This window comes from Dryobates pubescens, chromosome 15 (genome assembly GCF_014839835.1).
Source record: "Dryobates pubescens isolate bDryPub1 chromosome 15, bDryPub1.pri, whole genome shotgun sequence".
Lineage (NCBI taxonomy): Eukaryota > Metazoa > Chordata > Aves > Piciformes > Picidae > Dryobates > Dryobates pubescens.
The window spans coordinates 21,177,928-21,466,285 of record NC_071626.1 but is presented as its reverse complement, the minus strand read 5'-3'; the positions used below and the strand labels follow the sequence as shown (position 1 = coordinate 21,466,285).

The following is a 288,358-nucleotide window of genomic DNA, read 5'->3' as shown; positions in this document are numbered from 1 at the left end:
ACAACTGTGAAGCAGGAGATAAGCTTTACCTACTTACTTTATCCTACTAATTCAGGCCAGTGTTGTTAATAAGGTGCATGAGATTTACAGGAGGCCCCAGGATGCAGAATTAAGTTTAACAATCAGGAAAACTACATTTTAGTAGCTCTAGATTCTAGGCAGAAGATAGTAGATTTGTTTGTTTGTTTGTTTACTTGCTAATAAGATACTTTACAAATAGCACTGTCAATTTTACACTACAGCTTCAGTTACCAAAGGCTTTAGGCACCTGAATAGAATAAGCAATGTGCATGAAGATAAATATATGCAACATTCCTTCAAAACAAAGAATGAAAATGCCTTACAATAAATGAAAATCCCAGACCCTCCATGGGTAAGCTGTGTGTCTCATACACATTGTGAGAAATAGAAACAATACAAGGAAAAGGGACAAACTCATCATTCATATCCAGGAGTAAGTATGCAAAAATCAATAGCTTCTTACAGTTTTCAGTATTTATGACATTTATGTAATAGCTTTCCCTCTGCCATTTCAGAGTGTTTTCTTTATATTGTTTCACAGAAGCCTTGTGAAATAATAACATCACCTCATGCAAGCAATGGAAAAGCAGAGGTATCGGTAGCTGATACCTAAAGAGCAAGTGCAGCTCTGAACTACAACTAACTCCAGCCCTCTTGTACCAGCTCTTATACACATACTCACTTCCAAAAGTATCTGTTCAGCCATGAGAGGTTTCCTCTTTATGTTTTCAATACATTCCACTTCTGAAAACCCAGCAAACTATGATGGTCAAGTTTTCTCTGTCAATTCTGATATGCAGCGGTGTGTCTCTTCCACACCTACACTAGCGCACTCTTAAATATACAGGAACATTACTTTCAATTTGGCAAAGTATGCCAGACACCTGAATATGTTTTTTGCTTCTCTTGGTTGTTGTCACACGTGACACGGTTTGTGGCATAATAATTTGGAGTCTTTGTGATCTGAATAGAGATATCACCACAAGCTCAGTATCAATTCAATGGTCTCCCCAGTTCAAGATCTGCTGGAGAGAGTCCAACAGAGAGCTACAAGGGTGATTAAGGCATTTCAACATCTCTCCTATGAAGGAAGATTGAGAGAACTGGGCCTGTTTAGCCTTGAGAAGAGATGGCTGAGAGGGAATCTTATCAATGTCTATAAATATCTGAGGGGTGGGTGTCAATATGAAGGTACCAGGCTCTTTTTGGTAGTGCCCAGTGACAGGACAAGGAACAGTGGGTACAAGCTAGAGCACAGGAGGTTCCACCTCAACATGAGTAGACACTTCTTTATGGTGAGGGTGACAGAGCCCTGGAACAGGCTGCCCGGAGAGACTGTGGAGTCTCTTTCTTTGAAGATTTTCAAAACCTGCCTGGGTACATTCCTCTGCAGCCTGCCATAGGTGATCCTGCATTGGCAGGGAGGTTGGGCTCAATGATCTCTAGAGACACTTTCCAACCCCTGTGTTTCTGTGAAAGTCATGATTTGATCATTTCCTCTCTTGGAAAATTCAGAGCAAGTGGAAATAATCAGCACAGCTTCATACAGTACTCCCTGAAGAACAAGCATGCTGCTACAAGCCCTTGTGGTATCTAAAATTTCCTTGGAAACCCCTCCTGAAGTTACTGTGAAGTATTTACCTAATGTGACCCTGTTGTGTTTGCAAGATCAGAGCTCACAAATAAGCAAGCTACGGCAGCTTTTGCCATTGATCCTATTACTCCAGTACTTTATAAGAAGGCACTATATAATTGCTGCGGGCTAAAGTGTTACTACTACTAATATATAGGCTGAGGTCAGAGTGGCTGGAGAGTGGCCAGGCAGAAAGAGACCTAGGAGTACTGCTCGATAGTAGGCTGAACATGAGCCAAGAGTGTGCCCAGGTGGCCAAGAAGGCCAGTGGTGTCCTGGCCTGGATCAGGAACAGTGTGGCCAGCAGGAGCAGGGAGGTCATTCTGCCCCTGTACTCAGCACTGGTTCGACCACACCTTGAGTCCTGTGTCCAGTTCTAGGCCCCTCAGTTTAAGAAAGATGTTGAGTTGCTGGTACATGTCCAGAGAAGGGTAACTAAGCTGGTGAGGGGTTTGGAGCACAAGCCCTGTGAAGAGAGGCTGAGGGAGCTGGGGTTGCTTAGCCTGGAGAAGAGGAGGCTCAGGGGAGACCTTATTGCTGTCTACAACTACCTGAAGGGAGGTTGTAGCCAGGTGGGGGCTGGTCTCTTCTCCCAGGCAACCAGCACCAGAACAAGAGGACACAGTCTCAAGCTGCACTAGGGGAGGTTTAGGCTGGATGTTAGGAGGAAGTTCTTCATAGAAAGAGTGATGGCCATTGGAATGTGCTGCCTGGGGAAGTGGTGGAGTCACCATCCCTGGAGGTGTTCAAGAAGAGACTGGATGGGGTGCTTGTTGCCATGGTTTAGTTGATTAGATAGTGTTGGATGATAGGTTGGACTGGATGATCTCAAAGGTCTCTTCCAACCTGGTTAATTCTATTCTACCCTATTCTACCCTTTATTATAAAAAGAAAAAAAAAAAAAACACCAAAAAAACACTGAACAAATCTTGGAGCAGAAGGGCACAATTTCACTTACTGGTTTTGTTGATTCTTTCTATCGCTAGATCATCTAATTAGCAACTCATGCTCAGACTTTAACCATTGTGGCTGACATTGTCTGCACTATTTGCCAGAAGCAGACGTTGCTGTGGCTCACTTTTCCTTTGTAAATAGGGACTTGTAAGGTCATTTAGGTCACAAAAGTGTTAGGAACTAGTGTAATGAACGATGGTTAGGTGCTTACACATTGTATGTGCAAATGCAAAAGTCCGTGTGAAAACTAAATAATTTTGCTTTCAGAATGTGGTTTGAATTTATGTGAAGCTTGAGGCTGCACACTGAACCCAACGTTGAACAATCCTTAGGCTGCAGGCACCATCCATCCAGTGCATGACTGAGTCTAGAGAAAAAAATGATTATGTGATCCTGTAATTAGACTGTAGAGTAATTAATATACACGAGGGAATGATAACTTCAAATACAGATGAGGGTAATTGAATTTTTTTTTTCTTGTAGCTAATTCTAGAACCTTTATTTTCTTTCACTGTGGGTTTTCTCTATGTGATCTGTGGTATAAAGGACAGCAGAAGTGCAGTATTACAAGGTTATTTAATTCCCTTTTATAAAATGTTAATGTAAAGCCTGCAACAAAGAACACAATTGTCCATTTACCATTTTACAATGAAAGAGACCTTCTCAATCATTTAACTGAAAAAAAACCCAACAGTTGGATTTTTTTTACCTTATCTGCCAGGCTTTTCTGTCTCCCAAGTTTATGCTTGAACTTTGGAATTCCTAACACTGTGTGCAGAAGTCAGGAATTATTTCCAGTTCACCAGGAAGGAAATGCCTCTATTGAAAATACAGGAGAGCAGCCAGGCAGAAAGGGACCTGGGAGTAGTGGTTGACAGCTGGCTGAATATAAGCCAGGAATGTGCCCAGGTGGCCAAGAGGGCCAATGGCATCCCATTCTGCCCCTGTACTCAGCATTGGTAAGGCAAAACCATGAGTCTGTGTCCAGTTCTGGGCCCCTCAATTTAAGAAGGACACTGAGACACTTGAACATATCCAGAGAAGGGCAACACATCTGGGGAGAGGTCTCAAGCACAAGCCCTATGAGGAGAGGCTGAGGGAGCTGGGATTGTTTAGCCTGGAGAAGAGGAGGCTCAGGGGAGACCTTCTTGCTCTCTACAACTACCTGAAGGGAGGTTGTAGACAGGTGGGGCTTGCTCTCTTCTCCCAGGCAACCAGTGACAGAACAAGAGGACACAGTCTCAAGCTGTGCTGTGGGAGGTTTAGGCTGGAGGTGAGGAGAAAGTTCTTCCCAGAAAGAGTAATTGGCCATTGGAATGGGCTGCCCAGGGAGGTGGAGGAGTCAGTATCCCTGGAGGTGTTCAAGAGGGGATTGGTCGTGGCACTTGAGGCCATGGTTCAGTTAGTCATGAGATGTTGGGTGATAGGTTGGACTTGATGATCTCTTGAGGACTTGATCTCTTGAAGTCTTTTCCAACCTTATTGATTCTATGATTTTATGTTTCTATGATACAGCTATGTTAAGTTCCTGCCTTACAACACAGTTATACTTTAATTTAGTTTCAACAGAATTAAAATCTGGAGAGTGATATAAATTAGATGTGTTACGACTGGACTAAAGGATAAACATTCAGATTTATTATTAGTTGCATTAACCTCCCATCTGAAAATTCTATCCAAGCTCAGAATGTTAATTATGATATGAGAGTACAGTTCATCTTTCAGGTACCGTTCAGAGTTTGCCTTTCCTAGGTTACATGGCAATATATATCTCATCCTGCTGAGAAAGCAGAGTCTTGAATGTGCCTCTGTAGATAAAATAAGCGTGTACATACACACAGGTATCATCATAAGGAAGTCAGGGGAAGTTTAGGCTCGAGGTGAGGAGAAAGTTCTTCACAGAGAGAGTTGTTAGCCGTTGGAATGGGCTGCCCAGGGAGGTGGTGGAGTCACCATCCCTGGAGGTGTTCAAGAGGGGACTGGACATGACACTTGGTGCCATGGTTTAGTAGTCATGAGGTGTTGGGTGACAGGTTGGACTTGATGACCTCTGAGGTCTCTTCCAGCCTTATTGATTCTATGATTCTATGATTCTATGATTCTGTGACTCTAAGTCTGTGCCTAGATTTTTATCCAAAATGCGCACACTTTCCTTATTTCTGACAGGCTTTTCTCCAATGAAATTGTGTTGTGACACACCCCACACCTACGTATTCAGTAAGCAGCAAGCACTTGTCTCTTCCCAATCATTAACTCTCATTTTATGCTTAGTTCTGAGGCAGTTTCATGCTTCCCTGTATTTCCTGGAGCTCACACCCTGCTGTTCACACCCATGCGCAAGCCTTGTTAACATTTCTCTTCAAAGGCTGCTGGAACAAAGCATCTGTGCTGATACTACACGGAGTAAATTCAACAAACTGGCTTGACAGTAAAAGTAAATGTTCCAAAATACCCAAAGTATTGTCATAATGTCAACAAAATTCACATACAGCTGTCTGGGGAAGAGGGGCAGGAGATCCAACCCTACTTGCTCAGATGTGAAATACAAAGCATGTAAAAAGATGTCTGTTCATGTGTATTATTATTATTATTACAGACAAAGATACCTCATTAATTTTAAAGATTCCTTTTCTTTCTGATGGCTTTAAATATGGAGATTGGTGGTTAGAGCTGCTCTCATTTTCCTGGTCACCTTTTTCTCTTACAGACAGGAAATATGACTCCACTGGAGGTGTAATTTCAGCTACCAGTCCTGTCTAGCTCAGCTCAGAAAAAAGAACAACTTGAGGTTTACTTATCATTAAAGAGATCAATGCATCTCTCAGAAGTCAACAGCAAGCATCTCATTGAATTCAGTTATGCAAGATCAGGTTCTAAATCACAAAATTCAGAGTAACTGAAAGAAGAGTCAGACCACTTAGGCAGACAGCTTTCAGGCTCTTATTTCTGTTCCTCAATACTGAAAAGTAAGCACTGTGGTAATCCGTGTTTCTGGCTGAGAAAGCATTTGTTTAATATCCTCAAAAACTTTGAAAATGTCCTCTTATAAAAGGTGACTTTGTGCTATTAGGAAAAGAGCAAGAAACTATTCTGAAGGGATTTGCTTTCTAATGAGTGAAAACTTTGATAAACACAAAGAATACTTCTTAAAATTCCAGTTCTCCGCTCAGCAAATTCAGACGGATGTTGTTGACTGTATTTTACACTTCAGCTGTGTAGGACCCAGGGCATATGACTCCAGCACAAAGTTAAACAAACACCATAGTGTCCTTTTGATGTTGCACTGCAGTTAGAGCTGAGAAACGAAAGAAAGAAAAGAAAAATAAAATTATTATTATTATTATTATTATTATTATTATTATTATTATTATTATTATACCACCAGGTTACCTTCTTTGTCTAGTTCTATGTTTTCCATGTTAGAAGTTGTATGTGGCTGGCTAGCTTCCTTTCTTGCAAGTCAGTCATTTCACAGCAATGTTTTTAAGTATGCATTCTGAGCAGCTGTTAATATTTGAGTTGGTTTGGGCGCTACTGTACACAAAGGTTACCCAGAATGATCATCCTCCTGCTCCTTCTTCTCAATTTTTGCGTGAGCTTCCTGACCCACAAATGAGAGAATCTCTCTAATGTGTCAAAAAGTGAAGCCATTCTTGAAGGCTGAAGGTCAGGAAAGCATATGTGCATGTGATATAATTTTTCAAGGTCTCGGTAGCTTTTTGCCTCACAATCATTTGCGTCATTTGCTTCTGCAGAGCTTTGCACTTGCATTTTGCTGCAGACTATAGCATCACCTTAAGTAAGACCTACGGGGCTTCCAACATATAAGTCATGGTTGGGAAAATGCAGCTGAAGAGACATCTCACAAAAAGAAAATAATTAAGATAAATAAGGATATAAAAAGTATCTTGGTATCTGCCAAGCTGTCATTGCGCTGTAAAATCAGCTTTCTGCAATGCCAACCCAATCAGCCTGCCAATTTTTTTTTTTGCTAAATATAGTGCAAGCTCTGCACTTCACCAAAACCTCCTTGAAAATTCTGGCTGGCCTTACAAAACTTAACGTGGTTTTAATTTGGATGTTGTAACAAAATCTGAGCCCAAGTTAAGTTTCATAACATTTAGGAATTTCTAAGAAAAGGGAAGAACAGAACGGAACAGGATTCAATTTTTATCTAGAGTACAAAAGTTTAAAAAGTTGACAATTTAGCTTACAATGGGGCTTTCTTCTTGGTATGGAAGAATATCACATTAAAAAAGAGAGAGAGACTGTGGTAGTGTGATGGTCTAACCCACCGACATCAACAAAAAGCTCAGCTGAACTCAGTCAGAGAAGCGAATGAAGCTGCATTTTACAAGTGATAATGGAATGCAATCATTCTGCCCCTGTACACTGCACTGGTTGGGCCACACCTTGAGTACTGTGTCCAGTTCTGGGACCTTCAGTTTAGGAAAGATGTTGAGTCACTGGAAGGTGTCCAGAGAAGGGCAATAAAGCTGGGGAGGGGTTTGGAGCACAAGCCCTATGAGGAGAGGCTGAGGGAGCTGGGATTGCTTAGCCTGGAGGAGAGGAGGGTCAGGGCAGACCTTCTTGCTGTCTACAACCACCTGAAGGGAGGTTGTAGCCAGGTGGGAGCTGGTCTCTTCTCCCAGGCAACCAGAACAAGAGGATACAGTCTCAAGGTGTGCCAGAGGTTCAGGCTGGATGTTAGGAGGAAGTTCTTTATAGAGAGAGTGATTTGCCATTGGAAGGAGCTGCCCCGGGAGGTGGTGGAGGCACCATCCCTGGAGGTGTTTAGGAAGAGACTTGATGGGGTGCTCGATGCCATGGTTTAGTTGATTAGATGGTGTTGGATGATAGGTTGGACTTGATGATCTCAAAGTTCTCTTCCAACCTGCTTTATTCTATTCTATTCTATTCTATTCTATTCTATTCTATTCTATTCTATTCTATTCCATTCCATTCCATTCTATTCCATTCCATTCCATTCTAATATATACAAAATATACAGTATTTACAATATTATACAAGAATTTGCAGGAAAGAATCAACACAGAAATCCTCCTTGGGAGAGGATTCCACCTCAGGTTCTCCCCAAGCTCTCTCCCTCCCCTTTCCCTCTAGTTAATTAGAAGAAAAAGAGAAAAAGGAGAAATATGTTAGGAGAAGTTCAGTTAGCTCAAAGAGTTGTTAGAAGTTAGCTGCTTATCGTAGTTTCTGTCCGAGGTCAGCATGCATGCATTCCAGCCAAGAAACAGAAGACAGACTGACTGGAGAATGTAAGATCATGAAACTACATCCCACTCATCTACCAGTGAAATTCGTGTAGAATTATCTTCCCTTTGTTTTCCTTTTTACACCCAAACATTCAGCTAGAGAATTTTGCAGCTATCTTTCTCTTAAAGGCACAGCCCAAGCTGTCACAGAGACCAAGATTGTCCTCAGCCTCATTTAGAGGTCACAAAAGCTTATTGCTATTATTTATCACCAAGAAATTACTAAAAGGAACCTAACATGATATGGCCACAGCCTGTGTTAGGCCCACAATCTGCAGTAGCCTCTGACGCTGTTGTCCTAGATACATAGTAAGTAAAGCATCTTGTTGGACACACTCGATTTTGCTAGTGAAACAGTTCTAAATGTGACAGCAACTGATCATCAGAGAAGTATTTAGCTGTTTGAAAGAAACACCTAATTCATGCAGTAAAATGTCAGATTATTACTTCTTCATGTCACTGAGACTTTATTGAACAAAGGTTTATTCCTGCTCTCAGCTGTATGACTGGATTTGCAATTAAGGTCTTTGTTTAATTTCTGTAAGCATCATTCCTGTTTATACATCATCTGTAATTCCATTTTTAAATGTAATTGCTTCTAAATCTCAGAGGATATTAATAGCTGCCTGAACTGATATGTTTTAATACTAAGAACTGTGATTTAAACTATTAAAGCAAAAATCGAACAAAGCAAGCAAGACACAATTCTAATCATGTTCTGGCAGCTGATTCTTTTTATTTTCTATCTGTACCACTTATTTTAGAGTCTGAGAGTCAGCAGTAGGTTTATAGTTCCATACGGGTATACTCTGTTTACAGAGATGATGTGAAAGCTTAAACAAGCAATCCCTGCATGACAAGCCACCATTGCTTTACCTCTACTCAGGGTGAAGGCACTTTCTGTTCACTCATACTGTTGGAAATTGAATTGCATGTTCCTGGTCACAGAATCATGGAATCAACAAGGTTGGAAAAGACCTCAAAAGATCATCAAGTCCAACCTGTCACCCAAGACCTTATGCCTACTAGAGCATGGCACCAAGTGCCATGTCCAATCCCTTCTTGAACACCTCCAGGGACAGCGACTCCACCACCTCCTTGGGCAGTACATTCCAATGGCTAACAACTCTTTCTGTGAGCCTAAACTTCCCCTGGCACAGCTTGAGACTGTGTCCCCTTGTTCTATAGTGCTGGTTGCCTGGGAGAAGAGACCAACCCCCTCCTGGCTGCAACCACCCTTCAAGTAGTTGTAGACAGCAATAAGGTCTCCCCTGAGCCTCCTCTTCTCCAGGCTAAACAATCCCAGCTCCCTCAGCCTCTCCACATAGGGCTTGTGCTCGAGGCCTCATTGCTCTTCTCTGGACACATTCAAAAGTCTCAATGTCCTTCTTAAACTGAGAGGACCAGAACTGGACACAGGACTCAAGGTGTGGCCTAACCAGTGCTGAGTACAGGGGCACAATGACTTCCCTGCTCCTGCTGGCCACACTATTCTTGATGCAGGCCAGGATGCCATTGGCCTTCTTGGCCACCTGGGCACACTGCTGGCTCATGTTTAGGCAGCTGTCAATCAGCACCCCCAGGTCCCTTTCTGTTTGGCAGCTCTCCAGCCACTCCGACCCCAGCCTGTAGCTCTGAATGGGGTTGCTGTGGCCAAAGTGCAGCACCCAGCACTTGGATTTGTTGAATGCCATCCCATTGGACTCTGCCCATCTGTCCAGTTGGTTGAGGTCCCTCTGCAGAACCCTTCTGTCCTCTAACAGATCAACATCTGCTCCCAACTTGGTGTCATCTGCAAATTTGCTGATGACTGACTCAATCCCCTCATGCAGATCATCAGTGAAGATGTTAAAGAGCATGGGGACCAGCACTAATCCCTGGGGGACGCCACTAGTGCCTGGCTGCCAGCTGGATGTGGCACCATTCACCACCACTCTGGGCTCAGCCCTTCAGCCAGTTCCTAACCCAGCACAGAGTGTTTCTGTCCAAGCCACAACTTGACAGCTTGGCCAGGAGTTTGCTCTGGGGGATGGTGTCAAAGGCCTTGGTGAAGTCCAGGTAGACCACATCCACAGCCTTCCCCACATCCACCAGACAGGTCACCTGATCATAGAAGGAGATCAGGTTGGAGAGGCAGGATCTGCCCTTCCTAACTCCATGTTGGCTGGACCTGAGCCCTTGGCCCAGGTCCAAAAGTATTTTGCAAATTGGTTCCCCCTGTTCTACCATAAAGACTTTGCTGGTGCCCAAATGATCAGATGAAAAGGCATTTCTGTGTTTTCTGCTTTAACCAAATTTCCCTAAGCAGTAGTTCTACTTTTTCGTCTTTTGGAGAGCATCTTCTGCTCACTGAGGAACATAACTATGCCAAACAAGAGCTGCATGTAAAACAGCTCAAAAGAAAGGGAAAAGGGAAATATAAAGTGGCTGAAAATTCCCTGGTCACAGATTAGAGCAATCACAGTTACCCCTAATTACGTGTAGCTGTCTATGGCTTGAATGAGTCATTTCAGCAACCAGGGCTCAGCACTGAAGTACTTCACCTGCTGGAGTACTTTCCATGAGACAAATCCTCTGTTTCAGACTCCAAAAAAAGCCTGGCACAAAATGGTTTCATCATCTCTCCAGCACATGGGAGCTTAGGCAAAGAGCTTGTGCGACAGCTGAGTCACAAGTTCTACTCTTCCTTTCAATACCTTTTTTTTTTCCCTTTACCATTCTGTCTCTTCCAGTCTATAGCTATTTTGATCTCATATCTGTCCTGTCACTGTCTCTTCACTTGTCATCTAAGCTATTTTCCATGGCATTGCATTTTTATGTTTCCTGCTCTCTCACAAACATATTCCATACAGCCCTTGAGAGAGCTGTCTCTTCCAGTTCCATCACTGGAATCTGCTCACTTCCTTTTTCCTTGTGTGATGTTTTTCTTCTGTGTGATCATTTTCTGATCTGCTCTGTCTTACTGCATCCTGAATATGCTTTCAGAATACAAATGCATATCCTTGATATATTTCCTGATTGGTCATAGTTTCCAATGCTTGGGGCCCAGACTCAGTGATTTATATCACATACCTGTTGTCCAGCAGTCCTTCTGATTATGCCACACTAGGAACTGTGTCATGAATCACAGACTGATTAACAAAGTTTTGTAAGCTGTGTCTGTGTAGGCTAAGTGAAGCTGCTCCAGTGAATTGCAGTGGTGAAACTTCCCATGGTGGAGACTCGTTCACCTCCTCCTCCACATAAGAGCTCAGACACGAAACTACTTGATGAAGGCTGTAATTCTCAGGTCAGTAAGATCCTTCATTAGCCACACAGGGATGCTTTGAAGACATTCCTGTTCTTCCTTTGATTATGTCTACGCTGGAGATTTTTGCCCAGGCAAGGAGTTAACTCAAGAACAGAAACAGTCCAGCTGTGACAAAATGGAGTCACATTTGGTCTGATTTTCCCACTTGCTGTTCACAGCTACCCAGGGTGTTTGCAATCAACAGTGTAAACACCACTTTCATTTCCAGGACTAATAATCAAGATAGATATGGGAAAAAAAAAAAGAGAGTGAGTTATAATCCAGGTCAGACACCCTCCTCACTTTTGCATACATTCCCTTAACTGAATTTCACTGAAATATTATAGCCAGTCTTACTGGATGAGTTAGAAATGTGAATTAACAACACTTTGCATTAGCAGAGGCTTTGGGATAGGGAAGCAACTAAGAGACAAGCTAAGTTTTCGCAAGACTGGTGACAAATTACATATAATTAGCATGTAACAATGGTAACAGTGCTGAAAAAAACCCTACAGTAGCTTATGGAATAATCTAAATTTAGTGTAATTAGTTCACTAGTACTTACAGAGTTGATTTGGGGATGATGATTAGAAAAGTCTTATTTCCCAGTACGAGTAACATTTTCCCTGTAAGAGCAAAACAGCTTCTTTAAAAAGCTTTTTAAAAACCACTTTCTTACTTTCAGAACAGTAGAAATAATGCTTTTGATTTTCTATATGATTTACTTGCACACACACACACAAAAATTGCCTTTGATAGGATCCACTTCAGCTTTATATTAAATACCCTAAATAGAGCTCAGCAGGAAAACAAATGAAAATGAAATGAAGTGTGGGTAAAAAAGGGCAAATTAGTAAGTAGTCCAGTGGTTTTGAATATCATTCTGAGTAGAAGAAGAAGAAAAACCAAAACATAAACAGCTGAAATTCTTTGTTTCAGACAGTACTTATCTATACCCCTCATGGTTCATGGACTGTTACATCTTGAATAGGCAGTGATCAGTTTGGTTTGGGCAAAAATCCTGTGCATATACCAGGAACGCAGCTTACCTGCTTCTTTCTCTATCTTTTTCCTTGCCCATCTTCCTTCCCAATTCACTTTTTGTGTGTCTTTTTTTTCTTACAAACTAGTGCATGATGACTTTGAAAGTTTAGAAGGAAAACACTTCTGCAGTTATTTTTTCTTCTGCTAGGAATAATGGCCAAAGCATCATTTACATATAGGACACCACAGTATCATACAGTATCAGAGTACAATAGTGGTTGGAAGAGACTTCCAGAGGTCATTGGGTCCAACCTCCCTGTCAAAGCAGGATCACTTAGGGTAGTCCACGTGGCAATGCATCCAGGCAGGTTTTGAAATTATCCAGAGAAGGAGACTCAACAATCTCTCTGGGCAGCCTGTTCCAGGGCTCTGTCACCCTCATGGTAAAGAAGTTTCTCCTCATGCTGAGGTGAAATCTTCTATGTTCAAGCTTGCACCTGTAGTTCCTGTTGATTTAGGCTGGATGTTAGGAAGAAGTTCTTCACAGAAAGTGTGATTTGCCATTGGAATGGGATGCCCAGGGAGGTGGTGGAGCCACCATCACTGGAGGTGTTTAGGAAGAGACTGGATGGGGTGCTTGGTGCCATGGTTTAGTTGATTAGATAGTGTTGGATGATAGGGTAGACTTGATGATCCCAAAGGTCTTTTCCAACCTGGTTAATTCTATTCTATTCTATTCTATTCTATTCCTTGTCTTACTACTGTGCACCAATGAAAAGAGATTGGCCTCCTCCACTAGACACCCACCCCTCAGATATTGATAAACATTGATCAGATCCCCTCTCATTCTTCTCTTCTCAAGACTAAACAGCCCCAGGTCTCTCAGTATCTGACCAAAGTGTTGCAAGAAGGAGAAAAAACAAGCAAACAAACAAGAAATCCAATCAAAACAACAACAACAACCACAACAAAATGTCAGAGAAACAGAAAATACTACCAAAGCATACAGGTTACCTAATAGTAGCTACATCTTTGATATGTCACTTCAAACCAATAGTATTCTTTCCTTCTCTTAACTGTTTTCTTTTTCTGTTTGGAAACTCTTCTGTAAACAGACATTTCTATTTTCTGAGTCCCTTTCAGCAAGAAAGCTCCAGCCTTCAAGCCAACACACTGCTAATTTATTCTGTGGGATCCATCTTACTTCAAATGTTCTAATTCAGCAAGTGTACTTTCACAGCAAGTTAAAAAAACAAAAAACCCAAGAAAAACTATGCAGAGCAACACAAAACAAAACCAAAGAAACAAACAACGCCAACCTCACCAAAAGAAACAAACAAACAAAACAAAACATAACAGGAGACTTTCATTCTCCCAGCCTCCTAAATTCAGCTGGGGTGGTTCACAGAATTAATTTAGCAATAATCTAGAGTGCATTTGAGGACTTGAGGCAGAATTCACATGTTACAATATCAGGAGCTGGAAACTGCAAAATTCTTTTCTTTTCCTGTGAGTTCACAATTTCAGCAGCAAATGTTTCTTCTCCCTGTGCTGTACAAATCTGCCTTGTTTGAGCAAAATTTAGGCACTCTGTTGCACATCTACAGTTCCTCCCCGGCGCTATGATGCCAATACTTCTCCTTCCAATGGCATTTTTTCCCCTGAGGCAGTTCCTTCTTCACGGCCTGTCCACTGTTTGGGGAAGCACCAGGGCTGCTGCTTACATACAGCTGGACAATCCTATGGCCAGCCACATCTCACAGAGTGGTGAGAGGAAGGGTAGCACTTATGGTGCTTCCCCCACCTCTGCAGTAGCTTGAGCAGCCTAACCTGGAGGGCTGATGCAGAGCATGAAATGATAAGTGCACATCAGCTATAAATGTGCCATACAGAGGGCACCACTGGCAAATGTTCAGCCAGATCAGGGCACAACTGCCTGGAAAAAAATACATGGCATTTCAAGAGCTGAGACATCAGTGATATGAAGAAATACCACGCTTGTTTCCATCAGCATCTCAATTATCTTTTGGAAATGAATATTTGCTGCTTTGCCTCCATTCTACTCCTTTTCTGATCCATTTATCCTTTAATTGTTTGCTAGAGGATCATCTTTTTGGCCACATGGCTTCTTGTTTGTTTTCCTTGCCTGACCTCCAGAGGGATCTGTCAGCTAGAGATTCTTATCTGCTGCCCATAATCTCTTTTAAATCTCTCCCAGCTCATGGCACTCTAGCCTATTCTATTCAAAGGAACCTAATGGCTGCATTAAGTTAGTTGGGTTTGTTATTTTAACTTTTTTATGGTTGTTAATTAACTTCAGATGAGATTTTTAAAAGATACTATGTGGTGGGGGGAAAAAAAATACAGATTTACACACAATGTATTATCTTGTAAAAGTCAAATCCTGTCCTATACCATATGTCTGTAATAAGAACGTTTAAGTACACATCAAAGACAGAGCCATGAACAGCTCTGCATTTCAGAGTTTGATTTCATTTTTCTGCTATTACAAACCTCCCTATGGCTTTTATTCTGGGTAAGGATCTTCAGAATGACCTCAATATGTATCAACAACCAATTTACACTCCATTTTATATGAGACCATAAATAGTGATGACTTTTAGCTTTATGATGACATGGAAATCAGGTCAATATTTAAATATTGGAGGGGAGGTTATCCTCAATGAGTGGAAGCTGCAATTGTATGCTCTGTGAGATACAGTTTACACTTCTGTTTTGCAAGCCAGTGTTCTTTCTCAAGAATATTTGTGTCCAAGTAAGTTAGGCTAAAGCTCTAACAGTCTTTGCCAACTCATTCCCTTTGCATAGGGGGAAAAAATCCTCTCCTGGAAGGCAGTCATTTCAGTGCTTTATCTTGCCTGCACGTAACTATACAGAACACTGAATAGTTTAACTTTGTTGCTGCATTAGGCTTGCAAAGATATGCCAAAACCAACAATAAAAATCCAGTGTAGATGTTAGTTGCTGCTGCTATTGCGATTGCACAGTTCAATAAGTCAGAAATCTTCCATAGCTTATAAATAGAATTTCATCCTACTTCCACCACTAATAAATAAGTAGCTACTAAATTGATCTGCAAATTCAATTGTGGGCAAAATACCATAATGGAGAGAGGCTTGCCAAATGCTGTTTGGACACTGACCATAGTTCATGCAATTGTTCTGATGTTTCTTGTTTAATGAGAACTGACACGCAGTTGTTAAAAACAATCAAATATTTGCCAAGCAACGAACAGAATACACAATGGCAGCATTCCTCTCTGGCACCAGAAAGCAGACCAACACACTCCTAAAGAACTTTGTCTCTCTCAGACTGTGCTGAAATATGTGTAGACTCTGTCGTGTGCCCTTCTTCAGAACGCTGCCTCAAGGCATGGGCTTGTGTCAGTGCCTGAGGGTACTGGAAGACGAGATTCCCACTGAGCATCTTTTGAAGATGGATTTTCAAACGAAACCCTCAAGAACCCCAGACACTCCTGTAAGGAAGCAGAGCTAATGAATTAGCTTATCTTTGCATTGTATTAATTATAAAAATTAAAAGATGACAGAAACAACACAGGATCACAGGATCACAGGATCTTAGGTTTTGGAACAAGGCTGGTGAGGGGTCTGGAGTACAAACCCTGTGAGGAGTGTTTAAGGGAGCTGGGGGTGTTTAGCCTAGAGAAGAGGAGGCTCAGGGGAGACTTTATTGATCTCTACAACTACTTGAAGTGAGATTGTAGCCAGGTGGGGGTTGGTCTCTTCTCCCAGGCAACCAGTGACAGAATGAGAGGACACAGTCTCAAACGGCACCAGGGGAGGTTTAGGCTGGATGTCAGGAGGAAGTTCTTCACAGAAAGAGAGATTGACCATTGGAATGTGCTGCCCAGGGAGGTGGTGGAGTCACCATCACTGGAAGTGTTTAAAAAGAGACTGGATGAGGCACTTAGTGCCATGGTTTAGTTGATTAGATGGTGTTGGGTGATAGGTTGGACTTCATGATCTAGAAGGTCTTTTCCAACCTGGTTAATTCTATATTCTGTATTCCGTGGAAAGGACCTCAGGAGATCATCAAATCCAACCAAGACTGGTCCCAAGCAGGACCATAGAATCTACTGCAGGTCACACAGGAATGCATCCAGATGGATCTTGAAAGTCATGGGAATTATATATATATTTGTGTATGGAAAGATAGAATGGAATGGAATGGAATGGAATGGAATGGAATAGAATAGACCAGATTGGAAGAGACCTTTGAGATCATTATGTCCAACCTATCATCCAACACTCTTTAATCAATTAAACCATGGCACCAAGTACCCCATGATGTCTCTTCTTAAACACCTCCATTGATGGCAATAGATAGAGCAAGTGCAGCCTTCTTGGGCTCATCACCTTGAATTTCTTTAAGAATAGGTAATGAAAATAACAAAAAAAGGATTGGAGTAGCTTGCTCCAGTAAAGCAATTCTCTACTTCATCAAACCATATTAGCGAAAGTGTAAGAACTCTTACGTCTCTTTGATAAAACCCTGGTGATGTGTATAATGGCACAGCAATAAAAATGCTAATTATGTAATATTGAGAAATAACAGATCTGATTCTAGTAGCCCCATGTTAATTAGCCAGCTCCCCACCCCCACCCCCACCCACCCCCCCCCATGCAGTTTTATTTTCAGGAATAATACTATGCTGTTTCAACAGAGAATGCTTCCTCTTTTGGATTTCACAACTCTCCAGGGCACACTAGGGAGTGAATCCGTTATGCCCAACATGCAAACATTAAGCCAACTAGAGGCTCACTGAAGTTATTTTGGTCCCTTCTCTTTGATTTATGTGCAGTAATTTCAGGAAAAAAAATATCCTATAGGAAGAGTGCAAAACATTTCTGCACATTATGTGCTAAATTAGACTTAGGGAAAAACGTATATGTCATGCTTAGTATTACTGTGGGGTATGAATTTGATTTGGGAAACTGTGGAACAGACTTTATGACTAAAAGTGTCTAAAGAAAAATCATTATAGCATTTGCTATATATGCTCTAAGATTTTCATCATGTTTTATTGTAGAATCATAGAATGGTTTGGGTTGGAAGGGACCTCTAAAGGTCATCTTGTCCAACCCTCTCTGCAGTAAGTAGGGACATCCTCAAGTAGATGCCCAGAGCCCTGTTGAGCCTCACTGTGAATATCTCCAGGGATGGAGCCTCAACTACCTCCCTGGGCAACCTGTTCCAGTGTTCCACTACCCTCATGGTAAAGAGCTTATTCCTGACATCCAATCGAAATCTGCTCTTCTCTAGTTTGAAACTATTGGCTTTTAGTAAAGCCTTATAATATTAATCTCTGTTCTGTAGGTATTTTTTACCTTATTGGTAATCTGAAGATTTTTAAAAAAGAATATCCAAATTATACTAGGAGTGTTGAAGCTGTCTTTATTTCCCTTCCAGTGATTTAAACCACAGCATCTAGATTCCTGCTTACTTCAAGGAAACTCAGCTGTAGGAAATACCGAAAATTATTTCCTCTACATTAGTGTCTTGTATAGCACACCAACATTTTCCTGGGCAGTCCCTCAAGAACATCAACCCACTAAACATTCTCACTTCATATTTTTTTTCTCTGAGATGGTGAAAAACCATTGTAAACTGGTTTCATTTGACTTGGGAAAGTGAGGGACAGAAGGGAGATGTGGGTTAAAAGAGAAGAACATTTAAGGATCTAATGGAGATCCTTAAACAGGGCTATGGCATCCAGCTGTAATTAATCTCTCCATGGTAGACCAGACTTGCTCCTTTCACTCTAATCTCTCAGGCCTTGAAAGATAAACTACAGGACCTTTTCTATTGTATAGGTTCTGTCCAATCATGTGATCTGAATAAAAGCAGCCATTAAAAAATTAATGTCAGAGTGCTGCTCTCAAATGATACATTGTAGTGTCAATTATAATTTACTCATAGAGAGAAAAAAGAATAAGGTAATTTCAAGATAATATTACAGAGAAACCTTCCATAAAGAGAAACCTTCTGTGGCCGTTTGACGCTGTGCCTTTAAGGAAGGGGCACACTGGCTAAATGTTTGTAAAATATTTTGGTATTCTAAATGAATTTCATTGGTAGGATTGTGGGAGGAGAGATTGGACCCAGGGGAGCTGGGAACTTTCTCTCAGTCTTCCTTCCTTCGCTGTCCCTTTCGGCTGGATCTGCTTCTGGGATTCTGGCCAACTAAGATAAGATACTAACTCCCTGTGCAAGGCCTTTATTCTTTTCCTGCCCTGTTAACCGTCCTCGTCTCTTCTTCTACCTCTTTGGGGGAGAAGGGAGGTAGGGGGGTGAAGGAGGCCACAGGGGGAAGCCCCCTCTGTGGGGGGTCTGTTTTCTGGTTGAGTTCATTTGCTGTATATTCCTGTATATATTGTAAAATACCTGTATTTGTTGTGTTACATAGAATCTGTTTCCTTGTAAAATATAATCTCATTTCTCCGACTGGGTTTAGCTGTGGTCTCTTTCTCAGTGTGGGACGGAAAGCAGAGCCTTTCCTTTCAAACCACCACACCTTCCATAAAGAGAAACCTTCAGAACAAGAGGACACAGTCTCAAACTGCACCAGGGGAGGTTTAGACTGGATGTTAAGAAGAAATTCTTCATAGAGAGAGTGGTTGCCCATTGGAATGGGCTGCCTGGGGAGGTGGTGGAGTTGCCATCATTGCAAGTGTTTAGGAGGAGATTTGATGGGATGCTTGGTGCCATGGGTTAGTTGATTAGATGGTGTTGGATGATGGGTTGGACATGATGATCTTGAAGGTCTCTTCCAACCTGGTCCTATTCTATTAGGTTCTATTCTATTGATAGCAATCAAGAAAAATATAAGGGACTGCTGGTGGTCTTATTATTATTAAATTTGTTATGCTTGTTATTAAATTGCCAGACACTATCCATTATAATATGGGGGGTGGGGGGCTGTTACAGTTCTAGCAATCTTTTAGTGAAAGAGCAAAAATTTGCCATACTAGGTATCTTCCTTGGTGAAATGTTAAGTACAACCTGAGCCACATGATCCAACTGTATCAGTGACTATAGATAAGGAAAACATGTTTTTCAAGCTATACTCACTGAACAAGTGGAATCTATTAGTGCAGCTGTCAGTGAAGGGCAGTGCTGCCATGAGGGAAGATTCGCTGGAAGAAGAGATTGGGGATGCAGGGGAAAGGAGCTGCAGTAAGTTAGCTCAACCTGATGTAGCACTGGGATGCAGAGGACATTTAACAGGGATAGGAGAAAACATATAAGGCAGAGCACAAGGAAGGAAACTCTCCAGCAAGCCAGCAGTCTGTGTGGCTGGGAACTGTATAATGTGGAGAGCCTGGGAACAAGAGAGAAACAAGCTAGATAAGAAGCTGGGGCAGTAGACTGGAGGTTGGCTTGGCAAGAAGCCCAGAGGAAGAACAGGGAAAGAGATAGTCCCAGGGCTGTTTCTGAGTCTTCCCATTTTATTTTCTTTGCCATCAGCAGATAACACCCAAAGATAAAATGACCCATCCCTCTACAGAGCAGCACTGGGGAAAGTGCTGGAGCATATTGCTGCTCGGTGACTGCCATGCCAGTATTCAGTTAAGAGGAATTCCCTTTCTTTTGTTTATTTAAATAACATTTTTTTAAAGGACAGAGGGAGCCAGACTTCAGGGTTTCTTTCCTTGGCTTGACAGTCCTTTGGAAGTGTGTCCTTTACTCATATATTTGCATTCTTTTATTCAACATTCAAGAACACCATGGCATGCACAGTTCTAAAACTGTGCTTCTTGTCAGGAAACTAATTTCGCCCTTTGCTCCAAGCAAGCCTGACCAGTTCCACACAGAAACAGAACAAGAAATAAATCAATTTAAAAATGGAGGTGATAGGAAGCAGGTTGTCTAATACAAGAGGCAGAGAGGTAGGAATCAGTGAAGATCAGACAAGGACTCAGAGTGGCTCAGAAGAACAGAGAATTCATGGAGAAGATGAAAGGCCAGAGCGTAAAAGCAAAAGCAAGGCAAAAGAATGACCACAGCTCTGTGCATGAGTCATCAGAAATGGCATTTGACAGTTCATGCTCAGTATCACCAGAAGGTATATTAGTATAAAAATTATGTAATTGTGCTATCTAAATCTAGTGACATGAAAATACAAACACCCTTTCATGTTCAATTTACACCAATGGCATTAAAGAAAGATTGATTACAATAAAGGAAGAGCTTTTCTAAGGTCTTGTGTTGGGTTGGCCCTGACTGGACATCAAGTGCCCACCAGACCTGCTCTGTCACTGCCCTCCAGAGATGGACAGGGAAGAGGCAATACAAGAGACTCACGGCTTGAGATAAGGACAGGAAGAGATCACATCCCCATTACTGTCATGGGCAAAACCAGACTCAACTTAGGGAAAATGAATTAAATTTATTGCCATTCAAATCAGGGTATGATAGTGAGAAATAAAAAACAAATCTTAAAGCACCTTTCCCCAGACTTAACTTTACTTCTGATTTTCTCTGCCTCCTCTTCCCAGCTGCATAAGGAGATGGGATTGGGAATTCTGGTCAGTTCATCACACTCTGCCACTCCTTCCTCCTCCACTCTTTCCTGGCCAGAGCATGAGGTCCCTCCCACAGAAGACAGTCCTCCATGAACTTCTGCAATAGGAGTCACCCTGTGGGCTCTTCACAAACCACTCCAGTGTGGGGGATGACAAGTCCTGCCAGTAAACCTGCTTCAGTATGGGTTCCTCCCTCCACAGGTCCTGCCACAAGCCTCCTCTAGTGTGAGCTCTTCACAGAGTCACAGCCTCCTTCAGGCACATCCACCTTTTCCACCATGGGGTCCTTCACAGGCTGCAGGTGGATATCTGCTCCAACATTAACCTGCATGGGCTGCAGGGGCACAACCTGCCTCATTGTGGTCCTCACAACAGGCTGTAGAGGATTCTCTGCTGTGGTGCCTTGCAGCACTTTCTCCCCTTCAATCTTCACTGACCTTGGTGTCTGCAGAGTTCTTTTTCTCACGCACTGTCACTCCTCTCTCTGGCTCAGTTGCTGTTGCACAGGTTTTTTTCCAGCCTTCTTATAATATGTTCTCACAGAGTTGCTGCCACCATTGCTGATGGGCTTGGCCTTGGCCAGCAGTGGGTCTGTCTTGAAGCTGGCTGGAATTGGCTTTATTGGATGAGAAGGATGCTTCTAGGAGCTTCTCACAGAAGCCACCCCTGTAGCCTCCTTGCTACCAAAACCTTGCCCTGCAAACCCAGTACAGATGTTTTGGTGCCTAGCTCGGACTAAGTGCTTTAATGTGCTAGACAACTGAGTATCTTATTCTACATCCTGTGTTTTCAGAGCAGGGAGAGAATAGAATAGAATAGAATAGAATAGAATAGAATAGAATAGAATAGAATAGAATAGAATAGAATAGAATAGAATAGAATAGAATAGAATAGACCAGGTTGGAAGAGACCTTCAAGATCATCACATCCAACCTATTCTCCAACACCACCTAATCAACTAAACCATGCAACCAAGCACCCTATCACGTCTCCCCCTGAACACCTCCAATGATGGTGACTCCACCACCTCTCTGGTCAGCCCCTTCCAATGGGCAATCACTCTCTCTGTGTAGAATTTCTTCCTAACCTCCAGCCTGAACCTTCCCTGGTGCAGTTTGAGACTGTGTCCTCTTGTTCTGGTGCTGGTTGCCTGGGCCAAGGGCAATCTGCAGCCTTCTCGATGGATATTGCATTTTCCCATTTTCAAGCCCAAACACCAACCCTACAACTATTTGTGGCGTTTCTGCTGACCAAGTAGTTTAAAAATGAAATTATTTACACAATGGAAATATAAATTATTCACACAAAAGGCTTTGAGCAGCCGCTTCAGAAACATTATAGCCTATAATACTGAAGTGTACCCATTTCAGAGCGAAGTTGTAGCACAGTGGCTTTCAGCAGCTGCTCTCAAGCCTCTGTGGTACACTGTATGAACTCTGCCTGCAGTACTTCATGCCTCATTTCCTCTAACTTGACGTTGTGTGTATTTGTTGAATAATCAGGGAGAACGTATCCTCGTTAAAAATGTTTACCCTTCTATCCTAGTGGGAACAGAGCAATAAAAGGCTAAGGGCAGAAGTATGTCATATTGCACAGGAAAAAAGCAGCACCACTGAACCCTTCAGAGAGGCCTCACAAGGAGCTCTGAAAATCAGGCTGTTGAGAAACTATTTGGCTTCTTACAGATTTTGATACTGCTTCTTTCTCATTTTTCTCTTTTTTATCTCATGTGGTGGATGTTTGCATGAAAACAAGAGGTCAAGTCCTGCTCTCAAATCAGCATAAATTTGAAATTCAACAGAGTACCATAAACAAATAGCAGTGTAAGCAAAAGAAATCCCACACTGGCTTTCTGAGTGTGTTTTCTGGCCAATGACCTAGATGTTGGAATGAATTTTTACCCAAACTGCATCACACTCAAACCTTTGGAATTGTTTTGCTTCAGCCTGATTTTTTAAAGGAAAACTGCTCTGTGGTTTTATTTTCCCTTCCTTCTCTCTCTCTCTGTCTCTTTTCTTTTTAATTTTCTTTTCTGTTTCTTTAGGGTTTCTTTAGGGTTTTGGGGTGGGGTTTTTTTGGGGGGGGGGTGGTGTTGGTTGGCTGGTTGATTGTTGGGTTTTGGATTTGGTTTGGCTTTTTGTTACTTAGGATCTAGAGGATGTCTCATTGCTTACTTAATGAACAGCAAGTGAGTGTTGTGCCTGAAAGCACAGCAAAAGTCATACAATCATAGAATCAATAAGGTTAGAAATGACCTCGGAGATCATCAAGTCCAATCTATCACCCAATACCTCATGACTAACTAAATCATGGCTTCAAGTGCCATGTCCAATCCTTTTTTGAACACTTCTAGGGATGGTGACTCCACCACCTCCCTGGGCAGCACATTCCAATGGCAAATCACTCTTTCTGTGAAGAACTTTCCTCTCACCTCCAGCCTAAACTTCCCCTGGTGCACCTTGAGACTGTGTCCTCTGGCTCTGGTGCTGGCTGCCTGGGAGAGGAGACCGACTCCCACCTGTCTACAACCTCCTTTCAGGTAGTTTTAGACAGCAATAAGGTCTCCCCTGAGCCTCCTCTTCTCCAGGCTACACAACCCCAGTTCCCTCAGCCTCTCCTCATATGGCTTGTGCTCGAGGGTTCTCTCCAGCCTCGTTGCCCTTCTCTGGACACATTCAAGTGTCTCAATGTCCTTCTTAAATTGAGGGGCCCTGAACTGGTATGCTGGTACCTCTTTTTTCCTCATGTATTCTGTCTGGCAGTGAGCAAGTCAGCTGTTATATAGTTGTGCCTTAGCTTCCTCACCTCAGTAGGAACACAGATCAGCTTCAACCAAAGTTTTGAGAACCACTTAGTGATACATGAAAAAGTGCTTTGGTTGGCAGGGGCGCTACTGAGCTGAAGAGTGTCATTATTGGAGCAACAGCAGAATAGGTTCAGTTATTTTTCATCCAAAGTATCAGAGTAAAAAATACAAGTTGGAACAATGAGCTGTTTGCAGAATGTGGTTCTAAAGAATGTGTTAAGAGTCACTGATGATGCTGTTGCTATGGTTACAGAACCATCTAAAGAAGTGAATGCACTAAACACTGTTATGAAAATCAAGTAAATATTAAACAACAGTTTAAAAAACAGGTGTGTGGGAGTCTGTGTTTTCAATTTTGTCATTTTAATTGCTTCTAATATTTCTGAAAGCAGCAGGTCAAAAGGAGCTATCCAGAAAAGGGTATGATGCCCGGCTAGTTCTTGGAACACAGACCTCTAGGGAGCATCTAGATGCTGATAGCTACTTTGTAGAGATCCACTGCTCTGCAGTACTTTTCTCTGTTTGCCCCTGAACTTGATCAATATGCAATGGAAAATCATGCTATAGCAAGAAATGTGAACACAATGTCTTTCAGTGAGAATCATTGTGTTAAACCCAGGATCTTCCATGGCAGGTGACAAAAAGCTTGTTCTTTACAACTTACAGGTGAGGATAAGAAGCTCTGCAAATTTGTATAGTCATGGGAATTGTGGTATGGCTGGTATTTAACTATCTATTTGACCATGGTAGCACTTACAGCCCTTAGTTAGTGTAGTAAGATCACGTAATATCCTAAGGGTCTTCTATGCTATTAAGAGAGTGAGCTGCCCGCTTTTGATTGTCAGTTACTCATAGAATCAGAATGGTTTGAATTGGAAGGGTCCTTTTAAAGATCATCTAGTTCCAACCCCTCTACCAGGGGCATGGGCACCTTCTACTAGACCAGGCTGCTTGAAGCCCGATCCAATCTAGCCTTGAACACTTCCAGTGAGGGAGCATCTCAACAGGTTCTCTGGAAAACCTGTTCCTCCATGCATTCATGGTGCACGTACGCTTGGGCTTTTCCAGTCTCCTTTCTGGATGAGTAAACTTGCTTTCTCCAGGAGGAAACCAAGGCACATTTGGCACAGCCATTTGCTTCAGGGTTCACTTCAGGCAGAAAACATTAAATTGATGGTGCTAAAATGGTCTCCTCCAGTCTTCTGACAGGATGCCAGCAGACCCTGTGCCCACGAAGGCAAGCTCATACCCTCAGGACAGGCTGCAGGGCATGCATTTGGCATTGTGTTCTGGAGACACTGCTCTATTAGGCAGCACTACAGATTTCACTTCTTTCTTTTTTTTTTCTTCCCAGGTTATCTCACTTTATTATCACTTTGAAAACCCAAAGTATTCTAGTTTCTCTCAGGGTCACAGGCCCAGGAATTGCTTCCTGAGGCAGATGAGTTTAGTAATGTAGATTCAGCCAGATGTATTTTGCACTTGTCTTGAACGCCATCACAAGTGTATTCCCTTCTATGTGAACACCAAAACTTCAGGCAAAGATGGAGCTATAGATTATTAATGAATCTTGAATGTTTATTATGTACATTCTGTAGTCTTAAAAGGGACATGTAGCTTACAGTGCATACATTCCAATTCTAAACAGGTGGTAGTCTGTCAGAAACTTGCACATTTTCTAAGAGTTTGTATCTAAAGGAGTTGAGCTTTGGGAGAGACTTGACATATGGTAGTTAAAGAAAAGCTGGTTTAAAAGTTGTGCTGCCACTATATCTAAATATAATCCTAAAAAGAGAGAGAAAAAAAAATTATTAAACCCCAGAAATTTAATTATGCTTACCAACTGACTTCATTTATCAAAGTACATTATAAAATGAGTAGAGAATTTAACTCGGGGAACCTGTAGCAATTTCAATTATCAGCCCTATAAATTACCCAACCAGTGAAATGCAGTGAGATCAAAGATTCTAAACCATTTGATTTTCTTACACATGAGAGAGTGGCTACTGGGCACATTTATTACTCACCAGGGCTGAATAACTAGGACAATGCTGGACTCTGTGCATGTGGCACTGCTGACAATGGCAGAGAAATGAGCCAGTGGATTCTCTGGAGGTTTGTCAGAAACAGAAGGCTGGTGTACAGATAAGCAAATGGCTTATGAATGTGCTAATGAGTTTGCCTTCTAACCCCATCAACTAAAAAAACACTAATTTATTTTTCTTTATCTCTTTAGAATATGCATCATCTCTGTAAATTGAAATGCAGTCTCTTGAGTGCATTCAGAACAATTTTTAGTTTCTAATATATTCATGGCATCCTCCAAAATTTGGATTATGTCAGTATCAGGTGCCCTGTGTTATTGTGGTCTGTATTTCTTGCAGACTATTCAACTTCATGCTTTCATCACCTATCTGAACAGAGAGGGTAGATGATTTGCCAATACTGATGAAATGGATTTCATTGAAGTTTTAGGAGAAATGAGAAAAAATATTGCCTTTAGCTATGAGGCTGATTCAGTCCTGTTAGTCTTCCTGATTTTTTTCAACAGCTTTTAGTCAGGTCTTAGCTGTACAATTCTGCTCTTTTTTCATCTATGCTCCTGCAAAACTTCTTTATTTACAGTTGGAAAGGAGGCAGAGAGAAGGGAAGAAGACAAAACACCATGGCAAGGCCTTTTCTCTCCCGTCCCTCTGACATGGTTTGATACATACTTCACATGCTGAATAATCTCTAAACATTTCCAGCTGTGACAGTGCTTCTTGTTCCTATGTAGGAATGGAGATGAGCATTGTAGGGCATACAGGCTCAGCATCAGGCAGCTCTACTGAGGCAAGTGTCAGGGTTTCACCTGGTAGGGACTCAGCAGACAAATCCTTCTCCTCCTTCTCCCAGAAATAAGGACAGTAATTGAGAAATTTGTAAGTCCATCCCTAGACTTGCCACAACAAGTGTGGGCCACTCCTAATTTATGGTGTACTATCAAGCTCAGGCTTCAACCTCGTTTCTCTTTATGTATTTCCTGTTACATGGAAAGAGGGAGGTTTTGCTTAGTCACACAGCCAGTCTGTGTGAAAATCCCAGTGTGCCAAACTAAGGTTTTTACTAAGGAGACTTTCAAAGCAAAGGGTAGACAAGAAGAGGCTGTTCAGCTTCATTAATGTCAGAGATTGGATAATCCACTGAATGTGTAAAGCACTATGTAATAGCTAGGTATTATTACTAGTCTTGAGTAAGTAATTCAGGTTGAATTATCTGTTTGCCAAATGTCATCTCTCTGTTTGTGAACTGTCATTGAAAGAGTATGATTTTTTTTTCCCCCTGGATTTGTTCAGAACTCCTCTCCAAATAGCTGCTGCCAGTAATCCTTAGCTTGCTGCTTGTTCATGAGTAATTAATTGTGAGTGTCTGATAGTTACACTTTGAGGTGTTTTGACTGCCCAGTTAGGTATTTGATATGCTTCCTGTCAGACACTTGATGACTGTAACTTTGAACTGTGCAGAGTAGATACTCACCCAAGCCAATATTAAATGTGCTTTGCATTAGTAGTAGCTGATATCTGCTTTCACAGTAAATGTAGCACTGTTTTAACATTCACGTTGTGGTAGTGACTAGAAGTCAATCAGTTTGAGAAAGCATTATCTTAAGAATGATAAAAATATTGAGGAAGCTATGGTATAGTCCCTGTTTCAAATTATCTACTGTGTAAAAGAAAGGAGTGATCTGCCTAACATTTCTTGTCTGTAGTAGAATAAAGGAGAATAGGGCTTGTGTTCCAAGCCCCTCACCAACTTTGTTGCCCTTCTCTGGACACATTCCAGCAAGTCATCATCCTTCCTAAACTGAATATATCGCAGCATGCCTATGTCTCAGTGTAGTTGGAGTTGTTTCTACCTAATAATCTTCTGTTTATGCAGAAAGTGCCAGGGAAGGTGGACAAGATAACCTGTTATAATTCATGCCTGATGTTGTCTCTACTAAGTATACAAATACTCTGTTCACTGCAGTTCTTTGTACAAAAGAGGCACAGAAGGCAGAAAACCTTTTACAGTATAGATCTGTTAAAAAAAAAAAAAAAAAGATGCTAATATCATCAAAACCAAGGAAAAAGTTAATACTTTAGTCTTACTGAGAAAGATTACTTTATTTGCAAGAGCAGTCATTTGCATGGAAGAACTGGAAGGAGTTTAAGAAGGACATTGCAACTCTTAAATGCATCCAGTGAAGAGCAACCAGGCTGGGGAGAGGCCTCAAGCGCAAGCCCTATGACGAGAGGCTGAGGGAGCTGGGATTGTTTAGCCTGGAGAAGAGGAGGCTCAGGGGAGACCTTCTTGCTCTCTACAACTACCTGAAGGGAGGTTGTAGCCAGGAGGGGGTTGGTCTCTTCTCCCAGGCAACCAGAACAAGAGGACACAGTGTCAAGCTGTGCCAGGGGAAGTTTAGACTGGACGTGAGGAGAAAGTTGAGAGTTGTGAGCCGTTGGAATGTACTGCCCAGGGAGGTGGTGGAGTCACCATCCCCGGAGGTGTTCAAGAGGGGATTGGATGTGGCACTTGGTGCCATGGTTCAGTAGTCATTTGGTGTTGGGTGATAGGTTGGACACGATGATCTTTGTGGTCTCTTCCAACCTTATTGATTCTATGACTGTGTGACAACAGAACTTTTAGGCTGTGGAGGAACTCCATGTTTACTCACAGGCAATGGAACTGCAAGGAATAATTGAGCTCCTAAAAAGGAAATAGAAATGGTATGAGTTCTAGGCACTTGGACCTGATCTTGCACTCTTGGAAATCACCTACTGAAATAATATCAGGAGCCACTGAACGTGCACCTTGATCTGTATTCTGCCCTGCTGACTGGCTCATTCTGCTCCTCTTAAATAAAAAATGCAATAAAAGCAGTTAAAAGAATTATGCCATCTGCTTAGCAGAATTGATAGGGTTTTCATTTTTAAAATCCATTTCATTTAAGTATCTGAAATTTCAAGAAAGAGGAGGCTCAGAGGAGACCTCATTGCTCTCTACAACTACCTGAAAGGAGATCATAGTGAGGTGGGAGTCAGTCTGTTCTCTGTAATATCAAGTGATAGAACAAGAAATGGCCTCAAATTGCACCTGGGGAGGTTTAGATTGGATATCAGGAGAAATTTTCACTACTGAAAGAGTGGTCAGGCATTGTAATAGGCTGCCCAGGGAGGCAGTGGATTCACTGTCCCTGGAGGTGTTCACAAAACATGTGGATATGACACTTTGGGACATGGTGGTGTTAGATAAATGGTTGGACTGGATGATCTTAGAGGCCTTTTCCAACAGAAATAATCCTACGATTCTATGCAGTAAGAAACACCAAACTAAAAGAGTTCATGGCCTTATTCAGTCATGATTTATATCCAGAGCATATTTCTTGACTTTAGTGGGGCTGCCAGACGTATGTTAGGATAATTACAGGGGAAAGATTCTAATTGTAGTGTACAGTGCTGGTTTAAGCCGATGGATAACAGGTTGTTATGTATAAAACATGTGCATACATAGAGAAACAACATGTTAAATACCTCATTACATCTTGATAGATAGATAGTGTTAGGAAGATGTAAATTAGAGTACCAATTATTCTTTTGCAGTGGTAATGAAGTATTAGTGTCTTTATTCACATGCATTTCTATTTGTGCAGCTAACAATGACTCTCCTCAGGGAAGCAGATTGAAGGGCTTGATGTTGACCTCCCACTTTTAACACTTTCTGTGTATAGGGTGAGGGGAGGACAATAGTGACAGAGTAAGAAAACAGAACTGAATGGTTTAAGGAGCGTACTTTAGAGTGCCTTACTACATAAGAAAACTAGGGAAGAGGGGACTCAAGGTAAAGGAAAACAAGCTATGGGAATTGACATAGAGAACAGCTTTTCAAACAGTAGAAATAAGGTTGAGGGCCAGGAAGTTGTCAACATGTGTAACATCACACTCAAACACTGATTCACTGCTCTCTCTAAAAGGGTTTCCTGATGCATCTGGATTCCACAGTTACTTGTCAGTCTAACCAGTACAAGAGCAAAGATGAAATGTCAGCAAATATATCAAGCTTTCTTTTGCATGTTGTGCTTTCACTAACTGCCAATCCTATCTATCAGTTCTCCAACTCGAAAGATGCAGCTTATTTCAAGTCTTGTAGGAGCAGATATTGTCAGTAGCAGGGAAGGGCTCATATTACTTGGCACAAGCATGTCTGGGTGAGACAGATGGATGAGTGTGGTGGAATGGAATGAATATGTACAAAATATCCAGGATTTACAATAGTTACAGGTATTTACAATTAAACAGCACAAGAACCCCCCTGGTCAAAGACAAGGGGAAGGTAGTAGCTTCTCCTTCCCTGCCTACCCAGAGCCCCCTGTACAAAAGGGAGAAGAGAAAGGAGCAGAGAAAGTTGATGTTGGACTTAACCAAAACAAAGCAGCCAAGGTCAAGCAGAAGCAAGTTGGAGAGGAGACTCCAGGAGACTCGAGGAGAGGAGACTCGAGGAGACTCGAGGAGAGGAGACTCAAGGAGACTCAAGGAGAGGAGAGGAGACTTGAGGAGACTCGAGGAGAGGAGAGGAGAGGAGATTGCTTTGGTACAACCAATCTTATGGTAGATATCTCTCCAATTATCTTTATTTTCTTTTTACACCCAATAGTGATTTATTTACATTTTACTGCTTTTCTGTTCAAGATCTGTGAAAAAATTTAAAGGCATAGCCCAAAACTGCCTCAAGGAGATTTGCCATTTCTAATGGGTTTTTGCAAAGGTGGATGGCTGTCTCCCACAGATGTAAAAACTTTGGGGTTTTTTTAAACCTTTTCTCTAAATAACTATTAAATCATGACAATGAATCCCACTTTATATCACAATGCACAGCTCAGACATGTTGATATAGCAGAAAACATTTCACACCCTCAGAGACATTCAGAAGACACAATCTCACAAGCAATGATGCCTAGTAGTAATTAAAATGCAGCTGGATTCAAAAGCCAGCTCTGAGAAGCCTGATCTGATCCAAAAGCTGACCCTGCTTCCAGCAGGAGGTTGGAAACATGACCTCCTGTGGTCCCTTCTATCAATGAATTATCCTCTGGTCCTTTGTTTTATGTATCTCTTTGTTTTATGTATGAGAAATTCCTATTTTGAAGACTTTTTAAACAGCACTGCGTGATTCACTCTGCACCTGAGACGATGCAGTTCTTCTGACTGAACTTGTGCTACCTACCTAACTTTTGAGTGGTATATGCTAATTGCCAGCACTGTCTCCTGATGCTGAACACATTTCAGCTGCACAAGTTCAAGGACCTACAAAGGACTTGCTGCAGCAACCTTGTTCTCTGAACAAAGGGAGAGATTTAGGGAGGGTGATGAGGTGCCTGCTGAATCCATGGCATTTCTGCAGGAATCAATTTCCATTCCAGACAGGATTTGTATGGCTCCAATGAATTCATTCCCCTCTGAGCTTACCTGCTGCTTATGGAACCATGAGGAGTCTAGGTCCTTACTTGGCTGTAATTCTGTGCAGGAAATAAAAACATGCTGGGGGCCTTTCTGAAGGATGAAACCTGATACATCACTGTGGAAGCCACCATCACACTGGAAAGAAAAGTAGGAGATAATTCTCAGGTACAGGTTGAATTCTGACATTGATAGGGAAGCCAACACCTTGAAAGATGAGAGTTCCAAATCCTCAGAAGAATCCTTGCTACCAATACAGCTTGGGGGATGAGCAGCTCTGTAGAAAAGGACATGGGGGTGATGATGGATGAGAACCTGGACATCGGCAGGCAGTGTGAGTTTGCAGCACAGAAGGCAAATCACATCCTGGGCTGCATCAAAAGATGCATTGCCAGCAGGTCCAGAGAGGTGATTCTGCCACTTCACTCTGCTCTGGTGAGACCTCACCTGGAATACTGTGTGCAGCTCTGGAGCCTTCAATAAAGGAAGGACATGGACCTGATGGAGCAGGTCCAGAAGAGGGCCATGAAAATGACCAGGGGGTTGGAGCACCTCTGCTACAAGGATAGGCTGAGAGAGCTGGGGGTGTTCAGCCTGGAGAAGAGGAGGCTCCAGGGGCACCTCATAGCGACCTTCCAGTACCTCAAGGGGTCTACAAGAAGGATGGAGAGAGACTGTTTACAAAGACCTGCAGTGACCGGACAAGCAGCAATGGCTTCAAACTACAGAAGAGCAGATTTAGATTGGATGTTAGGAACAAGTTCTTTACTGAGAGGGTGATGGAACACTGGAACAGGTTGCCTGGGAAGGTGGTTGAGGCCTCATCCCTGGAGATATTCAAGATGAGGCTGGACAGGGCTGTGGGCAGCCTGAGCTGGCTGAGGATGCCCCTGCTGACTGCAGGGAGGGGGTTTGGACTAGATGATCTTTGGAGGTCCTTTCCATCCTGGACCATTCCATGATTCTAGGATAAAACTAAGGAAATAACAGGGATTTCAAGGAAAGTAGGGTTGTCATATTTCTGCCTCTCATTTCTTTTGAAAATCAGACCTGGAGAGTATATGAAGTACTAAGGAGATGAGAACTGGAAAAATGAGACAAATATCCTAGATGTTTATCTTTTTTTGCTTTAAATACCATTTCAAAACCATAAATATTCTGTGCTTTAAGTATCCCCAGCAACATGCAGAAATTACACCATAAAATTCTAACAATCAAATCTGATTGCCAACTCATGTCTCTGGGTCCCTGTATGACATCCAAAGAGGGAAGCCACAACAGCGAGGTACAATGGAGTACAATATCACAGACACATTGCATGTTTGCTCCCTCACACTTCTTTTTCCCTTTTTTTCCTAATATTCTTTAGTATCATTTTATCTGTAATTATCAAGAGAGAGACTTCAAAGAGATGAGGGCATTACAGTGAATTTCTCTGGTCTTCCTTGGTTATTAAAAGAAATAAAATAAGGGAAATCATAGGCAGATCATTAAATACAGTAACAAAGCAATGGAAAACATAAAGGGGAGACAAGCGTTTCATGCAGGATTTATATTTAGAGCTGAACAGTGGGGATTTTCCCCCTGTAGTTCTGCAGATCAGATCACTTAAAGGAGGAAAGGATTATTGGAACATTTGCAGTGGGTTACAGTATTATGTGGGTTTGAAACTGATGAATTGTGAAACACTGATGAAAATGAAGAGTGCTACAAATCACTGCTGTTGAACCTTTTTGATCATAGTGAGAAGCTGACAACTGAAAGGAGTAGCTACTTTTTAGAACTATATTGCTGCAGTTTGGCTTGAAAGCTCTTTTTGTGAGTCACTCCATTTCTTCTGTAAATAGTCATTATTAGAATGGCTGGATCCAAAATTGTTGATTCTGACAACCCTGGACTTTGTGAAAGCCCTTGGTTGAAGTCAAAACTTCTTGGCCACTTAGGATAATTTCAGATAAATATATAGAGATTTCTTCATATGTTAATGTTTTACAGGATGAGCCTTAAATTAATGAGAAGCTGGCATGGTGTTATGAAGTAATGAATCTACTGTGGAGTAAAACTGAATATGCAGTATTATATTATGGGGCTTATTTTAGAGTAGGCTAATCCAGAGATCACAAAATCACAGAATGGTCTGGGTTAGAAAGGACCTCCAAAGGTCATCTAGACCAACCCCCTCTGCAGTCAGCAGGGGCATCCTCAACTAGATCAGGTTGCCCAGGGCCCTATTGAGCCTCACGTTGAATATCTCCAGGGATGGGCCCCCAACCACCTTCCTGGGCAACCTGTTCCAGTGCTTCGCTACCCTCATAATAAAGAACTTGTTATCTGGTTAGGAACAAAACATCAAAACCTCTTAAATATCTCACCCCTAATCAGTTCATCCCAGTCAATCCCATGTGTAGCTGCGCCAGTTGCCAGTGCCAGGCTTCTTAAAGGAGATGTATTCACTGGGGCATGTGTTTGCTATGATTAGTTTATACAGAGAGGGCATTGTCCTCTCTGGGAAATTAGCTGGCTCCTCTGCAGATAACAATCCCAGTGCTGCTGTTTCCTTGGCTCAGGCACTCAGCTTGCCATATGAGACTGTCAGCCAAGATAATAGCTTGCCCTTCTGCAAGACAGAGAGGTTGGTATGAACACTATCAGTTAGGTAGCATGATTATCACTGTATGTGTTGAAAATTAGATGCTGAACCTAGCAAAAGCGAGATGAAAGCATAAATACTGTTTGCTATAGGCTCAGTCCATTGATGCTAATGTATTTTAAACACAGATTCCTAAACCAGCATCACTCCACTCATGTACATTAAAATTTGGCAGGTATTTTTAACTTTATTTTGAGAAATGACTTAATGTGCATTTGGTAAAGTTGTCTGTAATCTGCTCATCAGCTACACAGATTTTACAAGAAGGTTCTGGATCACTGAATCACACAACAGGAGGGGGCTGGAAGGGTCCTCTGGAGATCATGTGGTCCAACCACCCTGCTAAGGCAGGTTCACTTAGTTCTGGTTGCACAGGAATGTGTGCAGGCAGCTTTTGAAAGTCTCCAGAGGAGATGGTACAGCCTCTCTGGGCAGCCTGTTCCAGTGCTCTGTTACCCTCAAAGTAAAGAAGTTTTTACCTTAGCTTTAGATGGAATATCCTGTGTTCCAGTTTGTGCCTGTTGCCCCTTGTCCTGTCACTGGACCTCACTGAAAAGAGACTGGCCTCATTCTTTTGGCACTTACTCTTTAGGTCTTTATAAGCATTGATAAGATCCCCCCAGTCTGCTCTTCTCAAAGTTAAACTGCCCCAGGTCTCTCAGCCTTCCAATCCTCTAATCATGTTTGTGGCTCTGTTGGACTCTTTCCCATAGTTCCCTGTCTCTCTTGAACTGGGGAACCCAGAATTGGACACAATACTCCACCAAGGCAGAGTAGAGGGGAGGAGAACCTCCACTGACCTGCTGGTCACATTCTTCATAATATACACTGGCCACATGAGCAAATTGCCGGCTCATGGTTAGCTTGTTGTCCACCAGGACTCCCACATCCTTCTCTGCACAGCTGCTTTCCAGAAGGTCAAGCCCTAACCTGTACTGGTGCACGGGGTTGTTCCTCCCCAGGTGCAGGATTCTGCACTTGCCCTTGTTGAACTTCATGATGTTCCCCTCTGCCCACCCCTCCAGCCAGTCCAGGTCTTGCTGAATGGCAGCTCAGCCTCTGCTGTCAACCGCTCCTCCCAGTTTTGTACTGTCAGTGAGGGTACACTTCTAGCTGGATCTACTACATCTACTAATATCCCACTCGGTAATGTAAGCATCCAGTTTTTTACAGCCATATTGGTGAATTAAATGCTAATGGGATTGATATTGGCAAAGACACCGGAAAGAAAATATATGTGCAGCTCAGAAGTGATCCAATCTGTTCAAAATAACACATCATTAGTGGGACATTTGGACAAATTGGAAGCTGTGATTAACCTATTTACATTTTAGAAGGTTTTTAGTATACCAGAGCTTTTGAAATACCTTACATAATTACCCTAATCATTTCTTAATGGATAAGAACAAAGCTTAGAAGCAATATGATACCTTTATACACAGGAATACATCAGCTCTGAGGGACCTAAGTTCTCATTTAGAAGCCACTGATCTCAACCTAAGTACAGTTCAAGAGCTGTTGCTCTGAGTTAAAATTGCTCTATTAGTCAGACTGGAACTTGAGTCTGACTGGAGCAAAAAAAAAAAGGTTCATTGTATGTGCCATCAGATTGACAACAACCTGGAATCCATTAATTTTGGACCAGGCACCTCTTGTTTTCTTAGTAAATGAGATTTCCTAATCATCTGGTTGACAGATAATAATCAGACGTATCACAAACACCTCATATAACACAATTTCCTTGCTTTCTTGGTATTTTCTATATGACACAGACAGAGATTAGAAGTAGGGATGAATAGAGAGATACAGACATAGATAGATTTATAATCTCTACCTCTCTGGGTATAGCATGCTATCTGTAGTAGCCTTGCTACTGAAAAAAAAAAGCTTTACCATGGTGACATTTCAAAGGCTTTGATTGTCTTGCTGCAACTAAACTGCCTACAATTAACTTCTGTAAGTTTCTGCAGGAAAATAATCACCTCTCTATCAGACTGAACTGTCACTTGGTCTGAGATGCTGTAGATTTTCAAACTTTATAAAACAGCTGTGAAGGAAACCATTCTAATCTTCTGAATTTTTACTGTTATTTTCCACACAACTTCAAGATTTTTCAGCAAGTAGCAGAGATAATGTCTAAACTGAGCTACCTCCTCTATACAACAACTGCTTCTTGGTATTGTTCCAGTTCTGGGCTCCTCAGTTCAAGGAAGATGGTACAGTATCACCAAGGTTGGAAGAGACCTCAAAGATCATCGAGTCCAACCTGTCACCACAGACCACATGACACAGTATCACAGTACCACCAAAGCTGGAAAAGACCTCAAAGATCATCGAGTCCAACCTGCCACCACAGACCACATGACACAGTATCACAGTATCACCAAGGTTGTTGGAACGTGTCCAGAGAAGGGCAACAAAGCTGGGGAGGGGTCTGGAGCACAGCCCTGTGAGGAGAGGCTGAGGGAGCTGGGGTTGCTTAGCCTGAAGAAGAGGAGGCTCAGGGGAGACTTTATTGCCACCTGAAGGGTGGTTGTAGCCAGGTGGGGGATGGTCTCTTCTCACAGGCAACCAGCACCACAAAAAGAGGGCACAGTTTCAAGCTGTGCAGGGGGATGTTTAGGCTTGATCTGAGAAAGTTCTTCCCAGAAAGAGAGATTTTCCATTGGAATGTGCTGCCCAGGGAGGTGGTGTGGTCAACAGCCCTCATAGTGCTTAAGAAGAGACTGGATGAGACACTTAGTGCCATGGTCTAGTTGATTAGATCGCATTTGGTGTTCAGTTAGACTTGATGATCTTGGAGGTCTCTTCCAACCTGGTTGATTCTGTGTAATTCTGTTAGAAATACTGCTAGAGAAAAGGAGCAGGAACCTGCTTATAGAAGCCAACAGCCACAAACAACGCCTTTTGTAAGGCAAGGAGGGGGGGTGACTTGAAGAATGTAGTCAAAGTGGGAAATGAAGCCATTCACAGAGGTTTGCCTTAGACAGCCAAGAGGTCCACTATTGGAAAAGGGCAATACATTAAGAATGTTCCCCAAACCTGCTCTGCTCTATGGTTCTGCCAATATTCAGGCAGGAATTTGAATTGTGCTCACTTTAATAAATAAGAAGCTTTTGAGTCACAGTGGAGAATACTGAGAGACTATTCTGAGGTACAAACTGTATATTTATCATGTCTTCACATCTTCCCTGGGCATCTGCTAGTAGCTGTGATCAGAGAGTACAGCCCCTCACTGTGAGCTGTTGTGCCTCTCCTTACCATCCTGGGTACCTGTCTGATTGATTTTGCAGGCTGAATTGATAGAGGGCGCAGATATAGAGGGTGAGAGGTTAATAGATGCACATGGGAATGGATTTATTTCTAACTGAGAAAAAGCATAGTGTTGGTTTCCAAATATTGTGACCCTTTGTACAGCCATTAAGGACCCCCAATTTACACCAGGTTTCTAATAGGTGAAATAGCTACAGCATTGTTAGCTCAGGACTTGCTGTGCTATGTGAACTGCATCACAGAATCCGCTTGTAAAGGATGTGAACGAGGTGGTGTCACATTAACCAGTCTTATCAAGCAATCTAATCCTAATTTAAATGTTTGTTATTGTTTGACAGCATTAAATTTTAATTAGCTGCATAGAGCCCTCTCTTGACTACTGCAAAGTTAAGTAATTAACTAACAACATTTTAATCCCAACTATTCACTGCCATCTCACTGTATTTTCAACAGCTTCAGTAAGCTTTGAAATGCACTGTAGAGTAATACCCCAAAACCCCAAACCTTTAATGAAATATTAAGATAATATTCTTTATGTCAGAGTGAATTCCTCTCTCATGGTTTTGTTGGGTCATCCACCCCCACCCCCACCCCACCCCATTTTAAGCTTGGTTTTGTAACCTATCCTGTTGGATTATTTCTCAGTACCTAATCAGGCTTACATATCTCTTGTGATGTACTGAATCACCCAGGAAATTGTCTGCTGCTTAACAATTAACCAAGCTCAATTCTACTTCTAGCAATAAACATTTCAGACCTTTGAACTGATATTTACCTCCGAGCTTTTGCAAATGTGCATTTGTATAGCGAGAGAGTTAGATGCCAGGAAAATCCATATCCCTTGCAGATATCTAGACACAAGTGAAGAAACACTTTCTTTCACAGGTGTTTCAAGAGAAGAAAAGCTAGGTATTGCCGAGCCTTAAGGACTTGTCACTCTGAATCCACTCTAGAAAAAATGAAATAATGTTTTATTCAAAATGGAGGATTTATCAACAAACACACGGAAACTTACTGAAAGCTTCCAACTGTGGCAACTTGGCAAGGCAACACATTGTGGCATTTTATTCTCTCTGTACATATGTTTCACTCACTTAAATGTCATTGAGAATTAGGATGCACATTCATCAAGAGAGTCTACCACTTTAGGACCCGATTCGTCATCCCTTCTCTAGCAAGTGTTTCTATCGAGGTGTAATCTTGATTCTGCAACAGTTAGGAGAAGTCTGTAAGCAGTCATTTTCAGTGAGGACAGTGGGTTGGTAACAAACACCACTTCCTAAGGAAAGGAAGTGTTTAAGTAGAGTAATCTGATGTTGTGGCTCTATCCTGATTTCTTGAGTTGATTTACCTAAATTCCTTCAGAGTTTCATTTGGACAGCCTTCCGTTTCTCTCTGCTTTTCCCTCAGCCCAAGGAGTTTATATCACCACCTCTGGGAACACAATGATTGCTTGGGCTTGTTTTCAGGTATGAGAAGGAAAAAGAGAACTCCCCTCAGAAATTTTATAGCATCATAATTAACTCCAGGCCAGAAATCTTGCCATTTGCAGGTGATGGGCATTCTTGCTGATGCTGAAATGCAACAATAACTTTCTTTAGCATGATAATGAAAATACTAAAATAATTTAAAAATCTATCTCCTTAGAAAATAACCTTGCCAGCTTTTTTAATGAAGAGGGATTCTTCTGTTCTCTGTATTAGAATAGGTGGGCTTGTGGGAAGCCAGACTGTGTAACACAGGCTCTCAGGGCCTGCTCTGTTACCACACATTATAGAATCATAGAATCAATAAGGTTGGAAGAGACCTCAAAGATCATCAGGTCCAACCTGTCACCCAACACCTCATGGCTACTAAACCATGGCACCAAGTGCCACGTCCAATCCCCTCTTGAACACCTCCAGGGATGGTGACTCCACCACCTCCCCGGGCAGCACATTCCAATGGCTAACAACTCTCTGTGAAGAACTTTCTCCTCACCTCCAGTCTAAACTTCCCCTGGCACAGCTTGAGACTGTGTCCTCTTGTTCTGGTGCTGGTTGCCTGGGAGAGGAGACCAACCCCCTCCTGGCTACAACCTCCCTTCAGGTAGTTGTAGAAGGGCAATGAGGTCTCCCCTGAGCTTCCTCTTCTCCAGGCTAAACAACCCCAGCTCCCTCAGCCTCTCCTCGTAGGGCTGTGCTCAAGGCCTCTCCCCAGCCTCGTTGCCCTTCTCTGGACACGTTCAAGAGTCTCAATGTCCTTCTTAAATTGAGGGGGCCAGAACTGGACACAGGACTCAAGGTGTGGCCCCAACCAGTGCTGAGTACAGGGGCACAATGACTTCCCTGCTCCTGCTGGCAACACTATTCCTGATACGGGCCAGGATGCCATTGGCCTTCTTGGCCACCTGGGCACACTGCTGGCTCATGTTCAGCTGGCTGTCAATCAATCCCCCCAGGTCCCTTTCTGCCTGGCTGCTCTCCAGCCACTCTGACCCCCAGCCTGCATGGGGTTGTTGTGGCTAAAGTGCAGCACCCGGCACTTGGACTTGTTGAATGCCATCATGTTGGACTCTGCCCATCTGTCCAGCTGGTCAAGGTCCCTCTGGAGAGCCCTTCTACCCTCTAACTTATGCAGCAGCTTCCAGATAGACTCTTAGCAGCTACTAAAAACTGATCTACTGCTCTGTTGGACAGCAGAAGCCTGGTCCTTTAAACTGTGTAACATGCTGATACAGTCTAAGAGGCTTGCATTTAGGAACTGCTTAAATAACAAATAGGCTGTTTCTGACTTTGATTCCAAGAGTGGTAAACAAAAATATGTTTGCATATGACTCATATAGACGTTGGTCCTTACTCTTAGGTGTTGACAATGAATAGGAGTCTAGCATGTTGGTTTAAATGCTCTCAGGAAAGCTTAATAATCCAGCCAAAAAGCATCAGTTTATATTTGTCAGCCTCCATCACATCCTTATAATGAAGAGTTCTTACAAATCTATGCTAGTGCATTTTATTATGGAAAGTAAAGCAATATGTGTGAAACTGAGTTCACAAGAAATTTTACAGGCATCCTTTCCTAAAGCAGTGAAATATTAATAGTTTTTCAGTATCCTCTATCCATCCACTTTAATACACAAAGTTAATAAAGGCTTCGTTTTTCCCTCTCTGTTGCAAACAGGTAAATAGAAGCTATAAGTCACTATGTGGCATTGGCTTATCAAGCAGCAAGACTGAATGGTTGCTAAGAATTAAGTAATTACTTCACTCAGTGCATATGTACTGACTATTTCAAATATTACCTGTGAATATTTTACCCATGGCCTAGTAAAAGCTTTTTTCAGTAATAGAGTGGTGTGGTGATTACTAGTGTGATATTCTCTATTTGTTGAAAACAACTCACATTTAAACTAGTTAGTTTGAACTGCTACAGGGACTTATCAATTCACACAGCAAAAGGTTTCAGGTAAACAGTAAATTTCCTTGCTTCAATATTTTGGATTCCTCACCTTACACTATGTAAAGCTGACCCAATTGCCAGAAAGTACTGAGTCCCTTTCTTTATTTATGGTACTTCAAGTATAGGTAGGTCACAGAATCACAGAATTTCAAGGGTTGGAAGGGACCTCAAAAGATCCTCCAGTCCAACCCCCCTGCCAGAGCAGGATCACCTACACCAGATTACACAGGAACGCATCCAGGTGAGTTTTGAATATCTCCAGAGAAGGCGACTCCACAATCCCCCTGGGCAGCCTGTTCCAGTGCTCTGTCATCCTCACAGGGGAAAAAAAGTTTCCTCATATTTCCATGAAACTTCCTATGCCTCAACTTCCACCATTGCCCCTTGTGCTGTCATAGGGCACCACCGAACAGAGCCTGGCCCCAGCTTCTCGGGACTCACCCTTTATAAATTTATGAACATTGATGAGGTCACCCCTCAGTCTCCTCTTCTCTAAGCTAAAGAGCCCCAGCACCCTCAGTCTCTCATTGTATGGAGGGTGTTCCATTCCCTTAATCATCCTCCTGTTGATAACCTACTTGATTTTGATGTTTCAGTGTCCATGTTGCATGAAGCTAGCCTGCACACTGCAATCGCAGTTCTGTTCTTTGGCAGCCCAAGAGTGAAGAGGTCCTTTAAGAAACAAGAGGAGGGACTTCACATGGTGATACAATACCTATGGGAGCACAGCACTTCACAAAACCCTGTATAAAAATATTCCCACAGGGTGATACATTTGTGATTTTGAGAAAGATAATGTTGGTGAAATTTGTTCTGCATTGTCAGAAACAACCCTGACTTTAAGCTCCTTCTCTTTCAGACGTGGCTGTAAGGTAGTATGTGACCTTTCAGGGTATTTATGATGTGAACTGAACTGCCTTTAAAAGTATAATCCTTCAACTGCCAGTCCATCCTTGCAAAGTTCAATAGATTCATAAATAATGGAAGTTAATATTCCGCTGCAATACTTATGTAGAATGTAAAGGCAGATATATATGGGCTGGAAATAAAAACATGATACCTTTTCCCATGAGTGTTGCTTCAGGTTCAGAAGATAAAAAAATTCCAAGAGTCACAATCAGTATAAAATGTGTACTCCTGACTTATCTTTTATGAAAGTTCATTCCTGCCTTTTCCAGTGTGCCGATTTAGTCCTTTTGGCACTCACCCAAATTCAAAAGGAAAATACAGCCTTGATGCTGCAGTAATATTTCCAACCTCCTCTTTATCTCCATTGTATTGCAAATATTTATCCTTTGCTCTCATGCAGCCTCCTACTCAGAACAGTCTGCCACTCTTTTTAAAAGCTTAGGTTAGGAGATTCTTCTTATCACAGCAAAGCATTCTTGGAAACACAGGAAAGGCTATAAAACAATGAGAGTAGCATCAACATTTTGGCTACAGGTCTTCATATCTGAATGGTTATGACTGTTACGAGAATAATCACTTGTTCAGTAATAGGTGCTTACAGCAAGGGCTATAATTTAACTTTCCAAAGCCAGTGGTGATTTTTTTGTAGAGGAGCTTTGTCTCAAGTAGGATTCAAAAATTTATTCCTTGCATATAGTAACATACTGGTTTTATCCTTTCTTTACAGAGTAGGGAACTGAGGTCCAAATTAAGAGTCCCTATCAGGCTATCTAGAAGTGAAGGTCTGCACCTTCTAAGTTTCTGCTCCTCCTTAAACTTATAGAATAGAATAGAATAGAATAGAATAGAATAGAATAGAATAGAATAGAATAGACCAGGTTGGAAGAGACCTTCAAGATCATTGCGTCCAACCCATCAACCAATCCAACTCACCTAAACAACTAAACCGTGGTCTGGTGCTGCTTGCCTGGGAGAAGAGCCCAACCTCCACCTGCCTATAACCTCCCTTCAGGGAGGTGTAGAGAGCAAGAAGGTCTCCCCTGAGCCTCCTCTTCTCCAGGCTAAGCAACTCCAGCTGCCCCAGCCTCTCCTCACAGGGCTATGCTCCTGATCCCTCCCCAGCTTTGTTGCCCTTCTCTGGACACCTTCCAGCAGCTCAACATCTTTCCTAAACTGAGGAACCCGGAACTGTACACAGGACTCAAGGTGTGGCCTAACCAGTGCTGAGCACAGGGCAGAATGATTTCCCTGCTCCTCATTGCCAATATGTTGCACTGAGAACGTGAAGTATTTCATAATAAGATTAAGACAACTAGCAAGCAAAAAAAACCCAAACCAAACCAAAACAACAACAAAAAATCCATATGTCTAAACCCAGCACATTTAACAAGCCACAAGCTAGCATCAAGCAGTAGAAAAAGAGTAGCCATCAGCCTTGCCCCTCGGAGGGGCTGGGAAGTAGATTCTTTGTTTTCTTTCAAGAACTGCCTTTTGGTTTGGGTTGGGTTTTGTTTGGTTTTGTTTTTCTTCTGAAACATTGCCTGAAGAGAATGGGGTAGTTTTGATTCACTTTTCAGATACTACATTGGCTTTTCAAAGGAGGCTTCGACCCAGAGCTGCTCATCTGAAGTCTTCCCTTAGTTCATGAAGAAAGAGAGGGGAGAGAGAAGAGTAATCTCTTTCAGCAGGTTAATCCCATTGTATGAAAGAAGACTAAGAGAAGCAGAAAACATTGTCACCACAATTATCTGTTACACCTGGTGCAGCAAAGCTGAAGGAAGATGCCCAGTCAGAAGTGGAAAAGCTGTATTCATCGATACCCCACCTTGCCCACAATATTTACCCCTGTCTCCACTGAATCTTGTGACAGTTAGCAATTGCAAAGCTATTGGAGGTGCAGAAAAGTAAAAAGCTTTGGGGAAGGTGGGAAGAAGAAGAAGAAGAAAACTCACTGTCTTTCTCTTTTCAAAAGGGAAAACTTAAAAACTTCACTCAGTTTTTGAAGGGTCTGGATGGATGCATCTCTTGAAGCAGATGAGCTGGAACTAATACATAATGACAGACTGACATTCAACCCATAACCAGTTAGCCTAGATTGCCTAAGCCTTTGATTTCACCTAACGCTGGACATAGTTGCATGGTTTCTGTAAACTTTTTCTTGCATTTAACAATTGGTTGTGATTACTTTTATATAAGTTCTTCCATTGTGGCTACACAATGTTATATTTGCAAGTTCACTGTTCAATAAAAAGACTTGTCAGTCTACCTCACACATCTTCCTATTGGCTTCTGGGTGCCTTTTTCTTTTCAGCTTCACTGATTAGTGCCATAAATGTCTTTACTTGGCTCATCAAACTCTTCACAGCTAAAGCCTAAGCTGAAACGGAGACATTATGAAGAGTCAATTAGTCTGAACAGCTTCAAGTGAGTGAGCTTCCATGGGTTAAGTCAATATCTTACATACATTGTACTCATTTTTCAAATCCAAACAGCATGAGCACTTTGCTTCTTACTTTTAGGTTTTGGTTAGAGTATCTTTAGGTATAAAAGAAGGACAAAGAACAGCCTAGAATACAAACAAAAAATCATTAACTGTACATGAAAAGTTTTCTCAATTTCTTGACCAATTCTTTTCTCCTTCTTCCTCTGGAGAAGGATCGATCAAGAGCCCACTTTTGCTGAAAGCTAAAACAAGGCACAGAGTGTTTCTTACCACTTGCTGCTATGCTTTAGGACAAAAAAAAAAAAAAAGAGAAGAGAGCCTGTTTCTTTTGCTCTTCATTGCATTCACTCTGCATCATATTTTTCAGATGCAGTTAAACTGTCATAATACTCTGAGGGAAACAGCAGAACTGCTGTCTCCAGGTGGGTGCTGAGCATATTTTACATAGAGCCTGCCCTGCATGACACTAATCATTCCACAATAACTGGCATGATTTATACTCTCCTGTGAGCTAATCTGAGGGGAGAAGTTTCATATTGTCACTGTCCAAAATAGTGCATCTCCAGAATATGCACCTGTTCATGGATAATGGTTGCAGTGACTTAGATGCACATTGATCCATCTTTGCTATTTGTAATGCCACACGGTATAGCAAACCCTCTGTGGCAGGTTGAGAGAGGGCCTAGCTCTCCTTTCCCCACAGAGTAAGAAACCACAGCTAAACTCAGTCGGGGAAGCAAAGCTATATTTACAAGCATATATATAATGCAGGTTATATATAACACAGTATATAATGCAGGTTATATATAACACAGTATATATACAGTATTTACAAAATATATACAGAAATATACAGCAAAAAAATAATAACACAACAAAATTCCCTCCTCGAGGAGGGTTTCCCTCCCTGTAAACCCCTCTCTCTCCCCCCCACCTCCCTTTTTTCCCAAAAAGGGGTTAGAGAGAGAGAGAAAGGCCATTATTAAGGAAAAGAGATGTTATTAGGCTTCAAAAGCACATGCAGGAATTAGTTTTGCTTATCTCAAGGTCAGCTCCGGCTAGTTTGCTGAGAAGCAGGCAGGCTGAGAAGCAGAACAGGCTGGCACGGCAGAACAGGCTGAAACTCCGAAAAATTCCAACTGCTCTACAACTTAAAGTTGCATTCTGCCCATCTACCAATGAAATTCGTTTAGAATATCATGTTTTCATTTTGATACAAAAACATTCAGCCAGAGTGTTCTCAACACTGTGTCTTTCCTAAAGGCACAGCCTCAAACGGTCACACCCTCCTTTGCAAAGGGAAAAACCAGGTTCAAATTTTGCTGTGATGCGAAGACAAAAGGCCTGATTCTTCCTCTGGACTACTTGAAAGTAAGTCTGTTGAAAACTGCCCTTGAATTCCAAAAACAGAAACTCATTCTTAATTTCACACCCATTTTCTATCATTTCATTTTTACCTAGTGTCACAATTTCAAATATATCCTCGGGTAAACAGCAGAAATGATCAAAGAAACAACTGCCACAGCGCTTCCCTCAAAAAAATTACTTCCATCTAGAAACAAATCTATTAGTTTGCATTAATTTGCTGCAATTACTTATTCTTAAACCCACACATTTAAATATAATTATCTGCTGAGAACCTCAGAGTGCAGCCATCATTAGTCACCAAGAGTTGGGGGGGGGGGTTTGTGTTGTGTTTTTTTTTTCCTGGGTGCAGTGAATAAATTATATAAATTAGTATTTTAAGTGAAGGCAAAGATGACTAAATTAATTTCAATCATTTCATACTAGAGAGACATTCTTCAACTTACACATGCTTATGTAAAAAAAGCCACTGTTTAGTTTCTCTGCAGACTGACACATCATCTGATAACATCTAAAGAAACAGAGTTAGGGGTTAGGGTTTATTCCTCCTGTGCTGCAATTGACACAAGACTACAGTGCCAAATGGTGGTTTCAAACCAGGGCTATGTCTTTGACATGCTTATTACTCCCCATTACTTAGTAACACCTGAAATGACCTTAGAGGCAGCATTATGGCCACTCAGATATCACTTTGCCACAGTTACCTGGTCAGGAGCCTATACTGACTGTCCAGGACAAGGGCTGACCTTTTAAAACTAAGACTTTTCTGTGCTCTCTGTGGAACACTCCACCTTATGCTACCCCTGTACTGTAGTTGCCCTGCTCAATACAACACTTGCCTTAGAGAGTCGACCTACCAAGTATCTCTCCTCTCTAGAAGGAAATATATTTTTGCAATTAGAAGGAAATAAAGTGGCAGCAAGGAAAGAAAAGCAGCAAGATCCAAAAGAAGATAATAATAATTAAAAAAAATTAAAAAGTAGAAACTTGCATTAGAATGTAAGAATCACAGATGCAAAGTAAATTGTTCAGCAAGCTATCAACAGGCACCATCTGTGGATACTGACTTGCTAATCATTTGTAAATGAAAAGAGACAATTCCACAGAGGAGAATATACACTTGAAGGGGTGGGGGTGTGTGGGTGGAGGTATGTAACCAATTCTTTTAGATTTTCCATAACACACCTGACTCAGCAAGACAGAGATCATTTAGGATACTCCTACAGAATTTACACAGAAGTCCCTCAAAGCAGATAACCTGCCCTGTGTAAATTAGAGGATTTTCCAACTGTGCTTCTTAAGCAAAACCAAAGGAACAATAACATTTACTTATTAGAAAAACAAGTTACAAGCATATGCAAAACAAAACAAGTTGCCACAAAACTTGGACACTGTCTTTCTTCTTTGCTTACCAATGATCACATACTTCTTGTGAGACACAGAAGAGATTTTTGAATGCCTGGAATCTACAGACAAAACAAGAATCATAGAATCATAGAACCAATAAGGTTGGAAAAGACCTCAGAGATCATCAAGTCCAACCTGTCACCCAACACCTCATGACTAACTAAACCACGGCTTCAAGTGCCACGTCCAATCCCCTCTTGAACACCTCCAGGGATGGTGACTCCACCACCTCCCTGGGCAGCACATTCCAATGGCAAATTTTCAGTGAAGAACTTCTTCCTAACATCCATCCTAAACCTCCCCTGCTGCAGCTGGAGACTGTGTCCTCTTGTTCTCGTGCTGGTTGCCAAGCCTACCATTAAAAAAATCAGATGACAAACCTTGCTTGGTGCAGTCCAGGAAATCCAAAATTTCCTTTTAGGATGTTCATACATTGAAGTGAACAGAATATCTTCTCAAATTAAAATTTAGAGTTGTGGGGCTTTTCCCCTTTTCAAAAAGAGAGAGCCACTCTTGTAAAATCAACATCAGAGCAGGATAGACTGTGAAAAAAGACCAGAGACATTCTCCACTTTCAGGAACTCAGTGTTATCCAGAACATGAAATTAAATGATGCAAGTGTTAAAACTGCTGTATACCACATTCTCAAACAAATGAATGTTTTGGAGTAGCTGAAAATGCTAAGTACTTGTTCATTTAATAGAAACAAAAAATTAAGGAGGAATAACTTTAGTATTTCCACCTGAAGTCACAAGTTGTATTTCCCCATCCATTAAGAAATAAAAACAAATCTGTGCACAAATGCAGTGTTTGCTGCACACCCACACACTTAAAAAAAACAAAGAAAATACAGCAAAGAAAGGGGGAAAATGATGATTGCTATAAGCAGCTGAAGTTTAAAGCTCAGTGTACCACTGAAAGTGCTTAGAATGTACAATAGAATCACAGAATCAACCAGGTGGAAAAGACCTCAGAGATCATCAAGTCCAACCTATTAGCTAATACCTAACACCTCATGACAACTAAACCATGGCTTCAAGTGCCACATCCAATCCTTTTTTGAACACCTCCATGGACTGTGACTCCGCCACCTCCCTGGCCAGCACATTCCAATGGCTAATCACTCTTTCTATGAAGAACTTCTTCCGAACATCCAGCCTAAACCTCCCCTGGCACAGCTTGAGACTGTGTCCTCTTGTTCTGGTGCTGGTTTCCTGGGAGAAGATATCAACCCCCACCTGGCTACAACCTCCCTTCAGGTTGTTGTAGAGAGCAATAAGGTCTCCTCTGAGCCTTCTCTTCTCCAGGCTAAACAATCCCAGCTCCCTCAGCCTCTCCTCACAGGGCTTGTGCTCGAGACCTCTCCCCAGCCTCGTTGCCCTTCTCTGGACACATTCAAGTGTCTCAATAGACTCACCTTGTTCAGCAGTTCTAGTTTTGAAATTAGGATCCAGCATTGTAACCCAAATATGCACCAGAATTTCCAGCCATGTATTTAGAAGAGACACTACAAATTGTATTTAAAAACTGGAAGACAGCTCATTAGCACAGCACAGCATAATCTAATCTGTTTCCTTTCTCATTTTAATTATCAACACAATCCCCTCAAATGTCTGTTGCTGTATGACTACTATGTGGAAAGGACATTGCAGACTGCAACTAAGCATTTTTATGACTATTAGTGATGTTTCATCCCAAGTGTCTGGTAGACGTTAAGCATCAACGTGTGTTAGGGAATGCCTTTTATAAAGGATGACTATGTAATGAAGGCTAAATTGAGATCAGGTGACTGGTACTGTGTTCCTTTTTCCTTATAAATATTCAGTCTTGATAAAATACCTGAATGAAAAGCATAAGTAAGAGTGTGCTACAAATTCCCTAACAAAAAAGTCTTGTTATGACATGCCTGAACAATTTCTTTCACTGACAACCTTAGAGTACTCTGTAGCGTGATCCAGAAAGAACAGGAGTAAATTGTATTAATACTTAAAATGAAATAACTGAATTTTCTAGATGTCTTAGAAACCCAGTTACTGCTAGGGTCAAGCTGAGCAGCAGAGTGTATGTAGAGCCTGGATCCAGCAGCTAAACAGAAAAATGTGGTTTTCTTTCACACAAAAGATCGTTGATTGTTCTCAAGTTCTGTATTTCTCAGCATATAAGTACCTGAATTACAGTCCAGTGGTGCTCTAGGAGTATAACACTGCAGTGTTTCACAAACAAGTTTATGTTCATTGACTAGCAATAGAGTTACATCAATAAGCAGCTGAGGTTGTGAAGACTGGTTAAGCTCGTTAGGATGACACAGCCTATTGCTCTCTGCTACAGGAGGCTCCCTAATGCCAAGGACAGCCAAAACGATGCTTTAGCATCTGCTGCCATCAGCCTGAAATGGTACTTGGTTTCTGGATGGGAAAAAAAACAACTAACCAACCAACCAACCAACAGTGTATTTAATTTGAAAGAAAGAAGAGCTTTGAACTGCTTTATAGTGTAGGAAACTTTCACCACATTTGGACAGGCATTTAAAAAGGTGTAAAGAACCAGCAGCACCTCATGCTGCTGCATCAGATAACATTAGTATCTGAGTCTTACATATGAGGCTTTGAAGGAAGAGGGAAGACTTGATTGTGACTCACAAGAAGGAATATTTACTATGATCAAGTAATTTTTTTAAATAATGATTTGTCAGAACTCTGCCTTCCTCAAACATTAACGTTACTGCCTTGGTACCCCCATAATTTGGCTGCTGTTTTCAACATCATTAGACAAGGCCCTGCACTGAAAGATCTATAATGCTGTGCTGAATTAAATGGCTTGCATCTGCAAAACTAGAGCACAGTCAGATTGCAGTATGAATAGCGATCAGATGTATTTCTTCTGGATACTGACTGCAGCAGGTGGTACTAAAACTTCTTCTGAACTCCACCAAGCATGTCCACCAGGCCATTTTATTTTACACTCCGTAATGTCTCAGATATTTGTAATGCAGCCAGCCCTCATGTTTCTCACTTTGGAAACAGCAGACACAAAACACCAATGAGGAACATGATGTGGGCAACTGGTCGATTGTAGAAACAGTGAAAGGAAAGAAGAGGGGAGGAGTTTGGAGCACAAGCCTTATGAGGAGAGGCTGAGGGAGATGGGGCTGCTTAGCCTGGAGAAGAGGCGGCTCCGGGGTGACCTTATTACTGTCTACCTGAAGGGAGGTTGTAGCCAGGCAGGGCTTGGTCTCTTCCCTCAGGTGACCAGCACCAGAACAAGAGGACACAGTCACAAGCTGTGCCAGGGGAGGTTTAGTCTGGATGTTAGGAAGAAGTTCTTCATAGAAAGAGTGATTGGCCATTGGAATGGGCTGCCTAGGGAGGTGGTGGAGTCACCATCACTGGAGGTGTTTGGGAAGAGACTTGATGGGGTGCTTGGTGCCATGGTTTAGTTGATTAGATAGTGTTGGATGATAGGTTGGACTCGATGATCTTAAAGCTCTCTTCCAACCTGGCTAATTCTATTCTATTCTATTTAGACCTAATTAAAAATCATTTACACTTCTAAGTCAAGAGTTTGAAAGTCAAGAAAATCTATCATTCACCTGCAGGTCTTGTCTATTTTTTTTTTTTTTCATTCTGAACTGGCAGATAGCATTTTAATCCCAGAATAGCACCAGATTATAAATAGACACATTAAAGACTAACCTGACAGAAATGAGTCAGGAGTTACACAATTACATTTGGCCACCTGTGGCAATGTGACAGAAGTGAAAAAAATAAAAGGAAGAAAAAAGACCTGGAGAAGCAGAATACAATTCTTCAAAATACCTGAAAATGCTAGAGTTTCTGTGTTATACAGGGCTTTGCACTCCTGTAGCTCATATTAGGCTTCAGTCTGTCACAAGGATTCTTCATGTCACATTTATTTTCTTTGTAAAAACTGTTCGCAGCTTATCTGCAGTCTCACCCTTGCGTAACTACTGCCTGCTCTGCTTGCCATGAACTTACCAATAAGCCAGACAAAAGGCCCTACCCAGGTAGAGACAGGAGGCAGTCATGGGTTCAGCAGGCTAAAAACAGTGGAGCTAAAGCTTTTCAACTTTTGAACTCTCCTTAGGAACAATGTGAACAACCCTCACCTGTCCAAATGATTATGTCAACAAGGAAATCACCATTCAGTCCCCCAGAGGGTTAGTAAGCCTTCTCCAGAGAAGTGTCAGGAATAGCCACATGTACATGTGAAATTCAAACTCCAAAGATATTCCAGCAGGGCATGAAGAAAGTCTTTCAGATTACACTGGATCTGGATAGTATTAACAGATATCCTAAGCCTCCAGTTTCAAAGGCTGGAGAGCCCCTTTGGTATTCTAGCTAACAGACACTGGGCAATTAGAAAGGTATCCAATTACCAAGTAAAACCTAGGGCTGCACTTCTATTTGCTCTGCTTGTTTACCTGCTTTTAGTAGTCTGGCCGATAGCCTGGGATCAAATATTGCTCAATAAGTGCAAATCTGTGTGCTTGTGTGATTGTGAGGGAAGAGATATTCCAACTACAACCCTTGCCTAGTATTTCCAGTGTAAAGTGAAATAGGGTGAAATAGGCAAACCCAGGTTGCTCCAGCTCCATGAAGGGAGAAAATCCAACTAAAGCCAAATAGGTGGAGACTTTTGAAGGTTCCATGTTTGCAGAAATATCACAGACACAAGCTGGTAGTATTGTAGCCAAGACATTTAGGGCCAATGTGAGGCTTGGCACACATGAATGTCAGGTGTTAGGGATATTTCCTCTCTGCAAACATAAGCTGGAGCACCAAGCAGGGGAGTTACTTGCTCCTCCTGCCTCGAGCAAGTCCAAACAAAACTCCCAATCTGTTGAACAGAGTGCAGAAAGTGAAACTAAACTGCACTTCCCTGCTTCTCCTGGAAATGCTTTATTTCCTTACGCAAACATCGCTCCGAGAAACTGAGCCACTGCAGAACAGAGCAACACTTGTGTCTTCGCCTCCAGCTCTCTGGCCAACACAAAGCAGAAAGTTTTGGTAGTCTTCCAGCACACAAAATGCAATGCAGTGCTCAATATTACATGTGCAAAAACCGAGTGGAAACTTGCATAACCATGCGCAGCAGTAACAGCTTTCCAGAACGGCTCACTGAGGGTCAGTGTGCCAGGTGCAAGTACTGAACAAGAAAAACAAGGTGAAATGTCTGGTCTTCCTGGAGAGCAGGAGCACACTGCATTTGCATTAATGCTAATTAAAAGACTCAGAGGTGCCACATGCCATTGATAAAGCTGGTGACAGCCACAGGTAGTTTTATATAATCAGACTTCTGTGCTCTATTTTGTATAGAATAACCTTCTAGAAAGCGAGCTACGTAGGAAAGGGACATGGGAAGACAAGATGGAAAAAAACAAGGAGGCACAGTTACAGGGCAGGGTTTTCTGTATTTTGTCATTTTGTGGTATTTAGTGTTTCAGCATTAGGCACCAGAAGCTGAGTCACCCAAGGAGCTGTCAAAGCAATGCAACAAATCATCAACTCACCTGCAGCAGCAACAGCAATTTTGCCCTAGTGATAAATGTTAGCAGTGGATAAGGGAAGAGGAGCACAATGGCAGCAAAAGTTATTCAGTATACTCATGCCTATGAAATTGGTGTTACAGCAGTGGACAAATTTGTGGGAAAGGCAAGAAATCCTCAATTGTGTACATTTGAACTTTCAGTTTCAAGGGGAGTACTGTTTGGCTGCAAACTGCAGGAGTAAGAATCCTTTGTCTTATTTATTAACACAAAGTTTCCCAACTATTTTGTTCATTTGTTTCCCTATTCAGTGTGGAATAAGAGCCTAAAATTATGATATTAAGCTTTTAAAATGGCCTTGGAAGCACAGAGAGCACAGAGCACTTGAAGCACCTGAAGTACACAGAGAGCAAAATACATCAGCCAAACTTTCTATTTTTACCTCTTTTAACCTATTTTAATGCCACTTCACTAGGGAAAGAAAACAGAGGCCTTTTTACTGTTAATAATATATTATTCTACTCTTTGATCTTTATGTTTTGTTTCCTAATTACCTAAATGTCAGGCAGGCCTAATGAATTGGATAAGGGGTATTGATTATCTTTCTGGTTTTTGTAGTCAAACCAGAGGCAATTAATCTGCATTGGATATTTAGGAAGTTCCTCAGTTATTAAAACTGAAAGGAGGCAAGCAAAACTCAGCTGAAGAGTATTTCAGCAAATGAGTCCATATCTGCTATACATTCACGAGACTTTGGCTCAGCTGTGCTCCAAAACAGCAGGCACTGGAAATTATTGGAGACCTGGAGGAGATGTTGGTTTCGTGCTCTACTTGCCTCGCAAATCAGACAAATAAATGGTTTGTGTAGAAAAAGCAGTGACAATATAAGTGTTTCACTGAAGAAGCGTGGAAGTACAGGTTAGTTTCACTTTCTGCACTGGATTCTCAGAGTTTTGTCATTTATTTAAAACAAGACAAACAAACAAAAACCCACCAAACAACAAAATACAACAAAGACTTGGAGTGGTTGATATAAATACATATAGTCTTAAATTTCTCAAATGCAATCTGCTATAGAACAGAGGAAAGGGAAGACTCAGGCATCATAGTTTTTCACCTGTGCCTTTTCTACCTAAATCCGGCATGACTGTGACAGTGTGCCAACAGCTGAGTCATCAGTGCTGCTGCTCCAGTGCTGTCCAGGGCCAAAGCCAGAGCACCCATGGCCAAGATTCTAGTAGGATCCCTCCTCCTCGACCCAGGGGGAAGAGTGCTGGTGGGGTAAGGAGACCTGGGCATGAAATATTTCACCATGTGGGGTCATGCAGAGGCTTTCCTGCCAGCAGATGGGCTGGAAACCCTGGGCATCCCCAGTGCCCTGCCAGGCTAGGACAAAGGGAAAAGGGAGGAAATCTGCTTACAGTGCTCCTCCAAGGGTGGAGTACCCCAAGAGAGCTAAGTATGTGAACGCTGTGTGAAATGAGGCTAATGCTTTCCTATCACAGGGAGGGAGGGCAAAGATAAACATATTAAAGATGTTCACTTACTGCAGCCCTGGCGGCTATGTAAGCCAGCGATGGCTGCATAGAATAATGCCAAAAAGCCCTTCAGCAGTTATTAGTCTGTGGCTGCAGTGACTGCTGTTTCAGCTGTGATCATAATCACACCTCGTCTCCTCTTCAATTGTTTCTCATATTCTGCTTAGCTATTGCTTTAGTAGAGTTTTACAATGAGCTCTTCAATGTGTTTGTACAGCACACACACAATAGAGCCCAGTCCCTGACTGAGACCTCCAGGCACTAGAAGAGTACAAGTGGCAGTAGTAATTGCATACACAAGTCCCTCACTGGAGAAAACGTGAGGGGTACTAGGCAAAGAGCTGCAAAGAATCTGGCTTATGTTCTGCTTTTCTTTCAAACTTTAATAGCAGCATTTGCTTCTTTTCCAAGGAATGTGACTATTAGTACATCACTACATTTGCATATTTCTTTTCATTCTCATGTTCCTAAAATAATCTGAAGGAAGCCTAAAAACTATAATCCTGAAAAGAAAATTATAATTTCAAGTATAATTTAAAATTTGTATTTTCAGAGGTAAATAACATTCTGACTTTCATCCCGAGACAGCTGGTATGACATACAACAAAATACTTGCTTTTTTTTTCATCTTTAATATATACAATGGGTGAGAACCAAGAGCACAACTATGGCATGAAGTTAGCTAGATCTAAACAACTAGCAGTTGGCATCCTGGCCTGCATCAAGAATAGTGTGGCCAGCAGGAGCAGGGAAGTCATTGTGCCCCTGTGCTCAGCACTGGTTAGGCCACACTTGAGTACTGTGTCCAGTTCTGGGCCCCTCAATTTAAGAAGGACATTGAGACACTTGAACGTGTCCAGAGAAGGGCAACGAGGCTGGGGAGAGGCCTTGAGCACAAGCCCTACGAGGAGAGGCTGAGGGAGCTGGGATTGTTTAGCCTGGAGAGGAGGCTCCTCAGGGGAGACCTTATTGCTCTCTACAACTACCCGAAGGGAGGTTGTAGCCAGGTGGGGGTTGGTCTCTTCTCCCAGGCAACCAGCACCAGAACAAGAGGACACAGTCTCAAGCTGCACCAGGGGAAGTTTAGGATGGAGGTGAGGAGAAAGTTCTTCACAGAGAGAGTTGTTAGCCATTGGAATGTGGAGGTGTTCAAGAATGGATTGGACATAGCACTTGGTTCCATGGTATAGTAGTCATGAGGTCTGTGGTGACAAGTTGGACTCAATGATCTTTGACGTCTCTTCCAACCTTTGTGATACTGTGATACTGTGAGGCAAATCTTCCTTCTGGTCTTAAAGACTTCTAAAATAATATGGGGTACTAGAAGAGGATTTTTTTCCTCCAGACTAGTTGTAAAACTGCAATATTTTTTCCTTTAGTTAAGGGTTGATGTCTAGAACCCTTCTAAATTTCGTCATTGGAATGTGCTGCCCAGGGAGGTGGTGGAGTCACCATCCCTGGAGGGTGTTCAAGAGGGGATTGGATGTGGCACTTGGTGCCATGGTCTAGTCATGAGGTCTGTGGAGACAGGTTGGACTCGATGATCCTTGAGGTCTCTTCCAACCTCAGTGATACTGTGATACTGTGATACTGTAAATATTGTTTTACATGCTGGAAGGACTGCATTTTCTAATTGAAAGCAAATGAAAAACAGCAGTAAAGGTAATTTTTTTTCCCTTCAGGTTCTAAGTAAGTAAATAGGTAAAAGGGAAAGGTGATTAAGAAGCTGCAAAGTTTTATTTCAAACTCACTTTTCGGTATCCTGAGTCCAGCACAAACATGCAGCCAATTGTGCATCCATCAGTACGAAATGTTGCATAAGGGATTCCACTTCCCTTAGGAGGAGCTGAATCTAGCTTCAGGGTACACAGGGCAAACCCCCTGGACAACACATGTCACAGCAGATCTCTGGACGTCCTCTAATCCCACTCAAAGCAAGGTCAACTTTCTAAGTCAGGTTGCTGGAGGTCTTCTGCAGATTAATTTTGAAGGCCTCGGAAGATGGAGAATCTACAGCCTCACTGAGCCCTCCAACTTCACTCCTGCACCACTCCTTGTGTATTCTCCTACACTAAACAATTAGGATTTTTGTCACATGTGTTACAGTTCATTAATTATCATACTTTGGGATCTTGGCAGGGAGTTTGAAAATCATCACAGAGCCTTTGGAGCTTTGGTCTGAGACGGTTAGTTCCTTATACTTTGATATTGTTGTTTAATTGTCATGCTTGAGTTGTTTGGTAATTTTTTTTAAGGGGGAAACATATAAATCAGATATTTTTCTTCTTCATGTTTCTGTTTAAATGTATTTTCATTGTCACTCTGCTCTGAAGCAAGGCAGTCAAACATCCAAGCATTGCCAATTGCAAAATCCAGATGTCATGGAAGCTTAACAAGTTGCTTCATAATATATATGTGCACAATTAAAATCAAGACTCTGAAAGGTGTTACTCTGTTGTTCACCTAATTGATGTGCTAGACATTTAGAAGGAAAAAGGGAACATAATCATGTTTCCTACACATATAGGAATACTGTAAAAAGTTGGAAGAGGACACAGTCTCAAGCTGCACCAGGAGAAGTTTAGGCTCAAGGTGAGGAGAAAGTTCTTCACAGAGAGAGTTGTTAGCCTTTGGGATGTGTGCCCATGGATGTGGTGGAGTCACCATCCCTGGAAGTGTTCAAGAGGGGATTGGACATGGCACTTGGTGCCATGGTTTAGTAGGGATGAGGTCTTGCGTGACAGGTTGGACTTGATGATCCTTGAGATCTTTTCCAACCTTATTGATTCTATGATTCTATAAGAAAAGCAAACACAGTAAATGCAACATGAGATAAGTTTTTCTCTTGGGAGAGTTGAACAATTAGAGAAAATTCCAGGCTGCTTCTGAAGAACACAGCTGATGACAGCTGATGCTCTTGAAACAGCATTATTTAGTGGATTACATCTCCCATTACCAATCTGGCTGGATTCTGACATTATTAGTTTCTATCTGTAGCTTGCAGGCTATGCATTGCAAAAAGAAAATCTAACAAAGGAGGCTGTGATAATCAGGCCTGTGAAGAGAAGGGAGGGAAGCATAGGTAAAGCTCATGGGTGAAAGCAAAACTGAGCTGCAGAACTGTATTTTCTGTTGGGTTGTTTTGTGTATAGTTTGGGGAAGGTTGTTTTAAAAACAGAATGCAGTCATTTTGTCTGAGTGCAAAGCACAGAGATCCCCATGAGAATGGTTGTTCTTCTGCCAGAATATCAGGTACCTCTGTGCAGCTCTTCCTTCTCACCATCAGCTCCTGTGATCAATGATTCATCCTCCAGGGAAGAAACAGTGGAAAGGGAATAGCGAGGCTTGGTGACTAGTATGGACTACAGCAAAAAATATATGCTGTGTCAGCAATATACCCAGGAAAAAGACCCTTAGCTCACTCACATAGGGCTAAAGGAAAGGTGTTGCCAGAAGGTGGAGAAATACACAGGTGCTCAGCCTTGCACCAGTTCTCTAGGACATCAGCAGGCAAAAAAGCAGAACATGGCTTCTCAAAGCTAGACACACAGCTCTGGCTGTTGCCTTTCTCTGTAAGGATTTAAAGGAATATCCAAGAATTTCCCTTCCCATGTTTTTTTAATCAAAAGGAAAAAAAAGGTGGGGGGGGGAGGGTAAGAAGCCACAATTTGGTCATTAAATCAAGGCTTAAATAACACATTTACTGTATCAGAACAGTCCTGGCTTCTAAGTTGCCTTTATTCCTTTATAACCAAACAACAGTGTGGTGAATGAAGATACTGTGGCATGAAAATAGAGGCTGATGTCCATCTCATGTTAGGTGGCTATGAGAACTTAGTGTTCTTATGGAACTACCAACCTTGTTTATCTCATAATGTTGAGAGAGTCATCCGTGGGAGAAAGGGCTGCTCCATTTAGCTGAATGAGGCTCTGGAATGTAAAACTTCACAAATAAAGAATCCTGTAGACCAGACAGAACTCAAATGTCATAAACTTTTAAAAGTCAGTTTTGAAGAGCGTGTCTTAGGATGTCATAGGAGCATATTTAACACTCACATCCTCAACTGGAACAGGTCTCAACCCAATAGGAGTGTGCAGAGTGTCTGGCTCATGACATTGCATTCTATTACATTTTTCATTCCAAAGAATTGCAAATTACTTGACAAATTATATACACAGCCTGCCTAACCACTTAAAAGCCTTTGCTGATAGGGACAAGGTCAACATATGTCAAGAGCTGGAAGAGGAAATATAGCTGGTGGAAAACTGAGAATATATCTTGAGTGACCAAGGTTTGGTTTGCTACTCTATATAATGCTCACAGGTTGCCACCTAAGAAGTACCACCTAAAAAGTGGAGGCCACAAATGCAGCCTTCCTCCTGCACAGAAGGCTGCACTAGGACAATTCCCTCACTAATGAGGATCCTCTACAGTCTCTAAGCTGGTATGCAGAGAAAGCTGTGTCTGTCTTGGGTGTTCCCCACAGCACATGGAGATGGGGAAACTTCTAGCATTTCTCTGCCAGAACATTTCACAAGATGTTTGTTGCAACACACAAAGTCATAGAGGCAAAAGAAAACAGAGGAAGAGTAGCATCATTCCAGGCCAGACCACTTCCCTTTGCACATACTCATGCAGCTTCACAGGACACTCCACTGCTCTTACCTCTCTGGTGTTTGTTCTGGTGTTTGTTCTCATGGGAACAGGATGCTCAGGGTGGAGCCACCACACCTGGAAGAATTCAAAAACAGGTAGACATGGCACTTTGGGACATGGCTCAATGGATATGGTGGTGTTGGATTGACAGTTGTGCTTGATGATCTTAGAGCTATCTTTTCCAGCCTCTCATGGTGAGTACATGGGTGGGACACTTTGTGCCATGGTTTAGTTGATTAGATGGTGTTGGGTGATAGGTTGGACTTGATGATCTCAAAGGTCTTTTCCAACCTGGTTAATTCCATTCTATTCTATTCTATTCTGTTCTATTCTGCATGGTGTTATCACAATGTAGAGGTGCCCAGCAAAAACAAGTATTGTCATTGTAACATTTCTTTTTGCATAGAGGTAAAAAGGAGAAATATTTATCTGAAAATTACCACCAGGTATATTACTTGGCTCTCAGTCTCTCCTGTGAAAAGAAAACATACCAGGCAAACTGTATGAAACTCAGTATCTGTATCTGAGAATACTGAATGGCTCGATGGATCCTGCAAGACTGAAAGTGTCTTGCTATTTCAAATGGGATTCTTAGATGGCTAAACTATACACTCTGGGAACTGACTTAATGTTTGAATTCCAATTCAATTAAAAAATGGCATGACAAGATAGAGGAGTATTACCATAGTCTAAGGAAGTTGTTCCAAGTATTTGTCAGGGGTAGACAATGCACTATGCTGCTGTTTCACATTTCAACATCACAAAGAATTGCTCTCTTCCAAATCTCCTCCTACAGTCACTGCAGACCATGGAAACAGTCGGATAGCCCTTGCTGTGTGACCAGGATGGCCACTCTAAGATGGCTGTAAGGTGACTCTACAGCAAGATGTAGGATGCCTGAAGCTGAAAAAAGTGGAAGGTAAATGAGATAAAGATTCAAAATCTGTAAAAGACAGTGAAGGAGAAACTGTCTAGATAAAAGCAGCTACTAGTTTTGCAAAGGGGAGGAAACAGCTGAGGGCTTCAAATGTTGTAATAGTGAAAATTTCTTTCAAATCCATCTGTTGTCACTTGGGAAAAATCAAAATGCTGCACTCTGTTTTCTGAGAGAGGGAGGGAAAGGGAAGCTGTGTTTCAAAGTTTTTTATCTTCTGAGCAACATGTGCTACCGTCCCTGGGTCTTGCTTACTCCTGCTGGCCCAAGGAGCTTGTTTCTCCAGGTGACCAGTGTAGAACTGGAACCTGGGTTTGCCTCTGGCAAAGTCTGCAGTGACTACCACGTTTCTGAAAATACTAATTACAATCCCTCAGTTAAAATGAGACATATGTTAATTCATCCTTTAAAAATTAGCAGCTTAATGCAAATTAAAAACAGAGTTGGTTTATGCATCTCACACAGCCTGTTCTACTGTCTCCCCACAGCCACACCTCCTAAAATAGAGTTCTATCACTGATCACAGCACTGCTGCCCCCATCACCAGTGCCTTATACACACCTCTTCTGTGCTAGGCAGCTCTGTAAGCTTGGCAGTGGCCATTTCAGTCATTTTATTATTGTTTTCTTTAGTGGGGTACTAACCTCTGATGATTTGAAATTCTGGGCCTGGTGCCAATGCTCTAAGCTTTTTGAAATTTGCTTGTCACCAGTGTAAACCTCAGGCCACTATTATAGACAGGTGACAAATTCTCCCTATTTAAGGTTGTAACCAGCTCTACAGTGTATGTGCTCTTAGCACAGTGCATGCAGCTAAATCAAACTGCTAGCACTGAGGATTAACACTGACGCTGCTTGGAAATGTTTGACAGTGTGTGGTCAATGATGCACAAACTGAGTTACTTAATGACTGAAAATCCACAACCCAGATATTTCCCTTTTAATTTTTGAAGTGATGCACTGTTTGTAGGTAACAAAGATTCTCGCTTAACAATGTCTGCACTGTTGCTTCCTTACCATCCACAATACTCCAGCGAATCACAGTGCCTGCAGATAAATGACAACGATTCTGCCTTTGTGGAATACCTACTGCAGAGAGAAAAATAACTCCAGTGGAAATATGAATAATAGATTCTGATAGTCAGATCCTGTTAATAAATAAAAGATAAATACAGACCAATATGATCTGGGGAAACGGGCACATTTTTCTCTGAGACGGACATGCTGAATGGAGGAGTAACTGTCACTTCTTGGCTCAGTTTCTAAGCATGAAATGAACTGTTATGATTTTTACCACTCAATGTAAATAAAATTCGTTGAGACTATGTATAAAAATCAGTGTAGAAATGCTAATATATTATTTTCTACCTACATCCACATTCTGCACGTGCAACCAGCAAGTGATGCTGGGTTTTTCCTTTTTTGCACATCTGTGCCACTAGTGGAAGTTTTGCAAGCCAGATTAGGTCCTTGGGGATGTGAATGCCTTCCTACTGCTCACAGTCTGTTTGTACAGTTGCAAAGTGGCTTAAACTACTAAGCAGTTCTGCTCATGTCTGCACAAAAAAATAACAGCCACCAGTTTACCCTGTTAGTTGTACTGGTTCTTCAGTGCTAAGCAAAGGAAAAATTGTACCCATCTATGTGAAATCAGGATACATATGATTCATAAAACACAGCAACAGTTTATAGCCTTATCAGGATGGGAAGAGACTAGCTCTGCCTTGGAGAAGATATTGGCTGCCACTAGCAGAATATTTCTGCTAATTCTGCTTGTTAAGAAACTGCTCTTGAAATAGCAAGAGGCTTCACTTAATTAAATGTTAGCCAGTTCCTGCATAATTTACATTTCATTTTGGTCAGAAGTCATCCGAGAACCCCAAAATGCTATGACAGAGCTGCGTGCTAAATTCTGCCTTCATTTATATGGCTGCAGTTCCACTGAGGTCTGCAGAATACTATGTGATGATTAGGCCTCATTTAATTCATTTTACACAGAAGATGAAATATTGGAAAGCTGAGTAACTTGCCCAAGGTCAGTGACACAATGGGGAGCTGGATTACCAGCAAGCGACGAGTTCTATTTGCTTGCTGAATTCACCAGACTCATTGAAAATTTAATTTCTTCTCTGCTGACTCATATGTAGCCACATAGGTGTGGCCTCACTCTAGGTCACAGAAGTCTATCTAGGGACACTGATGAATCATATCTTCTTGTTTCGGCCTCTTCTGTGTGTGCATTGAAAAAGGATTGCCAGCTCTGATCATGGTGTTCAAAATGAAATATGATGCTGCTCCTGCCACCTGAAGAGTGGTTGTAGCCAGGAGGGGGTTGGTCTCTTCTCTCAAGCAATCAGCACCAGAACAAGAGGACCCAGGGAAAGTTTGGCTCGAGATGAGGAGAAAGTTCTTCACTGAGAGAGTCATTCGCCATTGCAATGGGCTGCCCAGGGATGTGGTGGAGTCACCGTCCCTGGAGGTGTTCAAGAGGGGATTGGATGTGGCACTTGGTGCCATAGTTTAGTCATGAAGTCTGTGGTGACAGGTTGGACTTGATAATCTTTGAGGTCTCTTCCAACCTTGGTGATTCTGTGACTCTGTGAAGCAATACAGGTTTTTCTATTAGTTCATAAACAGATGTGCACCTTTAGGGTTAAGCCCAAAAAACGTTTTTAACCTATGGAACAATACCGTTCAATAAAGGGGCGGGGGGGGAGTTAGAGGTGTGTATTTACACATGCTCTATTCAAACAAATAAATTGAAGGTTCTAAAGCCCTCTTTAATTTCAAAGTGCACAGCTTTCAAAGTACTTCCAGAGTCTATATGACTCAGGAGAATAGCGTCTATATACTTTGGTTTTTCCTCCCTAGTATTCCGACCCAGCCTGCGGTCATTGTCCTGCCAAGTTTTGGACAACAAAGGAGTTGGCGTCAGCTTTCACTAAGACTCCTGCACATGCTTATGCCCAATGATTATTCCTCTCAAAGCTAACAGGAATAATTTTTTTATTTTGTAAAAAACCTTAAGCATATGCTAAATTGCTGACAGATCAGGGACTGCATCAGCACTGGTTACTGCTGACTAAACACAGGAAAAACATGCAAGCATTAGAAGGAATCTGACAATTCAAAACTAACTTTGCAAATAAAATGAGACCATTTTTTGGTAGTGTTGTAACCCCTCGTAAATAACTGCTCCATATATAATTGAGTGACTATCTTATTCATAAGCAAATGACCTATTCACAACCATGCTAATAAAAGATGTATAACTAACTACATGGTCTTCTATCCATGCATTAACAGCTCTAGTTTTTTATCACAGCACTGACATTAAATGTGCAAATTAGGAAGAACAGCTTTAAGATCTTATCTTCTGTCATTAAAGAGAACAAAATTACTACCATCTGTAAAAGCCAGCTACCACCTGCAAATCAAATGACAGCCAAGTATCCTAAAGGGAATCCTTTTGCTTACTCCAGAAGACAGGAATTACTCACTTTACAACACCTTACTCTTTTAGGTGCTCTCTAAGCATGACTGTCATACTCTGTACTCTTACCCACATCCACTCTTGGAGTGCAGATGCTGAGCAGCAGCCAGATTCTTTCCACCCATCATACTTTTCAGAAAGGGATCCCATTGCAGAGGCTATGCAATCAGATTAAAAGAAGCTGCTGGAGAAAGTCTGTATATCTCTGAAGAACTTCTAAAATGAATGTCTATCATGAATGAAAGCCCCCCTTCCCCCAAAAGAGAATGTATTGAGGAACAAAAGTATCTTTAATTAATGTTTCCTTATCCATATCTGAGATGGGCAAATCTGTGGAGTAACTCAGGTGAGGACCAAGAGGGTGGGCCTGGGATTAGGTGTATCTCCTGCACACAGAGGAATCCTCCAGACAGTTTCCTCCCAGCTCTTGTTCATGCAGTTCTGTGCTCAGCAGTTCTCATCCAGTCACCACTGCACTATACCAGTGCTGTCCTTGAAAGTGGGCAGCCAAAGTCCTTGGTGCAAGCAGAAGAGGTGACACTCAAAGACTTGATGGAAAATATGATAATTTCCTCTTTGAAACACCTGTTCAATGTTACCAATGTTTTGGAAAGAGATTTTCTCAAAAGCTTTGTAATATGGGGTAGCCAATGGCTTAGTGGTATTGTACTCTCTTTTGTTACAGGATGTTTTTGAACACCTTAGCATGAGTCTGTTCCCTCTGCAGAACTTCTGCAATTTTTACTTTTGGATTCAAACCTTAGAGGCATTGTGCAGATGAACTGATTAAAGTCTATCAGGCAGTTAAGTACAAAATGATGAGGGCAATATTGCAACCAACCTATGTAAGTATGTGAGAGCAGTTTGTCTGATAACACTACTGCAGTGTGCAAATGGGCTGCCCCACTTTCCTCTGGGAAGACCCTGAGAAAGCATCTGTTTATTTTGTTTAGGAAGAAAGAAGTGTGCAAGTGCTTTCAGGACTGCAGAGCAGCAGTCCTTCTCACATGAATTTCACCTCACTTGCATGCAAAACAGCATTTTCTACAAACCTGAAACACTGTTGGTAAAGGTCATTCTTTGCAAACCCACACTCTTTGTAAAGGATGATCTATACATTAAAAAACAAAACAAACCAAAACAAAGCACAAAACTGGTAATGAAATACTGAGCAGCACAGCCAAACCAAAACCTGAACACAGACTTAAACACAGGGCTGGCAGTTGCAATGTTTTCACTATCTGTGATTACTTAGCATTTTGGAGGAAAGACTGGAGGAACACCCTCTCACAAAGTGTCAGAATAAATACTGCCTGTAATTCCCAAAGAAAATTCTTTGTACCACTAATACACTTTCAAAATTCAACACTGACAGTGGGGGGTGGGGGGTGGGGAATAGCTCTAAGAACTTTCTATTTTTATACATCATGAATCAGAAAGGTCACAAGCCCAATTTAGAAAAACATACCTTGCAGCCATGAAGGGTAAAATCCTGAACATGACATGCAAGTTAGTAGAAAATACTGCACAACACTTGTCACAAGGATGTATTCTTAGCATAATAAAATAAATCCAGGAGAGATTTGCCACCTGAATTTACCCTTTCTTACTTGACCGTTGGATGTTCTTTCTTCCATTTCTTAACGGACAATTCTAAAAGCATCTCCGTGTCACTACCATGCTGTTCGCCTGACCTTCTGTGCTGAGCTGATCCTTTTACTGAACTTGAAGAAGCAGAACTGCCTCCTCTAAGTTACTGAGTACCAGTGCCAGCAGGAGACATGCAGAGAACATCAGCAGGGTTTTAAAGAGAATGGGGAGGAGCTTTGAAGGTAGAAAAGAGGGGGGAAAAAAGAATGCTTAACAAGCTTTTGGTATCTAGTAAATTTATACAAAGTTAATAAACTGATAGGAAGAGGGAGATGAATTTTGTGGATAGAAGTAAAAAATATTTGTGGCTAGAGGGAAAAAAAAACATTTGTGGATAAAGTCTTTGGGTAGACATTCAGATTTTAACATGTTGAGGCCAAGTAGGAAAAGCAACTGGAGATGACAGACATGAGTGAAGATCTGAGGAGAACTACAAAGAGTAGAGTTGAAGTATTAACAGCTGTGCATTAAAGGTCAACTCCTACAGAGTGTACTTAGAGTTTGGTTCTTTCATTTATAATTGCTTAACATTGATGTAGCTCTGGTGACTTAACTGTGGCAACCTTCATCATCTGACCTTGATTTATTTTAATAGATCCAGTAATTCCTATGTAAAACCTTCAGATCTACTGATATTCTGAACTGGATTTGTGCCATAAGCAGGAAATGAGGAAGTGCAAAAGAGCATTTCTTTTGTACAATAAAATAAAATAAAAGCATCTAGAGCAAAAGATATTGGACATATGTTAATCTTGATTGCTTTGACTAAAGACAGAGAGAGGGAGTTGAACCTCTTCATGTATTCCAGGTGTGTTGGTTTCATACCAATATCTCAGTGGTGGTGTGACAGGGATAGCTGAGCATAACCATATGTGGACCAAGCCTGTAAACACTAATTCCCCCTTTAAAAAATGACTAAACTCAACTTTCAGTGAAACTGGAGTAAAATTTCAGTAGTTCTACTGGATCAAGGAGATGATCTGTTTCCAATTATTATAAAGGCAGCCGGCTGTAGCCTATTGCATATAAACAAGCAGAAAATTAGCAGCCTAATATGTAACCAAGCAACAGCAGCAAGACATTATTACTATGAAAATCTTAGCTTTAATATTCAGTGATTTTTACCCTAAGTTTACAGAGCTAAGGTGACATTTTCACAGGCTTTTGCCAAGAAAGGTCTTGTATCATTATGATCTTTCATGATTTTCATGCCAGTCAGCTTTCTCACCAGGACTCCGTCCACCGGAGCCCCTTAGTCTTTCCTTTCTTATCTGTCTAACAGAACTGAACTCATTTAACATCTGTCACAGATACCATGCTTACACTTCTTAGTGCAGTGTAAAGGTACCCAAGTTAGCTTCTTTAGAGACCAAATTATTCTGTGCAGAGCTTACTAGCAGATGCTGCTTCCAGCACCCTACCTATCTGTTAGAAGTATCCTGAGTATCTCAGCTTGGTACTGCACTGTGTGGTGGAGATGCATTATCACTTGCTTAACAATTTATGCAAATGCCTTGGTGTCTGCTTCCAGCCATGCATACTACTGAAGCACTCAGTATGGTGAAAGAAGCCATGCAAAACTCCATTCCTGGTGTCCTTCTATGGGTGATGCAAGCTGAGCCAGTCACTCAGTGAACATGTGCATTCCTCTGGTCTCTTGGTGCCTTGTGTGACTTTCTCCCTTCCATCAGTCAAGGAGGGGATCAAATATGGAGAAAGAAGCAAAAGAAGGATTTCTCCCCAGTCAGATTAGTGGCTATTCAAGCATGTAGTTTTAGAGGGATATATAAAGTATGGAAAAAAAGAGAAGTTACTAGGTTGTGAAAGGGCAAGAATAGAGAGCAGCTTAATTAAATTAACTAAGGGAATATTTACACTTCCCATTTTGGAGATTTGCAATTCTGTAGAATGATCTCCCACAGGAAGTAATGAAAACCTCATCACTGAGCCATTTTAAATGAGTTGCAATAGCTCTACTGTGAGCAACAGTGAAGGAGTGTGGACTGGTTTATGGTTCATCTCTCTTTAATATTCAAGCATGCTCACCTCATATATCTATGCTATAAACTATGGGATAATCTATATCAACACATGAATGTATTTGACTTTAAAAACCTGTATAGATACTTATCCCAAATAAATTAAGAAGATTACTGACAGGATTAATATCCTGGTGTTTGTTATTCTTCTGTTTTCTATGCTCATACAATATAAATGTTAATTTAAAACTTTCCATAGAATCATAAAATCATTGAAGTTGGAAAAACTTTTGAGATCATTAAGATCATTGATTCCAACTGTAACTAAGCTACCATGACCACTAAATTATATCCTGAAGCACCACATCTACATCTATATGCTTTTTGAACATTTCCAGGGATGGTGACTCCACCACCTCCCTGGGCAGCCTGTTTCAATGCTTCACCACTCTCTCAGTAGAGTAATTTTTCATAATGTCCAATCTAAACCTTCCCTGGCACAACTTAAGACCATTTCCTCTCACCCTATCACTGGTTACTTGGGAGAAGAGAATGGCTCTGGCCTCACTACAACCTCCTTTCAGGTAGTTGTAGAGAGCAGTAAGATCTCCCCTCAGCCTTCTCCAGTCTAAACAGCCCGAGCTCCCTCAGCTGCTCCTCATATGATGTCCTTGCTGTTGTAGGGAGTAGGAAATTTGTTTTGCAAAAGCAATGCATAATAAATTTTAGAGAGAGCTGCACGTAGAACAGTGGCATGAGGAGCTGCGTCCAGAATGATGGAAAGTATTAGCAGACTGCTGTCAAAAAAGTCATTTGAAAATATGCTCAAATGAGGTTTGTTTTCTTGGGGTTTTGACCAACACTGTTATGGGTTTAAATTTTTCCATCCAATAAAACTTGTGTATTTCTGCAGAAAGATTTGTTTTATGTTTAAGCAGTATGAAGTCATGAGGTCTTGGGTGACAGGTTGGACTTGATGATCTCTCAGGTCTTTTCCAACCTTATTGATTCTATGATTCTAAGTGGATATCCTCCAAACCCCTCATCAGTTTCAGCGCTCTTCTCTGGACAGCCTCCAAGACCTCAATATCTTTCTTAAACTGTGGTGCCCAGAACTGAATACTTTACTCAAGCTGTGGCCTCACCAGGGCCAAGCACAAGGACTCACTTCCCTACTCCTGCTGGCCATACTGGTTTTGATACAGGCCAGGACAGCGTTGGCCTTCTTGGCCACCTGAGCACACTGCTGGCTCATGTTCAGCCAACTGTCAGCCAGCACCCCTACATCCTTTTCTGCCCTGCTGTTATCCACCCACTGTTACCCAAGCCTGTAGCATTGCTTGGGATTGTTGTGACCAAAGTGCAGGACCTGGCAAGTTAAACTTCATCCCATTGCTCTCAGGCCATTGATTTAACCTGTCTCTGCAGTGCCTTCCTACCCTCGAGCAGATCAACAGCCCTGCTCAAATTAGTGTCATCCAAATGACTCACTCTTGAAGGTATTTAATGATGTGGATTCCCCATGCACACACCTACCTGTTGAAAGCTTTCCCTTTAACTTTGCATAGTACCAAATATTTCTTCTCTTGTTTAATGCTAGGAAACTTTAGGTAAACCAAGACCTATATGTGTCAAAATCCTTTGTATTCACTTACTGTGCATCTTAGCATAGCCACTTCTAAGTTAACAACTGAATATTCCAGAGGACTTGAGTTGGCATTGCACAGCCTATTGGACAGAGCCCGTTTTGGTTATACCCCAAATGGATCCTCTGCAGAAGTGATGGGAACAGCTTCCCACAGCTTCTACAATTTCCAGGGCCTCATTTGGCATTTTTATGTCTTTTCCAAATGTAGAGCCTTATATTCAATCATTACCTACATTGTTCACTGTTATTTTGCTCCTAATATCTGGTGCTGAAGTTGTAGAGCAGCTTTGTCAAGGGTTTGTTTTAGCTGTGTACCATCTGAGACAAGTAACAACATTTACATATGTAGGCTTTGCAGAGTACACAAACTTACCCACCTCAGACCCCCTAATTCTGCTGCTGCTCTGCAGAATTAATTCCACTTCAGCTTTCTATGATCATTTGCTTGCCTTATTCATAAATGTCTTGATATTTTAGCAGAAAAATGGTGAATACTGAAATGAGAAAGAAGGCTGTAAACCATATTAGTAGGAGGAAGACAGTAATTATCAGACTCACTGAAGTTTTTGCTACTGTTTCAATTAGAGACAATATTATGCTTCGCTTTCTATTGGAAATTTTTGTTTAAGGTTTCTGTGAAAAACATCTGCTGTATTCCACCCCAGCACTGGCAGTCATTCAGCAACAGATTAAATCACTCATTCCATATATGATAGCAAATTCAGTCCCTCTTCTGCTAAAGTTGTTATTGATCATAGCTCATTCTGAAAAAGTCCATTTCTAACTTTTTTCCAGTTTGACTGCACTTTACAATAAATACTTTATTTTTATCTTGCTCTGCCATTTGCACCTTGAATGCAAAAGTTGCTCCCAGGCACACAGCAGTTTGGAAAATCAGGTCATCAGACTTTCCCAAACATAACCGAATGTCTATTTTAGTCTTGGCTTTAGATGATGATGATGATGATGCAGATGCTATTGTTCAGAACTCTTTGGTTTATCACAAAGGTCTTATTATAACATGGGCAAAGGTAATCAGGATACCAGTTGATTACCTTATACAATTTCTGTCTTGAACTCTGAGACGGCTCATTAGAACAGGATTGCAGTACAACAATCACCAGTTCCATTCCCTGAGCAATGGGGCACATTTGTACAGCTCACACAGCAGCATCACTTTATGTATTTGAATTTTTTGGATAAAAGTGATTTAGTTGTCTTAAACTTAAATATTAATTTTGCAGGTGGCTTTTGTTATTGCCTTTTTGCAGTAAGATAAGTAAGAGTTTTAAGGATCCCTAGAAAAGACAGCATAGTTAAATGCTACCAGAAACAAAACTATAAAAGCCCTGAGATCTGTGGGTTCCTTCTTTGAGTCACCAGTAAAGGAATTTCAAAAGGAATTAGCAAAACACCTAAGTCTTAATAATACTCTCTAGACCACAGGGTGGTTACACTTCATGGTATGTCTTACACTCCTGGTCTATCAGTTACCTGGAACTTTTCTGGAGCACTGCTACTGTCTCCTAGCCAATCCACCCAAACCTCACTGCTGCACACCCAGGTTTCTTCCTGAAAAGGAATCTTGACATGACTGGATACACAGCTGGACCTAAGATTTAGGGAATCTTTGTGGAGACACAGAACTCTTGCTCTCTACAACTACCTGAAGGGAGGTTGTAGACAGGTGGGGACTGGTCTCTTCTCCCAGGCAACCAGCACCAGAACAAGAGGACACAGTCTCAGGCTGTGCCAGGGGAGGTTTAGGCTGGAGGTTAGGAAGGAAGTTCTATACAGAGAGAGTGATTGCTCATTGGAATGGGCTGCCTGGGGAGGTGGCAAAGTCACCATCACTGAAGGTGTTTAGGAGGAGACTTGACGGGGTGCTTGGATGCATGGTTTAGTTGATTAGATGGTGTTGGATGATGAGTTGGACAGGGTGATCTCGAAGGTTTCTTCCAACCTGGTCTATTCTATTCTATTCTATTCTATTCTATTCTATTCTATTCTATTCTATTCTATTCTATTCTATTCTAACTGAAACAGACTACATCTAACTAAAGCTGAGTTAAGGCAGAGCCTACAGAGTTGAGGTTTGCAGTTTCTGAATTCTCCTTCCATATTTGTGTATTCTGAATTGTGGCTTAGCTAGAGGTAGAAAGATGAGTTTCTAACATATTGATGAGACTGTTGATGGTCTTCTTGCATTCACCTCAATCCTCGGGTTTAAACTTTGTTCAGATGGAATCCAATATTGAAAAATGCATTAAACTCTTAAACCAAAAATTAATTGATGCCAGTTCGTGTCCAACTAGGTCAGGATCCTGAATTTGCTACGATGTTGATTTTCATGCCAGTGCATTTTGAAATTCTCAGACATGCAAAAGCATTTGGAAGTGTTTATGTGCATACATCAGTCTTGTAGGATAACCATCATTATCGCAGAAAGACCTCTCTTTACTTTAGCATGCAAAGAATCAACAGCAGAACACTATATGGATCATAAGTGGTATATGATTAGTATCTCTAGGTAAACTTTGTATCTGCCAATTTTAAGACCGCAGAAATTGCCCCTTATTGCAGTCCTCCTACTGATACTGAAGGCCTATTATGTTTGAGAAACTGAATGATTACTTCCTTCTTATTAGAATTCATGTAGTTTTATAGACTTATATGCAGAATATATATACTAATATGGAGAGTTGTAATTTTTCTATTGTACCCAGTGCAAGCAGAGCACTGTGAGATAAAATTATCTACTTACAACCTTTATCACAATAAAACCTCATGTAAACTTCAAGAAAGTCTGTCTATATTGCCTATCATTACTAAAAAACCCATAAAATATAGGACTGGAGCACATGCCTTATGAGGAGAGGCTGAGGGACCTGGGGCTTTTTAGTCTGGAAAAGACTTAGAGGGGATTTAATAAGTGTTTATAAATATCTGGGGGCTGGGTGTCAGGAGGGACGGGACAGGCTCTTCTCCATTGCAGCCTGTGATAGGACAAGGAGCAGTGGATGTAAGCTGCAGCACAGGAGGTTCCACCTCAACACGAGGGGGAACTTCTTTACTGTAAGGGTCACAGACCCCTGCAACAGGCTCCCCAGAGAGGTTGTGGAGTCTCTTTCTCTGGAGATGTGGTGGTGAGAGAAAGTTCAGTTCTCCCACACACACAAAGAAACCACAGCTAACTCAGTCAGAGAAGCAGAAATGGATAAGAGCTATATTTACAAGCAGGATGAAATGCAGATGATTGTATACACAATATACAGTATTTACAATATATACAGAAATATACAGCAAAGAATGTAATACAGAACAAAACTTTCCCTCCTCCAGCCAGGGAGGGTGTCCCCCCCCATACCCCTTCTCTCCCCCTACCTCCCTTTTTTCCCAAAAAGGGTTAGAGAGAAAAGGTAATTATTAAGGAGGAGATTCTGTTAGCTCAAAGTGTACTCAAGAATTATTCTTATCTGTTAGTTCAAGTTAACTCCGTCCCACACAGCTGTTGCTCAGAGAGAGACTGAGACAGTCTGAAAAAGACAGACAGAACTGAGAACTGAGATTCAAACTGAACTAAAACTTAAAGTTGCATTCTACCAATCTACCAATGAAATTCGTTTAGAATACCTTGGTTTCGTTATTACTCCAAAACATTCATCCAGAGTGTTCCAGCAACTGTCCCTTTCTTCAAGGCACAGCCTAAAACGGTCACAGGAGACTTTCAAGGCCTGTCTGGATGCATTCCTCTGTGACCTGAGCTAGATTGTATGGTCCTGCTCTGACAGGGGGCTTGGAATTTATGATCTCTTTGGGTCCCTTCCAACCCCTGACATCCTGTGATCCTGTGATTAATAAATAATAACATCATGAGGCCAAACAGAGTCTTTCTAAGCCTATTAGGAAACTTCCTAAGAGTCATCAACAAATATGTCCTTTGAATAACGTAGTGTATGAAGGGAAAGTAATGAGACTTGGATATTCTATGTAAGTAAAAGGGAACCTGACTGGGAAGTACAATTCTTAGCTGTCCTTTTGCTTCTAATGCAAACAGTAGCTGAGGCAATTTCATTTATTTATTTATTTAAAAAATCTGATTAAAATGAAATCTCTGCAGCACACAGACTGAGGCTTTTAGTCACCAAAAATGAAAGTAATGAAAATCAGGACTTGAACACTCACTGTGTCAGGCTTTGGGGAAATAATAGCTGTCTTTCAAATTAGAAGGCTGCGCAAAGCCTGTTAGAGAGTGCACAGCAGCATTCCACATAACTCTGCCCTCATGTTAGAGAATCCAAACCACAATTCCATCAGCAGTGCTGCATGCAGGCTTCACAAATATTTGATTATATCTCTTCTAAGAGCTTCACAAAATCTAAATGAATATTTGGGAATATGACTAATGGTTTGGCATGAATATTCCAAACAAGGAAGGATTCCTAGGTATTTGTATAAAGCCACTCAAATTAACCTGCTCTTTTGTGTGTGCCTGTACATCTAGATCACTGCATTTTCAATCCTTTTATTTGCTTCACATCATGCATATAGACCTGTGTGCCAGGAAAGCATGAATTAAACAAAATTACTGCATAAGAATAAGCCATTCATGTATAGCATATAGCATGAACATTCACTAGAATATTCTACTTGAAGAGCAATTTCTTCACCTTCAGATTTTTTTAATGTGCTGTTCCCTTTATCAAGCTTAACCCGTCACCCAGGTTACTCTACCATTTGCTTAACTTGAAGCTCACATTTATCATTAAGCATATGGTAGACAGTCTGAGACCTTAGAATGTGCCAGTCGTGGATATACCATTCTTCTCTCCCCATGAGAGCAGAGACAGCTGAAAGATCACAAAACCTGCTCCAGTGCAAAAAGCTATTAAATTTTATTAACCAGGGCCCTGAACCAGGAATCATTACTATAGGAACGCAAAGTGGAGGTAAAATATAACCTCAGCAGTGTCATAGTATTTTACAACCATTTCATACTTATGCAAATTATTGCATATGTGAAAGGCAATAATGAATTAATGGACCAACTACATAGTAGCATCGAGGGGAAAAATACACATTTATTTAGGATTCACTAGAGTGACAGAGCAAAATCTTAGTCTAGAGAGACACTTTTTCCCAGAATTGTTCTTCAGATTCACATTACACATTGGGTTATCACTAAATTCTAATATGCCTTCAGATGGCATGTGAAAGATGTTCTCATATACAACATTTGTGATTGCTACAGGATGTATTAGCTGCTGGTGGGACTGGGAGGTGAGACTCCAATGAGCTGACAATGTTTCAAACAAAAGGTTAAATTTCTCTTCCGTAGACACTAGGAAAGGTAGTGTTATGATAAGAATCTTTCCTGGATGACTGCTAATCTTTTTGTTCCACACACAGATACACTCTTGCCTATTGTCATGGTAACAAGTAGCTCTACTCTGCTATGCTTCTGCCTTTTCTTAGGCTATGCACTTCTCCCCAGGTATAATCCTGTCATTCTTCCAGTCTTATCCTGAAAGTTTTGCGTTAGCTCTTACCTTCACACTTCATAATCCTCCCCCTTCCCCAGGAACCTTTCCTCACTCTCAGAGACAGAGCACAGTGATGAGAGTTATTTGTTATTGTCCTGTCACGGACAATACTGATAGTAGCTGATGCTCATGCTCATGCTCTGCCTCACTGTTTGTACAGGTGCAATTGGATCACACTGCTTGCTTCCAGAACAAGCCAACTCTGAAGCACGTAGAACGTGACACGGGCATATCCCTACTGATCACCACATTATTACAATAAATAAATATGTTTTTAGTAGTTGGAATAATGCACTAGAGAAAGAAACATTCAAAATTTGGAGTCACATTTTATGCATGTTCAAGTTCATCCAGTTTTCAGCTTGCCTGCGAACTGCCCACCTAGCTTTCCAAGCACAGAGCAGGGACAGACCCAAGCACTCATCCCACCACCTAGCCTGCTTGCACCTGCCTGCCGTGGTTCCCTCCCGTGCATTCCTTTCACTATTTGTTCTGGCTTAGCACCTTAAAGACTTTTCTTGTATGCAGATAAAAGGGCAATTTGCTTCTGCCTCGATGCTAAGTTCTGCTAACTAGACAGACCTCTCAGAGTACAATACTTGTCCTGCTCATAATGCAAACACGCCATGTGAGCGACAGCCTTTTCCAAGCTGCTACAAGTCAACCCAGGCTCACCCCCACACTTGTCACACATACCTGTTCTCAAAATGGAACCACACATTGGCAGATTTTTCAGTCAGTTCAGCGAAGGCAAAGCGGTCGATAAGAAGCCCGAGGGCTGTTCTAACCTACATCAACTGGCAATGCTCCCAGAGGGAAAGTACACCAGCTGGGAAGAGGCTTATGTGCTTCAGTGGTGAACTTCATCTCTCCCTCATTTGGGGATGCTGCAGGGACAGCATGGGTTACAGATACGTGAATGCTGTCTCTGCTGAAACCAGCTATCTACAAGGAGAATCAAAACTTTGCCAGAGCCAGGTAATTTTTTTAGCTCCTTTGGATAACTTAAACAGGATAAAGTCTGGAATAGACAAGGCTATCTGGAAAAAAAATTAAAATCAACATGATACTAACTGAAAACTTTTGCCCTCAGTTCTAGGCCTTTTATTATCATCAGACCTACACCGGTCTGGCAGTGTAGAAAGAATCTGAATTTCTGATGTACAAAAGCACTGCAGGGTAGGGGGGGAAGTTGCTTCAAACCCTCCTTACTTTTCATTAAGAAATAAAACAGGATGAGGAGGTGCTATTTATATTCCTTTCCTGTCCACCTTTGTAATGAACACACCATCTTCTGACTCATTCAGTTAGGATTATTAGCAAGTTTTGCTTACCTTGTTTTTCACCTAGGGCTAGTTGGAGTAAAACTAAGGTTAAAACATGGACTAAGACATTGGGCTTTGGCCAAGCATGTTTTCTGGGTGCAAATGGAATGAATGCATGAATGTATGAATGTATATTCAGTGCTACAGGCAATCCTTGTCATATTTAATAATCATGTTGTGTCCTTACCTAACACTGTTCATCTGAACTTCTCAAATTCATGTTTGAAATACTAGTGTACTTGTATTATTCTTATTGTGTTTACAGATACAAACTGAGGTAAGACAACTTAACATCTTCTCAAAGCCATGCAACACAATCCACACCTGTGGACTCTTGAGAGAAAAGGTAAGCTTAGCAGTAACTTGGCTTTCACCTCTTCATGATCTAGACAGTTGGCCTTTCACTTACTATGGCCCATATAATTTGTCTGTAATTATTAATAGTAGTAGAAATTGTAAAAAGCTGGAGAGACTCAACAGACTTGTTGCCCAATGTACAAAACTAAAAACAACAGAGTAGGCCACTGGTGCAGTGGATGTCAAAGGGAAACAGTCATTCTCAACCATGGGGGACACTGGGCTTTACTTGCTGAATAGATAATGCAGTATTATTAAAAAAACCCACCAGTCTATGAGTAGATTTTACTTTACTTGCATTTTCTACTATAACCTTTCCTTTAATTCTAGTTTTTTCTAGCCTGCCTACCCATCTCCCTTATGTTCTCATACACAAGAGTCTTTCTGAATGCACAAGAAATCTATAAAGACTTATTTGGAGAAACTAAACATGCATGAGAAAAGCTGCTGGTATTATCCTGCACTATCTCACTCAGCTCTTTGAATGTACGTACAAAATGTGAGCAGTAATGAATGACAGCTAGGGGTGGGGTTTCCACATAAGAGGCCATATTTACCCCAAAGCACTTGTGTCTGCAACACAGCACAGCTCCTGTTTGTGCATCAACTGGTCCATATATGAAAATATTGTTATGCCTACTGTACCTGCAGTGACAGGTATGGCATACAGAAGGAAAAGAGAGGTGTACAGAAACATTAAAAAAGATATATCAGTGCACTGGCCAAGACAGAGGAAAAACTTAGTGGGGAAACTATTCAGCAAGATAAATAACAAAAGGGGAATTTCCTCCCTCTTAAATGCAGCTATACAGGAGAGAGCTGTATGCTCTATAGCACTTTTATTTTTACTGGTGCTATACAGAGTTACAGCCTGTCCAGTTATATATGATCTTTAATAATCTCACATAAACATGTGCACTAAATCAGAGGACTGATTGTATCTTCCCTGACAAAATATAAGGTATTTGGTACCACAGTCTGCAGTCAGTTTCCACTTTCTGTGTAGGGGAAGAGAGACCTGAGTACTTTTTCATTCTTGAGTTATTACTGGCTCAAATGTCCTGAATACAGATTAGAAGAATTACCTGATCATATTAACCTAGGGAAAGAGCTGAATAAAATCCCACGATTGTATTTCAGGAAAAGAGACTCCATTAGAGAATAAAATCGCTGTTCCTTTCCCACTATCTCAAATACTTATATCCAGCATGTAGTGCTTTTTATTGCCTGGTTTTGGGGTACTTGAATACAATTGAATATTGTCTGCTCTGAAAGATTATGAAGTCACCCAGGATTCATCTCCTAGGCCAGCAGTAAACCAACCCTCCTGACAGTCATAAACACATAGCATGCCTGTTCCGTTTGAAATGTTAATCATCTCTATGTAAATTCTAGCATACTGAAACTCGGTTCATATTAACTTCAAGTTACCTGATTTAGATAGAGGACAACCATTTATCAGCCTCTTTTTTTAAAAGATCAAAGAAGCTTGTCCCTAAAATATGTCCCATAACATGCAAATGAATCTTAATGTCTCTAATTAGATTATGACTTCAGGGTACTTTCTGTTGTTGAAATAAAGTGTTACTGCATTATAGGCTTAATATACTCCAAGGATCTGATCTTCTCAGCAAGTTACAACCACACTTCCTACTCCAGTCTATGACTTGCTTGCCCTCATTGGTTTTGTTACAAGAAAAAAATTGAATCTCTTTTCTGACACCTCCTCTTCAGCTCTAACAGTGATGACATTGTGGAAACGCTCGGGCAGACAAGACTCCCCCATGATCAGTGTGCAAGCTGCTGTGGCTCTCTTGTGCAACGTGTTCAGCAACTGTGTATGACAAGGTTTAGAGCCTCTACCTACTACCTGATGAGTAAGGAATTAATTCACACTTCAAGCTTATTCTCCATTGCTGTATGGAGATAAGTATGTCACAGTGGTTATTTTACTTTAAAATCCCAGCGGTGGGTAACCCTTCTGCTTCCACTGAGAGGGAGCAAAGTGGTTAGTGCTACATCATATGCCTGTAAGTGACTCCATCTGTTACGTTTCACAGCAAAACAAGAATCTCCTGTCTCCACAAAGATTTAAAGTGGGAAACAAAAATACAGGCTAGTCATCAAGCAGGGAAACATTTTGTTTAACTTGGAAAGAAAAGCCTTAGTCACCTGGTGCAAATATATGTATTCAAAAATACAAAGGTGTGGCTGGTGACTGGACTAACACTTCCATTCCCACAGGGAATCCTGCAAACACTCCAAGGGGAGCTACTTGGTAAGCAGGAGGCAAGAACCGAAAACGTGCAGACATGACTGAATATTTGTTACCAATGCAGTCCTTCTTCAGAGGTTCATGAATCATTTCTTAACTGATCCTGATTTCTTCAAGAACACTTGTTGTTGATATGCTACAGGGTATATCTGTAAAGCAACATTGCTAAGAAGCAAACATAATTATGAGTTATGCGCTCAGAAAATGGGAAATCTGACCCATCTCTCTCTGCTGTCTTATTATAGCAAAATAGTACACTGTAAAGTTGCTGGGGGGGGTTGTCTATTCATTTTTGTGTTTCTTATGATTTTGTAGTTGTTTTGGTTTGCTTTTTGAAGTTGTGGTCTCTGAAACTATCCCCCAGAAAATGCTGCAGTTTTTATTTGGGCCTCTCCAGATGTCTTTCAACTCATTCATCACAACTAACTTAAGCATTTGGATTTCCAGGGACCACTGAAGCTGAGTATGCATTAGGTCACTCTTGATCACAGATTTTTGGACAACAAACACTGGGGCTCTGCACAAATAAAGTAATAAAGTAATGATTTCTGGTTTTCAGCATGTTTGAAAGTCAGTCAATCACTAAAATACAACAAGTGGTAATTCCAGGATCAGGTTTATAGACTCAAATGGGTTATTTCATTGTGTATTTTCCCAAGTATTTTAGAATATTTGGTTTACAGGTTCAGCACAGGTGTCTAAGAAGTAATAATGTGTAGAATGGATTAGAGTACTTTTCACTGGAAGCCTGTGAGTTTCACACTGAAGTCTGTGATGTGCAAATGTTAACGTTCTTAACCTGAGTAACCAGATAAGCACCTGACCACACCTGACTATGACTAAAATACAGAATTTTGATGCGGGATTAGAACAGAGATTGTTTTTAATGGTTGGACAAGATGAGAATGGCTGTTAGCTAGGTAGTTAATACAAACAGAATAGGCCCTGGATAAGGAGAAGGGTCTTCAGATGGGGCTTGTATGGATCCACTCAGCCTGTGGGAATGTGGACAAAGGACTTGGGCACTGAGGAGCTTTAAGAATGCTTTCTGCAGAAGCTAATGAAAGAGGGTGGAGGCAAAATCCCTAAACAAAACAGAAGTTCTGAGTCTAGGTATTAGAGAGAAAATCAGAAGGCTGTGATTGATGCTTCCTAGAGAAACTCTGAGCCTGGATTCTTTCATGAGAAGGAGTTGGCAGAGAATCAGAGAGCTGAAGTCTTTCAATAAAGGTGTCCTGCTATTTGAGCAGGAAGGGTCAGAAGAGGCTGGTTCATACAAGATCTAACGAAGTGGAGCTTCCCAAAAGGAAACTTTTCCATATGAGTCGTATTTCTTGCAAGAGCTGAGAACCTTACAGTGCCAACAGTAAGCAAGGAAAGGGAGAGCAGAGGGATAAGACTGTGCTTGAGCCCTACATAGAGATATGCAAATTTAAAGAGAACCACCCCCAAAAATCATAAGCTTATGTTAATAAAGAAATGGATTTGCATGCAAAAATTCTAGGTCACTCTTTAACAACAGCAAATCTCTCACTGAAGGAACCTTGTGTGCTCCTTACCACTAATTTAAGCTGAAAATTTAGTCAAGTCATGCCAGCCATAGTCAGTATTACAAGATCTACAGGGCTGATCCACTCTCCTGTAATATGAGCAGAACAGCATTTAACCTGTATGCAGCAAGTCAGCGTAGGCCCATTTGAAAGTGAGTGTTTTACCTTCTTGTCTTACTAAAATCACTTGTACTTGTGTCAAATTGTGAAACTATAGTGGAAATGAAGAGCTTAGCTTAATATATAACAAAAAGGGGATATAAAGAGGAGAATTATTTTTTGCTTCTCTATTGAAATAAATGTACTGTGTAATAATCCTACGAATAACCAACCATCCATAACTCTGCTTGACTAGGACACAGTTTGCTCTAAAATGCTACACATTTGCTTTTAACACTACTTTAAAGCAAGGTGGGATCAGAAGTAGCTGGAACTGGCAACAGAATCACAGAATCACAGAATGTTAGGCATTAGAGGAGAGCTCCAGAGATCACAGATCATAGAATGGTTTGGGTTGGAAGGAACCCCTAACAGTCATCTAATCCAAACCCCTTTGCAGTAAGCAGGGACATCTTCAACTAGATCAGGTTGCCAAAAGCCCTGTCAAGTGTCATCTTGAATGTCTCAGGGGATGGGGCCCCAACCACCTCCCCAGGCAAGCTGTTCCAGTGTTCCACCACCCTCATGGTAAAGAATCTGTTCCCAACATCAAATCTAAACCTGCTCTTGTCTAGTTTGAAGCCATTGCCCCCATCCTATCCCTGCTGGCCTTTGTAAACAGCCTCTCTCCTTCCCACTTGTAGCCCCCTCCAGGTACTGGAAGGCTGCTATTAGGTCTCCCTGGAGCCTTCTCTTCTCCAGGTTGAACAACCCCAGCTCCCTCAGCCTGTCTTCATAGCAGAGGTGCTCCAACTCCTTGATCATTTTCATGGCCCTCCTCTGGACCCCCATCAGGTCCATGTTCTTCCTTTATTGAGGGCTTCAGAGCTGGACACAGTACTCCAGTTGAGGTCTTACCAGAGCAAAGTGCCAGAATCACCTCTCTGGATCTCCTGGCCATGCTTTTTTTGATGCAGCCAAGGATGTGATTTGCCTTCTGGGCTGCAAGTTTGCACTGTCTGCTCATGTCCAGCTTCTCATCCATCAGTACCCCCAGGTCCTTTTCTGCAGGGCTGCTTTCTATCAGCTCATTTCCCAGTCTGTATTGATAGTGAGGATTGTTCCATCAAGTCCAACCTTCCTGCCAAAGCAGAAACACCCAGGGCAGGCTGCACAAGAATGCATCCATGTGGGTTTTGGAAGCCTCCAGAGAAGGAGACTCCATAACCTCTCTGGGAGGCCTGTTTCAGTGCTCCAGCACCCTCATGGTAAAGAAGTGTCTCTTTGTGTTGAGGTGGTCAGAATAAATATAGAATTCTAGGGTTATTATTCTGAGGTTAAAGAGCCTTTTGGCTCCAATGTGGTAAATATTACTGAGATGATTATTATTCTAGTATTATTCATAGCCTCTGATGGCACTGGGTCCTCAATGACCTCATTATGGTTACAGTCTGGGTCCATTTATGTAGCTGGTGACGTGTGACAAAGACAAAACATTTGGGTTTTGTTTTCTTGATGTTCTCTGAGTCATTTTCAAATGCATTTCTTTGAACTAAAATGAAAACCTTATTTTGCAGCAAACATGCCTGAATCTATTAGCCACCTTTTTTCTTTTTTTAAAATGTTTAAACATCAAATCTTTACAGTCCACTGGAGCCTCAATATTTGTGAATAAATTATTTGCAATACCCCCATTTATTGTGGTGTTTTGGGGCCATTTCTTTTTGCCCAAGTGACACCAGTTAGGGTCTATAGCATCTGGCCAAGCTTGTCTGATTTCACTTTTAGCCACTGGGAATTATAAGAAGTAATATGGACCCTGACAGTATCACACACTTTCTGAAGGCAGACCTTTAATTTTATGCTTGCATCAAACAGAAACTATGGCAGAGAATGTGTGAATATCAAAATCTTTTGCTCCCTACCACAGAAAGTTAATCTAAATGAGTTTGTCTCTTAAACTATTATGTGTTAGACATCACAGCATCACAGTATCACAGTATCACCAAGGTTGGAAGAGACCTCAAAGATCATCAAGTCCAACCTGTCACCACAGACCTCATGACTAGACCATGGCCCCAAGTGCCACGTCCAATCCCCTCTTGAACACCTCCAGGGATGGTGACTCCACCACCTCCCTGGGCAGCTCATTCCTATGACGAATGACTCTCTCCATGACGAACTTTCTCCTCACCTCGAGCCTAAACTTCCCCTGGCACAGCTTGAGACTGTGTCCCCTTGTTCTGGTGCTGGTTGCCAGAGAGAAGAGACCAACCCCTTCCTGGCTACAACCACCCTTCAGGTAGTTGTAGAGGACAATGAGGTCACCCCTGAGCCTCCTCTTCTCCAGGCTAAATAATCCCAGCTCCCTCAGCCTCTCCTCACAGGGCTTGCCCTCAAGGCCTCTCATCAGCCTCATTGCCCTTCTGGAGGTGACAATGTAGAATTCATTACATCATCCTGGATTTTAAGATATTTGGACATATAAGTGATCCAGCACAGCTTTAGAAACCTGTCCTAAATGGTCATATGAAAACGCCCTGAACTTGTCTCCAATTAGTTGAATTTGTTCACCAACAGGTGATTCTGCAGTTAGAAGCTTTCTCTGTGGATCACAGAGTGCACACCTGAAACTGAACAGTGAAATAAAATATGTTCCATTTGGTTTCCTCTGTAATTTAGTGGACTGTGGTTAGTCTGCTTTAGCTTTGATCTGCTGTGTAATTTTTCCTTTTCTAGCAGACGTGTGATCCTAGGAGCTTCTGGTTCTTGGCAAGCTTGAAAATCAGGCTATTTATCCTGGTAACTAAGCATGGACATAGGAGCCTAGCTTCAGATACTCACTTTCCTTGCCGATAAATCAATGCTGGGCACCTTCCTGCCAGCAGCACAAATGCCATGAAGGGTCATGCTGGAAATTAAGAGCTTTTAGTCAAATCAGAACTTCACGAGCATCATGTATTGCAGTATTGATTTCTATTTCTTTATGGAGGAGATCCTTTAATCACTATTGCCTGCTCTGTATATTAAAAGAAGGAAATAACTACAACATTTCCATTCCAGAAAAAAATGCTTTGTGGCCCACTCACTGCTGAAATCCATTAAGTGACTCTGCAGGATGGGAGAGGAGGCTCTTTTTATTCTTTAGGTTATATATTTTACAGTTGTGTGATAGTGTACGTGCCTACCTGTGTGGTCAAGGCTGTTCACCTGACTGTTGTATTTTTCACCTAAATTTGTATCAGCATTCCTTGGGGGTATCATAAAGCACTTTTTCCCCCTAAAGCATTAGAATTGTAAAAACATGCTATTCTTTCAGAAACACTTTGTCAGTGACAGGGAGGTCATGGCCAAGATGAGAGCAAACCTGGCAAAGGCTTCAACTCCACCCATCATTGTACAAGGTTCCAAAAGGCTTTTTAACCATGCATCTCTAACTGGCTCCAGTCAGCTGGCTGATGCTGAAATGACTGTTGTTGTAAGGCCAGCAAAGGCTTTGTTGGGATTTGTTTGGTTGGGTTTTTTTTGTTTTGCTTTGTTTTGTTGTTCCTTGATTCTAAGCTCCTTCCTGTTGTGTTATTGCATAACTGAAACTCTTGACAAAACATGTGTCTCCAAGACTGTGCTCTCTGGGAAATGCTCGGTTCCAAAAGAAAGTTGCAGTAACAGCATTTGTATTCCAAGCAAAAAAATTTTGTTTAATGATGTTGGATTCAACTGTGCCTAAAGGCTTAAACAGGCATTTTTACAACAGAAACAAACCATACCAAACACCCAGTAAGTTGGCTGTTCAAACGTCTGTGTCACTACTAAGACTTCCATTTGTACTGGGACATAATGCTGGGTTGGGCTTGTTTGTATGTTTGCAATACTTGAAATATGTGAATAGGCTTCTGGTTTTCTTCTTCATTTGTTCTTACTTCTTCAACTCAGTTGCTAAATGTTACAAAGACACACTGTTTTCTACAGTTGCTGAAGCACATGGTGAATGGACACTTTCTGGTGAGCTTTACCTTCATTTGAGACTTCCTAGAAATTTTGGTACATACAGAATCTGTTAAAATTAATTTGAAAAACAAAAATAAAAGTAATTAGAATAGAATAGAATAGAATAGAATAGACCAGGTTGGAAGAGACCTTCAAGATCATCGTGTCCAACCTATCATCCAACACCACCTAACCAACTAAACCATGCAACCAAGCATCCTGTCAAGCCTCGTCCTGAACACCTCCAGCGACGGCGACCCCACCACCTCCTCGGGCAGCCCATTCCAATGGGCAATCACTCTCTCTGTGTAAAACTTCCTCCTAATTCTTATGATCCTGTTTAAAAGTTATGCATGTTAAGGCTTGAAACTCTTGTCAGATTTTCTAGAGATTTATTTTTCTTTCTGTGTAAGGCAAGGTTGTCTTGCTAGACCTACATGTGGTATACATTTTGTTGAGCTTTGTGTTCTCTGTCAGCTTTACCAGTCAGATATTATGCAGTAATCTGGTACCCATAAGGCTGATTCTTTCTGAAGACTAACAGCACTGAAGAAATGTTTAAACACAGGCTCTGCACTTAGCATCGATTCTTTCACAGGAAAGCATTTGCCCAAAGTCTCTTGTGCCATTATTGCTAACAGTACTTTGTCTTTGGATAACCTGATAGATATCTGAATGAAGAAAACATCATTTCAAAACCATACTTGTATTAGTTTCTGGGATGCCTGTGGAAGAAATTGGCTTTTTACTTAAAAATAGTTTGTCCAATATTTTCTGTCTTAGAAATAATTACAGTGCCTTCATACTGAAAAACAATGAACAATGAACTATGATACCAGAGGCAGTGGTAAATTGTCTCAATCTTAGTTTTTTTTCCTTTTTCCTAATCCTATGAAGACCTGTGAAATGCAGTTATTTATAGATTCCTCTCCATCACCAGCATAGCCAAGCTCTCGAGGAAGCTCTCCTAACTCTTTCATTCCTGCCACTCATAGTAAAAGTAGCTGATAATTTCTCTTATTTTTCTTGGAACATTTTCTTCCCTTTCTTTAGTTTCCTTAGAAACTGGCTATAAACATCTTTTATATATATATCTGCAGTGTAATAATGATGCACATGTCCAGAATTGAATTAGGTCTCTTCCAGGTCTGCAATTGAACAGCCTTGGGGTTTTGTTGGGATTTTTTGTCTGTTTGTTTGTTTGTTTCCCAGTGACAACTGCTACAATCCCAATTTTATCTTCCTTCCATGTACATTCACTCCTCTGTATTGTGGGTCTAGTGATTCCCTAGGAACTGTCAATCTGGCATACTGCTGCTTACTCCTGTTCTCGACTGAGCAGTATTGCTTCACAAGTGCTTTTGCAATTCCTTTTGCAGTTGTCTTTGTTATAGGATCTATTTAAATACCTTTCCCCTTACCATGACTGAGGAATTCTGATTTTGTTTTCTGGCAATTTCCTAAGGTTCAGAACTACTTAATTTCTCTCAGTGTCAGAGTTCTCTTGTCCTTCTTTCAGGGTATTCCCAGCAACCTGATCTCACTGAGATTTTCCTGTGTTCTTCCTAATTGGAGAAGAGTAATTATTTTTCCTTACTTTGTTGTAGGAATAATAATAATGCATGGTGGTAAAGTTTCAAGAAGTTCATCTCTTCAGTTTGCAAGTCTGCCATATGCCCTCTTCAACAAGAGAACTGTGAAGTGTCATGAGGAAAGGAAAACAAACAAGAGTGCTTATCTGGAGAAATAAAGCAGCTGACCTAGACTCAGCGAGTCCCAGTGTAGAAAATTGAATCATCAGATGCAGAAAGAGAAAAATGGAAAGCCAGAAGGCAGTCATAATAGAAGACTTAATACAGGAAAGAGAGAAGAATGGTGTCACATGGGCATTAAATGTAGATTATGAGTGGTCAGGTATTAAAAAGAAGTGTCAGACACAACAGACTGGAGAGAAGGAAGCCTCGTAGTTCACAGAACCAATTTGACTCCATTGGGGACCAGCTGGAATCGCAGAGCTTTGCAGAAATTATCACAAGAAAGGACAGGTGCCCAGCCAGTTTCAGAAAGAAGATGCAGCCTGGGGAAAACAAAGAGCAGAGGAGAGGTCATTCAGTTACTGCTTTTACCTGTTTCTGTGCTATGCGGTCCTCTTCAGAAGGAAAAGAAGTGTAAATGGAGAGTGTTCAAGTTCAAGTGGAATGCTGGAAGAGCTAAAGATGATGATGGGGAAGTAGAGTTCAAGGCAGAATGGGCATCAGCCATTTCAGACGTAGAAAATGGAATTTGAGCAAGGGAGGCAAAATGAGAAAGCAAAAGGTTGTGGGAACAGTGGAGCAGCAAGGCAGAAAGGAAAGAAAGAAAATTATTGTGCTACTGAAAAGCAGTATTTAAAACACCAAAGAATACATTACTATTTTTCTGTATGAGTCTTCTAGTTATAAGGGAGCTGACTAGTGAGGTAACCACGTTACAAAGTTTAGGGAACCTAATGCAGGAGACAACAGCAATTCCTAAGCAAAAAAAAATAAATGAAAACCCTCCTAAAACCCAACCACCCAAAACCACCCCCAACCAACCAACCAAAAACCAATCAGAAGCTTTTGCAGAAAGGTGGAGGAGAAAAAAAAATTGAGATAAAGATTGCTAATAAAGAAATTTTAATTTCAGATAAAGGAAAGTATAAAGATAAAATATAAGGACAACAAATTGAGGTAGGTTAACCTTTGCTACAACCTGGAACAAATGGAAATAACTAGGGGGGGACAAATAAAAAAGTATGTACATTAGCAGCAATGTTTAACCAGGGAGCTATAGACTATGAGCAATCTGTGAACTACTAAGCGGTTAATGAAGGATAACTCTGTTTTCACTGACTACAACTCTGCCACTCAGGGCTCCTGCCTCCTCTGGAAAAGAAACCTCCACAAATGCAAAAAAAAAAGAATGAAAACCATGTGAAATACAATAGTAGATGAGAATATACAGAGTTTGACAGAAATATACCAATATAAGAGTTGATGTAGAAACTAACTGAGCTAACTCCTGAGACACACCTTGAGTACTGTGTTCAGTATAGGGCTTTCTCTACAAGAAAGACATTGAGGTACTGGAGCAGGTCTGGAGAAGGGCAATGAAGCCTGTGAAGGTTTGGAGAACAACTCTTCTGAGGAGTGGGTGAGGGAACTGAGGTTGATAAGTCTGGAGAAAAGGAGACTGAGGGCAGACTTCATTGCCCTCTACAACTGAAAGGAGGTTGTAGAGAGGCGGGGATCCATCTCTTCTCCCTAGTAACTAGTGATAGGATGCGAGGAAGTGTTAGGTGGAGAAAACTGTGCAGAGCTCAAAGCAGATTAAGTTCTCCAGAAATGGAGGATATGTTTGGAGGAGATTCAATTAAAACAACAACAACAACAACAACCACCACCAAAAAAACCCCACCAATTTTTCTTTTAAAAAGATAAAGGACTGATGAAAAGGATGATTAATTAAGGTAACTCACTCTCTGTGTACTTAAGACCAGAAGCGGCAGATTGCATGTGAGAAATCTTGTGGGATAGAGATTTGAGAAAATATTGCACTCTTGGAAAGGCAGAAATATTTGAGATACAGTACTTGTGTAACCTAAATGAAAAAGGGAATCTTTAAAGACACTTAAAATGTTTGAAAGTACTCTCAGTCATGTATTTCTCAAAATAACACCTGAGATCAGAAAACCACAGGGGTCAAGAGATCCAAAACTCTGAAAAAGGCATCTAGGTAAACAGGTTTAGCCTAGGTAAGGACTGTGAGGATTAATATGGATCCAGAACAGAGCTAGATCTGATTACAATTTTTGAAAGGGAAGCCAGTTGATTCCATAGAACCATATCATAAAATAAAGGACCAGAACAGATGTGAAGATTCAAAGGTTGTCTAAAAAATGCAATCAACCAGAGAGAACTTTCAAGAAGTAACAGAAAAGACAAATTGGAAGAAAATGTACAGGTAGATACATAAAAAGCAAAAATATTTTGCAAAGCCCCCTATAAGTGACTAAAAGTGTCTTAAAAATTGGTCTCTTCTCCCAGGCAGCCAGTACCAGAACAAGAGGACACAGTCTCAGGCTGCGCCAGGGGAGGTTTAGGCTGGATGTTAGGAAGAAATTCTATACAGAGAGAGTGATTGCCCCTTGGAATGGGCTGCCCAGGGAGGTGGTGGAGTCACCATCATTGGAGGCGCTCAGGGGGAGACTTGATGGGGTGCTTGGTGCCATGGTTTAGTTGTTTAGGTGGGTTGGATTGGTTGATAGGTTGGACGTGATGATCTTGAAGGTCTCTTCCAACCTGGTCTGGTCTGGTCTATTCTATTCTATTCTATTCTATTCTATTCTATTCTATTCTATTCTATTCTATTCTATTCTATTCTATTCTATTCTATTTTCTCTATGGAAGGTTCTTTATGGGAACTGTTTCAATGATAGTCATGTTTCAGTTGGGATTTGTCTCCTCTGACTACAGGAGTTTACAATACAGTTCTATACTTCAGCCTGGGGAATAAACCTACTGTTACAGAGTGCTGCTCCTCAATGTTGTCAGAACAGTTCCAAGTATGACTCAGCTAAGCAGTCATAGGGACCTACATCAGAATAATTCCTACACCATAGACTACACTGGCTATATTAACTAGCCCAGTGCTGCTCTAAATATGACCTTGAAAGACCAAGATCTTCATTTTCTCAAAAAAAATTAATCCCAGTACTTGAAATACAAGCAATACAATGAGCTGGACACCATTTTGCAAGTAAAGTTTCAATAATGCTTTGTTATCTGTTATATACCTACCCAGAACAAACTCATGTCATGCAGTGAACAAAATATTCTTACTGTGAGTAAAATTTAAATCAGATGTAAAGGAAACAAACGTGAAAGAACAAAAGTCTGTCCTGCCTCCCACTGGGAGAGCTGAAACTGTGGAAGAACAGGAGTTTGAGAAAGAAAAATGAAAAAGATCTGCAGAGGAAGGCTGAAGCACATGAAAATAGAGCAAAGTAAGAACAGACTTTCTAATGAACAGGCCAGGCCAGGCCAGAAGGAAAATGCTAAGATGATAAAAGGTGAGTGCTGTTAACAACATAACAGGCGTTGGAACAGATACAAGTTCATTTCTAAATATACTCAAGGAAACTTTAGATCAACAAATTAGAAGGTGGTCTGGATTTGCCTGTGATGCTGGGAAAATTAGCAACTAAAAATAGATTACTTTTCTTGTTATTCTGCTGTAACACTATGAAAGAATGGCACCAGTACACTGGTAATCTTATGCCTAGTCCATAAAGACTGACGTGCATATCACATCAACTGTGGTAATTGCAGAAAATGGACCATAATTTGATTATGATGTTAAATGTCTTGCAAAAATAGCATCACTTAAGGCACTTCATGCTGAAGGTATACACAACATAATGGTTTTATGGAAATTGTCATCAAGATGGCAACGAGAGTGTCTACAAAAAAGATCAGGGGGAAACACACTATCATTTCGGTTTATTCTCAAAACAGATTCTCAGTTTAATGTGGACAGCATAACTTCATTATGTAATTGGTAGAATCAAGTGCAAAGGTCTTGAAACTTCTTCCTGGCCCCATTAAGAAAAAGAAAAAAGAAAAAAAAAAAGAAAGAAAAATAAAAAGATGCATGTGAGAAAAGGTATGAGACAGGATCACACAAGTGAAAAACCTTTCAGCCATGGGGCTCTTTAGCCCTTCCAGAAATCCTACATGAAGTTTTGCCTTATTTGTTCAAGCAATTACTGGACAAAGACAATTCTTACGAGAAACATAAGACATCTTCTGCTTCTTCCAGAACAGAGAAAGCTTCTGCACTTCCTTGAGTTTGTTACAGAGCAGGTTTCTGAGGAGAACAGCAGCAATGAAGAGAACTGTATGAAGAAAAGCACATGCTGAGGTCTACCAAATACTGAAGAGATCTATGAAACAGAGAGCCAGCTGAGAGAAAAAGAATTTATTTGTGTTGGACCATGTGTGATTTTATTCTGGATGATTCAAATGAGAGGGTTATTCAAAATAAGAAATTTCTTGGCTTCAGCCAGCTGTGGCTAACAACTGCTAGTAAGAAGAGAAGTGGGATATTGAGATAACTTTATTTCCCTCATAAATTCTTTATTTCCTAATATTATCTTAAACCACTCCTGGTAATCAATGTGAATTAAAAAAATGTCACCTAACTGTTGCATGAAAGTCACGACCAACCATTATTATGGTAGGCTTGAGAGCTTCCTAAACAAAAATGCAGCAGAATGGTGTGAAAAGGAAGAATGTTCCAGCTTGCAGCTCTTGACCTTGAAGCATCAATCTTTTTTAAGATATTAAATATTATACAATCGGTAGGAGAAAACTGAAGGCCCTGATTATGGCACCCATCATTTCAGGCTGGAAGACTAGGCAAGAAGGTCACCATGGTATGTATGACAGGGACAGTAAGGTAAGCCTCTGAAAAGAGTGTTCTCCACTCAATATTGCACCAAATGGTCAATACAATTCTGACAGGATGATGCTGGCTTGCAGAGGAATAATCTTCTTTTGCTTTTCTGGTCTTGCCTGCCAGCAAAAAGCAAATCACACACTCTGGCTCTGAATTTTGCTTTGTGTTAGTCTGACAAGATCTTTAAAAGAAATCAGCCTCGTGTGAAGATTCGCCGTCCCAAGGGTAACAAAATTTTTGCACAACATAGCTGGACCTGGAAATCATTATTGTAGCTAAAATAACCCCAACCCAAACCAAGTCCTGAAATGAGCAAACCTGCTTTTTCTGTCAAGCGCAGATTGCAAAACTTTCAAAACTTGTAAAAAATGCTTTGCTTACACTGCTTGAGAAAGTGCAGGCTTTGGTTCTGTATCTCACAGCCTGTGAAAAGAGTCTGCTAGGATATCTCATGCTAATGACAGGGAGGCTAATGACCCAATACTTGTTCAGTCAGATTGATGCTTTACACTAACCCAGAAGAGCACTTCTGTGCCACTTACAGCAATGACCCCTAGAAAAGCTTGCAGCCTTTGGAGCTACCAGACGGAAGCCCTGAACTGTTACCAGGCTCTTTATTTAGCACAAAGGAGAGGCTCCATTCCACCAACAGAACTGTCTGCAGGAGCTGTGTTAAGACAGCTTATTCCCACTTTCTGCTTTCCCCTGACCTAGGTTAATTCCCTGACTCGAGGGAATGTCAATCAGTGTAGTTGTTTCTTTCCCCTCCACCCCACCTCTGTCATTGCAGAATGTAGCCTAAAAGGAGGGATTCTTACTACCCCATGTGTTGGATCTAGTTAACAAGTGACCTCAGGATGAGCTGATTCGGCTTCTTGATCTGATGAAAACCAAATTATTTGAGTGGATTTGTGATTTATTTCCTACCAGATCAGCAAATTGATCTAATCCACCATGGGCTGCAATATCAGTACAAAGGCAAGAAAAACTCATGTTTAGGAATGGAGCAAAAAGGAACCTATCCTTTGGAAGCAGCTGCCTCAAGAGAATGACCACACCACCACAAATATCTTTTCTTGCAACACTGAGTGTTGCTTGCATAAAAACAGCACAAAAAATGTGAAGTCCTAAACTCTATGAAATAAGCTCATCCAATCTGACAGAGTACACACAATCAACCCTGACGAACACAATTCTGTGAAGAGTGTCATGACTGCAGCCCACTCCCTGCTTCAGAGCCTACTGGCATTGTCGGATGCTGTGCTTAGATGTAGTCCTATTTTCCTTGGCTCATCACATGTTCATTGTCACCTCATACCTGTTGGGAGAGGTGTGGGTGGATTTTTCTGAGTTTTATTCAATGAATGTTCTCCCACTCTGTTTTTTAATTAGTCCTGTTTAAAGGGATTAATTGTTTTGTGGGCAAGGTTATTTTGCCTCAGGAATTTAAAATATTTTGATTGTGAATATAATATTGAGCCAAAATTATACATACACATTTTAAAACAGCAATAAAACTACTGCTCCTTAGTACTTCCTGACCATAAGGGAGTTGCTAGGAATGCTACTGCCATGGAGAGGTGAAAGAGGAAGGAAAAAAACACAGGGTCAGAATGAAGGGCTACAGGAAAAAGCTCACTGGAGTCAGGGTTTTACTTTATCCCAGGCTCCAAATGATGGGTGACAAATATACCACTTGCTCCACATCATTTCAGGCAACTAGCACCAGAACAAGAGGACAGAGTCTCAAGCTGCGCCAGGGGAAGTTTAGGCTCAAGGTGAGGAGAAAGTTCTTCACAGAGAGAGTTGTTAGCCATTGGAATGGGCTGCCCAGGGAGGTGGGGGAGTCACCATCATTGGAGGTGTTCAAGAGGGGATTGGATGTGGCACTTCGTGCCATAGTCTAGTAGTCATGAGGTCTTGGGTGACAGGTTGGACTTGATGATCTTTGAGGTCTTTTCCAACCTTGTTGATTCTATGATTCTATGATCTATCCACTTCCCATCAGTGACAGGAGCAGCTCATAGATCAGGCCATACATGCAGAAAGCAGAGAACAGTTGTGTCAGATGAGAACAGCAGAGAACAGCTGTATGGTGATCATCAACACTTCATCTTCAGTTCTTCTAAGGAAAAAGTGTAGGTCAGATGGGAGCATCCAAGTCTTATAAAACAGATTGACTAATTTCACATTGGGAATCACTAGGTCATTTTTACAGTGAAAGAGACTAATGTGAAACATACAATATGTAGTCTCTTCAGTTATGTCTGGAGTTGTTACAGTGATACAAACTGCCTTTAAAAGAGTTTTCTTCTTAATGTTGTGATTAAAAACCAAACAAAAAAACCCCAACAAACTATTCTTGAGCATTCAAGCACTTACCTGACTGTAGAAAATATGTACTCTTTGTGAAAACTCAGTGTGTGATTTGTTTTTATCAAATTTGCAGACTAAATTTGAAACAAAAGTTGTAACTATGAAAAAACCAGCAGCTTTCAGACAGAAAAGCTGCAGGCACCAGCCTGCATAACTGATGCAGGTGTGGTTTCCCTCTTTGGAGTTCATGAGCTCTGTTTCACAAAATGCTAAAATCCTGGGCTCTCAGAAATCACTGAGTTCATGGTGCATGATACCATGTAGGATTAGTATATATATGCAAATGTAGTCATAATGTGCCTTCCATGTGTTATACAATTAATACCAAATTTAATTTGATGACCATTTAACTAAAATACATGAGTGTCTGAGCAATGGAGTAGAATCAAGATCTTTCATTGCTCCCTGGATGAGTTCACTATTTTTGAGACCAGCAAGTCATGTCACCAACCCTATGGCCCAATAATTAAATTTGCAAAATAATATAACTTCAAAGAGGGGGAGGAGCACCTTCAGTATACTCAAAGAATAGTCTCAGCTTCAGAATAGCTTGGAGCAAAAGCATTTTCCTGGGAACAGAGTGACATTGTTTTAAATGCCCTCCATCCATAAGGTTGAAAAGGTTTTTTTTCTGCAGTGTTCACAGTGGTGACTCTGCTGCCAACCTGCTTGCTATGAGTTATACAGAAACTAATCTTCTAAGTTCTTCTTAGGTGTGGCTAGAATGTGGCCAATTTTCCAGGCCTCTGCAGCACTTGGAGGAATGCCTTGCCTGTGAATTCAGCCAGGCTTGGACATATTTTAGGTACTACACTCTCAGTTTTACCGAGATGGCAGCAATTCTAAACAAATATAAAGCAGAAAGCAGGCGGGAAGGAAAGGTACCAGCAAAATTCAGTTGCCTACCGGAAGGCATTTGGCAAAGCACACTCTGCGATTAGGGAGGATATATCCTGCACCTATGTCCTCCTACCTAAAGATCAAACTTACAGATCTGGGCCAATACGAGTTTAGATGAGCTGAATGTCATCCTCTGCTTGAGAAGAAAGTTGATTTGCACAGTGGACGACATCCAGTGTTCTGGAGTACTTGCTCTTTGCTTTATTTAGGCTGCATCGGGTAGTGTCAGGATATGGCCATTACCACCCCAGGAGCCCAAAATGCATGCGGTTTCTCCCATGCTGTTGCCAGGCAGCTCTCCACAACCCTCCAAAGGAAGAGTCATCATTCATTTTTACTCATCATCCAAGGGCTTTTGCTCTTAGGAGAAGAGGGAACTATTTAAAGTGACTTGTTTTTTGTCCAGCATCTTTTTTTGCTGGTAGTCTATAAAGCTCAGATTCTGCCAGTGGTGAGTGGAAATTAAAATACTATTGTTACACAGAGAAGGGCTCTTAACTTTATGATCTGCTCACAAGTTCACTGCCCTTCAGGTCTGGAATATCTTATGCGCAGCAACTGCATTTTAAGGTTTTGATAACACGGAGTGGTGGGGATCAAACCACACAGCAACTTGTTCTGTCATACTTTATTTTTCCCAAGGTGTTCAGAATGGGAGAGGACAAAGCTGCCATGCAAAATACTGTCAGGTGTGCATTTAAAATTATTTTGTGGACAAATCAGGCTTTCCAGCTTTATTCCTCGTTCAAAAAGTAGCTTTGTAAGGCAAGATTCTCTTAGAAATCAGCACAGCTATAAGAGTTTCAGTAATTTACATTTGTCATATATAAAGAAGTGCATAGCTCTGTGTAAATGCGGATTATTCGTGTGAATAAAGTACACACACTTTCATTTTTGCAGACATGGATTTTACCTGTATGGATTTTACCACCACGCTGCACACTGAAAACAGATACAAGTCATATCCCAGATCTCTTTTGGAGGAGGGGCACAGATGGCAGCGTTGTTTACATGAAGAAAACCCACGACATCGCTTTACCCTGACTTCTTAATTCCTTTATATAAGGACTTTTTTAAAAGCTCAGAAGTCGAGGGTAGAAGGAGAGCATATAGACCCTCGGAGGTAATTCGGCAAAGTTTTAATTTCCTGTATGAAAGCGTTGTCTTTAAACTCCCGATGAGAATACCAAAAGCGGTGGTTCGCATTTACAGTTAACCAGCCGAGACGCGCGGTACTCGTCCGGAGGTCCAGGGTAAAGTGGCCGGTGGGGAAACCACCCCCCTGCAAGAAACGGGGGCCCCATCGCCAGGCGTCCTCTATTTGGCTCAGCTCTCTATCTGCGACACGGGAACGCCTCGGTCCCCACGCTCCTCAGACCGCTGCCGGACTCTGTCCGGCTGAGCCGTTCGGGCCAGACCCCCTCCCCCGCACGACCATTGCCAACCAAGGCCTGCGCACACTCAAGCCCCAGCCACAACCCCCCTTCCCTCCCTGAGGGGCAGTCCTCTCGGGCGTTCCTTTCCCACCGCCACAACGGAACTCGACAACGGGACCCCCACTCCGCGAGCGGCTCAACACCGCCCCACCGGGCTCCCTCCCCGAGCGCAGGCCCCCACGCCTGCCAAGCCCACGCCCGCCGGAACCCGCTGCCCGCCCCCGCCGCGCCCCGCCCCGCCCCCACGGCCGTGGCGGGAGAAGGCGGCGCGCCCCCGCGGGCAGCGAGCCAGGGCACCGCGCGCGCCCCCGTGGCGGGAGGGGCGGGCCCTCATGGGGCGGGGCGGGGCGTGTCGCTGCACCCCCGCCCCCTCGCGCTGCGCCCTCCCCCTCCCCAAGGTGTTGGCGGCGGCGGCGGGGACGCGCTCGCTCGTGCCCGCGCGGTCTCCCCCACCCCCCCTCCCCCTTCAGCTCCCCTCGGCTCTCCCCGGCTGCGCTGGTAGCGGCGGCGGCTCGGCCATGGCGGCCCCGGCGGAGCTGAGCGTGGAGCGGCTGCGGGCGCTGCCGGGCAGCTGGAGTTACGGGATCAGCCAGGGCGGCCGCGTCTTCTTCATTAAGTGAGCGGGGGGCCGGCGAGGAGGGGAGCGGGGCCGGGAGGGGCGTGCGGGGGGCCGGGAGCCGGGAGGGGCGTGCGGGGGAGAAAGCGGCGGCGGGGTTGCGCCTGCCTGACTCGGTCCGTGTGTCCGTCCCCGCAGCGAAGAGGCGAAGAGCACGACCTGGCTGCACCCGCTCACCGGAGAGGCCGTGATCACCGGGCACCGCCGCAGCGCAGGTAGGACCCTGCCCGCGGGCGCCTGGGGCCCCCGGCCCTTCCCCGGTACTGCTGGCTGGCAAGCGCCGCCCTTCTCCCTTCCCCTCTCCCCGGGGTCTCTCCCGCCCCGCTGCCCGTCGCCCTGCGGCTCCCGCGGCCCACCGCCGGGCTTCCTCTGTGCATAGCCCCCGGGAGGGCTCAGCCCCGCGGCCCCGTTCTCCGCCGCGGGGCGGGCAGCGCTTCGTCCAGTTCCCCTCATGCCTCCCGGTCCTAGAAGCCACCTTAGTGCCGCCGCAGCCACCCGAAACAACTCTTCATCCCGTGCTTTCTATGTTCCCCTCACTTCTCGCAGTTGTTTAGCTCCAGGTTGAGCAAGAATGACATTACAGTGAAGCCTTGCTTGTCCAGCTTGCTGTCTGTGTTGTGTTCCTCGTCTTCTTTAAACGCCTTTCTTTGGACTCGTGTTTTCCCTCCGTGTCTGTGCGATTTCTTTTTATTTGCCCCTTTTTTTTCTGTTGCCTTGTATCACCCCTATAATGTCATACAATCACCATTAGAGACCGCTTTATTCCTCTTGTGCTTCTTACAGGCTACCCTGGTTATTCACCTGCATAGCATCCTGTCTCAATTTAGTATTAAACTACTCATCTTATTTTTGTTTCGAGCAGTACCTACATATAACCACGGTAGTTAAGCTAGAAATGTACACGCTTATTTCGCCAGTCACCTAGAAACCCTTTTCTTCACTTAAATCTAGGCTGGGAGTGTGGGTGGTTTCTAAGTGACTGAGGTGAAATAGGTAGGAGGAAAAGGGACTGAAACGTTAGGAATAACTTGGAGGGAAGAGGGTGGAATCGGTTTTCTCTGCTGCTGCTGTTTGTTCCACTCTGGAGAAGTAGCAGCAGGAGGTGCTGGAGGAGGAGGAATTACAGCAGACGCTCTGAAGACCCAGAGCCAAACTCTGACTGCTGGAATTGCACACAGGCTGCATATGCCACTGGGAGGTGGTGGAGTGTAGTAATAAGTGCAGTTGTTTTTGTGTGTGTAATCACTTGGGTAATCGCAGGAAAATCTGCAAGTGAATTTGACTATATCAGATTATGTGATTTTTATGTTTGGTTAATACTTGCAGGTTAAGAAATTAGAAGCAGCCTTTTGGAAAACTGGGCAGCTTTTTCTTCTTTTTTTTTTTTGAATTGTGAATAGTTTAGAAAGCACAGGTTTCTGGCTATTAGAACTGTGCAGTTTGATTTGTGGTGAAGAGCTGTTGATTGTAAGACGTTATTTAATACCATGAAATAGAACTGCTGATTGCTATCAGGCTTCTCTTTGCCCTGCTTTCGGTACTCAGATTAATTGAGACACTGGCTGCCTTCTACAGCAGTATGCATGGGGGCAGATGTATATGAAGTGCTTTGCTTTTTGGATGCTAACATTAGCTGAATATTAATTATTTTTTTAAAATCAAGTATTAATTCTTTAAAAAAAACTATTCATTACCAGTGTTTCTGAGTGATAGTGACTTCCCAGTAATTTTCTAAGTGTCTCATTTATTTCTGCCATTAAGTGCCTTCTAAAGGAAATGCATTTTACTTTCAAGTGTCTAGAGCATTGCATGTAACAGCAGAGTTATTATCAGGTAAATTAAACTTGTTTCTGAACACAAGAGTGAGGCATGGCCTTGAATGTGCTGACCACCATTTATCAATCAGATACTGACATGCCTCCAAAACAAACCTGTTTCTGTAGTTCTCTTCATTCATGTGTATAAATCTCGCCATATACATAGCTATAATCAAGCAGATTAATTATGGGGTTTATAACACAGGTTTCCCCTGACCATTTTTTGAACCTAGTCAAAATCTGTTCAAAATATATCTTAAGAAACAAATTTTGAGTGAATAATATCTAATTTTGGGAAGTGTACATTACTGCAAAGCTCCTTATTAAAATACAGTGTGTGATACTTACTAGGCAGTGAGGACAGTTTTGTCCTCCATTATTCCCTTGAGACATTTAGCACTGCAGAGGTACTTTTTGTGAAGTTCTTATAGCAGCCATAAATACTTCTGCTGGAGAGACTTCCTGTTTGCTGTACTTTGCCCTATGCTCAAAAGACACTTCGAGTTTTGTCCTGGAGAAGGCAAGAGTGAAGAAAAAAGCCAGCCAGAGCAAATAAGTAAACTGGGGAGGAAAAAAAAAAATCACATGGCCCAGACAGATATTTTTATTTTTTTAATTAACAAATGCATTCTTGCTTTTCTAATTCATTGAGCAAGTCCTGCATATCAATTATTGTTTGCATTAACCAGGGTAAACTTTTAAGTGTAGTGTATCTAGAGTTGCATAGAGGTGTCCAATATCTTCAGAGCTTCCAATTACTTCAGGAAGGTGTTCAGGGCAACGAGGCTGGTGAGAGGCCTTGAGCACAAACCCTATGAGGAGAGGCTGAGGGAGCTGGGGTTGTGTAGCCTGGAGAAGAGGAGACTCAGGGGAGACCTCATTGCTCTCTACAACTACCTGAAGGGGGGTTGTAGCCAGGAGGGAGTTGGTCTCTTCTCTCAGGCAATCAGCCCCAGAACAAGAGGACAGTCTCAAGCTGCACCAGGGGAGGTTTAGGCTCGAGGTGAGGAGAAAGTTCTTCGCTGAGAGAGTCGTTCATCATTGGAATGGGCTGCCCAGGGAGGTGGTGGAATCACTGTCCCTGGAGGGGTTCAAGAGGGGATTGGACGTGGCACTTGGTGCCATTGTCTAGTCATGAGGTCTGTGGTGACAGGTTGGATTTGATGATCTTTGAGGTTTCTTCCAACCTTGGTGATACTGTGATACTTGAAAAAAAATTGCCATTATTGTTGTAATTTTATTTGTTTGGTAGGGGCCTTCTGGTTGATAATAGAAACAGGAAAGATGTACCCACTTCCTCCACTAGATTTGTATTGAAAGTTGTTTTCATGTAGAATTGAACAGAGTAGGAAATACTGCAGGAACACTTGTTAGTCACAACAGAGGTGGAATTATGCTAATATGATGCTAATAATGCTCTGTGGTGTAGTTGATATCATGCCTGTTAAGGTGCTTGTGACTTGCATGTAACGTAAACTCAGTAAATTGATTTTTGTTTGGCTCTCTGCCTGTTAAGTAATTTGATGCTCCTGGAGTTTAGGGCAAAAAGGATGTGGCTATGACTGTGAGTTCTAGTTACTGGTCAAAGGCAACAACCTTATTAAATAAGAGCACACTTAAACCCCTACTGTTACTGTTTAAGAATGAGGAATCCAAATCAGATTTTCATGCATGTAGCTCTTCTTGGATTACAGGATGTAAACAGACAGTATGGTGAGTCAATTCTGAAATATTTGTTTATAGTGCTAAAGCTCTCAATGTTTAGAATCAGATGCACAGTATTTTAACTACCATAGCTTTAGCAAGTAGACCAGTATGGCCAGCATCATTTCAAAAGTTAATTGGAATGTTTTGCTACTTGTTTTCCAGACTTACCCACAGGTTGGGAGGAAGCTTATACTTTCGAAGGTGCAAGATATTATGTAAAGTAAGTTGTATGTTTATCTGTCACAATACTGTAATTTTCAGTTGGCTCTACTAAATGTTGCTGTATGTATTCCCAACTCAAATGTAAATGTTATGGTATAAATCTAAAAGGAGTATTCAAGCTTGTCATAGTGTATGTAGTCCTTTATTTACTGGATTATGCAGAGCTAAGAAAAGAAAATCCTTGAGTTTTTGTATTAATACTTTCAATTAAAGCTGCTTAAGGATGCAGATTCAAATGAAATTTCTGCTGTGAGTGTAACCATCTAGCATCAGATGTCCTTGCAACTCAAGAATACCTTGAGTTTGTCTGTTTGTTTGACACTTGTGCATATACACTGTCATGCCATAAATGCTTTCAGAAAGGCAAGATCTTATTTTGTTGCTGGGAGAATAGTCTTGATTCATCCTTGTTCTGTAGTAATTAAGTTGATTAAAGCCATTCCAAAGGTTTAATGCATCTGTTTTCTTTGCAGACCCTCTGTTTCTAGCACTCCTTTTATTTTTTTTTCAGGTTTTAGTATGTTTTGAGGAGTGTGTTCACTCTGGGCTGTGGCTATTGTATTTTTGCATGAGTTATGGAAATTGAGCTCTTATGTAGAAGTGCAGAGGTCTTGTTGATCAGATCTGAACAAAGTCTTAAAAGCTTTTCTTCTCCAGATAGGCAGTCCTTACATAGAAAATCTTCAAGTGGTATCTATGTGTATTTGCTTGGTTAATATGCTGCTTTATTCTGCTGTTTAACAATTTGCAGGCTTTTCTTAGTTTATTCAGAAGATTTATCTCACTAGTCTGTGTGCTCAGTTTGCCATCATTAAGTGAATGGCATCATTAGTGGATTAACTTTGGTGAGTGAAGGTTATTAATAGTCATAGAGATCTTAGGCTGCAGGTAGTTTTTTCCGTGTCTTAAGCGTTGAGCAAAAGATAACTGTTGTGTCTAAGTTGTATTGCAGACATGTGAGATGGGTGTTATGTATGTGTTGCATGGTTTATTTTATGTAGGAACCACTGAAGGATAATGCTTCAAAAAGCTGGTCAGAACTGGTGGTGTGCTCTCTAGAAGGGGACTTCTTGTTATCAGGAGACATGTTTGGTTTACTGTTTTGTTCTGCCTTTTTGTCATTTCCGTCACACTAGTGTTGTACAGCAGCTGACAAGAATTGCACCAGACAGAAGTTTACTAGGGATTTCACCCCCAGTGTTCTGTGCAGATGATTAAATGAAGACAAGTGAAAATTTGCAAAAGCTATATTTGTGTATATAATATGTATTTTAAGAGGCTTCCAGATGTTCAGATGGAGCTTGTTTTTGTAGAATAAACCTATGAACAATGTCTTAGCTACAGTCTCTGGAAAATAGCAACTTGAGTTTTCTTAGCATAAAACAAGGTGTGTGGATAGCTGTTGTAAAGCAACTGATGGGCCCATGCACAAACTTACTATTGCTTGTTTACTCTTGTCCCTATAAGCTCTGGTGTTCAATGTGTTATCATAACTGTTAGATTAAGCTGATTGTTTTGTTGATAGCCAGCACTAAACAGCTCTGTTTATTTTTGAAAGTTCTGCTGCGTCTCTGAAAACATGTTGCACGAACAACACTTCTCTGTGATTTGATAGCTGTAGGAGGATAGGAGGGATTGTGCTGTCAAACCTGCTGAAAGGTTCATGTGGTATGACCAGTTTGGCATCCTTAGTTAAATACGTGCTGTTGCATAGTCTCTCTGGCTGAATTTAAACTTCTGCCCAATGACAGCTTCTCCTTTGAAAGCTGTCTAGCATTCAGTCCTTCTGGTGCTAGAGAAGATGTGAGAGCTAATGTAGACAGAGTGACACCATTATAATGAATGTTTTATAATCCTAGGCAGTGTAACTCTGGATGAGGTGTTGATTATAATAATTTTAAGTTGTCTGAATCTAAACTACTGGGGTCTTCCTGCAGGAGTGGTAAACAGAGCAGGTCATTGCTACCTCGTGCTGTGCAGGCACAACTACATGTGGGTTTTGAAGTGTAACCTGCTCATTTGAGTGTGCTGACTTGCCTAAATGTTAGTGTTTATTATGTTGATTACAGCCTAATACAATATTATTACAATGAAAAATACTGCAGACTTGTTCATGGCAAGATCTGAAAGAAATATGTTGGTTTATGCTCTGGTACGAGTTGCAAAGCTACAAGGGAATGAATGTTCATGGCATGCTATTGATGCATTCAGTCACTTTAAACTTAGTTTTTGGACTTCTGTAATGTTTCCAATAAAGAGAGTTAGACAGGAAGAACAGTCAAGTTTCCTGATCACATAAATATTGTCACCCAACTTCTGAGGCGCAGCTTCAAATATGTAGGTTGAATAGAAATATGTAACAACCTTGCTTTATTTTAAGATCTTACGCTAGACTGTGTTTGAAAATAAAAACCTTTTGAAAATCATTCTTATGGTTCTTTAATAATAGGTCTTCAGTGTTCCAAGTGGGTGTGTCACTGAATCCATTACTCTGCTGTTTCTGGCTTTGATGTTGTAAACACTGTGTAATCAAATTGGGATAATGTCAAGGAGATAATTGTCAGCTAAATCTTAACATTTCTTGGACTGGCATTTCAAACATGACTCAGGATACAGAGTGCCTTGAACTGTGATTTTTGTGGTGTTTTTCTTTTTTAAGGATGCTGTATTTTTCTTGGGGTGTGTATACTCATTTTAAAAATAATTGAATGGTAACTATTTCACGTACTTCCCCCCCCACTGACACTTAATTTGTTCTGGTTTGTAAGAAGGAAAGATATTCTGGAACAGGGAGAGATAAGGAGTTGTTTCCATTGCATAAGGGTTGTTTCATTTTTATGTAGACTTGTGTTACTAAATTGATGCTAGCTAGGATTTTGACCTTCCTCACAGGTTTTTTTTGATCAGTAGAAGAATTCTAATACTCGGTAATGAGAGATTCCTTCCCTCACATTCTCCTCATCCCTTGTAAATACAAATTACAAAAGGTCTATTTGGAGTAAAAATGTATTGCCATAAAAATTTGTACATTTGTTCTGGTGTGATGTGGTTACGTTGCTGAAGTGTTTTGTCTCCTTGGGAGTGAGAAAATGTTTACTTAATGTTAGAAATGTGCCGAGAGAGCCCTTCCTCATCACTTGGTGGGAACTCATCAGTGAACTTTTCAGAAGCAATGCTTAGTTTGGGTATAATCTTTATGATAACTAAACTTTTACCTGGAATATAGGGCTATAGAGCTGTAAAATTGCCATATTCAGAGATAACCTTCACTAATCTGTTTATTATCAGTTAACTGTTGAATCTTTTGTATTATGAAATAAAGCAAGATACAGGGCAAAATCCTCAGTTTGAAAATGATGGCACAACATGCCAAAAAAAAAGTTTTGTTCTGCATAGAATACTTCACAGGACTGTTTACTTATGCTTGGTATATTGAGCACTCATTGAGCTCAGAAAAGTTAAGGGCTTTATCCTTATAACCGGTTTAAGCTTGATATTAGTATGGGAAGTTTAAGTTACTTAACATTAGTGCATAATTCCAGTATAATGCTTGTCAATAGACAAGCATACCTGGTCACAGGCTTCAGACTCCTCGCCTGTTAACACCAATGAAAATTTTCAACCTGATGCTTTTAGTATCTTGTGGTGTTTCTGTAGTCATCAGGCACTGGTTTTAAGTTCTGTAGAATTATGAAAATAGAGGCATTCTCCCTCTCCCTATGTGTGCATGTGTTTAGTCATATGCATGTTTAAGAAACCCTTATTGCTGGCTAAAATCACCTGACTGGCTAAACTCAGGCATCTGCTTGCTTTCTTTGACTTTTCTTCATGTTCATTACAGTAGTTCTAAACTTGATAGGTGTTTTTATTTGATGATGTTTTGATTTTGTTCACTGTCCACCCCCCCTTTTTTTTAGGTTTATATTATTTAGGTTATGAATTTACCCAAAAGTTGGCTTAAAAACCAACACAAGGATGATATGTGGGGAATTTTGTATCAGTCTACCTGGTTTGGTTTCTACAGAAGTGCTCTTGGATAAGTTGTTTGGGTGCTAGAATGTAATATTTCTTAACTCTGTACATTTTGGGCAGTACAGAAACTGACTGTAAGAGTTCTTAAAAATACAAATAATTAAGAAGCTTAAAGTTTAATTTTTAGGATTTTATGTTGGTGCTTAGTTTTTTTTCTGTATTAGAACACTTTTTGTCTCTTGCTTGCTGAAGCATTGGTATTGGCAAACTCAGACCAAAGCTGGGGTGAGTTACTATTGCATAAATAGAGGGGGGGGGGTTATGTTTTTGTAGAGACTTTCATCAATACCAAGTTGCTTATTGTAGGCATGCAGCTTGAAAATTGGGAAGGTAAGAATGATACATGAAGTGATGAAAAGGGTTAAGATCTTTTTCAGACTTGAGTACTCAAGTTTCTGGTTTTTACCAAAATAAACCTGTGCTCATTGAGAATTTTTTGGACTTTTGTCTTTTATGTCCATCTGAAAGATCCTTTCCCATTCAGCTCCATAAAAATCAAAGGAAAATAGTCATGTTTGTAGAAATGCCCTTTCATGAAAGGAAGAAAAGTTATCTGACAAAACAAACCCCCAAACAAACCAACCCCCAAAAACCCAAACCAAAAAAAATCAGACTGTTTTATTCCAGCAGTGAGAATCATAGCATTCCTCCCAGAAACTTAGTTCTTGTTACCTCTAATCTTTATTTTACTAGAATGAAGGGTAGGACTAAAATTTATTCATGGCCTTCATTTGGTTCATTGTTACACGGTAAGACATCTAGGTCGAATAATGGCATATGGCTGGATGGGTGAACTGGGACATAACATGGCAACGAACTCACCTGTGTCACCTTTGTAGTGAGAAAACTGTTTAGAAAAGAACTTTTTAGGAATGCTTGCAAATTTGTTACCCATTTTTCATTTTGTATTCCACTGAAAAATTTCAAGAGCCAAAATTACTTCAATGCTGAAGCTAGATATGGAGGTGGAAGGAGTCTAGGCACAGGAATAAATGGGTGTAGATCAGAGAGAGGAGAGGTGGGACTTCATCCAGAAAGCAGCTTTAAGGGGTGAATGTGGAAGAAAGAGAATGATGGTAGTGGTATACTGAAGAAGGCTAAAAGAGTGGGAGAAGTTTCAGAAGAGGGAGGAGTGGAGGCTAAACCAGGCAGAAAAGAATGGTGGCAGTGTAAAGTCAGTCTTAAGGAGTAGCAACTGGTTTCCTAGGAGCAAACCCAATGGAATTTCTCCCAGAGGGAAGGGTGGCAAAAGTTCATCCTGCAAAAAAGTCTTTTGTGTGCAAGTCTGGCAGGGCACATTACCCCTGGCTTAAGAACCTGTTTCAAAGTTAGTCTAGCAGGTAGAGTATCAAATGTGAACATTAGGAATTGCTATGCTTATAAAGTCTCCTTTTGACTGTGACACCTGTGGTTGATATTTTGAGCTGTCTCTTTCCTGAAGTGTGTTTCTAAAGTTGGGAATACCTTGAATGCTTTGTTTTTGCTAAGATAGACTTGAAACCATGAGGGAACCTACAGATTTCTGTATTTATCTATTTATTTTTAAACCATTGCCAAGTTCTTAAACAGTTGTAGAGTTAATGAATAATTATTTAAAATAATAAAAAAGTCTAAATCAAATCTGTGTAAGTTGTTGTATGAAATGTTTAAGTCCATGAGAGACATTGGAGACACTGAAGTTTTTTGCTATCTGTTAATAAATTAGTAAGTTAACCTCAGCAGGTTTGCATCCTTGAGTTTGGAAATGGTGATATTCCTTCCCTAACTTTGGCCTTAATTTGCAATAGGGTTAATACTGGCAGGTAAAACTAATAAGTACTTTATGATGTTATTACCATGAAGTGAATGCTGCTGTGGCCTTTGGCTTTTGGTACCTACAGTGTGTGGAGGGTGGTGAAAACCGGAAGAAATGCTGAACAGTCATGACTCTTTATGCAAGTGGCTGCTGCCTTGCATCATGTTGGATTTGAATCATTTTTCCAGCGCCTCCCTCCTTTGGAAGTCACTGAATTTATGCGCACTCTAAGAATTATTTTGGGACTCGTACCAGTGTCTCTGCTTCCTGTTGTACCAGAGTGTTGCACAGGTTCTTTTTCTCATCCCATGTCCTGCAGCACCTGGAACCGAGGGACACTTCCAAAAATGCCTGAATTGAAGGCAGGTACCTTTATGAGCTTTATTCCAGCAGGAAATTCTGCTTGGAGTTGCCACCGTTTGGTAGAACTTTAAGGGGTCCAAATCTTGCCTGATGCACATTGGTTTGCTTTTGCTTAAAGCAATTGCAGGCACTGTTTCTTCCTGTGGTCTGCAAGTGTTTTGCTGTACTGGATCAAAACGAGTGTCTGTTGTGGTGCTGTGCTAAGCCTGTTTTTCCTGCATATGTTTATGTTACACTGGCTTGTATTATAATGAATTACCCTTCCATTAAACCTGAGATACACTTCAGCTGGCAGTTCAGTGATCTTCAGTACGCCTCTGAGTGCGTGTGAGAGAGGGAGAAAACTCCTGTGAGGCTTGAGGCAAATGCTAGCTGGAAACAAAGCTCAACAGCCCTGACTGCTGGGATTTCTGCCAATGTGATGCCTATGTGTCTGTTTTTCCTCTCTTTCAGTAAGTAAATACCTAAATTTGGACACTTTCCCCTTCTCTCTCCTTCCCTTCTTTTCCTTTGAATGTGGATGATAGCCATTTCTCCCTATTTACTTCACTTGTTCTTGCATGTGGTTGAAGGGAAGGTTTTTCTCTGATAGCAGTGTTGATGGGGAAGATGTTGCCACCTTCAGAAACAGGAGTTTGAGAGTGGGAACTTCGTAGCAAGGCTCTCCAGTAAAACTCTTTGGGGAACATTTCTACTCCCAGTACTTGATAGGGCAGACAGTTCTGCTTAAGTAGTCAATTGTGAAGTTGCATCTTTCTGCTCCACATATATAAAACTGGAGTTGAATGCTTCTTTGCAACTTATGAAGTGTGTGGGGGGGGAAAGTTTTAGACAATGTTTTGAGTGCTTGTGTAGGCTGTGATGGTCATAGAGCTTTATATTAGCTGTTAAAAACTACTTGCTTATTCAGGAAGCTTCAGAAACTTAGTTCTTAATGCCAGTGACTTAGTAAGGACGATTATTTGTCAGGAAAGCTGCATTGTGAAGCAACTTATCCTTTAAAATTAGGTTCCTACTTTTTGCTTTCTGGAATTCATTACAAGTCACGTTTAGCAGAAACAAATCCTTAATTTTGCACTTTGTTAATGGTAAATATTTCCATGTGTCAGACTAGGTAAGAAAAGTCCTAGTAAACAACGGTGTTTGAAAAGAGAGTACTTGGTGGAAGTTTTGATTTTAAAATGCCCTCTTTGCTCTCTCTTGATGCCAGTATTTCAAGGAAATTGGTTTATTCTTTACTACTCGCTGAGTAAGGAGGATTAGTGAAGTTGTATAAATTCTGCCCCAAAAATGCGGTGTTTGTTGCTTTTACCTGAGTTGTACTAGTAGCAAAAGCACATTCATAGTGTTTTTTAATTCTCCAACTTTATGTTAAAATCTACAGATTTTGATCAATGTCTAGCATTTATCACTTTAGAGAATCTCCTTTGGGTAAAAACATGTGACATATCTTTAAAGTTTCTCAATGAACCTTCTTTATAAGGAGGACAAGGAAACTCGCTTTGAAATAAAATGTTGGAAGCATCAACTATAAACAAGTGGTGCTCCTGAGTACCTATGGGGAATCAGAATATTGAAAAGTGATCATAACTTGGTTTCTTGATGAAGAGAGTAAGGCTGGTTAAGGGGATGTTGGATCATTGTTTTGTTTTGGTATCTTTTAATGTTGGCCACACCAGTTTGTAAGGCTACTTCCTGTTATATTTCATAGAATCGTATAGTGGCTTGAGTTGGAAGAAACCTAGGATCATCTAGTTCCATCTGCCATGGGCAGGGACACCTCCTACTAGACCAGGCTCCTCAAAGCCTCAGCCAGCCTGGTCTTAAACACACACTTAAACACAAGGGGTGAGGCAGTATAAAGTTTGATACAGAAGATTGAAAAGGAAAATTGCAAAGAAAAATCTGCATTTAAGCAGTCAATGTCATAACAGCAAATGTTTATTTGAACAATTAACTTTAATCAGAATAGTGATGCAAGTTAAAGCTCATTAGAAATTCATATAACCTGTTCTGATCTTAAATCTCTCGTCTCTATCTTCTATGCTTGATGTGGGTATCAGTGACTTACCTTGTCTGAAACACTGAGTTGTAAATAAAGCACACAGGTTACTAGCTTTTGTGGGTGGTGGGTTTTTTTTCCTTTGGTGGGTGTTTCTTCTTGTTTATATTTTTTAGTAAAATGTTACCCTTCACCAACTCATCTACCTTCCTTACTGTATCTGCCCAGTTTAAAACATTTGATTTTTGGACCAATACATTTTGAGGTGGCTGAATTGAACAGCTAAGTAGTATCTCTCTAATACAGTGAATTTTATGAGTGTAAATCATGATCAGCCAGGACGTAGTTATTAGAATTGTTCTATGAGGAATTTGAAGAGTTTGGGAGCTCTTATCACTAGGAGCCTTTGGGCCATCTCCTCTATCTTGTTGGTGGTCAGTAAAAAGTACTGACTTTGGGTTTCTAATCTCTTTGTATAAGCGCACCTAGGGACTACACCAGGCTGATGAACCTTGGCACACTATATTCTGATCTCTGCCAGAGTCTGTCTCTTGCTTTGGTCCCTTCTTTTGCTCAACTTCAGATGAAAATGAAGTGACAGTCAGCAAGAGCACTTAATAAACCTTGCCTTGAAGTAGTGTGGAGGTGAGACTAGGAGGAAGTGGAGTGTGAATTGTGGTAACACTGCTGGAAAAGGTTATTTGACTTTTATATCATTTTGTACTGAGCCTTGTAGTTCATTTTCTGCAGCTGCTGTCTATCTGATAATTCAGTTACTAAATGGAAGGGATTTTTTTTTTCCTGGAAATTGAATTAAAAGCTTTCCCAGGTTAAAACTTCCTCTGCCTCAAATAGTGTTTTCTTAAGAAAAGCTTGGCTTTTTTAAAAAAGCAGATAAACCTACAAGAAAATCATTCAATCTGGGTAATTTTGTAGCTCACTGCAATTCATAGTAAACAGCATGGAAGTTGAAGTTTTGGGATTATTTAGGTAAGTATGACAGGAAAAGTGACTTATCTTCAAGTATGAATGAAGTGAACCAGTATCCTTGTGACCCTCTTACTGTCAGTGGTGGGGTTTTATTTTTCAGTATATACGTGTGTATAATGCATTGGTTTTTATGCCTCTTTCAAGGACCTCTCACTCCAAATTTAAGTGAAACATTTGCATTTTGTTTCACTTCCAGTATATAAAAATATTTCTAGACATCAGGAAAAATCCCAAGTGCCCTTTATTCTTGCAGCCCAAGCTAAAAGTGGAAGGTGTTTTGCAGTATGCTTCAGAGCAGAGCTTGTTCTGTTGTGGGTTTTGTTCGGCTTCAGGTGAGAGTGCCAAACCTGTCTAACAAGAAGTTCGGGATTTCTGTTGCCTCTGATTGCTCACTTTGTGGTTTAAAACAACAAAAAGTGCTATCAAATTCAGCAGTCAGTTCAAATGCCAGTGCTTTATCCTCTTCATTATAATCATTTGTTTGGGTGCCTGCTGCTTCAAAACACTTTCGAGCTCATATGTAAGTTATGTGAAAATCTTGCTATTTTGTAGATGGAAGAGTAGAGGTACAAGCAGAGAGATATCTTAATGGAAGCAATCATGTCCTACTAGCTTGTAAGTGGGGTTGGTTGTGTTTTGCAGTCCTCGATGTGGGCTACCCTGAGAGACTGCATCAGGCTGAGGAGTCGAAATTACTAGCATCCTGGTTTTAAACAAGAGCGGGGAGAGAGTCTTTTTGCAGTTGTTCAGTAAAGGAGTTGGTGTTCTTTTTGATCTTCAATGATGCTATTTGTTGAAGTTGTTAAAGCAGGCAGAAACTTCTCCAGCTTTCAATGAGGACTGCAGGTACTACCATTTGTTTAAAAATTGCCTTATGCAATTTGAAATAGGACTTTTCAAAGAAATTAGGGTAATTTTAGTTTTTCATTTAGTTTTTCAAGGAGGTGAAGAAATTAATCCGGAGTTGGTGCAGAACCTGTCTCTCTTGTTCAGTTTGACTAGGACTTGTGTGTAGAAGGTCATGTAGCTGGCAGAGTGAATCTGTAAAGAACAAATGAAATTTTTCGCTTGCTTGAAGAGGAGATAAGCACTTGCGGGAAAAATGGGAGTAGGATTTGCTGACTGGCTCTTGTATTATCTAATTTCTTTGCAGTAGTAGGAATCAAACCAAATCCAAAATGTATTCCATCTCATTCATTACAATTTTAACTGCTGGATTTGACAGATCTCTCTATTACAACTGTAGTGGGAATGTTAAAAAGCAGAGTTTATGAGGAGTGTAACAGTTTGGGGTGGTTGTTTTTTTTGACATAGGTATGGCTACCATGACAAGAGGGGAAATTCAGTGCCTCAAAGCTGTTCTTGGCAGCTGTTAATTTGTTTTGAGGAGAGATGCAGTATTTCAAGTCTTCTGATCAGTTTATTTTGAAAAAAATCCAACAAGCAAAAAAACCCCACAACCCCAAAACCCCCACCAAACCAAACCAACTAGAGACTGACATCGAAAAAACAATCTCCAACTTTTGTCTCTTCAATTCTTCTGCTGTTTGGCCTTCTCTTTCTCTTTTTCCTTTTAACTTTTATTTCTGTGTTACATGCCTTACTCTTTTCACTGTTATTCTGCTTGCTTTGAGCACTAGTAGCTCAAGCAGTGTTAGACATATCTTCCCCAGTTGGACTGCCTGCCAGATTTTCCTAAGGGGAATGTAAATACTGTGAGGTCAGCTCAGTCTCAAATGCCTGCGGCCTGAAATGAACCCTACAGAATCTTCTGCTGTTCAGTCAAAATTAGGACTTGCTCAGGATATGGTGCTAAATATTGAAAAGCTTTACGGGTTTTGCTTGTCTGTTGTTCTGGGGTTTGGTGGTGTTTGTTTGTGTGCAGGTTTTTTTGTTTGCTTGCTTGCTTTCAGGGTTCTTAGTGTTTGGGGGGGGGGGGGGGGGGGTTTTTTGTTTGCTTATTTGGCTTTTTTTTTTCACTTTAAGCTTCTTTTTTCCCCCTAAATTAAAAACACAAGGTTGAGCACTAGCAACTTGCTATAATCATGGTAATTAACAGATGAGCTTTAAAACCTCCCTCTATATACTGATGGATTGCTTATGTTTCTTTAGGGTTATAAACCCAAGGAAGCAGTGTACATGTATGCATGCTGGCTTGCAGCATATCTAAGATGCCAATACTTATGCATAGTATGTAGATGCTTTTGATAGTAAATGAAGTCTTCAGTCCATCTATACCTCCCTCTTCCCCTCCTCTCTTTCTTCCTGAAAAGGAATGGTAGGAAGACAATACTGTGGTAACTTCCCATGTAGCAGAGCAGAACCAAACTGCTTTTTATGACTGACTGTTGTAGTTCATAAAAACCTGGTAGTTGTTCTTTAGAGGGAGACATACTTGGTGTGTTTCCTTCAGATCAGTGATGCTCTTTAATTGGCCATATGGTAGTTTGAATTACTTGCATTGACACACTGCTAAGGACTTCTAGTTTTACACGGAATGAAAGCATAGATTAACAAATGGAACATGAGGGGTTTTGCTTTGTAGTGCTGTCAGTAGATTGGCCTAGTTTAGGCGTATTTGTTGTTTGAAGGGTTGTCTATGAAAGATTGGCTTCTATTAGTGTTGGCAAAGGAATCCATGCAATTAATGAAACAAGGAGAAAATAAATTCCAAATGGTAATGGGCAAATCAGGGGTTGAATTGTTTATTGACGTATTCCATTGGCCACGCCAAGTCCGACTCATTCTCAATTTTTCCTCCAGGTTTCTCAGATGGGGTGATAATATTACTGACAGAAAAAACATGTGGCCGGGAAACTTTTTGCCTTTGTTTTATCAAAGCTGTTTTATTTTTCTGAGGAGATAGTCTTGTGGTCATTAGAGAAGTCCAAGCTGCTTTGCAGTGCTTTTGCAATGTTCCTGGTAAAGTTTTGCAAACACATCTGTGGTTTTGCGTGGGAGGCTTTCATGATACTGAGATGAAGAAATATTTGATTAGAGAATAGAATAGAATAAAACCAGGTTGGAAGAGACTTTCAAGAGCATTGCGTCCAACCTATCAACCAATCCAACCCACCTAAACAACTAAACCATGGCACCAAGCACTCTATTAAGTCTCCTCCTGAACAGCTCCAGTGATTGTGACTCCACCACCTCCCCAGGCAGCCCATTCCAATGGGCAATCACTCCTTCTGTATAGAACTTCTTCCTAACATCCAGCCTAAACCTCCCCTGGTGCAGCCTGAGACTGTGTCCTCTTGTTCTGGTACTGGCTGCCTGGGAGAAGAGACCGACATCTGCCTGTCTACAACTTCCCTTCAGGTAGTTGTAGACAGCAAGAAGGTCTCCCCTGAGCCTCCTCTTCTCCAGGCTAAACAGTCCCAGCTCCCTTAGCCTCTCCTCATAGGGCTTGTGTTCCAAACCCCTCACCAACTTTGTTGCCATTCTCTGGACACGTTCCAGCAAGTCAACATCCTTCTGTAATGGGTTGGGGCAGGTCCCCTCCCCACCACAGGCAGAAATAACGACTCAGGCAAACGGATTGCAAAAGTGATGAAAGTTTAAATAGGAAAAACAATAACAAACAACAATGAAAGTTTTACAGAGACCCACAAGCACCATGACAAAGAGAGAGATCCCAGAACATACCCAAAAACATCCCATCCCCACCTGGGGGTACACCTAAACCCCCCCAGGGCTCTTTCTTCCCCCCCCCACCCAGCCTTGGGCCTGAGCAGGCCCAAGGGAGGCAGCTCACGCCATGTTACCTAGGCAGCAGCAGGGGACGAAAGAGGAAGTGAAGACCCCGCATGGCCTTTTTATAGGGGTGCAGGGCATTATGGGAATGGAATACCTGGTCCCTGTGACCACCCCCCTGGGCTGGGCCCACCCCTTGGGACCTCCCAGGTGTGGCCTGCGCAGTGGCATCTGGGCCAGCACCCAGCCTAAACCACGACAGACCACCCCTTATTCCATACCATAATCCCTGCACCCAGAACATATCATCAAATTAGAACTCTTCTTATGACATATCTAGCAACAGTCCATGTCTTCTTCTGGGCGTCCTTCCACACAGTCTCTCATTCAGGCTCAAGCATCAGTCCATTCCAGTTGTTCTTCCTCATATGATGGAACCTCCCAGCGACGCAGTCCTTCTCCTGCAGTGTGAATTCCTTGTGGACTCCTTGGGACATCCTGGTCACCTGGAAACACCTCACAACTTCTCAGCCAAGCCTTTATCTGCATTTACAGTTTCTCAGCGGCTTTTTCCACCCCTGGGGCAAGCCGGTCGGAGCAATCAGGCTCCACGACCGCTTTTTCCATCCCTCCAGGGAACCACAACCGACCGCTTCTGGCCAGTCCAAAGCTACACCAATGCACATCACAGGCACATCGCCCCCCCACGGGGCGTTCACATACCGAGGCATCACCGCATCCGGTTCACAGCCCTCCCCCGGAGGGGGCGGCTGCAGCACAGCTCGCTGAGAAGAGAGGAGGCGGAGCCAGGTGCTCGGCGCCGTTTTCAGAACATGCCCGAAAACACCAGGGAAAGATTTACAGCTGCCGCCGCCGCCTGAACGCAGCCCGGCTCGGGCGGTGCCGCCGCCGCCGCTTGAACGCGGCCCGGCCCGGCCCCCGCCGTCTCTGTCGCTGCGATGCAGAGTCCGAGTCACCTCCAGCAGTCGCTTGCCCGCTCGCCGCGGGTGTCCGCTCCCGCAGCGGCCGCGGGCCAACCACGCTCTGCTTGCCGCTGCCCCTCCTCCGCTCCCTGCCGCTCCGCAGAGAACGAGGAGAAGGCAGGTCTCGCCTTCTTAGGCTACTCGAGCATTTTTAAGCTACCCTGGGCAGAAAGTCACAGAAAAGAACCACCCCTCGCTGTTCCCAAGCAACAGCAGGGCCTTCCATGCCATTAGCCACGCACCAGCTATCCTTCTGCAGTCCACAGGAGTTCACACAGTCGCCCCGGCAACAAAACCTGAGCCCCAACTTCCCAAACCCAAACCGACGCCCAGAACTAAATTTAAACTCTCCATCTTTTGCAATCCGCGCTGCAGTCGAGCCCCACGTTGGGCGCCAAAAAATGTAATGGGTTGGGGCAGGTCCCCTCCCCACCACAGGCAGAAATAACGACTCAGGCAAACGGATTGCAAAAGTGATGAAAGTTTAAATAGGAAAAACAATAACAAACAACAATGAAAGTTTTACAGAGACCCACAAGCACCATGACAAAGAGAGAGATCCCAGAACATACCCAAAAACATCCCATCCCCACCTGGGGGTACACCCAAACCCCCCCAGGGCTCTTTCTTCCCCCCCCCACCCAGCCTTGGGCCTGAGCAGGCCCAAGGGAGGCAGCTCACGCCATGTTACCTAGGCAGCAGCAGGGGACGAAAGAGGAAGTGAAGACCCCGCATGGCCTTTTTATAGGGGTGCAGGGCATTATGGGAATGGAATACCTGGTCCCTGTGACCACCCCCCTGGGCTGGGCCCACCCCTTGGGACCTCCCAGGTGTGGCCTGCGCAGTGGCATCTGGGCCAGCACCCAGCCTAAACCACGACACCTTCCTAAACTGAGGGGCCCAGAACTGGACACAGGACTCGAGGTGTGGCCTAACCAGTGCAGTGTATAGGGGCAGAATGACCTCCCTGCTCCTGCTGGCCGCACTGTTCCTGATGCAGGCCAGGATGCCATGGACTCTCTTGGCTGCCTGGACACACTGCAGGCTCATGTTCAGCCTGCCGTTGACCAGTACCCCCAGCTCCCTCTCCATCTGGCCACTCTCCAGCCACTCTGACCCCAGCCTGTAGCACTGCATGGGGTTGTTGTGGCCAATGTGCAGAACCCGGCACTTGGATGTGTTCAATCTCATGCCGTTGGATTCTGCCCATCTGTCCAGCCTGTCGAGGTCCCTCTGCAGAGCCTCTCTACCCTCCAGCAGATCAACTCCTGCCCCCAGCTTGGTGTCATCCGCAAATGTACTGATGATGGACTCAATGCCCTCATCCAGATCATCAATAAAGATTTGTGGATTAAAATGGACACTGAAATGAGCTGCTAGAGGTGTTGATGAGAAAGTACAGTGCTGAACAGAAAATACAACAGGTTTTTTAAATGGAAAGCCTTTGTAGCTGTCTTGTAAGTAAAGTAGCCTTAAGTTCAAATTAATACATTATGAAATGGCTCATTCTGAAGCAAGGATTTGTTTATTTCAAGTTTAGGTTTACATATCATTTCTCTCTGAACATAAAAAGCAGAAACACTTGTGTGCTGGCCTGTTGATGCTTAAAATATCCAAGTGAAACTTCAGGTTAAGGGCTGTTTAGTGGTTACATAATGTAGCATTTCTATACTTTCTTTTAAAATCATTTTGGTTTCTTAAATGTAAAATGTTTGTTGTTTATGAACTGATGTAGTAGTCATTTCTAATTTCCATTTGAAAATTATGAGGCTTTGATCAGCAGCAGTACAAGAAGTCTGGTATGTGACAAGCTGTGTAGTACTTGTGAGGTTTGTTTGGGCTTGTTGTTTTCCAATGCTTTGCAGCATTAAACTGGAAACGGCTAATTGTTTGAAATCTTGGTCACACTGTAGACAGTGAAATGTATCTAAGCAACTACTGGAGTATCATCATGTAAAATTTAACATTACAGGAATTTTTTTATTGCTGTGGAAAAAAAATTAGTTTGCTTTATTCCCAGAGGCACTAATTATCTTTGTTGTAAACTCAAACATACTTTTCTGCAAAGGATCCTTGTAAGGAAAATATAATCAAGAGCCACTAAACTCTCTGGCTTTATTTTTAGGGATGAATTGTGCTATTTTATTTGTTGTATTGAAATGGTAAAAAAACCCAAAAAACAAAGGAAAAAGTTGCTTGACTTAATTTCTTATAATGGTACACACTTAGCACTCCACAACCAAAAGAGGTGGGAAGGGAGAAGAATCTACTTTTGTAATACATTTCTGTCACTTAGCAACATAGGTTTCAACTGCATGTTTAAATACTTGATTGTTTTGTTAGTTTGCATCCGAAGCCACTGTTCTTGTTTGTTTTCAAAGAAGCTTAGCTTTTCATGCTTCTAGTCCCTGTTTTGAGCAGTACAAAGTGTAATAGAAATGCTTATTCTAGAATTCTCTGGTGATACTGTTTTGAGCTATTTCTGTATACGCTCAGCTCTTTCTTATGCGGTGTTCTGATAGCTTTTTAGGCCACCAGAGGTTATACAAGACTCTTACTAGTCCAAGCTATACTTGGATATTTAATAAATGAATATATCATAGTATAGAATCTCATAGTATCACTAAGGTTGGAAGAGACCTCGAGGATCATCGAGTCCAACCTGTCTCCACAGACCTCATGACTAGACCATGGCACCAAGTGCCATGTCCAGTCTCCTCTTGAACACCTCCAGGGACGGTGACTCCACCACCTCCCTGGGCAGCACATTCCAATGACGAACGACTCGCTCGGTGAAGAACTTTCTCCTCACCTTGAGCCTAAACTTCCCCTGGCGCAGCTTGAGACTGTGTCCCCTTGTTCTGGTGCTGGTTGCCTGGGAGAAGAGACCAACCCCTTCCTGGCTACAACCACCTTTCAGGTAGTTGTAGAGAGTAATAAGGTCTCCCCTGAGCCTCCTCATCTCCAGGCTGAACAATCCCAGCTCCCTCAGCCTCTCCTCATAGGGCTTGTGCTCAAGGCCTCTCACCAGCCTTGTTGCCCATGTTCAAGTGTCTCGATGCCCTTCTTAAACTGAGGGGTCCAGAACTGGACATGGTACTCAAGGTTCAATAAAGAAGACTATATTAATATTGTGTGTGGAACAATCTTTGAAACTGGAGTTTTTCTTTTCAGTAATGAACTGTAGTCATCTTCCAGTGTTATGCTTATTATGATTCACCTGGGAGCATAGTAATGGTCAGGATAATAATTTGGGGAAAACTCCTTACAGATTTGAGGAGATCCCATTATCTTTTGGGGGGATTTGTATCAGGATATTAATTGATGTGTGTTGGTGGCTGTAAGCAACCTGCTGAGTGATAGAAGTATGTTATGAATGATACCAGTAAATAGGGAGCTGAGTGGAGAGAGATATCATGCATCTGAATGGACACTTTTCTTCAGAATTGAAACTTCTAATGGAAGAGAAAGAAATCCACAAGGAAGATTGCTTTGTGCTTCTACAAATAGTCAAAGAATCATAGAACGGTTTGGGTTGGACGGGGCCTCCAAAGGTCATCTAGTCCAACCCCTTCTGCAGTAAGCAGGAACATCCTCCACTCGATGAGGTTGCCCAGCGCTCTGTCCAGCCTCACCTTGGAAGATCTCCAGGGATGGGGCCCCAACCACTTCTGGGGGCAACCTGTTCCAGTGTTCTGCCATCCTCTTAGTAAAGAACTTGTTCCTAACATCCAGTCTAAATCTGCCTTTCTCCAGTTTGAAGCCATTGCCCCTCATCCTATCACTGCAGGCCTTTGGGAACAGGATCTCTCCATCCTTCTTGTAGGCCCTCCTCAGGTACTAGAAGGCTGCTGTTAGGTTCCCCATGGAGCCTTCTCTTTTCCAGGCTGAACAACCCCAGCTCCCTCAGCCTGTCTTTATAGAAGAGGTGCTTCAACCCCCTGATCATTTTTGTGGCCCTACTCTGGACCTGCGTCAGGTCCACGTTCTTCCATTATTGAGGGCTCCAGAGCTTGATGCAGCACTCCAGTGAGGTCTTACCAGAGCAAATTGGCAGTGAAGTCAAGAATAGGATTGGCATTGTCTGCATAGCTGAGAAGAGAGTGATTAATACTCTTCATGAAGTTAGGGCAGGAATTTAAATGCAATTACTGTTCTCTTGAGCTAAGGAAAACAGGTGTTTTCAAGATACACCTGCCTGGGCAGTAGATGCACTGAATTGTGTGAATTCATCACAAGTTTCTCTATCTTTATAACCTGTTTAGAAGCAACTGAAGTGGTTCATGTTAAATGTGGTTCAGCTATCCCTTTTGAAGAATTAAACATCTGCTCCTAGGTGATAGTTTTGCTGCAGAAACAGGATAAGAGTTTTCTTTGTGGTACAAGATCAAGAGGTGGAAGAATATGAAATCAGAAACCAACGTAGATATTTTCTTGTTTCCCTGGTATGTAGTTTGGTGTTAAAAAAGAGACCTTATTTTGGCAAATATATTTTCCTCTTTAAATACTTGCTAATTATGACTACTTACTTGGCTTGCTCTTATTTATTTACTGCTGGGTAAAAGGGAGTTTCCCAAGGTAAAATAATAATAACGACAACAAAAACGCACATTTTTGTAGTGTTAATACTGATTCAAGTTTGGGTTTAGCTGACTTGCAGTGTTCATTCTTTAGGTAGTGTTCTGAAAATTGAAATCCCTTCCTTTGCAGATTGTACAGTGTTTTATTAAAAAAAAAAAAAAATTAAAAATTAGTAATCTTCTTATTTAATCTAACTTTGAAGAAAATTGCCACACTGAATACTGAATTCAGCAGTAACATGCAGTATAGAGTACAAGCTCCACGTTTTTTCAGACTATCTTTCAAAGATTTCCTTATAAATCCCAGCTGTTGTGAAGTTTTTGTGAAGTGAGCACTAAAGTTAAGCTATGAGTCTTGTTGCCCAGAAGCAGTTAAATAAAAGCATTTTCTTTTGTTCCCTCATGTGATTTCAGCATCTACGCAGGCAATCGCAGATGATAGATGCTATTTTATCACTTTAGTCTATGGAGCCACCACATCATAAATTTCAGTGATGTCTTTCTAAAGCTGGCTAAGTTGTCTCCCTTTTTTTTTTTTTTTTTTTTCTTCTTCTTCTGTTATCTGAAGGCAGCCTACAGGAGAGCTGCTGAAGGACTTTTTAGGGTGTTTGGTAGTGATGGGACCAGGGGGAAGGGATCCAAGCTAGAAGAGGGGAGATTTAGAGTAGATATTAGGAAGAAGTTCTTTACCTTAAGGGTGGAGAGACACTGGAACAGGCTGCCCAGGGAGGGGTTGGAAGCCCCTTTCCTGAATGTTTTTAAGGCCAGGCTGAATGTGGCTTTGAGCAACCTGGTCTAGTGGAAAGTGTCCTTGCCCATGGCAGAGCGATTTGAACTAGATGATCCTTGAGGTCCTTTCTGACTGACTCTGCGATTCTGTATATCTCCTTTTGAGTCAATATCTTAACTAAATCTTTCCCCTTTGTTAAAAAAAAACCACAACAAACCATTCTAGGAACAGACATTTGTTCTATTCTTGAAGTTTTAGCAGAGAAGCTCTACATGTGTTTTAAAAAGCTTTGCATACAACTGTATCAATTTGTTATCTTACTAGTAGTGGAGTCTTAGCAATAGATCATTAGCAATCCCACTGCAGTGTCAGGCAAGAAACAGAGCATCTATATATAACTGGCATCTTATCATGAGCTATATGACCAGTGCTTGTCCAGACATAAGCAGTGATAGCTTGATTCTTGGAGACAAACAGGGTTTTCTCCTACTTTTTATCACTTGCCACGAGCTCTTGATACTGCCAAGAGCATTTGTTCAAATCATTTCATTTTGAAAGTAAAATGGAGATAATTCTTTTTGATTTTTAGATGGGCTGGTTTTTTTGTCATGCCACTGCTTTTGACTGACCTTTTCATGCAAGGAGTTCTAGCTCTTTCAAACAAGATTTCCTATTTGACATGCAGCACTGCTTTCCAAAATGTAATTGTGATCATTGTTAGGTTTGTGAATTGACAGAATTTCATGTCTTTAGGATATATATTTAAAAAGTGATCTTGTTGCTATTCAGATTATATGTCATCACTTTCATTTAGGGAAAAAAAAAGGAAGCTGTGGCCTTGATCCACAGTGTAGAGAAAAGAGACTTCTTAAAATCAAATTCCAGTTGAAAAGAATCTATGTGACTGTAAAAGCTTGACATCTGAAATATCATTCCAGTTAAGCATGTTTGGAAAGATGAGCATAGTTTTATGCTAAAGTAATACTGGCTCAACAGGAAAATTGTATCATAGAGCTAGGAAAGATACAGAGAAGTTGATCAAAGCTTTTAATTTGAAGAACACCTGTAGTACTTCACTGAGGGTTGATACAGAGAGTCTAGGCCTATGAAATAATAATTGGTAGACTGGAGAGTAAAGAACACATTTGCTATGTATTCTAACAAAAGAAGTAGCAGGAGGAATTGTGAATCCTTGTGGCTAATGTTTAAAAGGTTAGAGAGAAACATATTTAATTAAGGTAAGTGACTGAAAACTTGTGGAAAGTAGAGCTCAGGGTGCTGTTGACTAAGTGCAGTCATAGAAGAAGAGCGTTTACCACTTTGATTTAGTAACCCAACTATGAGGATTATAATTGCTGAGGCCAGAGTATGTTTGTGCATCTCTCCTGTTCTGGTGGACTTTCCAAGACATTTGCTACTAATCATGGTTGGGAACAGAGAACTGTTTTAGGAGGACTTTTGATCTGATCTAGTTCAGCTGCTCTTAAGAACAACACTAATCATGAAGTTATAAATATTCATTTAGTAGTAGTAAATTAGAGGAATGCTGGTTTAATTATGGTTATGCAGATTCTTAGGAATGTTCTTGCAGAGTATCTCTGACTGGTATCTTATCACTAAAGCTTTGATGGATGCTGTGTGTGCACAAAATACTGCTGTATGAGGAGACGTAGTACTTTCCCTATAGTAATGTATTGGCTTTAATCTGTTCTGAAAATAAACTATGTAAACATGAAAATGCTACTGATCTTCCCACTTAAGCTTTACTACACACAGAGATTTAATGAGGAACATAAAACTTATGAAGTCATTAGTTGCTGTCTGCTAGTTGAGTATTGATTTAGACTGATGTAATTGGCAGCCTTTTTGTACAAAGAGGGTTGAGTGAAGTGGTATCTGGTAAAGAGATTTTTCAAGTTGAATTGATTTTTCAGACTGTAAATGGAATTGAACTGTTAAACTTGTACTTGCTTTCCAAACTCCTTTGAGATCATTTTAGAAGTAGTTGGAGATGAACTTAGATGATACAAGAGTGAGGATGGTAGAGTGAGGTATTTTCAACAGTCTGTGACTTACTGATTACTTATTTGCAACATAATAAAGAAATTGTATTGACCTCTTTTCTCCCTTTCTTCCCCAAATACATGTCTATTCCATCTAAGCATATGGAGATTTGAAGAATGATTTTTCTTCAACTTTAAATCAGTATTTGGGTTGTTAAGAAATAGTTGTCCTTTCTACATTACACTCTCAAGAAATACATTCTTTGAAAACTAGAAATATAGTAGAGTTTTAATCATAATCTGCACAACTTTAGAAAGAAAAGTTACAGATTCGTTTTTTGTTTGGGGTTTTTGTTTTGTTTCTTTTTGGTTGGGTTTCTGGTTGGTTGGTTTGTTTTATGGAGTGAAACTGTTGGAATTACTTGAGCAAGGAATCCAGAAGCTTTCTTACAAGTCTGTGTTGGCCAACTCTGAAAATTAAATTGTCTTTTTCCTGCATGCAGCCTAGAATTGATGTCAGAATTCAGAGCTGAAAGAAGTAGGCATATTCATCGAATCTAAAAGACACTGAGATCACCTTACTGTTGTTAATACTAAATTGTTGGAGGTTGCATAGGCCAAACTGCAAAAGGCTTTGGAGTACAAGAGCTCTCTATCAGAATGTTTGGTGTTACCTCGTGGTGGTAATGAGAAGAGAAAGCTTGTGGTGGTGCTCTTTTTCAGATGTTTTGAAGAGTGGAAATACAGACTTCCTGGCTGACACAAATGACATCTTTTGCTGTGGGAATAGATATGTATGAAAATCACTTCCTAAAATTTGCTGGATGTGCCTTTGGAATATCTTTTAAAAGAATGCCATAAAGAGAATTTGTCTGGTAAAAGCTGCTTAGTGTAGCACCACCTGGATTCCTAGTCTAGGATTTATTTGCATTTAATTATATCTCATTTAGGTTGGGAGGAACAAGATTAGGAATAAGTATGCAATACTACTAGAAAGCTGGGTTCTCATTTCATCTAGTAAACAAATGAAAGAGAAGTGAGTAACAAGAATATTGGAAACTGGTAATTTATAAATCAAATTTGTTCATTTAAGCTACTCATCACCACGAATTAGGTTTTGAAGTGTTCTACCAACATTGCCTAAATTTAATCCTACCAGGAATTCAGCCAGGATTTTAAAGGCATATGATGACTTCTTTGCCTGGCTTATTCGTTTCTGTAGAGAGAGTAACAAAACAACAAAATTAAAGAAGAACTGAGCGAGTTTCCAAATGTTGGTAAAGATCTTGCCATGCTTTCCCAATTTTCAGGCTCTTCAATTTGGACTGTTTTGTGACTGCTGCTTTATCCAAAAAGATGTCAGTTTAAATCCTGAAAAACAATAGAAGAATTGTTTGGCAGAGAAGTCAGCAACTAGTATTTGGCACTGTCTTCAGCGTTTTAAGCCAGGTTGCTGACAGCAAAAGCATGAACAGAGCTTTGAGGGGGGAAAAAAAACCTACCAACCCTGCAGTCTTCCAGAAGTAAGTCTAAATAGAAAATACAATTACTTTAAACTTCTTCTGAATAAAATAATAACACTTGAAAAATATTTTTATCTGAAAACAGATTCTGGTTGGTATATTTTTTACATACTACTTAGCTCTTGTAATTGCTTACACCTACTCTTTAATCCATGTTATGGCACTTCCACATCAAAGATGATAAATTGTTGGGGTGCAGCAACATTTGTTTTTCATTTTCAAGCCCTACGAAAAACTTAGGAACCAATTGTTGCAAAACTCTTTTGTAGTAAATGAAGGAATTGGAATACAGGAAATATCTTAGAAGTCATGTCAAAGGCTGCCATGGTAGCATTTTCTCTCTGCTGCTGTTTTATGTATAGTTTTTGACCAGGCTTACAGCTATGGTGAATTGAGGCTGACTTAAGTGCTGGCAGTATGGAGTATGTAAACAAAAAGCCTACAACAATTTAATCCAGTAACAAAAGCCTCTGATTGTCTGTGGAACTCTTAATGGAAGTTACCATTTGTTAATCATAACCATTTTAAGAGAGAGAGAGTTCTGTGCAAAGCAATTTCATGCTTTATACATTCTCTCTGAAGCGCCCATGAAATCAGTCACTCTTTCATAACTAGGATCAAAGAATCTTATAGTATGGATGTGGGTTTGCCATGTCTGAAGTTACTGGCTCACTCCAAGGAGAAAGGGTTATTTTTTTGGTGTGGGGTTTGTTTTTTTGGTTTGTTTTGTTTTTCATGAACCCTTGGAACACTTTCCCAGGACAGGTTTGTATTAGCTTAAACTGATTTGGAGCTACCTAGAAAAGATCAGTCCCACAGATGTCTTTCCATGTAGTCATGCAAACTAGCATCATTCTCCTTTACAATGGGTTTTGCAGTCTTCCAGTTGTAGGGCAAATCAAATCAAACTGAAAAACGTAGGAACATATGTGAGCTGATTTGAACCTGTATCACTTTCAAGAAGTGCAAATATCAGTTCATAGATGTATAGAATGGTTTAGATTGAAAGGGACCTTAAAGATCATCTAGTTCCAACCCTCCTGCCATGGGCAGGAACACCATCCACTAGACCAGGTCTCTCATGACTCTGTCCAACCTGGCTTTGAACACCTCCAGGGAGAGGGGCACCCATGACTTCCCTGGGCAACCTGTTCCAATGTCTGACCACCCTCACTGTGAAGAATTTCTTCCTTATCTCCAGTCTAAATCTACCCTCCTCAAGCTTCAATCCATTCCCTCGCCTCCCATCACTACAAGCCCTTGTAAAATGTCCCTTCCCAGCTTTCTTGTAGGCCCCCTTCAGGTACTGGAGGGCTGCTCTAAGGTCTCCCCAGAGCCTTCTCTTCTCCAGGCTGAACAGCCCCAACTCCTTCAGCCTGTCCCCACAGGGGAGGTGCTCCAGCCCTCTGATCATCTTCATGGCCCTCCTCTGGACCCAGTCCAGCAGTTCATCAGGCAGTATCAGCTATTCTGAGAAAGGACTTTTTGGTGTTGACATAGTTCCATCAGTTATAAGGTGGTTTATTAAAGCTGTAATGTTTCTCACTAAAGAGCATACATGTTGTGTGGGGAAAAATCCTCTGTGTAGATTTTTCTGTATTTTGTATGCAGTGTTATTATGTGCATACTGAACACCTGCTCAGTATTTCCCTGCAGCTCACTCCTGTTTCTATTTGTGTTTACCATTTTCTTTGATTACCTAAAACAGTAACTAGGTGCTATTTCTAGCACGCTGAAATAGAGATGCAAAAATATTCTTTAAAGACTGCTTCCACAATCAACAGAAGCTTTAGAATCCAGCAAAATTGTTAGTACTGTGTATGGAATTGAGCAACTTGCCTGTCTGTTCACAGGTACTTGAAGAAGAATGCTGTGGTGTATGGCTGAAGCGCTGGATGGGTCAAGTTAAAATGTAACTAATAGGAATTGATTAGAACAGTCAAACTAATTGTTCTGGTTTAGCAGTGTGTGGTGAGATCTTTAATAACTAGAGCACTTTGAGATGAGTGTAAAACCTTTGATTGCACTTGTAGATACAGGTCTAAACTTTCATGAACTTTGGAAATGGGGGAAAGCTTCTTCCTCTTCATGTTTTTTTCCTGGCTGTTGTGTATGCGTGTATGCTTATGAGACTCCACTCTGCCCTGCTGAGGCTGGATCTGAAATATTGTGTCCAGTTCTGGGCCCCTCAGTTCAAGAAGGACGTCAGGCAACTGCTTGAAAGAGTCCAGTGCAGAGCCACAAAAATGATGGAGTGGAACAGCTTCCTTATGAGAAGAGACTGAGGGAGCTTAGGGCTCTTTAGCTTGGAGAGGAGGAGCCTGAAGGGGGACCTCATTCATGTTTATAAAGATGGGTAGGGTGAGTGTCCAGAGGATGGAGCCAGGCTCTGCTTGGTTATGCCCAATGACTGCACAAAGGGCAATGGTGGAAGTTGAGGCATAGGAAGTTCCATGGAAACATGAGGAAACATTTTTACCCTGTGAGGGTGACAGAACACTGGAACGGGCTGCCCAGAGGGGGTTGTGGAGATATTCAAGACCCACCTGGATGTGTTTCTGGGTGATCTGCTCTAGGTGATCCTGCTCTGGCAGGGGGCTTGTACTAGATGGTCTTTCGAGGTCTCTTCCAGCCCCTAACATTCTGTCATTCTGTGATACAAGGTTTGAGATTTGTATCATTTCCTGCTAGTCTCTATGTTAAAAATTCAAATCCTTTTGTGGCCTTTCTTATGTCGAAATTGACATAAGCAAACAGATGCCAAGTTGACTGAACACGTAAAGATCTTTTTAATGTATTTGTTTCTCTATCTCCAGGTTATTAATTTTATTTATCCCCAAGGAATGTCTATGAGAAAAGGCAGAGGTGTGGTTAGGCAAAACGATTGATGGTTTAGACTTTTAAAATTCCAGCAAAACCAGGAAATAATTGACTTAGCATTGCTAATGTTTCTGTGGTGAAGTGTGCAATGAAGGGAGAATAAAAGGAGGAAGGGAAGCACCAAACGTGAAATAATGGTAAAAGGAATGTTCACCTTGGCTACAACTCCTCGGAGGAGTTTGAATCGTGGAATGTTTCGTGTTGGAAGGGACCTTTAAAGGTCATCTAGTTCAAATCCTCTGCAGTGAGCAGGAATATCTTTAAGTGAATCAGGTTGCTCAGAGCTCTCCAACCTAACCTTGAATGGTTTTGGGGATGAGGCTTCTACTACCTCTCTGGGCCATCTGTGTAAGTGTTCCTCATCCTAAGAAATTTGAAACTGAAGATCAGGCTTGATGTGGCCCTGAGCAATCTGATCTAGTTGGAGGCTGTCTCTGTTGACTGCAGTGGGGGTTGAATGAGATGAGTATCATAGTATCAGTCAGGGTTGGAAGGGACCACAAGGATCATCTAGTTCCAACCCCCCTGCCATGGGCAGGGACACCCCACACAAGATCAGGCTGGCCAGAGCCTCGTCCAGCCTGGGCTTAAACACCTCCAGGGATGGGGCCTCAACCACCTCCTTGGACAACCCATTCCAGGGCTTCACCACTCTCATGGTGAAGAACTTCCTCCTCACATCCAGCCTGAATCTCCCCACCTCCAGCTTCATTCCATTCCTCCTAGTCCTATCACTACCTGAGATCCTGAGAAGTCCCTCCCCAGCCTTCTTGTAGCCCTCTTCAGATACTGGAAGGCCACAATTAGGTCACTTTGGAGCCTTCTCTTCTCCAGACTGAACAGCCCCAACTCTTTCAGTCTGTCCTCATAGGAGAGGTGCTCCAGCCCTCTGATCATCCTCGTGGCCCTTCTCTGGACACCTTCCAGCACCTCCATATCCCTCTTGTAGTAGGGGCTCCAGAACTGGAGGCAGTACTCCAGGTGGGGTCTCACCAAAGTTGAGTAGAGGGGGAGAATCACCTCCCTTGACCTGCTGGCCACACTTCTCTTGATGCAGCCCAGGATCTGATTGGCTTTGCGGGCTGCAAGTGCACACTGAGAGCTCCTGTTGAGCTTCTCATCCACCAGCACCCCCAAGTCTCTCTCCTCAGGGCTGCTTTCCAGCCAGTCCCTGTCCAGCCTGGATTTGTGCCTGGGGTTGCCTCGACCCAGATGCAGGACCCTGCACTTGGTCTTGTTGAACCTGATGAGGTTGGCTTGTGCCCACCTCTCCAGCCTGTCAAGCTTGGAGAAGACGACCCCTTCAAATCTAAGTGGATATGATGAGAAGTCTCTGAATAATAGTTGAAATACACATTAAAAGTTAATAACATGGGCTCAGGAACCAACTCATTGGCAATGCAGTGAGTTGAAGAAGAGAGATTTATGGTGTGCTATCCTTGTGTAGTATTTTCAGTGTTCTAGGATATTCATAGATTTCTTTTTGGTTTTTTTTGAAGGCAAGGATTATTTCTACTTCACGTTAGTTTGTTTGAAAGCTGTAGGCTCTACAGTAACTATAAATGTTATTTCCATGCTATATTGAATTTGGGGCTTGGAATATCTAAGCATATAAAAATGTCATTGAAAAAAAAAAAGTCTTAATCATTGAGATGATCTCATTTTAATCATCAGGATTATCTCATCTTTTAGGACCCAGACCTGTCTAGGAAAAAGCAATTTTTTTTCTGGTCTTGTGCTTTAATTGACACCTTGGGAATAAATATAACAGCCGAGGGAGCTTGATAGTGTCGGTGCCTATAAATGCATCATTTAAAAACAAAGACAGCCAGACAAAAAATATCCAACACTTTGCATAACTTCTTGAAAGCTATTGGTGTACTTTGAGATAGAAACATAATGAAGCTGCAGAGGCAGTTGACAGTTGCTTCATTTCTAGTTCAGTCCTTTAAATTGTTAGTTGGTACAAGAAAGCTACATGGGCAGGAAAATCTCATTTCTTAAAGATTTTCAGTACGATGGGTCACGATCACAGAAGGTTAGGGGTTGAATGGGACCTCAAAAGATCATCTAGTCCAAACTCCTGCCAGAACAGGATCAGCTAGAGTCACATATCCAGGAGGGTTTTGAATGTGACCAGAGAAGGAGACTCCACAACCTCTCTGGGCATCCTGTTCCAGGATTCTGTTACCCTGACCGTGAAAAGTTTTTCCTTATGCTCATGTGAAGCCTCCTCTGCTCCTTGTCATATCATTGGCTGTCACTGAGAGGAGCCTGGCTTTCTCCTCCCAACACTCACCTTTCACATCTTTATAAACATGAATGAAATCAGTCTCCTCTTCCTCATGCTCCAGAGCCCCAGCTCCCTCAGCCTTTCCTCAAAAGGGAGATGTTCTACTCCTTTTATAGGAAATAGACAGCTGGTCCCTCCTATCTTTGTGGCCCTGCACTGGACTCTTTCAAGCAATTCCCTGAGGCCCTTCTTGAACTGAGGGGCCCAGAAATGGATGTGATACTGCAGATGTGGCCTCACCAGAGCAGAGTAGAGGGGGAGAAGAACCTCTCTTGACCTATTAACCACATCCATGTCAATGCACCTCAGGATGCCGTTGACCTTGGACACAAGGGCACATTGCAGGCTTACGGTCATCCGTCTGTCCACCAGGGCCCCCAGGTTCCTTTCCCCTAACTTGCACTGGTCCATGGGGTTGTTCTTTCCTGGATGTAAGACTTTGCACTTGGCCTTGTTGTATTTCACTAAATTTCTCTCAGCCCAGCTCTCCAGCCCAGCCTTCAGGTGTGTGAGCCACTCCTCCCAGGTCAGTGTCATCAGCAAACTTGCTGACAGGTGATGATAGAATATCGATTGGGGTTTGTTTATCTAGAAATGAAGCTTAACTTTGCAGCCTGATTTCTGTAGACTTTAATAATAGCAGTTCAGAAATCTGAGAATGATTGACTTGGGAACTGAAGACTTAGTGGCTGTTTATTACTATTATTTAATTATTATTTGTTTAACTAGTGAAAGCAGAAGAGAGGCAGAAGAAGATTGTTAACCCAAATATTAAACTGTACCCCTCACCTTTTCACTATAAGGCACGGTATCATTTAGGACAACGTGGAGTAAACACTTGTGTTTTAGATTAGTAACATGCCTCAAAGCATAAAGTAAGACTTGTTTCCATCTGTGGGAGGAGTCCTGTTATTACATCTATTGCAGCAGTGTGTGAATATGTTTATTTTTTGAGCTTCAGAGAGCTATCTTACAGTATTTTGTTCTCTTTACTTTTATTTTAGTACTTTTTTGGAGTTTGGTGGGGTTTTTTTGGCCTGAAAGGTATCTAGATGTTTAATTAGCTTTTGAAATGAGTAACAAATCCACCCCATGTTTTTGTTAGATGCTTCTCAAAAATTAGCTGTCTTATGTCCAGAACTCCAGTGACTTTCTCATTTGACACCATGAAACAGCAAGGCCTTGTGAAACTTCTTCCCTTTTTGATACAAAAGCCTCATCTCTGGGAGCAAGCAAAATAGTTGCTTTTATGTGATTCATTTTAGCAGACCTCAGGATCATAGCAGTAGATTTCTAGTCTTAATCTGTAGATTTCCTGCCCAAATGAGTGTATTTTCAGAAGAAACCAGCAGAGTTCCAAGTAAAAGGAGCAAATATCAACGCGAAATTGTTAGATATGCAGCAGGAATCAAATTTCCACCTCAAACCCTTAGAGTTCAGAATCAAAGCAGTAGATACCCATTCTCAATAGGTAGATTTCCAGCTGAACAATGGAGGACATTCATCAGCAGAGTTAGATTTATTACTTTAAGACCAACAAAGGTGGTTGTAGCTGTTATAAATTATGCAATGAAGCTGTGGTGGATGTAAGGTTTAGTGAGATTTGTTTTAAGATTATTACTATATTGCACAAGGCAATGTACATGTGATTTGTAGCTTTCCTGGGTGGTGGTGCAGGTAATGAATTTACAGTTTACAGCAATTTACAACCAGTTTAAGACCTCGTCTTTCAAGTGTGTAGCAAGTTGTAATTAAATAGGTAATAGCAATCGAATACTACCTTTGTTGTTTCTGTTGCTTTGATTCAAAAAGGGTGTCCCTTAAACTTTTCACTGCTTTATTCCACTTCTCAGTTTAAAACACAGGAGTAGTGCTGAGGTGCAGGAGTCTTGGCAATGAATCATTTTACCTCAGTGTAAAAAAAGGACAAGGAGTGGCATGGAAAGAAAAAGAAACCTCTTTATTGTGTGCTACGGCTTGAGTGTGTTCTTCCTTGCTAAACCAGGAGCTTTATGGTTGGTGTGGTCAACAAGAAAAACTTGGTTTAGCCCTCAGGGCAAGTACTGGTTGACTGCTGTGAAAGTCTTGTAGGTGGCTGTGGTTTTTTCCCCTTCTCTTTCTAGATCATTTGTAATTACACAAACTCTAATGCTGGTGTTAACTTTCCTGCTTTCTTGTGAAACATGTTGCTGGTGTGAAAGAAGTAACAGGTGAAAACTGTATGGTTTTGTAAGCACAAAACACAACTTCCTATAACTGGGTGTCACAACTTTTCAGATAAAAACATTCAAGTAACTTTGGTTTAGTGAGATTGAAGTTTAATCATTCTGGAAGAAGATACAAGAATAAGATAAAATCACCCAAGGCAGGAAGTAATTTCATGAATGTGTGTGTTGATTTCTAACATGGAAAATAGTATGTTGTGTTGGTACCCACTTCAAAAATGAGGATAAATGGAATGTATAATATGGCAAGTCATAAGTTAAAACAAAACCAGCAACAACAAAGTGGAGAACCAAACAACAGTAAAGAAGAGGAAGTGCAGAAGGAGTATTTGACTCAATATAGTGCTTTTAAAAGTTGTTCCGCCTTAAGTAGTTTGAGATTTTGGATTCTTTATCTAGTTGAGTATCACAGTATCACCAAGGTTGGAAGAGACCTCAAAAATCATCAAGTCCAACCTGTCACCCAAGACCTCATGACTAGACCATGGCACCAAGTGCCACGTCCAGTCCCCTCTTGAACACCTGCAGGGATGGTCACTCCACCACCTCCCTGGGCAGCCCATTCCAATGACAAATGACTCTCTCCATGAAGAACTTTCTCCTCACCTTGAGCCTAAACTTCCCCTGGTGCAGCTTGAGACTGTGTCCCCTTGTTCTGGTGCTGGTTTCTAGAGAGAAGAGACCAACCCCTTCCTGGCTACAACCACCTTTCAGGTAGTTGTAGACAGCAATAAGGTCTCCCCTGAGCCTCCTCTTCTCCAGGCTAAACAATCCCAGCTCCCTCAGCCTCTCCTCACAGGGCTGTGCTCAAGGCCTCTCCCCAGCCTTGTTGCCCTTCTCTGGACACGTTCAAGTGTCTCAATGTCCTTCCTAAATTGAGTGGCCCAGAACTAGATGCAGGACTCATGGTGTGGCCTAACGAATGCAGAGTACAGGGGTACAATGACCTCCCTGCTCCTGCTGGCCACACTATTCCTAATGCAGGCCAGGCTGCCATTGGCCCTCTTGGCCACCTGGGCACACTGCTGGTTTGAGTAGGAGTAGGAAGGGTCAATCATTTCAGGAGTATGACTCTTGGAAGATATAGATTTCATATTGGCTTGCTCTTTGTAGCTGGGTGCTTGTGATAATGATAATGTTGGTGATGCAATGCTTTCTCTTCCCAGCATGTACCACAGAGGATAGTTTGTATTTGTAAATCTGCTTTAGGTCCCTATATGTCTAGAGTGTACCAAACAAAACTGGAAACAACAAACAAAAATGCAAAAAACCAACGTCCCCCTCAAAAAAACCCAGAAAACAACAAACCAACCAATCAAAACCAACTGAACTGAAACCCCCCAACCAAACAGAACAATTCAACCAAAAGAAAAACAAAATCAATAACCCCTCCTCAACAAAACCCATGCTGTAAAATACCAGATCTTTTTTATTGAGGAAGTTGTTTGGGGCAAGGGGGACAGAGCAGGGAGAGAAGGTGGAAAGGTAAAAATCTGGGGGGGTTAAGAATTCAGAATCTGTGTGCAGCATGATAATATACATATGAGACTTCTGAAACAGTTTTCCAGCATTTTTAGCATTTGGACTGATGTCAGATAGTGCTCTTTTTGTGTGGTTCATTGTCCCCATTTAATTCTTCTTCAGGTGTTTTGCCTGATGATTGTACTATTCAGCAGTATCAGTGAAATTAATGTTGGGCCTCCTGAAGTAATGAGGTTGAATAGCAGTCAGAAGTGCTTAGTGGTTCAGAACTACTTTTAAGTCAGTCTTCTGAGTGAGAGGGCTCTTAAGGTAGCAGGCGCAATGTGAAACCCTCTAGTTTTCAGAAGAAAGTCTCTAATCAGAATATGGTAAAAAATGGACCACACTAAGATGGTACATAAAGAAGCATGAAGACCACTGCAGGGGGGTAAAGAGTGGAATCTTGCAAGATGAGGAAATTTGAGTTGAGCCCTCATGATCAGGTAGGCTTCAGCAATTGACAGGGATTTCATTTAAGAGGTTTCCTCATTTAGATGTTAAGAGGTTATCTCCCTACGCTTTTGCCTAAGTTAGTTTTCCTGTTTGCTTGGCTTTGTTTTCATAGAATCAATAAGGTTGGGAAAGACCTGAGAGATCATCAAGTCTAACCTGTCACCCAGCACCTTGTGACTACTAAACCATGGCATCAAGTGCCACATGCAATCCCCTCTTGAACACCTTCAGGGACAGTGACTCCACCACCTCCCTGGGCAGTCCATTCCAACAGCTAACAACTCTCTCTGTGAAGAACTTTCTCCTCACCTTGAGCCTAAACCTCCCCTGGCACAGTTTTGTTTTGTTTTGTCAGTCTTGTAGGAAAACCAACACAGCAAAAGACATGTTTGTATTTTTTTATAGCACAACCTAAAGAAACTCCATGACTTGCAGTTCACAAATTAGCATGTGTATTGATGGCTGAGAATGCTGCTAAGCATAGTCTTCATGGAGGTACATAGTAATAGGATCAAAGCCAGCAGCTACAAGTTGTATCAAGGGAAAATTGAATTAAGTATTAATGAGGGTAATCACAAATTGGAACAGGTTGACCAGAGAGATTGTTGAATCTCCCTCCAGGACTCGACAGGATAAGACTGTGAGCAATTCTATCCATGTTAGCCCTGCTTTGAGTGAGATACTGGTATGAATGATTTCCAGAGGTGTATTCCATTTCAAATTGCTCTGTGATTTAGGATTCTGCTTCCCCTGGTGCAGGCATGGAAACTCTAAGATGGGGCAGGCAGTTGATTTTTAATCTGTTTTAGGTCTTATGTTGACATTAGTTCATCTCTGAGCTGTCAGGTTTTAAATATTCTTTGAAGGTGAGAGAGGGAAATTTATATAAATGTGTTTTGAAGTCTTCTCATAACCTGAAGTAACCTCATGGAGCTAATATTTCTAATTTTTACAAGTACTACTTAAAAAGAAGAAAGTAGACATCAATTTGGTGTATAAAGTGTGAGGGTGTGAGGGGATTTTGCTCATTTGTATTTTATCTTTAACAGATACCACCTGATATCTTAACGAATTAGTTACAGATCTTTATCAACTCTTGCTGGTAGCAGCTCTTACATTTGAAAATTCTGAAGTGCCTCACTTCTTCTTCTGAGAAATGTTAAGGATATAATTTTGCTTCTGCAGTAATTTCAAGTGCTAAGAATATATTTAAAACCCTGATAATTTTCTCTGGTAGCTGCAATGTATATGTATGCTACGGATATGACTAACAGGCACCTTCTTATCTTGCTGTCTACATTAAAGAGAATGTCTTGGATGTCTTCTGTTAGTCAAAGTAGTTTACAAATGAAGCCAAAATACCAAAGTCAGCACCTGAATTTTACTGCACCTTGAGGGCAAGAGGAAGAGCCCCTTCAATTTAAATCCACATCAAAGAGATCTTTCACAAGCTGTCTGGAGCCGGGATGGTCACTGCTTGACATTCACACTTTTGCCAATGAGAAATTGTTATCAAGGTTTCTTATGGAATTACAGAAAAAGATAAGAGGTGGTGGTCATCCTTTGGACTTTCAGTGGCTTTTTCTAAGGTTCCTTCCTTTGTTTGTCTTGCAGTCATGGTTACAGCTTAAGAATCCCTTTTAATAAAGCCTAGGTTGTCAGATCAGTGGGAACATGCATTAATTTGCAGTGTTGTTTTCCCTCCCCACTGGGTGATAAAGCTGTCCCATCTAATAGTCCATTATTGACATATAAACAGACCTACTAACTGGAAAAGATTATGGAATCAGACTTGGAAACCCTTTACGACTTTCACACCATTTGTTTGCTGAGAACAAAACACAGTGCTCTACAAGGCTGGCTGAGACACCCCTCTCCTGGAGCATACTTTGCTGCTTTGTAGGAAAAAACCCCAAACCTCAAAACCAAACAACAAAAAACATTTAGAAAAATAGGATATAGACAAAAAAGAACCCTTAGATTTTTTTTTTTCAAAGTGTAATCATCGTATTCTACTAAAATACCCAAATCAAACTAGATACCCTGCCACTTGCTTGCCTTTGAAATCTTTTTTTTGTGAAATAATGTGACATTTCCCCATTTTTAAATAGCCTGACTGCTGACATGTTTAAATTCAGCTTCCTGCAAAAGTGTGAATAAGTTATTCTCTGCAGTTGGTTTGCTTACTTTTATTTTGAGAACAGTAAAACTGCCATGCGGATTTAGCCAGATGCCTCTGTTGGAAACTCCTAAGATTTCTGTTCTGTGGTGGGCTGGGTGTTCAGTGGGGTCTCTGTAAACTGGAGCAGTATTTCCTTGGTGTGTTCTCTGTACAGACTCTTACCCTTAGCTCTATGCTTTGTCAGCTGGGATGGACCACTGAAGAAAGTAGTTTAAATCTTCCTTCTACTGTTTCAGGTGTTCAATCAATGGAACTAATCTGTAGCTGCTCTGAAGTATTTAAAATAAATCCCAAACCTAACTGAAATGTGTAGTCACTACAAGGCCTTGGCAACAAAGGGTTTTGTTTTCAAGTTCTGTTGCATTTTGTTCTGTCTACTGTAGTAAGTTATTGTTAAACTTGGACATTATGATCTTTATATTACAAACAAGGTTTTAATATATTGCTATGCTTTACTTCTCAGCAGGAAATACACACTAATCAATAAGTTTCTGGTGTATTTCCCAGTTTATATTCCTCTCTATTCAAAAGTTATTGTGGATTGAGATTGTTTGATTTTAAGCATTTTGTGAAACTGCACATTTTTTTAACTAGTGAATCCAATTTAGCAGAACTTGCTTCCTTCTATCACATTTTTGTAGTCTTAGATCGTGCCAGACTTAGAGAGCCATCTATGATGTCCTTTGTGTGATACTTTGCTGCTGCTTGCTGTTCAGAAATTTCCTAGGCTTGAAATGCCAGTGCCAATTAAGGCAGCAGAGTAATAATTCTTAACATGCAAAATACTGCAGCTTGTTGACTGTTACAAATATTCATTAAGACCTACTTTTTTTCTCTCCCTCCATTTTGCTTAGTGGAAGCTGGGAACTTTTTCAGCAGAGATGGTTGTAGAGGATGTATTACAGTTACACAGAGATTATATTAAGCACTTCCTGTCTGTAATCTATTAATTTTACACAGCCTGTGACTGGATGTGCATGCTTTTTTTGGAATACTTGATGTACAAGTGGAAAAGTAATCCCTTAAATATATAGATACAAGCATGCATTAGTTTTAACTACAGATTTCCTAGCAAAAGCAACTGTTGTGGCACACTTAGTTCATATTTCAAATGTGCTTTTACAGCTGTTTTCACTAGTTCTTTTTTCAAAAGAACCTCCTTCAAACAGAGGAGTTGCATTTAAAGAGATGCAAAGACAAACTCTGGCAGCTCAGTTCCTTAAAAGATTATAATCTGAGCCCCAAAGCACTATAGACTAGCAGAAAGGGTTTGTCTGAGTTACCATTCAGAACTAGGAGCCCCTGGCATAAGTTACAGCTCTTACACAGGTATTAATATGAATTTGCGGTGTCTGCTTTATACCTGGAATAAGTAGAATCACTGAACTCAAATATATTTTGGAGCCTGGACACAGACTACACAGTTATGTATTACTGGGAGACTGTTAGATGTGAGAGGAGTACTCAGTTGAATCTTGCAGCAAACAATGTCTGTTTCACAGTAGAACATGTTTATTTATTTACTGGAGTATTGTAAATGAGCGTGGGATTCTGGTTTCAACTTGACCAACACACAAACTGGACTGAAATAAATCCAGAAGGTAAGCTTCTAAGTTGCAACCCAAACAGTGCCTTTCCACTGGAGCTTTGTCTGTACTGTGTGCTTAGCAATTATTTGGGTTTTAAATCTTTCCATTAAACATTTGGATTCACTAACCATTCAAGAGAACAGTATGGTGTTTCATGCTCATCAGGAATCGAAAACATATGTGATAACTTAAAAGTAAGCAGGTCTATTGAAAAAAAGAATAATCTTTTGCTAAGAATTTATGTATAGTCACAAGAATTTAACAGGCAGTGCTAACAGGCTGGGGTCAGAGTGGCTGCCAAACAGAGAGGGACTTGGGGTTGCTGATTGACAGCTGCATAAACATGAGCCAGCAATGTGCCCAGGCGGCCAAGAAGGCCAACGGCATCCTGGCCTGCATTAGGAATAGTGTGGCCAGCAGGAGCAGGGAGGTCATTGTGCCCCTGTACTCTGCATTGGCTAGGCCACACCTTGAGTCCTGTGTCCAGTTCTGGTCCCCTCAGTTTAAGAAGGACATTGAGACACTTGAATGTGTCCAGAGAAGGGCAACAAGGCTGGGGAGAGGCCTTGAGCGTAAGCCCTATGAGGAGAGGCTGAGGGAGCTGGGATCGTTTAGCCTGGAGAAGAGGAGACTCAGGGGTGACCTCATTGCCCTCTACAACTACCTTAAGGGTGGTTGTAGCCAGGAAGGAGTTGGTCTCTTCTCTCTAGCAACCAGCACCAGAACAAGGGGACACAGTCTCAAGCTGTGCCAGGGGAAGTTTAGTCTCAAGGTGAGGAGAAAGTTCTAAATGGAGAGTGTCGTTCGTCATTGGGATGTGCTGCCCAGGGAGGTGGTGGAGTGACCATCCCTGGAGGTGTTCAAGAGGGGACTGGACGTGGCACTTGGTGCCATGGTCTAGTCATGAGGTCTGTGGTGACAGGTTGGACTCGATCTTTGAGGTCTCTTCCAACCTTACTGATACTGTGGTACTGTAACTGCAGAGATCAGGGATTTTTTTTCTGCGTGTGAATTAGACCAGACCTTAAACTACTTAAATGTGAAGGGTTTGTTAGGATAGATACTCACTCATGCAGATCTCTGAAATAACTATTTTTTGCCTAAAGCATGCAAAAAAAACCCCTATCCCTATGGATTCTGTAAATATACATCTTCCTGTAAAATTGTTCCTTTTGAAAAAAAACCCAACCAGAAATAGCTTTATTTTCTGCTTCTGACCATACTTTTAAGATGTATTACACTTGTGCAGATTGTAGCATTTTATACTCGGAAGATATTTGTAAAAGGAGATGTAAAGACATTTTGCAACCAGCTGTAGATCACTTACAGTGTTTTAAGTTTGGGTGTTTTTGCTGAGCGTTCATCTCTGCTTCATATCCTCAGTTACCCTGCTCTGGTGTCCCCTTCAGGCTGCACAACTTTAGGATATTTGCTTTCCTCCTGTGAGCCCACTAGCTCCTTAGCTCCTTTGTGGCCCCCTGTGTTTCCATATGAAAAGGCTGGCAGGAATGTTAGTAGTTGTTATGGCAATGAGCGATTTGAGGGACCTGCCCACCTTCCAGTGTTTCAATATTTATTCTTGCAAATCCAAGTATAGGACTCAGCCTTTTATATATATATATTTTTTTTTTCTTTTGATTGTTGTCTGATGGAGAATCACACCCAAAAAAAAGTCAGTTTGAGGGGATGGACTATCAGCGTGTTTAGGTGTTAAAGAAACAACTCTGGTTTGTTATAAATGGAAATTCAGAAGTAGTGATAGCCCTGTGAGGAGAGGCTGAAGGAGCTGGGGTTGCTTAGCCTAGAGAGGAGGAGGCTCAGGGGAGACCTTATTGCTCTCTACAACTACCTGAAGGGAGGTTGTAGACAGGCGGGTGCTTGTCTCTTCTCCCAGGCAACCAGTGACAGAACAAGAGGACACAGTCTCAAGCTGCACCAGGGGAGATTTAGGCTGGATGTTAGGAAGTTCTTCACAGAAAGAGTGATTTGCCATGAAGGCTATGCTTAGCAGCATTCTCAGCCATCAATACACATGCTAATTTGTGAACTGCAAGGCATGGAGTTTCTTTAGGTTGTGCTATTAAAAAAAATACAAACATGTCTTTTGCTGTGTTGGTTTTCCTACAAGACTGACAAAACAAAACAAAACTGCACCAGGGGAGGTTTAGGCTCTAGGTGAGGAGAAAGTTCTTCACAGGAAGAGTTGTTAGGCATTGGAATGTGCTGCCCAGGGAGGTGGTGGAGTCACCATCACTGGAGGTGTTTAGGAAGAGACTGGATGAGGCACTTGGTGCCATGGTTTAGTCGATTAGATAGTGTTGGATGATAGGTTGGACACGATGATCTCAAAGGTCTTTTCCAACCTGGTTAATTCTATTTTATTCTATAAACTTAATGCATAGCAACTTCTAGTTGCCATGGTACTTCAAGTTGAAGTAAGTTTCTTCAATGTTAAAATGCTTCCTTGGTGTTGTCTTTAAAGTAGTCAGTATTTAAGAAAGAAATGGCTCTGGGAAGAAGTAATGAGAAACTATTTTGGAATATCTAATGTGACAACCCATGAAGAAGTGTCAAGAAAATTCCATAGTATTCAACAATCTGTTTGAGGCTTGCTTATTTTGGCAATAAAGGCTTTTATGACACAACTTCAAAACACTAAAAAATTAGGAGTTACTGGAGGCTGTCCCCCAGCCCTGTGTAATGAGTCAGTTCTTCAGTAAACAAGTATGAAGTTGAGTTTGTCAAAACGTGGCGTCAGTAAATTGGATCAGTCTCCATTTTATCCTGTCCTGATGTGGTCAGGTACTCTGCTTCGTGTGTTCTTGCTCTTCTCCTCCTTGATTCTGCACTGACAGTCTTTTATCAATTATGTTAATGCATCTGAAATTCTTCTGTGATAATCAAAAAAGATTCTTCTCCTGTCTGGACATCTGTCTTTAGAAAGCCTTTAAACTTCTTCCAGAGCTTTGATACCTTGCCTCGATGTCAGAGCTGTAAAGTGTTAGACTTGAGTCCCCCATGTGGAATTGAGCTGCACTACGACTCTCTGCTTTCCCTGCCCAACTGCTGTTACTTTCTTTTTTTCTGCCAATTTTGTTTACTCTTTTTGCTCTTCTCAAATGAAATCGTTGATTTTTATTTTTTTTTAATTAACAAGATGATATTACAGATTTCTATATGTCACTAACTATTTTCTCTTGTTCTTGGAAGTAATGCCTTGCAAAAGCCTCTGGAGCGCTGCATGGCTTTGCATAACTAGTAAAAACCTGAAAATGGTAGTCTCAGAAGCTTTCTGTAAATGAATATCAGGTAGAGATAGGACTAGGGGTAATGGAATGAAGCTGAAGGTGGGGAGACTCAGGCTGGATGTGAGGAGGAAGTTCTTCACCATGAGAGTGGTGAAGCCCTGGAATGGGCTGTCCAGGGAGGTGGCTGGGGTGCCATCCCTGGAGGTGTTTAAGACCAGGCTGGATGAGGCTCTGGCCAGCCTGATCTAGTGTGGGGTGTCCCTGCCCATGGCAATGGGGTTGGAACTAGCTGATCCTTGTGGTCCCTTCCAACCCTGACTGATACTATGATACTATGAATGTATACTGTTTACTTTGTATACTGTTTGTTTAAAGAGTTTTCACACTGAGCATTTTTCTCTGTTGCTTTGGCTGCGTGGCATATAAAAATTGTCCAAAAGTGTCTCAACAGATAACTTGAGGAAGCTGTTACTGTCATGAAATACTTCCCATTTTAGAGCAGTAACACTTAATTTTGGGGGAAAAAAAAACACCCACAAACCCACAACAACCTGAGTTAGAGTTTACTCCTGTACTGTAGCCACATAAAGACTGAAGCTGGTGGAGTCATTGCAGTGAACAGGCTAATAAACACAAGTTGCGTAATACACACTTCAGACTGCAGCACCTCGGTCTTTAAAGAGCTTGCATCATATTTATCGAAATAATCAATACTGGCTGAAACAAACATGGCAATTTAACTCAAGATGATCAGGTTTAGAGTTAATTTGTGTCTCCGTATTTTGACCACTACCATGCAGATGCTGAAACTCAAAATATCTTTGCAGAAAAAAATACTGCAGCTTACAGGTTCAAGGGCTTAGCCCTGTGTTCAGCTAGAGGTAGTGTTCACTCTTATTATTGAGCTATCAGTACAGATGTGAAATTACTAGTATTTTATGAGTGAGGTGCTGGTTGCCTGGAAGAGACCAACCTTCACCTGTCTACAGCCTCCCTTCAGGCAGCTGGAAAGAGCAACTACCTGGGGGTTGGTCTCTTCTCCCAGGCAACCAGCATCAGAATGAGAGGACAAAGTCTCAAACTGCACCAGGGGAAGTTTAGGCTTGAGGTGAGGAGAAAGTTCTTCACAGAGAGAGTTGTTAGCCATTGGAATGGGCTGCCCAGGGAGGTGGTGGAGTCACCATCCTTGGAGGTGTTCAAAATGGTATTGGACGTGGCACTTGGTGCCATGGTTTAGTAGTTATGAGGTCTTGGGTGACAGGTTGGATTTGATGATCTTTGAGGTCTTTTCCAACCTTATTGATTCTATGATTCTGAAAAAAGTTGCATCAGATGGGGTCTTTAGGTCTTGGTAGTAATGATCGTGTTTCTTTTCTATGTAGTAGCTGAAAACAACAATGTACTGCTAAACAGAGCATGTAGATGTTTTGAATGTCATTCAGCATAAGGCATAACAGGACAGTGGTGGTCTTAGCACCAAAAGATGACATCCTTAAAGCAGTGTCCTGCAGCTGCTCAAAGTTAGCTAAAGGGCAAAGCTGAAATTAAATTACAGTTTTATCTGTGCTTCTGACTACGTAAGAGCAATGGGTGGTTATTTAGAATCATAAGATCATAGGTTTCACTTGGAAAAGACCTCTGAGATCACTAACTGCCAACCTAAGCCCACCATGGTCTCTTCCAACCTGGTTTTTATTATTATTATGGCCATTAAACCACATCCCAAAGTGCCATGGCCACAGGTTTCTTGAACACTGCAGGAACAGTGACTCCACCACCTTCTTGGGCAATGTATTCTGATAGTGACCACTCTTTCAGTAAAGACATTTTTCCTAGTATCCAATCTAAACCTCCTCTGGCACAGTTTCAGGCCATTTCCTCTCATTCTGTCGCTTAATACTGGAGGGAAGAGACCAACCCCACCTCACTAAAACTACCTTCCAGGTAGCAAGCAACGAGATCTCCCTTCAGACTAAACAATCTCAGCTCTTTGTGTACCAGTAAGGTTTTACCAAATTTCTTCTCAAAACCTCCAGGAGACCACTCGTGCATCTGGAATACTGTAGGCTGTACACAGCTGTCTCTCTGTCTTCTATTAGGTGAAAATACGGCAATCAAAGTTTGCATATTTGCCACCCCTATGTTGGGTTATTTATCTGGGAGGTTATTTGGGAACAAATCAGAGAAACAACAGTGAAAGCTGCCTCCTGAAGAATGCTGGACTCGACTCTGTCACATTAGCTGCAAACAGTTGTGATGAAGATCAGAATGTTTATGTTTTGGTTCTCAGACTATTGCTCTACCAGCTCAGGAGCACTGTCCTCATTTCAGAGCCAAGAATAAATCACATCACCTCAGACAGCTGGTGAGCTTTTGAAATGCGCCTACAGATTAGTCTTGGTGTCTGTCAGCAGTCAGTGCAACTTCAGTTGCTTTTTACTCGCTGAAGATGATGCAACTGAGCTCTACGGTGGGTGAAGCTGAGCAGTATCTTAAGCCTGATGTAGTTTGCCTACCAGCAAACTCTGCTGGAACCTCCACATCTGCAGCACTCAAGTTGTTACTGTAAATGGGATGGTGTTTCGAGTTAGAATTCCTATGGGATTTAATCTTTTAGCTTTAGGCACCTCAGAAAGGATGCCTGAGCTAACACACTGTAGTGCAGCAATCCTGGGCTGGCTTTTAAAGAGCTGGCTTACACACCACACACAGTTAAACTATGGTGAACAGTAGAACTTGATGGGTTTGAAACTTGTCAGCTTGCTCTACTTGTACCTTAAAACTCCCTCTGCAGTCCCTCACTAGTGATTCCTACGTTGTCATTGTTTTCACCTGTGTTACTTCAAGTACCTGCTGCCATGCCAGCTTTAGGAAAGGACATACCTGGCTCTTCCGTGCAGTTGCTGTTACGATGAAGCTCATGCTTTCACATGCATTTGGCAGCTCCTGCATTAACAGCCTATAATTGTCATTGCTTCCTGCTCAATTTTAAATGCTTCTCTATTTTTATTTTTTTTTTAACAAGATAGCTTTGTTTTGCAAAGCAGAACTCTAAATAATCTCTTTCATGTAATATCTCTAATACCAGATGCTTCTAAAAGGTACTGCCGTTCAAGAAGTTTCTTGTGAGGAGAATTTATCTGTTTACCTCTTGTTCTTTCTCACCAGCAGGTATCAGTGACGAAAAACATAACTGGAAACCGTAAGACTTTCAGTTGCTACCATGGTGACACCATCTTAGGCAGTAGATTTACTTAAAGAAATGTCAGCTAGGATGTGAAGTCCCTTGAGTTCAGTATAGCAGCTGTCTAGAAACTGCAAATCTCATTGTCTTAACAGCTGAATGTATAATATTCTCATTAGGAAGAGTATTCTTTACTAAACTGATTTGCAGTGTTAAGTGCACTGCAGGATTGTGTTGCTGCTTTAAAAATACACTGAACTTTTTGGCTCAGAAAGTGAGGAATCCCTTCACATCAGCATCAGAATCATCATCAGCTTCAGGCTTCTGTTTGCATCTTCTCTTTGGGTCCCTGTGGCCATCTTGTGTAACTTTGTATAAACAAAATCCTGTTTCTGCCTTGCTTATATATGTTCAAACTGGCTTTCAAAATAAGAATGATACCTTGAGGAAGTTGCTACCAGTGCCTTTAGGCTGTCATCTTGGATTCCTTGCATATGAAGAAAGACCTTGTAAATGACTTTAGGTTAGGTGCCAGATCTTTTTGTTTGGTTGGTTTTTTTTGAGGTCCTGCAAAAAAAGATGCCAAATATTCCTTTATGTCAGAAAAGAAGTGGGGGGTGGCATTTATGAAAGATGTTAGAATTTATTCCTAATGTCAGTAGTAAATACAATCTCTGAAATGGTGTATGAGGAATAATAGTCTTAATGTATGAAATGAGAAGCAGTTCTTGGTACTCCAAGAAAGAAGCTACCTTGTAAGGTGCAGTGTTTCATTTTAATATTTATTCTCCTTGCAGTTGTTACATACTAGGTCCAGATTTGGTTTGTGATGCGTATAATTAATGAAGCAATACTTAGAATAGAATAGAATAAACCAGGTTGGAAGAGACCTTCAAGATCATCACGTCCAACCTAATTCAACCCACCTAATCAACTAAACCATGGCACCAAGCACCCCATCAAGTCTCCTCCTGAACACCTCCAGTGATGGTGACTCCACCACCTCCCCGGGCAGCCCATTCCAATGGGCAATCACTCTCTCTGTATAGAACTTCTTCCTAACATCCAGCCTAAACCTCCCTGGTGCAGCTTGAGACTGTGTCCTCTTGTTCTGGTGCTGGCTGCCTGGGAGAAATGACTAACATCCGCCTAGTCTACAACCTCCCTTCAGGTAGTTGTAGAGAGCAATAAGGTCACCCCTGAGTCTTCTCTTCTCCAGGCTAAGCAACCCCAGCTCCCTCAGTCTCTCCTCATAGGGCTTGTGTTCCAAACCCCTCACCAACTTCGTTGTCCTTCTCTGGACATGCTCCAGCAAGTCAACGTCTTTCCTAAACTGAGGGGCCCATAACTGGACACAGTACTCCAGGTGGGGTCTAACCACTTGACTTCTGTCAAGAAGTTTAAAGCGTGTTTGTCTGTGGGCCATTCCTAACCCATGGCACTCACTAGCATCACAGTGGCTTGTTCACGGTTCTCCTACGACTACAGGTTCCTTCATTCTCAAAAAACAGCAGGGAAGGAACCTTAAAAGCCCCTCCATTTGCCTCTTGCAGGGGTTGGAACTAGATGATCCTTGTGGTCCCTTCCAGCCCTGACTGATTCTATGATTCTAAGATGAGAGCATTTACATGAGTGGTGCAGATCAAGAAAATAGTTTGAGTGTTCATGCAATGATGACTGCTTTGGAAAACAAACTCTGAAGAAGTTTTTGGGAACTGTAGGACAGAGCAAGTATTTCTCCACAAGAGGGAAGCTTATTGACAAGTCATATCTATTTTAGTGACACCATTTGCTTCATTTAAAAGAAAGTATTGGTATTTTTCTAAGATCAAATTATCCCACTGTGGTACTGTCCAGTAAGCTTTCCTTGTTGGAAGATCACTTCCAAGCCTATCTGCAATTAATTGAGTTTCAAAAGTCAATTTATATTCCTTGTGAGCAGTGTAGTAGTTGTGTAATAATAATTCACTAATTCTTATGTCCTTGCTGGAGGACAGTCACAAGATTACTATTGTTTCTTGCCAGAAATTGATCACCCTGGATAGGATTTGTATCTGACTCTTAGAGGTTACTGTACAATTAACTTGTCTTATTGTGAGTGCATAGGTGCATCTTTATCTGTAAGCCTTTTGTTGGAGATCTAAAAACAGGGCACAGTTCCTTTGCATTAGTGATGTGTGCTGGAAGTTTCCACTATAATATTGTTGGTTGAAGTACATAGTAGGTCCTGACACTAATCCTGAGAATTAGTCAGCTTCTTTTTCCACGATCCAGTAGAACCTGTGTTTGTGTCTGCCAGTTGTGTAATATCTGAGGGCTGTAACTGTTTAATTTTTGCCTGGCATGTGAAATTCTTTAAGATCTGTTTTCTAAGTCTGTTTGCAACTGGAAGGGATGGAAAAAGAAGCTCTAATATTAAAAAAGAAGCCCTAATTTAAAAAACATGGAGTGTGCCTGTTGAGGATGAGCTGTACCAGTGGTTTAATCAGTGCTGGGAATCTTGGATTATGAAAGCCACTTGTCCCCAATCCAATTTATTAGAGTGGGAACCTGTGCAACATGATCAGTGTGAATTAGACCCTTGTTAAAAGCACTAGTGGATTTCAGAATATGCAGATTTCTGCTTTCATCACCAGCCACCTCAAATGTATGACAGAAAATAGTGAAATGATTCTGAGTTCATCTGTGTACTGTATTAAGCAAGAATAACCAGGTGCACATGTGGAATTGAATCCAGAGAGTGCAGACTTTAAGAGATACCAAAACCGATGCACGCTATTTTGTGAGTTGGGGAAAAACAATCCATAGGGAGAGATTACTTAGTCTGCAGAAGACAAAGCTGAAAGGGAACTTAACTCCAGAAATACATTAAAAACTAGAGCAAAGTGGGAGTAATTGGTTTTCCATGTCTCTGGTAGTTAAGTAATAATGGTCTTAAGCTGGAGCTTGGGAAAAACAGTCTGAAAGGAAGAACATCCCTGATAGTTTCATAAGCCTTGATGGCACCGACTACAATGGCAGTCTGTATCTGTATGCATTCATAATGCTAACACACCTGTGAATTGCTGTTTTGTTTATTAAACATGAGATGAAAGGAGTTAAATATCTAGCTATAGCCTAGATTTATTGTCTAGATTTATGTCAGATAAGGTACTAGTCCTTGGCTAAGCTCCTTTGTTTCCCTGTATCTCATGTAGTGTGCAACTCAAAAATACCACTTTGTTTCTGGAACAAGAAAAATGTCTTCTTAGTAAGAAGCGTCTTACAATTGGTAGCTTGCACACATTTGTAACAATATCAGGATATCACAGCAGCTACATTAGCTGATATCTATTCAGTGGTTATTAAAGACTGGAATTACTGCAATTAAAGACTGCAACGTACTGTCTGGCATATTCAGGAATCAGCGTTGCTTTATGTGCTGGAGCGAGTGTTTTCAACAATCTTTGGGGAGCAGATGACACAGGTTTTATGTGTAAATGCTCCTTCTGCAAGAAAATGAATTTTTGTCTTCTGGAATTAATGCTCTTTTTCTTACAAATATGTGTGTAGCTATGGTTCTTTCCCACTCAAATGATGCTTTCTGTGGCAAAATTCTTGATGCAGTTCACCTAAATTACAGTGTTAAACTTGCTGTGGTGTAATGTAAGGATGTTGTAGATGACACTAATTTGAGCAGGAATGTTGATCTTCTTGAGGGTAGGGAGGATCTACAGAGGGATCTGGACGGGCTGGATCACTGGGATGATGCCAATTGTATGAGTTTTAACAAGGCCAAGTGCTGGATCCTGCACTTGAGTCACAGCAACCCCAGGCAATGCTACAGGTTTGGGACAGAGTGGCTGGAAAGCTGTCTGGCAGAAAAGGATCAGGGGGTGCTGGTTGACAGCTGTCTGAACAAGAACTGGCAGTGTACTCAGGTGGCCAAGAAGGTCAGCAGCATCTTTGCCTGTATCAAAACCATTGTGTTCAGCAGGAGCAGGGAAGTGATCATGCCCCTGTACTTAACACTGGTGAGGCTGCGCTTTCAATACTGTGCTCAGTTTTGGGCAACACAGTGTAAGAGAGACATTGGAGTGCTGGAGCATGTCCAGAGAAGAGCAACAAATCTGGTAAGGGATTTGGAGAACAAATCATATGAGGAGTAGCTGAGGGAGCTGGAATTGTTTAGTCTGGAGAAGAGAAGGCAGAGGGGAAAACCTCATTGTTCTGAAAGGAAGTTGTAGTAAGGCGAGAGTTGATATCTTCTCTCAAGTAACTAGTGATAGTACAAGAGGAAATAGCTTCAAGTTGCACCAGGAGAGGTTTAGATTGAATATTAGAAAAAATGGGCAAGCATTGGTACATGCTGCCCAGGGAGGTGGTAGGGTCATGGCCCCTGGAGATGTTAAAAAAAGCATGTAGACTTGGTGCTTTGAGACATGCTTTGGTGGCCACAGTAGTACTGGGTTGATGTTTAGACTTGATCTTAGAGGTCTTTTCCAACCTTGATGATTGTACGATATAAGCCCATGCAGTTTTAAAGTGCGTTCTGTAGGATCCATCACAGTTTTGCCTGCTTTGCTTTGACTTTTAGGTTTTGTTTGAAGTCTGAAGTGCTGTCAGTAATTGAACTTAGTGTTAGAGCGTGGAGATATTCCTGTTGGGAATGATAGATTTATTTCTTTTTTTTTCCTTTCTGAAACTGGTGAAATGGGAGTGCAGGTTCTATGCAATGACCTGAACATCAGTTGCACATATTACTTTTTAACAGGTGGAGGGTAAGAAAGCCCCACTAGCATCAGTTTGCTCTCATATAGAATTCTATATTAGTTTCAAAACAATGCTAGTATGTTCCCTAAATGCATATTCAGGGGTAGGAAGTTTATTTTAATCTTAGCTGTTCTATTTTATTGTTACACTGATACCCATGTTCCTGTGGTGAAAAAAACGTTAAGGCTGCCTTAGGGATGTTTGGTCCAAGTGCTGTATTTTATAGCTCAATCATAATTGTCTAGTAAATGGAGGTGGTTGCTTGTTTGACTCAATGGGCATCTAGAGTATAACTTCAAAACGGTTGTACTAGGCAGACCAAAGAGGTCTTTGTGTAATGAATGTGTGAGACCTTTAGGAAATAATAAAAACAAGATCACTGTGATCAAGGTGGATGTGGCTGAAAATGGCACCAAAGTGTGTCTTGATATTTCTTGATATTTGTTAGTACTTTCTTCTCCATAGGTATGTGGGCTTTGCTCTCCAGAATACTTTGTGATAAGGAGAGCCAGAATTTTTTAAAAGTTCTATGAGTTTCTTTTGTTAAGCAATATTTGCTTAGCATTAAAGTTACTATTCACATTGCCACTTCTTGCATCTTTAGAAACGATGAATGCTTCCTGGGCAGAAGTTATTTTCAGTATTGCTTTTTGGTTATCATTTGTGAATTCAGCTTTGTGGTTTGTCTGCAGCGCTTGCAATGCGTGTCTGCTCCCTGCTCTGTGTGCTGGAATTTCAAGTGGAACCTCAGCTCTTCTAGACCATTCCATGTTTCCAACTGACTCTTATGGAGTCTTTGAGTACGTGTTCGGAGCCAAGGGACAAGACTGGATCCCTCTGCCCCTTATGGTTTAATGATGATTAAAGGAGTTGGAGTAGATGACCTTTAAAGGTCCCTTCCGACCCAGTGCATTTTATGATTCTGTGATAGGGTTGTTTACTGTTACCAATTCCTCTGGCAAGTTTGCCCTTTTGATTGCCACCGATCTGACACCTTGTGAATACCAGTGGATAGAACTCCAGACCTTTTCTGAGAGAGGGCATCTAATTCAAGCCTGATCTTTGTGCTTTTCTTTCCTGTAAGAATCACTTTGCAATTAACGCACTTGCTTTCAGTTGCTATCTTGTATCTCAGGCGCAGGCTATTATGGGTTTTCTCAGCAACTCTCTTCAATCTGATTTTTCCCATCTTGAATAATTTCATATCAATTGCAAATTATTCCTGTGCTGTTCATTTGCTTTTTTCAGATAGCTTATGAATATCTTCAGCATAATGGGTTCTTGTATTTTGCATCTTCTGACTTGTACTTAGAGGACTCTTCTTTTTGTTTCATTGCAATTAGGCTTTTTTTTAAGAGTTCTAAATGAGTTATTTTGAGATAAGCATATGGATCTGATTAGTGTGATTCCATTCCACTGTGTAGGCTTTCCCCTGCAGAGGTGATGTCGACTCCTGCAATAGACTATGAATATATTTGAATATGTATATATTCAAATATCTGGTAATAATGTTCTTCATTATACTACCTGAAAAATGCAGCAGTACAGAAACCAAACCTGAGAAAAACCCCAGAGCATTTTGTAACACATAAGATCATCATTTGTCATCTCCATTCTTCCAGTACAAAAGTCAGTTTATATGAGAGGTATGTCTTTATGTCATACTACTTACTTTTTTCCTTATTTCCTTACAAGCATTAAATAAATACTAATTTATCCTGGCAATTTACATATATCAGCTCTGTAAAATACATCTCTTGTGCTGGCATTGCATTGACATGGAGCATAAAACTCCCTTGCCTATAAAGATACACTTTTGCACTTTTGAGAAGAACTTGGTGTTTCCAGTGAGGAAAAATGTGGCTAGCTCTTGCTTTGGCTTTGTCTGTCTTCAGTGCTCCTTTTTCATCCTCAAATCAAATCACTGCTTCAGATTCTGGAAGGTTGTGGTTTTTTCCTGTTGGGGAAGGTCTCTGATTTTTGTGTTCTGTGGCAGAGGCAGTTTTTCTTGGCCTGCAGAATTGTGACTTTACATTTTTGCTTTCTGTAGTTGGATGTTAGTTCCACTTTTTGAAAAGTCTGTTTTCTTGCAGGTTTTATTTAATGGCTTTTATGTTTTAAAGATTACAACTGGATAAGAGTTGGCTTGCTGTGGTTACCCAGCAGCTCCTCTGGCTCCACCCCACTCCCCCCAGCCCCAGCTCCCTGCTTGCTTATTGCCGGCTGAAACGCAAAATTCTTGACTTTCTGGTAGATGGCAGCATTTACTGCCTGTTGTGCTTGTCCCAGTGCTTTGCTGGAGGAACTGGATAGCTAGCTTCAGTTAATACATGCTTGTATAGGGCTAACATGTTAAAGCAAGGGGGAGGGAGGGTGTAATTTTTGTCTGGAAGGAACACTGCCAAAGGTGTGATACTCACTGTGCCGGTGTGCCTTTCTCTTTTTGGAAGCACTAGTGTTGGTTAGTCTGAGTATCTTGGCAGACAAGTGATTTTCCTTGTTCATTTCCTGCCTTGTGTGATGGCTTTTGGAGGAGAGTGAGTAGTGAAGCCTCTGAGTAAGAGATAATGCTAGTCTGTTGCACAGGTCTAAACACTGCTGCATACACATACTGTAAATACAGCATATATAAAACCTGTATGTTTAAGACTAATTAAATTCAGGCAAGGCTTTGAATTTGAACATAAAGATTAGGATTCTTTCAGAAAGAAGTCTGTCATTAATGTTGCCTTCCTTTAATATCGGGGATTATCCAGACTGTTTCAGCAGGTGGTGTTTTCAGTCTTTTATTTCAAGCTCTCAGTATTTCATACTATCAGTCAGGGTTGGAAGGGACCACAAGGATCAGCTAGTTCCAACTCTCATGCCATAGGCAGGGACACCTCATACTAGATCAGGCTGGCCATAGCCTCATCCAGCCTGGTCTTAAACACCTCCAGGGATGGCACCCCAGCCACCTCCCTGGACAGCCCATTCCAGGGCTTCACCACTCTCATGGTGAAGAACTTCCTCCTCATGTCCAACCTGAATCTCCCCACCTCCAGCTTCATTCCATTCCCCCTAGTCCCATCACTGCCTGATATCCTGAGAAATCCCTCCCCATCCTTCTTGTAGGCCCCCTTCAGATACTGAAAGGCCACAATTAGGTCACCTCAGAGCCTTATTTTCTCCAGACTGAACAGCCCCAACTCTTTCAGTCTGTCCTCATAGGAGAGGTGCTCCAGCCCTCTGATCTGATTTCTTCCTCTTTGCAAACATAGTCAATGTCCACTCTAATATTTTACTTTGACATATGCTTTGAAGTGGACTATGAGGGCAAAAAAAGTAATGTGGGAGTACAGTATGGAGTAAAATTTAATGGGACACAAATGAGGATGGCATGGGAGAAGTAGGTATGTCAAGGGTGAAGAGAATTGCAATATGCAGTGATTTTGTCCTTCCTGTAGAAACAAGCACTCTTGGCTTCATTAGGTAGACATGCTTTCAACCAGTTGGTGTGAGAGGGGAAAAAGTGGAGAAATATCTTTGACTGTTGCTTTTTATGTCCTTGATTCAGTGTTAGGGCAAGGAATGAAAATAGTTCATTTCATTATGGAAGTGCTGAGTTGTTTCTAAAGCAATTCAAAATATCTTCATTATGTTCTTCCTGTCAACAAAAGCTTTTTTTTTTTTTTTTAACTGCCAGTCATATCAAAGGCACTTTAAAGTCAGCAGAATATATAGGGGAAATTTCCTGAAGAATTTGTAATTCACTGACTGGTAAAATCATTAGCTTTTATGGAGGGAGTTGGTCTCTTCTCCCAGGCAACCAGCGCCAGAACAAGAGGACACAGTCTCAAGGGAGGTTTAGGCTGGAGGTGAGGAGAAAGTTCTTCACAGAGAGAGTTGTTAGCCATTGGAATGTGCTGCCCAGGGAGGTGGACAGTCGCTGTCCCTGAAGGTGTTCAAGAGGGAATTGGACGTGGCACTTGGTGCCATGGTTTAGTCATGAGGTCTGTGGTGACAGGTTGGACTTGATGATCTTTGAGGTCTCTTCCAACCTTGGTGATTCTGTGAAAATCATTATCATACCTGTACTGAAAATGTTGAATCATATGTTGCTTTCCTAACAAACATCTCTAATATGCTGCACTTGCTTTGGGCTATAAATCTACTGGAACTGACTGAACCTTTACATATCTTGAAGGCGAAGATTACTGATGGTTCAGGAGTATCTCAATGTGAGTAGATCAAGTCACTGATTCAGAAGAGGGAATGAATTTTGTAATGATAAAAGGTTTGATATGTAAAGTAATTCCATTATTGCCAGGAACAGAAATGTATGTCTTGGTTTAATCCTTTAGAATAGAATTACCCAGGTTGGAAAAGACCTTTGAGATTGAGTCCAACCTATCATCCAACACTATCTAATCAACAAAACCATGGCACCAAGCACCCCATCCAGTCTCTTCCTAAACACCACCATTCTTTCCCTCTCTTTCTTTCTCCCTCCCCTCTGTCTCACCTTTGAGTAGACAGCCTAGAGGAAAAGAAAGAAGTACTTTTTCTTGGGAAACATTCTGGTTTTCCACAGTCCAAAGGCAAATTCTGTTATTTGTATAAAAATTAAGTCTTTTGTCAGTATCTCGGAAACTTTACCTGAAGTCATGGACAAAGAAATGTGAGAGATGGCTCTTTAACTACCTGCCATCTCTCTGGCAGCCTTCCTGCTCTTGCTATTCAAGCCAGGAAGAACATAGGAGGTTGATCTTTATAAATGCAGACTCTCTTATGTTAGGAGCTTTTTCTTTCTAGGACATGGCAAATATTTGGATGGCATTTAGTTTCTGTTTGGGGTGTGTGTTTGTGTGTTATTTTTTTAAGTGGCATTTCTATATTGATTTACACTGCAGGTCAGGTTACTTCCTTCAGATACTTCTGTGAATAAGTTATGTACATTCCACATTAAAATATTAATGGAGGTTATATTTGACTCCTTGGCACAAGAATAAGATTTTCCAGGTGAAGTGACTTGAGTTTGCAAAAGCCATGCCAAATACTGCAGTGCCAAAGAAAAAAAGACTAGTATATGCATAATTATTCTCAGATGTAGTTTCTACAATGAGCTACTGCATTGCACTTACCTTAGGAATCAACTTGCAAACGGTTTTGCCATCTTGAAGTTACGCGTACATGAATCACTTAAATATGAATTGTTCTGGGATACTGGGGGAGGAAATTGACACCTGAGTAGAATTTCTTGATGTTTGCTAGACAGAAGGGGAATTGGGAAGTGATTGGTGAGGGGTTTGGAGCACAAGCCCTATGAGGAGAGACTGAGGGAGCTGGGGTTGCTTAGCCTGGAGAAGAGGAGGCTCAGGGGAGACCGTATTGCTCTCTACAACCACCTGAAGGGAAGTTGTAGACCTGAAGGGAGGTTGCTTAGCCTGGAGGAGACTCAGAGGAGACCTTATTGCTCTCTGCAACTACCTGAAGGGAGGTTGTAGACAGGCAGGGGCTGATGTCTTCTGCCAGCCAACCAGCACCAGAACAAGAGGACACAGTCTCAAGCTGCACCAGGGGAGGTTTAGAGTGGATGTTAGGAGGAAATTCTACACAGAGAGAGTGATTGCCCATTGGAATGGGCTGCCCGGGGAGGTGGTGGAGTCACCATCATTGGAGGTGTTTAGGAGGAGACTTGATGGGGTGCTTGGTGCCATGGGTTAGTTGATTAGATAGTGTTGGATAATCGGTTGGACGCAATGATCTTGAAGGTCTCTTCCAACCTACTCTGCTCCATTCTACTCTGCTCCATTTTATTCTATTTGTAGAATGCTATTGGGAACCTGTTGCCACCTTCACCTTGTATTTATCCACAAAGTGGCACAAATGTACACTGTTTGAAGGCAGAAAGTTGCCACGAGTGGACATGAGTGTACTATTTAGTTCAACTTTCTCAAGTTGCTTCTAGACTTTAAAACTCAAGTAATATACTTGACAATTAATGCTGCTTTTGTGTCAATAAAATCGAAAGCTTTGGAGTAGGTGCACATTACAGGCTAATGTAAATGCTGAAAGCTCACTTTTGGTATCTCTTACCAAGCCTTAAAAGAGCAAAAATCCTGTGTCTTGTCTTTAAAATAAATATGGGTGGTTTAAAATTCATATCCAGAAGGAATACATTTTATGATCATCAAAGGTAACTTTTGTCTTCAGACTCAATAGGAAGTTCAAATGCCTGTCGTTCAACTTCTGTAAGTCACTTCTCAAGCACACCGAAGTCTGAAACAATTTGTAAAAAGGAAAGGAAAAAAAGGAATATGCCACAAAGTGACATTAAAGAAGCAAATTTCCCCTGCACTGGAAAAACAAACAAACAAACAAACACCCCACCAACCAAGCCAACACAAGCTTGGTGTTTTGTAGTGCATCACGCTTGAAGTGTGAAATACTGATAGTGATTTTGAATGGTGGTATTATGGCACTAAAGCATGTGTAAGCATGTCATTGTTTCTAACAAGTTTTTCTATACTAGTTTTTAATTTCCCCCCCCCCTTTTTTTTTTGTATGCACTCTTTGGATGATTCTTATTTACACTGGTAGATTAGAAGAGTACTAGGTTCTTGCTCAGAGAGATTGATTTTTAGTTCATAGAATTGTCAGGAATGGAAGGGACCCCAAGGATCATCCAGTTCCAACCCCCTGCCATGGCCAGGGACACCTTGCACTAGATCAGGTTGCTCACAGCCACATCCAGCCTGGCCTTAAAAACCTCCAGGGATGAGGCTTCCACCACCTCCCTGGGCCACTGTCTCGCCACCCTCATGGTGAAGAACTTCTTCCTAGCATCCAATCTGAATCTGCCCATTTCTATTTCTGTTCCATTCCCCCTAGTTCTATCACTACCTGACATCTTAAAAAGGTCCTTCACCAGCTTTCTTGTAGGTCCTCTTCAGATACTGGAAGGCCACAATAAGGTCTCCTCAGAGCCTTCTCCTTCCCAGACTGATCAGCCACAGCTCTCTCAGTCTGTATCCATAGGGGAGCAGCTCCAGCCCTCTGCTCATCCTCGTGGCCCTTCAGTACATCCAGATCTTTCTTGTAATAGGGGCTCCAGAACTGGATGCTACAGTACTTCAGGTGGGATTTCACCAGAGACCCCATTATAAAATCTAAAGCAAATAGCAGTTCTAAAATATGGGGGCAGGGGGGTGAAGAATTTCATTGAATGTTAGCAAGCTATTAAAAAAAAACAACCCAGAAGCAAAAAAACCAAAACCCCAACACACATACCGCTGCCACCCCCCAAAGAAACCCTGCAACTTCTGTGTTTTGTTGCTAAGTCTTCAGTAATAAAACAAATAATAGAGTAAGTAATACTAACTGTAACACAAACTTACTTTAAAGAATGGTTAGTGTGTGTTTCTCTTGAGTATAGAATAGACCAGGCTGGAAGAGACCTTCAAGATCATTGCATCCAACCCATCATCCAACACCATCTAATCAACTAAACCACGGCACCAAGCACCCCAAGTCTCCTCCTGAACACCTCCAATGATGGTGACTCCACCACCTCCCCAGGCAGCCCATTCCAATGGGCAATCACTCTCTCTGTGAAGAATTTCTTCCTAACATCCAGTCTGAACCTCCCCTGGCACAGCTTGAGACTGTGTCCTCTTGTTCTGGTGCTGGCTGCCTGGGAGAAGAGACCAGCCCCCACCTGTCTACAACCTCCCTTCAGGTAGTTGTAGAGAGCAGTAAGGTCTGCCCTGAGCCTTCTCTTCTCCAGGCTAAGCAACCCCAGCTCCCTCAGTCTCTCCTCATAGGGCTTGTGTTCCAAACCCCTCACCAACTTTGTTGTCCTTCTCTGGACACGTTCCAGCAAGTCAGCATCCTTCCTAAACTGAGGGGCCCAGAACTGGACACAGGACTCAAGGTGTGGCCTAACCAGTGCTGAGTACAGGGCAGAATGACCTCCCTGCTCCTGATATAGGCCAGGATGCCATTGGCCTTCTTGGCCGCCTGGGCACACTGCAGGGTCATGTTCAGCATACCATTGACTAGCATCCCCAGGTCCCTCTCTACCTGGCTGCTCTCCAGCCACTCTGACCCCAGCCTGTAGCTCTGCATGGGGTTGCTGTGGCCAATGTGCAGAACCCGGCACTTGGATGTGTTCAATCTCATGCCGTTGGACTCTGCCCATCTGTCCAGCCTGTCGAGGTCCCTCTGCAGAGCCTCTCTACCCTCTAGCAGATCAACTCCTGCCCCCAGCTTGGTGTCATCAGCAAATTTACTGATGATATATATTTGAGATGTAAAAACTTGTGGCAGAATGAACTATTTTTTTTTTATATACCACTCATGCTATTTTTAATACTTCAGCCTGATAGGAAAGCTGGGAGCCTTTTTGTAGGCTAATTTAGATATTTTTCTAAAAAAACCACAAGCCTGAGCACACTGTGCATCAGAGGAAGGGAGGGGAGGATGGTGTTGCCTACAGTGGTCAGAATTTTAGTGTATTAGCACATTAGTTGAAACTTAATTTTCGAAGAACTCTTTCTTTATCAGACTTCAGATCTAAACAAGTGATTGAATTTCAGACTGGATTTTGAGGATTTGGCTGGTGGTTGGATGTGTGTGGATTTGAATGCTGGTGGTGTTTGGTGGGTTTGTTTTAACAGTGAATGAATTATTCAAGACAGGGGAAAGATGACAGTGAATCTTTATTAGTCACTGCTGTGCAGTCGTGTGTCTCAGAACTTCTGCTTGGGTTGTGGTGTGACTTCAGTGAGATGGAAGATGTTAATATATGCCTTGAGAGTGGCCCTCCCTTAAGTGGAAAAATCAAAGGCTGTTAATACTTGATATTTAGGACTTATTGTGTGCTACTGTGTCCTTAAGTCCTTTCAGCCACAAAATACTGCCATTAGTAAAGGCCTGTAATACACACTTTGCTAAGAAAATACAACAGTGTCTTACTTTTCACTAGTAGGATGCTTGCCAATTTATTGCAGTACAGCTGGCATCAGTCCATGATTGAGAGTGCAGTAATGCATTTTTGTAGTATCTGAGCATTATGGTCTGTAAGTATTTGCCAGGAAAGAATATTAATCGATAATTAATATTGTTTCATAATGATTGTAACAGCACTCTATGTGTATATACAGAGTAAATTAGAAGCGTAGAATCAGTAAGGGTGGAAAAGACCTCAAAGATCATCAAGTCCAACCTGTCACCCAAGACCTCATGACTACTAATCCATGGCCTCAAGTGCCATGTCCAATCCCTTTTCAAACACCTCCAGGGATGGTGACTCCACCACCTCCCTGGGCAGCCCATTCCAATGGCTAACAACTCTCCCTGTAAAGAACTTTCTCTTCACCTCAAGCCTAAACTTCCCCTGGTGCAGTTTGAGACCATTATTTACAAAAAAACCCATAATATAATTTGTTTGAAGTGCAGCGTAGGATCTTGTATGGAACTTTGCAGGGCTGCATAAACTGTTTTCAGAGCACTTCAGAACACTGAGTTTTTAGATGGAGAAATTAATGTGATAACAATATTAAACTTCTGTTCATATGCAGATGGTTTCCTGAGAATTTTGTAGCTGGATGTGATGTGAGGATAGTCTGGGTGGGTTCATTCTGTGCATGGTGGAGTTCTGCACATCAAAGAAGAAGGCCAATGGCATCCTGGCCTGCATCAGGAACAGTGTGGCCAGCAGGAGCAGGGAGGTCATTCTCCCCCTGTACGCTGCACTGGTTAGGCCACACCTTGAGTCCTGTGTCCAGTTCTGGGCCCCTCAGTTTAGGAAAGATGTTGACTTGCTAGAACATATCCAGAGAAAGGCAACAAAGTTGGTGAGGGGTTTGGAACACAAGCCCTAGGAGGAGAGGCTGAGGGAGCTGGGGTTGCTTAGCCTGGAGAAGAGGAGGCTCAAGGGTGACCTCATTGCTGTCTACAACTACCTGAAGAGAGGTTGTAGACAGGTGGAGGTTGGTCTCTTCTCCCAGGCAGCCAGCATCAGAACAAGAGGACACAGTCTCAGGCTGTGCCAGGGGAGGTTTAGGCTGGATGTTAGGAAGAAATTCTTCTCAGAGAGAGTGATTGCCCATTGGAATGTGCTGCCCAGGGAGGTGGTGGAGTCACCATCACTGGAAGTGTTCAGGAAGAGACTTGATAGGGTGCATGGTGCCATGGTTTAGTTGATTAGGTGGGTTGGATTGGTTGATGGGTTGGATGCGATGATCTTGAAGGTCTCTTCCAACCTGGTCTGGTCTATTCTATTCTACTCTATTCTATTCTATTTTATTCTCAAGGAATATTGTGAGTGTGGTACACAAAACCACTCATTTACCACACGTTGCAATGATAACCTTCTGCAAGTACAAGACATGGTAATAGAGCTGCTATTGGGAAGAGAAACTTCCAAGCTCAAATAAACACTTTTCATTCATCCGCTTACGCAGTTTGCATACTGATGGTGTGTTTGGACTCAGCCTGTAATGTGCCAAGATAGTTTCTCAGGAACAGCATTACTACAAATAATTGGATCCCCTTTTTTAAAAAAAAAAAAATGTTTTTTCTTCATTTTGGGTTAAGACCAATAACAGTTTACCATCTCTCTTCTTTGTTGTTGTTGTGGTTGGTTTTAGTTTGAAGTTGCACAATTGTTTGAGCAGTTTCCTTTGAAATCTTGAGTCACATGTAGCTTCAAAGGTGCAAAATCGGCAGCAGTCCTTAAACACAAACAGATTTCTATTGCTTCTTTTCATCTCCTCAACAGTGGAGTAAAGTAATATTGCCCTCCTGTAGTCAGTAGAGAATGAAGCATTTAACCTTTCTTTTATTTCTCTGTTTTTCAGGTAGGGTATCAAACCAACTTTTTTCCATTTTTGTGTTCAATCCTGCTTTATGACTCTGTGTGCATGTATATATTCCTATGAAATAGCTTAGACTTAAAAGCCTGTTAGAGGCTGCTTGAAAGAGAAGTTTAAGTGAAGCTGTGAATGAGTTTCCTCTGGTTAACAGTGAAGCTGCACCCTGTCTATCTTGCTCATCAGTTTCTTCTTTGGACTAAGTGAGGTTTTGAAATTTGGTTTCAGCATCTAATATAACGCATGCTTTACCACTCCCAATTTCTTATAATTTGTATTTGTAAGTACTTCCAAGAGACTGACTCTCTTACTTATAGGAAGTAAAACCTCCAGTGTTTACTTTCCTATTATTAAAGAAGTTGTAAATACACATTATTATGAGGACAGACTGAAAGAGTTGGGGCTGTTCAGTCTGGAGAAAAGAAGGCTCCGAGGTGACCTTATTGTGGCCTTCCAGTATCTGAAGGGGGCCTACAAGAAGGCTGGGGAGGGACTTCTCAGGATATCAGGTAGTGATGGGACTAGGGGGAATGGAATGAAGCTGGAGGTGGGGAGATTCAGGTTGGATGTGAGGAGGAAGTTCTTCACCATGAGAGTGGTGAAGCCTTGGAATGGGTTGTCCAGGGAGGTGGTTGAGGCCCCATCCCTGGAGGTGTTTAAGACCAGGCTGGATGAGGCTCTGGCCAGCCTGATGTTGTGTGAGGCGTCCCTGCCCATGGCAGGGGAGTTGGAACTAGCTGATCCTTGTGGTCCCTTCCAACCCTGACTGATTCTGTGATTCTATTATTCCTGTGTCAGTGTGAGTACACCTTAATTTTAAAGGTGTGGGGGTTTAAGAATGTATGAATGCAAAATGTTCTTGGTGGTGTTGTCTTCACTAAAATTTGACTGTAGGATTTGAAGTTGAAGAGATTTATTTTTTTATTAGGCATGCAAATCAAATTTAATTGTTGATTTTTTTCTTGTGGTTTTGTTTTTAGCTCATTTCCTGTTATTCATGTTTTAATGGTATCCTGAGTATGCTTTTTTTTTTGAAGGATTTGAAATATTGGGGTAATAATGAAGCTTTATCCCTAGGCTGTTGACCTGAAAACAAAAGTCAATTAAAAAAGCATTTAAAGTGATGTGTGTAGGCTTTTCCATATTGAGGAATATTGAGCTCATTAGATCAGTTAAATTGACTTTAATAGAAGAAAAGCCATAATACAATGATCTATGTCTGTGCTGGGTTTAACTGTCATTTTGATTAGATTTGCTTTTAGCAGGTTTAAGAGGTTGATATCTGGCAGTGGGAGCTCTTGGTGAGCATAGCTCTGCTGAATTGGTGGCAGCTTGTACGAAAGGAAAGCCTGTGCTATTAGTGACTAATCTGGCACTGTGCTGAACCTGGTTGAGAATAGAATTAAACAGCTAGAATGAAACATTAACTTGGGAAATTGTTGTCCAAGTGTATCAAATAGTATCCCTGGTTTAGACTTCTGTCTGTAGGAATCCCCTAACAAGGGCATTTTAATTTGAGTATTACGATTACGTATGTGTTTTGTGAAGTTCAGCTGCAAGTTAACTGTGGATCGTTCAGAGTTTAATTATCCTCTTCACTGGTTTAATAATCTTTCAGTATCTGTGGCTTGAGAATTACTCTCCTCCTCCTTCCACAATCCATGCTACATCAAATTCCAGGAAAATAGGGAACAGTGGCTCTGGTCTGCTGGAGGAAGGAAGATGTTGATATTTAGCCAGCTAGTGTAATTAAATGCCGTAATTTGGTGGATCGTTCCCTCTCTTCTTGAAAAGGATATTGGAGAAGCCAGGGGAATAGGAAAAAACCCAACTCTTTGAGGAGGTTTGTAAGTTTGAAAAACACTCTGGATCTGTAAAAAAACACTGCTACTATAATACCATTCCTACTTGGTTTTACTCTAGCTGAGAAAGGCAGCCAAATACAGGAGAAATTGTCTCTGGTAGTTCGGTACATCCTGTTTTCAAAGAGTGTATGTATGGGGTTTGAAGCACTTGCCAGAAATTGAGCTAGGCAGAGCTAATGAGCCTTGTTCGGGTTGTTTGTTGTTGTTGTTTGGGGGTTTTTTGAGTACTTGCACAATTCTTGGCCAACAGCAGTCTGTGCTTGAGTGACCTCCAGAGGCAGAGGTGGTATCTTGGTATTTAAGTGCACCCAGTGTTTCTGTATTTGCTTCTGAATGCATGCAGACTCCACCAGTTGTTTCAGAGGCCAAAGAGAGCCCTGTGCTGCAACTGCCCTGGGCACGAGGGTTGGAACTGAACGATCCTCAAGGTCCCTTCCAACCTAAACCAATCTGTGAATCTTTGTAACTGCAGTCCAGAATTCATGGAAGAACCCTGCAAAGAGCTTTGGCTAGTAAGTTAGAGGAGAAATCTGGTATTTTCTAGATGGGATCTCAGCCATTTTAACTCTGGCTTTATCAGTTAATAAAAGGGATTTGTGCTACGTGACACTTACTCAATAAGGATTGGAAAATTAGTATAGATCTTTTAGCACAAAAGGGCTGCTGAGCTGCAATGTTTCTTACAAATGAACTTGTATCTGATGGGTTGTTTCACTTGTGTTTCCCATGGCATCCAAAGCTGAGAAATACTTTGTGCTGCTTTCCTTGATAAGGTGAATTGAAGGATCTCTTATCAGCCCAACCAGGTCTCTACTGGTGTTACTTAAAAAAACCCCAAACAACTCAGAGTTTTAAGATTTTTGCAGTATACAGAATTTTCAGGAAAAATCAGTTCCACTGGAATTATTCAGATTGGATTCCTGAGACAGTTGGTTTGGAGCAAAATTAAACATATTCACATATGGAATCACTCCCTGGACAGAAAATAAAAAAGAATGGTATTAATAGGTTGAATTTTAGAAAGAGTCAGAAACTTGCCTTGCCAACTACAATTCCCTTGTAAGGTTGTTGTTCTCCTGCTCATCTTGAATGTGTCTAAAGCTAATGACTATTTTTAAATCAAATCCAAACTTGCTAAGAGAGTCATGGGTGAGGGGAAATTCTGTTTCCTCTGAAGGTAGGTAGTGGGTCGTCTGTGTAGCTAGAGAGTCTGGTAAGCATAGGCACATAGGCTGGATATGAGGAAGACGCTCTTCACCATGAGAGTGGTGAAGCCCTGGAATGGGTTGTCCAGGGAGGTGGTTGAGGCCAGGCTGGATGAGGCTCTGGCCAGCCTGATGTAGTGTGGGGTGTCCCTGCCCATGGCAGGGGGGTTGGAACTAGATGATCCTTGTGCTCCCTTCCAACCCTGACTGATACTATACTATGATACTATGATATCCAGCTTGTATTTGGGTAAGGCAGGTGCTTCAGATCTGGTCTTAGTCTTGTACACCCTGTAAAACAGATGTGTGTGTACATATATTGTGAAAAATGATATATATTTATGTTTGTATGCATATATGTGTAAAAACTTTGAAAACAGCACTTACTCTCTGCACAGCAGTGGTAGTTTTATGTGTTCTGGCACACTATTCTGTTTTCCAGATACATCCTATACAGTCATATGTTAAAGAACAGTGTGCAGCCTGCTTTTATGAGCTGTGAGCAGGAGATAAAACCTTATTCTTCCATTATACTTATTCAAGAATATGAGCACATACTATTGCATCTTTAACATTTTATAGATACATATATAAAACATTTTGCATATATTTATATGTAGAAAATAAGAATATAAATGGTAATGCAGAAACTCAGTTGATTATTCAGTCTAATTGTGGGCATATGAAGTGTGAAAGACTAAAAAGATCAATTTACCAGGGCCTTGCAGTAACTTAATGAGTAGAATGAAGGTTCTCTTCTCAGCTGTTGCATTAAATGTATTTTAGTGCCATTTCATCTAATTGTCAAGTCCCCTGTCATGAAGCCTTCAAATGAAGAGATGAGGCGAGGAGGACATCCTTTGGAGAAGGTTTTTTGAGTCAATAGTGGTGATGCCCTGGGTTTTACAAGCTTCCCAACGTGGCTGAAGAATACATGCTCACTTCAGGCTTACTGCAGGTGTGCTGAGAGGTCTAAGCTTGGGTAGAATAAGAGACCTGTTGCTTCTCTGAATATCTGGAGTTAATTACTGAGGTGAACCATGAGAACATAGTGACAGAACTAAAACAAACACCACAAATAATAAACACTATCATTATATGTTTGGGGTTTTTTGTTCTTTTTTAATGTCCTTGCCCTGATTTTGGTATTGATCAGTTGATGATGTCAAAGGTCTCTTTCAACCTGGTCCATTCCATTCCATTCCATTCCATGACACCTTTAGCCATATGATACATGTCCAGTTCAGAAGATTTAAGTTCCTTTTTCTTCAACTTTTTGTTCCTGATTGTTCTAAGTTATTACTCAGGAGTAATATTCAGCATCTATTTAATTAGTTTTCAGTATTGCAGGCATTGGGAGATGGGTTAGCAACTGGGGAACAATAAGAAAGTTGAAGAAGGCAGAAATAACACATGGGATGGAAAGCAAAGCTGTAAGGTGAGATGAAAGAACAGTCACAAAAAAGAACAAACCACAAAACAACAACAGGGAAATATGCTTACTAATATGGGAAGACAGTAGGCACACTGGAAATATGAAATAGAGGCAAAACTATGAATAGAAACCTGAATGTAAATTACATTATGTAAATAATATGCAAAGTACAAAAGATGAGTCACCTTTTCCTATGTAGTTTTTCTCTTGTGGTTGTCTAGACCCAAACACACACTCTTTGTTGGAAAATATATTACAGTATCACAGTATCACCAAGGTTGGAAGAGACCTCAAAGATCATCAAGTCCAACCTGTCACCACAGACCTCATGGCTACTAAACCATGGCACCAAGTGCCTTGTCCAATCCCCTCTTGAACACCTCCAGGGATGGGGACTCCACCACCTCCCTGGGCAGCACATTCCAATGGCGAGCGACTCTCACAGTGAAGAACTTTCTCCTCACCTCCAGCCTAAACCTCCCCTGGTGCAGCTTGAGACTGTGTCCTCTTGTTCTGGTGCTGGTTGCCTGGCAGAAGAGACCAACTCCCTCCTTGCTACAATCCCCCTTCAGGAAGTTGTAGACAGCAATGAGGTCTCCCCTGAGTCTGCTCTTCTCCAGGCTAAACAACTCCAGCTCCCTCAGCCACTCCTCACAGGGCTTGTGCTCAAGGCCTCTCCCCAGCCTCGTTTCCCTTCTCTGGACACGTTCAAGTGTCTCGATGTCCTTCCTAAACTGAGGGGCCCAGAACTGGACACAGTACTCAAGGTGTGGCCTAACCAGTGCAGAGTACAGGGGCACAATGACTTCCCTGCTCCTGCTGGCCACACTATTCTTAATACAGGCCAGGATGCCATTTGCTCTCTTGGCAACTGCTGGCTTCCTTCCACATGAATAGATCAGCTGATAATGAAGATGTAAAAACAGAATGGCAAAGAGATTTTAAACTGCCACTCGTTTCTGGAGAATGCAGCTTTATGCTATATAGAAAAGTAAGACATTTTAGGTATCTGTAATGCAGTGTTTGAGAGAGGCATTTTGAGGTATTACTCAGAGATGACCAAATCCAGGAAGGCTCCTTATATGATCATGCCACGTCTGAGAAAAGAGCTGAATGAACTTGTCTGTAAGAGACATGATTGTGGAATTCTTTATTAGGATGCCAGAAAGTCTTGTGAATTTCAACTGTCTATAATTTACTAGAAGGATTTATCATGTTTAATTGAAAGCCTTAGTTGTGTGAGTCATATCTTTTTAATAAAATCCATATAAAACCCAGTTGTAAGCTAAAAGTGATTCATACTTCATTCTGAAATAGTGGGGAGTTTGACATTAGGACTTAAAATGTACCTAAACATAATGGAAAACATCAGTCTTACTGAAATGAGCTGCTCTGTTGTGAGAGTCTTTGTGTGCGACCTGTGGCTAAGAATGTTAGAAAGCAAAGATGTTTTAAGTATTCACCACCTGATTGCTTCTACACTATCTCTGGAGTGTGTCTAGAGGAGGGCCATGAAGATGATCAGAGGGCTGGAGAACCTCCCCTGTGGGGACAGACTGCAAGAGTTGGGGCTGTCCAGCCTGGAGAAAAGAAGCTTTGGGGAGACCTTAGAGCAGCCTTCCAGTACCCAAAGGGAGCTACAAAAAAGCCAGGAAGGGACTTTTTATAAGGGCTTGTTGTGATAGGATGAGAGGGAGTGGATTGAAGCTTGAGGAGGATTTAGACTAGATATTAGGAAGAAATTCTTTCCATTGAGGATGGTGAGACACTGGAACTGGTTGTCTAGGGAGATCATGAATGCCCACTCCTTGGAGGTGTTCAGAACCAGGTTGGATGGGGCCTTAAGCAACCTGGTCTAGTGGAAGGTGCCCCTGCCCATGGCAGGGACATCAAAACTAGATGATCTTTAAGGTCATTACCAATCTATAGCAATCTATGACTGTCAGTCATTATATTATGTCTTCCAACTGCATGCTGCATTTGCTGAAATTAATCTTATTCCTGTAATGCTCTCTTAGACCTCATTGAACTTAGTCTTCATAGCAATACACAGTAGTCTGATGGAGTTTTTGTGTACTGTGCAATGACAAGTGTGCTATGGTTTGAATATCAGTGCACAAACTTCAGAAAAATGTTACAGCTTCAAGGTCTGAAATTTGTTTTTAATCAAATACCATCTTTGGCAGGTTCAGAATAACTATTTTTCCAAGTACTATGTAATTTCCTACTTAGGTATTAATATTTTTTCTTTCAAGAGATGTTTATTAGAATGAAAATTGTCAACTTCAACTTCATAGGAAGTTTTCTTATCAAATGTACAGATCCTGGAAACTCAAATTTTTGTCATTGTAAAGAAACTTTTCAGTTCAGAGAGAGACTTCTTTGCAAGAAGCATTTTACTTCAGTTGTGGAATTAAAGTGTTTTGGGTTTATGTGCTGTTCATAGCCTCTTTGCATTTTATTAATTCAAGAAGGACATTGAGACACTTGAATGCGTCCAGAGAAGGGCAGTGAGGCTGGTGAGAGGTCTCAAGCACAAGCCCTCCGAGGAGAGGCTGAGGGAGCTGGAGTTGTTTAGCCTGGAGAAGAGGAGGCTCAGCAGCCTGTTCTAGTTGAGACTCTATTGCTCCCTACAACTACCTGAAAGGATGTTGTAGCCAGGTGGGGGTTGGTCTCTTCTTCCAGGCAACAAGCAACAGGACAAGAGGAGACAGTCTCAAGCCATGCCAGGGGAAGTTTAGGCTCAAGGTCAAGAGAAAGTGCTTCCCAGAAGGAGTAATTGGCCATTGGAATGGGCTGCCCTGGAGGTGTTCAGAAAAGGATTGGATGGGGCACTTGAAGCCATTGTTTAGTTAGTCATGAGATGTTAGGTATTAGGTAATAGGTTGGACTTGATGATCTCTGAGGTCTTTTCCAGCCTGATGATTCTATGATATAATTTGTAGGTAATTAAGGGTATAAAACACAGATTCGTCAAATGAAGGCACAAAAACTGTCCTGAAACTTCTTTAAGTTTCCGGGAGAGGTTGGGCAGATGTCCAAGAAGTGCGGAGAAGCTTTCTTTTTCCATGAATATTTCTCTTTTGGGGAGAACATACTCACAAAGTCTTAACTTCAGAGCAGACCTTTAGAACTTGTGAAATACTTAACAGAAAAATCTCCTAATTTGTGCTCAGCTTGATGGGATTTTTGGCTAGCAAAGGTGAATAAAGCTGAAATGACAGAACAATGTTTGCTTCAGTTTTAGAGGATTTTATTAGTGACTTTCCCCTTAATCTTTTATGTGGAAGCTACAAACTACTGATTAGGTAGATGCAGGTTCATACAATTAATCTTTCTTGAATTTATCATATTTTTTTTAAGAAGTTCAGAGAGCAGAGCAATTAACAGTACACAATGAAAAGTTAGGTGATGAGAGAAGATAAGCTTAGATAAAAATGTGAAATACTATTTAATACTTATTTTCCTTGAAAGAATTCAGTAGCTGACAGGGAAACACTAAAATTCTTCTCAAGAAGCAGACTTTTTTGTGGCTTAATGGTAGACTGTGCAATTCATTTGAATTTGGCTACCTGGGTAGGACTCATAGCATTGGTTGTTTTTCATATGTCCTGGTGTAAGAAAACTTAACTTCCAAGGTATTATGTGATTGAAAATCAAATGAATGCAGTTAGTGTTATGTGATTGTACATAAACTTTATAGTGATGTAGTACTTTGTTTCTGGCATTTGAAATGGGATGATTCTGTTTCTTCATGCTTCAGTCAAGTTTAACTCTGACATAGGTCTGTTGTGTGCCTGGACTTCTAGGTCTATGCCTAAAAGGAATTTCTGAAGTAAAAGTACTTCTTGTCATTTTGTGTAAGTTCAAAAGCAACAAAGGGCAAGGGTAAACGTTAAAAATAATTACTTTAGTAAATATTTTGCTCTCATGCCAAGAGGATTTTCAAAGCATAGGAGTGCAGCATGTGAGTCTTTGCCTTCAGATTACCGTGGCTGAAGCTGCAGATTCTGCTAGTCAGTACAAGCATTTTGCATAGATATAGAAGCCTCATGTATAAATGTCTGGTAGACAATAGTGAAGAATGTCTTGCTTCTTGCTTTATGCATTGTGTAGTAGAAATTTGATACCTGGCTTCCAAGTAGTGGAGTTTATTCCACATTCACTTAAGTATTTCTGTGTGGTAGAAACCAGGAAGTGGGCAGAGTTGGTTTTTACATGGCATCTTTTAAAATATAGCATGCCTGGCTTTGCTTTCAGCTTGAATAAGCAAGAAAGCATTTTAAAAACCCAAAAGTGCCTGGGGCATAGCTTTTTGTCTTCCTACAAGAGGGAAAAGACATACTCATTTGAAAAAAATGAATATACAATAGAGATGGAAAGAGGCTTGTGAGATAGAGAAAATCAAAACACAGAAGACTTCCATACTACTTATGTCTGTCTGTGGGTGAATTAAAAGATGGTAATCTCTAAAGGGAAGGGGTTTGAATGTCTTTTCTTTGACATGGGATTTTTGCATGTGAATAACTTGGCTTTTGATATCAAAATAAATTGCTTCAATAAGAAGCTAAATGATTTCTTTATGTATAAAGAGGTTTTAAGTGGCAATAAACTGCTTTGGAACGTAAATGACTTGTTAATTCTGTAGCCTGCCTGCTTGCCTCCCTCACCCTATGAAAACAAAACAAACAAAACAAAAACCCCAAGCTGCTCAGAAATCATCAGGTAGGATGATTCATGAATTGGTTTGAAGAATATTTATCAGATTTAGTGTCTTTGTCTGATTTATGAATTATCCTGCTTAGTGTTCAAATCGTACGCTATCCTGAAAAGGATTTCAGTCTATTACAGTGGCAACATGTAATTACATTGAAGCACATGATGATAGCATTTAAGCCTGAGGATGCCTTGAAGGGAAGTAGTGCAAATAATTATCTGTGCATCAGTGCAGATTTTTTAAATTAAGAAAGAAATCAAAAGAAAATCAATACTGCTTGATGGCAGAGTTTTGCATATTCCAATTAATGATTTTAGATTTGACATAAAGTTCTGAAATTGTTTGGAAGTAGGCCATCTCATGCTGAGATGAAGCATCAGGACATTTTAAATTAGATACTGAGCATGCTCATATCAAGTACCCACTCTTTTAGATTTTTGCAGTATGTGTCTCCATTCCCTGCTAGTAGAGCTGTCATTCAATGGAAGTAGAGGAGAGCACAGCATGCCCTTTTGTCATCTTTCTATCAGTGCACATATGATTTCTCTTGGAACTGGAAACTTGAGATGTGAGACAAGCCTTGCTGTTAGATCATCAGGTTTTGGTGAGTCGATATTCATCTCTCTCCTTTCTAATGCCTTTAGATATCTCAGATAAAACTCAGCTCCATACTTGTCTCTCTTCTCTAATAATGGTATCTATTTGAAATGTCTCTGCTATCTCTCACTTCAGTAAAATAATTCTGATATGTATTTATTAATTTCTGTACTGGAGAGGAATTGTTTTCTTAACAGGGATGATAGGCTGGTTTGTTCAGAAGCCAAAAAAAGAATGGGCATATATCTTTTTTGTTCTGACTCGAAATTAGCTGACTATTCTAAATATAGCAACAGTTCTTCAGCCGTCACTCCTCGGTTTTCATTGTCTTCATGCTCTTAGTACATTGGTTTAAAACCTAGATTGTTTTATGTATCTCATATTTTAGTGGGAGTTTGAGTAGACTTGTGAAAGAGAATTTTTGTTTATGTAAGAGTGCTGAAGGATATTTCCAGTACTTGGTTTCATCACACGTTGCTAAACAGGGTGAGTTAATTGCTGTCGTCTGTTAGTTTTGCTGATAGATATGCATGTATTTCTTTCATTAGCTGAGAAATAAGAGAAAGGCAGCTCCTACTTTTTTGTTATGACTGGGGTGTTGCACTTTGGTAGGATATAATAGGAATTTCTGAACAAATTTTACAATGTTTATAGTAGTTAAAATGAACACTTGATACAGATTAACTTTTAATTAACTGTGCAGAGGCAGGATTTATGATTGAAAGTGTTGTTGAAGCTTAGTTCTTTTACATGGCTTAATCTTTTCTTCAGACCACATGCAAAATATGGTACTTCATTAATGCAATACATGCAATGGCAAAAAGTCAGTTGACAGTATATTTTTTTTAAGCATCTAAAGTAGGGCTGTGAAAAACAGTGAGTGAATTGATAAACTCTGACACCACCCACCTCGCACCCCACGCACAATCTCCTCTTCCACCCACCCCCACCCATAAAAAGTTGGTTCTTAATTGCATATTTATCCCAGTGAATAAAGGGGATGTTTTAAAGTTTCCATTGTGGCATACCAGAGTTGTTTCCTAAGGTACAGATCATCAATGGATTGAGGTTGGAGGTCTTGGTTATAACATATTCACATCTGTTTTGTGGGGGGCTGGGAGGCAGGGTTGGTTGCTTTTATACATAGATACCCTTTAGCCTGTTGATACTGTGCATATGTACTCCCAATAGTCTTCTGGATAAAAGAGTTGAATTACAGTGGGGAAAACTGGTTGTCAGTGAATTCACTGAGCCTGACAAAAGAGATTTTTTGCTAGCCTCTGAGAGAATTCAAATTAACCTGATTCATGGGGGTAAAATCAAACCTGTAATCTTCACATTATCAGTCCCAGAGGGAACCTATAACAGGTTGCTCAGAGCATTAGAACGTGACCTTGAATACCTCCAGTGATGAGGCCTCAACTACCTCCCTGGGCAACCTGTTCCACCACCCTCATGGTAAAGAACTTTTTCCTTAACGTCCAATCTAAATCTACTCTTGTTTAATTTCAGACCATTGCCCCTCATCCTATCCCTGCAGGCCATTGCAAACAGCCCCCTCTGCAGCCTTCTTGTAGGGAGTGGAAGGTTGCTACTAGGTCTTCTCCAGAGCTGAACAACCCCAGCTCCCACAGTCTGTCCTCATATGAGAATAGTTTAGTTTATATCAATATATTGTAACTTACAATGAAATACCGGAGTGTGCAGTTTAAATTCTTTTGACTCCACTATGCAGACCTACCTTTCAGATGGTGAGAAACCATAGATCTCTGGAAGGGTCTTTGAGGCACAATACAAGGCAGGTTCCCCTTGATAAGATATTTTTGGAAGAGGAGGAAAAATAATTCTGTTTTCCACACAAATAAAAAGTTATTGACTTGTGTGCTGCTTTTTCATTAGGAGAGCAGTATACCCCAAAGAATTTGGTACTGACTTTAATCATTTTGAGGAGGCAGTACTGCTGAAATAATGTTTAAACAAACATGCTGCTTCATTCACATAGGAAAAAAAATGTTTGTAGAGAACTAAGGGGGAAAAAAAGTCATAGAATCAGTAAGGTTGGAAAAGACCTCAAAGATCATCAAGTCCAACCTGTCCCCCAAGACCTCATCACTACTAAACCATGGCACCAAGTGCCACGTCCAATCCCCTCTTGAACACCTCCAGGGATGGCGACTCCACCACCTCCCTGGGCAGCACATTCCAATGGCTAACAACTCTCTCTGTGAAGAACTTTCTCCTCAACTCTAGCTTAGACTTCCCCTGGTGCAGCTTGAGACTGTGTCCTCTTGTTCTGGTGCTGATTGCCTGGGAGAAGAGACCAACCCCCTCCTGGCTACAACCTCCCTTCAGGTAGTTGTTAGACAGCAATAAGGCTGCCCTGAGCCTCCTCTTCTGCAGGCTAAACAAGTCAAAAAAGAATGTGGAAGTTAGGGAAGGGGGGTGAAGGGGAACTTCCTGTATGTATGTTAATTAAGCTATGAACTCTTATTTGAGTCTTTTTCACTGTCTTTTGGACAGTGAAGGCTCAGTCTTTTCTCATCATACTGTCTTAAATGAGATATTTGACTGCTGATGGCAATTGCACATACTGAATCCATGTGGCAGATGGAGAGCCTGTGACAATTTTAGAGTGAAGGTTGTGTCTAAAAACCTTGTCAGCATTCCTCATCAGATCTTGACCCATTTTAGATGATGTGCCACAATCTGATACTTTCAAAAGAATAATGCCATTTTTTAGTTTCGTTTTTTCCCCCCTTTTTTTTTTTACAGTGTGGAGGAAGGAGTGGAGCTGCATGATCTAAATTTACTTTTCCAAATGAAACAGAAACTGCAGCACAGTGCTCATTTAAAATAATTGGCTATAATGCTAGCAATTGGGTCTGAGATTTTATGGAATAAATAAAAAAAGCTTTATTGGTTCTTTTTATATGTATGTAGTAGAAGTTGAAAAACAAGTATATTGGAGTGAAAACCTAAAAATTGTTTTACTCTTAAAATATCTTCATCTTGTTTGTGCTAACAGAGTGGAAATGGTAAGGTGCTCCTGAGCTGAATAAGATGAGAGCTGTCTCTACTTTTTCAGTACATTGAGGTGTAAAATGGGCATTGCATACAGTCTTATCAGTTTTGGCAGGTTTTAGCCATGAATGTGCTAGATGATTGCAATTCAGGTGTGGCCTCACCAGCACCAAGTACAGGGTCACGATCACATCCTTAATCCTGCTGGCCACATTATTGCTGTTAGCCAGGATGCTGTTGGCTTTTTTGGCCACCTGGGCACACTGCTGGCTCATGTTTAGCCATCTGTCAACCAACACCCCCAGGTCCTTTTCTGCCAGGCAACTATCCAGCCTCTTTGCCCCATTGCATGTGGTTGGTGTGACGCAAATGCAGGACCTGTCAGTTGGCTTTATTAAACCTAATACAGTGGCCCTTGGCCCATCAATCCGGCCTGTCCAGGTCCCTATGTAGAACCTTCCTGCCCTCGGGCAGATCAACACTCCTGCTCAGTTCAGTGTCATTTGCAAACATACTGAGGGTGCAAGCAATTTCCTTGTCCAGATCATTGATAAAGATATTAAAGAGACCTGTCCCAAATATTGAGCCCTGGGGAACACCACTGGTGACAGGCTGCCATCTGGATTTAACTCCATTCACCACCGCCCTTCCCCGCTTTGGGCCTGGCCATCCAGCCAGTTCTTCAGTACTGTAACATGTTGTCAATAACTTAATATTTAAATGTCTCAGTGGCTTTAAGAAAACTAGAATTGCATTGTGCATTGAAAAATTAAGCTGAATGGCTATCTGTGCTATACAGTGATATGTTTCTAAGCCAGTCAAAAAAATCACGCTCCTCCAAAGAAACAACCATTAAAAAAAGAGAGTGAAAAACTGTGGGGTTTGGAGTTTTTTGCATACTTCAGGCCATTTACAACAACCCCATGCAGTGCTGCAGGCTGGGGTCAGAGTGGCTGGAGAGTGGCCATGCAGAAAGGGACCTGGGGGTACTGGTTCATAGTAGGCTGAACATGAGCCAGCAGTGTGCCCAGGTGGCCAAGAAGGCCAATGGCATCCTGGCCTATATTAGGAGCAGGGAGGTCATTCTGCCCTGTACTCAGCACTGGTTAGGCCACACCTTGAGTCCTGTGTCCAGTTCTGGGCCCCTCAGTTTAGGAAGGATGCTGACTTGCTGGAACGTGTCCAGAGAAGGACAACAAAGTTGGTGAGGGGTTTGGAACACAAGCCGTGTGGGGAGAGACTGAGGGAGCTGGGGTTGCTTAGCCTGGAGAAGAGGAGGCTCAGGGCAGACCTTATTGCTCTCTACAACTACCTGAAGGGAGGTTGTAGACAGGTGGGGGCTGGTCTCTTCTCCCAGGCAGCCAGCACCAGAACAAGAGGACACAGTCTCAAGCTGTGCCAGGGGAGGTTCAGACTGGATGTTAGGAATAAGTTCTTCACAGAAAGAGAGATTGCCCATTGGAATGGGCTGCCCAGGGAGGTGGTGGAGTCACCATCACTGGAGGTGTTTAGGAAGAGACTGGATGGGATGCTTGGTGCCATGGTTTAGTTGATTAGATGGTGTTGGATGATAGGTTGGACTGAATGATCTCAAAGGTCTTTTCCAACCTGGTTAATTCTAATTCTGATTAGAAGGGGCTTATGTGCAATTGGAATGTGGTATATTCTTGTCCAAAAACTTGAAACACCAGGTTTTCATGTTGTATCATTTCCTGTTAATACAGAAATGATTAATTTAATCAGCCATTCAGGTTAAAGTGTATTCACAAATCTGTCTGTATTTATATTGCAGATGCTCCCTTTGCTTCTTCTGCCTTTATACATAGCAACATATGCAGGTTTTGTTCCAGGGAATTCCATAGGCATCATAACATAACCATATTGGTGGATAATCTGCCATTTACATGAGAATTAACATATGGACAATTAAATAATGACCATTTTTTCAGTTAAAACATGGTGCTTGGTGACAGAAACTAAATAGCACTCTTAGTGAAATGACCTTCAGGTTTTCAATAGAACAATATTTCCTGCGGAGGCTTTTTTGCACAGGTCTGGGAGTTTGGTTGGGGGGAGGGGGGGGTGGGGTGTTTTTTTGGTTCTGTTTCTTGGGGTTTTGTTTGTTTAGTTTGGTTTTGGTTGGGTATCTTTTTAAGGCCACAGTAAGTGTGACCCCTGATTAAGTTTAAAAAATAAATTATTTCAAATGGTGCCAATTCTTTCTTACAAGATGTGTTCAAGATATGATGGAAGCCTTTGAGGCATCAAGAAATGCAAAAACGTTTTCAGAGCTGTAATTAAAAGCCAGGAGATCAGAACACTTTTTGAACAAGTTTACTAAACAGAAATTGAGTAAATTTGTGTCTGATACAAGACATTGTATCTTACCTGGGAAACCAAAAGTTGACTTTTTCTTTGGTTTTCACTGTTCTGAGAACTAGTATGGAACTTACACACCCCCCACACCCCCGTTGGAGAAAATAGCCTGAGACATCAAGGCTGTCATCTCCTATCAGAGAATGAAAAGGCATAACTTAAACAATGCCATTTTCTGTAATTCCACCTGTTTCATCCCACACTTCCCAGTGGGAAGTTTTCTCTCTGAGCAAAGAAAAGGCAGATATCTTCAGTGGCCCTCACATGGAGGCTGTCAAAATAAAAACTTGAGTGCTGCCTTTGAAAGTGTCTCAAATGACGGCATGGTTCCTGCCATCATGTGTTTCCTGCTCATGGAGCTGCAGTTACCTGTCTGGTCAAGTCTGCCTGCTGCTCAGTGTATCACAGCAATGCCAGTGGGGAGACACAATTTGCACAGAGAGTGAGGGAAAGAGGAGGTGGCATGAATCAAAGAAAACAATTATAATAGTTATGATGGAATTTCACCAGAGGCTTAAAATCTTATCCTACAATGCATCTTACAGAAAGGTCAGTAAGATGTAGCTGGTTACAGATGGGCAGTAGTCAAGAGCAAAAGAAAAGCAACTGCTGAATGGTTTCCTTGAGCCCTTTGGAATACTTCTTACGTTAAGCAGCTGAGACCCGTAACTGTTTTCAAACACCTCCCTGAGCAACCTGTTCCAGTGTTCCAACACCCTGCTAGTAAAGAACTTGTTCCTAACATCCAATCTAAATCTGCTCTTAGAATCATAGAATCAATAAGGTTGGAAAAGACCTCAGAGATCATCAAGGCCAACCTATCCTGTCCTGTCCCTGCAGGCCTCTGCAAACAGTCTCTCTGCAGCCTTCCTGTAGCCCCCTTCAGGTACTGGCAGACTGCTATTAGGTCTGCCTGGAGCCTCTTCTTCTCCAGGCTTAGACACCCACAGCTCCCTCAGTCTGTCCTTGTGCTCCAAACCCCTGATCTTTTTGGTGGCCCTCCTCTGGACCCTCTCTATCAGGTCCTTTATGAGTCTGGAGAATGGTTGCCAGTAATTCCATTTCTGCCAAAACATTAAATTTGTATTTTCTATCAGGCAGTATTCACATATCTAGCCAATAGATACGGATTATCACAATTTATTCTGCACAGAGCAGAATTCTGTTTGGAATGTGAGTCTTTCCATAATTACTGGGAAAAATGTCGTCTTAGTCTTGAGTACGGAATATTTGATATCCCAGTTCTTTATCAAAGTGACTCACTAGTGGCATTTTGTTTGATGCACCTCAGTAGAATGCACTCAGGAAACTGTGCCAGTGAAACTAAATAACCACTGTGCACTGGTATGAACACTTTCAAAATCATTGAAAGAGTGGAACAAAAATTACTGCAAAGCTACTTTGTGCACCACCATCATAATCCTGAAGGAGAGTCTTCAATGTGTATTTGAAAGACGAGCATGGGGGTGAATCATAGAATCAACAAGGTTGGAAAAGACCTCAAAGATCATCAAGTCCAACCTGTCATTCAAGACCTCATCACTACTAGACCATGGCACCAAGTGCCACATCCAGTCTCACATCCAGTGACTCCACCACCTCCCTGGGCAGCACATTCCAGCGGCTAACAACTCTCTCTGGGAAGAATTTTCTCCTCACCTCCAGCCTAAACTTCCCCTGGCACAGCTTGAGACTGTGTCCCCTTGTTCTGGTGCTGGTTGCCTGGGAGAAGAGACCAGCACCCTCCTGTCTACAACCTCCCTTCAGGTAGTTGTAGACAGCAATAAGGTCTCCCCTGAGCCTCCTCTTCTCCAGGCTAAACAATCCCAGCTCCCTCAGCCTCTCCTCGGAGGGCTTGTGCGTGAGACCTCTCACCAGCCTTGTTGCCCTTCTGGACATGTTCAAGAATGTATTAGTTCTTAAACCTCATGCTTTCATACTACATAGTTTTCCTGTCTGCTTCAGTGGATTAAAAAAAAGTAGGATAATGATGATGATAATAATAATAAAAATAGTATTATCAAATATCACTCCACTCTACTGGATTCTGACTCCTTTTCTTCTCAGCTGCTCTGATAAACATACCTAATTTCAACTCAGCATGGTGGTTTTCAGCTTTCTTGAATTCATGAACACAGCTGCCTTTATTTCAAGATTGAACAATGGCTTTTGTTTCATAAGCTTGAAACTCATTTCCATCATTGTCTGTAGATGTAACAAAAGGGACTGATCCCAGTGTAAACCTTTCCTTGCTTGCCTCAGTGCTGCGTGCAGAAGTGCTGGTACCAGTGTTTGACATGATTACTCCATGTAGATAGCATTCATTTTACTGATAGAATATAGTCTTTGTAGGTAGGTTAGTCAGTTCATAGTTTTGTTCTCCAGAATAAATGAGAGATGTGTAGGCTGTCTGGAATCACTTTATTCCAGTCCAAAGGCTTTGACATAAGAGTGTGGAAGAACCTCAAAGTAGTAACAAATAATGAAGGTTATTGTTAGGAATGTTATTGTTTCGCCAAGTTAGAAGTAAAGGAGTGGTACAGGAATCCTTGGAAAGGAGGGGGAAAACTCCAACCTAGAAGTCCTTTAGATGAGGTTTAAAGCCCTAACTGTAACCTATTAGATAATTTTGAGTTTGTGTAAACTGAACATGTTTAATAATACTTCTAAAAAGTGTAGCATATAAGGTGGTTCTGAATACCTCTGGTAGAGTTTTTAAATTGCTTAAAATCTCTGGTCAATTTAAGAAAGAAGTTTTGGGTTAACTTGGACTGGGAAGATTTTTTTTTTTTGCATAAATATGGGTTCAAGAGTGTTGGTTTAGAGTGTTAGGGTTGCTTTCAGAATGGAAATCTCACGGTACCAGAAACTTTGAAGATTCTTCAAGAACAGTGCTAGATGAGCAAGTGATGCTTCTTTAATGGTCTCCTTTTGGATTAAGGTATTTGGCTGGGGTTTTTTTTCTGGCCACTGGAGGGAGCAGAAGACTGTCACCACCTTCAGGGAACAGAGTAAGAGCATTTGTTTGTTTCAGAAGATTCAGGACTTAGTGCTGAACTGTGGGAAACTGTGGGTCCTTCATGTCTGGCACATGCTTGAAAATCTGTTTTACAGTGAATAAAATTCCTAGATAATGAAGTTCCGTGATTGCTCTTTTTTCTCAAGAGTTGCATTCTGAATTTGGACTGGATTAAACATGAGTCACATTCTTGAAAATGGAAAGGAAGGGAAGAAAATATCCTCTCCGTTACTATTAGCGTGAAGAGTAGATTGTGATTGGTGTTGGCTGAGAGGACTAAAATTCTTCTCTGAAACTTTTTGTTGCAGCTGTCCCTCATGGCAAACTCTCTCTCAGCAAGAGATTGCAGCATGACTACATCACTTGGACTGGGATGCAGTGTGCTTTAATAGTAGATGCTTTAGCTGAGAAATGTTGTTTTATTTTTCAATAACTATGCACATGGCTCTTGTTTTAAGCAGACATTTACTGCATCTTTCAGATGTACATATCTAAAAACTGTTTCTTTCCTCTAAAAGGAGGAGAGAAATTAACTTCCATTGTTTCTTTACATTTTCAATGCATAGAATCAAAGGCTGTGCGCATGTAGGGTACTATAAACATGTTGTTCTAGAAGGACTAGCAACTCTAAATGCTGACTGGTTATGCTAAAGCTTATTTAAGGTTCTCTGTCAGTGTTTATATGTTGCTGTAATTAAGGAAAGAGTGTCTCACAGGGCTTGTTGAGGGCTTTTGCCTTCCCTGCTAAGGTTGATGGACTGGGAATGTTCATGCTGCTTGCATATTCTATTATGCATCTTTAAGCTGTTTGATGTTTGAGGCAAAACAAGACTTTCCAATTGCAAGCCAAAGTTGGCCTTTCCCTTTGGAAAAGCTTGTTCTCTTTGTTCTGCCAACAGCAAATAGTCAAAATTCCTACTTCAAAATTCATTAATGTTTTTGTTTGTTGTGTATAAGCTTAAAGAAATGCTTTCCTATGGGGGTCATTTGTTGTTCCACCAATTTTTTTCTTGTTTTGACAGATGGAAGCTCCCTCAAGGCCCTCAGTTTTTTTACTAAGACATTCAGCTACAAATTGTTTTCTGACCAATTTAAGCAGCTGTGGATTCTACTCCAGGAACATAACCATCTGAGGGTGCTGAGTGAACTGGCAAATGTCTGTTAGTGTGAATAACCCTGATGACTGGGAAAAGACAAACATTACTATTTTCAAAGGAAAAGTAAGAAAGAGAGTCCAGGGAACTAAACACTGGTCAGCTCCACCTCTTTCACTAGGAATACTATGAAGTAAATTCTCATAGAAACTACTTCTAGGCTTGTAATTGGAAACAGCCAGCCTGAGTGTCTGAAGGAAAAATCTTGCTGAAGTAAGCAGACTGCCTTCTACTATGCCTACCTCTTCAAGTCAGGAGGAAAACTGTGGAAGACGCTTATATTTAGTAAAGTTTGTAATGTAGTTTCATGTAGTATCCTTGTATCCAAACAAGAGGGTATGTATTGGATGAATGGACTACAGGGTGGTTGAAAAACTGGTAGTACCACCAGGCTTCAGGAGTAGCAGTCAATAATTTGAACTTTTAAATGAGTAATTATGAGTAACTGAATCTTTCCTTGGGCAGTGAGGCAGAATGCACTGTCAGCAGGTTCCTGGATAGCACCACCCTAGGGAGGAGGGATTGGTATGCCAGAGGGCAGGGCAGATATTTACAGGGACCTCAGCAAACTGCAGGAGTGAGCAGTCTGGAACATGCTGAACTTCAGCAAAGGCAAATGTGCAGGTGGAGGAGAAGCATCCGGAAAATGGCTTGTGGGTGGACAGCAAAATGAATGTTAGTGTAATGTTGTAATGGTGATAAAGGCCAACCACATATTGAGCTGCCTTAGCTAGGCTGATGTTCATTTCCCTCAATTCATCTTTCTCTGGAGTAATGTGACCACTTTTGGTCACATCATATGTGAAGGAGAGAGAGACAAACGAGTGAGTCCAGCACTAGCAGGATTATAGGGCCGGGACATATGATATACAATAAGAGACTGAACGGGATTGATGTGTTTGGCCTGAAGAGAAGACAAAACCAGGGGCACATTACAGTCTTTCATTACCCACATGGAATTTATAGAGGAGACAGATTCTCCTCAAAAGTGCACAAAGAAAGGCTAAGAGGCAGTGGTGATAGGTTGGACTCGATGATCTCGAAGGTCTTTTCCAAGCTGGTTAATTCTGTTCTATTCTATTAAGTGCACTAAGGTGCACTCTAACAGGTTAAAATAAAAATAGTAAAAACAACTAAAACACCACAAATCTGAGCACAGGGAAGCTATGGAATCATCATTCTTGAAGATATTTTGCAACTCAGCTGGACAAGAGTCTAATCTGGTATTGAATTTATCTGATTGTGGGGTTGAACTTGGTGACTGCCAGAGGACTTGTCCAACTTACATTTTTGTGTGATTATATGGAAAGCTTCTTTGACTGAAGACTTTTTTATTACATAGCACTTAGATTCTAAGACTATTCATTAGACAAATGTGTTGCATTCATCAGAAGCACAGTGCCTAAACCAGGTGTCTAAAGACTTTAGCAGTGACATGACTATAAACCTCTACATTCTGTGGAAAATACAGGTCATGTTGCCATGTGCTATTCTGTGTGTGTCTCTATGAGCCCAGAGCAGTTTTATAAACCCCTGCTCCTTTGAGCCAGTTATGTTGTTTTGTCTTTACGCTGTCTTGACTGAAAAAAAAAAAGGTAATTTTTTTTTTCTTACTTGAAGATAGCAGATTTGGTTCTCTGGAACTGTCTGTGACTCTCTAGAATGGTACACTCAACAGAGGGGCCAGTCTCTTCTCCTTGATGACTGCAGGAAATGGTTTCAAGCTGCACTAGGGGAGGTTCAGGCTGGATACTAGGAAACATTTCTTCACTGAAAGGGTTCTTAAACTTTGGAATGGTCTGCCCAGGGCAGTGCTGGAGTCACTGTCCCTGGGGATGTTCAAGTGCTGTGTGGACCTGGTGCTTAAGGACATGGTTTAGTATTGACCCTTCAGTGCTGGGTCAAGGGATGGACTGGATGACCTTTGAGGTCTGTTCCAACCAGATATATTCTGTGATTCTCTGAGGTTTTGCTATGGAGTACCTAATTTTGGGTTTTTACTGAAATTGGAAAGTAGTGGAAGGTTGGTGTAATTATGTAATATGTTTTTCTCTCATTCAAAATTATCCTTTGCCCTACTAGTAAGCTACCATGTCTCAAATTTGATAGTTTTCCAGCTCCCTTGGTCCTACTTGTCTTGGTCTTCAAACATTGTGTCTGGGCATGGCACAGCTCTTGTGAAGAGAGTCATTAATGCCATGAAAGTAACAGAAGATTAATTACACCTATAAATCTTACTGTATGCTACCCAAAAGAGAAGGAAAAGGTCAAGCAGTGGATCTGTTTTGTATCTGAAACATGCAAGCAAGAAAGGAAAGCATAGTCTAGTATTGACCACTTAACATGTGATAGATGGGAAAGCTTCAGTTTTTCAACTGATTTATGACTTGTTAATTTTTGGCTTCACGTCTCATTTCCCATACCTTTCTGGAAACTCCTTTCTGGGCTTTTGCACTCCAGACTTTTGCTATTCTAAGTGTGACAGGTGAAATTGTTTCAAAATAGGTCACTTGCCTTAAGGCTTACCAGTTGTGGATGTTGAAGCCAACCTTTCTCTGACACAGAAAAGTTAAATGACCTTTACCCATTAATAAGGCCAGCCTTGTATTAAAACTCTTCATTTCCAATTTACTGATCTTGTACAACCTTTATCTCTTCTAGCCTCAAACATTATTTATTTTTCCTATAGCTAAAAGCTGTAGAGCTTATAATCATCTTTATGTACTGTAGCCCTGTCGTGCTTCATGTTGTTTGGCCAAGTGGGGCTTACTCCTGTCATGTTTTCTCTTAGAGTGAATTGGTCATATTGGTAAACTTCCATTTTCATTCTAGTTTAAAGTAACAGTCATAATTAATTGACAGAGGAACATTGTGTAATCATATTCTGATTTCTCTGGCTTTGAAGCTTCATCAGGCCATGGGCCTATTAGAAACAGGACAAAAGAAGTCAGGGAGGTGCAGGCTTCTCCGTGTTTTACCACAGAATTAGCTATGGGTAACAGTTGAGATCTCAGGTTAGAACCATCTGCATGCATACAGGGTGCTCTCCACATTCTTGCCTGGTTTTTAACAAGTACTTTCTTAGTTACTTTCCCACACGGTGCCCCCATTGATTGCTGTCTGCTCTAAATTTGCATACAGTTGCTTCAAGACTATGGATAACCTCTGGGCTGTCATATTTAAGTGTATTATATTAATTTGAAATCTTCATGCAGATAGTCTTTGATGTTTATGATTTTAATATGAAAGATCTCTAAATTTGGGGATTTGTAGAAGACCCCAGCCATCCTTGCAACCACTGCTCTAGTTTTCACCTTGCAAAAGTTACTTTTACATGCCATGTGGTCTATTCATGCTGTTCACCTCCTTTTTGCTTTGTACATTTAAAGCAGAACATCGTCCATGACTTTTCTTTCTTGGGCAGACATTTCCTACAGTACCTCCTTTATGCTTTTCATTCTGTGGTGTACTTCATAACATCTATAGCTTCACATCCCTCTTTAGTCGTTTGGATGCATCCAATTTGATATTGGAAGTTCCTCATCTTAGCACACAAGGATTGCTTTTTTGCTAGTTAATACTTCCTTCTTTTCATCCAGCCTTCTATTTCCCAGTGGATTTCAGTGAGCGCTTTCAGAGGATCTTAGCGTTTGTTGTCCTTTTGAGTTCTCCTTGAGACTGGGACAAGGCATGCATGACGAAAGAAAGTATAGTGGGGTGAACATTGGGGCAGAAAGAGGTCAAGAGAATGGGAAAGGTAGCCCAGCTGAGAGCCACCATACCAAGCTGAGAAATTCTTGTCTGGATTGGCTTGAAGCTTATAGAGAAAGGGACGAGTGCTGCGGTGGTCTGTGATAGCCTTTCCTCCTCCAACTCAAGAAGTGTTTGATGAGTATTGCAGCAGCAAATACAAACTTTGGAGGTTGAAGGTGAATTGAAAGAGTGTATTTAAGTGATACAGCCAGCATCTGTCCTTTTTCACTTCCTCTTAACTGTTACATTTTTCCTAACCTGCTATGTGTTTTCAAAAATCTTTACTCTTGGCTCCTGTTGGAACTTAATCCTGTTGTTAAATGTGCTGCCTTCCATCACCTAGAGGTAGAGATTTTACTGGTAGAAGAGAGTCAATAATTTGGAGCTGCAATAACATTTCAGAAGTATATGACATCACTCTGGTATCAGCTTTCTCAGAGGCTAGCAATCCTGGCAGCCAAGTTGCTTTTTCTCTGAGTCAGGGTTGTGCAGTACTCATTGGGGAGCAGCTTCCAAGAGAACAGGGCTGTACCTCACATCCTTACGTGTTTTCTGTTGTTCGCGTGTCAAGCTTTTGGTAAAGAATGAACTTCCCTGGAGAGTAGTAAGTAATTCTTCTACATTTTAACAACTGCTTTTCTCTAGAAATGAAGCATTTCTTCCTCATTTGGAAAATCACCTTTTAAAAAGAATTAAAAAATCTAGCATTCAATAAGACACAACATAAGCAAAGCAGCATACCACATTTAGACCATTCCAGATGAGATTTTAAATAGAAATCTAATTTTAGGTGGAAACTAAGTATTTACTGGTGTATTACTTATTGTGTATCATTTCCAGGGGGTTTATTCAGGCATGCTTGTCTAGTAGATCACTTGTCTGTGATACTGAATGTAACAGGAATTTCAGCTTTTTTTAATTAGCTTGCAACACTGAGTGGGACTCTCCAAATAGACACTTGTAAGTTACCTTATTTTAACATAAAGCTTATACTACAATGTTAATAATGATATCTTTCAAATGTTATTTTGGGGGTTGTATATTCATCTAGGGTGGGGGGGAATGGAAAAAGCAGATGCATTTCCAGTCAGTGCATGTATCTGTATGTATATCATCTGTATGAGGTGTATGGTTACTTCCATATGAATATCATATATTGAGCTGCAAAATCTGCCAGCATAAAAATAATTTAGGGGAAAAAACCCAAACAGTCCACAAAACTGTATCTTGATTGTAGCTTAAGTCTAAAATAACTGAAATACATTTTGGTTTCCAGTTCATGGTAGCTGTTTTCTTATCACAGAAGAAACACAAAATATATATACCTTCTTTTCTTCTCCTTAGCACTTAAAGCTCTAATTGTAAAAGTCCTGCAATACCATGGCACTGGGAAATCTTGGCAGATGCCACTTTTGAGACAGCTTTTACCTTATTATGTTGATAATCTTCCATCTTACAGCTAGAAAATTAACACCACACCTATCCACACATAGGTATCTTGCAAGGGAAGCCCAGAGTTTTGCTGTGTCACTTGGGTTTTGGCTTCCTTCAGTGTTACAAGGATGACAAATCTTGATGGATGAATACATGCAAAAATACCTTATTCATCTGTTTGAAGATTCTGGGTAATAGTGAAATTCATCTTGGTAAAAGTTAGATACCGATTTCCAGCAGGAAATGATTTCCAAACTGAATTCAGATGGTCTGACTCAGAGCCGTGGGTAGCTACGTGAGTGTAATACATTAGCTTTCAGAAACCTCTGCTTAGGGTAATTTCACTAATGCATTAACTGGCAATTTCATGATACAGTACTGTAGTGATGATATATTGCAGATACCAAATTGATGTCATACTCGTGATTTATATGATTTGGCAGTTTTCTATTAGCATAAAAGTTCCTTTGTAACTCTGACTCCTCGTGTTGTGGGTTGGCTGCTAACCCAGAAACAAAAGCAATGAGCTGTGGGGAATGCTTTTTAAATTATATTGTCAAAAATAGGACTGTTTCCTGTGTCATTATAATTGCTAAGTAAATTTGAATTTAGATAAATTTTAATGCTTCATTTTAGTGAGATATTTATCATACCTACTTGGCTGCTTTATTTTTAAACATTGGTAAATTGCATTTTACTATAGGTTTTATCACTGGGGGTATTTTTAGTGTAACTTGGGCTTAGCTGAAATGAGGTTTTTATAGGCAGTTATATCAGACTGTCTTCAAAGATGTTTAAGCTGTTGTGCTTTTTGATATATGTATACCACTGAATGTACTCTTAAATGGAAGAGCACACACAAAGTGCTGTTAGTATTTTAGAATAGGAATCCTATAACTTGAACGATACATAATGTTTTCTTGTTCTCTTGACTGGCATTTAAGATGGTGCATGAACTTCTAATTTGCTGCTTTTCCTTACTGAAATCAGAAATGCAGCTATACTTGTCAGTTTATCAGGCTAACTTGCTTAAATCATTTCCAGGAAGTATAATAATAGAGGGGAATGAGAAAGGCCTTACTTTAACATAGGTCTAAAGACACTTATTACACCAGTTAGCTTTATCACATCATTGTTAACAGGAAACTTTCTGGTTTTGCGTGTTAACTGAGTAGAGCCATAGTTGGTCTGAGTTGGAATTTTCTTTTTCCTATCTACAGGAGTAGCAGTCTTGCTCACCTCTTACAGGATTATTTCTTTTAGAAGAGGAAACAATGCAGGTTAAAAGGGGTTTTAAATATTGGAGTATGTCTTGATGGAAATGTGTGGCTACTGAATAGAAGCTAAAAGAGAAATAGGTTGATGTATTTAAAGATGTGTCACCCAGCCAAGCGATTGAAAGGAACTTCTAACTTTGCTTCTCAAATTAACCAGTTATATCAACCTGCTTGTTTTGTTGGGGGAGAGGTGGGTGAAGAGAGGTGTTAAATATATTTCTTTTGGTATTAGAATTCCTACTTTATTTAGATAAAAGGATCTCTAAAGGAACACAGACTGAGAACGTTCAGAATGATCTGCATTTTCCCCTTATCTGATCTTAGAAACAGACCAGAAAGCTTGAGCTATGATGTTTATTTAGGCAGATGGAGAGAGGAAGGGGAGAATTTCTAATTTCACCTGAGCAGTGAAATAGTTTAGGGCAATGATCATTGAACCTTTACCTCAGAATACCTTCTGCCTAATGAGGGAAAGTATGAACAGCATTCATGGCGCAAGGCATTGCTACTTGTTCATGCTTGCTTTTGGTAAAGCTGATGAATTTATTGCTCGGCCATACCATTTTATTTGATTTGCCTCATAGCTTGATCTATATCATCTGCTGAATTATTCTGCCTTTCCAAAATACTGAAAACATTTTCTGAAGACCGTGTTTGCCTCTATAAAATAAGTACTATGAAGGCAAACATTTTTGCCTTAGCGTTTGATCATTAAAAGCTTAGTTATATAGCAGTGCCAATCATTTGTAGAGCTGGAACTACCCAAGCAAAAGGAAATTAATTTCGTGTGAAGTCCATCTATCAATCTGTATTTTCCACTTGTGCATTTCTTTTCTGCCCCTTTGAGTGGCGTAAGTTAGATTGACTTGTTTGGCTTGAATGTTCTTGCCTCCACTATCACCGGGGAAAGGACGTGAAGCAGGAGGAGACCATGGCAAGCTGTTGTGCTGGCTTGTCATTAGGCAGAGCATTTTCAGAGTCCTTGCCCGAGGCAGCCAAGGAACAGGAGCAAATTGAGTGTTAGCACACCCTGCAGTCAGCGGACATCTGGAAGCTTCCTAGCTTAAAGCAATCATACATCCAAACTTCCTACATTCATACTCCATGGAAGAGTCATTCAAGTGACATTTTGTTTTCAATATGTAGGACTTAATTTTGTGCCCATTTTTCATGTGGAACGAAACATTGCTAGTGAATGGCTGCTTCTTTAGTGTGTGTGCTCATTTTTCCCTGCAGCCTGACTCTTGCTTTGAGACTTAAATTGGGTAGAAGAACTAATAAGAACATCAACTAGTAATTAATTCTACCAAGTGAAGACCTTGGCTATGCAGTTGGTGTTGCTTTGTGGCCTCTCGGTTCTTATTGATTGTGCAATCCTACATGGGATACAAGTTTTCAGAGTCTGTGTCTTCAAATGACTTTTCTATTGTAATATCCACCATTGTGGAGTAACATTATTGTAACAGGTCTGGACAGTAACCTCTTCTAGAGATTTCACTCCTAGGCTGATCAGAGCAGGCATACGAAATAAGAAGCTGGTAAGAACTCCTAGGCTGATCAGAACAGTCATACAATATAAGAGGCTGAAAAGGAGTTACAGCTGATCTGTGATATCTGTTGTGTGATCTACACTGTGCTTAAATACCAGGATATTCCAGTGGATACCATGAATCAGGGTTTAAAGCAAACAAGTGAAGAATGCTTTTTTATGTCAGGAAGGACCTGGAGGTCTTCAAAGTGCAGTAGGTTGCTCAGGGAGGTGGTGGAGTCACTATCCCTGGAGAGGTGTTTAATAAATGTGTAGATGTGACTTAATGGCAATGGTGGTCTTAGGCTGATGGTTGGACTTGATCTTAGAGGACTTTTCCAACTGAAACAATTGTATGATTCTATGATCTAGGTTTTGGGTTGGTTTTTTCCCCTCTTTGTAACAATGGTAACTGTTGTGCTGCTAGAAAGCTTTTGGCCATGAATACATTTCAAACCACCTACACTTTGCAGCTGTGGGGATGACACACGCCCATATAGAGGCTGGATACCTGTAAAGAATGCTAGGAAGTTATGGATGCCAGAAGAAAATCACTCTGAAACAATTTAATGTCAAAAAGTATGTAACATGTAGAACTGTAGTGAGTGACTGGAGATCCATAAAAAATTCTGTTTAGCATACTTGTTTTATGGATCTGGAGTATCTCTAGAATTGCTGGTTCTGGAAGTGTTCTGTAAAGTGAGATAACTGTAAACATCTTTTTTTGCAAGCACTCTGTTTTCTATTCTTGAAATGTAGCCTAAAATCTACTTTTCTGTTGGGCTGTGTAATCCAGAAAGAGAGAAAAAAAAATGAGGGAAGGAGATTTCACTTCTGGGTTTCGTATAAAAATTCACTGCCTCACAAATCTCTTCCTTGTGTTCGTGATTTCTAGTGGTAAATGTATAAAGGAGTGATACTCCATATGGTAAACTGCAGTTAATTTATCTTCTTGCATATGATTTTACTAGTCCTTTAACATTCTTTCCAATACCAGATTCAACATAGAAAAGCAAATTCCTAAAACAGTTGACAGAAGATAGTTTTCCTACGCAGTACAGAGGGTGTTATTGAATTTGCTTTGTCATTTGAAACATTCATTGAAAAGATTTAGACATTGAGGGTGGTGTCTGCCATCCAAGTGTTCTGTTCTCCCTGATCTCTTGCTATGACACTAATTAAACAAAGTGATTTGTCATTTTTACATAAGGGGTTTCTTTATGGAATGAGTCTTCCCCAGGATGGGGGTTCATATTACCATTACACTCTTAGAAATGCCTAGTATAGATGAATTGCTTTGATACTGAAAACATCACTTTTGTCAGCTAGAGGCTGAGGATGTAGTTACACCAATGCCGTAGTCAGCTGTTGGCAAAAGGACTCTGTCCACTCTCTGCACCCTGCGCTGTGAGCCTGCAGGAAGGTCTATGCCATGAAAACAATTCATTTTCACTTGTGTGAGCTGGATCACTGTGTGACTGTTTAAGCACTTGTGCTATCAAAGGGTGAGGTGGGCTTGTCATTGTAGTGCTGACAACCATTTTCTTAAAGAAGTTGCAAGTGTGTAGCCCCAAGACCTGGCTTTAAGCAGATGTGGACCTGCACATGGAGCATACCTGCACAGATGACAGCTATCTCAGTTGCTGGCATAGGCGTGGGTGTATGTGCTGCCAATCCATCAGTCATTTATGTACTTGCTTCAGGGTGACACTGGGGCTGAAGCCTGAACTGCTTCTATCCCAGTTACCAGCTGCAGGCTGGATTTTGTATGCAACATGAAAATACTTCAGTGTTACAACTGTCCCTGTGTTACATCAATTTCTGTGGCAGGTGTGTATGTGTGTGTGTGTGTGCCTCACATGAGAAAATTCGAGCTCTTGGGTTTCAAACTCTACAAGTCATCACCAGTGCTGTTCCTATTTTGTTACTCAATATCTAAGAGAGCAGCCCACAAGGGTTGGCTAAATATGGCTTGCATGTAGACTTTAAATGACACGCCACAATTGCAGCAGCTTGGAGTCTCACAACAGCTTGAAAAAGCCACCTGTGAAAGAAGACAGCTCCCAGTTTCTGGCTCTCTCTGGGGTATGAATTTAAGAAAATGCTGGCAAGGTCATCAGCCGCATTATATGTGTTCAAGAGGAGGTATTGTTCTGCAGGTGGTTGCACTGCTACAGTTAACCTATTACTGTAGCTGAAAGAGACAACCTGGTGTGTGGTTTTCTGAAGGGGTTTGTGTTACTGGGTCAGCAATAGTTTTTAATAAAAATTAAGGGACATTTCAGTTGTACTGAGGGATAAGGATGCAGTTGCAAGGGTCAGGATGTAAAAAAGAGACTCGGTTATAATGCTTTTTTGCTATGCATGTTTCCTGTATAGCTGTCAAATCTGCTGACAGTTCATTTTTTTTAATAAACTGTAGTTGTTCCTTTGCATTTACTGAAAGAAATGGATAATGCAGAACAGTCTGTGTAGGTGCTGAAACTGGAGATGTGAAAATACAGGAGGAGGCAGCCAAGAAATATTTCTGTCAAATGGAAATTTCCAAACATGTAGAATGAAACTATTGGCTCTAGGAGACCAACAGGCATCAAAGTGATTGACAATCTGCATATAAGCACTGGGTGGTGGATGTAAACTCTTGATCAGATGGGGTGCTAAAATTTCATCTGGTGAATTGAATAATGGTATAGCCTGCTGCCTAAATCACCTTGTTCTTGTGTTGCTTATTTTAGCCAGTTCACCTTTAAAAATACCTGATTGTATGCATTAAAATACATTCTGAAAAGGATTCTTTCTTCCCTTTCCCCCCCTTCCCCTCCCCTTTTTCCCTTTTTCCCCCCTTCCCTTTCTCTTTTCCTCTCTTTTTTTTCCCCCTTTTTTTTTTTTTTTTTTTTTTTTTTTTTTTGTGTGGAGTGTGGGCATTTCCTAAAAGAAAATGCCATACTGCTGTATTTGAAAGAGGGTTCTCTTGCTATCTCTTTCTCTTCTCTCCCTTCCCCCCCCCCCCCATTTTTTCTATGAATCTGACTCATCACCCCAGCCTTGGGCATTTCCCTTTTAGACCACTGCCTGTAAATTCTCCCACTCTCTCCCATTTTGTGCATGGTAACAGAGGGAGGATGCCAATCTCTAGTTCCCAGATGTAAATTGGCTCTGTTTCCATGGCATACTCCTCAGCCCATGTCCTGTTGCATAAAGCTGTGGGCTTCCACTGCTTTTTGATCATATGCATCAAAGCGAAGAATTAATGTGGTGGACTAATAGCATTAAACAGCATGGAAGCTACATTCAACACTGTAAAGGGCTGGGTTTGCTAATTGCTGACAGGTATTCTTAGCACCAACAATTAGGTGTAGACAGTCACTTAACTCTGATGATCAGAGTTGAAGTCACCATAGGAACATAAGAGCTGTTGCTGTAGATCAGACGGTGGATCCATCTGGCTTGGCATTCTCTCCCCAGTGAGGACTTGTGCTGATATTAAAGGTGGTGTGAGAGGAATTAACACCACGTCAGCGTGATTGTCTTTGGTGGTGGGTTTTTTTTATTAGACAATATTGTAACAGTGTTTTGTTTTTTTAAAACCAGTATTTGCTGAAGTGTTGAGGCCTACCTAACTTTCAAAAAAACTTTGATGCTAACAAGATGAATAACAGGGAATGATGTGTTTAAAACCAGAGGAGTGAGGAAATGAGACCTCTTCCCAGTTAAATCCATTCTAAGGGATTCCCACAAGACTTGGTAGGTGTTCACATCTCTGTTACATCTCTACCAGAATCTTTACTCTGAAATACAAGCAAATGAACATTTCAGTGCAAACATCAACACTGTGGATGTTTCAAGAAAACAATGTAGGATTTGTCTAAAGGACGTGAGCGTGCAGAGAACATCCTGAGATGATTTGTGATCTGCTTGTGATTTCAAACAAATCCCAAACCAGTTCTATTTGTTGGTAATGTTTCAGTCATTTGGATCCTTCTTAAACAACGTGCTAGTCTTCTAAGGCACAATATTACTATCTTTCTGAAATGATCAGCTCCTGAAGCTGAACTTGAATGGACTGAAAGGAACAAGAGAGCTGAGCAGGGCTGAGCTGCACCCTCGGACCTTGGAGATGACAGCTGACGTGTTCAGTGTTCCAGTTCAGTGCCACACTTTATACCCTGTTTGTCTCTGTACTTGAACTTTACGTCATAAGCAATGAGTATTTTTAATAGAGTCTGTACTCTTTTGTCTGAGGCAAATGCAGGCCCACACATGGTGTAAGCTTCGACTAATTATCCTCTGGGGTCTGGTGTGCATATTTGCATATCTCCTCTATCAGTGGACCACCAAGATTATTCAATTAAATCCTTACAATGGCATTAACAAGGCCAGTGATTAAAGCATTACTGATGACTGTTCATTTATAAAATAATTACTTTTTATAAATTTCAGTGTCTACCCTTTTTTCTTGCAAAATAGGATCTATTGTGAGGGAAAGCCTGAAATGCAGGATGTGTCTGAATTGGTGCCACAATTAAACTGAAATGCAAGTGGATGCTCCAATCTTTGAGCTGCTTTCTTCTGTCAAATTGTTAAAAGAGATCTTTCTAAGCATTTCCCAGATGATAATACATTTACTTGGCAGAAGCTGGCCAAGCCATTTTCACCTCTCAGCAGTCTGAGGAAGTGTCTAGTGTGTTCTGGTACAAGTGCTTGATAAGCATGGCTTTATTTTAAAGGTTCTACTGGGTTATTAATAGAAATGTGTCGTTGTTTAAGGAAAAATGGCTCTTAGCTAGAGATGTGATTGTGGAAGCGTGCTAGTTCCTAAGACATTGGTAAAGTGATCAAGAGATCACAGAAGTCATGTGGCTATGTGAAGACAGTGTTATGTTGTAAGACTTCTGTGTAACCTTGGCTAAGATAAAGAAAAGAATGTGCTTCATAGACAGTCAATGCTGTGATTCACACAATCCTAAAAACAAAACCAAATGAACCCAACCGACCAAAAACTACACCCCCCAAATCTGGCAGGGGAATCATTAATAATAGCAGATGGGATAAAGGAAGCAGATCCATAGAAATCTGGACAAAGGTAGAAAGTTTTTGAGAAATAAAATGTTTCACTCCTGCTGCAGTTTAGAGGGTGTTGATGCTCATGTGCTTAGCTAGATTTGTGAAGCAACACAGTGTCATTTCACTGAACATCTCTTGAAAGTCTGCTGTTGAATTTGAAGTAGTAATTTACTGAGATTATATATTTATGTATATACACACACATATACATTGCATTTGTAACTCAATAAAATGAAGCAGCTCTCCTTTCTATTCTAAAGCAGAGTTCAGTTGAACAATTGACTCATGCTGCAGCTCCTGCAATTACTCTTTAAAGGCTCTCGATGCTGTTAGTAGTTTGAGTCTAACTACTTGTTCTTTGTATCAGAAAACCTGTTGACTGTGGCTTTTTGTTGCCCTCTCCAAAAGTCATCTTTTACTTCTTCCATCTTCTCTTCCTCTTCAGTGGAGGGTGCAGTGTTTGTCCTGCACTGGGGAATCAAGCTTTGGGCAGCATTAGCTGATAGGATATCTATTGCCAGACTTCAATGGGAAGCAGCAGCCAGACTGGAGCATCTAGTGCTGGTACACATGCCACCTGCAGAGCCATGCTACTCCAAATCTCCTTTTTCTTTAGAAAACACATTGGAGTTTTCACTGAAGAATTGTTGCCTTACTCCAGTTCTTGGAAGGTAGTTAACCATGAAGGTTAACTGCCTGAATGGGTTACAGCTACCAAACCTGAGGCTTACAGATAGGTCTCCCTTCTAACGCCCACCTCACTATTTTCTCATTCTTACCTTATACTGCAAATGATGTATTAGTCATTTTCACTACAGAGTAGTTCTTACATAATGGAAAATTGTCTTCACCTGTAGTGCTGTTATCAGAGTACTATATTAGACACTGTACTGTGCCCGGGGCTTAAAATATGTATAGTTAAGTGTGATATAAATTGATGGCACGTGGCAGTAAGTGTATCTCGGAAATTGTCATGCTTCTATTTAAATGTGGCTTTTGTAGCCTTTATCAAGCCTTAGTGTCTTACAAGTTCCCTGGTGTGTTATATCCAGTGTGACAGACACTCTCCCACAAAGTTTTGGAAAAACTCAAAACATTCAGAAATTCTCTTGCTTGATTAGAAAGGTTAAAAAAACTTCTTAAAACCTTCTCAATCTCTAGTAAAATATACAATATTTTAGAAAGTATTTTATTCTAGTGTTTTAAAATAGCTTTTAATCTTGTAATTACATAAGCTTAGAGTTTTACACTGGAAATATATCACGAGAGCACGTTGACCATGTCGGTTCAAGTGAGAAAAGGCTTGGTTTGTGCATAAATATTTTCACTGGAATATAAATGTAGTTTTGGAGTGGTCCCCTTGAAAGAGAAGTGTAGAATTCAAGGGTAGTAATACATAATGTTTTGGAAAATAAATATCAGTAGTAAATGAAAAGCTGGAGCACAGTCAGTTGTACAGAAATGTCCATGTGCTTTTTCATTACAGCAGGAGCAAGAATATCAAAACTCCCATAATAATAACTAAGGAGGGTTGTTGTAGTTTGGGCTGGGTGCCCTCTGCTACGGGGGTGTTTCCTGTGCCCAGAAGTCCAGCCCAGTGGGTGGACGCAGGAAATTAGGTATTTCTAGCATAATCCCTTGCACCACTATAAATTTTACATCAGGGTCTGGCACTTCCTCTTTCCTTTCCACTCCGAGACCCAGTAACTGGGAGAGAGATCTCCCGGCCATGGACCTGATTAGGCCCAAGGCCACGGGGGGATGGGCAGTCTCAGATCTAGCCAGCTGAGACTAGCCTAGCAGAAGGGGGGGAAGGAGGAGCCCTGGGGGTTTTGGGTGCACCCTCAGGAGGGGTTGGGGTCTTTCTGGGTCTATTTTGGTCTCTTTCTTGTCACTGTGTTCCTTTTTTTTTTTGTACGCACTCACTGTTCTCTATTTAAACTTTCCATCACTTTTGCAATCTGTTTGTTCAAGTCGTTATTTCTGTGCATGGTGGGGAGGGGATTCGTCCCAACCCATTACAAGGGTTTAAAAGGAAAGTCTACAGAATTGACACATTGCTTAAAAATACAAACTCAGGGTAGATGAGAACAAAATGGTGGCAGCAGCAGCTATCATTTAGTATAGAATAGAACAGACCAGACCAGACCAGGTTGGAAGAGACCTTTGAGATCATCGTGTCCAACCTGTCATCCAACACCACCCAACCAACTAAACCGTGCACCCTGTCAAGTCTCCTCCTGAACACCTCCAGTGATGGTGACTCCACCACCTCCCTGGGCAGCCCATTCTAATGGGCAATCACTCTCTCTGTGTAAAACTTCCGCCTAACCTCCAGCCTAAACCTCCCCTGGCACAGCCTGAGACTGTATCCTCTTGTTCTGGTACTGGCTGCCTGGGAGAAGAGACCAACCTCTGCCTGTCTACAACCCCCCTTCAGGTAGTTGTAGACAGCAATAAGGTCACCCCTGAGTCTCCTCTTCCTTAGGTATTGCATTGCAAAGAATATTAGTAGAACTTTTGAATGCATCTTCTAAAGCATGTGCCTTACACAGGGGCTTATGAACACTTTGCTCTTATCAGCATATGTGATGTAATACAGGTCTGTCAGCAGTTTGCTTTGAAACTTGCAATTGCTTTGCACCCTTCTTTTGTTCAGACTCCCTGATGTTAAGTTACCATATTTATATGTTTTCCAGTGGATCCATGCAGCCTGGTTTCCAAAGCTGTTTAAAAAGCTTAATTGAAAAAAGGTTTGTAATTCTAGGGTACGATAGGGCTGACAAAAAAGTGCTTGCATTTGCTCTTTACTGTACAGTGTAGCATTACAGATTTAGTAAAATAGGAGAGTTGGTACAACCACAGACCACATCCTTGCTAACAGTTGTGTGGAAACTGCTTTTACTTACATTTTTTTTTCCCCCCCTGCATTCAAACAACTTTTTGTTAGATAAGCATAAGCTACTGCATTTGTTGCAGTTAGAAATGAGGCATTCTTACACAGGAAAACAAGCCTGAAAGGTAAAAATTGCTGATGTGATTTGCTCCCCCACCCCCTGCCCCAGTTCAGGAATTAAATGCTTTACAGGAGCAGAATAAAGCTGGCCTAGACTTGTTTCATGTTTGTCTCCAGTTGAGCCTTACCTTTAAATGTCAGTGCAAAAATTTACCATTAATGTAGAGATGACTTTATTGCTCTGATAATTTTGGTACTCTTACTTTGGCTGTAATCTTTTCAAGTGTTATGAAGGGGGTATGAAAAATACATAAAATTGATTCTCATAAGAAATACTTTTGGGTACTGGGAGCATATTTTTAATTGCATGTTTGCATAATAGAAATTAGATTGTCAGGCTGTAAATCTTGTCTGTGATGTAGAATAAATGTTAGGAGGCAGATAGTTGGTGCAGCATTCTTCTGAAATATGTTTTTTTGAATGTTAAAAGCAGCAGTCATTCTAAATTAAAGACCTGGAGGCCTGTTGAAAGTTGTGTCCTGGTTTATGATCTTGTTTGTATTCTTCCAGTGAAGTAGAACTCAGCCTTTGCTTTGATGGTCAAGTTGAGAAGGAGCAAATGAATAGGCTTTAGCATTTAGGAACACATAAATAAAGTCTACAAAGAAAGGCCATGCAAAAAGCTTTTGAAGTGGCATCTAGTTCAGTGCAACAAAACCAGATGTGTCTTTGGAGTTCTGGCCCAGCTAATTATTTTTATTTTTCTGTGAGAGGACAGGGAGCTCAACCAAATCATACAATGAAGGGACCCCAGACTAACTGATCCCACCCTAGTACTTTGATCTTTCTTGTACTTTTGAGTGAACTGCTGCCTTCCACAGTGAAAACAGTCTGACCCTTTATTTTTGATGTGTTCATCTTCCTGTACAACTGCACTACATATCTCCGCTTCTGTTATCTGAATTTATTCCCTACCAAAAACTCCTGGTGCTGCTGTAGATGATAGCGATTTCAAACTGGCAAAACTGGACAGAATTTGGGATTTGCTGATTTTGCAGTCCAGGGAGCGTTAAGAGTATCACAGGTACACAGTATTTCGGGATTGGCAGCCCTGCAAAACACAAGGTAGAACAAAACCAAACAATCCTGGCTCTTCAGGGGGCAAGTAGTGCTCCTAGATTTCTGTGTTTTGTTGCTATGTACTAATAGAATAATATATTTGAGTTTTAGATCTGAGGACTTTTTTCCAGTAGTTCCTCGATCACAGTTGGCCATCAAAAAGATTGCTTGTTGACTGTACAAGCAGTGAGCAGATTAGAACTACACAACAAGGTTTGTTGAGTATGTCTAGAAAATAAGGAAAATAATCCTGTCTTCTGAAGAGATTAAGGGACTCAGGAGATGGAAAGGAGAGTAGATAAGAAGGTAAATAGCATGACTCAAATTCAAGGTTACTGTCAAGTTCTAACCTGAACAAGCTAAATCCTTTTGCTCTGAGGGCTTGTCCATCTGCCAAAGCTACCTGCTAAATGAGGCCAGCCCTTGCAGTGTTCAGACAAAAAGATTGGGAAGATGTTTAAAAGTTCTAGAGTAAAATTGATGTTGTTAAGCTGATATCAGTTGTCTTGCACTGAGGTAACTAAAAAATGGAACTTACCCCTGCATGATCTGTTTTGATGTGGTTAAGGTTTTGTGTTGTGGAATTTTTTTTATTCCTTCTTGGCTTGTTTTGGTTTAGTTTTGATACTTTTATAGCAGGTCCTTGTCCCAGGCCGCTACTGAAATCAAAACCAGAATATTAACTTGATACATGCAAGAACTATGCTTGATTTTGCATTGAAATGCTTCTCTCTCATGTCATTTTAGTAAGCTGTGTCAATTTCTGGAGCCCAGCACATCCCAGGAGCAAATATTAGTGACGAATAGTTTGTGCTGAGCCTGGAGAGTATGGTCATGAAAGCTAATAAAATAGGGAATTTTTTCCATCTTTGTCTCTAGTGTTTAGCCTGACATTAGCGTAACCTACCCTATGGATGCTGAAATAGCAAGGGTCAGTTACATCCTGTAGAAGTGCAATGCTCTCTGTGTGTGTAAAGTTACTCTGTATTCTCAGAACATGGTGATGTGAAAAATGGGTTGGAGAGAGGAGTGTTGTATCCCTGTGTAAGTAAAGAATTAACACCCCGGCTTCTAGCTGCTTATTTGTCATGGTAAAGTTGACTATTTGCTTCTGTTAGTCAAAACCAACCTGCTTCTTGACAGCTTCAAAATGAAAGTGGTGGCTGGAGCAAAATATTATGGGGCTTGAAGTTCAGATTGTTAACATGAGAGGCTTCCTGCTCTCCCTGCTAGTTTTGGGTTCTGGGGGTTTGGATGTTGTCTCTTATGCTGAGATGGCAACAGGACCAGGAGGGATGGAGGGAGTCGCTCCCCTGGCTTGGGTTTTCACCTTGCTGCTGCTGCTTTCTGCTGTGCTTTTTCTGCAAATAGGATAAGGCAATTGTACATTCATGTTGCCTCGTTTATATTGAACTCTCCTCTCACTGTCACAGCCTGCAGAGTTTTTTGTGTGTTGCTTTTCCCTCACTTCGGTGTTGGGGGAAACAGACAGGTTAACCCGTTTGCTGTGTGCCACACCTTGAGTACTGTGTCCAGTTCTGGGCCCCTTAGTTTAGGAAAGATGCTGAGCTGCTGGAACGTGTCCAGAGAAGGGTAACGAGACTGGTGAGAGGCCTCGAGCACAAGCCCTGTGAGGAGAGGCTGAGGGAGCTGGGATTGTGTAGTCTGCAGAAGAGGAGGCTCAGGGGAGACCTTATTGTTCTCTAAAACTACCTGAAGGGAGGTTGTAGCCAGGTGGGGGCTGGTCTCTTCTCCCAGACAACCAGCACCAGAACAAGGGGACACAGTCTCAAGCTGTGCCTGGGGAGGTTTAGGCTGGATGTTAGGAAGAAATTCTTCATGGAAAGAGAGATTAACCATTGGAATGTGCTGCCCAGGGAGGTGGTGGAGTTGCCATCCTTGGAGGTGCTCAAGAGGGGACTGGATGTGGCAGTTGGTCTAGTAGGCACGAGGTCTTGGGTGACAGGTTGGACTTGATGATCTTTGAGGTCTCTTCTAAACTTGGTGATTCTGTGTTTACCTGTTACACTATTGCCAAACAAATCACTCCACCACCTAATAGAAGAAAAGACACATTAATATGCAGAATTGAAACTCTGAATTACACACTGGAGCTTGTGTAAAATTGAAATTGGAATCCTCAGTTTAAAAAAAAAAAAAAAAAGAAAAAGACAAAAACACACCAAAAAAACCACAACAAATTTTGCTTTATTTCCCCTGAGGTTTATTGGTGAGATAATGTATTATTATAGTGTAATACAGGAAATACTAAGTGCATGTATGGACCTGGAAATTCATGGGTAACTGAACAGCTGTTTAAATCAGATGCTAACTTGGTTTTAATGAAAGTCTGTAGTCTGCAAGATTGAGTTTAAAACAAATGCCTTCATCTATTGTTACGTGGGAGGGTTATGACAATAGCTATCAAGCTCCTCTACACCTTATGCCAGTATTTTGAGGAGTCTTGTCAAAATATCAGCTAAATTAATACCCAAAAAGCAATAATTCAGGTAAGGAAAAAGTTTTCAAATGGAAGTATTTGGAATCTATTCATCCAGTTAGACATATTTACAGTTGTCACACTTCTTAGTTGTACAAGCTGAATTCCCACTGTTCACTCTTGAGATTTCACTTGCATCTAAGCTGAAGAGAGAAAGAAAAGGTTGTTCCTCCTTTGCCTCCCTCTCATCATTGCCACTCCCTTCCCACTTTTCCTCCTGGTTTTTGTATGACTTCCACTTTACAATCTTTGAACGGGACTTCTTTCCTGTCAGCGTGAACCAGACGCCCTCATACCAAACATGGGCTGTGCCTTCTCTGTTGGAGCCCTGAGTATTGCTGGTGCTTTAAGCAGAAATCCTGATCCATTAAATTTTGTATTTCTGAATGTCAGCTGATAGCCAGCTGTCAAGAAGGCAACATTTTGGTGAAGCTTGGAGCGTGCCAACTCATGTCCATAATTATTATTTTTTTTCAGCTTGATGTGAGAATTTCTGAAATGTCAGAGAACAAAGAGCACAGTTTTGGAAGTGAAGTAAAAGAGGAATCATGAAAAAAAAACCTGGATGCTTCCTTAGGAATGTTTTGAATTTTAATTGTCTTCAATCTGGACCATTCTCACTTGAAAGGCATTGTACTCAGGCCCTCTTTTTCCGTCCTCTCATGTAGTGATTGCATTCCTGCAACAGAAGCTTCTTCAGAAGCTAAACTTAGAATTCTGCAGAGTTTAATGTGAAGATGAGGTACTGGCATTTGCTAACTCATTAATTAAGCTCCATAACATTTTATTCATTTAGTATGCATAGGTATTTGAAATCCCAGTAAAGAAAGTGGAAAGAATTGGGCTCTCTAATCTTGTGCTTTAGTTTTATGCAGATCTACCTAACTGTCAATTGATCATGCAAGTAGTGTGAATATTTTATTAGGCTTTTGTTTGGAGGTAATTTTTAATTATTAATGCTCCATAATGCTCTTATCAAGAGCAGCTGAGGGAACTGGAATTGTTTAGTCTGGAGAAGAGGAGGCTGAGAAGAGACATTTCACGTCATACAACTCCCTGAAAGGAGGTCATAGTGAGGTGGGGGTTGATTTCTTCTCGCTAGTATCAGGTAGTAGAAGGAGATGAAATGGCCTGAAATTGCCATGTTTAGATTGGATATTAGGAAAAATTTCCCTACTGGAAGAGTGATCAGGCATTGGCTCAGGCTGCCCAGGGAGTTGGTGGAGTCACTGTCCCTGGAGATGTTCAAGAAATGTGTGGACATGGCTGTTGGGGACATGGTTTAATGGCCATGGGGGTGTTAGGTCAACAGTTGGACTCTATGATCTTAGAGGTCTTTTCCAACCAAAACAATCCTAGGCTTCTATAATTGTACAATAGTACAATCCAAAGAAATTTTAAAGAAACCTGGGGAATGTGAAGATTGCCTTGTTAAGTCTAGGTGGTTTCAAGAAGCAGGAAAGTTAGCGTAACACTTGCTAGATAATCTGTGCTTCATAGTTTTGAAAGCTGAGACAGTTAAATGGATAGGCCACAAAAAATGCAGGCTCAAAGATAAAGTGCCATTCAAAGCTTCTGTTGTTCTGCACCTCTTCTGTTAATTTGCAACTAAAGCACATGTGTGTATGTGTGTGTGTGTGTGTGTGTGTGTCCAGGTTTGTTCTCTCTCCAAAAGTATTTTTCAGAGCTGTACTTGTGGTAAGGAAGGCATGGCAATTATATAAGATGCCCTACATGGAAAAGATTATAATTGCATACTCTTTACAAAAGTAAATGCTCCCCAATGGAATTATTTCTTTGTGATTTACAGTGCTCAATTCAGATACTGGGGGGCTGTTTATAAATAATATTCTAAGTGTTAAAAACAGAGGAGATGACTTTGTTTTGAAGCATGTGTGTTATATCCACGTAACCTGTCTATGTTATATACTTGTTGCCCTTTCTTAATCTGATTTCTGTTTGTATGCACTGAATTGGGTTAAAATGTTGCCAGTGGACCTCTTCTGCTCTCTCCTACACTCTGGGGACTTCAGAGAGGGTTATTGCAATTCCACCACCATTTGTAGTTGCATAGTCTTGTTGAAGTGCCAGCTGGCAGCTTCACACTTTCACGTGTACTCTTAGCATAACTGGGACTGGGACCCTGCAGCTTGCATGTAGGCTGGGGGTAGAAACACTCTGGTCTGCAGCAGGCACAAATAGCTGTCAGATGATTGACATATCTGGTAGGCAGTAAAGGCAATTCCCCCTGCTTCTTTTTCTTCCCCTCTAGGGCTGGAGGGCTTAAGTCATAACATTTCCTTCTTGAGTGGCAGCAGCTGATAGTTGTTGAATTTTGGCACTTTATTCCCAACGGGGGGAGGTGCTGTGATCTGGCAACACCTGCAGTTCTGGGGAGGAGATACTGCAAAATGAGCATTCTGTGCTGATGAGGGTGAAGTTTTCAGCTGACAGGCTTCTTGACACTTGAAGGTACTCCCAAGATTGCTGCAGGGGAGCAGCAGTAAATTAAAAAGTCAACAGCAAAAGTGGAACTGTGATTGCGACACATCATGGTTGTCCCAGCCTCTGAATATTTATATGCATTATCAGAACTATTTAAACAAGTGGATGTGTGCTGAGGGACGTGCTTTAGTGGTAGTGGCTTATCAGCAGTGGTGGGACTGTGGGCTCTAGGCAGGTAGTTGGACTTTATGATCTCAGAGGTCTCTTCCAGCCTCAGCAGTTCTATGGTTCTAAGCTAGAAGACAATTACTTTATGGTAGTGATATTTGATGCCTACAGGTCAGTTGTTTGTCCTTTGTTATGTCTTGTCCTCCATTATGAGGAAAGGCTGAGGGAGCTTGGAGAAGAGGAGACTGAGGGCTGACCTCATTCATGTTTATAAAGATGTGAAGGGCAAGTGTCAGGAGGATAGAACCAGGCTCTGCTCGGTGATGTCCAATGATAGGACAAAGGGCAATGGGTGCAGGCTGTAGCAGAGGAGGTTCCACATGAACATAAGGGAAAACTTCTTCACTATGAGTGTGACAGAGCCCTGGAGCAGGCTGTGCCGAGAGGTTGCGGAGTCTCCTGGAGACATTTAAAACCTGCCAGGATGTGTTCCTATGTGACCTACTCCAGGTGATCCTGGTCTGGCAGGGGGGTTAGATTACATGATCTTTTGAGGTCCCTTCCAACCCCTAGCAGTCTGTGATTCTGTGTATGATTCTGTACTCAATTTGTCCCTCTCTGGCTGAAATGCTGCTTATGAATATATGTCTAAAGACTGAAATGAATTATAAGTGATCATATATGAACAAGTAATATTCTTACTGCTCTGGTTTCTAAATTCAAGACCTAAGTATCATTGTTTTCCATCTTTTTCCAGAGTATTAATGAAGATTCTTTAATACTTGTTTTCATCCTTTATATATATATATGTGTGTATATATATATATTCATCTGTGCTTACAGATACACTGTTATATGCCCTAATTAAATATTCCTGATTGTTTTCACTCCATGTTCTGGATTTATATCACTGAGTTGGAAAAATCAAAAAGCCCTTGCCTAATAATTCTCCTTCTCTCTCTTCCACAGTCATAATGAACGAAAAGTAACCTGCAAACATCCAGTAACAGGACAGCCATCACAGGACAACTGTATTTTTGTTGTGAATGAACAGTAAGTAGCATCTGTCTCAGTCTACAATAATTAAAACATGTATTTTAATACTGGAATAAGGTTCAAGTGACTGCTAATTGCAGTATTTAGTTTTTCCAAATCAGATTAGCATGGAAGAGGTGTTACAGTTTACGTTATTTGAAAGCAATTTTAAACATTTAATACTATTTTTCTATGATAAAAACTGTAGTCTAAATTAGTTACATGATACAAATGCACCTTGTTTATGCACTGAGTGAATTTCCACTTGCCACTTTATTCTGTAGTGTTAGCAAACAACCTATATATAATAATCCAACAGACTTCCAAAAAGGGAGTAAGTTTTTTAATGTATTAGGGCCAGTTGCTTGCCTTTAACCTACCATGTGTTGCATGATGGTTTCTCTGCAATCTATTATTTTCTTGGCCAGTTGAGATGCTTTCTCAGTCACTAAGTAGTAACTTGGCTTTGCTGCCTTTGCATCATCAGTCTTGTAGACCACAGAACAGTATGAGTAGTTGTGTATGCAGCATGTAAGTCACACCTGACCTCAGTATTTTATGCGTGGCTGGGTACTGGGTGTTCTACTCACCACAATTGCTGAGAAAGCCATCAGAACAGCATTATGTGAAGCTTTACAAGCATGTATGGTCTCATTGCAGTGAGACAAAGCTTTGGAGAGCATTTCTTTGCATTTCCATCTCATGGTTAGACCTGATTTTTTTTCCATCTCACCATCACCTTACTCTAATAGAAAAATTCTGTTTTAAAAGAACACCTTAAAATTAATCTAGGATGGATTTAAGTTCAAAATGTTGCACAGGTAACTTCTCAACAACATGTGAATTGTTTTCATGTTGGAAAAGCTGGTCACAGGCTGTATTATGCTGCACCTAGGGGTGCTTTTTAATAGCAGTCTGCACACACAGCATGTTCTAGTGCTATTACATATTCTATTTTCAGGACTGCTGCAGCAATGACATCTGAAGAAAAGAAGGAGCGACCAGTAAGCATGATGTGTGAAGCAACTAACTATAATCTGACATCAGATTATGCTGCTCATCCAATGAGCCCTGTGGGCAGAGTAAGTCTTTTTGTCTAAATTAAGTCACAATTCAAGTCATTCAAGATACTAGACAGTGTATATTAGTAGCCCATCAGAAAAGAGAAAGAAAGCATGTCTGTTTTTCAGGGCACTTGACTCCTTTCATATTTGATTTGGAAATTGAAGTGTGTGAAACAAGTTATCACTGAAGCTATAATTTTTATCAGGTGTCTCAGATGTTATGGATTGCATAAACTTAAATTGTTTACAGGGTCTGATCTTTCTAATCTCTGTGAATAACAACATCTTGAGTAACTGATCAGATATTTGGGTAAGCATTGTTAAGGAAATTGCTCAGTCGCGAACAGTTGACTAGATTTTTCCAGGTAAAATAGCATTGTAATTGCGTGTAACAAGCAGCTACATGAGAGAGCCTAGTATAAGATGAAGCAGAAATAGCTCTCTCCCCAGTAAAAGTCTTATTTCTAATCCTCTTTTTCCTCTATGTACATCCTACTGGCCAGACAACACCCTACCACTCTTAAGTGCTGCTTCTTCCCTATTAGCTCGAAGTGAATTTCAAACCTTGAAACCACTAGCACAAACCTCTAACTGTGAAAAAGACCTACAGAGGCTTGAGATTTAGACAGAGGTATATATTTCCACATCTCTTTTTTAAATTAGTTAATAGGGTTTGTAGTTATCTTTTTCTTTCTTCTCATCCTGAAATGTATTCAGAAAATCAGCTTTTTAATGTGCAGAGTTACCAGGCATGCTCCACAATTCATCTCCCCTGCTCTTCATTGCTGTCCTGATTATCAGCAGAATAAGGCTACCAGTTTTCTCACAGTGAGTGAGCCCAGGAGAGCTGCTGCAGAGCCCCTAATGTCTCTATTGCAGCTAGGATGTATCACACTGTATATAAATTTCATCAGTTTGTTTATAGATACTTCATACAGAACTGAATCCTGAGCTATCTTTACATGGCTAATTTAGATATAGCCATACATGTCTTCTCAGCATTAGGGTTAGCCAGAAATTTTGCAGTATTAGTCATGAGATACATTAGCAAGCAGCATAGTAAACAGGGGCAATGTGAAGGGCAGTATTGGTGCCTAGGGGGCCAAACGTGTTTTCATGGTTTGTATTCCCACTATAGCAGTGTTCCTTCTGAATCTTGCATTTTACTCAGTCTAAAATAAATCCACTTTGCTCTATATGCAAACCAAATGGGAGACCTGCAAGAGCAGCCTCCTGGTCCAAGCTAAAATGCTGAAGGAGAAAACCCACTTAGCTCATGGAAAACTTCAACATTGGAAGGCTCTGAAATTGCCTCCAAAATCCAGAAGAGAGCATCATGTTGGTTTGTGGTTTGGAAGATAGTTTAAGCCTTGAAGACTGAACACATATTTTCAGACAAACATTCAAAGTAGCAAAGATTTGGATTTATTTTGTTTGAGTTCACTTGCAGACAATTTTCTGTTCACCAAGGCTCAGTAAGTTTAATGTTAATCATTACTTCTGGTGGGCTAGTTCTGAAACTAGGAAAGAAGCCTCAAGTAAGCTCTGTGTCCTTTACTATCTAAGGAGAGAGAGCAGCAGCTTGCAGTGTGGTGAAGTGGGCAATCCTCAGCTACTGACTGGTTTGTTGTCCAGAGTTCAAAATCCTGATGGTATTTGTTTTCTTTGGGTTTGGGAAAGAGAATATCAGTGGGTGGAATTCCAGGCTTCTTCCTCAGTACTGCAGCTGTACAGAGTAGCCTCAGAGGCTCTGATTTTGGAAACATCATTTGCTGGGACTGTGCCTTATAACAGGTCTGTTTGTACCAGATGTGACTGTAAGTTTGCTAGCTGTGTTAACTTCTACGCCTTCCAGCATGCAATTAGTATTTGGACCCTTCAGTTACCATCCTTGTTTTGTTTATGCCTTTGCAAAAGAAGAGCTTTGCAACATGTCCTAGATTTTTTTCAGTTCTGTTAGGTAAAAAGTAGTTGAACCCTTTAGTTGTTTTTTTTTCCCTTTCTGCCTGTTTTTCCAGCTTGAGATACCTTAAATACATGTGAGAGAATATGGGATGCCCAAGGGATCCCAGACATAACAAGAGGAGGAGGCGATGTAAAGAGTTGAGAAGTCATAATTAGTTTGTATCTACACCTACAGTATTCCAGTATCCTAAAATACTCCTTGTCTCAGGGCTCAGAATTTCTTGTGAACATAAAAGAGTTATTCTCTTTATGCAGTATGTGGTAAAATAATCACAAGTCATCTGAAGTGTTGTCTGTAACAACTAAAATTAGAAAGCACTAGTGATGCTGTGTTTAATTAAAGGAAGGTTTAGTCTCTGTTGGTAACATGCAACCCATTAAAACTTGCTGTGAGCTCAGTGAAACTGAATTCAATGTGGTCTATTGTCAGATGTACCTAAGAGATACCTATCTAAATTTGTCAGTAGACCTGACAGTGGTAGTATTACTTGTGGTTGGTTGTGTTTTCAGAAGCATCCTTAATGAATTATCTGTTTTACAAGCATGTGGAGTCTGGAACTCTCTTGAGATGTTTTGAACCTTTGATACCTTATATTACAGCAAGTATGAGTGTGATTAATTATTTCTGATCAAAATCTTGACACAGCTGTTGTGTGATACCAGTTCAGTAGCCATACAGGTTAAATGAGATAGATGTAGGTCACTTTGTCATGTGCTTTGAATTGTTATGGATTCTCTGTATATTCCTTTCATACAGTTGGAATATTCCTTTCATTCAGCCTGGAGAAAAGAAAGCTCCAGGGACATCTTGTAGCAGCCTTTCTGTACCTGAATAGGGCCTAAAAGAAAGCTGGGGGGGGAGAGGGGATGAATTTAAACTTGAGGGGGTTAGATATAAACTGGATATGAAGAAGTCTCTACAGTGAGACACTGGAACAGGTTGCCTAGGGAGGTCATGGGTGCCCCCTGCCTGCAGGTCATAGATGATAGGATCCTAGAGTGCTAGGGGTTGGAAGGGATCTCTGGACATCATCTAGTCCCAATTCCCCCTGCCAAAGTAGGGTCATCCAAAGCAGGTTGCCCAGGATCACAATATCCAGATGGGTTTGGAATCTCTAGAGGAGGAGACTTCACAACTTCACAGGGCAGCCTTCTCCAGGGCTCTGGCACCCTCACAGCACAGAAGTTTTCTTATAGACATCTGTCTACAGGCGTTCAAGGCCAGGTTATATGAGGCCTGGAGATGAGGAGGCTGGGGGGCAGACCTTATTGCTGTCTACAACTATCTGAAGGGAGGTTGTTGCCAGGTGGGCATTGGTCTCTTCTACCAGGCAACCAGCACCAGAACAAGAGGACACAGTCTCAAGCTGCACCAGGGGAGGTTTAGGCTGGATGTTAGGAAGAAAGAGTGAAAGAGAAAGAGTGATTGGCCATTGGAATGGGCTGCCCAGGGAGGTGGTGGAGTCACCATCACTGGAGGTGTTTAAGAAGAGACTTGATGGGGTGCTTGGTGCCATGGTTTAGTTGATTAGATAATGTTGGATAATAGGTTGGACTTGATGATCTCAAAGGTCTCTTCCAACCTGGTTTATTCTATTCCATTCTAGTGTAAGGTGTCCCTGACTATGGCAGGAGGGTTGAAAGTAAATGATCTTTAAGGTCCCTTTCAGCCCAAATAATTTTTATTCTATAATATCATAATTCTCTTGTCTTCTTACAAACCTTTGTCCATTTTTGGTGGGAGGAATTTTTCGGATGAAAATGCAAACATTTCTTACTTTTATTTCTAATTAGATTTTCAATGGCTTGCTCTGTCTTGCTATCCAAACACAGAATCACAGAATTAACCAGGTTGGAAAAGACCTTTGAGATGATCGATTCCAACCTATCACCAAACACCATCTAATCAACTAAACCATGGCACTAAGTCCCTCATCCAGTCTTATTTTAAACACTTTGGGAGCTGGTGACTCCACCACCTCTCTGGACAGCCCATTCTAATGGCCAATCCCTCTTTCTGGGAAGAATTTCGTGTTATAGTATCAGTCAGGGTTGGAAGGGACCACAAGGATCAGCTAGTTCCAACTCCCCTGCCATGGGCAGGGACACCCCACACTAGATCAGGCTGGCCAGAGCCTCATCCAGCCTGGTCTTAAACACCTCCAGGGACGGGGCCTCAACCACCTCCCCGGACAACCCATTCCAGGGCTTCACCACTCTCATGGTGAAGAACTTCCTCCTCACATCCAGCCTGAATCTCCCCACCTCCAGCTTCATTCCATTCCCCTTAGTCCTATCACTGCCTGAGATCCTGAGAAGTCCCTCCCCAACCTTCTTGTAGGCCCCCTTCAGATACTGGAAGGCTCGGGGGTCACGTAACTAACATCCAGCCTAACAGAGCTGAGTCCTGTATCTCCAAGGGCAACTAAAAGCACTCCTTTATGTTGCCTCCCAATTCTTTCAAAAAACAAATGCAGAAGATCTTTGTTTCCTTGTGTTGTAGACTTACAGCAAACACACATAGTTTTTGTCGAGTTCCTCTTTCTTGGCTAGGCTGTGTTGCATTATTCAGTTAATGGCATTGTTGACAAAAGCTGCACATCATTTTAAATGGCAATTTTGGGTTTATGATTTCTATCCTACTGTGGAATTCTCTCTAAAGCGTGTAAAAAACTCAGCTCACTTCTGTGATGCATATTGAGAGAATTTTCAGAGAGGAAACCCTATACCCTAATTTGCAACACAAGCTGAGTGTTTGTTTAGCCTTCCTCCTTTAGGAAGTCAGCATAAACTTATGATTAGTCTCTGCAGTAGAGATGTGGAAGCTGAAGCACAGCATTATATTTTCTCAATTCAAATGCTGGATTTGGAGCAACGCCATGAACACAACTTAAAAAACATACTTGAAATTTACTTCTTTTGCAGAGTGGGATGCTTTGCTATATCACATTGCACGGTCTCTGAGGCACCAGCTCTTGCAGAGTTTAAAACACAAGTAGACGCTTAGCTCATTTAGTTGCAGAAGAAACTTTGTAGGTTGAAAATAAGTAAGTGGGGATTGGCAAAACGCTGCATGTTGCTTTATGACTTCTCTGATTTCTTTTTGTTACTCAAGTAGAAGAAGGATAAAATCTAAAATGTATTATTTATCCTACTTCTCCTAATCATCTATGACCATTGCATAGCTGTAAGGTTGTAAAAGGTATGAGCAACAGAAATGTTAGGGCAAATTTTCAGAGTAAGGCCTTGGTTCAAGCAGGTAGAATAATGACTATTCTAACCAGCCAAGAGATCTGCTTTGTACTGTGTTGAACAGCCTTGATTACCAGCTCTTTGGAGGTGTTCAAGGCCAGGTGGGATGAGGCCTTGAGCAACCTGGTCTAATGGAAGGTGTCCCTGCTCATGTCAGGGAGTTGGAACTAGATAATCTTTAAGGTCCCTTCCAAACTAAACCACTCTATGAATTTATAAGCAGCTCTGCTGAATCTTCAGTTTTGGAGTCAAAACTCTTCTGCTGGAAGAAAGGGTGATGTTCTCTGTGCTGGCTTTTCTCATCCTTTCATCCTAAATGAGATTGACAAACACTGATACCATGAAAAAAGTGAATATTTTATTTTTATGGAAGAGGGAACAGGAAATAAGTAGGTGAGACAATTGAACAGGTTGCCCAGACAGGTTGTGGTGGATGCCCCCTCCCTGGGAGGTGCTCAAGGCTGGGTTGGGTGAGGCCTTGAGCAACATGGTCTAGTGGAAGGTGTCCCTGCCCATGGCAGGGGGGTTGGAACTAGATGGTCTTCAAGGTCCCTTTCAACTTAAACCATTCTATGATCACAGAGTGAAGGATTATTGAGAGAGGAGAAAGAATAGAAGAAACTTAGTATATGTTTTGAAAGAGGAAGTTTTATCTTGCTGAAATCTGAAGAAGTTTGCTTGTATTGCATGAGTGCTAAAAGCAGGAAAGATTAGAATATGCATGCCCAGGTGATGTAGTTTTTCATAGTTAATAATCTGTTAGTTTTACTTCTTTTTGCCTATCTTTGAAGAAGATCAGATATGTATAGGGTTTGGTTTTCTTCTTACAAAAGAAAAAAAAAAGGTTTTGTCTCAGCATTTATCTTTAAAACTTCTACAAAGAAAAAGAAATGCTGAAGCCAGCACAACCATCACGATAATTGTTTGCCTAAAAAAGGAATACAGTTGGTAGTCTGCAGTCTCCCAGAGGAACGAGTACAAGATCTTAAAGAAAAGAAAATGTGTTAGGATTTTCCAACAGATACTGATGTCTTGTTTTCTCTCCCCTGTTCAATTCAATTCAGACATCACGCTCTTCAAAGAAGGTTCATAATTTTGGAAAGAGGTCAAACTCCATAAAGAGAAATCCTAATGCACCTGTTGTCAGACGTGGCTGGCTCTACAAACAGGTACTTTCCCCCCTCCTTTGCCCCCTTCTTTTTCTCAGTAAGGTGTATACTGTACAAAAGACAATCATTTGCTTAAAAAACAAGGATAGAGATACCAGAGTGAAGCTGTAAACCGTGAAGAACTGCCACATGGGTTTTGAATTAATTGGCTACTTATTGGATAACACTGAGATATAAATGAGTGAAGGTATGAGACTGGTGCAGAACTTTGATATATTATGTATACATATTTCTCTCTAAAATACATAAGGGGCTTGAAAAACCTAAGCAGATGTTGGTAGTAAATACCTGAATTAATTTCAGGCATGTTGAGATGATGGGACAAGGATTTATTGCCTAGCATATGTAGGTTGTGGGGAGGGCGTTTAACCCTGGTTTTGGTTTTTATTTTTTGTGTGGGTTTTTTTTTTTTGAGTTTGGGGTTTTTTTTCTGTTTGTGTGTGTGGTCTTTTTTGTTTGATTTTCTTTTTATGCAGTTCTTGGTTTGGTTTGTGGTTTTGGGGTGGGTTTTTTTTTTTTCTATTTGTGTTGCTTTTTTTGTTTTGGGTTTTTTGTTTGGGTTTTTTTCTGTTGGTTTTATTCGTGGGTTTGGGGTGGGGTTTTTTGGCTTTTTTTTGTGTTGCTTTGTTTGGTTTTGGTTGTGTGTTAAACTACCCCTCTTCATGATTTTTTTATTTCAATAACAAATTAGAAATCACAGGATGTTAAGGGGTTGGAAGGGGCCTCCAGAGCTCATTGAGTCCAACCCCAGCAATCAAGCAATATTTGTTTTTCACCTATCTGAAAAGGATTGCCTGTTTTTTTTTTAATTCTAAACATAATTATCTTAAAACCCAGAGATCACTTTAGGTTTTTCTGTTGAATTTAATCTGAAATACGTGCTCTTTAGTATTTAGCAACAGGTTACCTAGCCTGCTGTAGATTTGCAGTCTGCAGTACCAGACCATTTTCACTTTCTTATGCTTCAGGAAATTCAGAGTAGAGTAGTTCGATCAAAAAATTGAAGAAAACTCATATGGCTGTATTAGGAAGATATTTTATAAATCCACTGAGAACTAAACTTGTCATTTAAACTCAGCTGAGGCCAATGTATATGCATAGATTTGAATCGATATTGTCATTTCCTACCTACTCTGACAGACTGGTACCTGTCACCAAAATGTCTGGATGCTCTTGAGGAGTCAGTTTTTTGAAAGTTACTATCAGATAGAAAGATCTAGAAGTATCTGCTGAGTAGAAAATTCTTCTATGTTTAGCTACTCTCATGGCCTCTATTCTTATTCAGTGTTGAGAGTGAAAAGTTGTTACAGAGACGAGAGGGGTTTTGCTTTGTTTTGGGACCACACTACAAGCCCTCTGGGCAACCTGTAACACTCTCACAGTAAAAAAGAACAAAAACAAAATCCAAAGTTTACTTCTGCTCAGGTGGAATTTTATTTTTCTTAATTTCTTCCCATTGGCTCTTGTCCTGTCATGAGGCACCACTGGGAAGAGTTTGGTTCCATCATCTTACAGACTTCCATCAGATATATATGTTGAGAAGATGCCTCTGAGCTGCCCTTTCTCCAGACTGAGCAGTCACAGCTCTCTCACCCTCTCTTTGTGTGAAAGATGCTCCAATCCCTTTATCATTTGGCCCTTTGCTGGATTCATTGCAGTATGTTTACATGTCTCTTGTACCAGTGAGCCCAGCAGTGAACCCAGCCAAGCCCAATGTGAAACCCTCTCCACAGATTTTCCTTACAGAATCCCTCTTCTTGGTAGTTACAAAACTTATTTCCTACAAGAATATTGATAATTCACAAGTACTTTTCTTCTCAAAACAGATCAACATATTTATTAAAGCTGACTGTAGTAGGATGTGTGTTATTTACACTGCAGCAGCAGTCTTTCATTCCGAGTTGTGCAGAGCAAATTGGTTATAAGCAGAAAAGAAAACGAAATTGCCTTAGGAATAAACTTTATTTGGGAAAGAAATTTGCTGTAGATATGCGAGTCGTAGTAGAAGATGAGGTTCATCAGAGAGTTTCTTCAGAAAGTAATGAGGATGTACTCCAAGTGTTACCACACTCTTCTTGTTTCAAAAGGTATACATTTCTTGCAGAGAGCTGTAGATTGTAGTCCCTAGCATGCTAAAATAATCAGCTCTTACTTCTGAGTCATGCTAAGTTCAGGCTTCCTGGGTTATCATCTGTGTTCGCTGTGTCAAGTCTCTGACGAGAGGTCAGAACTACTTAGAATATTTTAGCCAAGAAAATTAACAACTAGCACATCACCACAGTTACGTAGTGCCTGGTTTACTTTGAGCTCTTACAGTTCACAGTCTGAAAGTTCTTACTTGATCACTTTGCTTCATGCAGGATAGTACTGGAATGAAGTTGTGGAAGAAGCGGTGGTTTGTGCTCTCAGATCTGTGTCTCTTCTATTACAGAGGTAAGTTCAAGTCAAGAGAGCTTTGTTTACTACTTTTAACGAAAGCAGATAAATTTTGATACACCTCTCAAGTGTCCAAAATAAAAAGCTACTACATAATCCATTGAATTAGTTGTACAACTGTCAATATTCAGGCCTGCTACTTTCATCTTTCCTTTTTTTTTTCCTTATCTTAATTACCCATTTCATGTAATTGCTTCCTGCCTGACAGGTATACTCAAAAGGGCAAACCTATTCACAGCCATCTCTTTTATTAAATTCTGGGTTGTAGTTTTCTCAGTGCTTCTGTTGCTAGGAACTAAATATGCCAGCTTAAATCTGCTTTTTTCCACACAAATTAATTAACTGAAATGTGGATAAGAAAGGGATAGTGCAGAGGAGCTGAAATTCTGCCTTTGGAATGACAAAGAGGATATATGAGCCTTTGGGAATCTAATCAGTGTGCATGCATACTTATAAAGAGAAATGTTGTCCAATTCCACATGAGTTGAAGTCTCTACTGTGTTTGGCACAAGAAATCTGTGAGCCCCCTTACGCAGCTACATTGGACTTCCATTTCATGTGTAAAAATTAGCGGCTTAGAATTCTAGTCTGGAGATAGGTGTGTTAGAAAACTGATTCCTTTGCCATTACAGGTTATTAACTGTAGTGCCCCTGAGAGGATAAACAAATGGGATTTGTACATATAGAAACATACTCAATCCTGAAATAGAGTGTACAACCCTAACAGTTTGGAGGAGGCTAAGAGCAAAGAAAATTGTAAAACATGGCAAAACAGGAGAAACTAGAAAGTTAAGGCCATTTGCAGCCTTAACTGCAGATGAAGAGTAGGAAAGTGTTTCAATTTAGGATGACACTTCAGAATTGGCACAAGTAGTGGTGGTGATGATGAAAGTAGGGATGTGAATTTAAGATGCTGTTCTTGTTAAATTGCAGCATGGCTCTAATCACAGCAACTCAGGTCATGAAACAAAAGCTCTGCAATTGTTTTTGTTAAAAAATTTCAAAGTATTGAAATATAATCACTAGGTTTTGTTTCCTTGCCCAAAGAAGTGTGCATAGTTGGATGAACCACTGTTGAGTCAAAAGGAGGCTGTAATGTCAGAGGCATCGCTTGTGATACAGTTGCCCTGCATTTAGTTAAGTGGTCATTATATACTCTCTGCTTTCTTACAGAGTTTTCTTAGTTTAAACAAGTTTTCAAGCTCTCTTTTCCAAAGGTTCTAAAAAAATTGGTGCTTTAAGAAGAGGCTAAACTTGCCTAAAGCACTGCATATGAAGCATCCCAAAATAAACAATCAAAGCAATAAGCGAAACCATCAACAAATAAAAGAAATCCAAACAGCTCTGGAATCTTAATTTTTCATTTCTATATGTTAGTGTGCCAAATAAGCTGAAATAGAATCACAGTATCACAGAATGTTTCTGTTTGGAAAAGACCTGAAAGATGATCCAGTCCAGCCTTTGACCCAGCACTGAAAAGTCAACACTAAACCATGTCCCGAAGCGCCAGGTCCACACACTGCTTGAACACCTCCAGGGATGGTGACTCCAGCAGTGCCCTGGGCAGACCATTCCAGTGTTTGAGAACCTTCTCTGTGAAGAAATATTTCCTAATAACTAGCCTCCCCTGGAACAGCTCAAAATTGTTTCCTGTAGTCTTGTTGCTTGACACCAAGGAGGAGAGGCTGCCCCCTTGATGCTCCAACCTCCCTTCAGGTAGTTGTAGAGAGCAGTGAGGTTTCTCCCCTCAGCCTCCTCTTCTCTAGACTGAAAACCCCTAGCTCCCTCAGCCCCTCCTCGTAGCCCAGGTGCTCCAGGCCCTTCTCCAGCCTCATGGCCCTCCTCTGGACATGCTCCAGCACCAAAATGTCCATCCTGCAGTGAAGGGTCCAGAACTGAGCACAATACTCGAGGTGTGGCCTCACCAGTGCTGAATACAGGGAGATGATCACCTCCCTGACCACTGTGTTTCTAAGCCAAGCCAAAGTTGGGGCTTTTCAGAATTTACTAAGTACAAAAGAACTGGGGAAAGAGTGTTGTATTTCTTTAAATCTGTGTATGAAAGGTAGACCTTTTGTGCTGTTCACATGTATTTTAATTGTCACAGTATTAGTTTTCCATGCTTGGAATATCTTAGGTTTTCATCCTAATTTCATGAATACAGTCATTTGTTGTGGGCAATGTCTTCAGCTAAGACAACTGTTATGGGGGATGGTTTTGTAAGTTCTGTATCTGAAATACAATTAAGATTGACTTTGTTCATTGCATCCAATTATTCCTTAACTAAAGTATAATTGAATTTAAGAGCTGGTTGTGGCTTCCAATTAAAATACCATATTATTATTACAATGTATCGGTCTAAGGTTTTATGTAAGCAGTGTTCTGGAAAAAAAAAGTGGTTTGGGGGAGAGAGTTGGTGAAAAACAATCTGAAACATATGTTTTTACAAATAGAATGTAATTTCAGGTAAAATTTTCATGGAAATTATCAATACTTGCAGCTTGAGATGCCAAATATCAGGGGAAAAAAAATGCAGATTTTTCTCAAAGGCCAACAATCATAAGCGGTGTTTAAAAATATCTTTAAAATACTTCTGGTCTCATAGGTATTTGCAGTTTTCACTGAGCAGGCAGTAGATAGCAGGTAGTGCTCTTGTCACTGAATTAGGGGCTTGACTTCCTTCTGCCCTTCAGTTTTGAAGTCATCTTTGGGTAAGCACTGATGCCCCAAAAATCTCTTCAAGTGCCGCTGCTTGTGATGTTTTCCATAGGGCAGATTCTATAAGGTAGCTCACATGCTTCAGTTTTTACAGAACACAGTCAGAAGGGGGTTTGTTTATGCTTGCCCATTTGGAATAGAGTTGATGGTGGCCATGTTCGGGTGGCCTGGATCTCACGGTGCGCAGCAGGTTTTGGGGGGCACGCCCTTGTGTTATACATGTTCCATGGTGTATGTTGGCAGAGAGAGGCTGCAGTTTCTGTTGTGGGCTGCACGCTTCTGGGACTGTATCCAGACACCTGTGTGCAAAATCAGTCTGGCTCTCTTGTTTTCTAAGGCATTTTCTTCTCAGGTAAACCTTTTGTCAGTGGTTTTGTGTTGTTAAATACAGAATTTCACTGAAGAGTCAAAACACTTTGTTTGCTACTCTAATCAAAGACTATACACTCACAGATGAGAAAGAAGAAGGAATACTAGGAAGCATACTTCTGCCTAGTTTTCAGATATCCATGCTTTCTGCTGAGGACCATATTAACCGCAAATATGCCTTTAAGGTAAGGGAAATGGTGTTTGGGGGCTTTTTTTGTCTGAAAACACAATAGCCTAGTACTCAGAATTCATTAGGAGGTCTACAAGAAGGGTGGAAAGGGGCTGTTTCCAAAGGCCTGTAGTGATAGGAGGAGGAGCAATGGTTTTAAATTAGAGAAGCGCAGATGTAGATGAAGTGGTAGGAAAAAGTTCTTTGCCATGTGGGTGGTGGAACACCAGAACAGCTTTTCCAGGGAGGTATTTGGGGCCCCATGCTTGGAGATATTCAAGGTCAGGCTTGGCAAGGCTCTGGGCAACCTGATCTAGTGGAGGATGTCCTTGCTGACTGCAGGGGTGTTGGACTAGATGACCTTTGGAGGTCTATTCCAAACCAAACCATTCTATGTCTCTAATTTTATCAAGTTACTTCTGAAAAACAGAATTAACAAACAGCTTGTGTCTGAACTGGGTACAGTTCTGTCTGGTTTGGGTATAATAGAATAGCAGAGAATATAAGTATTTATCCTGATGTAAATATGGATATTATTGCTAGGAGAAAATAGATGAGTTGTTATTGTTGTTGCTGTAGCTGTTGTTGTTATTACTCATGGATTTTAAATACTGTCTGGTGTTTTTAGAATTGTAGACTACATCTGCAGCTGGAAGTACCCACTAATGAAAGTTGTTTATTTTGATATGCAGTATCTTCACATGTAAAGAAAAAAATAACACTTTAGTATCACTTAAATCACAATATTACATGAATAGTTGTTTGAAGTGTTTCATATCTTGTTACTAATTATTTAAATCACTCTACTAAATATTTTCTGTTTGCTTTTTTCTGTTTTATGAGCTCCTTTTGGCTCTTCTTTTGGCCTGCTAAGCAACACATCATTTATTTACTGTGGTAAGTACAAATTAAAACTTATTGTATCATGCAGGCTTTAAACTTCTATGCCAAGCTCTTACTTGCAATAATTATATTAATTCACATTAATGGATAGTTAAGATAGTTCTTACTATATTGAAGAAATCTAAGGGCTTTTTATTGACTGCATTAATGAAGAAGCAGCTATGATTGAAAATTATAGGCAATTATTTTAAAACATGAATGCAGTGGCAGAAAAACACTGAAGTATTCCTTCCAGTACTTTTGTTTCCTGATAATATTATTAGCAAAAATCTTATTACCGAAAAATAAGAATGAGTATTCAGTAACATTATTTATCTCTTTCCTTTTACAGGATCTTATATTTTTATTGCAATGACCATGTCATTTCCAATCAGGCAGCTCATCCAAACATGAGGACCTATTATTTCTGCACAGATACAGGGAAGGAAATGGAGTTGTGGATGAAAGCCATGACAGATGCAGCCCTTGTGCAGACAGAGCCTGTGAAAAGGTAGTGTGGGCTGACAAAACAGTGGCACAGCAGTTTTCTTTCTCATACTTGTTTAGCTTTATTTGAGTGAATGGATATACCTTAAAATAGAATGTACATTGACTGAAATAATTCTCTTTATATTGATAAGTCCCTCTGCTAATTTAACAACGTTGGATAAAATTTTGAAGTAGTAAAAACAATCTGAGTTCTGTTCTGAATATGGATGCCTTGAGTGTATGGGGCTGGAAGGAAAATAAAAATTGATTTCTTTAGCCAGTGGTATCAAAAGCAGAACAATAGTGAATAGTGTGTGCAGGTGTGTTTGACCTTCCCTGCCCTCCTAACCACATAGAAATAGCAGATCAGCTGGTGATAGTCTTTGGCTTAAACATGTGCCAAGGTTCAAATTCACAGCTGTAGTTTCTGGGTAAATTAAACAGTTGTACCTATGGGCCACATGTGAGGAGCCATTCTTGTTCATCATCAAGCTGTCTTCAAATTTATACTTAACAATCTCGAGCTTTATCCTTTATGTATCCATGCGCTGACAATGAAAAGCAAGTTATCACTGAAAGCCTTGTGTCCTCAGAAACTGAATATTGTCTGCTGCTGTCTATCCACTAAAAACTGTTTTCTGTCTGAATGTAGTCCCTTGGGCCAGCTCCATGTCATCTGTAATGGAAACCTCATCAACAGAAAGTTTAAAAGCTTCCCTTTATTGATGGGGCAGACGTTACTGCTGATGGTTGCTGTCACTTGATCTATTCTGCACTGTCATTTCCTGCTACACTGGAGCTAACAAACATCAGCAATGCTATGATTTAAATCAAATAAATAAATAAATAAATAAATAAAAATTTGACACATAGGTACCAAAGAAGGAAGAGGTAACATTTTTGCAGCACGTTCAGCTTGTCTTTCTGACAAGCGGTATTGCTGAATTTGGCATTGCTAGTGCAAGTCATTCCTGTTCACTTGTTCCTGACATTTTACAGAATCACAGAATGTTAGAGGTTGGAAGGCACCTCCAGAGATCAAATCCAACCCCGCTGCCAAAAGCAGGATCACCTAGGGCAGTCTGCACAGGAATGCATCCAGGCAGGTTTTGAAAGTCTCCAGAGAAGAGACTCCACAACCCTGCTGGGCAGCTCTGTGACCCTCACTGTAAAGAGGTTTCTCCTCATGTTGAGGTGAAACCTTCTATGTTCAAGTTTGTATCCATTGTTCCTTGTCTTTCTACATTCAGTCTCTTCTTCGTGGTGCACAGTAGTATGATTAGACACTTAATCACAGGACTAACCAGGTTGGAAAAGACCTTCGAGATCATCAAGTCCGACCTATCACCCAACACCATCTAAGCAACTAAACCATGGCACTAAGTGCCTCATCCAGTCTCTTTTTAAACACTTCCAGTGATGGTGACTCCACCACTTCACTGGGCAGCCCATTCCAATGGCCAGTCTCTCTTTCTGTGAAGAATTTCGTCCTAACATCCAGCCTAAACTTCCCCTGGCACAGCTTGGGACTGTGTCCTCTTGTTCCGGTGCTAGTTGCCTGGGAGAAGTGACCAACCCCCACCTGTCTACAACCTCCCTTCAGGTAGTTGTAGAGAGCAATAAGGTCTCTCCTGAGCCTCCTCTTCTCCAGGCTAAACAACCCTAGCTCCCTCAGCCGCGCCTCATAGGGCTTGTGCTCCAGACCCCTTACCAGCCTTGTTCCTGCACTGATGTCTACCTGTCAATGTGTAGGCAACTGGTGGGGATGCCTAATACAACTGAGCTTATCTTTTCATCTACCTGTACATGCTCCTGCAGTCTGTCTTGTGTTTCTTTGGGTGTTTACCTTACTCCTTGGTGAATCAGCGTAGCACGCTAAACAAGTGGAAAAGCCCTCAGCAGCAAAATCAGTAGTTTTCTGCCTGGATGTCACAGGCAGAACAGGCTTGCCAACACCCAAACCAAATGTCAGAAAAGCAACAGGAGAAGCTGCTCATGTAACACCATCTTGCTGGTTTAATTCAAGCAGGAAACCTTAGAACCTCTTTGAGGTTTGAGAACCTCTTTGTTAGTAGTCTTGCAATAATTACTTGAAAGCAAATACATGTCAAGACCAGTGAAATCTCAAGAACTTTTATGTCTGTTAACTCTAAGAAAGAAAAAAAAAATCCTTCAGACATCTGTTTTTTGAAGAATTCATCTTTTGGCTATCTAACTAGTTCTTAAAATGAGCTGTGTAGCAGGATATGATCTTATCCAGAAGAAATATTGCTTCTTCCCTGTAAAAAATCTGTTAAGTATTAAGTATTATATTACCTCATCTCTAAGTAACCTAAATTTTGGCATGCATACAGCTCTAAGCATAAATTATTTTGGTTCAGTCAAATTCAGCCAGTGCCTTTGTTTCTCAATTATTCCATTTTCTTGAAGTTCCAGCATTGTACTGAATACAGTTTTCTAACAGACTAGGTATTTATGATACAAGAGCTAAAGTATGAAAGAACTTATTTCCTGAAGTATTTATGCAAGCTGATGTTCAGCCAATGCTGAGTGCTTTTCAATATCAATCACCCAATGATAAGTGAGAGTTTTTCCAGCAGGGTTCTTTAAATCTAGAAGTCAAGTTACTTCACTGGTAATCATAGAATCAGTAAGGTTGGAAAAGACCTCAAGGATCATCAAGTCCAACCTGTCACCCAAGACCTCATGACCACTAAACCATGGCACCAAGTGCCACATGCAGTCCCCTCTTGAACACCTCCAGGGATGGTGACTCCACTGCCTCCCTGGGCAGCACATTCCAATGGCTAACAACTCTCTCCGTGAAGCACTTTCTCCTCACCGTGAGCCTAAACATCCCCTGGTGCAGCTTGAGACTGTGTCCTCTTGTTCTGGTGCTGGTTGCCTGGCAGAAGAGACCAACCCCTTCCTGGCTACAACCACCCTTCAGGTAGTTGTAGAGGGCAATAAGGTCTCCCCTGAGCCTCCTCTTCTCCAGGCTAAACAACCCCAGCTCCCTCAGAGCCTCTCCTCATAGGGCTTGTGCTTGAGGCCTCTCCCCAGCCTCATTGCCCTTCTCTGCACACGTTCAAGAGTCTCAGTGTCCTTACGTTGAGAATCCCAGAACTGGACACAGGACTCAAGGTGTGGCCTAACCAGTGCTGAGTACAGGGGCACAATGACTTCCCTGCTCCTGCTGGCCACACTATTTCTGATGCAGGCCAGAATGCCATTGGCCTTCTTGGCCACCTGGGCACAACTGCTGGCTCATGTTACACTGGCTGTCAGTCAGTACTCTGGAAATCCAAACACAACAGCCTGTTAAATTGAATTTTTCATCTTTAAGTGATTTCAGAACTGCAATCTGTATCTTTATTTTTCTGATGATGTGAGTTCCTTGGGGGTGGAAAAAACACGAAAAGATAAAAGGCGTATTTGAAACATGAAGTTGTGTGTGGTTTGCCTGATTGTCCATAAAATACTCTTATTTTCTGCATATAGTTAGCCAAATAATGCAGAAATGAGGTATTGAGATTGGAAAATAAAATTGTAACCTGATCTAGTTGAGGATGCCCCGGCTTACTGCAGAGGGGCAGATGACCTTTGGAAGTCCCTTCCAACCTAAACCATTCTATAATTCTTTTAGAACTGATGTGCAGTCACAGCAGAAAAATGCCCTTCTGAGGTATAACTCCAGGGAAGGACAAATATTATTTGGTCCTTTTTAACTGTAATTACTCCTTTCTAAACATTTTATGTCTGGTTTTTCCTAGATATTAAATTTATATTTAGCAATGTACTGAGAAGCCTATCAAAATAGTTAAACACTTTGGTCACTGTGAAACTGTTTAAGCTTCTGATCTCAAACATCTCTGGACTAGCAAGACACGCATACCGTGTTGTGTTACTGCAGGCAACAATTAAGTGGTATCCACGAGTACTTATTGTTTGCTTGTGTTTATAGATGCTAATATCCACTAGCATACTGATTTATCAGATTTTCTTTTGCCCTAAATGCAGCCTTCCTCTACTCTCCCGTGTTAAAAAGCATCATTTTTCTATCCTTTCATTGTCAGTTCTGGAGCCTTTGTTTCTTCTGAGTAATGCAGCATGTGCTAAGAAAAACAACTTTTTATCCCCCTCCTCCTCCTTGTGTAGTTACTTTCCCTGAGCAGCATAAGCTAAGCTGCCAAAGAAGCATTTGTTCGCATAGCAACATTCACAGTGGGGGTTTACTGACGTCACTGTGTTTGGAAAAGATGACTTCTTCTTTCTGTGTGGCATTAAGTCATGGTCCTCTTCACATCCATCTGAAACTTAATTACATGCCCTTCAACCAACCCTTGCAGAATTATTTATTTATATCATCGAATCATATAAACCATCAGAAAACAGTACTTCTCCTGCACTACTGTTCCATGCATATTATTCCTATTTGCTTGTAGAAATCTATACATTGTGTTCAGTATATGCTGGGGGGAAAAAAACTATGTTCATTGCTCATTCTTTTTGCCTTCCCCCTCTGCTGTCCTCAAAATACCCTGCAAGTCTTGTTGAAAGAGGTCTTTGAGAAATAGATATAATTGTGGTCTCAAACAGGGATTTAAATTTCTTAAACTTACCTACTATTTCTGATAATTCCTTCCCATTTAGATCCTGTGGGAAGACATCTCTTGCTTGTACTGAGTTGATTTGATGTATAAAGTTAAAGGAGAACCCAGAAGTCTATTTGAACATCAATCATTCAGCCTGTACACCGCTGCAAAGAATGTCAAATAGAAATGCTTGGCTCTGCTGTGTATAACCATAGTAACAAGTGATACAGCATAGAAATTATATGGAAAAACAATTCTGTGATTTGGGGGGTTATGGGTTTTTTTTACTTAAAAGGGTCAGTGGAATGATAGAAGAGCAATGAGGCTGGTGAGGGGTTTGGAGGGCATGTCTTACAAAGAGTGGCTGAGGAAGCTGTTTAGTTTTGGAGAAGAGATCTCATTGCTCTCTACAAGTCTGAAATAAAAGAACTATTTTGAGCCGCTTATAGTAATAGAGTGAATTTTGGAGGATTTTTATAACATTATGAAGTATCAAGCAGAGAATGAGAGCATCATAACTATGTCAGGAAGAGGCATGAGAGGAAAAAAATACCACACTTCTTAATCTGCAGAGGGCTTGAGCATTCCATTCTAGCTCACATAAAGTATGCAGAGGACATTGATGTCTTACTGTTTCTGACCGATACATTAGAAATGGTGCACTTGGCAAGGCAGGAAAGTCTTGATTCCTTTCCTGCCATGGAGAGTTCCTAGCAAGGATAGTGTGGTCATAGGAAGTGCATTTAAAATTGTCTCCAATATTATTAGCAGCAGGTAGTACTTTATAAGGACCTTATGGGTCGTTATGCATTTGCTGGGCTTCTGTCCCAAATAGTTGTTGGCCTGCTGGGAATTCATTGCTTAAACTGTCCTTTAGGGAAGTGTAGACTTGATGAATAGCCTCTTGTTCAAGATGGGGTAAGCAAAAATGCCTACAGCTATGCATGTAGTCAGTGTACTCAGAACTGGGTATTTTTTCAGAGGAGCAGCCATACTAAGAACAAGTTCTTTACTGTGAAGGCAGTGTGACACTGGAGAAGGTTGCCCAGGGAGGTGGTTGCAGCCCTATCCCTGGAAATACTCAAGGTGAGGCCTGACAAGGCTCTGGGCAACTCGATCTGGTTTGAGGATGCTTACTGCAGAGAGGGTTGGACTAGATGGCCTTTGGAGGTCCCTTCCAACCCTGACCATTCTGTGATTCTAGTGATCTTAGTCAAGCTGTGTATGTGGTGGGCATTTTACACACTGATGAGTCACTTCAACTGGGTGTAGCTATAAAGATGAATTGTAAAAGAGGTGCAAAATGGTGCAAAGGTTAATTTAACATCATCTTACAGTTTCATTCTTAGTTTTATAGAGAGTTGTAATCTTAATTCTATCTCTTCTTCTTCTTCTCATAGCAAAAAATGTTGATCAAAACATTTTAAGATTTTGATTTTCTGTCACTGTCTGAGTTCAACCCAATATGGATAAAGATAGAGCTTCTTGACAAAAGATAGCTAATAAAACTGCATACACTGAGTACTTGTGGAAGTACTGTAAAGCAGGAATTGTTCTAAAAATACCATTATTTTTGTGGTACAGTTCCCTAAACCATCAGCTATTTTCCCCCTTAAAATTAGGGAAGCCACAGTTACTTTCCACAAAACACATGCCAGCCAAACTGATAGCATACCAGAGAAACCTAATTGATGCCAGTGACCATGAAAAGTGGTTTGCTTTCTTTAAAGGAGGTGATTATAGGTTAAATTCAGCAGTATTGTGAATCACAAGCTAGTCAGCAATGCAATCTGCTGCCATATTTAAAGCTGGTTTTAAGAAGCATTTGAATTTCAGGCTGTTTACATCTGGAAGCTATAGTCTTGGGAGAGCCACTGAATGTTTTTACTGTTTGAATGTCCAGCCATTCAGGAAGTGAACATCCACTTTTTCAGACTCTGGTTTTATTTCCTCTTGTGCACATTTTCTCTGGGGAGTTAATCTGAAGTTGGCTTAAAAAAAAAAATCCCCTGCGTTGGAAATGCTTTTACAGTAGCAAAGAACTAGAGAAATGTGGAAGAAAAACACTAGCACACTCTCCAACCAAAGAAAACCAAACCAAATCAACCAAAAAAACCCAAACCAAGCACCACCCCTGTGCCTAAAGCAAAACAAAACCAAACACAAAACAAAAACCCCTCAACCAGCAACGATAAAAGAAAACCTTGATTATTACGAAAAGACATCCTGGATTTCTCTCAAAGAGAAGATACTGATTTAAAATATCTGTGCAGAGCTTCACTGAAATAACCCTAACACAAATATATTAACTTTTTCATCTTTTATTGCTATTTTTAATGAATGTTTTGCTGTCATTGTAACTTCTGACTTCTTGCTTTCCAGAGTAGAGAAGTTAACTGCGGAAAATACACCACCACGAGAGGCAAATAATATTGCAAACCATCGGGTGCTAATTAAGCCAGAGGCACAAAATAACCAGAAAAACAAGGAAGCCAACAAACATGAGGAGAAAAAAGCTTTGGAAGCCGAAAAATATGGATTCCAGAAAGTCGGACAAGATAAGCCATTAACAAAAATTAACAGTGTAAAGCTAAATCCTTTGGGATCTGAATACAGGACTTTACCCATAAGCACGATTCCAGCTGGACACTTCAGACCAGTTCATTTAAATGGGTCTGAGAATAAAGCTGTTGGTGTTGTCCTGGCAGATGCTGGAGATGGGGGTCATTACAATGCGGTCCAGGCACATATGGAATCTGAACGGGTCATGCAGAGAACAAATTCAATGCTGCAGTTGGAACAATGGATTAAAATACAAAGAGGAAAAGGACAAGAAGAGGAAACAAGGGGGTAAGTACTGTGTAGTTTCTAATTATTTGTTTTCACTCTAGCTATCAAATTATGTGCTTGCAAATAATCTTTAAGCTTGTACCCTGGTTAGATTCCATAGGTTTTGGTCTATGATATATGTAAACATATACTGTTCGTTGTTCTGTATGAGAAGTGCATGGACAAGTGCTCACTGCAGATTGATTCAAGTTTCTCTTTTATTGACATTTGAATTATTACTAGTAAATTAAACTACACTAATGAATTTAATGGCTAGAAACCCTTCTTAGGTGTTAGAAATTTCTCTATGCTATCAGAGAGGAGGTGTCATCAACCACAACTATTCTGTTTCATCTTTACATCTGAAATTGCCCTGTCCTGCATTTTTGTTCACTAATTATTTTAATATTTGGCCACCGGGCACACTGCTGGCTCATGTTCAGCTGGCTGTCAATCAGTGCTCTGGAAATCCAAACACAACAGTCTGTTAAATTGAATTTTTCAGCTTTAAGTAATTTCAGAACTGCAATCTGTATCTTTATTTTTCTGATGATGCAAGTTCCGGGCGGGGGGGGGAACCACGAAAAAGATAAAAGGAGTATTTGAGACATTGAGTTGTGTGTGGTTTGCCTGATTGCCCATACAGTAATCTTAGTTTCTGTGTATAGTTGGCCACATAATGCAGAAATGAAGTGCTGAGATTAGAAAATTTGAATTATTACTAGTAAATTAAACTACACTAATGAATTTAATGGCTAGAAGCCCTTTTTAGGTGTTAGAAATTTCTCTATCCTATCAGAGAGGAGGTGTCATCAACCACAACTACTCTGTTTCATCTTTAAATCTGAAATTGCCCTGTCCTGCATTTTTGTTCACTAATGATTTTAATAATATTTTATTTTAAATTCTTCAAAAATGTTGCAGGGAGCTTTAAATAAGCTCTAACTGAAGGGAGAGAGAGAGAAGCATACCTAAGAGTACATCATTGAAATCTAACTACCTTGATGCTTAAAGCTTCTCTTCTCGTGAAATTAAACTTCTCCTAGTTCTAATACTGAGTTCCAGTGCTCATTCATGGACCTCTAAATTTGTGTGAATGATTCACAGTATTGAATCTTCTGCTGGTAACGTGTCCTCTGACAGAAGTGTTGGGATATTGCTTCCAGGCTGGCCTACAGACAAGCAGTTGTGGCAGTAAAATACTGAAGCTTTTAGTGTAACATTAGAGAGGAAGTATGGAGGTGTTGTCACAGGTGATATTTTGAAGAGTTGGAAATTAGGGAGCTTGCCTGCTGATACATGGCAGGACAGAGCTTACCATAGAACCAAGTTCAGAGGCTAAATTTTCCACAGATACTAAAATTTGGGGAGTGAGGACTTTTCAGTTCTTCAGAACCATGAAAAATGTACGTTAGTTTGATTTATACTTGCCAAAATTGAGCATTTCTTCATTACCTGTAGTCCTTTGTTAATTACAATTAGGAATTGGTAACATCTTGCTTCATGAGCAGTTTGAGCTTGCAACCCGTAGGCCAATGGCATCCTGGGTTGCATCAAAAGCATGGCCAGCAGATCCAGAGAGATGATTCTGCCACATTGCTCTGGTGAGACCTCACCTGGAGTACTTCATCCAGGTCTGGAGCCATCAATATAGGAAGGACATGGACCTGATGGAGCAGGTCCAGAGGAGGGCCACAAAAATGCTCAGGGGGTTGGAGCACCTCTGCTACAAAGACAGGCTGAGGGAGCTGGGGTTGTTCAACCTGGAGAAGAAGAGGCTCCAGGAAGACCTAATAGCAGCCTTTCAGTACCTGAAGGGAGCCTACAAGAAGCATGGGGAGATCCTGTTCCCAAAGGCCTGTAGTGATAGGTTGAGGGGCAGTAGCTTCAAAGTAGAGAAGAGCAGATTCTGATTGGAAGTTCTTTACCGTGAGGGTAGTGGAACAATGGAAGAGGTAGCCCAGGGAGGTGGTTGGGGCCCCATTGCTGGAGATACTCAAGATGACAGGGTTCTGGGCAGCCTGATCTAGTTGAGGATGCCCCTGCTGACTGCAGAGGGGGTTGGACTAGATTACATTTGGCGGTCCCTTCCAACCCAGACCATTCTATGATTCTGTGATTCTATGAAATACTCAACCTAAGTAGTTTGATGAAACTTGCGCTTGCAGTGCAGAGAGCTGCTTGCACACTCTAACATTTGTTTTATTATGCAAACTTGGGTAATGGGAACTGAGAAGACTCATTGATGCAATTAGATTTGGGGTTTTTTTTAAATATATTGTAGAACTTGCAACCAAATTTGTGCCGTGCGGTTTTTCAGTTGTGAAGAAGCATAAAACCTGCAAAATTTCATTTCATTTCATTGTGGAATCAGATAGGGGGAGTTGCTGTTAACAGTTTGTAATTAATTAACTATTATTCTTGGCTAGAGAGAACATTTGTTGCTTAAATAAGAGTGACATTGATAGCACGAAGGATATGCTTTCAAATGCAGTTCTACATAAAAGTAGCATACTGCAAAAGAATTGGCTGTGAGCTATCTTTTTTGTGTGTTGTATGGAAGTGGCCTTGAAGAATGATTCAAATTTCTAATGTATAGTGGTGTTTTTAAAATGTGGTTTCATTTGCATTTTACATTTGGGTTTGATCTGATAGCCATTTTCTGGCTGGAGATGGAAATTTAAGTAGAATTTACATTGGTAGAGTAGGAAGAAGTTTCAGTCCAGATTAAAGCTTAGAATAGAAGAGAAGAGAAGAGAATAGAATAAACCAGGTTGGAAGAGACCTTCAAGATCATCGTGTCCAACCTATAATCCAACACCACCTACTCAACTAAACCATGCAACCACTGAGAGAGCTGGCAGATGAGCTGGCCAAGCTGCTCTCCATCATTTTTCAGCAGTCCTGGCTCACTGGAGAAGTCTCAGAAGACTGGAAGCTGGCCAGCATGGTGCCCATCCACAAGAAGGGCCAGTTGGATGAGCCAGGGAATCATAGGCCTGTCAGCCTGACCTCAGTGCCAGGCACGATTATGGAATAGGTCATCTTGAGTGCAATCACACAGCACTTACAGGATGGCCAAGGGATCAGGCCCAGCCAGCATGGTTTTAGGAAGGGCAGGTCGTGACCAACCTGATCTCCTTCTATGACCAGGTGACTGCCTGGTGGATGTGGGGAGGCCTGTGGATGTAGTCTACCTGAACTTCAGCAAAGCCTTTGACACTGTCCCCCACAGCAAACTCCTGGCCAAGCTGTCATCCCATGGCTTGGATGGGAGCACACTACAATGGGTTAGGAACTGGCTGGAGGGCCGAGCCCAGAGAGTGGTGGTGAATGGTGCCACATCCAGCTGGCGGCCAGTCACTAGTGGTGTGCCCCAGGGATCAGTGCTGGGCCCCATGCTCTTTAACATCTTTATTGATGATCTGGATGAGGGCATTGAGTCCATCATCAGTAAATTTGCTGACGACACCAAGCTGGGGGCAGGAGTTGATCTGCTGGAGGGTAGAGAGGCTCTGCAGAGGGACTTCGACAGGCTGGGCAGATGGGCAGAGTCCAGCGGCATGAGATTGAACACATCCAAGTGCCGGGTTCTGCACATTGGCCACAACAACCCCATGCAGTGCTACAGGCTGGGGTGAGAGCCCAATAAGGCTATTTGTAGCCTTGTCCCTGTTCAACTCATAACTTGAACATGTGAGAAAAGCACTCTTCTCTTAATGTTGCTGACTTTTAACAAAGATGCTTTCTGTTGCATGTCTCAGTAATGTGTTGGAGAAATCATGGAGTGTCTCTGGTGTCAGACTGAAAAAACAAAATAGGGCTTTAAGAGTGCTACAATATTAATAAGCACATTCAGTTAAGTGCTTAAATAGGAGCTTTTAGCTGTCCTCAACATGAAATTAAAAAGGTTCACTGTAAAAACTACTAATATTTTTAGAGGAACAGGCTGATTCCTTAATAATTTGATTGCATGAGAAATTACTGAGAGGGAGGGACAGCATTGTACTTTATAGTTCTTGAAGCTTTATCTTCTGTTTCCATGGATCTAAACATGTAGTTTTGCAAGAGCCACACAAAGGCAACCAGTGCCTTGAGGAAGACGAGCCTTTTTATAAAGAAACAAAAACATGCTTTACAATTAAAAAATACCAGCATTCCACCTGAGTGTCACTTTATTTGCAGTAATTTTGCACAAGACAGTCACAAAGAAATGTTCTCACCAAAAGGAGTTCACATGAATGGTCTTTCTCAAATGTGAAAAAGTACAGAAAGCTTGCAAGTGAGGTTTTCTGTTGCTGTGAACCAGGGATGTGAGCCTCATCCTAAATAATAAATGCCTGCTGTACACCATGAGCTTTCTCTCTTCACTCCACCTTCCTTTGTTTGATTTGCACTGGGAAGTTTGTTATTCTGGGCCATCTGGTGTTTGAATTCTTTAGAATGTACTGTTTTGAAGTTTGGATCTGAGGGCATTGAAAACATTGCAGAACTGAGCCTCTGAAGTTCTAACAGCAAAGTCACTTTCCCATACAGTCTAATTTGGACACCAGAAGCAGTGTTACTACCCAGCAGTACCCTAGAGATAAGCTCTAAAGATGTCTATAAAGAGTCTATAAACTCATGGGGAATCTTTTTTGTCATATGGGAGCACATAGGGAACTATTTGTGATGATAGTTTCAGAAGTACCTTTCAACCTCATAGGGTGTATGACTGCTTGACTGGCTGCAGCAGTCTCCCCTTGTGTGCAAGGCAGCTGTTAAGCTGCAGTACTGTCCAGAGCTGGTTTTTGGATTTGATTAGAATGACATTTTTGCAGGTTCCAGTGGGATATTGGTAAATCTGTTTTGATTTGATCAAATGATACCCAACAAAGCTTAATATTGAGGTGCTTGGGCTTTTCACAGTATTCGTGGTTTACCAATATGTTGTCTTTCTGAATGTGCTAGAATAGCAGTAATTGCATGTACCCTTTAGATTGGTACCTGTAGAATTTGAGACAGCCTTCCTTCAAGTTGGCTAGGATATTCAAGGGAGCCAACAGCATTAGACAGCCCTTTGAAGTGGTAAAATGGGAGAGGAACTTCAGTGAGTGAGGTGTATCTTAACTACCAGCTATCTTCTTGGAAATATCAGGCTTTACTGTACCTGTTTCTGAATAGCTTAAATAACATTTTGAAAGCTAGAAATTAGATCCAGAAGTGTCTTGGGGTTTTATTTGCTTGGGTTTGATTTTTTTTTTTAATATGGAGATGGAGAAAAGCTTTTATTATTAATGGCATGTTGTATGAAGCAATTTAGAGGTAGTTAAGCAGGTTTTTCAGCAAAAGAATAGGATTTAGAATCTATTTCCACCTTAAAATTTTCATGTGGCCCAATCTACAGCATGGGGATAATACTTCATTACTTCTTGGAAAGCTTCAGAAAATGAAGCAGATTTCCTGTGTAAAGGTCTTTATAGCAGTTGTCATCTCCGAAATGTTACAGGTGATCATAAGTACTCAGCTGAACTATTTTCAGTGAGAAGTTCTATACAGAGAGAGTGATTGCCCATTGGAATGGGCTGCCCGGGGAGGTGGTGGAGTCACCATCATTGAAGGTGTTTAGGAGGAGACTTGATGGGGTGCTTGGTGCCATGGGTTAGTTGATTAGGTGGTGTTGGATTGGTTGATAGGTTGGATGCAGTGATCTTGAAGGTCTCTTCCACCCTAGTCTAGTCTAGTCTAGTCTAAGTGGGTTTTATCATCATCAGTTCCCTTAGTAGTTACTCTGTAAGGATGTAACATGTGGAATGTAGGTTCACCTTACCATTTGCCCTGTGTAATTTCTGTCATGTTTTTGTGGCGCTGAAGTAGTTCAAAGCCATCTTCAGATTTGGATGCTTCATGGTGGCAGGGATTTTAGTTTGAATTAGTCTGGGGTGTAGCTCAAAGCTGCTGTCCTCTGTTGGCTGAGTCATGTCCAATTTGAGATCGGTTTCCTTGTCTCTGGGCAATCAGGTGTGATCAGTAGCAAAAGGCTTGAAAAAGTGCTCATTTGAATTTTAGATAAGGGTTGAATGAATCAGTGTTTATGACTTAGATTTTGCCCTCTGGAAAAACAAGAAATGCTTTGTCATACTTAGCTATGCATCAATACTCAGTATGGAAAAATTTGGCTTTTCAACTAATGTGAAAGCTACTAAACTTAAAACTCCAGCATTTTACTGTGGTAACAAACTAAAGAATAAGCCTTTGAATTTATATCTCAAGTTGGAAAATGGTATTATTCTCAAACAGATACTTTGCTATTTGTTTCTCTTGAATAGCTGATATGGGATGGCTTGTCCTTGACAGTTGCAGAATATTGCATTACACAATTGCTGCTATTTTTCCTTGGTCTGCTATTAAAAAAAACAATCAATATTTTCTTTCACATCCATAGTAATTGCTCAAGGATTTTCCTAAGGAAAGAGCAGGGGACTTTTTTTTTCACTTGTGAAAAAGAGAGCATTTAAATTGTTCTCATATAGAAACAGTACAGAACTTGAAGCTTTCAAAACTTTGACCTTCCCAGCATATAGGCAAGATTTGATCTAAACGTCACACCACTAGACTGGTTAAAAAAAAACCTAATCAGAGAAGCAATCCAGTTTGGGTGCTAAAGTGCCTTCAGTTAGTAGAGTTGATTCTTTAATGGTCATAGAATCGTAGAATTGTTAGGGTTGGAAGGGACTTCAAGGATAATCCAGTTCCAACCCCTCTTGCCACGGGCAGGGACACCTCATGCTAGATCAGGTTGCTCTCAGCCACATCCAGCCTGGCCTTAAAAGCCTTCAGGGATGAGGTTTCTACCACCTCCCTGGGCAACCTGTTCCAGTGTCTCACTACTCTCATAGTGAACAATTTCTTCCTAATATCCAATCTGAATCTACCCATTTCTATTTGTATTCCATTTTCCCTAGCCCTATCATTACCTGACATCCTAAAAAGTCCCTCCCCAGCTTTCTTTTAGGCCCCCTTCAGATACTGGAAGGCCACAATAAGGTCTCCTCAGAGCCTTCTCTTCTCCAGGCTGAATATTTTTTTTCATTTATACTTTTGTATTAAAAATGGAAATAAGATCTATCTAGCTAAACCTAACCAATCCTGCAGAACTTCGTATTGCCACAATATTAATGCTCTCTGCTAATCAATTTGTGTTTCAGCATAATCTCCTATCAGACATTACCTAGAAACATGCCAAGCCATCGACCTCAGGTCTTGCCCCGGTACCCCGAGGGCTACAGAACACTGCCAAGGAACAGCAAAGCACGGCCAGAGAGCCTCTGCAGCGTGGCGCCGTCGGCTTACGACAGGGCCATCGGACCAGCGACAGCCGAAGAAAAGCGGCGGTCAATGCGCGATGACACGATGTGGCAGCTCTACGAATGGCAGCAGCGGCAGTTTTACAACAAGCAAACAACTCTCACGAGACACGGTACTTTAACTAGCCCCAAAACCATGATTAATATTTCTGATCAGACAATGCATTCGATTCCCACCTCACCTTCTCACGGTTCAATCGCTGGTTTCCAAGGATACTCCCCGCAGCGGACCTACAGGTCAGAAGTGTCTTCGCCGGTGCAAAGGGGAGATGTAACTATTGACCGCAGACACAGGACGCATCATACAAGGGTAAAAATACTTATCTTAATGGTCAAAAGTCTTATTGACAAGGATTTTGAGTAGAAAATAGATGGTTACTGTAAAAGTCACATTGTGCTGCAGTGTATTTGAGTGTAGTGAAGTTACGGTTTTCATGGGGAAAGATCTGATGTTTAAAAGTCTAGAGGTTGTGAAAAGGTATTTTTCTCATGCACTGAATGAAAACATGTCCTATCCTAATGAAGAGGAATAGAATTAACCAGGTTGGAAAAGACCTTTGAGATCATCAAGTCCAACCTATCACCCAGCACCATCTAAGCAACTAAACCATGGCACCAAGCACCCCATCCAGTCTCTTCCTAAACACCTCCAGTGATGGTGACTCCACCACCTCCCTGGGCAGCCCATTCTGATGGCCAATCTCTCTTTCTGTGGAGACCTTCTTCCTAACATCCAGCCTAAACCTCCCCTGGTGCAGCTTGAGACAGTGTCCTTTTGTTCTGGTGCTGGCTGCCTGGGAGAAGAGACCAACCCCCACCTGGCTACAACCTCCCTTCAGATAGTTGTAGAGAGCAGTAAGATGTCCCCGAGCCTCCTCTTCTCCAGGCTAAACAACCCCAGCTCCCTCAGCCTCTCCTCACAGGGCTGTGCTCCAAACCCCTCCCCAGCTTTGTTGCCTTTCTCTGGACACGTTCCAGCAAGTCAACATCTTTCCTAAACTGAGGGGCCCAGAACTGGACACAATATTACTGTAGATGACATTATGTGTCTCTGAAGAGAAGAAAAGCAGTCAATAGGCATATTTATGTACAGAAATCATTCTCCTTGCTAGTTTGCTTTGGTTGGTTGGGGTTTTTTTTGCTGGAGCTCTGAGAGGAAAGAAATTGCCAAATTTCCTTCCAGTTTTCTGTTTTTCAGCCATGAGTTTGGCTACCCTGGGTTCCAGCAGAAAACTGTCTGTAGTGATATCTTTTGATGCCTTTGAGTTCTTGGGGAGATATCTGAGGAGCAGTCTATTTGCACACAACTTTGCTGCTCTTCATCAGTTAAGAGTTAGACACAACTAATTGGAAGCCTCAGTGTGCTCGGGGAACACACTGTGGCTCTCCTTCATGCTTATGTTATGCATGTTTGGCAATAGATTGGAAATAATTACATTAAATGACTCTCAGTTGGATGTAAAACATAAAATGCTTCTACACATACTTCCTAAATCTTTATCTCAGGTGCCTTTGTTAATGCAGGAAACAAAAGTAACTACCTCTTTAAAACAATTTAAATAATTTACAGGCGAGAATCATAGAATCATAGAATTGTCTGGGTTGGAAGGGACCTCAAGGGTCATCTAGTTCCAACCCCTTAAAAACATCCAGGGATGAGGCTTCTACCACCTCCCTGGGTGATCTGTTTCAGTGTCTGGCCACCCTCATGGTGAACAAAATGTCTTCCTAAATGAGTCTTGGGTTTGGAAGTTTTTAGGGCCCTATCAACAAAGGAGTCAGTTCTGTTTTGATACTCTTTGTCTCAACTGCCGTGGAAAGTTAGTAAGCAGTGATTCTCATGCATCTGAGTCAGTGTGGCAGAGCATGTGCTAACTTGTCCTTTCAGCCATGTTTGATTCTTTTTATTGTGAAACACTTTATGCTGGTATTTGGTTTCACATTTAGTATCTTTTCTACAACATTCCTGTTCCCCTTTGTTTTTTCATGCTGTTCCATTTGTATTTTTTCAGTTATACAACTAGCTTTTGCCATTAACTTAAAAACACAGGCCAGCTTTTAAGAGGTGGGTGAGTATTTATAATCAGGGGGGCAAATTCAAGATTTAAACCCCATCTGTGTAGAGATGTTAGGTTTTTAAAGAGCTTTCAATGACAAGTGAAAAAAATCAGATTGTTTACATGGGGCTAAGTAGGGCAATGGTTGTGAGGGAGGAGTGTTAATTAAATGAACGATGAAAGCTGCTGGGTTATGTCTAAAATGTAGAGGAGTCCTAGATGCAAGGAGCATCTGGCCAAAGCTGGCACAAATCATAGCAAATTTCTTCAGTGTGAAGGTGGCTTGGTTTGTGGGGTTTTTTATATACATTTAATAGGTTTTGAGTCTTTAGATAACCACTGTGCTGTTTGTTTTTGTGCAGCATGTCCTTGTGCCTGACAGAAGGTCAATGCCAGCAGGTCTGAGTTTGCAGCCTGTTACTCCTCAGAGCCTCCAAGGCAAAACAGTGAGTTGTATTGTTATTTGGTGCATCACTTGGGTTTTTATTTAAAGAATAATCCTTTAAGTCTGAAGACACAACACTGAAATTTTATTCTACTCAAAGCTTGCATTAAATGTAACCTTTATTTTAATTACCAGGGATTGTTAAAGCAAGTGAAGTACTCTGTGGTTGCATTGACTTTTGAGAATATTTTGCAGCCACTGAGTTGAGAATGTCTTTCAGAAATAGAGATATTTCAGTTATTTTAAGCATCTTTGATACATTACAGAGATCCCTGCAAGAGGATGGAATACATCACAGAAGACTTATTTCTCCATTCATTGATAAGAAAATCCTAGAAACAAAGTTGTTCCTTTTTTTTTTTTTTTTTTGAAATCTTAAGGATACTAAAATTGCATTTAATTAAATGATGTCTTTTTTGACATCTCCCATTTTTATTGTGGTAGAGCTGCAATTCTCATTGAAGGTCTTTCACCAAAGTGAATAGTGCCCACCTTCCAAACTGAAATATTACTCTTAGCCAAAAGCTAACAGGGTTGTCCTCATTCATGTAATTTCTTAAATGGTTTTTTTCCCTTTCAAGTTTCTCTGTCCATCTGTAATTGCTGTCTGACAGATTTATGAATTAAGGACAAAGATTTTGAATCATCCTGTGAGCAACCACTCCCCAGTCAATCCTTCCACACTCTCCACCCCTGTTTCTTGCATTTCCCGTCATGAATCCCCGGCACCTTCAGCAAGTTAGAGGTTGGCCTTTAGCGGCTGGTGCCTTATCTTCTAGAGACACTTCTTAGGGTTCATGGCCCCAGTAGCTCTCCTGAGCTCTGCTGCTGGCACTGGGCTGATAAACAGGGTTAGGGGGCAAGGAGGTGCAAACTTCTGCCTACAGAAACCAAAGTCGTGCCCAAGGCACAAATGTTGCAGGGCCCAAAGAAATCCATAGGTAGCTCTTTAAGCAAAGTTTTATGCTGTGGTTGCTGCAGGACTCCAAGAGCTGTATCAAAAGCACATCAGAAGTTTTTGCAATATGCAAAGAGTAGATACTAGTAGAAGAAAAGTAGTGTTAGTGCTTGATGAGAAGAAGAGTAGATATTAGTGTTTGATGGGCTCCTCTATGAAAGAAAAGTTTACTTGCAGACATTGGATTTAACTGTGCACTAAAACAGGGCTTTTGCAGCACATATTGAGAAGAGGTTTGGCCTTGAAAAAAGTGATTCACTGTTCCTTCTGCTTGAAGATGCTACTTACAAGTGTCTTATTTCTGAAAATTTTGGACAGAATTCCAAAATGTGTTGTGTAGCAGGCTACAATCTTAGGCTTACTCACTGAAAGCAAGCATTTTAAATACAGGTATTGAAGGAGCACTCTAAGTGGAAGCTTGGGCATTAGACAGCTTGGCTTTGGAGTTTGTTTTCCCTCAAAGCAAATGATTTTGACCGGTCGCCCGAAACTGTGTGGCAATCCCTTGCTCCCTCTTGTGGGCTCCTTTGGCACAAGCTCACAGCAGTGCCATGCTTGTTCTCAGGGGTGTTTCTTCCTTTTTCTGTGAAATTGCTGTTTGATTTTAAGCAATCCAATACGTGGTGCTCTGACTCTTTTTTCCATTACTTTTGGGAAATTCTGTGACTGTGGGAGAAAAACAAGTGGGGGCTTAGGATTTGTTTGGGGGGGGGGGGGATTCACTTGGAGAATTTGTGAGGAAATGAAAGTGCTGGATGAATATTTAAGCTCATATAAGACTGCCTTCTGCAGAAATGTCAGAAACAAAAGGAAAGAGGAACATAACAAAAATACTTGTGATGTTAAGGGGTTTGCTTAAAGTACTGCTGATAGAAGTGGTTCCCAGGAATGGTTCAGATAGATTCCCAAACTGACCTAAATTGATGTGTGGAATTGCCTGACAAATACCTATTTGAGTGTGACTTTATCTTCATACTATATGTAATTTTGGGCTTTGAATACTATTCTGCATCCCTTTTTAAGGCTGTATTATGCATCTTGGACATAAAAATTAAACAATAAATTAACTGTTAGCCTGTGGAAGGGGAGGGCGGGGGACAGAGAATTACTTTTGTCATGCTTCTGCAATTTTGTTCTGTGAAAAGTGGTCATTCAGTTACTGTGGATTTTTATTATTTTCAAGAGTTACCACAGAAACTAAATTTTCTTGAAGGGATTTGTTTGATTCAGGAAGCTCAAGTGACTGTACAGGTATCCTTATGTCCTAAGGGCTGGAATTATCTCCCCCTTCACTTTAATCAGTATCATCAATCTGATTTGCATGTGAGAAGTCTGAGGGCTGCACAGACCTTCACCTGCAAAACTCTCACTTGTTTTTGTCCTTTATACAGAACGTTCCACTTCTGTGCTGTTTGCAGCATCATTTGTTTCTAGCAGTAAAAAGTTAAACCTTTGTTATATATATTTGAAAGTGGTCAGTTTGGGGGAAAAAAATATATATCTTTTGTTGTAAGAAAGGTACTAAGAACCCTTTTTTTAATCCAGTGTTGCTTAGGATACCAATTAACCTCTCTTCTACTCTTTGGCTTCTCATGCTGCACTCCTTCAGCCGGAGGAGCTCACGCTGCTGCTAATAAAGCTGAGACGGCAGCAAGCTGAACTGAGTAGTATCCGGGAACACACACTAGCACAGCTCATGCAACTAAAACTTGAGGCCAGCAGCCCAAAGGTCAGCTATAAAGCAATGTCTGTGATGTACCATTCTCACTAACTTGTAGTCATTCATTAACCAAAGTTTGCATTGTACCCTTAGTGCAACATTTTCTGGCTACTGTGGGAGTAGAATAGAGTAACTTTGCTCCTTTGTGTATGTGATATTGTGCTATTAACCCTTTGAGGCTTTACTCAAAGCTTTTGGCTGTTAGCTGAGTCAGTATCACATTAAGAATATTTTATGATATTGAAGTGTTAAGGTTTTTAACCTATTGCTATGATCAAAATCAGTAGTGATAATTGATGAGATTAATTTTTTTATTCTGCCTCCTATTGGATATATATTTTTAATCTGGGTGCAAAAATCAGGACATGTTTAAAATGGATTTATCAAAGGGTTTATGGTTGTCTGTGTGGTAGACATTTACATGCACTTACTGTATTTGATATGTAAAACCAAAATACCATGTAGTAGTTCATTATCTGATTTATGGCAAATTTGAAAACCTCTTTTTTGGGATCAAAAGTTGTTAGCAGGTTCACACAAACAAACAAACAAAAAGACAGATAAAAGCAGCATTACTATTGCTATGTAAAACAGAAAGATCATTGTCTTAGTTTGCATCTTTGAAGACTCTTTTCATGCATTCTGCACCTTCTGTCCCTTTCCTTTTTTCCTTCTGCTGCCTGCTAGAATGAGATTCTTTCACATCACCTTCAAAGGAATGCCATATATTTGGATCATCAGGTGGGATTTGCAATTTTCTTGTGTGTTTACATGCTTAATGCTTTTTGCCTGCTTCTGTCAAGCTGGAAATATTTGGGGAGAAGGTTTTTTCAGTGGGTTTTTATGAAGTTGGATGCTTAATATGTGCTCTTTTGGTTTTTTAAGTAGCACAGAATATCATGATTACAAATTTGACATGTAATGGGCAAAAACCACCCCTCCATTTAAAATTCATCAGGATACAGTAGCCACTCACCTCACCAATTGATTTTTCTGGTCTTAATTTCCTCCTTATAATAACACTAACTAGCATTTTGTCTTAACCAAAGTGGTAGTATATTTCAAAGCTCATATGACACACATGCAAGAATCATAGAATGGCTTAGGTTGGAAGGGACCTTAGAGATCATCTACTCCAACCTCCCCAAGGGCAGGGACGTCTCTCAACTAGACTCGGCTGCTCAAGACTTCATCCAACTTGGTCTTAAACAGCCCCAGGGAGGAGGCAATAGAAAATTAATACTTCTGATCATTTTAGATTTCTGAATTAAGAAGAGTTGGATGTTTCTATAGGGCATTAACCAAAAGGGAAGTCAAACATGACAAACTATTTTAAAACAAACCATAGCATTGCTCATTACTTTTTCTCTTAATTATTTCTTCAAGATTTATGTAAGAGTTTTGCTCCTTTACAGCTTCTGATAAATTATGGAGTGAGGGTGCAATTCTGTCTTGACTAGCAGAACTGATTGCCAACTGAAGAATTGTGGTATCACACATACCTCATTTATAACTTTGTTGCATGATCAAATGGAACTTCTGTACAAACACTGCCTGAGAAATTTTTAAATGGGAGATTTTTGCTAGCACTTATAAAAGACAGCCTTGAGTGCTTAGAAGAAATATGAACAAATGGGCTGTCCATTAGTTAAAAATGTAAAATCACTAGAGATTTTTCTTTTTCCAATTACATTTTTTTCAGCCTTATGCTTAAAACCAACTGTTGTTAGAACTCCTGTCTCCTGTGATAGGATTTCAGTGAGTTACTAAAAGCCACACGTGCACAGGGACATTCACACCCATGGACCTGCTAGCACTTCATTCACCCAATGACTTTATTCTCCTACTTTGCTGGCTCAAGGTTCACAGAGGGGAAGAGAGAGATTAATTTGCCTTTTAGGAAGTAGTTCTTTGGGCATAGCTAGCAGCCCAGGGCAATGATGATCTGTTTGCCAAGGTGGGATATGTTATGAAGGTACACACTTGCTGTGTATCACTAAATCCAAATCAGGAGTACCCAATAACCACAACAGTAGTAACAAAAAGTAGGGAATTAATTTTTCCCCTACAAATAAAAGCTAGACATGCTTTTTTTCTCCTTTGCAAATAATGCCATGGCAGGAAGTCCCACTTGAATCTTTTGTTACTACAGAGAATTCCAGCAAACCAGACCTGTAGTAGACTTAGGAATTTTTATGTCAGTAGTAAATTTTTTTTTGCTGCCTGAAAAACTGAGTTCAAGCTCACAATGTAAAACTCTCAGTGCATGCTGTCATATTGATCTCAACATATCCAAGGCTGATTTGCCACAACAGGAGCTCTATTAAATTCCATTTAGTTTTTTTTCTTTCCTGTTGTTTTGAAGTGGCTGTGTGTGTAAATTAAGTGTTAGGTAGTTCATAGACTTCTGCTGGTACTTTCAGTTTCCTTCAGTTTTCAAAGGGTGCATAAACATAAACAGAACTTGAACAAGAAGTTGTCAAGTAAAAGAGTCCTGTAGCCAACATCCATATTTTCTTGGTGTTTTGCTTCTGTTTCCTCCTCTTCACCATCTTCTTTCTGAGATGCTAAAGGTAGTTCTGGGAAAAGGTAGTAAATGAAGGGAAATATAATACATAATTGAAGGGAGCTTGAAATAGAGCTGACAGATATCCTGTGTTGTCTCTGAAACCTTGTGTTTCAGCCTGAAATTCTTTGTCCTATATTAGCAACATATAGGATACCACTCTTCTATTTTTCAGGCTATCTGGAAAAGGTAGAGTGAATTGACCCAGCCACCACTGTTGTGGGAAGCTTGAGAGGAAATGTACAAAGCTGCCAGTCTGAGTTCAGTCATTTGTCATCCATAACATATGGTCTTACCTCATCAGTGAGATCAGCTGTCCTGGCAGAGAGCCACTATTCCAGCTGATCACTGCCACCAGAACAGCACACACTGAAATGTCATCTGTGTAGGGTGTTAGCAAACACAGAAGAGAATTTAGGAAAAGGAAGAGAGAAATTGGCAGTTACTTGACTTTACAGTTTAAAATACAAAATACCCACTTAGATGCTGATAACTAATGCAGCTTTTCATAGAGATCTTATGACAAGGTGGTGGGGTTTTTTTCATTGGTTCCAATGGAACACACTTTTATATACTACTTCAGTAAAGATAAAAGCAAAGATGAAGCATCACTTCTGGGGAAAAAAAAAGAGTTGTAGAGTAGAAGTAGCAAGTGATAAACCCAAGGCTGCTGGATTTTATTTGGTTTCAGTGCTGTGTTGCTGTGTAGCACCCAGCAGTTGACACTTCAGTTTGCTCAATGAAAAAATCTTAATTATGCTTTTGTATGACTACTTTAATTGAAGAGAGTATAATGTTACTAGCATTATACATAGAATCTTAAAGATGTCCTTTAATATGTTTTATTTTTCTGGAGTGAGAGAAAATCCAGGCTTATTTCTGTTATGAACAAGCTATTTAGTCAATGTGAATAGTGTCGAACTTCAGTATGGGGAGTAGCCTCATGTTAATGCTTTAAGAACACAAAATAGAGATCCTCTTCACCATGTAGGGTGGGGGACTTGACCTTGTGTCTCTCATGGCATGCTTACTTTGCCAGTCCTTCAGTATGCATTGCCTTGTCTGTGTGCTAGCTTTAGTTAATGGAAGGTTTGCAACAGATAAAAGAACTTAACTTCCCCATAGTTAGATGTCAATATTTTTTAGCAGCATTATTTCCTAAAGGGGGAAAAAAAGCATGCTACACTTGACTGCTACAAAGGCTCTTTGGTTGGCATTACTTCACCAGTTATCTGGGGTTTTATTTCTGTTCCATATGGTCTTAAAGAACTGTTCTGGAATTAACTGGCCTTTGCAAACAGTGTTAGATAAGCACAGCTAATCACCAAGAGTAGTAAAAACATTGGAAGAAGTCCTATAAGTAGAAGTTGGAGCTGGCTGTTGGACAAAACATTCCTTCAAAACATCTTTTGAGATGTTTCCTAATCTTTTGCTTGCTTTATATTCTGGATGAAAACAATCTTTGAACAGTTCCACAGAAATTAATTTCATCAGGAATAGTTTGAAATATTCTAAACAAAAAAAGAAATAAGAATTACCCCAAAAGCCTGAAGCTGTTGAAAACCTGCTAATAAAAATGCATTCAAACCACTATACCTCTAATAAACAGCCTCAGAGCAACTCTTCCTTTACAAATATTTGAGTTGGCTGTACTTCGATTGCTTGGCTTTGAACCTTATTATTTCATCTAGTATTGAGATATCTTTTGGGATCACCTGATGCACCTAGTCGGTGGACACAATTTTAGTGTAAAGGGAGAACAACTTCTTGTGTCAGTTCTCTGTTTATCTGTACTGGATGATGGAGCAAATGGGAGGTGTTGTTTGGATTTTTTTTGTCCTGCACTGGACAAAAGGAGCATCATAAGATTGCCTGCGTAATGATCTTCTTAAATTAGCTGATCAGATTTTACTATGTATAAGAAAACCACCAATAGCAAAGTCCTCTATCTATTACAGAACAAACCACTACCCCAAATGTTCAAGTCACAAAAGACTTTGTGTTCCAAAAGACATCAGAAATGTAGGCTTTCTGTTACATTTCAGTCTGTGAAACAAACCCTTGCCATTCAGATTCTTGGTGAATGCATGTATGACATGAAGACAGAGTGAAAAATCATAAATATTCATACACATAGTTCCTTCCTTGCAAGTCTCCAGAAGTTTCCAACATGTCTGAAAGTTTCCAATCAAAATAGGAGAGGCATTGTACATTAAGTGACTTTTCAGTTTCTTTTGGAGAGGAAAAGTGTCTGTTTTCATAATTTTTCCTTTGCTGTTAGGAAAGTCTGTTTTAAACCCCAAAGTCTCCTTACTGTTTTCTGAGTTACATAGTTCTCTGAAATCCTAAATGTATGCCATTTTTACTGTAACAAATCAGACATTGGCACACATCAGTAAATACTAATCACTATAGAAAATGCCTAACAAGGTCTGAAACAGGGGAGTGGATGAGTACAACGAGTAATGATTTCCAAGTTCTTAACTCTGTACATCAGTGCAGTATATAGAGGCATTTACATACACAAACATAAGTGTAAGCCTCACTTTGCTATTGAGAGGCTAAGAATGCTTGTATCTTTTTAATGTACATTGAGTTATTAAATCTATCATTTAAAAGGTTCTCTGATAAAGGTTTGAGTGTTCCTGTTGCATAATCCGATAATACTTTTCATTTCAACATCATGCAGAGCTAAGCTTATTTTAAGCCTTTTTTTTTTTTCTTTCTAAAAAGAGAGAGTGGTGAATTGGTTTTGAGCATTTCTGTGGTTTTGTTTGGTGGTATTAAACTTTTCAGATGTTGATATTGCTGAATGATGAAATATATATATAAAAAGCATGGGATAAAATGTGATCTGCTGCATTGCTAGAAAAAATTAAAGTAGAGGCTATATTTTACAGTGTCGTCTTTCAAATCTAGCCATGCTGTAAACTGATGTTTGCTGTATGCTCCTCCTGATTTGAAATAGATGAAAGAGAATGAACCTTTAATCACCATGGTTCACACTATGATTGAGAACTCGGCGCTAAGACCACAACTGTACCAGCAAGTAAGGTCTTGGATAGTGAATGAAATTGCTTTATCATCTGCGAAAATTTTCCTTAGTGACAGTTTTTGGTTGTTCCTCAGATTCCTTCATGACATCGGTGTTTCTCTTATTTGCTTTGGAAAACCACAAGTCATCCATGCTTCCTGAAACGCTGCAGTATCGTTAGCATGGCTTTTCGCTGCGTTTTTGTCGTTGGGTATTAAGTGTACACTTTCCAATAGCTTTTTTTTGCTGTCTAGACAATTTAATTAGTTGATGTTTTCTGCAGGTGTCTAGTAAATCCATAAAATCCCTAATAAGCTTCCAACATTTGTCTTAGCATGATTCCCTGCAATTAGTGTTCCAAGGTGCTTCTTTCTTTTGACCACTACAAAAGCATGTGAGTGGTGTTTACCTGGTCATCTCTGGCAATTCTGTTTTGTTCAATGAAGTGGATTTACAAGTTTTTTGTTTGCACCTACCAAGCCTTTAGCCACTGAAGAAAGAAAGGATCAAAATCACTTTGATCTGGGGACTGTAAATCCAAAAAGGCAGTGTCTGTTCATAAAGTCACAGCAGACTTAACCATGCACGCTTACAGAGTATCTAGTGGTGGTTGTGAACGGTAAGATGGAAGAAGAACCAGAAACGTGAATGGAAATATTGTCTGGGAGTTGAGACCTGCATTAACTTATGAGCATGGCCAATACCTACCTGTTGGCACTGCAGCATCTTAGGGATACTGGGGCTTCACTGAGTACTTCCTGTCACCTCAGGAAGTGTTTAAGAGTCTCAAGCCTAGCCTCAACTGCAACAAATTGTTGCTCTTACTTAAATGAGTGTAATATTTTGCAGCAGTTCTGGCTGCCAGTCAGAAGGGAACATCTGACCCTTGCACTTGTGTTTATGCCCTCGTGAGCCAAAACATATGTACAAAGGTTGTACAGTTTGAAGAAAAGTAGTTTTGCTATGTAAAACAGTGATTTATTAGTATTTGATGCTTTGCCATGTTTCTGGAAAATGCTGCAGCTTAATTTCTTGTTTCGTTTTCTTGGAAGTCAAGTCCACAATGTAGATTCCTCTGTGATCCAGAGAAGCTGCAGGAAAAATCAGCTTTCCAAAGGAAGCTGGGTTGTGAGGGAGTGATTTCAGGGTCATCCAAATTGTGCTCCTGTGTGCAAAACAGGAGCTTTAACATGGAACCTGAAGGAACTGCCTGAGAGAGGAATGACAGAAGTAAGGTGTCCTCAGGCCCTAATGAAATTGGGTTTAGTTGTTGGTTGGTTGTTTCTTTTAAAGAAGCCTAGCTGTTAGGTTTGTTGGGTTTTTTTAAAGCAAATCAATTTTCTGCGATAGAAGAAGTAAGGAAAGTGAGTCAACAAACAGAAAAAGAGCTGCTTTGGATGTGTCAGGGTAAACTAGCTCAGCATCTCATTAATGTAGACAAACTTGAGGTGTAGCTGTGCCTAGGCTAGTCTGCCTGTTTGTTCAGGGATGCCAATAGATTGCTGAGTGCTGTGTTGTCAGTTAAGCTATTGGTACATGGCACTGCCTTCACCTTGAATACGCACCTGCTGCTTTGTGTTTGGCACTCAATAAGCACCTTTTTTGACATTATGTCAAAGTAACAAGTGAATAGAACAGGCTGTGAAGATTGAATAACCTTTTGTCACTAAAGACATCTCTTCAGGTCAGAGTGTTTGTGACATGTCCAGAGGCTTGTGCAAAAAAGCCCATGTATTGCCTAAACCAAAGAACTTCAAGACCACCTGCTTTCATGCATGAAATGTGCTGTACAAAATGCTGTATTGACTGACTCCTGGGAAAGGATAAAAACACACTCAAACCTTCACTGCCTAAGTAGTCTTCTAAACTGCCACATTTAAATTTCTGGCAAATTATTTGACATTTAAGCAGCATACAATTTTTCATTCAAAGAAAAATAGATTATTTTTATCAGTCATCTTTCTCACTCCAGTAAGAAATTGTTTAGGTTGGAAGGGACCTTGAAGATCCTCTACTTCCGGCTCTCTGCCTCCACCATGGGCAGGGACACCTTCCACTAGACCAGGTCGCTCAAGGCCTCATCCAGTCTGGCTTTGAACACCTCCAAGGAGTGGATATTCGCAACCTCCTTGGACAACCTGTTCCAGTGCTTTACCATCATCACTGTAAAAAAATTTCTTCCTAATCTCCAGTCTAAGTGTATCCTCCTCAAGCTTCAATCTATTTCCTGTTGTCCTATCACTACAAGCCCTTGTAAAAAAGTCCCTTCCTAGCTTTCTTTGCCCTCTTCAGGTATTGGAAGGCTGCTATTAGGTCTCCCCAGAGCCTTCTCTTCTGCAGGCTGAACAAGCCCAACTCTCTCAACCTGTCCCCACAGAGGAGGTGCTCCAGCCCTCTGATCACCTCCGTGGTCCTCCTCCAGACCCACTGCAGCAGTTGGAATGCACAATGTACAAGTCAGGGCAGTGAATATGTGTACATACAACTAGAAGCTTTTTACAGCCCATACCAGTTTCTACCTTGAATTGTTTTGTTTCTTTATAATACTAGGTGAGGAGTATTAACCTTATTTTCTAAAGCAGCTTATGCTCATTTGAAAAAGTGTAATTGTCCTCAGTTCATTTTGTGTGTGCCAATTTGCTAAAGAGGGAAAAAAGGAAAATCTGAGTGCAAGAGACTGGTTTCCAGCTCTTTGCTTGGATAATTGTTCTTAATACATTAAAAATGTATGATTTTTTTTTTCCCTGTAAGGATGCTGGGATGCTGTTTATGGCACACTATTGTTATTATTATTAATTGCTATTATTATTATTATGATCATTATTGCAGCTGCATACATTTAAGCTGTTGCACATGTTCAGTTTTGAGATTTGTAGGTAGAAATATTTTTCAGGTTTTAGTATGAACGCAAGATGGTTGTATTTGAGCTAAAAATCTTGTGTTTCCTCTTTGTATTTGAAATGTTCTCTGTGGCATTGTTCAAAATTAGAGGAGAGTGTTGCTTGGTCCGGGGTAGATGCCCTTTTGCCCTGCTTCCTGGTAGAAAGAAGTACTTTAAATAAGAAAGAAAGAAAATAAAAAAGGGCCTTTTGGAAATCTCCTAAGTCTAACTTTCTGACATGAACCTTGTGCTCCCCACAAAAATGTCCTATACTGTCCAATTTTAATTTCCTAAGTGCAGTAATCTTGCAGTGATGCTTAGAGTGCTCTCAGGGTGTGAAATTTCCTGCCATTTATTTATTGAATCAAAATGGTTAGCAGAATCTGGAAATAGATTGCAAGATAATTGGCACTAGAATTTAAATGTATTTTGACTGCTTAAATAGGTTTAACCTCTCGTGTCTCAAGAGGTGGATTTGCCTAGTCTGCATCTATTTGGGAATAAATTTCCCTCAAAGTACATTGTTTCCATTGTGGCAGATTGATCTAGTTCTGATTCATCTGGTACTGGTGTTTGATGGAGGATGGGGTCTGTGCCAGTAGGACTGGAAAGTAGATGACAAATTTTTTCTGACGTAAGATGGAGATTCAATCAAGGTCATTCTAGCTTTCCACAGGTAAGATACATGTTTGGCCAAGCTCTGCATCTGTGACCTCTCAGAAATGTTCAGCTCTGTAGGTGCTGCTCCTTAACGTTAAGGAGCTGTGTGCGCTGTGGTTAAGAGGACACTTAACACTGACGTGTTAAGAGGAATGGACTTCTTGGTGTTTGAGCAGGTAGATGTTGAGAAATGTGGAAGTCATTGGTTCAGCAGGTGGCACTCTTTCTCTGAAATTGCTGTCCTGGTGAAGTGTTTGTTGGAAAGATTTGGTGTGAGAGGTGTTTGTTGAACTGGACATAAAATATATTTCGATAACTTGATTGCTGGAGCTCTTCTAATGCATTTTCCAGGGTTATGACATTGTTAACCTTGCTTGTAATGTGTAACTGCAGTTTGCCTTCTGCAGTTCCTCTCATAATTCCAGTAGGATGCAATAGCATTCAGCACTGTTTGCCTTAAGCTGATTTATAGATGTGCTGTGGAAAGAGAAACTGCTGTTTTGTCAGGGGTGGATTAAGTGTTTCATACTATTTTTAGAGGTTTCACGCTAAGTATGTGTTAAATGTTGCAGTAGAAATGTTGAAATGAAGTGGCTCTCCAGCAGTGCCTGCTGTGGGAAACTGGTACCACTGACAAAAGCAAGAAGTTGGCAGCAGTTTTAGAAGTGTGATAGGATTTTAGTGAGAAGAATTAGCACGTGTATTGTGCTCTTTGAAAACGTGTTTTTGTTTGGGGAATACTTAAAATCTATTCCTTTTAGCAGGTGGGCAGGGATAAGGATGCTAAATTGGCAAGCCATTTTCAACTTGTCTTTAAGGTTGAAAAGCAAAAAAAAAAAACCAAACCCAAAAGGTGTCTCATTTTCTTTAAAAAAGGAAAAAAGTAGTATTTTTTTTAAGTGTCAAAACATACTGGCTTGAAAAAAAACCCCAACATTTTTTCAGGCAAGCTCTGCAAAATGCTGAGAAGTTTCTTGGGAAGATGTATTGTCCAGTAAGGGATAATATTTCCTTTGTAAAATCTTTCTGTGGTGAACTATAACTAGATTTTTCTCTGTAACTTGAAGACATTTGGCCATGTTTATGAGTTTACTTAAATATTTCCATTCCTCATTGTTCTCTCATTGTGATAAAATCAACTCTTTAAACAATCACAACTCTACCATAGTTAGAGTTCAAATAGATACCTTAATTTTTGTGGCATTCATGAGGTGCAAAAGTGCTGTGGCTTTTCTCATATTCCAACACTCATTTTCACAAAACATCCATTTCAAAGGAAGCTACTGTCTGGTCTTAGTGCACCATACATACTTCTAATTGTCACCAGGTGCATTTGCATGAGGTATGTGGACATAGTGTCTTGAAATGAAACACTTAAGTGTGTTGAAGATCTACTGTGTGCTTGGAATGCTTGTCTGGTTAGCCCTTCACTACTGCTCCTTTGATTTGTAAGTGTCCTTTAACATGGACTTGTGTTTTTATGATCTTTATTGGTCTGTTAAGTCACAATGACCTAATTATGGCAAATACATGAAAGGAAAGCTGTATGAAAGTAGTTTGAGGTTACATTACATATTGACTGGTATAAGGAAACAAGCTTGACTATGTCCAAAGATAAACCAGAAGGGCTTCCCCTTGTCATGTTTCTGGCAATACTCTGTTGGAGGGGAGGGAATCCTTAGGGAAAAGTAGGCAGAAAGGTATTTGATGGCACTTACTGGGCATATGCCTGCAATGAGATATTTTACACACATTTGTTTGCTTAGGTCATTCTGTTCTGATTTCAGATTCACATCAGAAATATCCTCCTTGTGAATACACTTGACTTTAGTGGGCCTAGAATGGTTAATTCCAGGTAGAATGAGCCCCTGTATTTAGAATGCACATAAGAAAATGTACATAATGATGTATAACTGTGTAGGTGTACTCTGACAGTTTTATCTTCCTGCATAATCCATGTTTGATTGACTTAGTTGTACATCTTTAAAAGGCCAGTTTGCATTGGAAACACGGCCTGTTAAGTTAATGCAACTTTCTACTGGCAGTCTGCTTGGTATTCCATATACTTATCTTCATTAATACCTGTTGGCTAAAAAATATGTTGTTCAGTGTGGTATGTTTGCCTTTTCAAGAAAGAGCCAGTTTCTGTGTTAAAACTCTTAAGATGAACAATAGTTTGATTTTCATAGTCCAATTAAGTTGTTTTATGGCACTATTATTCTTCCTTATAGTTAACACAAGAAGAATGTAGGGGCACACTGTACAAATATAGAGCTGAAGAGCTGGATATTGATGTAAGTCATTTGTATTTCTTCCACCTTCGAAATGCTGGAATTTGTCTCTTTACTTTGATAATAATTTCCCCCTTGGCTTTTGCATTTGAAATACATTTCTTACAGGTGATTCCCAGCCCAAATTACTTGGTGAAATTGAGGGGCACAGGACTCTCTTTGTAATAAGGTTTTAGCCTCCGGGAAGTCTTGCATTGTAGGCTGCAATTTGAAGTATTGTATCTGTTTGAAGGTTAATTGCTTCTAGAAAGGAATGAATTACTTCAGAAGGGGGAAAACTCTATAGCTGTAGTTCAGTTATAAGAATGAGAGATATAATATCTCAGGAAATATGACCAGTACTCCAAACTGAAATTTGGCATGGGCAGTTACTCTTCAGAGTATTGGGTTTCTAGTTACTAAAGAAAAGGGTATGGTATAAAATTGATAGTGAATAATGCACACATCACATGAGTACATATGCATACATAGGCATGCCTGGTCATTTTCTACAGTGCAACTAAGAGAAAAGACAGAGTGATTTGAAGGATGTTATTTTATGAGTGAAAAGGAAAACAGGCTTCCACTGTTATCTTAGAGTTAAAAAGTCAGAGCAGCACAAACTGACCCAAAAAGGAAACTGAACTGTCTCAAATTGCTTCGAGCACACTGAATGCTCTCTTGCTCAAAGTAGATCTGGAATGGAACATCTTTAATCAGCCATACCTCAGTCAGTGCTAAAACAGGGCAGAGCATGAATAGTACTAGTAACTAGATGTTAAGTACTACCGCCTGAAGTAAACCATGGGCAAGACTGTGAATGTATACAATGTTCTTTGTAATACTGATGAATAAGTAAATGAGAAGAGTGTTTAATACCTGTTAATAAGTGGAAAAGATTTAGCTGCAGGAACTGTAAATTATGTGTTTTGAGCCATGCTGTCTCAAGTTATTACACTTACTTAAGAGAGTTTCTTAAAGTTAACTTGAAAATGCAGGGCTGATGCCTTCCATAATTTTAGAATGCATATTTGGTGGTACTAATACTTTATCTAGATTCATATAATGATTTGATGATCGAGTTCTATTTTGTTTACTGAGGGTGTTGAAAATGAAACTCTAATTTGTAACCTTTCCTGTTACACGCTAGGCAAAGCTTAGCCGTTTATGTGAACAAGATAAAGTCGTACAAGCACTGGAGGAGAAGCTTCAACAGCTACAGAAGGAGAAAGTAGGACAATTGTATTTATTACCTAAAGTGGATGTTATTTTACATGCTTATTATCAGAACATTGATAACTGAAATAAAACGAAAACCAGCCCAATGATGCAGAACATTAAAAATAATTCTTTTTATTGTAATAGTACACGCTTGAGCAAGCTTTGCTCTCAGCAAGTCAGGAGATAGAAATGAATGCAGATAACCCCGCAGCCATACAAAGTGTAGTCTTACAGAGAGATGACTTGCAGAACGGACTGCTTAGCACGTGTCGAGAAATATCGCGAGCTACCGCGGTAAGTAATTCCTTCTTGCCGGTAAAATCCACTCAAGTGTTAAATGACCTGCTTCATCCTCATCATATTAATTTGTCTGTGATTATTTTTCATTCTCTTCCAGCAAAAGTCAGCTATCTTTTACTTGCTTCTATTTTTGGTCAAAGGCAGCTGGAACGTGATCCGTTTGCTATATTCATCAAGTAGTCTAATACATTGTTTCTGGCCAGGAATGAGTGCATGCTGACTTTAACTGGCCTGGTGATTTTCATCTTCATAATGTAAAAAAATGATTACAGGAGTACAAATAAGCTATTTTATGTGCTCTCAAAACAGTAGCAAGCACAAACTTTTATCAGACAGTTGAACAGATAGGTGAGGAGGTGACTTATTTTAAGCAAAAGGATGAAGAGATTATACTGTCATAGTCTTTCTTATTAGTGGGCTATTATATTTAAAAGATCTTTCAAGTTATGCCCTTTGAAAAACTTTTAAAAAATACAAGAAAAAGAAAAGTAAAGGAGTTGCCATTTATTGCCCATTTCTACTTCATGATGGAAATGACAAGGCAAAGAATCATTTTTGCCTCTATATATACATACACATACATGTATATATATACACACACACACATACACAGAGAAAATTACTTCAGTGTCAAATTTTAGATGTTTGATGTGGTGAAACTGATAAGAAGTAGGCCCTGAAATGCTGGATTTAGACTATGCTCTAAAAGGAATTGGTTTGATAAGGAAAACGGAATCAAGGAAAAGGAAATCCTCAAGACACACTTTTCCTCATTGACATTTTAATATATGCTAAGTTGAGTAAATTGCTTGCTGTAGGTAGAGCTGGCCTCAAAGAACATTTTCTTCTTGCACTTTGTCCCTTCTACTGTTTGTAGTTTCACATATATAAAATAATGGTGTATTAGCAAGCCTGGGGCATTCTCTGGTAACCTTACAGGCAGGGCTGGATGACTTCCATTTGTCTTGCATAATATGTTGGGTATACACACACATGCTGTGCACCCACACATGTGTATTCTGTGTGATAAAAGAGACAAATTTGCATCCTTTTTTTGTGGGTTTTCTGCCTCAGTGGAGGGGCAGCTTAAGACCCACATGGCTGCTTACCATAAAGACGTGTTCTAAGGGGTTTGCCTTTGTCTATCTTTTTTTGTTTGTGAAAAGACAAAATGCTGTTTGGGTGAATTCTATTTAGTATCATTAGAAAATTGAAAACCTGTTTAACCATAGCATTTTCTAAAAGACATACTTGTTTATGGCTGATATCTATTTGTTTATGGCTGATACCTATTTGTTTGTGGCTGATACCTACTTGTTTATGACTTACTGAAATTTCATACCACTGAATTTAAAAAAAAATACTTTTTAATTTATTTGAATGTGCATTTTTAATTCTTTTTTGTTATATGCTTAGGAACTTGAAAGAGCTTGGAGAGAATATGATAAATTGGAGTATGATGTAACTGTAACAAGGAACCACATGCAGGAGCAGCTTGATCGGCTTGGAGAAATTCAGGTGTGGCATGGGTCTTAAAGGACACTGAAGTCACTTTCCTTTTCTGTGATTTGATTTAAAAGGGGGGACATATGGTGCATTAACTTACAAGATATAAAAAGGGTTTGAGGAGGTCTTTGGCTTTTTGTATTTGTGGGGTTTTCTGAAGGCACAGCACTGACTTTCCTGTGTCTAGAAGCCTCCCCTTTCTGTGATGGGGTCCAAAATGGGTTAATTTTTGCAGACCTTAATTGCTGTGACAGTTGTATTAATTCACTCACACAAATCCTTCCATTTAACTGAGTATTTTTAAATCCAATTAAATCATTCTTTGAAAATCAATTACAATTCAAAAATTTTGGGCATTACTTCAAGTCTTAAACATGAAGAGTTCTAATGCATGTCCTCCTGCCTCGCTGTGCTGTGGAGGATTGGACAGCTAGTCTAAGTGCTGAGAGTCTGAGGAGATCTGTCTGAGAGACACACAGACACACACAGAGATGTGCATACATTAGCTGGAATAGGCAGATGGGTGTGGTCCATGCTGGGAGGCATTAAGGGCTATTTGCTCCAGGGATTGATTTTCTATGCAGCTATGAAAGGGAGATTACAAGAAAGCCTAAGAACTGAGAAATTTGTGTTGTGCAGTCCAAAGCATGCGTGACTATGAATGCAAATAGACCCTCAGTTTCTATGATAGCATGCACTGTGTTCCTCTCCACTTGTTTTAGGGTTGCAACTTTTCTTTTGTTGTGTGTAGGTTTCCTGTGCAAAACATGCTTGGATTTTCTTTGGAGACAGTAGATACAATTCTGTTCTTAAGTGGATTCTGAATGAGCAAATTGCTGACAAATTAAGGGATGCATTATGAAATTAATCTTCCACTTTTTCTTTCTGATGATATTTGACTGTGTTGTGGGAAAGGAGACTGTCATTATTGTGTTTTATTTTCCTTCATTGGGAAAAGGCATACAGTGTAGCCTAAAGAAAGGAAAAAGGGGTTTTGCTGTGTTCTGATTTATTGCCTATATATGCTGTTTATTTACTGGCAGACGGAATCAGCAGGGATACAGCGTGCTCAGATTCAGAAGGAACTGTGGAGAATCCAAGATGTCATGGAGGGTTTAAGTAAACATAAACAGCAAAGAAGCTCTTCAGAAGCAGGTACAGTCTTGTAGGAAGTGAGATTGGATCACATACATTTTTAAAAGATAAGCTCCATAGTTGCCTTTGTATTTTGGAGAGAATGGTACAATTGCTTAGGAAAGAAGAAGGCGGGCATCTAGTTGAAGTATGTGCTTTGTATGTTTGTTTGATAGCAACAGGTTATAGTTCATCTTTTAAGAGCTGTTTATTTAAAACATTTTTTCTTCTTCTTTCTATCCCTCCTTCTCCCTCCAAACAGGCATCATGGCATCAAGGACACTTTCAGCTATTAAATATAAAAATGAGGTATGGTTTTAGCATATTTACCATGTTAGCATCACTAAATTTCTGATATACCTGTGATAAAAATGAAGATTATTATAGTTGCTTTAAGGATCTCTGAAGTATGTGCTCAGTATGTTTTTGTGAAAATAATGATTTATGAACTAGTTTTAAAGACTGGTATCTCCACTATAATGAACACTTATATTTGTTCTGTGTCTTTATATTCTCACTGGTATGTTTCTCTTTTCCATTTCTCACCTTTTCCTCTCCTTAGGCTCTTCCCCTAGAAATATAAACCCTGATTTATGGATTTGTTTGCTACCCACCACACTTTTCTTGGGAAGAAATATATTGCTTTATATGTCTATTCACATATTAAGCCTGGTTCTCAGATGGCCAGAGCACCCACAAGGACAGCTGAAGCTGTGGGAGCTCCCAAATGTTCAGTTCCTCTGAAAATCTGGCTAGAGGTTACAGTTTTAAAGGGACATTGTCATGGTTATCCGAAGTGTATGCAATATGCATCTGGCTTACAGAACTATCTAAAAGTCTAATTTATGTCAAAATCTTTTAAACCTACTGAATTTCATTTTTGAAAACAAGATTCAGAGAGCTCATGCATGTCCAGCAGAAAGTGCAGGTGTTAGAATGGAGAAATCTTGATAAGATGTAGAATTAAACTATGGGAGTATTTCAGTCTAGGTAGTAGGAATAAAGTAAAAAGCAAACAAAAGAACAAAAAAGTCCAGATGAAACCCATAGAAAATAAAGTTCTCTTGGCCTTTTCCTTTTTTTGTTTTCTTCCTTAGTGTGACATTGTCCCTTTAATTCTAAGCTCTGTAGCTGGTATAGCTATGGTAATATATTTTTCTTTTTAAGTTACAAATAATTTTAACAGCTGTGCACATCTCAATAAGGTGACTATTCTACAATCTTTAGGAAGAGGAAGTAGTCCCACCTCGTCCTCCACTCCCTCGGTCCTATGACTTTACAGAGCATCCTCCCATAATCCCCCCTCTGCCCAGTGATAGCAGCTCCTTGCTCTGTTATAGCAGGGGCCCAGTACATCTGCCAGAAGAAAAGAAGATTCACCAAGTTCAAGGATATCAGAGAAATGGATCTTACTGTGTAAGTGGCTTAAACGGCCACGTTGTTCTTGAAGCATCCCCCTTCCTTTGCACAGTCACAGTTTTTGTTTTGTCATCTGGCTACTTTTGTGGTGTTTTTGCTTTTGTTTACTGAATTTTATTTGCAGCTTCATCATTTGCTTTCCACATTTTCCTGTCATATATTCTATACACATACAAAATGTCTTAAGACTTTAATGAGCAATATTTTGCTTGTATCTGAGTAAATTCTTCTACTCACAAGCTCTTATAAACCTTGAGGTCCAGAATCAGATTTTGATGAAGTGCTCTACAAATTCTTTTCTTGAAGATCATTTCAAAGAAAAAAAACTAAATCCATATTTCTATGGCAATTTTCTCCTATAATTTCTGAAAGCCAGCAAATGTTGTTACCCAAATTAGCTACAAAGAAATCCTGCTGCAGAAGCACTTGGACAATGAAACGTTGCCTTAAGAGAGAGAGAGCACAGCCATCACAAAATAAGCGTTTTGAGTCTTAAGACATAAATGCTTGTCCAGAAATGCCTGTTTGTTTACCTCATAACCTGTCATTCCTCAGGGTCCTGATTATAGGCTTTATAAGAGTGAACCAGAGTTAACTACAGTAGCAGAAGTGGATGAGTCTAATGGCGAAGAGAAAACAGAGCAGATGTCAGAATCAGATTCTTCGACTAAAGGTTTGTCCCCAGGCCTGGCGTTCACCACCTTCCAGCCTTTTTCCACAAGGAACACAAAGAGTTAACTGTGTTACAGACCCTATATCATCCTTTGTGTTTTCGTAGCCTGTCCGTTTCTTAATATGATGAAACAGCTTCCACCATAAAATAATGATTTAATTATATGACAAGAAAGATTTCAGTCAATTACACCGCAGAAAAATCAAACATTACACTCAACAACAACCCTGAAATCCTTATTGACACCATGTCTAATCACATCACTCACATTCCCCACACACCATTCCCTTGAACAATTACCCATTTTATGTTCTTGCCCTTGAACAATTATTCAGTTTTTGAATCAAGCTCCCAATGTTATGTCACTGGAAAGTCCAAAAAGGCAGCACCACAGAATTTCCAGGCTCTCATAAGGCAGGGAAACAATGTCTTTTTCTTTTTTTAATCTTGTAATTGTTGAATTGCCTTCTGTCCCCTGATATAATAGGAATAATGATCATGACCTTGCAGTGTACAGACAATAAAGGTCTTTGCAATTGCTAAATGCTTTAGATTCTTCTCTTCGTCTAGCTCCCATAAAAGCTCCTAATTGCTTGGTTAGAGTCTTTTACCAGGAAGTGCTTCTCAATTCTGTTTGTTAAAACACACAGAATAGTTTGTTAAAGGTGACTTCAGGAAAAGCAGTTTGAGCACCTTCCAAAAACCACATTAAGACCTTTTAAGGAAAAAACCAAAACCAACCTAAATTTACCCATTTTCTTACTGCAACAGTTGATGTTTCCAGTGCCTTCTGTTCTGGTACTTTGACTAAGCATGTACAGAACAGGCTGGTGCAAAAGCACCAGAATTTGACCGAGAACTGCAATCATATGAGAGTATTATTTTTGTCAGAACAGTAATGGAGGTTTTTGAAAGCAAGATGGGCACACAGTTTGAATGTAAACAGTGTGAATGGCCCTATGACACATGATATAATTCAGCTTGCACTTACCAGACAGTCAATTCAGACTCACTGTTGTATTTGCCGAGGTATAGTGTTCACTTAAGATAGATACTAAAGTCTTTTTAACTTGGTGGTAAAAAATGCAGAGTTTAGCCTGAGATCTGCTAATCACCAGCTGCCCAAATGGAGAAAGTTGCCTTTCTCACAACACACCTAGGTTTTATTGACCTGTCCTGTTTCAGGTTATTTAATTTTTCAGGTTATTTAAGAGGAAAAGTAATTATCAAGAGAAAATCAAAAAGCCTACGCTGCCTAGATAAAGGAAACCAATACTTCTTGAGCACTCCAATCTGCTCTCTGTTGTCTTCTTTAAAGACAAAAGCAGTTTCCTTATGAATATTTGTAGAAAAGCAGTTCTCAGTCAGGCAAAGCAGTAAGAGAAATTCTTGTAATATAAATAATATTAGGGGCAGAGGAGAGAAGAGGTGCAGAGGTAGCAAGCAACAAGAGCAGAGTGACTTGGGTGTATCATAGCTGCATTTTATAACCCTGTCCAGGCTTTGAGCATGTGAATATTCTAACAGATGTTTCTTATTCTGGACATTCACTTATGCATACAATCCATGTGCAGTAGGAAAAACTTAACCATTCCTGGCTGTTTGGGGGCTTTTTTTGTAGTGTGTATGCCAGTACAACTCTATGCTGTTTCAGCAAACATTTCTATGGCATTCTACCTTTTAACAGTTTGTAAGGTGAAAAGGAAACAGTCTCAAAGGATCAAACAAGCTCAAAATTACTCATCTCTGCATTTCTTTCTTTCTTGCTGTTTTAAGAAGTCATACTTAGATGATGTAGTTTCCTTTTGAGGGTGGTTCTAAAAACTAATACATTTCAGAGGAAATAAAACGGTTTTCTACTTTGTTGTGCACTTACTGCACTAGACGCTTCTCATGGCAGCCATTTCCCTCTCTTCTCAAATGTCAGCAAAGAGAAATGTTTTAGTGGCACTATGTAAAGTTACCCTTAGAGCTGTCTGTGAGCAGAGGTGTGTTTATGGCCTGAGCGGTACATAAAGGTGACAGAAAAGGAAAATGGATTTTGCTGTGTTTTATCCTTTCTACACCTGAAGGAGACTCAAACTGTTGCTTTACAGTTTTTGTTTTGAATGATGGATTTGTTATTCAAATACCTACAGACTATTTTGTCAGCCTATCAAATACTTTGAAGGAACAGTAGAGCCTTCACTTTGTCAGAATATCCCCTAAAATCTGTGCCAGCTTGGGGAAAACCAGGGAGAAATTATTTGGCTCTCAAAGAAGACATCACACCTGTTTATTAGGCAAAATCAACAAGGAAACAGCGTTTTTGGTAGTCTGATTTCCTCCATGTATCAAGAAGCAAAAAAGAAGCATGTGTTATTTAATTTTATCTGTATATACTGGTAAGTTTTAACTTCAGGTTTCTACCAGCTTAATTCAGTTTAGCAGGGCTTCTCAAAGCGGAAAAACTAGTGGTGGATATGATTAGGAAAGGCTGAATTAGTGGGCATCAGAATACAGAACATCCTCAGGTGCCAACCAGATGGAGCCTGGCTGCTGTGGTTCCCAGTCCCTAAGCAGAGCAAGTTGCAAGGCTAAGGACATAGTCCCACTGTGCACACACATGCCACAGCTAACTGCAACAGGCAGGTTTGAGACCAGTGCTATTACAGGCACCACACAAACAAGACCAAGACCACCGCTTGTGAAAGTGAAACAGCACAGGTACGATGATCCTGTCCCTGCTCACCAGCTAACCAGGCTCAAAGCATGGTAGCTGGCTTTGTACACATGTAGACATGAACACACACACACAAATGAGACCCTTCAAGAGCTGATCATATCTCCATCTGTCAATTCTTAATACCTCTGGCCTCTCCCATGTCTGAATCGTAGATCTAAATTCTCTTGAACAGCTGACTCCCACACCTTCTGTTCTGCTTGCCCTCTAATTTTGTCTTGCATTCATTAGTATCTCACAGACAGAAGGTTCCCTTTGAGAGGAGGTCCAGCCCTATTGTCCCTCCAGTAGCCAACCCACATACCTGCAATCCTCCCCATCTTTGTCTCCCAGACCTGTGATCCCTCTGTAGCCATCTCCTACTCACAAGCTAGCCTGGCATGAGGATCACTAGCATCTCCCACAATCTCATACACAGAAGGGAAAGCATAATCACATGGAAAAGACTTAAAAGTAATGTTTAATAAGAAGATAGGACACACTGAAATGCTAAATCACAGGGCTTGGTGGGACAGGCATAGTGACAAACCATGTATGCAAAGCTGGGCTCTTTTATTCCCCCTCCCTCTTGTTCCTTGCCTGTTCTTTCCCACTTGCCTTGCTCCATCCCTTTTGCAGCCTGTTTCCTCTAAAAGAAACAACCCACCCAGAATTCATTTTTGTTCATTGATCCCACTTTTGCTAAATTTCTTATCTTTGACACCATTATCTGGGTAAGCTTGGCTGTAACTGGTAGCACTGATGTGGCTACCTGGACACTCTGTCCCACAAAAAGTCCCCAGTATGGCCATCCAATGGTCTCTCAAGTCTGGCCATCTTTCACATAACTCCCCTTACCCATCTGTGAAATCTAGCCATTCAACACAGCACTATCTTAACTTTTGTCTGTTTCTCACAGACATTTTTAAGGTTTTATGTCTATCAATGTCTTGTGCCATATTTTCTCATATTCTCATCAGCTGGGTAAATCTCAGGCCAAGGGCTAGTCATCTGCCTGTGTACCTTAACAGATGTGAGAGCAAAGATCTTAACACCTAACTAACTCCCTTTTGAAGAATGGTTTCCAAGGCTGACAAAATGTATTTGCTAGAAAAGAACCGACTCTTGTGGCAATGTTTTGCATAGCACTGAGTGTATTGCTTCACTGTTTTGCAGGCTCACATTTTCCAGTTGGAGTTGTGCCACCCAGAACCAAATCACCGACACCAGAGTCCTCAACAATAGCATCCTATGTCACTTTGAGGAAGAATAAGAAGCTCGATCTAAGAACGGTACTTTAAAACACCCTTTGAGCATTTATGGCTGTGATATGTTAGTTTATAAGTTAAATTTCTGCAATTAACTTCAAATTATATAATTCACAGCTATGAAATTACAAAGTTCAGAGAGACAGCTCTAGAATGAGTGACAGAATTCTAAAGGTGTATGTTAAACTGCATAGAGAATTCATTATAGTGAAACTGGGCAAGATCTAAATGGTAATGATAAATCTACTAAGCTACTTAGTGGACTGATGCTTGAGCTGAAAGGCCAGGAAGCATCTTAGGTTAAAACTTCTGAAGGACTTGCATTTGGCTTCTGGGGCAGTTTAACAGCCCTTGTATAAGAAATATTTGGTTTATTTACTTTATTACTAAAATTACTTGGGGGAAATGTAAAGTAATGAGAAAATAAGGATAGAGTAAGCAGTATGTGGGTAATAAGCATGGAATTTCTGGTTAAGGAGTCCTGTAGTCTCTGGGTTGAAGAGAGGTAGTTCAGGCAGAAGAGAGGGAAAGTTCTGGCAGTTGGATCATGGATAGATGTGGTAGAAAGAATGGGAGATGAGAAAGAAGCTCAAAGGATGTGGACTGGGAAAAGAATACCACTTTTGTGAAGTTGAATCAGTTACTGTGAATGTATTGAATGGAGGTGATTACCCAGAAGTAATGTTTTTTTCTGTCATACAAAGTACAGAACTATCTGAATGTCAGGGAAATTGAAGAACAGAGTATGTAAAGTAAGCATTGCTATTTTAGAAATAATATAATACTTAGAGTTACAGCTTTTAAAGTGGTGATAAATTCATTGAATCATTTTAGGGTGGGAAAAAACCTTTTAAGATCCAGTCCAACCTCAAACCCTATACTGCCAAGTCCACCACTAAACCATGTCCTTAAGTGCCACTTGTACATGTCTTTTAAATCCCTCCAGGGATGGCAACTCAACCACTTCCCTGGGCAGCCTGTTCCCAGTGCTCAACAATCCTTTCGATGAACAAATACTTCCTAATATCCAATTTAAACCTCCCCTGATGCAACCAGAGGCCATTTCAGTTTGTTTCAGCCTGTGCTTGCCATTTCATATTGCCCAGCTGTAGTTTTATCTTGAAACAGAGAGGCAGAAATCACTATTAGATCAAGTGCTGTAAATGTCCTGGATCATTAAATTTCGATTATGTTTGTGTCTCGGCCTCCTAACTTCTGTTTGCCTGTTGTATAACACATGAAATTGTTTCACCTTGTCAGGATGGCTTTGAGAGAGCATCTGCCCTTTCTCTTAATGTTTATAATTGATGATGATAATGTCCCTATTCAGAAAAGTGAATTACTGCTTTTATTTTGGATTTCAGTCTTCATTAAAATGTGATTCTTGTACTTCTTTTTCATAGTATCATAGAATCAGTCAGGATTGGAAGGGACCACAAGGATCAGCTAGTTCCAACCCCACCTCCATGGGCAGGGACACCCCACACTAGATCAGGCTGGCCAGAGCCTCATCCAGCCTGGTCTTAAACACCTCCAGGGATGGGGCCTCAACCACCTCCCTGGACAACCCATTCCAGGGCTTCACCACTCTCATGGTGAACAACTTCCTCCTCACGTCCAGCCTGAATCTCCCCATCTCCAGTTTCATTCCATTCCCCCTAGTCCTAGCACTTCCTGAGAAGTCCCTCCCCAGCCTTCTTGTAGCCCCCTTCAGACACTGGAAGGCCACAATTAGGTCACCTCGGAGCCTTCTCTTCTCCAGACTGAACAGCCCCAACTCTTTCAGTCTGTCCTCGTAGGAGAGGTGCTCCAGCCCTCTGATCATCCTTGTGGCCCTTCTCTGGACACGTTCCAGCACCTCCATATCCCTCATGTGCATAAGAGATCTATATCTTGCTCACTAATCTGCTTTTAGTAAATCATTAGGTGATATCCATGTATGTATTCTTCCATTTAAGGAAAGACCAAGGAGTGCGGTGGAGCAACTGTGTCTTGCAGAAAGCACACGGCCTCGAATGACTGTGGAGGAACAGATGGAAAGAATAAGGAGACACCAACAGGCTTGCCTGAGAGAGAAGAGAAAAGGACTCAACATTATTGGTGTTTCAGACCAGTCTCCTTCCCAGGGTCTCTCGTTGGTCAGAGATAATCCATTCAAATTGGCGCAGGTGAGTACCGAGTTGCTGAAAAAGTTTAATGTGTCTGGTTACAAAAAAAACCCACAACCCAAAAGAATTGCAGATTTGCTCTTTTCCCCAAATCCCATGACACAGCAGGTGTCTGCGTGAGGCTGCCTGTACAGATGAACAGTCAGAATTCTCTGCTATACATAAGAGAGAGAGAAATTTCAGTCTTCGTTGTTCTACCTGATGATAGTAAATGTCACTTCTTTGTCTTTTTGGAAAATAAATAGTTCACATCTACATCTGTTTGATTATGCATTCTGGTATTTGTGAACATGCTGTTTTGTCAGATTTAGCAAACACGAAATTGCAAAGCTGTAGTGACTAAAAGCAGTGTCAGGGTGAATCCTGATTCAGTTGATGTATAAATTATGAAGATTTCTCTGCCATATAATATATTCAAACATCTGTCACACTTTTAGATAGGAATGTGTATTTATGATAATAGCTCTTAACTGATGCTTGTTTGCTGTGGTTTTTGAGCCCATAAATATATGAAAATACAGCCCTCACTTTTTACAGGATCACAGGATTTAGGGGTTGAAAGGGACCTCTGGAGGTCTTCGAGTCCAACCCTGCTGCCAGAGCAGGGCCATAGACTCTGGTGCAGGTCACACAGGAATGCATCCAGATGGGTCTTCAAAGTCTTCAGAGAAGGAGACTCCACAACCTCTCTGGCAAGCCTGTTCCAGGGGTCTGGTGACCCTTACAGTAAAGAAGTTCCTCATCATGTTGAGTTGGGATTTCCTGTGCTGTAGTTTACATCCCTTGCCCCTTGTCACAGGGCACAAATGAGCAAAGGCTGTCTCTTCCTTCTTGACACCCAGCTCTCAGATATTTACAGACATTTCCTAGATCCCCTCTTAGTCATCTTCCCTCCAGACTCCTCCTTCTCTTCTCTGGAGGAGGCTCAGGGGAGACCTTATTGCTGTCTACAGCTACCTAAAGGGAGGTTGCAGCCAGGTGGGGGCTGGTCTCTTCTCCCAGGCAACCAGCGTTAGAACAAGAGGACACAGTCTCAGGCTGCACCAGGGAAGGTTTAGGCTGGATGTTAGGAAGAAGTTCTTCATAAAAAGAGTGATTGGCCCTTGGAATGTGCTGCCCAGGGAGGTGGTGGAGTCACCATCACTGGAGGTGTTTAGGAAGAGACTGGATGAGGCACTTGGTGCCATGGTTTAGTTAATTAGATGGTGTTGGCTGATAGGTTGGACTCCATGATCTCAAAGGTCTTTTCCAACCTATTCTAATCTAATCTAATCTATTCTAGATAAAATTCTATCTCCTCAAAAATTTCCATTTTCTTTATTGCATTGTGATATACTTCAGGGCTTTTTTAAAGTATTTGTTTGAATTACAGTCCCAGGACAGCACAAGATTCCAAACCTAGGACTGATAACTTCTGTGAGAGTGCATGCATGTATCAATTTTGTTCCACAGAATCGAAGAAAGGATGATGCTGTATCTGGTAACATGAAAGAATTAGAGAGCACCAGTAAAGAAAAGAATTTGAGGCAAAATAGTGAAATCCCTGGAGAAGAAAAAGTGCACATAAAACATGATGGGGAACAAGAACATAATTCAAGTTTTATTAAACAGGTACTAAACTGTCCCTTATTGAACTGCTCATAAGCCTGTCTTGCAGCAGAAAAATAGTTTGAGTCACAGGCAGCAGGGTAAGAGATACTGAGCCAGTATGTTTTGGCTGGGAAGATTTAGATTTTGATTGGTTGGTTGTTTGTTTTTGTTGGTTTGGGGTTTGGAGGATTGGGGGAGGGGGGTGTTAGGGTTTTTTTGGCTTTTGTGTTCTGGGGAGTTTGGCTTTGGTTGTTTGGGGGTGTTTGATATATCAGATATTCTATAAAGAAGCACAAAATTGTATGAGATCTGTCTATAGGTGAAATATTGAATGGGGAAGGATCTCAAACCTGACTAATTTATTTTTTTCCTGTGCAATTTTGGCCTGTTTAGGCCTAATGCCAGGGAGGCATGGGTGGGGGGAGAAAAACAGCACTGGGGTTTTGGTCTGGTTTTGGTGCAGGTTTGGGAGAATGTTTTGGCCTGATGGGGTTCTGTGTTAAGCCCACAATATGGATTTGTGTATTTCATAGGCTTTTGCACTGCTTTGCACTGTGGTTTATAGCTATTAATTCCATTTAATCTTCCAATAATACTCTGTATTTCTATCCAATCCTGTGTGGAGTCTTCTTTAACTAATTTGAAACTAGTTTTAGACCCTGTCTTCCTCCACTGCTTAAAGACATCATTGTATATAGTCTCCCTAAATTTCATGTTACTATATCTGTTACTACCCTGATTGATTGGAAGATTACAGAGTTATAGTCTGTATTTCTTTGGAAACAATACTGTTGCATCTTTAAATAACAGTTGTTAATCTGTTCATTGCTTAGGGATATCCCAGTGTAGTTTTTGAGTCATTTAATGCACCTTTTTTGTTTAATTGGCTCTAGTGCATCTAATAGTGTATAGGAAGCAGAATAAAGCTGACCCAATTGATATATGGAATTAGACAGTGACTGTAGCTGGTGCTGTTTTGTCTCTGGATTGATTTCTGTCTTGAAATAGTCTCAGACTCACTTGGCAGTGAGTTACCATGGAGTTTTTGGTACTAAAGTGCCCTGAACACTCATCAGAGCCTGTGAAAAGTAGACTGCTGGAGTTGTTTCTACATATAATCATATCCTGCCTACAGTTTAGTATGTTGGGGTTTTAAAATGTCATGTATAGTTGGTTGTTTTTCTTCTTTTCTATCCATATTTTTTTCATTAACTATCATTTGCTTTTCCTCACAAACCTTTCCTTTTGTTTTCCTGTTTTATATTTAGCCTCTTAAAACATAGGTCTGATGGAGAACAGTATAAAATCAAATACTATCTGTTATTCTTCAGAAGCAGTTTCTATTGGGAGTTAGTTGCTTTATTGAGTATACAAATATGTTGGTTATATTTAATCAGACCTTTCAGAGGAGGCTTATCAGCAATATATTCCAGTAGCTGGAATCCCTGTTAGCATTATGAAGAGAGGGATAGCAGGAAAAAACAGGCAGGCTGCAGCCCAAAGGTTCAGAGAAGTTCTGGAAGTTATTAAGCCAAGCCCTGCCTGCTGGCTCTGGTGTAAGTTTCAGGAGAACTCTAATAACATGAATGGTATTGATAAAGATTTCTGAAGTTCTGTAATTCTGAGTTACTAAGTATACATGATGGCAACATTTGTCTGTCAATAAAGCTGTTTCCTGATGCTGTATTTCTTACCTGCCACTTAGCATGTTACAGCATTTTGTTTCATGATCTCGACTTTTTTTACAGCTGACAAAAACTGATGACCTTCTATCAGATGCACATGTTGTATCCAACTCAAAAGAAGTGAGGAATGATGAGAAAGCAGAAAAGGAAAATACATTGGAGGAAACACGTGATGGTGATATAAGGTAAAAATAAAACAAGATGTCCAGAGGCTGTTTTAAACTTTCACATCATATTTATTAGCTGAGCAGACCCAGCAACTAATGAAACACTTCCATAAATACCTGTAAGGTATATTTATATGGGTTTGAGTCGTTTACATATAGAGAAATCTAGTAAGAAACCTAATCCCTGCAGGAGTTCAGTGAGAGATAGGAGTTGGTGGGTAAAGCAATGTTTATTTTCAAGTATTGCCCCAGTTACAAACAGAAGAGGTTCATATTCCTTGCTTTGGGGTACAGCGTGTTTAGTAATGTCAGTTCAAGCTTTGGATTAGTTTACTATTGAAATCTCCAGTTTCTGTAGCAGCCCTTTAACACTGATTCACAGATTGCATTGGGCTGGAATGGACTCTCTAAGGTCATCTTACTCAGCCCCCCTGCAGTGAGCAAGGACACCTCCAACTAGACGAGGTTGCCCAGCACCGCTTTGAGGCTGATCTTGAATGTCTCCAGGGAAGGGGCCTCAACTACACTCCTGGGCAACCTGTTCCATGTTTTACTACTCTCATTGTAAAGAACTTCCTCCTTACAAACACTCTAAATCTGCCCTGCTGCAGTTCAAAACCATTGTCCCTTGTCTTGCCACTACAAACCCTTCTAAACAACTTATTCAATACCTTCTACTTTAATGAAGTAAAGGTTAAAAGTTATTTTGGAACACTGCAGGATTAGAGGACTATTGTGTCTTGGGTATTCCTCTTAGGAGATTTATAACTTTAAGTTGCACTGCAGGTTCTGAGTGATTCTTACATTAGGCCATGCCTTTCTCACTGTACCCTTCAGTAAAATAGATCATTATACTGGAGGAAACTGCATGAATTATGTGCAGGAAAGGAATTCAATTTCCAGTACTTTTTTCCCAAGTCTAGCTTTGCAAGGAAGAAGGGCTTCAAAATACCTAATTTATGTTACACAAACTTGCATGTTGCAACTTTTCTTTTACTAATAGCAAAATTGTAGCTCCTACACTTAGTGGTTAACACCTGGAATTAAAGAAGAGCGAGTTCTAAACACTGTGCTTTTTTTAACCAGCTTGCAAAGCGTGACCACAGTTACAAACCACAAACCCAAAACCAGCTCAGAAGAAAGTGAAGTAGCTAGCATTCAGGAACAAGAAGGGATTATGTCTTCACTTGAATTAGCAGCACAGTCTTCAAAAGGAAGTCAGGCAACAGCAGGTATGTAGAAGAGTCTGACTGAAGCGCAGCTTCTGCAGTGCATATGTAAACCTTTGTTTGGTTTTATTGTGTCTTTTGATGTTCTGAAACCCTCGTGAATTGAAAGTGCTGAGCTAGACTGTATGTCAAGCTTTATAATGTACAGAAAAGTAGTTTCCCACTGGACAACTACAGAAATTCAAGTTTTCTGAGGTTTTAATGTAGACTTTTATGTTTGCATTTCAGGGAATTAAATAACTGTTGCTAGGAATTGAGTCCTACTATAGTTTTTGTTGGGAGCCATTCCTTCCCTATTCATCTTGTAGAGCAGCATCTCAGTTCTGGATATTTGTAGATTATTTACAGAATCACAGAATATTAGGGGCTGGAAGGGACCTCAAAAGATCATGCAGTCCAACCCCCCTACCAGAGCAGGATCACCTAGAGCAGGTCACACAGGAATGCATCCAGGCAGGTTTTGAGTATCTCCAGAGAGGGAGACTCCACAACCCCCCTGGCAGCCTCTTCCGGTGTTCCATCACCCTAACAGTGAAAAAATTTTCCCTCCTGTTTCCATGGAACTTCCTGTGCCTCACCTTCCACCCATTGACCCTTGTCTTGTCATTGGGCATCACCAAACAGAGCCTGGCTCCATCCCCTTGGCACTCACCTCCTTGCTAATGAATGGCCTCAGGTGTGCCCAAGTCTGAGGAATCCATAAGAGTTTCCAAAATACCTAGTAGATTTTGAGCTAGCCAGTGAAAGACCCCAGTTCAGTCATGTTTAGAAAAGATGAAGAGAAAACATTAGCTAACTGGTGAAGTATCTGGTGGTGTCCTACTTCACAGATTCAGAAGCCTGAAATAAAGCAAAGTGGCTTACAAAGAGTGGATTGTGTAGGGGAAGAGGAAGGAAAATCAAGTTTCAGACATTATATTAGTGCATTTCATAATGGGAATGGTTAAGTAACCAAGATAATTGTTTCAATTTATGGACATTTAGGTGACCTGGACCTTTGCAGTGCAGTCAGCACTTTGACAATCAAACCCAAAAGTTGTAAACACATAACACTCAGCAGAATAAAAAAAATGCTGTTAGTCTGAGCTGTGATACATAAGTCAGCCTGGAAGTGAAGTATCCTGAATAGTTCCATTTTGCTGCATCTGTTTTTTCCTCTCTTTATGCACCATAAATAACACATCAGCATTCAAGTGTCCCTTGTTTGTTTGTGTGGTGGTCTGCTAATCATTTATAGGCCTGACTATTGAACTTGCTTGAGAACAACTCTGCTCTCCCCTGAAATTCTGCTTATTATGTGATCAGATTTTAAATCTTGACTTGTATAACTTTCTTTGGGTTCTGCTTGGGTATATTATGGCTTGAAACGATGATTTTCAAGTTTATGTTGATTATTACTTGGAGTCATACCTTCTCTAACTTGTATTCTTCTTTATTTTGCTGTATGACTTGCAGTGAAGAGTTTACCTTCTTCACCGGAATCGTCACTGTCACCAGCTACATCTACACAGACACAGCTCACAGAGGGATCACATTTCATGTGTGTATAGTTGCAGAGAAGTAGGTCTCTTTGTCTTTTGTTTTTCTTTTCCCCCCACCCCTCCTGCAATTTTCCTAATGTTTTTCTAAGAATATCTGTCCTAGTTACCCTTCCAAGAAGCATCTACAGACAGTACTTGACAGGACAAAGTTAACCTGCAGTGTTGAATGTAAACTAACCAGATAACAAAACAAATACATGTATTGATTCACTTGCAAGTAATAGATTGTCTGTCTAAGTACAAAGAGAAAGGACTAATTGGCTTATCAAGCACATTCTCCACCAACTGCCAAGATAATAGCCCTTGGAATTATATGAGAGACCTAAGCTGTTACAAAACAGATACCCAGTTAAGGTAGGAGCGTCAGTGCTCAGGTGCAAATGAATCTTGATGCTTCAGTCATGGTAACAGTCAAGTAGAGAGAAATCTGTTTAGTGATGTATAGGAGGGAATGGTCAAATGGCCCAAAGACTTCATGGCTTAAGACATTGATAACTGAGGTATGACAAAAAGGAAGGGAATAAATGGGGGTGGGGGGAGATAATAAAAATTGTAATATGGTATAGTTTTTCTTTCTTTAGACACAGCCCCTATGTGGCTTCTCTTCCCTTATCACAATAGGTGATTTCTTCTTGGAATCAAGTTTAAAAGCATAAGTTAAGCTAGATTTACATATTCCTACCTGTTGTGTTGCCTACTTAATGAAAGGAAATGGAAATACTAGTGAGCATATTTGTTTATACAAGTGTTTCAACTTCTCTAGCATTTAAATCAGTTCCTCATTTCATGGAACCAACAAGGTTGGAAAAGACCTCAGAGATCATCAAGTCCAACCTATCACCCAGCACCTCATGACTAACTAAACCATGGTTTCAAGTGCCACGTCCAATCCCTTTCTGAACACCTCCAGGGACAGTGACTCCACCACCTCCCTGGGCAGCACATTCCAATGGCAAATCACTCTTTCAGTGAAGAACTTTCTCCTCACCTCGAGCCTAATTTCTTTGTTGTCAGGATGCACCTGCTTTCTACTGACAGAATGAGCTTTCTTTCAATGGCAATGTTCTATGCCATAGCTAATGTAACTTTAGAAAACTTTAAAATCAAGGCATTTTCAGTCATTTGTCATGAGCAGATCTGAAAATGCCTTTTTTATTCTTACTTTCTTTTCCCACTTACTGTCCCAGTCTCCATTGACAGGCTTTCACTTTAGCAAATTAGACCTGTTCATTACATACTCCTTTATTATATGGACTGTGGGCATGAAACTGTTTTCACTCCTCTTAAAAAAAAATAATAATCTTTTTCTCCTTCTGGGAAAACATACTCCTCACAATCAGTACTGATAGCTGCATTGCTGCCTTCCTGATAGGTGTGGTTTGTCATGATTAGATGTAGCTTAGACTCCTGTACTTTCCTTCAAAAGCTTTATTACAGAACGATCTTAAAATCTAAGTGAGGCTATTCATTTTTTTTGTGGCAATACTGATTTGTATGCATGTTTTTCAGTTTCACTCTCGAAATACACATACATTTGGCATGCATCTTCTGTTTAAGTGAGATAAACTCTACCCCATCAACTCAGTTTCAGGTCAGAAGCGAAACTGGAAGTGGCCTGCTGGAATTCTGTCCCTCGCCAGAGTGCCTGTTTTCAAAGGGGGAAGCACCCTATAACTTCCCCAGAAATCTATTACAAATTGAATTTCAAGTTGCCTTCAGCTGCTGTCATCAACTCCAAAGATCAGCTGAGCAAATTCCTGCTTTTAATTATTTATGCTAAATACAAGACCAGCAATAGTGAAGTGCTGGTACAGTGACCTGTTTTGTACAGCTTTACAGATCAGCCTTAGCTGCTCATGCTGCATCTGGGATGGCATTTGTTAAAGGAATGCCTTCCTTACTTACTACAGGATTCCAGAGGTTAAAATACATCTGGCTTGGCTGTTTAATGCTTGAATTCAGTTGGAGAAAGCATTCAACTACGTGCATATACATTCCAGATTTCTTTGCTATACTTGATGCCTCTGTCAGTTGTTTTCTTAGAAGCTCCAAAACAAATTCATGCCTCATCTGTGTAGGAGATGCATGAATCCTAATCTGCTTGACTCAGATTCTGCTGCCCCATACTTTCTGGGGCTGCCATTCCAGTGCTTTGCACTTTGCTGAAAGAGTGTGGTCTTTCCGTGTGTAAGAGCTCAGTGTCTCTCAGGTGCAAGAAATCCTGTGCAGCAGAGGGAATATCAGAGCTGTGGGACCAGCTCTGTTGATACATAACCAAAATTTTCAGGCACATCTGGAAAATGTATGGTAGATTTCAGAGAAAAATGAGGTAATACCTATGTTTGGCTTTTACAGTCAATTAGTAAAATGATACTCTTGGCACCATGCCAGGGGAATTTGGCATAGGAAATTGGTGACATAGGATATTGCAGGACTAAGGAAAATCCCATTAACACAGACCTACTTACTTTGTCACGGCTCCTGCTTGGCAGAGGCAGATCTGGATGTGCACCACTACGGTTGTTACATTTTAAGCATTGCATTGACGCTAAGTAATGTAGGAACAGTGACATTTTATACAGCTCCTGGATCCAAAGCTCATTTCTGCTAAGAAACTGTCCAGAGCTATTTATGGAAGTCCTTTCAGCAATTATCAAAATCCACTTGAACATCAAAACACCTTGCAGCTCTGCTGCCATTGTGGTACAGCAACCACATAATGCTGCATCCTTCCTTCCTCAAACTGCCTTGTCATTTGTAAGAGCAGTCAGGGTCTATTGCCCCTTTGGGGGTGGCGGTGTACAACAGGGTAAAATTCTCAGAATAAACAGGCAAATGTAATGTGCATTTGAAATAAAGCTTGCTTTGGCTCCTGGCTGCTCAAGAGAATTGATTTTTGAAACAACTGATTTCCAAAATGCTTTATTATTTGCTACACCATTGATAATTACTGCTAGGATAAGGTCAGAAATTGTTTGAGGAGTTGCTTTATACAATACTCTGTTGTTGCTAAAATGGAGTAACTTAATCTATGTCTGTCTTTCAGCACTAATGGCTTCTGTTGAAACAATTCATGCCTGAGATGTATGGACCTGACCTATGAAAATACAAGAAGAGATTGTACAGTATATTTTAAAATCTATGAAATTCATAGTTCTGATGCTTTTGGCCACAGAGCATCATTTTATCACTTCCTGGAAAATGTTTATTCCAAGAGAGCTTTAAATGGCCCACACGTACACTCAACAACCTTCAGATCGGTCTCCTGATGCCAGCTTGCTGCTATGATTTCTGTGCACATACAATAAAAGCTCTTTTTTAATGTGCAGCCTACGGTCAGAACTTTCTTTGACAGCCTCCAGAAGTTAATGTTCTTTTAATTATGGATGATTTAAGTTTACCTTTTTTGGGGTGTGTGTGCTTCTTTTCCACGTACAACTTGGTTCACTTCACATATCGCCGTTTTACACTTTCCTTCGACACTACAATTTATTGGTTTAACATTTTATTTGTAAAATTTTTATATATATATATATATATATACATACAGATAGATATATTTAAAATGTGCCATTTTTATCATTGCTTAGTTTAAAAAAAAAAAATAATGTCCTGTTTCTGCTGTAATTATTTCTTGGTCAGGTTGCAATGTCAGCAGTTACTGCCACACTTCTGTCAACATAGACATTAATGTTAGTGGTGACTTTTTCCTAAGTAAAATGGAGTGTAGGTATTTTGAGGTACTGGGCTTTTTCCTTTGTTGGGTTAGGGTGTGTACAGCAATAAGCAGGTTTTCAATCCAGTCCTTAGTTGGTGTACAAATGTAATTATGTTCATTGTGTGTATATTATACAATGAGCACATACGATGTAAGTATAAGAAGCCACTTACTATTGTTCCAATACCAATGTTCATATCCCATTTCTTTTATATCCTATTAAATAAATGTTGATGTTCTTAAGGACTTGTATGGTTAGTATTTCTTCCAGCAAACAGATGTCACACTGTGTTCCACCTTTTGATGTGGGGAATGCAACAATTCTTGTCTCGTTGGCGACGTCACCCGTCAACCAGAGTAGCAGTGACAGACTCTTAAGAGATTCCAGTCTTCCTCTGCGGGAAAGAAAGAGGCTGCAGCACAGAACAAAAAGACAACCTGAGACTGAGACACAAGAAATACAGGTCCAGCTCCTGACTCTCCCAGGCTCGTATTGTGATGTTGGGAAAGATCACTTACTCATTCTGTGCCTCCATTCCCTTCCTGTGTACTTGAGAGGTAACAGCCTGTCTTACTGGAGCGTGGTGAGCGGTAATTCAGCGCTTGCAGATGCTGAATGCCACGTTCAGTGGGGTTAAGGAGAAAAGTATGATGATTCCTTGAGGCTTTGACATCTGCAAAACATCTTGCAGAAACTAAAAGAAAACCTGAAATAATTTGTCAAGTGTCATCCTACTACAGATGTTACTAGCTTCACTTTTCCATCTCACGCAGCTGTCTGAATTTGCCTGAGACAAAAGAGATTTAGAAAAGAATGATGAAAAATAAAAAGATTTAAGGCAAAGCTTTTTGACTCTAGCATGTAAAGCTAAGAAATCTTCTAAATGTTCAGGCAGCTGCTGTGTGCTTCAAGTGCATGTGTGTGCCATAAGCGGTAAGGCAAGTTTCATAAGGCAACGACTGCCTTGTGCTCCTCTTGTGCTTTTTTATCACACAAACCATATCCTGTTGAAGTTCATGTGGCTGTACTAGAGGCTCTATGATTCATTGTGCTTTTCCATAGAGGAGTGCCTGAGATTGGCACACACTTTGAAATTAACCCTTTATAGTTGCCCCCTAAGTAGGAGTCTGTGTTCGTTGTACTCTTCTGTCACTCCTATCTCTGCTGCAAGTTCTTCCTGGGGCTCTTTGCCACAGACACACAGAACAGGTGATCTGTATACCTTTCATTTTGCCATTTTCTTTGAAAAGTGTGGGAACAAGAAGCAGGATGTAGCAGCAGAGCTTAGAAGGTCACAATGAAAGAGATGGCTGAAGGAAAGAAGATGAAACATGATGCAGGCAGAGAGCATCCAGCTGACAGCTTGACCAAATAGCCTTTCTTCTTTTCATATTTTTGGAACATTGGCCCCAGGTTAGTTCATCCTTCCATCCAAAGCATGGAGCAAAGAAGTGTGGGGTTTCTTTTATATTGCTCAGCCAGTCGAGGTGTAAGTTCAGTGGCATCACTGGAACACCTGGGGCAAAGAAAGCAGGACATGCCCGGTTCTCTCCCTAACCCTTCGAGAGAGCTGTTTGGCTGTCAAGTTTTGCAATCTTTTCCTGCCCTTGCTGCCAAGAAAAGAATTGCAACCAATAAAAGCAGGAATGACTGAGTGGGGTTTTGGACATTTATAGAACTTGTCGGTGTTTAAGGCAGTTGCCAGTTTGCTGCATCTGCAAAGTATGTGCAGTTCAGACTGAAGCTGAGGGAGAGTGGGAGAATTGGCAGGGATTTGCTGGTGTAACTTAGACAGCAAACATAAATGATGCAGGAATGTAGAGATGCTCATAGACCATGATTTCCCTTCCTGTGGGCACTTGCAGCAAAGCCTTGTGATTCCACTGGGTGCTCTACTTTTGTGTGTGTGTGTATGTGTCTTACAGAGAGAAGCGTGGCTTTGTGTCACCACAGAGCATCTGCTGTCTCTTACCTCATCAGAGTAACTCATCCCCGGGTTCATACTCCTGAGAGATAGAAATACCAGAGTACTGATACTGTCGGCCTTCAAACATCTATTTTAAGTTTGTAATTAGGATATTTTTATATTTCTGATTGCTTTCTTGACTATTGCACTGACACTTGTATATATGGAACGTGCTTTTTTTTCAAAAGCAAGAGTCCTTAGGAATAATGCAGCACATTCTCTAGAGGTGTTCATGCTTTTCAGAACCAATTACATCTATTTTTGTCTTTTGTTCACTGTTTGCATTGTTCCAAGACTACTAGAGAATGTGATTCTTAAAAGTCCCTTAATAAAGTGACATTATTCAAAAAGTTATAGTTGGTGTCTTGGCAGTTTTTGTCTCTTGTGGCATGGCTCAGTGAGAAAGGCCTCGCTAGGCAGCTGAAACCCAAACCTTGTTTATTGTCTTCCTAAAGCGGGAAAAGTAGTCCTCGGTCAATATTTCCTGTTCATAAATGTCTCATAACAGGAATCCAATGAGAGTCTGTTTTCTGGAAATCAGCACGTTTTTAAGCAGCTCATTTCTATCTAAATCACTTCATTTGGACACTCTGAGAAAGAATTACTACAAACCCCATTGGATCCACTGGATGTAGCAACCAGCAGTACGTACATGAAAATTATTAATGGATTAAAAGGAGTTGGTGGTGCTGCTGGATGAGAAGCTCAGTATGAGCTGCCAGTGTGTACTTGCAGCCCAGAAAGCCAATCATATCCTGGGTTGCATCAAGAGAAGCATGGCCAGCATGTCGAGAGACTTGATTCTCCCCCTCTAGACCGCTCTGGTGAGACTCCACCTGGAGCACTGTGTCCGGTTCTGGAACCCCTATTACAAGAAAGATTTGCACATGCTGGAAGGTGTCCAGAGAAGGCCCACGAGGATGATTAGAGGGCTGAAGCACCTCTGCTATGAGGACAGGCTGAGTCAGTTGAGTTTATTCAGTTTGAAGAAGAGACGGCTTCGAGGAGACCTTATTGTGGCCTTCCAGTATCTGAAGAGGGCCTACAAGAAAGCTGGTGAGGGAGTTCTTAGGGTGTTGAGTAGCAATAGGACCAGGGGGGATGGATCCAAGCTAGGAGGGAAGATTTAGATTAAACATTAGGAAGAAGTTCTTCACTGTAAAGATGGTGAGACACTAGAACAGGTTGCCCAGGGAGGTGGTGGAAGCCCCACCCCTGGATGTTTTTAGGGCCAGGCTGGATGTGGCTCTGGGCAACATAATCTAGTGTGAGGTGTTTCTGCCCATGGCAGGGGGGTTGGACCTAGATGATCCTCGAGGTCCATTCCAAGCCTGACAATTCTGTGATTATATCATTAGTAAGGGCTCTACTAAATTCTCTAGTACTTGGAGTGGTGGCTTAAGTGATATCCTGGTAGAGTAAAGCAGCAAAGTGGAAGATCTTTAATTGGTGGTGTTGGCTAACTCTTAGTCCAATCTTTTCATTGTGTTGTAAAAACAAGGTGGAGTGTTTGGTCTTTTTTCTGTTTTAATGAAACAAACTAGAAGTAATACTTGCTCAGATCTCAGAAGTGGGTCATCATGTCTTTCCTGCACAATCTTTTGTTGTACCTGTGATCTTGAGCTTTGCTATACTTACTTTTTAAAGTTATTCTAGGATACTTTAAGCCTCATTCAGTTTGAATTCCATCCTTCAAAAGCTGGTATTTAAATGGCCAATGAACCAACCGTCTATACCTGTCACTAATAATGTATCTGGAACAACTTCATTTAACTTTGTAAAGATAACAAAGCAACATCTGGCCTTCATTTCTTTTAAAGAACATTATATATACATATTCTTGCTGTTATATCCTCAGAGCTTCTCCATATGGGAACACTGAAGAAGCTGCTACAAAACAAAATGGAATACATTGGTGGCTGAAAGGGAATGTCTGGCCCAAAATGAAGACTAAAAGCAGCTGCTTTCTGAGCTTGACACGCACAACTTGTTACCCAGCTGTTCCAGATGTGTCATTCAAATGTCACTTGTGGAATTAAGTTTATGGTATATTTTTGTGTGAAGTTTCTTCATTCTGTCATACAACAAAGAAAATGTTTTTAAAGTACAAGAATTACCTGGCTGCTGTATTGAAACTACAAGCAACTCTTAACTGTCACTATGGGTAAGTAGCATCACAATGGCTGCTAATTGGCTAAGGTGGGTCTTGCTATGGATCAGTCTAAGAACCCTTATTTAGGCTGGGTTAGGTTCTGTTTGGAATGTTTTCCAGTGGACTGCAGTCGAGTGTATCAGGACAAAACCAGATGTGATCTGATTAACTTCTTTATTGTTGAAACCAAACGTGAAATAAGGACTTAATTTTTGCTGTCAAATTCTATCCAGATCCCTGTTCTGTGGAACAGGAATACTTCAAAAGAATTTCAGACTAAAAATGGAAACAACCTCTTCCTCCCTTGAAGGAGAAACAAATACTTAAAAAGAAAATAAAAGCAGACCCTGCAAGTTTAACCTTGTCCATAGGAGAAGCATAGCCTAGATTCATAGAATGGTTTAGATTGGAAGGGACCTGAAAGATCATCTAGTTCAAATCCCCCTGCCATGGGCAGGAGACACTTTCCACTAGACCAGGCTGCTAAACAAAGGTGCAGATGGAATAAAATACCTTTGAAACAGCTTCAAAGTCTCAATGACTTTTATTTTCCACTTGCATGGAATAAACTTATTTCTCAAATGCAAGATGGCATTTTTCAGCTAGCAGCAAACCTGGAAGGGCAGCCTGTGTAAGACACCAAAGGCTTTCAAAGGAACTGCTCCAAGTACAGTACCTTTTAGTCAGTGACAGTCACTGCACCATGCCACCCCTTGGCTCTGCAGAAGCCTGGTCTGAAATAGTGCTGGTTTCCCAGCTCTCCAGTGTGAGCAAGGTGATCCCTGCCTCCCAGAAAAAGGGATCTGCATGCAGTGGAGTCCACAAGGAGCAGCAAGGAAGTGCTTTTAAGGGGAAGCTCTCAAATCAGCTCCCTTCAGTCCACCATGCACAAACTTTACTTCTACCTTTTCCAGCAGGCAACAGCACCCTGCTGACATTGCTGCACCAAGGTGGCACCAAGGCATGCACCAGGAATCCAACAACTGCAACACAGAGCAGTGAACCTTTCCAGAAAGAGACCTGATCCTCAGCTGTTGTCACCTGGTAGTTTTCATGAACCGCAGTAAAGTGACTGGCACTGTCCAGGACTCTGTTCTGCAGCTATAAAGCCACTCCAGCCCAGTGTCTGAAATATTCTGCATTCCTTGTCTGGGGAAAAAAACTATGCCTTACCCAGCTGTCTGTGCCTACATACGCAGCTGGATCCAGGCCCCCCAGTTTATTGCTTAAAATCACTAAAAACTGCAGGTGCTTGACAGCTTGAAATTTCAGGCTCAAAGCATATGATGTGAGGCCCTCAGCATGTCCAAGTGACTTGCATATGAAGCTCCCTTTGAGGAACAGATTCTGTTCAGGGCAAAATAAAACCCAAACAAACTGGTTTTGATTATTTTTTTTTAAGTACTAGTCTGATTACCAGAAATCAAGTAATTAGTAGCTACAAACAAATATGTAAGAATTGGAGACAGTTGTCTTTAATTCAAAACAGTAATTAACAAGAAAAAGAAAAAACACAACTGGCAAATTCAGCAACCCTGAACTCACAAAAATCATTTTTGCAATCACCTCTTCACATTCTTTCTCTAGAACCTGTCCAGAGAAGGGCCACGAGGACAATCAGAGGGCTGGAGCACCTCTCCTATGGAGTCAGACTGAGGAAGTTGGGGCTATTCAGTCTGGAGAAGAGAAGGCTCTAAGGAGACCTTATTGTGGCCTTCCAGTATCTTAAAGGGGGCTTCAAGAAAGCTGGGGAGGGACTTTTTAGGATGTTGGATAGTGATAAGTCTAGGGGGAATGGAGCAAAACTAGAAATGGGTAGATTCAGCTTGGATGTTAGGAAGAAACCCTTCCCCATGAGGGTGGTGAGACACTGGAACAGGTTGCCCAGGGAGGTGGTAGAAGCCTCATCCCTGGAAGTTTTGAAGGCCAGGCTGGATGTGGCCCTGAGCAACCTGATCTAGTGTGAGGTGTCCCTGCCCATGGCAGGAGGGTTGGAACCAGATGATCCTTGAAGTCCCTTCCAACCCTGACTGTTGTGTGATTCTGTGAATATGAATTTCTGCTACGTCTTGACACTGATTACCTGTGTAGTTAACTATTGCACAACTTCCTTCTTGGTAAAATCCTAAGTCAGCAAGAACATGGAGGCTGTTTGACATGTTTTAGCTTTAAAGATTAATGCTGTCCTTTTTTACCTCCCCCCTCCCCCCAATTTTCATGCTTATTCACCGGTCTTGCACACAGCCATTAGTGGCTATTGCATGTGTTATTTCTGTACTCTGGAATGGTCATATCTAGAGAAAGAGGGGAAAAAGACATTCATGTTTGCTCCTATTTTGTGTTTGACTTCTGGCTGCCTGGAGATTGTCTCAGTGAGTGTACACACGCAGGGGTTAGTTCTGCATGGAAAACAACTTGTGTATGAGTCAGGACTAGCTGAAGGTGTCATTTCATGAGCTAGGATAGTGCCTGGAAACCTGGGATTGTTTGATCTAAAGCATATTTGAGTAACATTTCTGGCTCTTTTCTCAGCCTATGCCAATACACATATAATAGTATTTTGTATCTGCTGTTTCTAGAATATTGTGCTTCCAGATAACAAATAATTTTGATTGAGTGCCTGGATATTCACAGAATGTTAGGGGGCTGGCAGGACCTCAAAAGATCAACCCCCCTGCCACAGCAGGATCACCTAGAGTAGCTCACACAGGAACACATCCAGGCAGGTTTGGAATGCCTCCACAACCTCTCTGGGCAGCCTGCTCCAGGGCTCTGTCACCCTCACAGTGAAAAAGTTTTTCCTGATGTTCATGTGGAACCTCCTATGTTCCATCTTGCACCCATTGCCCCTTGTCCTATCATTGGACATCACTGAGAAGAGCCTGGCTCCATCCTCCTGACACTCACCCTTCACATATTTATAAACATTAATGAGGTTACCCCTCATTATCAGAATGGTCACTATTTATAATGAAGGTACCAGTTGCTAATCAAAGAACCAGGCTCTCAGCTATTTAGGAGATTGTGTTAGTGAAGGGGAATTGCAACCCTGAGAAAACCATATTTGCTGGTATAATCTTATTCTTATTTGCTTGTATAATCTTATTCTTGGGTTATGGGGAGAATAAATTCTCTGAACTCACAGTATTTTGTGTCAAAAATTAATTCATTATCTTAAAGCTTTTCCATTCTGTGTGATCAGCTAAATACAGCCTAGCTATGCTCCCCTTCATTTCCGTTATCCAGAATATAGGACAAGGAACAGAGGTCATGCTATTATGATCATTTTTGCCTCAGTGAAATCTCAGGGACCCCAAGAAGCACAGTTAGGTCATGTTTGTAAAAGACAGGAGTCTAAAGCCTTGCTTTAAACCATGCCTGTCTTAGAGAAATGCTCTGCAGGCATTACCATACATCTTTCCCTGTCTGTCTGGTTCCAGGCTAGAGCACTTCAGTTACTTCACCTTTGAACAGAATCCCTAAATCTACAATATTTTCAGGCAATTAATCATAGGCAGTTTGTGATGTCTGAAATCTCTTTACAGCTCTCAACTATTACGAGGACAGCTGTATACAGGAGTGAATCCTGATTAAAGCCTAAGCACTCCAGACATTCTAGGCAGTTCCAAAACCCTTGGATGCTGTAGCTGTGTCTTTTGAGTGCTGCAAACTGGATTTCTGTTCAGTTGATTGGATGGCCTCCTCCAACAACTGTTGAGGAGATGTTGATTTTAAGGATGCTCAGCAGACTGTATTTGTGTTTTGAAAGGTTCTGCTGGCAGTCAATGCTACTGCAGGAGGAGGCTTTCCCTCCCACAGCTCTCAGTTTTCCCTGCAGCTGTCAGTAGGCAGCGGCTCGATGGCTTGTGCTGTTACAGTGTTATTACCTGTTGGCAGCCAGTCTGAGCTTCCTTCCAGTATCTGCTCCGGGAAGATAAGTTTTGTTAAGAGGGAAGCAGAAGATGAAGGGCACGCACGTTATCAGTCCAAGTTCAAGTACTCGCCCGGAAGGATCCCAAAAGAACAAAGTTAGCCTCGCTGCAGCTGCTGCTTTGCCGCTTTAGCTTCCCTCCTTTTTCCTCTCTGCCTGTGCTTTTGTCCTCATGGCGTGGCTACCATTGTATAGTAGTTTTAAGGGATGAAAGCAAGTGATTGCTGATGGGTGACATGATAAGGCTTTAAATGGGAATGCAGATTGGTTCCAATACCAAGCAAAATAATAACGTGAACAAAGCAAGCGGTGGCAGCACAATTGGCTTAGAATGATCGCGGGAGCCGTAAGTGACTGACAAAAGACACTGTGATACACAAATATCAATATGTGTTTTAAAGTAAACCCTGACGTTGGAATGTCTAGACCCATCCAAGATCCGGTGGTCTGGGAAACTCTGTAACTTTAGAGCTCTCCAGATGCGGCGCAGACTGCAGCTCACCTTTCATCTCACTAACATTTTGCATCCCGTTCTCGTCTGACTTTCTGGGAATCTGGGTGCTGAGCACACGCAGGAAATTGGGGATTACAAACTTGTCTGAACTTTTCATTGCTAGACATTAACATGCGGATGCAGCAGCCTGTATGTAAATGATGTTATCTGAGCTGTTTTATGCATGTGCTTCCAAGATAAGAAAGGAGATTATTTCATTATGTGAACTAATTACCTGTGAAGAAAAAAAATTAGAGCTCTTTTAATGCTAATGCCAGGCAGTATTTTTATTAACCTTCATACTCAATGATCCAGTGTTGTATGTTTTTATTGTGTATTTTCACATATTCAGGACTTGATCCTTTAACCAAAAGGAAAGACGTTCTTGATATGATTTTTCATAAACAGGTTTCTTTGCAAGGTTGCAGCTGCATCTCAGAGCCTTCCTTTGCCTGTAAAATGGGGTTGCTTCACCAAGGACAAAGTGACTTTAAGTGTCATAGTATTGCTGCTTAATTATGCACAGCAGCAATTAAAGATAAAAGGCAGACAATCATATTAAACTGGAACTACCAACACCAGAACAAGAGGACACAGTCTCAAGCTGTGTCAGGGGAGGTTTAGGCTGGATGTTAGAAAGAAATTCTTCATGGAGAGAGTGATTGCCCATTGGAATGGGCTGCCCGGGGAGGTGGTGGAGTTGTCATTATTGGGGGTGTTTAGGAGGAGACTTAATGGGGTGCTTGGTGCCATGGTTTAGTTGATTAGATGGTGTTGGATGATAGGTTGGACACGAAGGTCTCTTCCAACCTGATCTATTCTATTCTATTCTATTCTATTCTATTCTATTCTATTCTATTAAAACAGAGAAGATATTCTCTTGGCCTGATCTGGACTTGAGTACAACCAGGTCAACAGAGTTCACGTTCATATAGCAGATCTGAGTCCAAATGAGAACAGCCCTTTTGGTTTCAGGTAGGCAACTTGTGTGATTACAAGCTGAACATTTTCATACTGCAAACATTCTGATGTGAGAGAGAATTTCTGTGAGAGTCTGATCTCTCGTGGTTACTACATCTCAGCTGACATTCAGCATGGCACTTATTAATAATATAATTAGATAAGGGAGGAAGGGAATAACATTCAAATATTTAATATTTGTGTGCCCAGGTGGCCAGGAGGGCCAATGGCATCCTGGCCTGTATCAGGAACAGTGTGGCCAGCAGGAGCAGGGAGGTCATTCTGCCCCTGTACACTGCACTGGTTAGGCCACACCTTGAGTCCTGTGTCCAGTTCTGGGCCCCTCAGTTTAGGAAAGATGTTGACTTGCTGGAACGTGTCCAGAGAAGGGCCACAAAGTTGGTGAGGGGTTTGGAACAAGCTCTATGAAGAGAGGCTGAGGGAGCTGGGGTTGCTCAGCCTGGAGAAGAGGAGGCTCAGGGGAGACCTTATTGCTCTCTACAACTACCTGAAGGGATGTTGTAGCCAGGTGGGGGCTGGTCTCTTCTCCCAAGCAGCCAGTACCAGAACAAGAGGACACAGTCTCAAGCTGTGCCAGGGGAGGTTCAGACTGGATGTTAGGAAGAAATTCTTCACAGAGAGAGCGATTGCCCATTGGAATGGGCTGCCCGGGGAGGTGGTGGAGTCTCCATCATTGGAGGTGTTTAGGAGGGGCCTTGATAGGGTGCTTGGTTGCATGGTTTAGTTGATTAGGTGGTGTTGAATGATAGGTTGGATGCAATGATCTTGAAGGTCTCTTCCAACCTGGTTTGGTCTATTCTATTTTAATATTAGCACAGCTTTTAAACCAGCTTTTTTATTTTGTCACACTTTAAGCGCAATCTAAACTGAGTTGTTGCTGTTTGCAGATATATATGTTTTAATGATGATAATATGTTGCATGTAGTGGAAATGAATGTCCATGCAATATGCCAAAGTTACCACAGTGCAGTGCAGCTGGTGAGATCACCTGCTGCAATAAAAGAAAGTCCCCAGGTGTGGCTTTATTAGTGTGAAGAAGAGCTCCAAAATGGGTGCTAGTGTAGCAGCATTGAAATACAAGTGGTTCACTGCCATTGGTCCAGCGCTTCATTTATGTGAAAATAATCAAGGGTAGTGGCAGGAATGGTGGGTTTTTGGATCTCTTTTGGTTTTTTTTCTTTTTTCTGTAAAGTCCCATTTTGAACTGGCTGCTTTCTGACTTCTTCACATGGAAGATTTTGAAACTGGGAAGTGAATGTGGCTGAAAAACATTTGTGTAAGATCAGGCCCTCAAGATAGCAGGTAGCACAGAACCCATGGCCTGAAGTAGTGCAAAAGGATTTTCCTGGGAAGAAATAAGGCAGAAGTAGGTCATCAGTCTCCACAGATAGCTTAGCACTTTTCAGTGCCTGTGTCACTTCTAGAATATATGCCTGTGGTGTACCTCTCATGCACTGGCACAACCCAAGCCAAATACTTTTCTCAAGTCCCCAGTTTCATGTGAAGACACATAGAGAGGAATTCTTGTAAGATACACCACACTTAAAAATAAATCTTTTTTACCATGCTTTAAGGTGTTATAACAAAAATATTTCCTATACATTTCAGGCTTTAAATAGCTGAATCCATTTCTCACCAAGATGGAACAGCTATTCAGCATTGTCAAACCCAGATACAATTTCAACTGGTAATGATGATGCTTCTGATAAATTATGATTCTGCCCCACTACTCTGCTCTAGTGAGGTCCCATGCTGAGCACTGCATCTAGTTCTGGTGCCCCCAGCATAAGAGGGACATTGAACTGCTGGAGTGGGTCCAGAAGAGGGCCACAAAGACAATCACAGGACTGGACAACCTCCCCTTCAGGGACAGGCTGAGAGAGTTGGGGCTGTTCAGCCTGGAGCAACAAGAAGGCTCTGGGGATACTTTATAGTGGCCTTCCAGTGTCTGAAGGGGGCTTACCAGAAAGCCAGGAAGGGACTTTTTACAGGGGCTTGTAGTGATAGGATAAGAGAGAATGGACTGAAGCTTGAAGAGGGCAGATTTAGACTGGAGATTAGGCAGAAATGCTCCACAGTGAGGGTGGGGAGACACTGGAACAGGTTGCCCGGGGAGGTCATGGATTCCCTTCTCCCTGGCTGTGTGCAAGGCCAGGCTGGTTGAGGCCTTGAGCAACCCAGGCTGGTGGAAGGTGTCCCTGCCCATGGCAGGGGGGGTTGGAACTAGATGATCTTCAAGGTCCCTTCCAACCTAAACCATTCTACAAATCTATGAAATTATCTAGTTAAATGTAATATGAAGCCAGCCTGCTGCCACGCATTCCTACCTTAAGTAATACAGTAGATTGTTTGGGGGCAGGGAACTACCTCAGAAAAGTACTGACCAGTGTTTTTTAGTGCAATTTAAATATGTCACTAGGCAAAAAAATATTAATGTTCATCTTCACTGAAAAAAAAAGAAGGAAAAAAAGGAAGTTTTAAAAGACTGAAGAGAATCAAAAGCATCATGTGATTAAAGACTAGGCCCATGTCTATTGAGCACACTCCATGTATAGTAATAACAAGAGCTTTCACTGCAAGGCTTCACAGATGGACAACTACACCTCAGAGCAATTCTATTATGCACATTCTAACCGTGGTCAAATTGCTGCATAACAAAATGATAAACTGCTTTGTGCACTCCTATAGAGCCAGTTGATTTGGAGACTGTGAGCAGCTGAGCTGGGAATATCCTTCAGGAGAGAGGAATCACTGCTTTGCCTATTAGAAGACATGCAGCCCATCTGTAAGGCATGCCACTGGGGTATCAAGTTAATTTAGGATTTAGGTTTCCCAATTCTGCATGTATTCCAGGCTTCCTGAGAGAGGGGGGCCTCTGAACTATTTAAATTCTGAATTATGGAAGGGTCACAGTGCAACTGTGTGATATGTGCTGAGTCCCTACCTCCTAGCAGCCATCCTCCAAGAACAATAATATCAGAAATTGCTATGAGTTCCTCAAAACTCTTTAGTTCCCCAGCTCTTGGGCTGAATCTGGCATTATGGCCCCACTGAGGTCAATGGGAATTTTGCAATCGATGCCAGAGAGGCTCAGATGAGGCTCACAGAGTTTATCTGAGTGCACACCTCTCCAATCCTTTGATTTGCAATAAAGGTGGCTGCTGCAAGACTGATTGTAAAGCATTCAAATCTCAGTTTCCATTCCATTAGTCATAATCAGCAGAAACATAATGCAAGTTTTCAAACATTCATGTTTATATTGCCCAGTGCTTCAAATTAACAGCACTGGAACTCAATCAGCGTGTGTGTAGTCAAAAAGACCTTACTTCACCTTCCTTGTTTGCATTGTGAGGACCTCAGCCTTGCAGCAGCCATTTTCAGTCATTTTGGTAAAATAAAAGCTTTACTGTGAATGACAATAATCTCACAGGTACTCAAAACTGGTGCTTGTATGGTGATCACCGTGGGGCAGTTGGCATAGACAGCAGCTCACTTACATGCGGAGTGGAAGACAATGCATTTACATGGAATGGCATGGAATGGCTAGAGCTGGCTACATAAGATCCCACCATTGTCAGTAGTATGATCCCAAGCAGCTGATACTGCCATAGAAATCCTCTCAGCCCCAAAGCTGCCATGCAAACACCGCAGCACGCAGACGTGCTAGGCAATAATACTGAGGTAACAGGAGTGCAAGCTGGTGCCTTGATGGAGTTGGATTGCAGAATGTGCTGGTATTTGTGTAGGTTTTCTACAGACTACTGCTGTCTTCTGTGTGGCTTTTTTTTGTCGCCAGGGAGGAGCAGAAGAGAATATAGGAAGGCTAGGTGCTGCCCTTGTTAAACCAGAGAAATGAACAGAAGCTGTGAGAGGTACTGAAGAGGGAGGAGGGGGACGGGAGAGTTCTGGTTTTGCCAGATTGCAACTGTATTCCAGCTTCAGAGGGCAAGAGTGGGTAAGTTTGCAGAGTAAAGCCAGAGAGATTTGACAAGCAGATATTCCCCTGGCTCTCTTGTCAGTACGCAGACAGGCAGCACAGTTCCTTTGGCACAGAATCGCTGCAGTGAGCTGATGAAGATCTTTTCAGTCCCTGGGCTTCCCAGTGCTGTCATGACAACAGCTACTTTCTCGGTCCTGCTCAAACCCCTTTTCACATTCAGTGAATGCCATGCACAGAAAAGTAGGTTGTTCTCATCAATCTCCCTCTTGCTCGCTCTCAGTTTTGATTGATTGAGAATGGGGAGGGATGTTGTACTTCTGTGGACTTGGCTTATTTTCCATGAACATGACAGATCCTTGATCTTGTAGGAAGAGTTTGAAGAGTTATGAATTGGAAACATCATTTTAATAGCTCAGAAGGCAAATACACTATCTGTAATAAATATTTGTCACTTGTGGCAAATAACAATGGAGTAATCCTGCTGATTTTGTAATTGCTTTGATTGTTTGACTTCTGCTCTTTGGTGAACACCACAATAAAAGCAAAGCTAGTTTTTATATGAGAATCTGAGCTTTTCTGAGATGCAGGTGTTTAATCATGCCTAAGCTTACCAAATAATCATTTATATTTAAATACACTAATTCTGTATATCTCAGGTTGTCTGATAACCATTCCATTACCTGTATTTTTCCTGTAACATAGGCAGAGCAGTGGAGAGAAAAGAAGATTTATCCAGCTGTTAAGGTTTGGGGAGATCTGGATTGTGACACCTCCTTCATGACAGGATTTTGCCCAAGGCTGACTGGACTGTGTGATAAATACCTCTCTTAAGGAGAGGTATTTATCCCTTAACCCTCTAGCATGCCAAGACCTAGCAGTCACAGAAGATATGTAATCTTAGTTGCTCAGCACTTCTAGTCTCACAGGATTTAGCAAGACCCTAAATTTGTCATGCACACTACCATAGGAATTTTGAATGCAGCCATCAGTCTCTCAGACTGCATCTAAATCTGCCTGGAGGGACTCACTGCTTAGTCCCAGTCATGCAGCTCAGCTCTGTGGTTAGTGGCCAGGGTTTCCTTCCCATCTTTAGAAAACCTGGTGCAAGGTATGGCAGGTGTGAACATGGTTTTCATCCCCATGTGAAGCTTGGGCAGAATATCTGGGAACTCAGAAAAATATGTACTGGGTTTTCAGGTTTGGCAGTGACTGGGTCTTTGTGCAACATGGGAATAATATCTCAACTTTACAGAATCATAAAATAGTTGAGGTTGGAAGGTGCCTCTAAAGATTATTAAGTCAAACTTCCCTGCTCAAAGCAATAGACTAGACTAGACTAGACTAGACTAGACTAGACTAGACTAGAATAGAATTGAATTAACCAGGTTGGAAAAGACCTTCGAGATCATCGAGTCCAACCTATCATCCAACACTATCTAATCAACTAAACCATGGCACCAAGCACCTCATCCAGTCTCTTCCTAAACACCTCCAGTGATGATGACTCCACCACCTCCCTGGGCAGCACATTCCAATGGCAAATCACTCTTTCTATGAAAAACTTCTTCCTAACATCCAGCCCAAACCTCCCCTGGCACAGCTTGAGACTGTGTCCTCTTGTTCTGGTGCTGCTTGCCTGGGAGAAGAGACCAAACTCCACTTGGCTACAACCTCCCTTCAGGTAATTGTGGACAGCAATAAGATCTCAACTAGAACAGGCTGCTCAGGACCATAAAATCATAGAATGCCAGGTCGGAAGGGCCTCTGAGGATCATCTGGTCCAATCTTTCCAGTTAATATTATAGTTTAAATGAGATGCACCAGCACCCTGTCAAGCTGAGTCTTAGAAGCCCAGTGCAGGGGAATCCACTAGTTCCCTTGGGAGACGATTCCAATCTCTAACTATTCTCATGGAGAAACATTTTCTGCTGGAGTTCGGTAACTTGTACTCATTACTCCTTGTCTTTTCCATGGGAGTTCCTGTAGAAAAGTGAGTCTCCACTGTCCTGCTAGCCACCCTCTCTGTACAGGTATTTGGTAACAAGGCCTCCCCTAAGCCTTCTCTTCTCAAGGCTCTCTCAGCCTTTCCCTATATGGCAGGGCTGCCAGTCCCTCTCTGGACACTTTCCAGCATGTCCACATCTGATTTTTTTTGCATAGCAGGGACCAGGTGTGGTCTGACAAGCACTGACAATGACTTTATCTCTGCTGGCAATGCCCTTGTTGATGCAACCCAGCATTCTGCTAGCTTTCTTTGCCACTGCAGCACACTATTCACTCATGCTGAGCTCGTTGTCCACCAAGACCCCTAGGTCTTTTCCCACAGGGTGGCTCTCCAGCCAGATATATCTCAGTCTGAGCTACACTCCTGGGTTATGTATTCCAAGGTGCAAGACCTTACATGAAGGGCATGTTCACAAGAGCTTGATCTTAGAAATACAAGAGATTCTTTCAAGAAGGGAAAAAACCCCACAAGCATTGTAACTAGACTCTGGCTAGGGAATTTTCTTTTAAATTTTATGAAACAGTAATTGTAAAACTTTTGTAAAGACTTTTCTATGAATAACCTGTATTCTAGTTATAGCCACAAATTGAAGAAGAGGATTTTAAAAGTAATCCTAGAAGGACACAAAAAGCAGCTCCATGGTGAAGGACCTTGGTGTCCTGGTGGACAATAAGTTATCCATGGGACAGCAACGTGTCCTTGTGGCCAAGAAGGTCAATGGGATCCTGGAATGCATGAAGAAGAGTGCATCCAGCAGGTCAAGGGAAGATCTCCTTCCCCTCTACCGTGCCCTAGTGAGACCACATCTGGAGTATTGTGGGCTCTGCAGTTCTGGGCTCCGCAGCTGAAGAGGGACAGGGATATACTAGAGAGAGTTCAACAGAGGCTATGAGGCTGATGAAGGGAATGGAACATCTATCTGATGAGGCAAGGCTGAGAGACTTGGGACTTTTTAATTTGGAGAAGAGAAAACTGAGAGGGGATCTTAATCATGTTCACAAATATTTGAAGGGTGGGTGTCAAGAAGAAGGGGCCAGTCTCCTTTTCAGTGGTGCTCTATGATAGGGCAAGGGGCAATGGACAAAAACTGGAACACAGGAAATTCCACCTCAACATGAGTGAAAACCTCTGTACTGTGAGGGTGACAGCACTGGAACAGGCTGTATCCTTCTCTGGAGACTTTCAAGACCCATCTGAATGCATTCCTGTGTGATCTGCCCTAGGTGATCCTGCTTTGGCAGGGGGCTGGACTTGATCTTCAGAGGTCCCTTCCTCTATGATTCTATGGAAAAGCTACTGAGAGCTTGTACTCTTTCCAAGCTGTGATTTGTGTTTAATTAGCATTCAGTTCCCTATGCAATGCTTTTTGGTTGTAATGGTTACACACCGGTTTTGCAACATGGAAGATCTTAATTACTTTTATGGTTTTGAAAAGCATCTCCATGTGTGAAAAGCAAAACTCTGCTCTTGATTTCACATCTACATTTCCAGGAAAAAACAAACAAACAAACAAACCAAAACCACTGAGCTAGAGAATACAGAATACAGAATTAACCAGGTTGGAAAAGACCTTCGAGATCATCGAGTCCAACCTATCATCCAACACCATCTAATCAACTAAACCATGGCACCAAGTGCCCCATCCAGTCTCCTCTTAAACAGTTCCAGTCATGGTGACGCTATCACCTCCCTGGGCAGCCAGAGTGCTTGTGTAGGATTGCCCCCTCCATTGGGATGTCCTCACTCTGGTTTTATTGTAATGTTTTGTAGTAAAAGACTGGTGGAGAACAAATGGATAAACTAGTGGACACCTTGTGTTTGTGCTTGGCTGCCCACCTTCATTTAAAGCAGGAATCCAGCTTTGTTTTGCCTAAGAGTGTAGACATTCTGTGTGCATGTTTCAGTTTCAGGAACAAGCTGTAAAGCACACAAAAGAACTATGTTATGAATGCCTTGAACTCAAAGCTTCGTATCTTTCACCTACAGGAAATCTTCATGCTCTCTTGTTTTGCCTTTTTTCCCTGTTTCCCTTCAATATCATTTGACAGCAAATGTAGCACCAATTAGCATGGGTTTTTTAGAGGACAGGATTTATGAACTTGTATCCAATTCCTTTCAATTGTATCAGAGAATCTAAGGAACTTGGGCTTCCTCTTACTGTTTGTGTTTAAAAACAGCTCAACACAAAGATGCCCTCATCCCTACTGGGCTTGCAAGTTGTTACAATACAAATGCAAATATGACAAATGTTTGGGTGTTGTTTTGGATGAGCTCCAGAAAACCTATCTTCTGGTCCTTTGTATCACCTTGATAATTTCTTATTTTTTCTGTTCCTTTTTTCCCATCCCCAGGGTGGGCACATTTAACTGTCCTGAGTTTTCTGAAGTTTCACAGCCTAACAGTAAAAGAATGCCTTCCCCCCCTCCCCCTTCTTCCTAGTTACCACTGAAAGCAGTTTCTTGGTCTAGCTTATGAAATTCAGACAGCTGTGCTGGTGCAACAGAAGAGGCAGTGTTTCACCATGAGAGCTGGAACAAAGCATGGGCAGGGCAGAGCTGGGAAGAAGGACCCCAGCAGTATCTAGAACTCATATCGCTGCAGCGTGTTATGCAAAGTCCCAGTGAGGGCTCACTGCCCAGCGGGGAGAGAATAGGGGCTCCAGCCCAACGTGCAGTCCCAGGAGTCTTCCTTTGATTGACCTGACCTAAGCAAGGCTTGCAGTTTTCTATGGTCATGGTTTCTAAGCAAACAGTTTGGGGAAAGATTAAAGGCAGCATTAGAAAGAAAACAGCATAGAAGCCAAGTTGAAAGGGAGAATCAACTGGGTGCTGCAGGAGAGGGTGGGGTCAGAATTGCAGAGTGAGAGGGTTTCAGTCTGGTCAGAGGGAAGGGTGAGAACTGAGGGCTGGATGCTGACTTGAAGCCATGGGAGATTGCAGCCTCTTCTGCCAGACCTTGGATTTGGATGAGAAAGGGTGGGGCAGAAAGAAAGGAAGGGTGCAGTTTGCAGAGGCTGCTGAGCAGGCAGAATGTTGTGAGCAAGGTGAGTCATGAGGTTCAGGCAGCAGGAATTTCCTGCAGTGCTTAAGATACACATGCAGAGGCTGGGGCAGGAGAAGGGATTTCAGAGACCAAACGTTTTGTTTTACAGGATTTGCCCTGATGTCCTAACAACTGCAGGACAGGAGGTCACTTTTCCTGTATCTTAGGCCTATGGCATTTTTGGGATTCCCTTTATAGGCCTTTCATGCTGTTTTCATGTGCTTTGCCAGCATACTCTACATCATAGTGTCATGATGCTAATCAGTGTTTTGAAAAAGCCCTCAGAAGACCTGGCTTACACGTCTAAATGAGTCCGGTGATCTCACCTACCTGTCCTTCAGGAAAAGAAAAGAAAAAGTAAAGGAATCCACAAAACAGCAGAATCACAGAATCACAGAATCACAAAGGTTGGAAGAGACCTCAAAGATCACCAAGTCCAACGAAGAAACTACTTCTTTGAAGGGTTATTGATCCTGCTGCCAGTGTGAAGGCCCTGCACCCTGGTGTTCCTGAGGTAAGAATAACATTTCTTTCTGCTCTGCTATGTCTACAATATTGTTCTTGCACTAGTGGAGAATGGTTCTGCTTGGACTCTTTGCTCATGAACAAACTTCTTCTAGTTTATATGCTTTTATTTTTGCTGTACTTTGCTGAGACTGTCTTCCAAGTACCACTGATCAGACGCCTCAACATAAATATCTCATCTTTAAGGTATCATCCCTGATGTAGCACGACCATACCAAGCCAGACTAAGCATAGCACAGGCCCTTTGTGTGAATGAAAGAATAATGACCACCCTCAAAGCCTGAGTGGATGTGTGAATTCTTTTTTTCCCAAAGGATTTCCTATCAGCATGCCTCCTGCTTTGAGTTTTTATCAGACCATTCAAATGCAAGTGATCCGGATGCCTTTGCAAGTTCTAGACTCACCTGTTCTCCAACAGATCTCCTCTTTCAAGAGGTTTGAAAAGTCAAAAACGTTGGAGAAAAAGGAGATTTATCTTTGGCAAGCTGGATATTTTTGTACAGAGGAAGCTCAGTAACCACTCAAGCAATCATTGCTGCTTGCACTCGGTTACAACTTTACTCTAGTGCTGAAGGACCAAGCCCAGACGCAGAGTTTTGTGGTTTTGAAAAACTCAGAGGACACCAAGCAATTATCAGAGAGTATTTCTTTGATGGATGCGTGCCACAGGAGTGACCCCTTTGGTACTGATCTCCTGCTTAAATGCTAAGTGATTTCCATTAGACAGGTTCACACCGTCCTTCCTGTTCATTTGCGCCCTGAGGTTTTTCCTTCCCTGACCCTCTTTGAATACACAAATTACCTAATGAGCTGGCATCTCTACTGAGCTACTTAGGGAAGTGGCAAGTGGGAGGTCTGAATCACCCTGCTTGCTTGCTTGCTTTGGGTACATGACATGAAGAGAATCCTTGCATGCACACACGACCTCCAGAAACCTAGACAGACTTGGAAAAAAACTATTGAGAACAATGTACATTAGGGTACATGGATAACTTTTGCCCTTCCCCCCCCTGCATTATGGAATCATGAAAGGTGTCTTTTAACCAAATCCTTTCCATATTACAGATGAAACAGTATGACAGCTGTCCTTGCTGTTTTCTTTCTTTCTTTCTTTCTTTTTTTAAAAGCATTTTTACCATTTCCACTTTCTAGATAAGAAATCTAGGGAACTATCATCACTTTCCCTGCTCTTATTGGCTTCCAAAGTTCATTTATGGTCCTCTACAGATTGAAGATGTCACTGGTTTGTTTTCAAAGGTTAAGCCAATGGCACGTCCCTTTGCTCCAACACTGTTGCTGTTTCAGCACTGTGGCACTCTGTTTTGATGCTGCTACGCCACGGGGTGCTGGTGTGGCTGCTAGCAGCTACATTTGTGATGGGCTGGGACCCATCTCTAGCTATGCTAATGCAGGCCTTGGGAGTGCCCTTTCCAGATTTTCATCCCGCAGAGTTAACTTTTCCTGGAGTCTAGGATCCCTGTGGATATGCTGGATATGCCTGCTGTAACTGGAATTGGTGATGTTCTTCCATTTGTGTGGAAGGCATGATGCTTTTCTGGACTCAGTTGTGGTTCTGGGCTCGGTAGTTTTTAAGCTAAACTACTTTCACTTAATTTTTAAAAATACCATTATTTTTTAAATGTAGCAAGCTCTGTAATAGCTGGGTAAAAACTGATAGAGGTATGTATTTAAAATTCACTTGAAATAGCATTTTATGCTTTCAATTACCCTCTACATCCCTCCAATCATTTAAATGAGCCGATTTCATCTCCTGTGTACAGACTCCACCCAGCTTCCATTCTATTGCAAATCCTCATCCTATAAATTTTTGCTAATCACTTTGAGACAACTTATCAAATGCTTTGTGTGTATGTAGAAAAAACCACTCTTGTCAGAAAGTATTTCATGTTAGCTTGGCATGAGCCACCTTTGTCCCACTTAAAGTGATTTTAATTGTCAAAATTCGTTCTTAAAGTCTTGTGGATGATTGGCAGTC

The 288,358-nt window shown here is 41.1% G+C and overlaps 1 protein-coding gene across 14 annotated transcripts; it reads left to right on the top strand.

Annotated features, from left to right (window-relative positions):
- Positions 1-94,636: 94,636 nt before the first annotated feature.
- On the top strand, positions 94,637-267,569 carry PLEKHA5 (pleckstrin homology domain containing A5). Of its 14 annotated transcripts, XM_054167757.1 has the most exons (30): positions 94,637-94,838; positions 94,977-95,053; positions 98,525-98,582; positions 199,067-199,150; positions 200,094-200,214; positions 206,478-206,582; positions 208,943-209,015; positions 212,190-212,290; positions 213,552-213,667; positions 220,623-221,090; positions 228,257-228,725; positions 230,835-230,918; positions 233,485-233,604; positions 234,283-234,336; positions 239,130-239,210; positions 244,968-245,030; positions 246,157-246,237; positions 246,372-246,521; positions 247,944-248,045; positions 249,077-249,188; positions 249,430-249,476; positions 250,395-250,583; positions 251,142-251,259; positions 255,137-255,252; positions 257,187-257,396; positions 258,849-259,007; positions 260,735-260,856; positions 261,925-262,070; positions 263,523-263,627; positions 266,655-267,569. In XM_054167757.1, exons 1-29 carry the CDS (start codon positions 94,741-94,743, stop codon positions 263,615-263,617), a joined length of 3,819 nt encoding a protein of 1,272 aa, XP_054023732.1. In that variant the 5' UTR covers positions 94,637-94,740; the 3' UTR covers positions 263,618-263,627; positions 266,655-267,569. The 14 variants fall into 14 exon arrangements, with proteins under 14 accessions (XP_054023732.1, XP_054023721.1, XP_054023719.1 ...); XM_054167746.1 differs by lacking the exons at positions 263,523-263,627; positions 266,655-267,569 and having other exon boundaries at positions 228,257-228,528; positions 228,628-228,725; positions 261,925-262,141; XM_054167744.1 differs by lacking the exons at positions 263,523-263,627; positions 266,655-267,569 and having other exon boundaries at positions 261,925-262,142.
- Positions 267,570-288,358: the final 20,789 nt, after the last annotated feature.

Excerpts from the sequence above, each read along its gene's own strand:
- PLEKHA5 (XM_054167757.1), top strand. The coding sequence starts at position 94,741 with ATGGCGGCCCCGGCGGAGCTGAGCGTGGAGCGGCTGCGGGCGCTGCCG. Across the intron at positions 200,215-206,477 it reads CAATGAGCCCTGTGGGCAGA|ACATCACGCTCTTCAAAGAA; the intron begins GTAAGTCTTTTT and ends AATTCAATTCAG. Across the intron at positions 246,522-247,943 it reads AAATATCGCGAGCTACCGCG|GAACTTGAAAGAGCTTGGAG; the intron begins GTAAGTAATTCC and ends TTATATGCTTAG.